Below are 288,358 nucleotides of genomic sequence, written 5' to 3' on the forward strand. Positions count from 1 at the left end.
GAGCCGAGGGCCGGCGATCGGCTGGTAGTGAGAAGCGCCGTCGGCCGCTTGGCTGGCTTGAGGCACGGCGGGCGCCGGTGCTGGTTGGCGGAGAGCTTGTACAGCCCGCATAATTTCATCCACGGCGGACGTCAGGCGGCCGAGTTGGTGGTGCTGGGCTGATAGCTGACTTGCTTGGGCGGTGAGTTCTTCAGCCAGCATGATATCACCGCTGGATCGATGTTTGGCGAAGTCTTCTGTAACACAGACTCAGGTAAGTTGGGATCCATCAGCAGTTTCTTTATTGAACTCACAGAGATAAACAGGCAATGGTCAAGGCAGTGGGTAAGCAGGGCAATCGTAGACAGGCTGAGCACGTAGTGAGGCAGGCAGAACGTCAGGGCAGGCAGCAAGTGGCAATACGAAGAGACAGGCAAGAGTTTCAGGTAGGTAGGCAGCAATCAATCGTAGTCAGAGGGGTAAGCAAGGTCGTTAGGCAGAGAATGAATCAGATTTTAGTAGTAGAATGCTCAGTAGTGTAGCCGGAACAAACAAGACTTCGCAGTGACAATGTCACTGCGTGTAGCTTAAATAGAGGAAGCTGGAATGGAATCAGCTGTGACTTAATCAAGCCCAGTATGTGGGTGCACGGGTGATTAGAATTCAGGTGAGTCAGATCTCCGGTGGCCAATTGCGGAGGTGCTCTCGCCGGCGTTTGTGACAATACCATCCAGGCACTAACCAGGCTAAACATCTGAGCTTCAGTGGTAAACCAGTCGAGAGTTTTAGGGTGATGTGTTGCTGACAACATGAAAAATTCAAATGGAATACAGTGCTTTTTCTTCCAGTTACTGCCCATATTTCCACTCCTGACCACCCCATGGTTCAAACTCACTGAGAACAGGAATCCACTTTTATATGCAGTCAATCAAATCAGTTTTAAATGGAGTCACTATCTTTAGGCAAAGAGAGTATGTCCATGTTTAACCCACATGTACCAATTCAGAATACCATTGAAATTATGCAGTTTGGATCAATGTTTTTACTTTTTTGTCTCCACTTAATTTGATCTAGGAGCTATTTCACACTTCATGTGTTTGTTTCGCTACTTGCACGTGTCTTCCAGAAAATAGTTGGGCCCATTTGAACAGGATTTGTCGGGCTGGATGGAGTGTGCACCTCTAACTGGAGGTCCAGTAAAAACGGAACTGCTGGTAATAGCTAATGTAACAGACACAAAACCTTTGGAATGTCAGTCACTGGACACAGAATCCAAAGCTGGCATGTAATTGTACTGCAATACTCATCCAAGCACTTGGAAATTGTGGTTAGGGGAAACATTTATTAACTATCCCACAGACTAAGACCCACAAATCATTTTCATGATTTAACAGTTTTTGGTTTTTTTGGCCATTGAGGGAGACAATCAGTGCGATACCTCACAGAAAGAGTTCAGAAATACTCACCAGGGTCTCCATTGCGTCCTCTTCTTCCCCTTTTTCCTGGTGGACCTTGATAAGGTGAGAAAACATTACTTAAATACTGTTATTTCCATCAACATTGATTGAAACATAACATTTAAATCACCACTATATGCACATAGTAAAGGCTTTGTCCAAATATTGCCAAATAAACAGTCCTATTCAAAGGTCAAGAAACAAAATGGAATGATGGAAGTAAATGAGGGTATGTGTACCATCTACTTTCTTTACAATTTGTATAGTTCTTTAAGCATTTAATCAGTTCTTTTAAGTTTTCAGTTTTTCACCATGCCTTTCTCATAATAAGTTTATCCAACAGTGATTATGCTAAATTGTTAGAATGGAGCAATTGAATGCACATTTAAAATTAACATGTTATGGCAGAAAATCCTCTGTAGGCGCTAATTACTTTCAAATGGAACTTCTGAGAACTTAATTGAAGCACCCCAGAGGAGTAAATTAAAGAAATAATGAGCTGTCAAGATGACCATCAATTAGAATCATGCATTGCAAATGTTAGTAGGCTGATATTGTTAATATTTTTGTCTGAAATGCATTTTTTAATTTCGGTATTGTATTATTGCAGCACATGAATTTTCTCTACAGACTTGATGGTGGGCTTTATTTTTTCACTCTGGGTAGTACATAATGTACACAAACTATATAAATGGTTCAGGCCATACATTATGTTGTGAGAAACATATCAAAATTGAATTGTTTTTAACATGCCATCAAATTTTCAGCTTCTAAAGATTGTTTGAAAAAATTAACACTAACATGGGTACTTCCCTTATAAATCATCCAGTTGAGGATTTCATAAAGCATCAGCAACTCAGCTTTCACTGACTCACCCCAACATCAATTATTTGTGTTTAGCTTTTATCCATAACATGTAAATCACAACCTAGATATAGAAATTTATATGCATGGTATTTGAAAATCAAGATGTGAAAAGTCAATAGATGAAAGTAGTCATCCAGCTGCCTTCATCATTTCTGTTTTTAGGACCAATCAAAATTATACAACTTCATTTCCAATGCCTAAAACTCTTGAACATTGAACATTGAACAAAAATCAAGAACAGAATCTAAAGTCAATCACATTTAAAAACAAATCCATGATGTATGAGATCACACTGGTACTGGTATTTTAGGTAGAAATTATTTCTGTGGCTTTCCTATTCCATGTGCTTGAGCTACTCGAGTACATCCACAAAAAACATTTTCCACTGAAGCATTGTACAAAAAATTAAAGCGTACATGTGGTCTTAAAATGTTATGATTTTGCTAAAGAATGCATCTGGCATTCTATTTTGTAAAATTTTTGCTTTTAAGTCAGATTTGGTTAATGTAAGTGATCACTATAATTTATGTATTCCAAATGGCTTTCTGTGTTTTTCTTCTTTTTTCTTTTACAGATTTAAAAATTTCAAATAAATGCATAATGACACATGAACTTTGCTGAAGACTCAAAGCCAACTCAATAATCTCATCGCCAAAAAAAATAACTACTTGAACTGTTTCATGTTGTATGCTTGTAAAGAAAAACATTTAATAAAAATCCATATAACATGTTCAATCTCTAAAATATTGATAATAATCTGACCTACACTTGCTGAGAACTTCATTAGGAAGACCTGTACACTTACATATTGGTGTGATTATCTAATCAGTTGTGTGACAGCAGTGCAATGCATAAAATCAAACAGATACAGGTTGGGAGCTTCAGTTAATATTCACGTCAACCATCAGTATGGGGAAAATATTTGATCTCTCTGATTTCATCCCTGGCATGATTTTTGGTGACAGATGGGCTGATTTGATTATTTCTGTAACTGCTGATCTCCATTGATTATAATGCATAACAGTCTCTAGAATTTACTCAGAATGGTGCCAAAAAAAAAAACATCCAGTGAGCAGCAGTTCTGCAAACGGAACACCTTGTTGATGAGAGAGGTCAGCGGAGAATGGCCAGACTGGTTCGAGCTGACAGAAAGACTAAGGTAACTCAGATAACCAGTCTGTACTGAACAACTGTAGTGAGCAGAATAGCATCTCAGAATGCACAAGTCGAACCTTGGGGCGGATGGGCTACAACAGCAGAAGACCACGTCGGGCACTTTATTAGGACCATAGTATTCCTAATAAACTCTCAGTGAGTGTATAGCAGGGCTTCAATGGGTGCATTCGGTACCCATAGCCAAGTAAGCAGACAAGGCTTTAGTGATATTATTTGGGTAAAAGGGCTATTGCTAAATACTGTAGGGTGAATACAGGCAAAGTGGGGCACATGATAAACCCCAATGGCTTAGCCCATAATACAATACCATTTTAATTAGCTAAATGCCTCCACTACAGTATACAGATGTAAATTGAAGAAATATTTCATACAAAAACTTGAGTTTTCTTCCTTTGCCAGTTGTCCCACATTACCTGTTTCAACCCTAAATAAATATATCATGAAATATTCCGGTCCATTTTCCATTGTTTTCCTCTTTAATATAGGTATTGTAATGCACAAATCCTCTGGCTCCATCCTTTCAGGATGTGGACATGGTCCTATTTTTTATACTCTGTGTGTTTTATGTTGTTCTAAGTGACATCTTCATTGGCATCGAGTGAAGTGAGCTATGCAGTCTCAAAATGGAAGTTATTACAAAGTCATCACTGACTGATCTGTCCAAGAGATGGTGCTTTCCTCTGGGTATGAAACTACATGGGATGACAAAGATTATATCATCTGAACCATATCGGCTGCAATTTTCCTCCCATTAAGTGTCACTCACAAGGTCTTAATTTCAGAATAACCTTGAAATTATTCTTCTGTCAACTGTTATCACCAAAGCACAAAGCAAAATCTGAAGTTTGAAAACTCGGCATAGAAAATGACAGCATTTATATGCATACAGATCAACTTTGAACAAGGTCTCTGTGAAAATTAAACCATGACTAAAATGGAAAAGGTATTATTAGCATATCAGTTAACCTGACTGGGTTTTCATTAGGCAGTTTGTGGAATGATGATTTAGTTCTGGGATAGTTCACCCAAAACTTAAATACTCTCATCATTTACTCACCCTCATGCCATCCATGGTGTGTAGATATATAGAGCAACATTTCGCTCAATAGATATGACCAAAATCTGATATCAGATTATTATTTTTTTAAATCAGTAAAATGGTTTAATCTATTAAATAATCATATAGTTAATGCCAATTAATTAAATAATTTATAAATGAAAACCTCATGGTTACTGTTGTAACCTCCGTTCCCCGAGGGAAGGAACGAGACGTTGTGTCGAATGAAGTGACACAAGGGGTCTTCCTGGGACGCCAAATGTACCTCTGAACCTGAGAAAAAGCCAATGTCAAGTTGGCAGACAGAATATGCATGCCCCGACCCGGATATACAGGTATAAAGGGAAGTGGGGCAGCGAGTGCCAGTCAGGAAATTTGCACTGAGGAGCTGAAAATAAGGTACGGCCATTTACAGTGGTAGGTCTAGTGCTGTGGCAGGAGGGACACATATAAAAAAGCCACACACTGACCGTGTTACGTGAACTGTCGAGACAGGTGCAAGCAGGCTACTGCATGCAAGAGGCAACTGTGTCGGCTGTACGTAGCCCTCCCAACGCCCCCAAAGAGATGTCACATATAGACCTTAGGTTCCCCGCACCCCTGAGGGGGGAACAGGTGCTACATGACTAGCATGGAAGCAAGCCTGGCAGCCGTGGCCTTCTCTCTCTCAATATGTCTCTCACATAGGACGTGAAGAGGCTGGGGCTATCTTAACACTATGAAATGCGTCGGGGAAGGCGGTCTTTCCCGGTCCTATTCTTTAAGGGGGAAAAGACCCTGCAGAGGCCACATCCTGCCAAGTCTAGGGGGAGGTAACATGTGGCAAATACACCACAAGGGTTGTAAAGCCGTACGTGGGAAAAGGGTCTGGACACGAATTGCTCCACTGAATTCGCAGGCCAGAAGGCTACGGAGAAGAACATCCAGGGAGCGACACTTAGTGGCTAACCTGGGATAGAAGGCGCACTGAGTTCTACTGACTTGGACCTGACAAAACACGGGACGAGACCCCTGTTTTGAGAACCCTTAGATTGTAAAATCTGGCAAAGGTATTGGGTGTTGCCCAGCCCTCTGCTCTGCAGATGTCTGCTAAGGAGGTGCCATGGGCCAGTGCCTATGAGGACGCCACACTTCTCGTAGACTGTGCTCTCTTGATGGAGACTAACGCGATCAGGAGGGCCGTCTTCAGGGAGAGGGCCTTGAGCTCAACTGAATCAAGTGGCTCGAAGGGGGGTCTCTGAAGGCCCGAGAGGCCCACTGAGAAATTCCAGGGACTGAGCAGTCGCGGGGCCAGAGGCCAGGGAACTGTTGCGGAGCGAACATCTGACTGCATGGGTCGCCCGACTCAGGAGCGCTTTGGAGCTTTCCTGGTCCTGGAAGGGGTCCTGGAGACGGGGGGCGTATGCTGCCTGCGAGGTGCTCGACGCTGGGGCTAAGAGCTGGGCCCAGGTTGAGGCGGAGCTGGCTGTTGATTGGTCGCAGGCGGGGCGCACTGGTTGGGTGGCGCCGTGGCATGATGTGAGAAATCGCCTCCGTATGCTTCTTCACCGCCGAGAACTGCTGGGCAAAGTCGTCGACGGTGTTGCCAAAGAAGCCGAGCTGGGAGACGGGGGTGTTAAGAGGGGGTGTTAAGAAATCGTGACTTGTCAACGTCGCGCATTTCGACCATGTTCAGCCAGAGGTGGCGCTCCTGGACCACAAGGGTGGCCATCGCCCGCCCGAGTGCCTGCGCTGTGACCTTCGTGGCTCTGAGAGCGAGGTCAGTGGCAGAGCGCAGTTCCTGCAGCACGTCAGGGTCAGGACTACCCAGGTGCAGATATTTAAAGAGCAACATGCAGGTTGAATTTATAACTTTTTAATACTTTAAAACTAACTGAATTAATACTTTATATTGTCTGCAGAGGTCTTTTAAAAACACATATGTAGAAATTACTAATGAAATCTCATTTGATGTAGAGATTTTGATGAAAATGTGCTAGGCTCTGGAATATGCCTTTCCCGCTATCAACGCGTCATATGACGTAGGGCGAGGCAAACAAAAGAGCTCGCGGTCAGCTCTCATTGTGGGTGTTGATGTAGTTAGAGCAGTAGTGAGAGACAGAAAGTTTTAGAGAAGCCATAATGGTAAATTATTGTGTTTGTGCTGGTTGCACGAATTCCAGCCTGTCAGGACATCATGTCCATCATTTTCCTTCTAGAAAAAACAAGGCTTTTCGGTCTTGAGTGCGTTTTGTGCAGGTGAAGAGAGCAGACTTCACTGCCGCGTCTGTTACCACACACTCGGTCGTTTGTGGCGCACATTTCACTCCGGAGAATTATCAACCTGGAGATTTGTTGGAGTCTCGGATGGGATTTCGGAGTAAGGACCACGTGAGGCTGATTACTGATGCTGTTCCCTCGGTGCGCTCGATGGAATCAAGTCCACCGTCAAAGTGTACACCGGATTTTGGCGCGGGCTGGACTGGAGGACAAAGTGCTAACGTTAGCAGACATTCTGTGCAACGAAAACGAGGACTTAGCAGAGTAAGTCTTACTTTTAATAATTTTAACTCTTAATTTGCTCATAATTATAGGCCTGTGGGCCATCATAGGCATGTTCGTCCACACGGGAGAACTCGGTTTCTTCATTCGCATCCATTGTAACCTGAGCTTGAACTTGACCAGACTCCCTCGCCCATCGTCACTTCCGGTTAGTGCTTTATAGACGCGGAAGTTATTTTATCACAATTTATCTCAAAATATCGTTAATGGCTAAATATATATTACTCCAGTTCAGAAAATCTAGTTGTTTTATCATCAACATACACTATGCTATATAGGGGTGTCCAACCTGCATGTTGCTCTTTAAGTGCCTTGGCTCTTTTAGAGAAATCAAAACTCTTTTAGGAGGAGAACACTATTTTAACAGTGAAAAGCACTGTCGAAGCGCCCAGGGGTGTAGACTGCACAGCGTGCAGAGAGAGAGAACACCAGCTGGAAATACGCCGTATATCCAACAGCAATGCTTCTCGCTGACAGATGTGTGTGAAACAGTGGTGAACTTCAGCTTGCTGTTGCACAACCGTTCGGCTACGAAGAAAAATTCTGATTGGCACTCGCTGCCCCGCTTCCCTTTATACCCATATGTCCGGGGCTGGGCATGCAAATTCAACTTGACATTGGCCTTTTCTCAGGTTCAGAGGTACGTTTGGTTTCCCAGGAAGACCCCTTGTGTCACTTCATTCAACACAACGTCGAGTGAGTGACAGAAGGGGAACTACTACTTCTATAATTGGACAAATACAGTCAAAGAAAATAAAAAAATATTAAAAAATGACAATAATAATAAAACACTCAACCTTACCAAAAACCTTAAAAACCAACCTTACCAAAAACCTAAATATCACATTATGCCACATTTCTATCTGATATATTTTTAACCAATATTATAATTATTATAAACTTTCCCCAAGAAACTCAAGATTTTCTCAAAGAAATGTAACAAAGCAAATAATACATCATTTAAAAAATATAAAACGAAAATGTCCTCCTTTTCCTGTCTGTGGAGTATAAATATTGGGAAGCCTGTTGGACTCGAGTGCACTAACATGCTCCACAAATAGCATGTGCCACTTATAGCGTGTGCCACATTCACTTGAAATACATATATGCTCGTCAGATGAGAAGCATATTTAGCGCTTTTGAATGTCATTGAATTTGCTTGGGCAGCTGCACAAACTGTTTTCATAATTAATTCCGGAAAAACTTTCTTCAGTTCTCTCATTTTCACATGAATCCCTGCCCTAAAGATACATAAGCCCAAGTCATGAACATGAAAATTAACATATCACAATATACACGATATAGCAAAATCTCTATTGATTGAAAATGTATATCATTGCCACGATATATCATAATATCACCCAGCCCTACTCACAATGCCAGTACATTTACATATTTACATTTATGCATTTGGCAGACGCTTTTATCCAAAGCGACTTATAGTGCACTTATTACAGGGATAATCCCCCTGGAGCAACCTGGAGTTAAGTGCCTTGCTCAAGGACACAATGGTGGTGGCTGTGGGGATCGAACCACCAACCTTTAGTAAATGGGTACTAAAATGTTGAAGCTCCAAAAAACATAAAGGCATCATAAAAGTAATCCTTAAGGCTCCAGTGATTAATTCTATATTTTTAGAAGCAATATAAAAGTTGTGGGTGAAAAAGATATCAATATTTAAGTCCTTTTTTACTATCAATCTCCACTTTCACATTCGTATTCTTTTATTTTTGGTGATTCAATTCTTCCTGCATATCGCCAACTAATGGCCAGTGAGGAGAATTTATAGTAAAAAAATACTTAAATATTGATCTGTTTCTCACCCACACCTGTCTTCTGAAGATATAGATTTAACCACTGGAGTCGTATGGATTAAAACACTTGCATTGTATGAACCTACAGAGCTGAAATATTCCTCTAAAAACCTTTGATTGTGTTCAGCAGAAGAAAGAAAGTCATAAACATCTGGGATGGCATGAGGGTGTCACGTTCCTGTGTGTCTGCCCTATGTTCTCTGTTTCACCCATCACGTTTATGTCACATTCCTTGTGGTCCGTGTTTTCTGTTTCACTCAGCACGTCACATTCCATGTCACGTTTTCCTTGTTGTCCGCCCCGTGTTTCACTGTCTCTGTATAAACTACAATTCCCACAATTCCTGGCCTCTCTCGCTGCCTGCACTCTTCATTGTTCTCACCTGTGTCTCGTTTAGTCTTCATTGTGTTTGTGTATTTAAACCCTGGTTCTTTGTTCAGTGACTCGATTGTTGAATGTTTATGTCGTTTCATGGTCGCTGTTCCCGTTCCCTGATGTTCACTCTTGGTCTTCTTATTCCCTGGATGTTTATTCATGTTCGTTCTGCCCTTCGTGGATGTATCCCCAACCCGTGTAGCGTCTTGATGTTCGTCCGTGCTTTAGTTGTATTTTCCCATCGTGGACTGTTCTTTTGTGTTTGTTTATTTTATTCAGTTTGTTATTAAACCCGCTTTTGGATCCACACCCCTGTCTACCTTCTAACTTCCCATCATTACAGGTGTGTTAACTATCCCTTTAACGCCATATTGAAGAGTCTTGCATGACAAATACATAAGATAATTTTTTGGATTTGGCAAATGTCATGCTGAAAGCTAACTTCTGGAGTAGGATACTACATTTTTTTATGCTTATTGTAAATGTATAGCACAATATGCATACATGTGTGCTTAAAGCAATTTGATTGGAGATTTAAAACATGAAAAACTTTGATAAAGTATTGATAAAGGTGTGTTAAAGGTACACTTTGTGATATTTATTTTTTTATACCACACATAAATTGTCCCTAACTTGACAGATATCACAGAAATAGGTGTCATGAGATGACATGAGTCAACACAGAACGTTCTCTACTTTTTCAGACATGTGAAGGGTGAGGTTTTGGGGAAAAAAAGGTTGAAGGGACAGGAGTGGTCTAATCCAGCAATCGCTTACTACAGCACCTTTAAAGTCTAATGAGAAAATATGTCACTCAGAACACTGCTCCGAAAGTATTTTCTTGAGGAAAAAGTACCTAAATCAATTATTTGACTGCCTGGAATAATGATCTGATCTGTTTAGAAGGCGTCTTTTTTATTATTTTCTTCACTACACTGGAACTAGGGAGGATAGCTGATCTCAGAAACCCTTGATGCTCTATGAAAACATAATGCTCCAATAAAAATATATCTTTGTATCCTGATTGTGTGACCCTTTTTTTTTTTACACTAGAGCTAATCTCTCAACCCCAGGTGACCACAGCCTTCAACAAAATGAAATCATTAAGCTCATATCTTAAATATAGTTTCTGTTGTTTATGTATGCGGTGCTCCAAGAGTTAGCTAGATACTGAAATTACAGTTCTTTAAAGTGCCTCTACTTTTCAGATTTAATGGCGTTTGGAAAATATTGAACCACAACAGTATATAAGACTCAATGGTACCTAAGAATTTTAAGTCACCATTATATCATTTTAGGCTTAACTAAGTCAGAGAGCATAACCCCACACCAGAGTGTAAGCTGTTTATTAGATACATTTCATAAAATTACTAAACTTTGTTTATTTTAAAGTGAAATTAATAAAAATGAAAGAGTCAGGGATATTTTGACATTTCATATGCTTCATAATTGGTAATTATGGAGCTTTCGAGAGAGAGAGCGAGAGAGAGAATCACTTTGTGGGGACCAAATGTCCCCATAAGGATAGTAAAACCCGAAATGTTTGACCTTGTGGGGACATTTTGTCGGTCTCCATGAGGAAAACAGCTTATAAATCATACTAAATTATGTTTTTTGAAAAGGTAAAAATGCAGAAAGTTTTCTGTGAGGTTTAGGGGTAGAGTTGGGTTTAGGGGATAGAATATAAAGTTTGTACAGTATAAAAACCATTATGTCTATGGAAAGTCCCCATAAAACATGGAAACACAATGTGTGTGTGTGTGTAAAAAAATGTATACATAACAATCTAATAATTTATGGGTGGGGGATTGAATGGAGGGTCTGGCCTAGGGTGCCAAATAGGGTATGATCTGCACTGAAAATGAGGGTGAGTAAATTAATGAGACAGAATTTTCATTTTTGGCTAAAGTATGCCTAAAAATGGCCAACACTAGTCTATAAGAGGTGAAAAAGAAGCTGATGAGACATTAATAGAAGATTTTTCCCTGAGATAATGTTTCCACACTTAATCTGTGTTTTCCACTTTTTGTTATTCATACTTCATTTAAGATGCTTAATGTACAATTGGAGGCATAACCCAGCAAAGCATGAGAGCTGCGCAGTGGGGATTCTCTTTTTGGGTTTAGCACTCCATTCATTTCCCTGACAGCTCTCCAGTAGCATGTTCATCATTTCAGCATAATTAACACCACTTAAATTGTATTAGGAATTAAAAATGCATTCCTCCCTTTAAACTGATGAAAGAAGCTCAAAGAGCTCATTTCTACCATTGAGCTCGCCACAGATATGGCACATTACCTTCTCCCTCAGGTTTCTAGCTTTTGCCTTAATGCATCAATGAAATTATACTTTGCTCAACAAATCAAATCCTCATAATGTACTCAAGGAAAAGGATATCAGTGCATGTACAGTGGCCACAATAATGATTTAAATATGTACTTAAAAATGTATGAATGAAAAATATTATTAGTTCAGTTTCAAATGATAAGACAATAGGTAAAGTATATTGTTCAAAAATAGGAAAAAAGTATTGGTGCATTTTTTGGTTGTCAAACATAGTGGAATGAACTACACCTGTGGGTACTCTTCTAGGACACCTATGTGAACTAAAACATCCACTACAAATCATCTGACTCCAGTTAAGTCATTGCAAAATTGTTAGGTCTAGCATCATTTGTTTGTAGAGGTAACTCAGGTTGATATTTTGTATTTAATGCAATTGATTCATACATTTTAATGTGTGACTTTGTAACAAATAAGGCTGGTATCCCTTCAGCCATCCCCCAGAGGGAGCCCTCTCTCGAATACTGACACTGAACCGTTTTCTTCTATGGTTAACTCCTGTTTGACCCATATATAAAGCCATGCTTCATCATTGTTACTTTGTAAGTATTACCAGTTTCACAGCCTTACCAAGTGTTTATCCATTGTCTGTTATCATTGCCTTTTTGGATTACCAATTTCTGGATAACAGTTTGCACTGTTTGCCTGGTTGGACTGCTTGTGTTTCGTCTACTTTGCCTGCTTAATCAACTAAGTCTCTGTCTAGTGTTTTGGATTTATCTGCTGTGTTTAATAAACATTCTGCATATGGATTCTACCTCAGCCTCCATGTCGAGTTCCTCACAGAATACTTCGCTACTAATGAATCCAGCAACTGCACAACCTAAGAGCTGCAAATAAGAGCCTCACCCAATACATCCACGCTCTTCCACTCAAGCATAAGATTTGCGCTTCCTGATAAGTTTGATGGCTCACCTGAGAAGTTTAAAGGCTTTCTATGTAAATGTAAAATATATTTCTCCAATCAACCGGAGTCTTTCAGCCTTGATTCAAATAAATGCACATTTTGAATGACGTTACTTACCAGTAAAGCTTTAGACTGGGCCTCTGCTGTTTAGGAAAGTGATGGACAACTACAAACTTCATTTGATTACTTTGCCTCCCAAATCCAGGAAGATTTTGAATACCCTGAGGGAGTTAAATATGTCTCTGTTCAACTGCTGCATTTATGACCGGGTTCACGTTCTGCTGCTGACTTCGCCATACACTTCAAGACATTAGTGACTCAAAGTGGATTGAATGAGTTCGCTCTCCAAGACTATTTTCAGAGAGGGACTGAACTATATTCTACAGGTCGAACTCGCATGCAAGGGTGAAAACTAATTAATTTAACTAACCTGAATTAATTTAATTGCTTGTAAAGATTGATAATCTCCTACGCAACTCACAGCGTTCAAAGTCAAGCTTCAAGTCACAAAATTCAGTCCATCCATGCATGTCCCGAAGCTCTTGAACCAATGCAAATCTCCTTTGCTAGACTTTCTCATGAAGAACGCAATCATCGCCACAATGAGGGACTATTACTAATGTGGTGGAAGTAGTCATCAAAACTCTGAATTCCCTAACAAGGTCAAGAAATCTCACTACACAAGAGCAAACGGGAGTACCAAGAATCTTTCATCTCCCATATATCACAGTTTTTCTCATCCCCTTGAACTCTCTTTTGAAGACAAAATCAAACATATTTCTGCATTAGTGGATTCAGGGGCTGCAGTGAATCTGATTAATCAAGATCTTATTCATGAACTCCATATCCCTGCAATACCTTGCAAATACCTTTTGTGGCTCACTGAAGATTGTATCTATACAATCAAGTGAGAAACCTACATGGAAGTAATCGTGCTTTATTTACAGTACATGTGTTATGGCTCCTCACACAAGCAAGCAATGCCAAGAGAGGTCCTTTTCATGGCTTTAGGAGATCAATGCGTTTCTTCTTTGGCAGAACAAAGGGCAAAGATAATTGAAACTATTCCAAACATGCAGTGCAGCATAATTATCTTCCCTACAGTGCATGCTGTGGTCCAACTGGAAACAGAGTGCTGTCTCCACTGGTGAAGGTCGGTAATGAGCTAATCAATAGCCAAACTGTTGCATCACAGTTCAAGCTGAAATGGCTCAGCAGAGAGACTTGCTGTCTCTATTGGAACAATCTTTAAGCTTTGAATAGACTTCTTGGCTTGGAAATGTGGTTGTAAAATCCAAATATCTGATAGTTTTGAACATATCACAAAGAGTCCAAAAATTTTTCCAACCTAGTCTCATTGAATGAATGTTATTATAACAAATTTTTTTGCAAACGCAAAAAAGGGTTTTACATGCCTCGATTACATTGTTTTGCTGCAGTTTCCTGTTGAAATTGACACTATAAGTGTTACAACAATGTTGTTTTATTTACATGCAAAGCATGAGTACAATGGCTGTTTATGGATTTATAAACGCTTATCCTTCGTTCTTTCACTAATACAGTGCTATGTTATAATATCGAAACACTTTCTCCAACCTATTTGAAAATGTATAAATTTTTACTTGTATTACAGACCCACCTATATTTCCACACTTATGTTTCCACTCCAATGTGTTTAGCTTGCTTTTTGGACTTTGGACCAAGGCTTGAGCCCAGTCAAGGATGCCTTCTCACAAGTGAGATGAAAGTGCCATAGAAAATGTGCTTTTCATCTAAAACGGCTCCTAAAACACTATCGGACATTTCACTCACTTTGGTGCCCCCAGTTGGAAAATTCAGTTTGAAACTGCAGCCAAACGTGTAATACCGCATGTAATTTTGGTTTGCAAAAATATGGCCATGGTCATGAAAGTTTCATGAGATCAGGCAGATTTTTTCCGCTCCATTTTGATTTGTCTTTTTATTTTTAAAGGCAAAATAAAACACTATACGCAACCTATTGTACTTCCATAATCTGATGTGTTTCCAAATGAAACAGGATACTGAATGAGAAAAAAAAGTATGGAGGGACTTTATTTTATCCATCAAGAATTGATTGGATCACAGCCAAAACCCATGTGGCAACATTATTGCAAAATGATACTACACTTATAGTCGAGTTGAAAATCAACAAAACCAACCTCCCTACCCTAAACATTAATCAAAAACCTAACTGATAGTGTCATAAAAATCAAATGTGACATGAAAAACATCTCGGGTTACATGTGTAACCCTTGTTCCCTGAAAAAAGTGGAACGAGATGCTGCGCTTTGCTAAGCGCTTTTGGGAACAATCCTGCATTGTGACCAACACGTCAATGAACACTGACCGGAATTTATAGCCTCGGCTGGTGAGATCATTAGATGCACCTGTGGCCAGGCTATAAATAGACGCGTCACCAGGGTGTCGTCAGATATCTTTTTCTGAACAGCAGTCCTGGGACATTCCAGTGTGGCAAAGAAGCGCAGCATCATGAGCTTGAGATGTCGACTCAAGGACGTAAGAGTCCGGAGTAGCAAAAACATCTAACCCACAAAGTTCGATGAGCGTGTGCGGAGAGGACCAGCCTGCCACATCACAAACTTGTTCAGGCATGAGCCTGCCATAAAAACTTATGAATGTGTGTGGAGAGGACCAGCCTGCCGCATCACAAACATGCTGCAGAGGGACTCCTCTAGCCAAGGCTTTAGAGGAGGTGATCCCTCTGGTGGAGTGAGCCCTGACACCTACTGGCGAAGCCTCTTAGGCCAGGGCAATAGCATCCCTCACCCAACGTGACATAGTCTGCTTGGTAGCGGCCTCCCCCTGTTGCGGCCCCCATAGCAGACAAATAATTGCCCTGACTTACGCCACTGGCTAGTGCGGTGGACATAAGTCTGAAGGGCACGGACTGGGCAGAGTCCGTGAAGTCTTTCCTGCTCCGGCATTAAAAACGGCGGAGTAGAGGATGCCTCCCCAAAGGCACCCCGTCCATCAAGGCATGGCAAGCCGAAATGGCGGCCACATAAACCCTGAGAGTAGCGGGGCATATGCCTGCTGACAGTTTTTCCTGCAGAAAGTCCAGAACTGAAACAATTTGGCAGTTAACTGGATCTGCACCATGTGAACTGCACCACTTTTCAAAGACACCCCCATTTATTGGTGTATATTCTTCTGGTAGAGGGTGCCCTAGCACTAAGAATGGTCTCGATAACCTCAGGTGACAGCCCTGTGTCCCTCAGTTTGTACCCTTCAGGGGCCAAACATGAAGTTTCCACAATTCGGGGCGGGGATGAAATATCGTCCCCTGCGCCTTAGACAGAAGGTCCCTCCTGTCCGGAATCGCCCAAGGCGAGCCGTCGAGGAGAGATTAGCTTCGAGAACCATACCCTGTTCGGCCAGCACGGCGCTATCAGTAAGAGGCAAGACCCTTGCTGGCGAACTCTGGCCAAGACTCCCGGGAGCAGAGAAACCGGGGGAAACGCATACAGACGCATTCAGGGCCATGTATGCGCCATCATGCCCAGACCCAGGGGGGCTGGGTGACTCAGGGAGAAGTAGAGGAGACATTACGCTGTTCATAGAGGTGAAGAGGTCCTCTTCTACCCTGTAAAATCTCACCCAGATTTGTTCCACTACCTAGGGGTGGAGTTTCCACTCACCCGTCGGTATTTTCTGTCTGGACAGTAAATCTGCTCCCACATATGGGCAACCAGGGATATAAACTGCCCTGAGTGACAGGGGCTTTCCCTGGGCCCCAAAGAGAATCCGACGTGCCAGAAATTTAGCTGACGTGAATGTGGACCTCCTTGATGGTTTATGTAAGAGACTACCGCTGTATTGCCCACCCGCACCAAGACATGGTAGCCTCTGGAGGAAGTATTTCAGTGCCAGAAATACCGCCTTCAACTCAAGACAGTTACTGTGACAACCGAGCTGATGACCCTCCCATCCCCTTGAGCTGGACGACCACTTAAGACCACTATCCAGCCCTTCAGGGAGGCGTCTGTCGTTAGCAGCCTGCGACGACGAGACTCACCTAGAGTGGGACCCAAGGTAAGAAACCGGGGTCTGAACCACATAGCAAGGGAACGAAACACGCGGAACATAACCCTTATTAGCCCTAGGGGACTGGCCCTTGGATGAAATCCCCTGGCTTTTAGCCACAGCTGAAACGGTCTCATATGGAGCAGGACCAAAGGGATCACCATGGACACCATGATACCTAGTATTAGTTGATACTGGTGAACAGTGCAACCTTGACCTAGCCTGAGTTTGCTCAGGGTGTTCTGAATGGACGTGATACGAGCGGGAAACAACTGTGCCCACATCATGATCGAATTCCATATAACCCCCAGATAGGTTATTCCCCGGGAGAGAACGCTCTTTGACGTTGAGTCTCAGACCCGGAGAAACCAGATGAGCTAAGACAATATCCCTGTGCTGAACTGCCAGTTCTTGGAGCTGCGCTAAGATCAGCCAGTCGTCTATGTAATTCAGAATGCGGATGCCCTGGAGTTGCGAAAGAGCCAGTGCTGCATCCATGCATTTTGTGAATGTGTGGGGTGATAGGGTTAGGCCGAATGGAAGAACCCGATACTGGAAGGCTTCATCCCCAAAAGCGAACCGTAGGAACTTCCTGTGCTGTGGCAGAATTTGAATATGGAAATATGCGTCCATGAGTTCGATCGTGATCAGCCAATCGTAATGTTGGATCTGACAGATGACCGTCTTGACAGTTAGTATCTTGAACTTGAACACCCTGACCTATTGGCTCAAGCCTCGGACGCAAACCCCCCCCCACCCCCTTCTTTGGGACCAGGAAGTATCTGCTGTAATAGCCTGACTCTTTCTCTGGAAGGGGAACACGTTCATGGCCCCTTTGACCAAGAGATTTTGCAGGCCTTTCCACAGTAGACATGTCTGCTCCGGTTTCACGGTAGTGGGAACAACGCCGTTGAAACGCGGAGGACGGCGAGCGAATTGAATTCTGTAGCCTCTTTCTACTGTGTCCAGAACCCACATAGAAATGCCTGGCAGAAGTTTCCACGCTGCCAGGTTCTCTGATAGGGGTATCAATTTCGACACTTCCTGTTGTGAGGGTATGTCGAGTGTTCTGCGTCCTGGATAAAGGCAGGAAGCAACGGTACACCCAACTCTTTGTTGGAAGCCTCTGTCACCAGAAACACCAAAGGCGGCGGGAGTGAAGAGGTTTCACGAGTGTATCGGGAGGGCCGAAGTGGATGGTACACGCGCCACGTCCCGGGAGGAACTACCCCCAGGCTGGGTACAAGACTGTCAGGGTTTCTTTCTTTTAGAAATCATGACACTGAGGTCCTGCTTTGGGGGCTGCTGAGGGCGATGAGCCTGTCCCCAGTTTTTACGAGGGGGAGCACGACTCGCCACGCTCTGCCTAGGAGAGTCGGGGCGGGACTGGGTGGCCCGCCTCGTGGCTTCCTCATGGCTTTTTGCCTCCTGGAATCTGGAGATTACCATATTCATGGCGTCTCCGAAGAGACCGGAAGGCGAAATCGGGACATCGAGTGGGAAAACTCTGTCCTTATCCTTGATGCTCGAAAGGTTAAGCTATAAATGCCTCTCCATGCTGACTAAAGCGGACATAGACTGACCAATGGCACGGGCTGTCTGCTTGGTCGCACGGAGAGATAAATCTGTGGCCCGACGAAGTTCAGAAAAGGCTTCTTCGTTGAGCGTTGCACCCGCACTCAGGTCTATCAGTAGGTCAGCCTGGTACGCCTGTAACACGGCCATGGTGTGCAGCGCAGCACCAGCCTGACCTGCCACTTGATAAGCCCTCCCCACTAGCATGGAGGTAGTCATGCATGGCTTAGTGGGGAGAGTGGGTTTCTTGAGTGATGATGTGTGATATAGCCCGCAAGCGTCTCTTCAACCGGCAGCATCATTGAATACCCCCATGTCTCAGCACCCACGATAGTAGAGTATAAAGACGTCGAGGTTACGTGAACACTGGAAGTATATGGGTTCCTTCATGAGTGAGAAAGCTCGTCATGGAGGTCATCAAAGAAAGGAAGGGACTAATATAGCGTTCCCTTTTTTTTATTTTTTTTTCAATTACTATTATATATATATTTATTTTTGGCCACCAGACAGAAATCTGTCTTATAGTTTGGGGGGGGGGGGGTCTCTTGTTCGCGTTGCCAGTCTAGCTGTAGTCTGGCCACAGCCCGAGTAACCACCTTGAGTAATTTCTCAGCCGCTTTATTATTATGCGTGAAATGTATAGAGGTTCAGCACCCCCCCCTCGTGAAACGAAGAGGTGCCGAGGCGCGCTTCAGCTTACGAGAAGGATCAGCTGGATCTGGGGAGAGAGCAAGCGATAGGGACGGACCCGTCTCTCGCTCCTCAGCCAGATATATGCGAGAGCCCCACGATGAAAGAGTGGGCACTGACCCCCCGGAAGTAAGCTATATATATATATATATATATATATATTAGAAAGAGGGAAAGGAGAAAAGGTTCACTGCACATTGCCTAACAAATTCTAAATCCTAGCAGAGGAAAGAAAGTTTCTGACAGGCTTGTGAGACACACAGCACAGTATGCTCTGATGAAAATCTATTTATAGCCTGGCCACAGGTGCATCTAATGATCTCACCAGCCAAGGCTATAAATTCCGGTTAATGTTCATTGACGTGTTACACACATATTCACAGCTGGTCACAATGCAGGATTGTTCCCAAGAGCGCTTAGCAAAGCGCAGCATCATAGTGAAGCTTTTTGTAAAGGGAACGCAATAGCTGAAGTAACCACATCATTCTGTGGTGCTTCTATGACACTTTCCGTCTATGGATCGACACTGTAGGACTCATACCCCATTGCACAGGAAGAAGCTTGTAAGTGTAGTTCACTATGTGATGCAAACATTAAAATGTATTGCCTACGAATTTGTGCACTATATTTAAAATGTTTCAATGTCATAAGATAGTATTGTGTGAGAAACGGTCCAAAAATACATGTTTATGAACTGATAATCTCAGTTCATAAAGTTATTATACAAAAGTAATTATTGTTGTAGCTTCTCTAATGTTCACATTATTTAGAATGAGGCACATATTTCAAAAATGTAGGTATATTAACGTGATTCTGTGAGACCAGGTTGCGCATGAAACCAGGTGGTTGGAGGGGAGGTGTTTAAAAATTACGAGAAATTTGTGACCTCAGATGAAAGGTAATGATTCAGAGGAGTAGTCCAGAAAGAATACCAGAAATAAATGCATAGCACAACCAAAAATGTGCATCAAGGATGCAAGTAGGGTCAATTTTGATTGCACTCCAAAGTGAAAGCGTGACTGGATTTGAGCTAATAAAGTCTTCATTGTCAGACACTTCTCAAGACTAATTCCTTACCATGTTTGCAAGCCTCAAATCTAAAATGGAATGATAGACAATTGGTGAGACAGGTGGCCAAACAGACATAGTAGCACAGGTTTACTGAAGACCGCCAAAGTAGCTGCCTACTTGTCTTTACCAAGGCAACAGCTGCCTGTGGATAGTGAAGGTTGCGTGTAAATTTGTATGTAGACTATATGTTTGGGTATATCATATTGTGTAGTCTGCTCCAACAGACAGTTCAAGGCCTGGGAAAATGTTTCTAAGCATTCCTAAATGTTGTCATTAAAGATGGTAAATAGAACATGCTGTACAACAGAAGGATTAAGTGCTGCCTGTTTGATTTTTCAAATGCATTTGAAGAAATCCAGTCCAACATTGTAAGGTGCCCATGTGGAAAGAGAGATAGCGTTTGTAAGCTATGACTCTTGGCTGACTTTATGCACTCTCATTAACACTACAGAGACACATGTGGATTTGTGACGTCTGATGTCAGTACAACATTGATTCAGGCCACCGTAAACATCACACACCCGTATTTACATACACATTAAAATGACATCAGTGGAAAGAATTCCAGTTCATTAAGGAAATGCCACAAAGCAGTTAACAAACACATGCATATGAGATGATGTAGTAAGAAAAAACAAAGATGTGAAGGACTTAAACTGACGTCGACTCAACAAGTGCTTCCTATGAGACACTTTAAGAATTCCAAGATTAGCTGTCAGCCACCTGCTTACAAAATGTCCCTGGACGCCTTCCAGTTCAGCAAGGCATGAAGAGTGCTGTCTTTAGAGGTGCAATTATCACATATCCTTGTGCTTGATTATGGCCATCACTTCAGTGTGACCTTGTAAATAATATGAGATGGTTAGCCCTCATGGTGCGGATTTAGGGGTGTAATCATTTCACATTTTATATCATGGCAAGCTTAGTCTGGTGGCCAGGTAGTATGGATAGCAGAAGCTCAATGACAAGCCCTTAGCCTCAGTGCCCTGGTTTGTACATTCTAGTATAACTCAAACACAATGTTACATAATTGATTTCTTGTTGACATACAGTAAGACTACTAAACCATAATATCAGCTGCAGAGGAATTAATGGATGTGATTTGATCCTAGTAAAGGAATGCTGATGCATTGCGACACATGCATTGTGGCACAAATTACATGTTAACTTGAGTTTATAATAAGGGGTATTGTACAGTATAGCACTGAACAGTGACTAAAATAAAACACAATCAAATGTTTCAATCCACCCATTGGCAGACCTAGCATTTTTTTGGTATTTTAGGAGGGTCCAGATGAGAAAGTCTGGCAGGTGTAATGCCAAAAAAATGGAAAATGCTTATATCAAACAGCTACAAAGAGAAATATTATGGAAAATGGCACATCTGACATAGAACCCTGCATTTTAGTCCGAGTCCGATGGCGCCCTGACTTATTCATTCACCTAGGGCCGTTCTTTGGGCCAATTTTCACATCATAGTTCACACTCGGGCTGGGCATCGGGCCTGTGTTAGGCTGCTCCTCCTTTTTATATTTTAGATGGTCATTAATTAAAAGAAACTAGGAGAAATTGATGCTGGTAAAAAACATAGAAAGACGTTGTATAACCTATCACACTGACACACATGACACAGTCTGTAGGACACACGCACATAGTATTCCCACGGCCCATCATTCACCTCACTTGCAATGGAGAACATGAAGAGAAAAATTGCCAGTGGCCTCTAATGTATTCATCATAGCCTCCTTGGCCTAATTAATAATTACGATTCATGCAGCGGTGGGCACGGATGTGCCTGCACCTGTTGCTGCGGGCCACGCAGCAAAGAAGAGAGCGCTGGCCGAGTTTGAGGAAGAGTGGGAAAACATTGTGAAGCAGGAGGAGGATAACGATGAAGTACAGCATTACCTGCGCCTCAATCACAACATGGAAGGTGATGGAATAGATGTGCTGCCCTGGTGGAAACAACATGAGACCATGTTACCATGACTGTCAAGACTGGTTCGCACTATGTTTAGTGCCCCCACTAGCAGCAATGGCAGCGAGCTTGCCAATAGCGCAGCTGGAAGGGTTTTAGAAGAAAGCAGGACTGGATTGAAATCTTCCACTGTGGATGCTGTGCTTTTATCTCCACGATGCTCTGTAAGAGACTGTTCTTCTGGCTGTAGCCATGTTAAGACCAGGAGGCTGTCTTTATTTTCATTCATGTAAGTGTTGGAAACCATTATAAATATAGTCTTGACCCGCTGCCATTCCAGCGCAGGCGAGGGCGTCCCCCTGAAGCTCTGAAACGCCAGGCTGCTCCGCCTCAACCTGGGCCCAGCTCTCAGCCCCAGCGTCGAGCGCCCCACAGGAAGTGCATGCCCCCCATCTCTCTGACATCTTCAAGGACCAGGAAGGCTCCCAAGCACTCCTGAGATGGACGACGCTGGTTTACTCCGGAGCTGGTAAACAGAACACTCCATCCCTTGGTGGGTCAGGGAGGAGAATCCTTATTTCCTTTGCCGTACCTCCTTGCCTCGACACCGACACTTCCTATGGTTTGCGTTTGAAAGCATCAGTACCAGTATCAGTACAAGGTCCTCCCCTTCAGCCTGTCCCTGTCCCCTTGCATCTTCACGAAGGTCGCAGAGTAAGCCCTTGCCCCGCAAGGGAAGTGGGCATCCACATACTCAGTTACCTTGATGACTGGCTCATCCTAGCCCTCTCGAGAGTCACTGTGTGACTACAGGGACCAGGCGCTCAGGCACCTCAGCCGTCTAGGGCTTCAGGTCAACTGGAAAAAGAGCATGCTCGGCCCGGTTAATAGCTTCTCTTTTCTCGGCATGGAGTTAGTCTCAATGACAGCGCGCCTCACTAAGGGCACGCCGCTGCCGGCTCCTGGACGGGGCCCTGGCTGGGTTGGCACATCAACTGCCTAGAGTTGCTGGCTCTAATCCTTGCCCTGCGGAGGTTTCTCCCACTACTTTGGGGCAAGCACATCTTGATTCGCTCTGACAGCACCACCACGATAGCAAGCATAAATCGCCAAGGCAGCGTGCGCTCTCGTCACATGTCGCAACTTGCCTGCCATATCCTCCTTTGGAACCAGCAGCAACTCAGTCATTGCGCGCCACTCATATGGCCACTCAATGGCAACACAGCAGCGGACGCGCTGTCACGACAGGGCATGCTCAGCGGAGAGTGGACGGCCCTCCTGATCGTGCTCTCCTCCATCCAAGAGGGTTGGGGACCTGCAAGAGTTCTCTGTCAGCGACACTTTCCTGGAGTTCAGTCCGGCAGACACCCATGTCATCCTAAGACCTCGACCGGTCTAAGTGCCCAAGGTTCCTACTACTCCCTTCAAGGACCAGGTAGTGAACCTGCAAGCGCTGCCCCAGGAGGAGGTAGACCCAGCCTTTTCGTTGCTGTGTCCAGTGCATGCTTTGCATACCTAGATGGACCGCATGCAGAGCTTTAGATGTTCTGAGCAGCTCTTTGTCTGCTTTGGTGGACAGCGGGTCATTGACACCATCGGTTTGGCCTATCACACCCAGGCCGTGCACGCCCCCTTGCCTGTTTGAGCACAGTCGACGAGAAGTGTGGCATCTTCGTGGGCTCTGGCCAACGGCACCTACCTAGCAGACATCTGCAGAGCAGTGGGCAGGGCATCACCGATTTTTCAATCTCCGGTTTGAGTTGGTCTCGTCCCATGTTCTCTCAGCACTCATCGGAGGATTTCCCTGACCAGACCCACTACTGATACTAATTACTCTGTACTGGAATAGGTGCTCCACAGGATGGGCCTTCGTGAATTAATCCCCTTGTGTGTATTTTCCACAGTACAGTCCCCTTACTGGCGGACCCATGTCTTCCATGGGCAGTCCCCACTGCCCCTCGGTCGCCATGTTTATAGCAACTCCTTCCTCGAAGCAGGTAGGTTCTACCACCACACCATTTACACATGTGGCCTAAAAACCCATGTGACTTATTTTGCCACACTTTACCTCCCCCCAGCCTGGGCAGGTGTTGGTTTCCACAGGGTCTTTTCCCCCTTAAAGAATAGTAGTTGGAAAAGAACACCTTCCTTGATGCGTATTATAGCGTTAAAATGGCCCCAGCTGCTTTAACTCAATGCGAGAAACATAAAGAGAGAAAAGGCGTGGCTGGCGTGGCCTGCTCCTATGCTTGGCACGTTGTTTTGTTCCCCCCCCCTCAGGGATGTCGGGAACCTAAAGTTTATGGGGCATTCGGGAAGGGTAGGTCCAGTTTGACGCAGCCTGTTGCTTTGGCATGCAACTGCCTGCCTGCACCTTTGTCAGCAGCTCATGTACATGGTTCAGCACATGGCGTGTTTGAATAGCAACCCCTAGTGTCGCTTCATTCGACACAACGTTGAGTGAGCGACAGATGGGGAACGTCTAGGTTACTGTTGTAACCTCCATTCCCTGATGGAGGGAACGAGATGCTGTGTTCCCCCATCCACAACGCTGAACTGTGCCAACCTTATTCTTGGCTCCTCAGTGCAAAACCTGAATGAACTTATGCACGATTCCCTCCTTTTATACCTGTATGTCTGTGGGAGGGACATGCAAATTCTATCTGCCAAATTCTCATTGGTCTTTTCTCAAGTTCAGAGGTAACCGAGGCCTTCAAGAAAGTCCCCAAGTATCACTTCATTTGACAATGCCTCGTTCCCTCCATCATCCCTCCTAGACGTTTTTGAGGTAAGGTAAGATAACTTGCACGTTTTTTTAATTTTGTTTTATTTGTTTAGATTGTATAACCCATTCGTTCGTTTTTCCACACGCCGTTGTGAGCAGCAGAACAGCTTGTCCGTTTTTACCATGGTAGTGATAATAAACATTTAAACGAACATTGTGTGATATGCTTGAACTGTTTTTATATCTATGTCTATGTATCTTTTATTGCAAGTCAAGTGTTGATTTGAGAGGCTAAATAGATCAAACATGATCCACTCACTGTTGCCGCTGGCCACTTGGTCGTCACTTTAAAAATTTAAACTTTAAGTTGACAAACAAAAAATGCTCCCAAGCATTTTTCTAAAATAACTTAATAAAGAAACAAAAAGAAATATAACTTATTTGCCATTAAAAACAAAACTAAACTAATGGCTGAAAAAGTAGAAAAAAATAAAATAAAAATCACGGGCTCCAGTCGGACTCGGGCAAAGAATTCTGATAAGCTGTCGGACCAGGGCCGGGCTAGGGCCTAGATTTGAGGCCCGTACAGGGCTTTAATCTGATATATTTATTTATTTACCAAAAGCATTTTTTTTTTTTTTTTTATTATTATAAAATTAATAACATCACTATTGGCGATACACTGATGTATTGGCCAATAAAAACAATTATCTGAAATGGTGAACACTGAAACTGTTGATAATCAGAGCCAATTATGTCCTGTAAAAAAGGGGTGGGGAAACGCGTTAGATAATTACTTTGTGTCAAATTAAATGCCTCTTGTGTGAAATAACTTTGAATTTTGTGACAATGACGGAGTTGCAAATTGGATGTTTTGCACTGCTAGAATTTCACAAGGTGGTACTACCGGTAAAATTTTAACACTACTAATTTGACTATTCACCTTAAAGCTCAACACAGCAAGGAATGTGGTGAGTTTGTTAAAGCTAAAGTGAAGGCTGCTTCAGCTAAAGGGAGAGAAGCTTCATCCTTCAGAATTCTGTTAATGTGAGATAAAATATTCCAAAAATGAAGAATTTAATAAAGAATTAATAATGTAATATTTCTTTCAAAGGTTAAAAAAAAGACATGCAGATCCACCAAACTATCGGATATTGTTCTACATAACTGGACACTGGTATCGGCACACACATTTTATATCTGTGAATATCATATCACTATATACTCCAAAGCCAAGTGAAGCGCCACTATAACATGCACCCTAAGCATTTGTTATGTTGTCCAACTAAAATCTAAGTGTTTAAAACTTCAAATAGTGTCCCTCATTTACAATGAACATCAGGTTGAACAAAGCTTTCACATTCTGAATAATTAATATTGCCAAATTTCCAGCAATTACACTCTTTACCACAGGAGCAAATTAAATGATCCAAAACAACCCATTCTAGTGTCTAGTTTACATTAAGAATTCAACACCCTCTTTCAGCCACTCTGGTCAGCACGCATAGACTGGCAGACTTGGAGAATGGGGCCCACTCATAATAATTACCACAAACAACACATGGGGAATAAAAGCTGAGCCGACTCATCATATTCTCAAACTATTGTTTACTATAAAGTGTAAACAATGCTTTTCAACAACAAACTTAACCCTAATGAGTACCTAATCAACCCTGAGATGATTTCATGTGCTATACATGCCCACAGTTTACATTGTAAATGTGGCTGTATACATTTACAATGTATATCACTAATAGTTATGTATTCAGCATTTCAGATGACATTCCATAAACTGCTGCAATAGCTTTTAAAAGTCTTTTTACGAGCCTCACCCATGCGTAAAGCCGACAGAGTCTTGGACCATTAGCTGTCCTGCCCACTGTTTCCCTTCTAAAGCTTGCAGATGAGTTTCTAGTGAAAGCTAAAAGGCAGTAGTGTCTAAGGCACTCCACGATTTGTGAGTGGAAACAAAAATAAAATGTCATCGCTGCATCTCATCCTGGATGTTCTGACAGACAGCCAGGTCTGCGTTTATTTTCTTTCCAAAGAGAAACCCCATTACAGGATTCTCTGCGGCGGATGTTTGAACCCCACTACACCCCCTATGACCTCTAGTGTTATATACAGATAGCTTGTGTTTAATTTAAATTTGTGATAAATGTAGCAGCCTGTGCACAGAAGGCAAGCAGAGGACTGCCGTAAAAAAAAAAAAAAAAAAGTTAATTATTTTTTTTGCACTCTGAATGGAAATAAGGAAAAAAAAAGCAAGAAAAGCAAATTAGTATTAATTCAATGCGGTTATTTAATGTGCAGCCTGCTGCACCTTTACAAATTTTGCAATATCTGTAATACTTAGGAATTGAACAAGACACTAATTTTTTAAAGAGATATTTCACACAAAAATGTAAATTCAGTTATCATTTACTCACCCTTATGTTGTTCCAAACCTATATGACTTTCTTCTGTGGAACACAAAAGGAGATGTTTTTAGACAGAATGTTAGTCGCAGTCACTTTTCACTTTCATTGCATCTTTTTTCAATACAATGAAATTGTATTGGTGACTGGGGCTAACATTCTGACTCCCATTTTTCTTCTGTGTTTATTCAGAGCAAGAAAGGCACACTTTCCTCATGAAACAAAATGAGGTTGAATTTCCATTTTTACTATCCCTTTATATCCCATACAATTTGTCTAAAACCATCTACAGACCTTTATTTTTTTACAATTTTTTATTTAAAGTTTTTTTTGTTTTGTGTTTCTCTCTGTTGAATACCTGGTGAACCTTTCAGTTAAATTCAACATACTGCAATTCCTTTATAGCTGAATGTTGTATCTATGATTGTCCCATCAAAAACCCAGAGTGTAATCTATGTTCAATGTATTGCGTGCATGGGTTACACTAGGCTAACCTAAATTCATTTAAAGCATAATTCAGTTCAACCAGTGAGCTGTTGTATAACAGGGTTACAGGGTTATATTAACAGTCTAAGAAACACAGATATAAAATACCTTACAAATTGATGCTGGGCTGTCAGAAAGTGTGGTGGTATTTTATGCATTGATTGAGAACTTGGCAGCAGCTAAATGAATAATATGCAGTCCATTCTAAAAGAATAGACATGTTAAATTTTCCCTACTTCAATATTATGAGAAGATAAAATAAATCTTGGCCTTAAAAACTTGAAAACATTTGTGTTACCTCTGGTAAAAGGGAAAGTTAATCTAAAAATTACATATGTAAATTATAGAATTATTTACTCATCCCTATGTTGTTCCAAACTGGTATCATTTTCTTAATTCATAATCATAAGATGTTGGGCAGAATATTAGCCTCAGTCACCATTCACTTTTATTGTACGTATCTAGGCAGTAAGCAGTAAGGTTTTGGAACAGAGCATGCTTATGTGTCATTTTATTGACATATCTGCTACTCATTGTAAGTACAGAATGTTGCAGTGATATCATGGTCTTGTGTTTTCATGACATATCTCACTTAAAAAAATATATATATTTAACGAGACCACAGCATCCGGTCTGGGTTCGAAATCGCAGCAGTCATGACTTTTGCCTACATAATGGCTGTCAACACTTTCCAGTGGTACATGTCTCAAAATGAACAGGGAAGTCAAAACAGTGAGGGGCCTGTCTGAACCATCTGAAATCCCATGTGAACTAGTGTTGAACACTTGCTGACACACCTGTCTCTTGATCCTTTGAAATAAGTTAACCAACTCCAGTCTGTCTTAGGAATCTGTTAAAAGCTTGAGTGAGAGATTGAGCCTTGGGGACGGTGATCAAAGCTGATTTACTCATCCTGTTTTAGATGGCTAAGGTAATGTTATAAACGGAAGCAAAAAGTGAATAGACTGAGTTGTATAGCATATGTCATATGTCTGAAATGTAATTGACATTGTCTGGTATTGTTGCTGCAAAAAGGGTCATCATTATTCCATTCCATCACATCACATTGGTTTTGAACCAATTTTTTGTTCATTGTTAAATGTGCTTGTTTATCTATAAAATTAATCTGACTGCTAATATGTAATATATGTGAATTTGTCATTTTTTTCTTTTTTGCCTGTTTAGAAAGAGAAAACTACAGTGGTACAGACAAATGTCCAAATTAATGTAAACAATTGTTAAAATGATCATCTTTATCAAGGATGATATTTTGGTTGCAGAAAAATATTCAAATGAAGTCACTGCACAGTCACACTGGCAGAATTTATTACAGTCAACCCAAAAAGATGCTTCTGAAAGATCTTTTTATTTTATTTTTGGTTGAGTATAATTGTCTCTAATAAGATATGTTGAGTTTCCTCTCTTAAACTCCAAGCAATGATAAGTTTAAGATTGTATAAAGGAAAACACTCTCTCTTTCCTAGCATTTGTCCCACGTAGGGGCAGGGTCTGCTTCGTGATAGTCCACATTCACACACACACATACAGTCAGGTCTCGACACAATTCTAATCTTTTTGGCTCTATACACCACCACAATGGATTTGAAATGAAATGAACAAGATGTGCTTTAACTGCAGACTTTCAGCTTTAATTTGAGGGTATTTACATCCAAATCAGGTGAACGGTGTAGGAATTACAACAGTTTGTATATGTGCCTCCCACTTTTTAAGGGACCAAAAGTAATGGGACAGATTAACAATCATAAATCAAATTTTCACTTTTTAATACTTGGTTGCAAATCCTTTGCAGTCAATTACAGCCTGAAGTCTGGAACGCATAGACATCACCAGACGCTGGGTTTCATCCCTGGTGATGCTCTGCCAGGCCTCTACTGCAACTGTCTTCAGTTCCTGCTTGTTCTTGGGGCATTTTCCCTTCAGTTTTGTCTTCAGCAAGTGAAATGCATGCTCAATCGGATTCAGGTCAGGTGATTGACTTTGCCATTGCATAACATTCCACTTCTTTCCCTTAAAAAACTCTTTGGTTGCTTTCGCAGTATGCTTCGGGTCATTGTCCATCTGTACTGTGAAGCGCCGTCCAATGAGTTCTGAAGCATTTGGCTGAATATGAGCAGATAATATTGCCTGAAACACTTCAGAATTCATCCTGCTGCTTTTGTCAGCAGTCACATCATCAATAAATACAAGAGAACCAGTTTAATTTGCGGCCATACATGCCCACACCATGACACTACCACCACCATGCTTCACTGATGAGGTGGTATGCTTTGGATCATGAGCAGTTCCTTTCCTTCTCCATACTCTTCTCTTCCCATCACTCTGGTACAAGTTGATCTTTGTCTCATCTGTCCATAGGATGTTGTTCCAGAACTGTGAAGGCTTTTTTAGATGTTGTCTGGCAAACTCTAATCTGGCCTTCCTGTTTATGAGGCTCACCAATGGTTTACATCTTGTTGTGAACCCTCTGTATTCACTCTGGTGAATTCTTCTCTTGATTGTTGACTTTGACACACATACACCTACCTCCTGGAGAGTGTTCTTGGTCTGGCCAACTGTTGTGAAGGGTGTTTTCTTCACCAGGGAAAGAATTCTTCGGTCATCCACCACAGTTATTTTCCGTGGTCTTCCGGGTCTTTTGGTGTTGCTGAGCTCACTGGTGCGTTCTTTCTTTTTAAGAATGTTCCAAACAGTTGATTTGGCCACACCTAATGTTCTCTGATGGGTTGTTTTGATTTTTCAGCCTAATGATGGCTTGCTTCACTGATAGTGACAGCTCTTTGGATCTCATATTGAGAGTTGACAGCAACAGATTCCAAATGCAAATAGCACACTTGAAATGAACCTTTTATCTGCTCCTTGTAAATGGGATAATAAGGGGATAACACACACCTGGCCATGGAACAGCTGAGCAGCCAATTGTCCCATTACTTTTGGTCCCTTAAAAAGTGGGAGGCACATATACAAACTGTTGTAATTCCTACACCGTTCACCTGATTTGGATGTAAATACCCTCAAATTAAAGCTGAAAGTCTGCAGTTAAAGCACATATTGTTCGTTTCATTTCAAATCCATTGTGGTGGTGTATAGAGCCAAAAAGATTAGAATTGTGTCGATGTCCAAATATTTATGGACCTGACTGTATGTGTGTGTGTGTGTGTGTGTGTGTGTGTGTGTGTGTGTGTGATATATATATATATATATATATATATATATACTCACCTAAAGATTATTTGGAACACCTGTTCAATTTCTCAATGCAATTATCTAATCAACCAATCACATGGCAGTTGCTTCAATGCATTTAGGGGTGTGGTCCTGGTTAAGACAATCTCCTGAACTCCAAACTGAATGTCAGAATGGGAAAGAAAGGTGGTTTAAGCAATTTTGAGCGTGGCATGGTTGTTGGTGCCAGACGGGCCGGTCTGAGTATTTCACAATCTGCTCAGTTTGCAAAAGCTCACCAAAATTGGACAGTTGAAGACTGGAAAAATGTTGCCTGGTCTGATGAGTCTCGATTTCTGTTGAGACATTCAGATGGTAGAGTCAGAATTTGGCGTAAACAGAATGAGAACATGGATCCATCATGCCTTGTTACCACTGTGCAGGCTGGTGGTGGTGGTGTAATGGTGTGGGGGATGTTTTCTTGGCACACTTTAGGCCCCTTAGTGCCAATTGGGCATCGTTTAAATGCCACGGCCTACCTGAACATTGTTTCTGACCATGTCCATTCCTTTATGGCCACCATGTACCCATCCTCTGATGGCTACTTCCAGCAGGATAATTCACCATGTCACAAAGCTCGAATCATTTCAAATTGGTTTCTTGAACATGACAATGAGTTCACTGTACTAAAATGGCCTCCACAGTCACCAGATCTCAACCCAATAGAGCATCTTTGGGATGTGGTGGAACGGGAGCTTTGTGCCCTGGATGTGCATCCCACAAATCTCCATCAACTGCAAGATGCTATCCTATCAATATGGGCCAACATTTCTAAGGAATGCTTTCAGCACCTTGTTGAATCAATGCCACGTAGAATTAAGGCAGTTCTGAAGGCGAAAGGGGGTCAAACACAGTATTAGTATGGTGTTCCTAATAATCCTTTAGGTGATTGTGTGTGTGTGTGTGTGTGTGTGTGTGTGTGTGTGTGTATATATATATATATATATAATGCTTTTACATCAATGAATGTTGGTGTACAGCTGTAACAACGTTAAAGAGGATGTGCTGTCCTAATTTGAAAGCGTTCTTTATTAACTGTAAGCCGTTCTACTCGCCGTAGGAGTTTTCCTCGTTTATTCTGGTGAGTGTGTATATTGCGCCAAACGCGTGTGTGAATAGCACTGACACAGCTGACTGATTAAATCACAGACAGGGAACAACAATACCCGGACTCAGTTATTATTATTCTTGGGGATTTTAACAAAGCAAATCTCACACGTGAACTGTCCAAATACAAACAGCACTTTACATGCCCCACCAGAGACAGGATCACACTGGATCATTGCTACACAACAATAAAGGATGCATATCTCTTTGTCCCTAGAGCAGCTTTGGGACTCTCTGATCACTGTCTGGTTCAACTTCTTCCAACCTACAGGCAGAAATTAACATCAACCATGCCAGTAATAAGGACTGTAAAGAGATGGACAAATGAAGCAGAGTGGGAACTACAAGCCTGCTTTGATTGCATGGATTGGAGGGTTTTTGAGGCTGCAGCCACAGACCTGGACGAGCTCACAGATACTGTTACATCATACAGTATATCAGTTTCTGTGAGGATATGTGCATTCCTACTAGGACTTGTTTAAAATTCAACAACGACAAAACATGGTATACAGCAGAGCTCAGGCAGTTTGTCAGGCCAAAGAGGATGCTTACAGGGGTGGGGATAAAATCTTGTACAATCAGGCCAGGAACACACTGAATAAGGAAATCGGAGTGGCAAAAAGAAGTTACTCTGAGAAGCTGAAACACAAGTTTTCAGCTAACGACCCTGCATCAGTGTAGAGTGGCATGAAACAAATCACAAATTACAGGACTCCTACCCCCAACCCTGTGGTTGATCAACAAATGGCTGACAAACGGAATGTGTTCTACTGCAGATTTGAAAGGCCCAATCTCACTCCCCACACCCACTCTGACCTTCACTTCACACAAACACCAACACCTGCTGCAACCCCCCTCCTACCCCCTCCAGCTACTCAACCTGTACTTAAGATCTGTGAAGATGATGTGAGCCAGGTCTTTCGGAAACAAACAATGAGGAAAGCTTCAGTCCCAGATGGTGTCTCACCAGCATGTCTTCAATCATGTGCTAACCAGCTGGCTCCCATCTTCACACAGATCTTCAATAGCTCACTGGAGCAGTGTGAAGTCCCATGGTGTTTGAGAGAGAGAGAGACGCACGCGGCCGTGCTTTCTGTGTGTTTTATGTTACGTTTAAGTTCCATTGTGTCAATAAAAAGTTTATATTGACAGCTCAGCAGTTCCCACCTCCTCTTTGCTCATCCTATGAATACATTACAGCATGCATTTGCACTGCCATGCTGAAATTTTATACTTGTGTTTATCACATTACTAACCATAATGTCAGCTTTAAAATATTACCAAATGTAAAATTCCAGCCCGGCCTGCCCTCCTGTGCGCTACAACAAGTTACAGAAAATTGTGTTTGGTAGGAAAATTTAAATCCTGTTCTCATCAGGCACTGGCTTATTTCATGTGCACTACTACGCATGCAAGTGCACCTGTGCCCTCAGGTTCGGTTCTTCCTGCACCTTTATACAAATGTGTTAAGAGATTATCACAGTCTTGAATTTGATAATCTCACCTGGCAGTCTCACATGTGAACTAAAGATTTAAGGCACTCTGGATAAGATTGTCTGCTTAAATGTAATTAACACAGTAAAGAGTCCCTTGAGCCAGGCAATAGTATGCCATGATCATGATGAAGAGCATGGAAAGGAACTTCATAGAAATGTCTACCAAATATTCCCTCTACAATGCTGATAAAAATTGTTGCCCCTGACCCTCGCTCAACTCTGCAACGCTTTTTTTTTTTAAACTTTTCTCTATGTTCTTCTAATGCACTAATAGGCCTTGTAGAGCCACAATTTCCACGACAATCTAGAAGATTGAATCCTTGTTTGTCACCTACATCAAGAAAGGTGTAGAGGCCCGCAATGTTTACTTCTGAAATGTAATCTAGTACTGATTGCAAATTGCACAGCTGTAATTGTAATCAGTAATAAAATATAATCTAAAATATTACTAGGTAAACTGATTACTTAAGTATATTACATGTTTTGATTAATCTAATTAATGTAACCCACATATAATCCATAAAAGTAACTGTAATCTGATTACACATATTTAAAAATGCAATTTAATTGCAAGTCTATTCCAGAAATAGACTAGAACTACAGTTAATATCAAGTTGAGGAATATTATAATCATTCCTGTTAAAAGTCTTCATTATGACCACATTCTATCTGAGGGATTGCCATTATGTGCAAATCCCCCATTAGAGATGAATCTGCATAATTATTTTCCTCCACTCTCTTCATACACTATTTTTCCTGTTCATTACCATCCTGGCACCATCTAGCTCCACCACAAGCTCACGTAGTTTCTTCTGAATAAATCAACTCAATAAGACAATGGTTACTCAAGGAAGATTTGATTTACTGCTAGATTGTTGTATTTCATATATTGTGGATTTTCTAGTGCAAGTTTACAAATAACATGCCACACGGCGTGTGCTGAATGACCTGTTAGTGTTGAAGTGAAATAGGATAGTTAATGGGGTAAAATGTAGGTTTATATATTGGGAATTGATTGGAATTTGAAAAGTGGGCTTTACATAACAGAATAAAGCCAGATGTTTGAAAAAGTAATGGGGATCTGTGGCGCCAATCGAAAATGAATGTTGTTGCATAGGTGGAGCAAGTTATTACATTTTAATAAAAGATTACGAGAAACGTATGTATATTTTATTTTATTTTATTTTATTTTTATTTGGAATAATGTGCACCAATTAATTATGCACAATATGACCAGGAATGGGAATTAAGAAAGAAAATTGTGTAAATTTTGGGTTATGTTGATTTCAATGTCAAGGGTAGGTGAGGTTTGATTAAAGCAGCTCCTTCAAAATGTCAGCCTGTTGCAAATATGAAAGAAATATAAATGGGTGTATTTTGCTCGGTCTGCACCCAAGCTTTATGAATGTGATTTACAAAGAGATACAGATGTTAGAATCATCAGAGGTCCTGAGAAACATAACCCAAATTAAGATTGATAACCACAAGCTGACGCCTGGTCATTTTCTGCTCATTACACCGAGAGAGATGCGTTACAATCTGTCCTGTCTTATTCAGACAAGTCTCTCAGAACTTTGCAAAACAAAGAGCTCTTTTTTTTTCTCTTTACCAATTCCAATTCTCCATTCCAATATATGGTTTGCCATTTAGGTTTGTATTGTATATTTTTAAAAAAAGCAGTGCTGAGGTAAATTTTGGCTTGGCTCTATGGGGGCCACTTCAGGACCTAGACTTTCATAAAGTTCACCATTTAATCAAAAGTTATGTGTAAACCACTATTGCAGGATTATTGTGACACGATTATAAAAGAGTCTAGTGTGGCCAGCTTCAAAGGGGCTCCTCCAGCAGTTTTATTTATTTATTTATTTTTTGACACAGGCTCTAATCAGGGGGCTGCTAGCAAGCATCTATTGGGGAGACATTGAAGACTGATTTTTCCCAGCCTGTTCCATCCATGCTTACAGGGCCTTCTCATGTAAAAACAAATCACTTTGCCTTTAAATTCAGTGTTTACTGCCAAATTTTGTATTTTTTTTTTTAATCAGTGTTTTTTTTTTTTCAATCTTATCCAGGAAAGAAATATCAAAATATCCTTAAAACAAGAAACATTTTGAAGAAAAATTGCATTAGATATTCAAGGGATAGTTCACCCCAAAATGAAAATTCTCTCATTGTTTCCTCACCCTCATGCCGTCCCAGATGTGTATGACATACTTTCTTCTGCTGAACACAAACAAATATTTTTAGAAGAATATCTCAACTGTGTAGGTACATACATTGCAAGTGAACTGTGGCCAGAACTTTGAAAGTCCAAAAAGCATCTAAAGGCAGCATAAAATAATCCATATGACTCCAGTGGTTTAATCAATGTCTTCTGAAGTGCTATGATATGAAATGTATCAATATTTTAGTTATTTTTTACTATACATATCAACTTTCACATTCTTCTTCTTTTGTTTTTGTGATTCACATTCTTTGTGCATATCACCACCTACTGGGTGGAGAGGAGAATTATAGTAAATAGTTTTAAATATTAATCTATTTCTCACCTACACCTATCATATTGTGGATTTAACCACTGTCATATGGATTACTTTTATGCTGCCTGTAAGTGATTTTTGGACCTTCAAAGATCTCGCCACCATTCACTTGCATTGTATGGACCTTCAGAGCTATGCTATTCTTCTAAAAATATTTGTTTGTGTTCTACAGAAGAACACATCTGGGATGGCAGGATGGTGAGTAAATGATGAGAGAATATTTGGGTGAACTATTCCTTATATTTATCTTAAGTGTATTTCCCTTACCCGACTTTTAAAATCTATCACATATCTATCTGCCTGTCTGTCCGTCCATCCGTCCTTGGTGTGTCCACAGTGATTGTTAAATGGCAGACATACCTGAGCTTGGATACCATACTTGAATGCTTACTTGGTTACTGTAATCAGTGTGTAAAATACACTTTAGCTTCAGTTAACCCATACAGCAAGTGTTTGAATGCCAGATCAAATAAAATGTCAACAGGCCACACAAGGTAAAACCACCAAAAAGTTTCTCATGAACATGAACAAATGGTAAATGTATATGTAATCAGTTTACATGTGCACTTGCATTAAGGATATCATTCATTTAACATTTATCTGTGAATTGTAATGACAGCAGCACTTTCCCAACATACTCTGGAATATACCACATAAGATGATTATGTCAAATCAAGATGTTTGAGTAGAATGTAGTTGATTATGATTTATTTCTGACCACATAATGCGGAAACATGTACTCTAATACAATTAGAACACTTAAAAAATGGCAGTGTCCTACTATCTTTTAAAATTTATGCTTTACACCACTGACATTATTTGTTTTTCATGAAAAACAAAAACAAACACATGCACCTCCCAAAAAGCTGGTGTAGGTCTATTAAGAGAGATGCGTGAGAAGTGGTTGGTACAGGTGATTGAGCAGATTCAATCTACAAGACATCTTGAAGAACTGCATCACGTATTGATAAGGTTAGAGTTTGTTGATGTTAGAAGTGGTTCTTAGATAGCTTAGCTGCTCTTACAATGTATGCTTCTTAGCTGCAGACTTTAATTTGCAGATATTAACAAGTTCTTGCTGTATGCAGTCATTACTTGTTATAATCAAAGGCAATAAAACAATATGAAGTCATACAGTATTTGCAGTTAGTCATTACAGTAGCAGCACAACCAACAGCATTCACATAGACGTATACATTTATTAGCATCGTATTTTCCCCATAAAGAACCTGACACCATTAAGTAAGTACAGACAATCTCACTTAAATTTTAATTTAAATGTTACAACAGCAGTACAAGTGGTGCTTTGTGGTCTTCATTGATTTAGCAGAATCTTGAAAGCTTGTTTCTACAGTTAAAGATCTGCACTTTTGGCTTAAGCAAGATATACTATACATTGAAAACCGATTAGGTTTCAAAGTTAAGTATATACACATGTCAGTTCAGTAAGGGATATTTGCTCCCTGTGTCTTTTAAAGTAATTTTCTACCCATGACATACAATCAGGGTTTAGTAACCCTAAACTGGATGCTCAGTTTGTCAAGCATACACAAGGAAAAGCATGAATACATAGATCATACTTTTATGCCAGAAACACAATTCACTGGAATTAAAAAAAAATGTCTCCTCTTTTGCAGTGGTGGTATAAATAGTAGCCATATTCAACCAAAATGATTTTATTTGTCTGTTGTTTGCATTTGGCCTCTTCTTTGTTTATATGGACTCAGCAGACTGTATCAGCATTCACAGTAATTAGGTTTAGCAGTTCACCCTGTCCAAATCCAATCTTAATGCCTCTTTAACAATCAAGTAAAAAATCTTGTTTGTTAGAGGATTTCCTCGGTAGAGCAGGCTATGCAGTTGAATACATAAAAAAAGTTAAGCTGGTTTGCTGGTCTTATCTGGTCTCCCAGACTGATCCAGTTTGCTGTTTTATATTGGTTCTGGGCAACTGTTAGCTGCAAGGGTGATCAGATGGGAGACAAGTTGGTGACCAGCTTGGCCAGGCTGGGATACCATCTAGACCTAGCTAGGACCAGAAAGCTACCTTCAGCGGGAGAGAATTAGCAAGTTGGTAATTAAACTACATACAAATGTAACAGTTTAGTTATTAAGCAAACTGAACAGGGAACTTTTTTCATGTTTATATATCCATTAGAACTCAAGGGGCTTCCACTGTTACCGTACATATTTGACTTGAACTGGAACTTTTAGCGCCAAGAGCAACATATCTGTGCCGTATGTACAGAATATGTAATAGGAAATTAGACTAAGTCCTCTGTCTCAATCAGTCTTTGCTACAATCTTTGGTGAATTTATGTAGGTATATTCTGCCAGATATACACAGACTTCATTGATGGGGACTTGACAGTGTGTGTGTATGAGTGCCCGTCTGTTTGATCCCTAAGGACAAGAACTGGAACATGAGCAGCATGGCTATGTTGAGCTCCTCAGCCCCTATCCATCATAAAGCTGCCAACAACACCAGAAACTGTGTACCATGGATCACTTGGGATTAAAATCCTTTCCTTTTTTGAACTTTAACCTGGTCAATATGACCAGCATTCCTTTAAACATACTCTTAAAAATGCCTTTGCACAAGCTCCATTAACAAAGAACTTGTTTCCATGTCATCGTTTTTTCATTGTTCTAAACCCGTATGACTTTCTTTCCTCTAGGGAACACAGTAGGAGATGTTAGGCAGAAAGCCTCAGTCACCATTCACTTTCATCACATCTATTTTACATACTGTATGTAGCTGCTTTCTAAGGGGCCATTCACACCTACACTTTTTTCATCCATCAGAGCTGTTTTAATTTTTTATTTTTTTTTTAACATCTCGTGCAGAAGAGCCTTTTTTTGTCAAGTTTAAAATAACTTAAACTTTTAAAACCCTGCATTCTGCTCCATTCTTGCGCTGTGTCTAGCTTTTTTAATGCAAGAATATAGTCAGTCTGAACGGACCCCAAGTCTTCATCCTAAAGATTATTTCTCCTCATTAGTGAGTAATTTGGAACACTCTATATAGGCAACTTGCTTAAGTACAGTAATATTCTAACAACCTGATCCTCTAAAAAGCATAAAATATATAGCACACACAAATATTGGCTAAAATAATAACATAATATTTATCGATATTTGTCAGTATAATATTTGTTTATTATAATCCAGTGGTATGATTGTTTTTGACCAATTCATTTTCAAGACTTTTTCATGACACATTTATTTATTTTTTTTGCTAATGAATGATTTAGATTGATTGGGAGCATTCCTATGATGCCTTAAAATCTCATAAGGTTTTTAAGTATCTGAATACACTTAAAAAGACATTCTGTTCATAGTGACCTGTTCCTGTCTAGTTTGCTTGTATGACTTGCCCTGCTCCGATAAATAAAGCACTGCTCTATTAATTTGCCTCCACAAACAAACATGTTTTAACTTGGCTTTAATATTCCACCTAAGTCCTTTAGCAACAGCTTGATGTCAATACCTTCACCTGACCTTCAGTGCGGCCATGTTCCAATGAAATGCTAATCACAATGCAAGGACTCTTCAAGCACAACAAAGCTATTATGCAATTGCATGCCAGTCAAGAGCTTGGCAACTGTTTCCCTTTAAAATTAATTAAACATGCTTTTCTTTGTGTCCTTATTACCAATTGTTAATCCAAGCATGGTAATGACTCTCACAAAAGAATACAAAGTGCAATTATAAGGATTACCAAAGCACAGAAGCAATGCACATTCAAGTAGGAGTATACTTCTTACCTTATTGGTAAAAAGACGGTAACTGTAGGCAAGCTGTATGTGTCTTAGTGGCTCATTGTGTCAATGCTGTGTACATGCAGTAGTCTTCATTACAAATGAATAAAGCTTGCTTAAAGTTTTTAAAAGCCATACATATTGAAAAAGTAGCAGTATTGGTTTGACATTCTGTCTCACAAATCCTTCATATTATGTAGTGCATTGCATATCTCAATACCTGATCCAAAACGACCCCTAATGATCCTACATATCTTATTTAACCTTGTGCGACCCCGCGGACACATGCGTGGACATTGTATTTTGGCTTTGCTATACACAAAACATAATTTAAATATATTTTTAACCAACTGATCTCAGTTCAGGAGACTCAGCAAAAGGTTAAACTTTAGATGCACGGAGTCATGTGACAAAACATGGTGCCGACCACAGCAGAGTTTGTCTTTGGGGGAAACACCAACAAAACTACATCTGGTAAGAAACCAAATTAAGTTTTTACATTGAAAACTTTTTATGTCAAAAGATTAGAGTCTCTATTTTCATCGATATTATATTTATAAACTTGTAGCAATTAATCACGAAATTCCACGCTGCTAAACACAATGCATTCTAATGTGTACTTCAGCAAATTTCTTCCTTAGAAATCCAAATTTTACTGTGAATAATCACATTGAGAATAAATGGGTTCACCCAAACGCAGCAAAATGTTGCTATGAAGAGGCTTTATATGGAGTTAGGATGAAAATAATGTGCATTATGTTCTGAGACCAGTGCAGACAGACTGGAGGTTAAGTCATTCACTAAATAGGGAGCAAGGAGACATCCTATAGCTCATCCTATAATTAAAACTTCCTATCAAAATAGTAATCAGTTCATAGATTCAGAATTTATATTTTATAATTTAATTTTAATATGGTTGGCAGTAATTAGATGATGCTGTCCATTGCTTTGAATCAGAATTAGTTATGCTTATTTCTTATGTAATGACTGTAATATTTATAAACATGAATTACCAACACTCCTTGAAACATAAAAACCAATAATAATAATAAAAATATAATTATAAAAAATGTAAATCTATAACTTTGATATTATTTAAAATTTCACAACTTAGTCCATCTGTCCACATGTGTTGCCATCAATTGTATTATTATTATTTATTTTTTTGCATGTTGTTTAGGTGCTACTAGATACAAATCAAAAAGGGAAATGGAAAATGCACACAGCAGTCACACTCAGGTCTCAAAAGGATAAGGTATTTGTCTTAATGCCTTTGTTAAAAGCTATTCAACTGCTTTACATCAGCGCCTAATATTGTCTTTGGTCTGTAGTTGCCTTAGTTCTTTACCTTTTTCCAATAGAGCAAACTATAATAGCGGAAGATGACCTGGCAGTATGTTAGTTGAAAAAACAGCTGCCAGTAATTGCTTGTTTGTTTCCTGTAAAAGAGAGAAAATCTGAGGAACCAATGTACTATCCACAACAAAGCACAGAAACTTGGGGCAAACTCCAATGGGTAAAATAATTACTGCATCACCACGATCTCTAGGAGATGGTGCTTAATAAACAACCTGTGCTTAAAGGATAAGATTAAGATTCAACTTTATTGTCATTGTGCAGGTTACAGGAACAGATCCAATGAAATGCGGAATGTTTTCGCATATCCCAACTAAGTTGGGGTCAGAGTGCAGGGTCAGCCATGAAACAGCGCCCCTGGAGCAGATAGGGTCAAGAGCCTTGCTCAAGGGCCCAACAGTGGTATCTTGGCAGTGCTAGGGCTTGAACCCCCAACCTTTCGGTCAGTAACCCAGAGCCTTAACCGCTGAGCCACCATTAGTTTTGGATGGCAAACTGAATTCTTCATAATGCTTAGAAAGGGACGAGATCATGAGAGAGAGAAAGACAAGGAACTAGAAAAAGAATAGACAGACAGAGTGAGAAAGGTAAACTGTGGTAATTTAAGACCGAAACCAGGAGACAGAAAAAAGATTGCGCAAAAACAGGGGCAAATGGTTAAAACAGGAAAGATGGATGTAGCAGAAGATGACAGCATTATTACAGAGAGTTATCAAGGGAGTATGACAGGCACTGATAAATAGAGCAAGCCTCTGTACTGCTTCTCATTATTGTCATTTCCATCACAGCCAGCCAAGTCAAACATGAAGGTCAACTTTCCCAGTTGCATTTTCCTGTTTCGTTTTGCTCCAGAGGAGTATTCCCATGTGTTCTTTTCCAGATGCTCTATGCCAAACATTCATTCAATTCCATATGTCAGAGGATCATTTCTTTACAGTTCAAGGACATTCAATGGTACTCCAGTCTCTTGTGAACCTGTGTACATGTATACATATATAAAATGCAACTGTACATTAATCTACAGTTACATGTTTTTATATTGTTGAAATGTGGTTATGTTTAGAGGCTGGGTAGGGTTAAGGGTACGTTTTAGATGCTTTCAAACATCCATATTATACGTTTTAGTGTCTTTTCAAACATAAAAACATGTATGTTTAATGTTACAAATATTAACGTACAAATAGCTACATCTATTAATGAGATCAGGCTTATTTGGAAGACATTTTAATCCAAAGCAATTTACAGGGCATTTAAAAATGGCAATGTAACACTGAAGATACTCCATCAGTTACTGTATTTAAATATCCCAGCCTATGCTATGCTACCGAAAAACATTAATCTATTGCATGATAATAACTATTGCCTTGATTTTTAGCAATGCGTTATAAACATGTTATAGCCATTGCATCTTATTTTAAGTTGTCAGTACACTGTTCTTGAGAAAATCTTCCAATTTGTGCATGATGTTTGAAGTGAGAAAGTTGAAAGAGCAAGTGTCCTTGTACCTCACTGCTGAGGTGTTGGTTGAACACCTCAGCAAAAAAAAAAGTTACCACATCTCAAATTGTACCATTTAAGATTTTATTTTGTGGGCGCTTTGATGCTATATTAAGTATTTATCTGCTCTTTTTGTCTTCTAATTCTTTCTATGACCACTTTGCCCACCCCCTCCCATTCCATTATTTTCACTTTGTGTCACAGCTGCTTGGATATTTTCGAAACATAGTTAGCATAGCATGCATTCTCTCAGTCAAATGGAACATAATAAATTGGTTCATTGTATTTAAATGTTTCATTGATGTCAGTTGTGTTGCACTTCATGGATGTCTTTTGCATTGACAGGTTAAAAAGATAACTAACCCTAAAGGTGCATGTAGTGACCTCTCTGACCCCTAGACAGGCCATATAGACCTGTGTAACACAAACTGTCTGGTTTTGTCCAAGCAAAGACAAAGGTAATTTGGCTATGGATGTCTTTGGTTTAGAGTTGTGTTGAGACATTCATTAGAGTTTTATTTACTCTGTTTGATAATCCCTTATTTGGTTCTGCTGTAGGGATTTTAGCGATTAATAGAGTACTTCTTCAGCTTTAAATATTCTACTAGTAAAAATACTACTCGAATATTGCAATTTGATTTTCCTTTGTGCCTTTAACTACTGTAGGCAACAATGAAATGGCTTCTCACCTAAATCTTGATTTAAAAAAGACCAATTAAGTATCATAAACAAGTTCTGTTTAGCTCCTGCTTTATATTTCAAGTATTCTGAAGCCATACAATAGCTCTGGAAGAGTGAGGAACAGACTTGCGTCACTTTTCATTGCAAATTTTGACATCCACACAGCTCTCATTGGTTAAATTAATTGTTTGGTTCAGTTCACAAAACTAGTCTGAATGACTTGTTCACAAATTCAAATAATCCATTCTCAAGTTCAACTCACTGACTGAATATTCCAATTGCAGCAATTAACAGGCCACTATGGAGGATCAATAAATAACTTTAACTGTGAAATTAAATTTTTGTTGTTCCTCACACAAAGCTGCTGTATGAATTGAAGACTTGAAATATAGTACATGAGTTTTACCACTTTTATGGTACTTTTATGTGTCCCCTTTGTGTCCTTTTTGAAGCTAGAAAGTCTCAGTCCCCAAAATTTCTATTTTGTGTTCAGTGGAAGAAAGAGAGTCATTTGGGGTTAGAACGATGGGATGAAAGAATTAGCATTTTTTGTGTGAAATAATCCTTTAACTTTTCTTTTACTTTCCTTTATTTTCAGCAGAGATTGAATCACCAGTGAGTTACCATCTCTATAGGCCACATTTATTCAGATAGAATTATGCAGGTTGCTGCTCGGAAAAAGTCTTTAGGCCACTTCTGAATGAAGTGCTTAAAGTGGGTAAGAAAACTATTGAGCTGTATAAAATACAGAAGCTAAACCGGTGAGTAATACCCAAGGAAATGTGTTTGACATTATTTGAAAAAGTAGCTGTTCCTCCAAAACTTCAATATACAATACCTTTGGTGCATAAAATACAATTGCATTGAAGACAGGCAAGACCCACCTCTGTGATCAAAAACCTGGATCTCGTCTAAGAGAAAATTTTGTGTTTTCCATGATATTTTCTTGTGTTTTTTGAGGCAATACACTGCTGAAAAAACCTCATACAGCCTGAACCTGTTTTCTGGCTGGTTTAAGCTGGTCTTCATTAGTTTAAGCTTGTCTTAAGCTTTGGGCAAGCTGAAAAGCCCCCAAACCCTCTAAAACCAGACAATGAACCAGGCTGACAAACCAACCAGCTTGGGCTGGTTTAAGCATGTTTTTCAGCAGGTTACTGTCCACAAGCAAAACTATCCTTTGTCAAACTCTGAATAGTTTGATCTGTGATGCCCATTTACAAGATTATCATCTTGATAAGATGACACCGAGCTTTTTTTTTTTTTTTCACATCCTGGAGCTTTTTTTTTTTTTCACATCAATCTTTAAAATTTAACCTGGCATCGAGCACAGTGAAAAGCATGCCAATGAGTTCAACATAAGAATAAACAGCACACAGGAATTGAATTCCTTGTGGACAATCTCCGAACAATGGCAACTCTTATTACTCTTGTGTGCCCAAAAGATTCCCTTACACAGCCTAAGCAAAAGACTGTTTGGGCTGAAATATTATTAATTTGGGTGGGCTCAATTCCAGTGCTTGCTGAGTTTTATGTACATAAAACTTACAGTGTGAGTTAACTTCTCTTGTTGGCAGTCAGACAGAGCTAAGCAAAGCATATTTCAGAAGGATTAAAACTTAACCCTAAAACTGGGCACACTACAAACACTATCCATCATGCCTGCTCTCTAGGCTGCCAAATTCCCTACTCGCATGATACAGGGCATACCTTCCCCTCTGTTTAGCCCTAAAATTTGGACACAATTAACATCTGTAGTCTCCAATACGTTTACATTCTGTCTTATATGATTTGTGACAGAACAATCAAGACTGAAAGATGATTTGAATTTTCATAATTGAATGCATTTTAACACTGCTCAATGATTGTTTGTCAAAAGCATGCTGTTGTAAGTCATATTTACTGCTGCAAATAAAGACATGACACATATATTTTGTGTTTTATTAAGCAGACTTTTTTTGTCTATTTTTGTGACAAATTTTATGATCAATTTATGCAGAAATCCAGGTAAATCCAAAGTTTTCACATTAGGACTGCATAAGTAATCAAATAAATAACTAAGATTACAATTATGGCTGCAACAATTAAAGGGGTTGTTCACCCAAAAACGAAAATTCTCTCATCATTTACTCTCATGCCGTACCAGATGTGTATGACTTTTTTCTTCTGCAGAACACAAACTAAAAATTTAGCAGAATATTTCAACTCTGTAGGTCCACACAATGCAAGTGAATGGTGACCAAACCTTTGAAGCTCAAAAAGCATATAAAGGCAACATAAAAGTAATCCATAAGACTCCAGTGCGTTAATCAAAGTCTTCTGAAGCGATCCAATCAATCTTAGGTGAGAAAATATGAAAATAGAACTCAATTTTCACTATAAATCTTGACATCAGATCATCTTGACATCACTCTCCTTGACGATCATGATTCCAAGCTTGATTATACCTCCTAGTACCATATAGTGCAGTACTCTGCAAGTGTCAAGCACTAGTAAGTGCAATGATGCTTGAAATCATGGTTGTGTCTAGAGACTGCAATGAAAAGATGTCTATTTTCACCAAAAATCTATTGGATTGCTTTAGAAGACGGATTAAAACACTGCCAACCTGGGAACGGGCCGAGCCTGGCTGGGCCTATTTTCTCGCATAGAGCAATAATTGTGGAGTGATGGTGGTGTTGTGGGCTAAAGCACATAACTGTTAATCAGAAGGTCGATGGTTCGATCCTCACAGCCACCACCATTGTGTCCTTGAGCAAGGCACTTAACTCCAGGTTGCTCGGGGGGATTGTCACTGTAATAAGTGCACTGTAAGTCGCTTTGGATAAAAGCATCTGCCAAATGCATAAATGTAAATGCAATAAACGGCCGGGACCCTTACATGTATCAAGGGAAGGGGGTCTTACCCAGTTTCCTATTCTTTCAGGGGGAAAGACTCTGCGGAGACCACACCTGCCCGGAAGGGGAGGTAAGAGTGGTGAATACGTCACATGGGTTTTTAGGCGACATGTGGAAAGTGGCGTGGTGGTAGATCCAGCCTCAAGAAGGGGGGAGTTGCTACAACACGGCGACCGGAGGGCAGCCGGGGACTGCCTAAGGAAAACACAGGTCCACTTTTGTAAGGGGACCGTACCGCGGAAAATACACACAGGGGGAGTCCGCGTAGGAGTCCTTAACCTGTGGATCACCTATTCCAGTACAGGGTAGATTAAGTACCCGCAGTTCCTCCTGAACTGCGGACCCACAAGGGGTCATCCAGGGATCCGAGGAGTGGGATCTCCTGGGAGAAAAAACGCACAAATTTACCTCAACCGAGGGAAAGGGTGCTATATGCAAGCGATTCACGCGGTCCCACCCGAGTACTACTGGCTCGGACCTGAGAAAACACGGGATGATACTGACTCAACCCTGAGATTGTAAAATCTCGCAAAGGCATTGGGTGTTGCCCAACCCGCTGCTCTACATATGTTTGCCAGGGAGGTCCCACGAGGATGCAACACTCCCTGTTGAGTGAGCTCGGACCCGCAAGGGTGGGGGGGCACACCCTGGCTGTGATAGGCCAATGAAATGGCATCCACTACCCAGTGGGAAAGCCTCTGTTTGGAGACAGACTTCCCTTTCCGCTGTCCACCAAAGCAGACAAAGAGCTGCTCAGAACATCTTAAGCTCTGCATGCGGTCCAGGTAGGTACGTAAAGCACGTACCGGACACAGCAATGAAGGGGCTGGGTCTGCCTCCTCCCGGGCAGCGCTTGCAGGTTCACTACCTGGTCTCTAAAGGGCATGGTAGGAACCTTGGGCACGTAGCCCGGTCGCGGTCTTAGGATCATGTATGTGTCTGCCGGACCGAACTCCAGGCAAGTGTCGCTGACAGAGAACGCTTGCAGGTCCCCGACCCTCTTGATGGAGGCGAGCGCGATCAGCTGGGCAGACTTAATAGAGAGGGCGCTGAGTCCAACTGATTCTAGCGGCTCAAAGGGAGGTCTATGGAGGCCCGCGAGGACTACCGAGAGGTCCCAGGAGGGGAACATGCTTGACTGGGAGGGATAGCAGCGACATACACCTTTAGGGTGGAAGGGGACAGCCTCCCCTCCAGCCTCTCTTGCAGGAATAAGAGCACTGACCTAACTGCGCACCTCTGCGGGTCTTCTGCCCGGGAAGAACACCAATTTGCGAACAAGCGCCACTTCAGGGCGTTGAGATGCCTGGTAGAAGGGGCTCTGGCTTGGTTGATCGTGTCTGCACCGGTAGGTGGTAGACCAGCTAGATCTTCCGCGTCCTATCCAGGGGCCAGACGTGGAGGTTCCAAAGGTCTGGGTGCGGATTCCAGAGCGTGCCCTGCCCCTGAGAAAGAAGGGGAATTTCCTCAGGGGAATTTGCCAGGGAGGAGCTGTTGCGAGGAGTATGAGGTCCGAGAACCAGACCCAGGTGGGCCAATAGGGAGCCACTAATGTGACTTGTTCCTCATCCTCCCTGACCTTGCACAGCACCTGTGCAAGAAGGCTCACTGGGGGACATGCGAACTTGCGCAGCACCGCGGGCCAGCTGTGTGCCAGTGCATCAGCCCCAAGGGGACCCTCTGTTCGGGAATACCAGAGCGGGCAGTGGGAGGTCTCTCGGGAGGCAAACAGATCTACCTGGGCCTTGCCGAATCGTTCCCAAATCAGCTGGACCGACTGGGGGTGAAGCCTCCACTCTCCGCTGGGCAAGCGTTGTCGTGACAGTGCGTCCGCTATCACATTGAGTTCACCGGGGATGCGAGTTGGCGACCTGAGTCGCTGCTGGCTCTAAAGGAGGAGACGACGTGTGGCAGGAGCGTACGCCGCCGTGGCGATTTATGTGTGCTACCACGGTGGTGCTGTCTGACCTGACTAGGACATTTTGTCATGAACTAACGGGAGGAACTTCCGCAGGGCAAAGAAACCAGTCAGCAGCTCTAGGCAATTTATATGTCAGCGCAGTGGGGCCCCTCTCCAACGGCCCGCAGCTGCGTGCCCATTGCACACGGCTCCCCAACCCAGTCTGGAGGTGTCGGTCGTGACCAGGACAACAGCTCTATCCACCGGGGAATCGCTGTGTACCCGTGGGCCGCTCCACCGTTGAGGGTAGCGAGAGTGGAGCGAGTGGCTTTGTGAGTGTAGATGGGTGCTCTCCACGATGATGTCAGCTCATCATGCACCTCCTGGAAAAACGGGACCGGGGGGGCGTGGCTGTGAGCGGCGCCCAGACCCCAGGAACCAGTCATCCAACCGCGATGGCTGTGGGGAGGACGGAGGGTTCAGGCGGCCCATGAAAGCATGTCGGTCATCTGAGCATCAGCCTCAGCCTGGGCATGTTGGCCCGAAGGCGGCAGACCAGAGGAGTCATCCGCGTCAGGTACCGCGCTCTCCGATGCAGCGCCGTGCTCATACACCTCGAGCTCCAGAGGATAGACAGGCTGGCTGTGAGGCGAGCCACTGTTGCCTCGAGCACAGATGGGAGTCAATGACCGTGCCGGGGGGCGGGTGGTCCGAGGGGGTGTACCCGACGGAGCTGCACCCGCTGCCATCCCCAGACCGCCTCCAGCACCAACCACATCGTTCTCAATCCCGTGGTAAGGAGCAATGCTGTGGGCGGCTGGAGTGGCTAGCTTTCTATTGAAAGCGAGCCGCAACCGCAACGTTGCCATGGTCATGCCCTCGCACTAAGAGCATGAACCATCCACAAACGCAGCCTCGGTGTCATTGCTGCCCAGACACACGAGACAACGCCTGTGGCCATCTGAAGCAGAGAGCACTCTACTGCATCCAGGAACTACACAGGGGCGGAAAGGCATCTTTAGAAAGACGCGTCCTGAAAAGGACGTTCAACGCCGCTGTGTATTGCTCTTTTAGTGAAAATATACTCTTTTAGAGAAAATTACTCTTTTAGATAACTCTTTGAGTTTTGGTTTCTGCACTGTCGAAGTGCCCAGGGGCAACTGCACTGCCGTGCAAGGAAGGAGAAAGCCACTGTAATGCGGCGTCAATCCAACAGCATGCAGAGCGTCAGAGAAATACAGGAACAGGTGTGACTCGTAGCAAACAGCACAACCATCGGCTCCGAAGAAAATTTCTGAATTAACTCATAGTATTTCCTCACCTCTATACCCGTATGTCCGGGGACGGGGTATGCAAATACTATCTGCCAACTTCTCATTGGCCTTTTTTCATAGATCAGAGGCATATTCGGTGCTCAAGAGAGACCCCTAGTGTCGCTTCTCCGATACAACATCAAGAGAGTGACAGACGGGGAACGATCTTCCTCAATGGAACCTTCAATGTGCATCACAAAAATATGCAATGAAAAAAGACCTTTGTTAACATTTTCTCTTTGCATGCTAAATGTTCCCAGTGTAGTGGTACTTGGCACATTGGTTGACTGGATAGGAAGAGAAGCCCAGAGTCTTAGTGATTGATTCAACACAACATATAGTACATTTTGTGACAAAAAAGGCTTTGAATTCTTTCCATCTGCTGAGACCCAATCAAGCAACTGTTTGCTAGTCATGTGCAAGAAATGTTGTGGTGCTTGCTAAGGCAAGCATCACTAGTACTATTGCTCACACTTTTAGGGATTTGAACAAACAAACTCAATGAAATGCATAGCTATGGACAATCATGCAGCTTGAGGAGAGGTATGCTATTAATTTTCTAAACAATAAGACTTAAACACTGCACCTGACAGATGATTTTAGCAAATCAATTAAAGCAGTTGAAAAATGCCCATCCTGGTTTGACCCCATTTTTTATTATGCAGATACATGCGTTTTCTTCAGTTTCACTTAATACATCTTTTAAACACACAGAAACAAATGTAATATATCTCTTTTACAAAGTATATGTGTTAGGTTAAAATTTCCAAACCACCTCTAATACTATCTGTATGTTAAACAAAGTTTTGTGGCTAAGACACCCTCATGGTTGTCATAGCCAATATACTTTTGGACACTACTTTTCACATGTGTGTTCTGTCCATCTAAGTATCAACTTCCCAAGTGGCTTCTGATGCTTTTCTTTAGACTACATTTAAACTAGGCTCAGCAAGAGTGTCATATTTTTTATTTTTATTTTTTCCTGTCACAAATTTTAATGACGTTAATATTAATAAGTGTAATTGCTGAATGCCGCAGGTTATACTTTTGGTTTTGGCATGTAGAAAGGGAAATAACTGACATGCCTGATGCTGACTGTACTTTATAGTGGCCTATAGCCAGGGCCAAATGGAGTGCCAGTGGCTGCCTCTGGCATGGGCAATCTCCACATCTGGGCCCCATTCATCAGTGTATTTGCAGTATTGTGTAATAACGTGCAAATAAGTTTAATGAACAAAAACGCATAACTGCTTGACCATAATTGGAAAAAAAATTAAACAAACAAGATAAGATGAAAAACAGTGATTTTTAGGAGATTGGATCAACTGGTTCTTAGAGCATTTGAATGCAAGGGTCTTATGTTAAAAATATCAAGGATTAGTTTAAAACCACACCTTTTGAATGGAACTCAACACACTTAAATTACAGTATCAGCCTTTGGGAAAATAAGAACTTATTTTGCAGTTGAAGGTTGTAGGGGATGCTGACGTGTTAAATTATACACTTATGTTCATTGTATATTCATAGTTTACAGCAGTAATGAATGATTATATTTTCTGCACTTAAATTGAAAAATAAAAATTTGATTTCTGCAGTGGTACACACTGACTGATTTGTAAGCATCATGTGAATCATTGATATAAAGTGGCCTCAAAAATGTCTGTACACTGGTAACACTTTAGTTGTAACGATTAGTTCCCTATTTTGTCACTTACTTGACGTTGTGTTGATGAGTTAATATATATAGATAGATAGATAGATAGATAGATAGATAGATAGATAGAAATCACTAAATTAGTTTATATTTCTCTGAAAGAGTGGCACAAACGAAAGTGTCTTTTTCAAGATGCCCTAACCTACCCTGGAGTCAGCAGCACCTCAAGTCACTGCAGGCTACTCACGTCCTGGGCCACCTCAACAGCACAGTGGACGTGCTGTTGTGACAGGTTACGCTCAGGGGAGAGTGGAGACTCCACCCTCAGGCACAAATTCGAGTGAGTGACAGATAGGGAATGTCTCGGTTACTGACGTAACCTCCATTCCCTGATGAAGGGAACGAGACGTTGTGTCCCTCTTGCCACAATACTGAATCAAATGCTGAAATGGCCAGGTCTTTGGCTCGGCTCCAAGGATGACCCCTAGTGTCAACTCATCGACACAACGTCTCGTTCCCTCCATCAGGAAACGGCGGTTACATCAGTAACCGAGACGTTAATGCAATATGTATTATGAACTAACAATGAACAATATATTTTTACAGCATGTATTCATCTTTGTTAATTTTAGCTAATAAAAATACAAATGTTTATTGTTAGTTCATGTAAGTTCATGTAAGCGCGTTAACTAATGTTATTAAAAAAAAAACTTTTTTTTTTTCTTAAAAATGTATAACTATATGTTGAAATTAATATTAACCAAGATTAATAAATGATTTAATGATATTCATAATGTAAGTTCATGTTAACTAATGTGGTTCTAATGTTAACAAATGGAACCTTATTGTAAAGTGTTACCACACATATTAATATATACATTTTTCTTTAATTTGATAACAAAATATCAAACTAAATAGCATTTATTTTAAATTAAGTTAGCACAAGCACACAATATATATATATATATATATATATACACTCTCTAAATTTAGAACAACATGCCCAACACGTCCATAGGTAATGTGATAAACAACACCTGTGGTTACTATGCTAGGACACCTGTTTGAACTTGAGGGTAACTGACTACTTACATCCACTTAAAAGGTTCATGAAATGGAGAAACAAACTGTAGTATAAAAACATACTGTACATTTTAGAACAAAAAACTTCCTCCCCAGTATAAAAAGAGCATTTATCGTGCCCACCATACTGAAAGGTCTCCTTTTGAAATCTGTCTATTAGTGACGTCACGACACATTTCTCATTTGTATTTACACATCTCACAAAATGAGTCACCCATGGACCCACCCACTGACACGCAGTTCAAGTCAAGAGAGCATGCTTTCCATGGCTAACTATTCCTAACATAACACCTAAGGGGACCCATCTGGACTATCTTTTTGTATTTTGTATACAAACACAGTACAGAGAAAATCTCCCCTTTTTCTCCCCAATTTGGAATGCCCAATTCCCAATGCACTCCAAGTCCTCGTGGTGGCATAATGACTCGCCTCAATCCGGGTGGCAGAGGATGAATCTCAGTTGCCTCCACGCCTGAGACCACCTATCTGTGCATCTTATCACGTGGTTTGTTAAATGCATTACCGTGGAGACATAGCGCATGTGGAGGCTTCACACTATTCTCTGCGGCATCCACGCACAACTCACCACGCGCCCCACCGAGGGCGAACCACATTATAGCAACTACGAGGGAGTTACCCCATGTGACTCTACTCTCCCTAGCAACTGGGCCAATTTGGTTGTGTAGGAGACCTGGCTGGAGTGACTCAGCACACCCTGGATTCAAACTTGTGACTCCAAGGGTGATAGTCAGCATATTTTCTTGCTGAGCTACCCAGGCCCCATTCAATATTCTTTAGACTATGATATGTTTGGGTTTTTACATCTCATTTCAGCATGGATTGCTTGTGAAACAGTCATAATATGATTCAAGCTTTGCAAAGGAACTGTTACTGAAGGAGGGGGCAATTAAAAATACTTCAAAAACTTGAGTACATTTCATTCAAGAATATTTCAAATGTTTTGACTGTTTGATAGTTTAGTGTTAACAGTTGTGCTTGAGATGAACAGTTTAATATATTCAGATGCAATATGTTGGATGTGCTTTATGTGTACGTTATAATTTAAGGGGCTACATGATGTTAGCCAATCATAGTATCTGTTTGTTCGATCAACAGCAGAAGGGTGGCGTGTTCAGAAAGCTGTTTTGAAAGTAATGTTAATTTTTGCAATTCCGGTGCTAGTGCCACAGAAATTACTTAATTCAGCTTTAACTTTCCAAAACTTTTTAGGGCCACTGTACAGCACAAAGTCACTGATTTTTTTAGGTATACATACGGTTTATCTAACCCTTGCCAATACAATATCTACGCTATCCATAACCTGCTACTGCCCTTGGCAGAGCACAAATGTAAAAACAAATCCAAAGGATCATAACTGTCTTTATCAGTTATTATTGCAACCACAGTACCAGGAATAATGAATTTACCGAAAGAGCAATTACAGGGCCTGCACATCTGTATGAAATCATAACATGCTTTGGCTTCTCAGTCCTGTTGTTCTTAAAAGTTCAAATGGTGCAATCTTCAATATCTTTGTAATCATTTCAAGTTAAATTAATTTCTCTCCTGTCAAAGTCTTTTAACTAATTGTGAAATGCCTCATATGCAATTATTGAGTTGGTGGCACATGTGGCATATCCAGCAAAGCATAAGAAAGCAAGGACTTTGACTGGTCATTCTGTCTCAAAGAACAGCCAACTGCTGTTGCTGACATATTGTTGTTAATAGGCTTGCAGCTGATGTATGTACACATGTGTTGTAACTTTCTGACTGTATTTGTCCTGAAAGTTAAAGATTACTCACAGAGGGGCTACAGAGCCATCTTTATTTTGACAGCTTGACTTTAACAATGTTGGAATGCAGCCCATGGCTTCCAGACCACAGCAAGTGATTAAATGATCCATTTATACACAAAGTGTACAGCAGAAGGATTTAGTTACACAAAGCTGGAGTTTCCATACAGTAGCAGCTTTACTATATTAGAGGCCTTTCAGCCTAGGTATATAAAAAATACAAACTATAGTTTTTGACCACAGCTGTGGTAGAAGTGCGGCAAACTCTATCTGAATTAAATCACAATCCATCTTTTGCTCATTGTACGCAATAAAATGTCAGTGTTGTGTCAAGTTAAACAGCTCCAGCACCTAACTCTACTTGATCAATGATGGTAAATTAGGACAGAAAGAGGAATGTTTATTTGTATTTTTTTCATAGAAATGTTCAACTGCTTTAAGTCAACCCTGCTGAAAAGGGGAGGGGCAGGGGGCAGCTTAAACTAACCTAAGATGCATTGCTGGTCTAAGTTGGTCTTCCCCGATGAGGTTGGCTGGCTTTAGAGGGGTTTGCGGCACTTTTCAGATGGCCAGGCTGGGAGATCAGTTAGACCAACGAAAGAGCAGCTTGCCCAGGCTAGGAGACCAGCAAAAACTTCACAAGACCATCTTAAACCAGCTAAGACTAGTTTATATATTTTTTTCAGAGGATTCAATTAGGAACTGTACTCATTTCATAATGTCATAAGCTGGATGTGAGGTCATGTTATCTGCATTACTATAACATCTTGATGTGTCTGAACATAATTACTGGCCACAAGTCTCCAAAAAGTAATTATTGAAGTGAAAAACAGAAGCAAGCAGCACAATGGCTGTCCAAAATCAGAATGCTCTTTACCACAGAAACTTTCTCTTCATTATATCTCAATTAAGATCCACAGGTGAGCTCTGTATGCTTCATCAAATGGCAAAGGGATTACCAAAATCAAAGTCTAATTTCTCCTACTACTTCCATTAAAAAAGAAAAACACTCCAGCAGAGGTAAGCATAACAATTACGTATGGCAATTTAAATAAACACTACTTTATTAATACGCTCAAGTAAACAAATGTCATCTACTTCCCCGGGAGAACTAGTTTCTCTCCTAGGGCTCTTTCTGATTTAGCCTTTTTATAATTCAGTAGTTGAATGTGAAAATTGTGCATAAACGCTGCCTGAACCATGCTCCTGTAAAAGCAATAAAATGGATGCAAATGACCCTTACAATAAACACTCACAACAAGGTTTTTACAACACAAGGTAATTAATATCATCACAGGACTTCTCTCTATACTCAAAGGGACTTTCATTAATGTCTCTGCCCAAAGAGCACAGGCTTTCTAATGTAGTGTCACTCTATAATTAATCTGAACAAGCTGAGTTGGTAAAGTTACTTGCAACAAGGTAAGACCATCAACTCTTTACAGAAGTGCTGACTCAAACACTTTGCAAAGTGCAAAGCCAACTCTTGTGGCATACACAGTGACTTTGCCATTAACACATCTTGATGAAAAATGTATGTGCTTTGTTCTCAAAATTCCTGCTTTGCTGACATTGTGAAACGAAATCTCTAGCATCATATTTACAGCTATTGGGACTGTTCCTGTCTTAAATGGTGGATTTAATGGCGGTTTAGACCAGTGTTTCCCAAAAAAAAATTCTGCCATTGCACACTTTTTGACTAAACATTCTACAGCATACCACTATCTCACATAGGCTAACCATCGTCAATATTTTTCCTTTTCAAAACTTGTCCATGTTTTCTGTCTGTCTTTGTAGTGTGTTTACTTGTAATATTTTAAATTCGGTTATGCAAAAAAATAAAAATAAATAACTAGTCACATAGGTAGCCTAAGCTGTGTGAGGTCACAGGTGGCAAGAGCACAAAAAGGTTAATGAAAAAACAACAAATTTGCTTCTTTTCTAATTTGTAGATTTATTCTTGCAATGCCAGAACAAATTACAGTGCTGCAAACTCATGTGGGGTGAAAAAGGTAAGACAATCACTGGTCCACAATAATTTTTTCTGGAGATATTTTTTTTAAAGAATAAGCTAAAAGCACCAATTCTAGCTATTTTAGTGATTAAAGTTTATTCAAGTTTACAATTGTGCAGCATAAGCTGCAAAATAAAGAGTATTTTGGTGAGGCTTGCTTCTGTTTCACAAATTTGTTACATTTTATTAACCGATTAGTTCAGTGACCCCATCTGGAAATGTCTCTAGGTGGCGACAAATTAGTGTCTTATGTGCTATAAGTGAGTCAGTGAATAATATTGAGTCATTCATGACTGAAATCTACCAAGAGTCTTTATAGTGTTTAAGCATTAAAAGAACAAAGCAGATCTATAGTCTTCCTTCACTCTGAGCATTATTTTTCATCCAAAAAGTAAACAATAATAGTCTAATAATAGTGAGTTTCAATAAAGTCATTATCTTCTCCTTTATTAAAACTTGCATGGCTACAAATCTACTGACTTCAGTTTAAGAATCATAAACACAAAGCAGATCTACTGTATCATTTTCCTACAGTAAACTATTTAAACTACTGAGCATGGCTTTTATCAGAAAAGACAACAATAATAGACAAATAATAATAATTTTGAGTTTCAATAATGTTCTTTTGTCATTGTAAAGCACATTTCACATGAATTCAGTCAAGGTGTCAATGCTCCATTCAACACCAGCGTCAAGCGCCGCATTGTCCTTTACATGAGAAGCTTTGCGGGAAGCATCACAGAGGGGCGATTTTACGAGTTTGCCATGTAAAAAAGTGGGAGGTGTGCACAATAAACATTGAAAACATGTATTTGGAAGAGAGAAAAGTTTGCAGTTGCTTTGATAGCAGAAAGCAATCAAAGGACTCGTTTATGTTTAGGCCTAAGTCTTTTCTTGGTGAATTTAAATTAGTTCAATAACATTCAATGTCTCTTCAAAAATTTGGACAGTTTTTAAATATTTCTTGTTGCTTAGCACTCTTATTGTTGCTTAAGACATAATTGCTGAAGCAAAAATGTGTGTATGAAAAACACTTTGGTGTAAAGTGGCGTCACTTCATAGACTTCAATGTATTCTGCAACGCTGACACGAGTCATGAGAAAGACCCTTAATGTGTATAAATATCAGTCACATTTGCACATTAATCATTGCTCTTTACAATCACATAAGTGACTGATTATGGTTTCAAAACGGCAGTTTGGATCCCTGAAATGATTTTTTTTTCATCATTTATTTATTTTGTGGAATATTATAATTTTAATAACCTTGGCACATTGCCTGGTTGGCGTCTCAGGATCACGTGATAGTCTTCCGGACTGAACTCTAGGCACTCTTTGCTGACAGAGAATGCTTGCAGGTCCCCGACCCTATTGATGGAAGTGAGCACGGTTAGGAGGGCAGTCTTCAGAGAGACTGCCTTTAACTTAACTGACTCGAGGAGCTCGAAGGGGGCTGTCCGTAAGCCTGAGAGGGCCATGAAGAGGTCCAATGAGGGTTCAGCCTCCTGGAACCTCTAAGGAACCTGATGATCAGGTCGGGCTTACTGAGGGACTTACTTTGAACCACATCGTGGTGTGCTGCTATAGTAGCTACATACACCTTGAGAGTGGAAGGGGACAGCTGCCCATCCAACTTCTCTTGCAGGAAGGCAAGCACTGACTGCACAGCTCTGGGGGTCTTCACTCCGGGAAAAACACCACTAAGTGAATGTACACCACTTCAGGGAGTAGAGCTGCCTTGTAGAAGGGGCTCTGGCCTGAGTGATCATGTTAACCACAGCGGGCGGTAGACCAGTTAGGTCTACCGCCTAATACCATCCAGGGGCCAGACATGGAGATTCCAGAGGTCTGGGCATGGGTGCCAGAGGGTGTCCTGTCCCTGAGAAAGAAGGTCTGTCCTCAGGGGAATTCGCCAGGGAGTGGTCACGAGGTCCGGGAAACAGCAGTGGGAGTTAGAGCCCCCACGCGATGTGTGCCACAGCGCCATGCGTGCCTCGGGTCTGGAGCCAGTGCTGTAGCGGTCTCATATGCATCAACCCAAGCAGCGTGACTACCATTGAGGATGCCATATGCACCAGGAGCCTCTGAATTTGCCGCCTGGATAAGTTCAGGCAGTTCAGCTCCAACTGCGTTCTCCATGTGTAAAATAGCAGCAGTCTCATTCTTCACCAACGTGAAGAGAACACTGTGGAACCGGGGCGGGCGCCTGGCGAATTGAATCGCATAGCCGAGTCTGAATCTGAATGATCTCTGCATTCCAGCTCCCTTTTATACCCGTATGTCTGGTCTCATTTATCATTGGCCTATCCTCAAATATATTAGGTGTTTTGGGGCTCTCAAGAGTGACCCCTATTGTCACTACATCGACACAACGTCGAGTGAGTGACAGAAAGGGAACACAAGTTTCAGAGCCAGTTTATTACAGCTTTTCATTCATTATACCATGCTGCAGTTTAAATTTGACCTCTGCATCGTTTAACTGCACTTTTAAAGTGCTGCCTCCTGATATTTGATTTCAAATGCAATTAAATTAAAATGTATTTGTAGTGTGTAGTGCTGTTGTTCACATTACAATTCTGTGGCAGCGGGGGCGTGGTCAAGCGCCCGTCCGGGAGGGAAAGCGCTAAGGGCGCTTGCACCTGAGCTCAATTATGTCTAACACCTGCTCAGTAGGGCTTTGTCCAACTCTCTATCTCCACTGGAGGTTTTGTGGCTGCTTTTTATGCCGCTCTCCCCGTGCTCACTGAAATTAGAGACAGGTGTTAGACATAATTTAGCTCAGGTGCAAGCGCCCTTACCGCTTTCCCTCCCGGACGGCCGCTTGACCACGCCCCCGCTGCCACAAATTCATTCCACATTAACCATATTTTTATTTATGCCATTTTGCAAATACATAAATAAATACATTGACCTATTCTGAAAATAAATGCCAAAAAAACAATTCTGACTACTGCATTCTGTAAACATTTTTGCTACCTTTACCCTAGTGGTGATTTTTAAAATGTCATATTCATTTAAGTCAACATGAAATGGCATTCACAACCCATTTTACATGTGTAATGTGAGATTTCTGAGTGAAACAGGATATTCAATGAGAAAAATAAAATGATGGGCAGATCTCAAAGATGGTAATTGACCCTATTCACAGATTGTGATGACACTTTCCCACCTTATTTAGCATCTAACTTTTTTATATATAATATTGTTCTTTTATATTTTTTGAATTGATAACATTATAATTTGTGTTATATTATAGAATGTGAGCTAACTTAAATAAACTCTGGTGAAGCAATCACATCTAGCTCTGTCTGCCTGTCTCTCATAAAGTTGATTTGTCATGATTTCGACAATTTGTCACAGTACAGGTAACTGATATGTGACATGTGCAGCTTGTTATCCTAGATATTAGAGACCTGATATCTCAAAAAGCAAATGGACAATGTTAATTAATATGATTATCATCACTCTAATGCTTGGTTTTGGGCCAGTTTGTATTTATTTAATGGCATAAGGTGAATTTGTTTCTCTGTATGGCATAGATCATGTATGTGATTTGGAAAGCAGCTTTCATTCAATGTATATATGAAAATTATAGGCCACAATAGGTTATGCATTATACTGATCTTACCATGGATAAGAGGTGTCTATATGCAACAGTAATAAGCAATTTAATTTTAACTCTCTTATGGTTGTTGGTTCCAAACAGGCTGGTTTGAGTATTTCTGTAACAGCTGATCTCCTTGGATTTTCACACACAATAGTCTGTAGAATTTACTCAGACTCGTAACAAGCCACATTCCTACAGTTCCACCTGAAATATTCAGAGGATATAAGAATTAATGTGAATAAACTGAAAATAGAATCCTTTGGCGCAAGCCCCATCCTACGATTTAGTGCTGAGATTCTCATTTGAATTGTCAGATCCTGCCGGATGACAAGTATGGCAGGGGAAAGGAGCTTACCCCAAAAGGAAATTAGAACCTTATATAAAATATATGCCCCAAAAGAGACATAAAACCAATTAATGCAACTCGGAACAGCAAATCAGGGGCCTCATATATAAACGTTGCGTAAGCACAAAACTTTGCGTACGCCACCTCTCAGGCTCATGATGGGAATGGGAGTATAAAATGTAAACTTGACATGAAAATTTGTGCACCATCAGGAAAACTCCATGTCTGTCATTGTAGCAGATGTTCCATCATCTGTCTTATGAAACGTAATAATCATCTGCCAATTGTGTGAACTTTAGTAGTTACAATAAACAACTGAATAAATTCATAACTGAATTATGTCCGTGAAATCAAAGTGTTAGCAGTTTAATGATTTGGTATATATAAATGCAACTCTAAATGACAATAGCAGCATTAGTGCTTCTAGAAGACTTGGTGCAAGGAGGGATCGGAAGGAAGTACTGTATGTGTTTTTGGACCACACTCTTTTTTTTGGCCCATAATGATAACTGGCTTAGGTTAAGTTTACGCTTAATACACTTACAAATACATTTCAAATGGTGTGAGAATAAGACAAATAATAATAATAAGATATATTCTCTGTTAACAAATCTTAATACAATTACGTTTCTCAGGTAAATTGATCTTGTTTAAAAGGATGTTTAGACATATTTATACTAAAACAATATAAAGATTAAGAGCAAATTTTTAGCAGCAGCATCTATTCACATGCAACTTGTAGGCTTCTATCTTAATATCTTCTCGGTATTATCTTCTGTTTTCCTGGTTTGTTGTACTACATGTGTATGGATGGCAATATCTATATGGTAATTATAGGTGCATAAGGTAATGCATAGTAAAAATAGGCACTGTATGCTACATTCATGTTTATTTCAGAATCAGAATCAAAATCAGCTTTATTGCCAAGTATGCTTACACATACAAGGAATTTGTTTTGGTGACAGGAGCTTCCAGTATACAACAATACAAACAATACCAAAAACAGCAGCAAGACATAGGTAATTAAAAAACAAAAAAAGAATAAAAAATGTATAATTATACATATACGTACATACACACACCATCATACATACCCACATACACACACGTAGTGCAAATCTATTACAATCTGTTATATAAAGAACAAAAATACAGTATATTATGTACAGAGCAATGTAGTAATGGCAGAAGTGGATATGTTGGATAATATAAATAGACTTAAACTGTGTATTGCACATAATTATTGCTCAATGGGGCAATTTAATCGTTCATCAGATGGATAGCCTGAGGGAAAAACTGTTCCTGTGCCTGACGGTTCTGGTGCTCAGAGCTCTGAAGCGTCGGCCAGAAGGCAACAGTTCAAAAAGGTAGTGGGCAGGGTGAGTGGGGTCCAAAGTGATTTTCCCGGCCTTTTTCTTCACTCTGGAAGTGTATAGTTCTTGAAGGGAGGGAGGGGAGGGGAGGGGAGGGGGGGGGCAACCAATAATCCTCTCAGCAGACCGAACTGTCCTTTTGTTATGTATACCTTGTCTTGTCTTTCTGTTGCCCTTCGTTTGTCATTTTTGTCACTTTTGTAGTTCCTTAGTTTTCACTTTTGTCACCCTTATAGCTCCATAGTCGTCTTGTTAGCCCTCGTATTCGCTGTTCATTGTTTTCACCTGCCCTCGTTAGTTTCCCATTGGTTTCTGTTTATCACCTTGTCATCTTGTTTGAGTTCTGTTTGTTCATTGGCTCCCGTTTTCCCATGTCCATGTATTTTAACCCGGTTGTTTTCACTCCCCTCTGTCAATCGTTGAATGTTGTCATGCCTGGTATGTGTTCCCTGCCCGAGTTCTCAGTTTTATTTCATTGTGTTTAGTTTCCTGTTTTCCCATTGTGGTTGTTTCTTTCGATTGTTTATTTAATAAAGTAAGTTGCATTTAGATCCACTCGCCTCGTCTACCTTCGCTGCCTCCATTCATTACAGAACGATTGACCGCCAAATGGATCTAGCAGCGGTTTTCCTCAAACTGTCCCGGGCAAATCTTCCTGTCCGCGAATACTCACGGCTCTTCTCCACGGTCGCCATCCACACCGGGCTCAACGACGACGCCCTGAAGTCCATCTACTGGGTTGGGTTACCGTCATCCCGGTGGAGAGTGGCGCCGATACCCGGAGAGCTCCCGTGGAGGGAGTACGTGAACCTCGTTCTGAGGAACCTCGCGCCCGAGGAACCACCCCTCGTGATTCCGGCTGTCGAGCCTTAGCCCCTGCCTACCCGGATCGATGAGCCAGCACTGCCAACCTCGTCCGCTTCAGAGCCGGTGTGCCCCGCATCCGCGATCCTCGAGCCTGCACGGCCCACTTCGTCTGCTCAGAGGAGGAAGAGAAGACGGGCTTCCGCCCCCCGGTCCACGCCTGCCCCGGTCTGCGAGCCAGAGCCCACGCCTGCCCCGGTCTGCGAGCCAGAGCCCACACCTGCCCCGGCCTGCGAGCCAAAGCCCACGCCTGCCCCGGCCTGCGAGCCAAAGCCCACGCCTGCCCCGGCCTGCGAGCCAGAGCCCACGCCTGCCCTGGTCTACGAGCCAGAGTCCACGTCAGCCACGGTCAACGAGCCTGAGCCCTCGTCAGCCCCGGTCAGCGAGCCAGAGCCCGCATCACCCACGGTCAACCAGCCAGAGCCATTAGCCCCCGATGTCAGTGAGCCAGCGCCTGTAGCCTCGACCGTCCCTGAGCCAGCGCCTGTAGCCTCGACTGTCCCTGAGCCAGCACCAGTGGTCTCGACTGTCCCAGTGCCAGTAGCCATGACCGTCCAAGAGCCAGTGCCAGTAGCCATGATCGTCCAAGAGCCAGTGCCAGTGGTCGTGCCCGCCCAAGAGCCAGTGCCAGTGGTCGTGCCTGTCCAAGAGTCAGCGCCTCTCGAGCCTCCCAGGGCTCCGTCTCCCAAGTCTCTCGAGCCTCCCAGGGCTCCTCCTCCCAAGCCTTCCAGGGCTCCGCCTCTCCAGTCTCTCGAGTCTTCCAGGGCTCCTGCTCCCGAGCCTCCCAGGGCTCCGCCTCTCAAGTCTCTCGAGCCTTCCAGGGCTCCGCCTCTCGAGCTTCCCGAGCCTCCCGGGGGTCCGCCCCTCAAGTCTCTCGAGCCTTCCAGGGCTCCGCCCCTCAAGCCTCTCGAGCCTTCCAGGGCTCTGCCCCTCAAGCCTCTTGAGCCTTCTAGGGCTCCGCCCCTCAAACCTCTCGAGCCTTCCAGGGCTCCGCCTCTCGAGCCTCCCAGGGCTTCGCCTCTCAAGCCTCTCGAGCCTTCCGGGGCTCCCCCTCTCAAGCCTCTCGAGCCTTCCGGGGCTCCGCCTCTCAAGCCTTCCAGGGCTCTGCCCCTCAAGTCTCTCGAGCCTTCCAGGGCTCCGCCTCTCAAGCCTCTCGAGCCTTCCAGGGCTCCGCCTCTCAGGTCTCTCAAGCCTCCCAGGGCTCCGCCTCTCAAGCCTCTCGAGCCTTCCAGGGCTCCGCCCCTCAAGCCTCTCGAGCCTTCCAGGGCTCCGCCTCTCAAGTCTCTCGAGCCTCCCAGGGCCCCGCCCCTCAGGTCTCTCAAGCCTTCCAGGGCTCCGCCTCTCAAGCCTCTCGAGCCTCTCGAGCCTTCCAGGGCTCCGCCTCTCGAGCCTCTCGAGCCTTCCAGGACTCCGCCACTCAAGCCTCTCGAGCCTTCTAGGGCTCCGCTCCTCAAGTCTCTCGAGCCTCCCAGGGCTCCGCCCCTCAAGTCTCTCGGGCCTTCCTGGGCTCCGCCTCCCGAGCCTCCTACGGCTCTTCTCCCCGAACCTCTTACGGCTCTGCTCCCAGAGACTCTAAAGCCTCATATGGCGCCACCTTCCTTGGCTCCACCTCCAGAGCCTTCTAGGCCTCCGCCTCTAGAGCCTCCTACGGCGCCACCTCCATCGGCTCCGCCTCCAGAGCCTTCCAGGCCTCCGCCTTTAAAGCCTCCTACGGCACCACCTCCCTCGGCTCCGCCTCCAGAGCCTTCCAGGGCTTCGCCTCTAGAGCCTCCTACGGCGCCACCTTCATCGGCTCCACCTCCCGAGCCTCCCACGGCTCTACCTCCTGAGCCTCCCATGGCTCTGCCTCCTGAGCATCCCATGGCTCCGCCTCCTGAGCCCCCTGAACCTTCCTCGGCTCTGCCTCCTGAGCCTTCCTCGGCTCCACCTCCTGAGCCTTCCTCAGCTTCGCCTCCTGAGCCTCCTACGGCTCTGCCCCTAGAGACCACAGAGCATCCCACGGCTCCGCCCCTGATCCTCCAGAGCTTTCCATGGTTCCGCCTCCCTCGGCTCCACCTCCTGAGCCTCCAGAGCCTCCATCAGCTTCGCCTCCAGAGCCCCTCTCCGCTCCGCCTCCAGGACCTGTCCCTGTCGTGAGGCTGCCTCCCAGGCCTCCAGGACCGGCCCCTGTCCTTCGACTGCCTCCGAGGCCCCCCAAACCTGTCCTTGCCCTGTGGCCAGCTCCCAGGCCTCCTGAACCTATCCTTGCCCTATGGCCTCTTCACTGGCCTCCTGACTCTCCTGTCCTTGTCCTGTGGCCACCGCCCTGGCCTCCTGTCCCAGTCCTGCAGCCACCTCCCAGGCCGCCTGACCCTATGCCTGTTCTGCGGCCGCCTCCTGAACTAGTCCCTGTCCAGTGGTCACCTTCAAGGCCCCTGACCCAGTCCTTGTCCTACAGCCACCTTCCAGGCCCCCTGACCCAGTCTCTGCCCTATGGCTGCTTCCCAGACCCCCCGACCCGGTCTGCCCTTTGTGCCCCCTTGGACTTCCTGCCTGCCCTCTGTGCCCCCTTGGACTTCCTGCCTGCCCTCTGTACCCCTTGGACTGCCTTCTTGCTCTCGTGCCCCCCCTGGTCTGCCCGTCTGCTCCTGGTGCCTTCTTTTATTTGTTTCTTTTTTAGGATCGTCTGGAATCCGATCCTTTGAGGGGGGGCTCTGTTATGTATACCTTGTCTTGTCTTTCTTTTGCCCTTCGTTTGTCATTTTTGTCACTTTTGTAGTTCCTTAGTTTTCAGTTTTGTCACCCTTATAGCTCCATAGTCATCTTGTTAGCCCTCGTGTTCGCTGTTCATTGTTTTCACCTGCCCTCGTTAGTTTCCCATTGGTTTCTGTTTATCACCTTGTCATCTTGTTTGAGTTCTGTTTGTTCATTGGCTCCCGTTTTACCATGTCCATGTATTTTAACCCGGTTGTTTTCACTCCCCTCTGTCAATCGTTGAATGTTGTCATGCCTGGTATGTGTTCCCTGCCCGAGTTCTCAGTTTTATTTCATTGTGTTTAGTTTCCTGTTTTCCCATTGTGGTTGTTTCTTTTGTGTTTTTTTTTTCGTTTGTTTATTTAATAAAGTAAGTTGCATTTAGATCCACTCTCCTCGTCTGCCTTCACTGCCTCCATTCATTACACCTTTGTAGTCTTCTGATGTCTGATTTCGTAGCTGCACCAAACCAGACAGTTATTGAAGTGCAGAGGACAGACTCAATGACTGCTGAGTAGAACTATTTCAGCAGCATCTGTGGCAGGTTGAACTTCCTCAGCTGGCGAAGGATGTACAACCTCTGCTGGGCCTTTTTAACAATGGAGTCGATGTGTATCTCCCACTTCAGGTCCTGTGAGATCGTAGTGCCCAGGAACCTGCTGCCACAGTGCTGTTTAGAATGGTGAGGGGGGACAATGTTGGGGTGTTCCTCCTAAAGTCCACAATCATCTCCACCGTTTTGAGTGTGTTCAGCTCCAGGTTCTTATGACTGCACCAGACAGCCAACCGTTCAACCTCCTTAATATATGCAGACTCATCATCATCTCGGATGAGGCCGATGACAGTGGTGTCGTCTGAAAACTTCAGGAGCTTGACAGAGGGGTCTTTGGTGGTGCAGTCATTTGTGTAGAGCGAGAAGAGTAGTGGGGAGAGCACACATCCTTGGGGGGCACCAGTGCTGATGGTATAGGTGGTGGAAGTGAATTTTCCCTGCCTCACAAGCTGCTGCCTGTCCGTCACAAAGCTGGTAATCCACTGACAGGTAGAGGTGGGAACAGGGAGTAGGTTTAACTTAGTCCGGAGAATAGCTGGGATGATTGTGTTGAAAGCCGAGCTGAAGTCCACGAAAAGGATCCTTGCGTATGTCCCAGGTCTGTCCAGATGTTGCAGGACGCGATGCAATCCCATGTTGACTGCATCATCCACAGACCTGTTTGCTCGATAAGCAAACTGAAGGGGATCCAGAAAGGGTCCAGTGATGTCCTTCAGGTGGGCCAACACCAGTCACTCAAATGACTTCATGACCACAGATGTCAGGGCGACAGGTCTGTAGTCATTAAGTCCTGTGATTTTAGGTTTCTTAGGGACAGGGATAATAACTGAGCATTTGAAGCAGCATGGGACTTCACACTGCTCCAGTGATCTATTGAATATCTGAGTGAAGATGGGGGCCAGTTTGTTAGCACAGGAACGAAGGCACGCTGGTGAGATTCCATCTGGGCCTGGAGTCTTCCTTGACCTTTGCTTCCGAAAGACGCGGCACACATCATCTTCATAGATCTTGAATGCAGGTTGTGTAGCAGGAGGGGGGAGGAGGGGGGTTGCAGGAGGTGTTAATGTTTGTGTGAAATGAAGGTCTGAGTGCATGTGGGGTGTGAAATTGAGCCTATCGAATCTGCAATAGAACACATTCAGGTCGTCAGCCAGTCGTTGGTCCACCACAGGGTTGGGGGTAGGAGTCCTGTAATTAGTAAGTTGTTTCAGGCCACTCCACTCTGATGCAGGGTCGTTAGCTGAAAACTTGTTTTTCAGCTTCTCAGAGTAGCTTCTTTTAGCCACTCTGATTTCCTTATTCAGTGTGTTCCTGGCCTGATTATACAACACTCTATCCCCACCCCTGTAAGCATCCTCTTTGGCATGACAAAGCTGTCTGAGTTTTCCTGTGAACCATGGTTTATCTTTGTTGAATGATAAAAATGTCCTAGTAGGGATGTACATACCTTCACAGAAACTGCTGTATGATGTAACAGTATCTGTGAGCTCGTCCAGGTCTGTAGCTGCAGCTTCAAAAACACTCCAATCAGTGCAGTCAAAGCAGGCTTGTAGTTCCAGCTCTGCTTCATTGGTCCATCTTCTTACAGTCCTTACAACTGGCTTTGTTGATTTTAATTTCTGCCTGTAGGTCGGAAGAAGATAAACCAGACAGTGATCAGAGAGTCCCAAAGCTGCACGTGGGACGGAGCGATATGCATTCTATATTGTTGTACAGCAGTGATCCAATATATTCCTGTCTCTGGTGGGGCATGTAATGTGCTGTCTGTATTTGGGCAGTTTGCGTGTGAGATTTGCTTTGTTAAAGTCCCCAAGAATAATAATAACTGAGTCTGGGTATTGTTGTTCTGTTTCTGAGATTTGATCAGCCAGCTGTTGCAGTGCTATGTTCCCAGATGCGTTTGTAGGCATGTAAACACTCACCAGAATAAACGAAGAAAACTCCCTTGGCAAGTAGAATGGCTTACAGTTAATAAAGAGTGCTTCCAAATTAGGACAGCACATCCTCTTTAACGTGGTTACATCTGTACACCAACTTTCGTTGAAGTAAAAGCATGTTCCACCGCCTCTCGTTTTCCCCGTTAACTCCGCGATGCGATCCGCTCTGAACAGCTGAAAGCCCGGCAGATGTAATGCGCTGTCCGGAATGGCTTCACTCAGCCAGGTTTCAGTGAAGCACAGTGCAGCAGAGTTTGAAAAGTCCTTATTAGTATGTGTGAGGAGATGTAGTTCGTCAGTTTTGTTGGGAAGAGAGCAGAGATTCGCAAGATGAATGCTCGGCAGTGCTGTTGGAGGCACAGCCGCGCCTCCAACTAAAATGTCCAGCAAAACGTCCGAATATTCAAAAACCGGGAAAAGATTATCTGGTATGTACTGAAGGCGAAGGAAAAATCTAAAAGGAGAAGAATATGAATGATACAAATAAAACCTTATATATGACTTAGCATACATACTACCCTTAAATAATATGCATGTAATTGAGCCATGTCATGCAGAAGGGTAGACTAGCTTTTTTTAAATTCCCCATATCAATGATTTCCAGAGATTGATTTAGCTTAAAACATAAAATAACTTTTAAAAAGGAAGCAAACAATGACACTGTGTCAAGTGATGAACTTTAAAAAAACAAAATGGGCAATTCCTAATGATATGACGGTACAAACCAGCAATGACTGGATGATGTGTTGGTGCAACGACTGCCTTTAAATGAAGTATGAGCTACATTCTGTGTGAGTGGTGGTGGCATGGTGGCTAAAGCACAGGGCTGTTAATCAGAAGGTCACAGGTTAATCAGAAGGTCACAGGTTCTAACCCCACAGCCACCACCATTGTGTCCTTGAGCAAGGCACTTAACTCCAGGTTGTTCCGGGGGGATTGTCCCTGTAATAATTGCACTGTAAGTCGCTTTGGATAAAAGCGTCTGCCAAATGCATAAATGTAAATGTGTGCACAGATTATTCTTGACAAGAGCAATGCAAGAAAATGTAAACAATATTTCTGTGCAAACATATTACCAATGTGAAGCTGTGCTATTTCTTTGTGATGTGTCTGTGCAAACAGACTGCCTATCTCAAATAAGGTCATTGCTTTAAGATGTGTGTGTGAACAGGCGTGTAAGATGATTTTGTATTTCTCTCACATGTGAGTGAGTGAAAACAACGCAGCATAACGAAACGATGAAAGAACAGCTCTGCAGAGCTAACTAAGCAAATTATGAATTTTAAATGGATGAGATACAATGCTTACTACAAATCTTCTTCATAGAACTATCAGCTTCCATTTTCTCAGAGATGAGCTAGGTTTAGAAACAGTACCAACAGGGTACATATATTTCCTTATTTAATTTACTAAAATGACATTGTACTTATGTTTACCATCATCTTATTGATTTAATTTACTAAAATGACATTGTACTTATGTTTACCATCATCTTATTGATTGAATGTCAATTATCTAAATCAGATTTCTGTGGGTATCTCAGACACTCACTGAGGCTATGGTGCCAGTTCAGCCAACACCTTTGGTGTGTCTGTGAATACTGAGACAAGCAACCCCAGCATCCCTCTCATGCATTCTAACTATGGCCTGTTTGTATGAATGTTTGTCTGTATGTATTTCTTGGCAATTACTAGGCAGATGGCAGCGGCAAACACACACATAGTTGGCTAGAGTAGCCAAAAACTGTACTCAAGTAAAAGTACAATTATTTAAAAAAAATAATTACTCAAGTAGAAGTAAAAGTACTAACATGAATAATTACTAGAGTAAGAAAGTATTCAATTAAAAGCGTTAATTCGTTACTTTCACAAATTACATAATGGATTATCTACCCATATTCCATTACATAATACACATTTCTTATACACAGACTGTCCCAATGGATACCCAAGTAAAAATGGGGCCTGCCGACAATCCCAAAGACTACCTCAACCTCTTCAAGAAGCCGGCCGAGTTGTGGTGATTGCTGCCTGGCCAGTGGGCGGCCCGGTTGCTGCCACTACTCTCCGGTGAAGCACAATTTGCCCAAAAAATTCCCACAGCCAACCTCATTATCTATATCGACCTGAAGAGAGCCATCCTGCAGTGGGTCGGACAGAGCCCCGAACAGAGCCGTCAACACTTCTGCTGGGAAGGCACGACTGCACTTTTGCATTTGTGCAGCAGCTCCGTGACGCCTGCCAGAAATGGTTGTTGAATGAGGGGACCCTTGGTGCTCGAGACATTGTAGATCAGGTGGTACTGGAACAAGCAACCCTGTGGTATGGCCGAGTGGGTCCAGTGCCACCATCCGGTGTCTCTGGAGGAAGCTGTCCATCTGGCCGAGGATTTCATAACGGCATTCCAGGGAAGCAATGAACCGGAGTCTCTCTCTCTCTCTCCTAACCCCAAACCCCACCCCCGCCCGTCCTCTTTCCATCCTTGCCCCCAGGAAACAGGGCAGTCCCATGCCCAAATGTCGTGCCCAGTTGGGGGTCTTCCCCCTCACCTGTGTCCCCTGCTTACCCGGTCTCTCTCACTATCCCTCCCAGGTTGGCGAGCCCAGTCACACGGGTGTGGTAGCAAAGCCTGGGCTGGTCTTTTGGAGCTGTGGGGAGCCAGGACTGGTCCAGTAATGGAGGTAGACACTCTGGTCCAGATCCCCCATGATCCACAGGGCACCCCCGATCAAGCTGGGGCGTATCAGATACTGGTGAGTACCGAGGGGGATACATATAAATCTTTGGTGGATTCTGGCTGTTTCCAAACCTCTATCCACCAACGCTTGGTACAAGACAGGGCATTGGGCACAAATGATGAAAGTGGTGTCTGCACGATGCTGTGGTGGGAGAGGCAGTGTCAGGGCCGTCTTTGTCTGCTCTGCATCAAAATGACACAATGGAGGGAGTCCCCGCCCTCTAGAGCATCACGTGATGAGTCTCTCAAACACGTGTTTGATCAAGTGACAGTAATCAATGGTCAACAGCTCCACCCTAATGTCATGCTTAAATACCAATATTTTTCAAGTATTAAAGATCGGTTGTATCGAGTGTCACAGGGCACTCAAACAAAAGAAAGTACAACCCAGTTATTGGTACCGAAGAGCTGTCGGGAAATAATTTTCCAGGCGGCTCACCAGAATCAGATTGCTGGCCATTTAGGATAGGAAAAAACACTCAACCGATTAATGGCCCATTTTTTTGGCCGGGCATTCACAGAGACGTTTGCAGGTGGTGTGTGGCGTGCCGTGAATGTCAGTTGGTGAATCCACCGGCTACCCCAAAGCACCATTGTGTTTAAAATTTACTCTTTATTTATCTTTATACAGAATTTTGCCATTAAGCTGAAGAATTCTGTATTTACTCAATAATTCACAGAGGTGATATTTTTTTTTAACTCAGGAGACTTCACACAGTAAAAATTATAATTCTGTGGATGACTTAAATATTTGGTTATAACATGCATGTTATGATAATTAGGTCGGATGAAATGCATCCCAGCTTGTATTGGAGTTTAGAGATACTAAAGTAAAACAAATAAATACAATAATGTACATTTGATAAAATGTACTCTTTGTAATAACATATATATTAAAAATTACAAATGAAGATTTGTTGTATTCATATTTTATTTAATAAGAATAAAAAGTAAGGCCCAGGTATTTTAAAACTTAATATGTGACGTTGTTTCTGCGACAGCCCCAGATCTCTGACACTCGGTGTATATACATCAGCACCCAAATTCACTGTTCACTTGCTGCTGAGATATAGTGCACTCACTGCCATTCACTATAGGTCTATAGGAAATAGTGAATGAGTGAATGTATGAGTGAACGATTTTGGACAGAGCCACTCTCTTCTATGCTTTCTGTTCGTGCTCCAGTTGTGAATCACGTGAACAGCAGAGCAAAAAGCATTTATTTACACTTAACTTGTTGTGTGATGGATTTATTCAGTTCATCCGCCCAAAGTTGCTGCGATAGTTTTCAGTACCTCCGCGAGGGTGCTGGATAAATGTGTTAATGCTGCTTATGACATGCGGGATGCAGGACAAAGTACACTGATATATTGCTGCACTTATTTAAAAATGTACACTTACAAACTGATGTCTCAAGAGCCCATATTTACTGAATCACCCTGAAAATGACCATCACCATGTCACAGAAAAGCCCTCGTTATCATTAGAGCCACAACTTACCTCAGCGTGCTGCCTTAATTTGGAGCTTCAATTTTAATCTTGAAATATCCACTTGTCTTGGTGTTAAATGAAGGCATTGCATGACAACTCTATTCTTTTTTTCACTGTGCGGAGTGAAGAAAATATTTCATTTTGTTTGAAGAGCAGGATGCTGCAGCAGTGTGAGTGACAGTCTGTGACAGTGCGCGCAACTGTGTGAACTTCCTCTGTCGTAAAAGTACCATTCAATAATCTCTCAATAAATTATGCATTAATTAAAATTAAACCCAGTAATGTAATGACAGGATCGTTGCCAATTTTAAGTAAATGCTAATTTTTTTCATTAGAAATGTATTTGAGTGAGAGTAAAAAGTACCTACTTTTAAACCTACTATTTTTCCAAAAGGTTACACAAGTAAATGTAACGGAGTAAATGTAGTGTGTTACTACCCACCTCTGTGCGCGCGCACACACACACACACACACACACACACACACACACACACACACACACACACACACACACACACACACACACACACACACAAGTAGCCATTTGAACACACACATATCCTGCAGTAAAAATAATCTGCCAACGGAAGTACCTAACACGACAACGGTGTCTGAGCCAAAGCCTGAAAATGTGGCTTGAGAACTCTGATATGCTAAAGCCAACAGCCTGCCTCTCATTTCAAAGCATTATAAACAGAGATGCTGTCTCCCCCATAGGTATCTGAGAGGAGTGACCTTTACCCTCTGCCATCGCTCTCAAATCTTGTCCATATCCAGCACATCTGCCATCATCTCACAACCTTTGACATACACTCATCTTTCAACAACCATTCACTCTTTGAGCTCCTCAAGATTACTCCTGGTATTATGATAAAATAATGATAATAATAATAATAATAACGTTTCAAGATCTCTAGCTTTCAGTGTTTTAAAACATTATTTTCTAAAGGAAAAGCTGCAAGCTTCAAATATGTAATCTATTCACCAAGTATGGTCTTGTATAGGGCCTATACAAATCACTATTTGATATCTACCTTCACTACCAGTAAAAAGTTGACTGAATTTATTATGTCATGATCATAAAATCTGATTCAGTACAAGTTAAGCTCAATCAACAGCATTTGTGGCATAACGTTGATCACCACAAAACATTTTGACACTAATTTTCTTTAAAATAAAAGCATAAATTGAGGTTAAAGTGAGTACTTACAATGGATGTGAATGGTGCCAATTTTTGGAGGGTTTAAATTTACACAGAAAAGGTCAGTAATTGTATCACAATAAAATCATGTTAACACACATATTGTTTACGTCTTGTGGCTATACTTTTGAAACAGTGTGTATTTTAACATTTATGGATTGACCTCATTAATTTCCATTGGTGCCTCACTTTTTGCTTTTTTATTTTAAAAGGATAGGGAAAGTCAAAATACATTTTGTGGTAATCAATATTATGTCACAAATGCTGTTGTTAAAGCTGAATGTCATGGAATCCAGTTCCACAATCCACCCCACTTCTTCCAGTTCCCACACTTGCTATCAATCTCCTGAATATTAAAGGGGTCATGACATGGTTTTTTTTATTGTATTATTATGTTCCCTTAGGTGCAATTATAGTATTAATATATTTTTTTTTAAGAAAAACTTTTAAAATCTAGTGATTTATGACCTTTTCCCACCCTGTTTCTCATCCTCTGATTCAAACAGTCTGTTTTGGGGGCATTTTCCATTTAAGACTTCAGTGTTAACGCCCACTGTTATGATTGGCTAACGTCAGTGCCTATGTATCAATTATTGACGCTCCCAGCCAGAACAATATGCAAGTAAACTAAGTAAAAACACTGTGATTATTCATAATGAATGAAATTGCGCTTTAAAAAGTAGTTTAAAGTTTAAAATAGATTACTTACAGTTTGCGTCGTCGTTGTTCCCAGAATAGTCGGCACGGACTTATCTTTCAGCAACAGTTTTCTGGCAAAGCCAGCATCATATTGAGATTTGTTCTCAAAACAGTCATCCTTAAAATGTACAGAACAAACGCTTAAGTTAACACTGCCGTGACTGGGACGTCCGAAAAAAATAAACTGCATCCATTTTTCCCTGACGTCTGGATCTTTCGGCAGCTTATTCAGAGGTTTTGTTTGACCACAGCCAGGAACAGCACATCTGTGTGGCATCGTAATTTTCCTGTGCACAAGTAGTCTCTGTCAGAGCTCGCTGTCCATCGACTGAACACTTGTGAGGCGCACGGCGATACGAAATGAGCGTAGTTGTCTTGCGCTGGAGGCGGTCATATGCAAACGCTGTTACGTCACTTCTAACCGACACGTCACTTCTAACCATGAATCCAGAACGAGCTGTATTTTGAGCTTGATTAAATAAATGATTCGTTTAGAATGGGGAGGACGTCTTAAAATATTAAACTTGCAGGACGTTTTAATGATACAAAGACCTCTTATATACCAAAAGATCAAGGCAAATCTGGTTTCTCATGTCATGACCCCTTTAATTTCACCTGCGCTGTTTTGGACTATTTATACCCTGCCTGTTCACTTAAATTTTTTTGGTTATTGCATGTAGTTATCCTGCTTTGCTATCTTCTTAGAAATCTAGTTGTTAATTCTAACTTTCACTCTCGTGTTTGTTTTTTCCCCTGCCCAGCTCCGTCTATTTGTTTAATGGACTGATCTCTTTGCTCTGACTTTGGACTCTGTTTAACCTCAAAGCTTATCTGGATTTGCCCTATGTGTTTTGAATGCTGTAATGAAACCTTTTTCTGCATATGAATCCATCTCGTCCAATTCATGTCACAGAATAACAAACGTTCATAATCATGGATTCAGCGGAAACGCTTCAAGGCTCATTAGAACGGATATGTGCAGCGCTTGCTTCTCAAGGATCTACTGTTGGGAGGCATGAACAGGCATTGACCACCCAAGGACAACAGATCCAGGAGATCTGTTCTTACGCTCGTAGCAGCTTGCCTACACCTGCATAGGAAGTTCATGTGACCATTCAACCTTTGTGGCATTTTATATAGGGATCCCTAGTGTCACTATTCGACACAACATCGGAGTGAGTGACAGAAGGGGAATGTCTCGGTTACTGTTGTAACCTCCATTACCTGAAGGGAACGAGAAGTTGTGTCCCTCTTGCCACTGGCTGAAATGCACCACTGTAATGTCTAGGACCTTGTCTCGGCTCCTCCTGAATTAACCCTATATACCCGTTTCTCGGGGGGAGTTGCATGCAAATTCAACTAGTCAATTTCTCATTGGCCTTTTCTCAAAGATCTGAAGGTGAGTCGGGCTCCCAAGACCTACTATTCGACACACGTCTCGTTCCCTCCATCAGGGATCATAGTTTTGAGTTGTAATGTAGTTGTGACTTTATCTTTCACCCTGTTTATCGTTTGCAATTTTCTTGCACTTTTATATGACCTATAAGCCAGAACATCATGGAGCATGTAACTGTGTGCCAAAAAAATTATATTAATAACAATAATTAAAAAAAAAGCAACAGAAAAAAAAAACATGCATAAATCCAGAACTGTCGTTATAAATATTTTTGCATGCACATAATCTCATACATTTAACCTTCATGGGCCCTTTTGTCCCATCACTATGACTGCCAGTTCAACTCCCTCCACCTGAACAACTGACACGACTACCAACTGTGTAAAATATGTCCTGTCCATGCCAGGTCTGCAGGCTGCTGTTTTATGATGGCAGTGCCAGCCGAACCTGCCTCACCATGTCCCTGTTGACAGCATTACAGCATGAAGTGTAATAAGTACCCTAACCCAGCAGGTGACATCCATTATCACTGACAGCAGGCCTGAGTCTTTGCCAGCTGGGCCCACAGGCACAAGGGTGGGAGCAGTTTGTTGGCACTGTGCTAACACTAGGTCAGTGATAGAGCTTATAGTGAACATTTGGGGCCAATTAACAAGCTAAAGTATTAATTTTTTACCACAGCAGCAAGGGAAATTAACCTTCATGCAGAAGTGCATACTGCAAGTAATTATGGCCAGTGGTAAATGTAGATAATGCCAGGCTTTTTGGATATTAAGGGAAAATGGTTGATTGATCATATAGGAAAAACTAAAATGTTCTACATATAAACAGTATTTTATTATAGAGTGAACAGTATATTATTTGCGTTAAAGGGATGGTTCACCCTAAAATAAACATTCTGTCATCATTTACTCTCCCTCGTGCTGTTCCAAATCTGTATGATGTTTCAAACTAGTGTCATAGAATAAACGTTAATATAGCGAAATATAACAAGTTTTATGTGCCGCTTTCTGTTTTACTGCAGTTTCCTGGTGCAATTAACGCTAGATGAGCTACAACAACTGTGTGCTTTACACAAATCTATTATTCACTTTCATACTATGGCTGTTTATGACTGTATAAACACTTATTATTCACTCTATTACTCACCCTGCTATATTATGATATCGAAAAACTTTCACTCTAATGCATCAATTAACATCTGCTCAAGCTCATCTGATTGCGAGTTGGACTTTGGACTCAGAGACCGAGCCTTGAGCCCAGCCAAAGATACTCAGAGTGAAAGTGAAGCAAAAGTGTCATAGAAGTGACACGAAATAATGTGATTTCTTCAGTAAATGTGCATTTCATGTTGAATTTACCTTTAAAAACTATCAGTAAGGATGTCTGTTTTGTTCACCTTACATTTATCTAAAACTTTATTTAATATTTATTTAGGTTTTGGTTAGGTTTTAGGTTAGGGAGTTATGTTTTACTAATTAAAACATCAATCTAATATTCATCTTAAAAAACCTTGTCTAATTACAACATAATTTTCCTCACTTTTGGTGCCCCCCTCTGGTAAACTGCATCAAACGTGTAATGAAGCACATCATTTTGGTTTGCAAAAATTGTACTATTGTCACATTAATATAATGATATCAGGCTGATTTTTTTTTCTCCGTCTATATGAAGCACTAATGATCTGAAGCTTGATTGTCACAAATGTGATAGCTGACCTCTGTGACTTTGCTCAGATTAAAGTTTCCCCAAAGTGAACTTCAGCACTAATGTGACCACATTTAATACAGCCACAGGTCAAATTTGTTCTTCTTTACATTTATAGCTAGTGATTATTTGAAGCGGTCTGTTAAGAGACTCAAATTAGATTGTCAGTTTACTTCTGCAAGATCGAATACTTAGAAATCTGTGGCTCACACCAGCTTGTTTCCTTTGCCACTCTGCTGTTGAATAAATCATCCTTATTATTTTAGAAAACGTCTGTGAGCTGGGGAGGTTTATTGTCAGGGCACACCACGTTTATACTTCATTTGTGGGGTATAAGTAAAAATAGCAGGTTGTACACTAACCAAGTTGCTAAAGACCCAGAGGTTTCCAAACTGCTCCAGCGACATTTCTGTGGGAAGCAAAGTTTTCTCTCCATTTTTTTCTTCTTTCTCACATTTTCTCACCATTTGTAGCTCCCTCTCACTCACCCCTTTTGTCTTTGAGAATTGTTAGCATAGATATTAGCACTCCCTCTAACATTACGTGGAAAAGTATACTAGCAAAACTTCTGATTTAAGGAAATTGTCTGTCCTTGTGCACCATGGATTTACTGGCCTTTTATGTGATTTGGACAGTTTATTTTGAGTTTCACGCTCTTATTACTGAAAGGGATAGTTCACCCAAAAATGAAAGCTTTGTCATCATTTCCTCAACCCTATGTCATTCCAACCCCATGCGATTTTCTTTCTTCAATGAAGCAAAAAAAAGATCTTAGGCAGAATGTCCAAGATTTTGTTTTCCATACAAAGACAGTGGATGGTGATTTATCCTGCCAAGCTCCAAAAAGGACAATTATAAAAGTCCCATGCACTAATATCATTTTAATAAAGTTGTTAATTAAAGTTAAAATCTTCCCATCTGCCGTAGCTCTCAAATCTCAATGTATTCTCTTTTTAAATGCTTGCTGCATCGTGATTGGTCTTGTGACATGCAAGAACCAATGGTTCCCCTTCTGTCGCTCTCTCCACGTTGTGTCGGAGAAGCGACACTAGGGGTCTCTCTTGAGCGCCGATATTCACCTCTGACCTATTGAAAAGGGCCAATGAGAGTTGGCAGTCAGTATTTGCATACCCCGCCCCGCATACGGGTATTTAAGCGGGGCAAATACGGAAGTTTAGTCAGAAAATTTCTTCGGAGCCAATGGTCTGTCTGCAGTTTGCTGCGAGTTACACACCACTAACGTTCCTGTTTCCTCTGACGATCTGCATGCTGTTGGATCTTGACGGCGCACAACAGCAGCTTTTCTCCTACTTTGCACGGCGTGCATTGTTGCCCCTGAGCGCTTCGACAGCGCAGACACACACACACACACACTGTGTATTAAAAGAGTAAATTTCCCTAAAAGAGCAAATTTCTCTAAAAGAGCAAATTTCTCTAAAAGAGCAAACACAGTGGCCCCTGTGTCGTTCCTGGATGCGGTAGAAGCCTCTCCGCTTCAGACAGCCACAGGCGCTGTCTTGTGTGTTGCGGTCGCGGCTTGCTTTCAACAGAAAGCAAGCCACCCCAGCTGCACCCCGCATTGCTCCTTCTTTCCACGGGATTGAGGACGATGCGGTTGGCGCTGGGGGCGATTTGGGGTCGGCAGCGGGTGCAGTTTCGCCGGGTAGCCGCCCGCGAACCTCCCGTTCCCCGACACGCTCGCTGGTCCCCGTCCACGCTCGCGGCGATAGCGGCTCGCCTCATGGCCTGGCTGTCTATCCTCCCGAGCCCGAAGCAGATGAGCTCGCCGCTGCATCGGAGAGTGTGATGTCTGATGCCGAGGACTCCCCTGGACTGCCGCCTTCGGGCCAGCAGGCCCAGGCTGAGGCCGACGCTCAGATGTCTGACATGCTTTCCCGGGCCGCCGTGAGCGTGGGGTTGGATTGGAACCCTCCATCCTCCCCACAGCCTTCACGGTTGGATGACTGGTTCCTGGGGGCAGCGCGCCGTTCGCGGCCTCGCATCCCCCCGGTCCCGTTTTTCCCGGAGGTGCATGACGAGCTGACGTCTACGTGGAGAGCCCCGCCAGAGAGCCACCACCCTCGACGGCGGACAGCGCCACGGATACGGGCCGATTCCCCAGGTCGATAGGGCAGTTGCGTACCATCTATGCCCCGGTAGCCCTACCTCCTGGCGTGGCCGCCCCGTACTCCCATCCAAGCCCTGTAGGACAACATCCTCGCTCAACGCGAAGGCCTACAGTGCGGCTGGACGCGCTGCCTCTGCCCTGCATGCGATGGCCCTCCTGTAAGTCCACCAGGCCAAAGCACTCAGAAGCATGCACGGGGGTGGACCTGATCCTGATGTGCTGCAGGAACTGTGCTTAGCGACCGACCTCGCCCTGAGAGTGACGAAGGCCACAGCACAGGCACTCGGACAGGCGATGGCCACCCTAGTGGTCCAGGAACGGCATCTCTGACTCAATCTGGTCGAGATGCATGAGGCTGACAAGAACCGCTTCCTGGACGCACCTGTCTCCCAGATTGGCCTTTTCGGCGACACCGCCGAGGACTTCGCCCAACAGTTCTCCGCAGTGAAGAAGCAGACGGAGGCCATCTCTCACATCATGCCCCGCCGCACACCTGCCGCTACGGGCCCTGCCCCGTCTGCTCGCCGAGGGCGTCCCCCTGCGGCGAAGAAACCAGCTCCTGCTCCGCCCCAACCCGGGCCCAGCTCTCAGCCCCAGCGTCGAAGCACCCCGCGAGGCGGCGACGCCCCTGTCTCACGAACCCCCTCTAGGACCCGGAAGGCTCCCAAGCGTTCCTGAGACAGTCGACCCAGAGCCGAAGACATTAGCTCCGGAGGTGGTAAGACCGCTCCGTCCCCCGGTGGAGGGCCGGGTGGAGAATCCTTTGTTTTTTCATTTGTCACACCCCCTGACGGGGGCTGTGGTACCCACATTCTCAATAAAAGAGCTATTTCCTTTGCCTCTGGGTCACCTGGCCCGCAAATGCCGTTCTCACGGCAATCTGCTTTCAGATTACGACAGTCCCGGTAAACCGGACGCGGCGATCCCGCCTTCCGCCTGCCCACGACTGTCCCCTGGCCGGCCGGTTCAGACGAATCCAGAGGACGCCAACATCAGACCTCCTCCTCAGTCACGAATCGCCCCCTGCCGGACGCGCGGAGCAAGGTAAGTGCTTTGAGTCTATTCTCAGCACCTCAGCCTCAGGCCGCAACGAAGCCGCCCAACGCTGCATTACCTGTTCCGCCCCGCTGCGAGGCCCCGCCGGGTACGTCCAAAATACTCATCCCTTTGGTGCCCCTAGCGCAGAGCTGGGAAGCGTGGCTTTCGCTCACCAACACATCATGCTGGCTGCACCGGACCATTCGACTCGGTTACGCAATTCAGTTTGCCTGGCTCCCGCCCCCCTTCAGGGGCGTCCGCTTTTCCGCAGTACACTGTGCCTGGCTTCCTTCAAGCCAGGCACAGTGGTCCCTCTAAAACTTTTCCAGAGGCTCCTGGGGCATATGGCGTCCTCCGCGGCGGTCGCGCCGCTGGGGTTGATGCATATGAGACCACTCCAGCACTGGCTCCAGACTCGAGTCCCGAGACAAGCATGGCACCACGGCACGCATCGGGTAAGGATCACCCCCGCCTGCCTCAAAACACTCCGACCCTGGACAGACCTCTGCTTTTTACGGGCAGGAGTGCCCCTGCAGCAGGTGTCCCGACGCGTTCTGGCCACAACCGACGCCTCCCGGTCCGGGTGGGGTGCCGTGTGCAGCGGGCAAGCAGCAGCGGGCCGTTGGAAAAGGGCCCCGCTGCGTTGGCACATCAATTGCCTGGAGTTGCTGATCGTCCTTCTTGCTCTCAGGAAGTTCCTCACGTTAGTTCGGGACAAGCATGTCCTCGTGAGATCGGACAGCACCACGGTGGTGGCGTATATAAATCGCCAAGGCGGCGTACGCTCCCGCCACATGTCACAACTCGCCCGCCGTCTCCTCCTATGGAGCCAGCAGCGACTCAAGTCAGTCCAGCTGATTTGGGAACGGTATGGCAAGGCCCAGGTAGACCTGTTTGCCTCCCAGGAAACCTTCCACTGCCCGCTCTGGTACGCCCTAACACAGCTGGCCCTCGGGGCTGCGCAAGTACGCATTTCCCCCAGTGAGCCTTCTTGCACCGGTGCTGTGCAAGGTCAGGGAGGACGAGGAGCAAGTCACGTTAGTGGCCCCCTACTGGCCCACTCAGACTTGGTTCTCGGAACTCAGACTTCTCGTGACAGCTCCTCCCTGGCGAATTCCCCTGAGAAAGGACCTCCTCTCTCAGGGACGGGGCATGCTCTGGCACCCGCGCCCAGACCTCTGGAACCTCCACGTCTGGTCCCTGGACGGGATGCGGAAGAGTTAGCCGGCTTACCGGCGACCATTGTGAATACAATCAACCAAGCCAGAGCCCCCTCTACCAGGCACCTTTACGCCCTAAAGTGGCGCTTGTTCGCAGATTGGTGTTCTTCCCGAACTGAAGACCTGCAGAGATGCGCGATCAAGTCAGTGCTCCTGTTCCTACAGAAGAGGCTAGACAGGAGGCTGTCCCCGTCCACCCTCAAGGTGTATGTTGCTGCCATTGCCGCCCACCACGATCCTGTAGACGGCAAGTCTTTGGGTAAGCACGACCTGATCCTCAGGTTCCTGAGAGGCGCCCGGAGGTTGAATCCCTCCCGACCAGGCCTAGTTCCCTCCTGGGATCTCTCGGTAGTCTTGGCAGGACTCCAGAGACCTCCCTTCGAGCCGCTTGAATCAATTGGACTCCGGGCCCTCTCTCTTAAGACGGCCCTGCTGATCGCGCTCGCCTCTATCAAGAGGGTCGGGGACCTTCAAGCATTCTCTGTCAGCGACACTTGAGTTCAGTCCGGCAGATACTTCTGTGATCCTAAGACCGCGACCGGGCTATGTGCCCAAGGTTCCTACCACACCCTTCCGAGATCAGGTAGTGAACCTGCAAGCCCTGCCCCGGGAGGAGGCAGACACAGCCCTTTCGTTGCTATGTCCAGTGCACGCCCTGCGCATTTACCTGGACCGCACACAGAGCACCAGACGCTCTGAGCAGCTCTTTGTCTGCTTTGAGGGACGGCAGAAAGGGAATGCCGTCTCCAAACAGAGGCTCGCCCACTGGGTTGTCGACGCCGTCACACTGGCTTATCACACCCAGGCCGTGCCCCTACCCTACCCGCAAGGGTCGGTTGCGTCTCTTGTTTTGTCAGGTCCGAGCCCGTAGAACTCGGTAACACGTAGACCGACCGGCCGGGTGGATCGCTTGGGCCTGGCACCCTTTTCCCTACGTCAAGGTAAAGTAGTGCACCTTCTTCCCAGGGCGCCCCACTCCGAGTCGGGACCCTGGTCGATTCCTCCCCAGCCCTCCGGGTCCGCGGTTCAGCGGAGGAACTCGCCGACCCAAGCCACTGCAGGTACCCTGATGGCTACCCTGTACTGGTATAGGTGCTCCACAGGTAGGGCCTCCTGCTCGGACTCCCCCTGTGTGTAATTCCACGGTGCTGTCCCCTTACGAGCGGACCCCCGTGTCTCCTTTTGGCAGTTACAGCTGCCCTGGTCGCCGTGCTGTAGCAACTCCCCCCTTTCGAGGCTGGATCTACCACCGCACCATACTTTCCACACGAGCCCTAAGACGGCCGTGTGACGTGTCTACCACTTTTCCTCCCCAAGAAAAAGGGCAGGTGTGGTCTCCGCAGGGTCTGGGTAAGACCCCCTTCCCTATATGCATGTAAGGGCCCCGGCCGTGATTGCTCTATGCGAGAAACATAGAGAGAAAAGAGGCACAGCCAGGCTGGCCCGTTCCCATGTTGGCAAACATCGCCTTGTTCCCCTCCCAGGGTAACTAGAAGGATTCTGATGTTCTTATGGGGCATTGGGGAAGGGTACGTGCAGCCAGGTACAGACGATGCGCGGCACTGGATGAAATCCCTGCCCGCCTCTGTATCAGCGGTTCACGTACACAGTTCAGGGCATGGCAAGACTGGAATGGGTCCCCTAGTGTCGGAGAGAGCGACAGAAGGGGAACGTTTGGTTACGTATGTAACCTCCGTTCCCGAGGGAGGGAACGACATGTTGTGTCTTTCCTCCGCCATGCCACTGAACCGAGCTACTGTTGTGGCCGGACCATTCCAGCTCCTCAGAAAAATCCTGACTAAACTTCCGCATTTGCCCCGCTTAAATACCCGTATGCGGGGCGGGGTATGCAAATACTGACTGCCAACTCTCATTGGCCCTTTTCAATAGGTCAGAGGTTAATAGCGGCGCTCAAGAGAGACCCCTAGTGTCGCTTCTCCGACACAACGTGTCGTTCCCTCCCTCGGGGAACGGAGGTTACATACGTAACCAAACGATTTGCCGATAAAACCTGGTACAATGTGTTGAAAAATGCAACTGTTAAATTCAACTTAAATAAGCATGAATGAGATTTGCATTTATATTTGGTCTGTTCCTAACAAAAATCTATCGTATGGCTTAAAAACAATTGGAATATAGTGCACAAGTTGTATGGACTACTTTTATGATGCTTTTAAGTTATTTTTGTAATTTTTATATCTTGCCAGTATAAAGCACCTTCTACTTTTATTTTATGGAAAATGTCTCGGTTACTGCTGTAACCTCCGTTCCCTGATGGAGGGAACGAGACGTTGTGTCAATGTAGTGACACTAGGGGTCGCTCTTGGGAGCCCCAAACACCTCCAATCTTTGAGAAAAGGCCAAAGAGAATTGGCAAGTGGAATTTGCATGCCACTCCCCTGGGACACTCATTCAGGTTTTGTGCTGATGAGCCGAGACAAGGTCCCAGCCATTTCAGCGGATAGTACTGTGTTGTGGCAAGAGGGTCATAACCATGACGCACCTTGGAAGCTTGCTGTAAGGGCCGTCAAATGCAAACCATTGGAAGGGTCTATGACAAGGTAAAACAGAGACATGAAAGTACGTATCCTTCAGTTATACTGCCACAAACCAATCTTGATAACAGACGCACACCAAAATGCATTTCCGCATCAGCATCTTGAATGGGTGTCTGTACAGGGCACATTTCAGAACTTGCATGTCCAAGATTGGCCGCAACCCATTGCTTTTCTTTGCCACGATGGATTAAGGGCTGTAGAACCCTTTCCTAATCTTGGCTGGAGGGACAGGCTTATTCGCACCCTTGCGCAGAAGAGTCGTGATCTACACAGATTATTGCATCAATCTCAAAGCACCACTTATCAAGAACAACCACCACCAACAACAAACAATTTTGTGAGGGATTCACCTCAATCTCAAACCCTCACAGCTCAGGAACAACTAACAACAAACAATTTGCAGTAAGTCATGAAATCCGCTCATGTTATTTCTTTCTGCATTGCATGTCAAATGTTTACAATAGCCTTATCGGCACTAATGATGTCCAGCTTTGCCAGTCGGAGATCACTAAAGATAATGTTAAAGAGGTGTGCGAATTAGCAAAAACTATGTCAGACACTGTAATATGCTGTTGTCCCTTCCCTGCCCATCGTGGTGATGAGGTTTATAGTAGATTAGTGTCACTGAATGGCTGGATGTCTGAGTGGTGTCTGAAGAATAAAATAGGATTTATAGACAATTAGAAGAGTTTTTGGGGTAGACCTAACCTGCTAAAGAGAGGTGGACTCCATCCCTCCAGGGAAGGTGCCGCTCTCCTCTCTAGTAATTTGGCTCATAGTCTTAATAATGATAGTATTTGACTAGCTGGGGCCCAGGTCAGGAACAGACAAAGTGGTTAATCCGAACATCTGCTAGCTGCCTTGAGACATCACACAGGTCACATAAACTACAACACATAGAGACTCTTTCTACCAAAGCACTAATTGTTAATTAAATGATTACAGATCATAGATTGGATGCGCTCTGTTTGACTGAAACCTGGCTTAAACCGGATGAATATATTAGTTTAAATGAATCTACTCCCCCAGGTTATTGTTATAAACATGAGCCACATCTGAAGGGTCGAGGAGGAGGTGTTGCAGATTTTGGTGTTACTCAGAGGACAGGATATAAATGTAAGTCTTTTGAACTAATAATGCTTAATGTGACACCGTCTGATATAAATAAATAATCTCTGTCATCTTTTGTCCTTGCTACAATGTATATAGATCACCCGGGCCTTATTCTGATTTCCTTGGTGAATTTGCACATTTTTTATCAGATCTTGTAGTTACTGTACATATAGCTTTAATTGTTGGTGACTTCAACATTCACATAGATAATGAAAATAATACATTGTGATTAGAATTTATCGATATTCTCAACTCTCTTGGAGTCACAATGTAACAGGACCAACTCATCGCCATAATCATATGCTAGATTTCATTCTGTCATATGGAGTTGATGTAATATAGAAATTCTGCAGCAGAGCGATGACATCTCGGATCATTACCTTGTCTCTTGTATGCTGCAATCAGCTAATAAATATACACCACGCTATCATTCAGGTAGAACTATTCTTTCGACCACTAAAGATAGCTTCACTAATAATCTTCCAGATCTATCTCATACACTCAATAAACCCCAAAGCCCAGAAGAACTTGATGAAATAGCAAAAAATATAAATGCAGTCTTCTCTAGCACTCTAGATATTGTCGCCCTACTTCGATTAAAGAAAATTAAAGAAATACGCCTTGCACCATGGTACAACGATCACACTCATGCTCTCAAATGGAGCGCATGTGGAAAAATACAAAATTAGAAGTATTTCGTGGTGCATGGAAGGATAGTGTCTGTAGATGCATATTTTAGTAAACTCAAAATAACCACAACAATCCTAGATGTTTATTCAGAGTGCTAACAAGAACCAAGAAATATGATCATATTAGCCCCATTTTGTCATCATTACATTGGCTACCTGTTAAATTTCGTATTAATTTTTAAATTCTGTTAACTACATATAAAGATTTGAATGGTCTAGCTCCGGAGTACTTAAGTGACCTTCTACCACGCTATATTCCATCACATTCATTACGATCACAAAAGTCTGGCCTGTTAATAGTTCCTAGAATATCAAAATCCACAAAAGGAGGAAGATCCTTTCATATTTGGCTCCTAAACTATGGAATAGTCTCCCTAACACAGTTCGGGACTCATACACACTCCCTCAGTTTAAGTCTAGACTAAAGACTCATCTATTTAGCCAGGCATACACCCAATTTATCCTCCAACCCAAAATTAGGCTGCTTTAGTTTAGTATGCCAGAACCAGAAACCAGAAACATTGATCATGATTTATATCTCTGCAATAAATTGAATGGCATCTATGCTTATATTATTAAATTTTTTTCCCTGTCTCAACATAGGGACTCCTATCCTGAGGTCACCAGAACCGGCTGGATCCAGCAGCATTCATGCTTCCTGTTGGACTCCACTGCTACGTGTCGCTGAATGATGATGACTAAATGCAGCCGGTGTCAGCCAAACATCACTTCAGTCTATTATGATGGGCTTCAGAGGATTAACTGATGCCAACTCCAACCATAAGACATGGGATACTTCATATGCCATTGTCTGAACCTTGGATTTAGGATGGACCACACCGAACCTCACAGAAATTACCGGCCAGGTTGAACTGCGCTTCACATCCCTGATCTCTGCCTGCATCACCTCGGTCTATTGATTGACTACGATCTTGACACGAACAATTGCCAACAAAAGCCTTCATCAGCCCATTAATAAGGAGAATTGCATCTATGTGAACTTCTGCAGTTAATCCAGGATGGACTTCAAAGACATTGGTCATTAATCTTACAGTTCAAACAAAATCAATGTTTAAACACCGAATCTTAACACTTACTTAGTTTAATAATTTTAAACCATGACTTTAACTATACATAAGTAATATTTACATTATATTCATGATGTTAGCTCTAGTGGAACTGACCCCCACAGTGAGTCTGGTTTCTCCCAAGGTTATTTTTTCTCCATTAATCAACATCTTATGGAGTTTTGTGTTCCTTGCCACAGTCGCCTACAGCTTGCTCACTGGGGTTATTAATACAATAATTTTGTATTTACTTATTTTTAAACACGATAAACAATCGTATTTTATCTAATTACACAATGATGATTCATCAACATTATAGACATTAGTTTTATTGTCTGTTAATGCCTGATCTTCTGTAAAGGTGCTTTGAAACGATGTGTGACTTGACTTGACTTGACTATGTGAGATTTGAGTGGCTCACATTTGTTTGCACATCACACAAAATAATTGCAACACCCTGCAAGGTCTCAATTTCATCAGTCTTGAGTGGTTTAATTACCTCGCATCAGATTAGTCAGATCACTGTCTGGTCATTAGTCAGATCACTTTGTAACCAGCTAATGCTGGTTATTGGCTACCTGATTGTCAAGTAAAGTAACAATCATTCTAGATGTGATGTCTGTGGTGAAAACGTTAGTACACAATACTAATAATTTAGAAAACACAACTGTGAAGCACATACCTGAACCATAGGGAAGTGAGAACAGCCATTCGTTTCCCAGAAACAGATGCCAAAAATAAAGAAAACAGACAAAATATGGTCAGTATTTTCATAGTTCTCTCCAAATTTTCTGTCAAAATACAATGTGATTGGGAGTCAAGTAACTCTGACCATACAGCAGGGCATGTTTAATCTGTCATCAATCACTGTCAACACTAACTTCCTGTAGACAAACATTAAAGTGTTCTTCCATTTCATGCTGAGGATTCTGTGTCTGATGACTTGTTACCAATATAGTAAACCAAAACATAGGCAGAAAATCACAAGTCTAATGGTTATATTAAATAATTTCATTGCATCTGTCTCGAATTGTTTAGATGTGTACTCAGCAACAGTGGAGCAAATCTGACGACACAAGCTATTTTCCAAATGCAATATGGTTTTTAAATGTTCCTTGAATTATTACAGCAGCCTCAATTATCAGTCAATTACCCATCAAAAGCAGCAAATCTTACACTGAGTATAGTGAGTATTGATTTATGACCAGAAACTATTGATGCTGTTTATTTCTAATTTCAAAGCTTGTATGGTGTTGTTACAAGAGTCGTGTGCCAGTTGATGACAGCTATTTGTGTGGGCTGCAATAATTGACCTTCAACACAAATATCTGTGGCTTTTTTGTTCCACACTTAAAAGTCTGCTACTTGTAAGTTTGGCACACAACACTTGCACTCTTGATTGGTCTGTGTTCCCTTATAAGGATGTCAAATAGTTCAAGAAAGTCAATAGTTCAAGCACATACTCTTTGAATTGAAATATTTTAAAACTTTAATTTAACATAACACAGATGAACAATTCTTCCCCATTTGAACATTAAAAGCCTTTCTTCTCTTTTGTCTCTTAAACTGTACATACAATGTGTAATACAATATGCAGCTGGGATTTTAAAATATTCTGATGCCACAGACCCCCAAATATGATGATACCTTTTCAACTGACCTTCTTTCCTAAAAAATAGGCAACATGTTAGTTAATTTAAATAATAAAATTTTATTTTGTCACTATCTTTAAGCCAAAATAATTAATATTTTTCTATAAAATATAATATTTACTTTGTTTACAATTTACAGTGTTTATTTTTATCATAATATTTTCACTATTAATGTTAGATGTATAAACCTGAAGAGAAACATATTCAATAAAATTCAAATGTATTTATATAGTGTTTCACAAAAATATTTTCACAAAGCAGCTTTACAGAAAAAATTGCCTTACAAAATCAACAAAAACGTTAAATTAAGTTTGACAGCATTTGTGACAATGTTGATTACCACACAAATGTATTTCAACTCGTCCATCCTTTTCTTAAAAAAAAGTAAATAACAAGAAATTGAGGTTACAGTGAGGCACTTACAATGGAATATAATGGCGCCAATTTTTGCCAGAAACGTGAAGCTAAAAGCACTAAAATTTCTTTTTTTTTAAAACTCTTGTATCATTTGAGCTAAAAAGTTGCTTAAGTTGTAATTTTTACAGTTCTTTTAGTGTTTTTAGGTTTGTAGGCATTACATCGTCATGGCAATGAAGTTTTAAAATTGGCTATAAATTTACGCAGAAAAGTAAAAGTTTTTAGAAAGCGATTTTGTTATACTAAAATCATGTTAGCATGCATATTGTTTATGTCTTGTAGCTATAGTTTTGAAATAGTGAGTTGTTTTAATGTTAATAGATTGGCCCCATTCACTTCCATTTTAAGTGCCTCAGATTAAAAAAACAAAACATAAAAACACCTTTTTTTTAAAGAAAAGGAGCGAAAAGTTAAAATAATTTGTTGTGGTGATCAACATTATGCCACAAATGCTGTCGATTGACCATCAATTGTATTTAACCTGGAATATTCCTTTAATTCTCCAGCACATCAAGCCATGGTGACCTTACACACGTCGAGAGTCAGGTTCATGTAATTTCCAACTCCCATTCCCTCTTTTTTTATGCCATCATTTCCTGTCATCTTTCACTCTCAATGGCCAAAAATGGTATTATATACCAATATAGTCCACCAGCATGCTCATCATGCTAGTTTTCCATGGTAAAAGGAGCCCCATCTGACTCTTGTTCAATCCCATGTTAGTACCATGAATGGCTAAACGTCCTCTGTAAGAGATCTGTAGTTGAGGTTGGTTGTATTTTATTTCCTGCAAAGCATCCAAATGTTACGTCTCCCTGTTTCCCCTTTCATCTGACAATGATCAAGGCTGTTGAACACCTCCGGGAACATCATCAAAAATGTTCCACTGGCCTGAATAGAGACAGGGTGACTCTTATAAAGCATTATGGTCAATTTGAACTCCCTAAAAGAAGGATGTTCTTAGAAGGATTCAATATATCAGCGTTGTCAGAGAATTTGAATGCACAACAAAAGACAATGCCATGAAAATAAATGGTTTTACTGATCTTAATTTACTGTCACTACATTATGGATTCAGATGAAAACTAATTTGTGGCCCATGCATGGTGAATTAACTGGAAAAGCTTTGATCTGGACATTCATTGCTATGCACCCTCATGTTCTGGCTGTCCTAGAGATGCTAACTAGCTCCAGAAGTGGAGCAGACCCATGCAACACATTCCATTTTTCCATTAAAGCTTTCTTTAAAAACTCTGCTATGATTTCTGTCTTTTTTCTCATATTTCACAAACTCTTGGTATGATTAAAGTCTTACTATTGTGAGGGTCTTAGCAGCCAATAATTTGCTGAATATAATTTCACCCTAGGTTCAGGGAGGGGAAATTTAAAATTGAAGCCAAATACAACACAAAAGGAAAGCTTTGATCAGTGATCAACACTCCTCACAGATATGTCTTTAAAACTTCCATAGATTTGAATTTCATTTAACAAGACAGGAGACCCCTTATTGAGTCTCAACTTTAATACTGAATCTTGACAATGTAAGGAAGTTTTGTTCAGCCTAAATGTTTTTTCCAGGAACTCATGTTCAATTCCAATGAGAATTCCAAGAAAAAAGATAAATGATATGAGGATATTTATGACATTGTTTGGACCTGAAACTGGATTGGATAATTCAGACTCAACAAAGCAGTTGCGAATGAAGACAAGTCCCTTTTTGTTAGAGGCCTGTGAGCAGATATATGTTCTTTTTTTTTATTCCAACTATTATAATTTATTACTTAACCCTTTAAGCTCTGAAGGTGTTTTTAAAGATTTCTTGTTTCAGTGGCATAACCAAAAGTAAAGGCTTTTTGATATCATTGTAAAGAAAACCTTTCAGATATTTTAATTATATGGATTATGATAGATTCTGAGACTGTCAGCCAAAGAAACTGCTGAAAAATTCCATTATTTATCTCAGGGTGTAAATAAGGTAGATCTGAAAAACTGTTATTGTTTTGTTCCCAATCATGTCACCTGTACGTGTGGATCAATTTTGTGTTGATATGACAAAGCTCTGAATCCTAATACAATTGGTTTAGCATTCCATGATGCTGGACAATGTACATAATTTCCAATAAAGTTATCTGATCTAGGCAAGCTAACATGTTTTTGCAAGATAGAAGATTATGTTCTGTGTGCACATTATGCTTCGTATGGATTATGGAATGATCTAAGCATGAAGCATGAGGGTGTGTGAAAATTGTAATTTTTTCTCACGGGCCAGAAAAAGAAAATTGTATTTTTATTTACAGAGGATGCTTTAAATGAATCAAGAATAACAGTAAAATACATTTATTTAACAGCCAGTTTATTCTAGATCTTCAGGAAAAGTTGAATCCCATGCTTTCTGCAGCACTACCAAAAGATGTAATTGCCTTGTAGGGCAATTCTCACGGATTTCTCATCCAAGCTTTTCTAACAACAGCTCAACACTTCAAACTCATCCATCCATAGTACTCATTTCTAACAATTCACTACTCAATCTTTTAGATACTTTTGCACATTCTACCATTTTCTACTTATTTTTCTAGATGTGACTTATTCATTTAAGGTCTGCCTAAAATGCCAACATCCCAGAGCCTTATCTTCACTGTTACAGTTGAAACTGGTGTTTGTACAGGTCATTGAAGCTGCCAGTTAAGGACTTGTGAGGGGCCTGTTTCTCAAACTAGAGGCTCTGATGTACGTGTCGTCTTGTTGTTGTGAATCTGAGCCGTCAACTTCCCTCTATATCCCAGTAAGATCCAGTTTGATTTCTTCTTTCAAGACAGTAATGCACGGAGTAGCCTTCATCTCTCAAAAGAACAGTAGACTGATGAATTTCTAGAGAGATTTGTTTGGTTTTCGCCATTTATAGAACCAAAATTTGTCTTGTCATTTTCAACTGTTCTAACAAAAATAATGTTTCTTGAGTACCAAATTAGCACATTAGAATATTTTTTTAAGGATTGTGACACATTATTTTCTTAGTATGCTGCTGAAAATGGGCTGTGACTTGATGAGTAACAATATAACAATAAAACAGTTATTTCAAACACTTTTAATAATTTTGTTTAAGGTGATCCCAGGTGAAGATGAGCATCAATTTCTTTCAAGAACTTAAAGTGTCTTAGTGTTTCCTTTTGAAGGGTAATGTAGGTAATTTAAAGTTGAAGTGTGCAATTTTTGTGCCAAAAACCTTACTAGACGGAAATGGAAAATAATAAAATATAGCACAATCCCATCATCCTCCATTGGTCAGACAGTTTAGTTGCCAACATCTCAAGCCATTTGTTGATCAAATATCACTATTTCAGACTGGACAAGATGCTCAAACTAACAGAGCAATGTTTTGATAGCACCAAAGAGCCACAGAGCATCCGTTTACAAAGTGTTTACACTTTTCAGGTTAACCAACCTGTAAATGGCTTACTTAATATGCCGAGACAAATACAACTACAGTTTAAGTTGGAAAAGACGTATTTTAACCTTATACAAAATTCACTTATCACCTCTAATAAGAGAAATTCTAGCAATTCAGTTGTTCAAATATTTTGATGTAGAAAGTATGAATGCTTATCAGATTTAATCCCTCACTTAGGGATGTTCAATGTCTGCATTCTATGCATGAGGAGAAAAGGTTCTTGGAGAGAGCAAACTTGAAAATGTTATTTATTTGTATAAAGACCATCATGTGGTCCAAATTATAGTTGTCAAATTTGTGGGAAGTGACAAAAGAAACCAAATTATTTCTGTTTCAAAGCCCGTTAAACTAGATTGCGGGTGGTTAGTAAATGGACTGAAAAAATACCATGCACAAAAATGTTAAAACTCAAATTACCATCTGTATTGAAAAGAAAATTGTCAGATTGAAAGCACTCTAGAAACTTGTCAGAGTTGCCAGAGGAAGTCTGACCAGCTTACAGAGGTACAGCGATTACCCTTTATATGGCCATGTGGGGATTATGTGAAATATTCTACAATTAAAGTGCAAGAACATACTGTACATAACCTTAGGGCAAAGGCCTAAAGGCTCCACAAGTCAGTAAAATACTTTCGGTTTCATTATCCCTGCCATTAATGCATATCTACACCAGGACTGGAAGTGGATATTATAATTGAAGACTTATGGAGACCATCAAGGGGGAGAAATTTGTGTGCATACAATTTACTACAACAACAAGAGTCTTTATTTTTTCACTCACGGTTCAGAGGCGGTTAGAAAGTTTTCAGCGCTGAGCTTTTTTTGAATGAGATATTAAGCTGTGCAGAAGTGTAAACACTTTTACTTTCCAATCAAAATGTAATTCAACCGCACTCAGCTTTATGATAAATAGCAAGCGACCTGTGGATACAGGCAACATTATGCGTTCTCAGTGTGTATGAAGCGAGACGATTGGAGGTGAGTACATATTTATGTTAGAATTGGAGGCAACGCTCTGTTTTGATTTCCTTGTGTCAGAGAGAAGCAGGCACAGCAGTTATCAGAATGTGCCTCAGAGGAGGGCCACGTGCAATGTGTAGGAATGATTGTTAATTGCATATGAAGATTTAGCTAAGCATGGTGTACGCAAACGGACCAGAATGGAATACAGTCGTGACTAAACCAACACAAGCTGGAAAATTTAGGCTTTGCACAGTACAAACTATTATAACAAAAATGTTGTATGCATATATTTATTTTCAAAAGTTTTTCATGGCATGACTTATGAGGAGAAAGGTGCATGCTTGATAGTAGGGGCATAATACAAAACTAGGCCCTTTTGAACACCCCAATGGGGAGTTTCTTGTTCCAATTTGCAAACCATTTTCACACATTTCCATTTTTGGTACAACTAATAAAAGCTCTAGCAATTTAAATTCTTTCCACTTAATACGTGTAAATGAGTTATGTACAATTATAGCAAGCAATTTCACAGATGTCATTTCACTCTAAACACTATAAAAGGCCTGTCTTCCCTATTTATGGACCTAAACCCCCAGCCATAATTACAGTGGAAGGTGGAAGAACCACACCACAATTGTCTGGGATGTTGGTGCCCATTTTACCAGTTATTTCTACTGGAAATTTAACAGTTATGAGATAAACAGAAACTGTCTTCAAATCAGGAAGCTTCATGCACAATGAGAAAAGAGAGCTCATTGTTACTTTTAACTTCGAGCACACTGCTACCATGACATCGCAATTTTAATTCCATTGGTGACAGCGTGTTTAAATTTTATATGGGTATTTAACAAATTTGGAGTTGTATGCTGTCTTTCATGAAGCCTGAGTTTACAGCATCAATAGGTGGGCTACTAGACTTTGGAAAGTAGACTTGAGCTGTAGCCATTGTGAGCATCTATAGCCTAGTTCAGTTTGTGAATTCCAGTGGGCCCTAAGACATCTCACCCTGCACACGCACACAGTGTGCTGTCACCACTTCTCACTGCATAATCCAAAAGAACAACACATATGTGTTGTGCATGTTAGAGGTTCAGAGGAACATCAAAGAGTGAAACCTCATAGAAATGAGACCAGATGTAATATATTTAATTCTTTAGTTTTTATTTTGGTCCATCAAACACATCTTTCCAGTTTTCACTCCATACTCTCTTAGCACGATACATTAAAAATCAGTGTTTGGGATTGACAGCAAACAGTTGTGACTCTAAAAAAATGGGGTCTTGCAAAAGCTTAAAGGACTGGCTTGAATACTGTCTGTATGAACGAACAAGTCAAGCACATTTTCTATTCTCACTCTAGCCGAGAACAACACATAGTGAAAGTGACTAGTGACTAAAGTGAAAGTGACTAAAGATAATATCAAAGATGAAAACTTCCATAACACATGAAAGACTTATCGCAATTGACACAATATTACTTAATAAAAAATCCAATCAAGGCACAAGTTTGTCCATCAAATTAATTAACCAGCAGTGCAGCATTTGTGTTGTGCCCAGAACATACAACAATATTCTGCTGCTGTGTGAATGTAGCCTTAAGGCTAGGGATGGGAATTTTTGAGTAAATTTTAAGTTAAGTTCTCTAAACCACAAAAAAAGAGTACTAGATTACATGTAATTTACAATACACATTAATAATTATGTATAATGTATGTATAACACGTATGGTATATTAAGTTTTATTCACAAACGTTACCAAGAATGGTTTCAAAATAAGATATAACTTCAATAAACTATGCTTTTCTTTTGGGATTTTTTTTTAATGAACAATATGCATTAATACAAATTTTAAAAACTAAAAAAAAAAAAATATTATAAACTAACTGTCAGAAAGATTTTCACTCACCCAGAGCTTACATAGAATCCAATACTGATGGCATGAGCGTAATACACAAATATAAACTCTGAGTCTCCATAAAGGCTATCACATTTTTATCATTTGACATGTTATTATAAAAAAGAAAGTTGTGGAGCTGGATGTGGTTATGTGTCTGACACTGGGGGAGAGAGGAAGCGGTAAGGGCCATCACCTGATGACTAATGGCATGTAACACCTGTGTCTCGTTACAGTGACGACGGAGATGGGCTTGAAAAGGCCACCGAGAACGCCAATAAAGGAGAGAGAGTCTCACAGATCTGACATTCTGTGAAGCTAAATGCTGCTGAACCTAAATATTTATGAGTTTATGTTGTCTCTTATAGCTAAAGCTAAAGTAGATACCTTGTTGTGAAGCTGAAGAGTAAATGCCCTGCTGTGATGCTGAAAAGCCAAAGACCATTTGTTAGACTGGGAAAACCATTAAAGCTTGATTTACCTAGACTGCCACCCCACTTCCTGCTTCCTTATTGTTGAATCCTCTACACAAGTGTTGAAAGTTTGCTTTTTAAGTGAGCTTACACACTAGCACAATTACTGAAATATTTTATGATATTGCACAATATTTGGGTGCAGATTTCATGATGTCCTAATGTCATAAGACTAACAAGAAGCTAAATGGACACACTTTTGGATAATGTGCACCATTTTACACCAATGGTGTCATCAGCATTTAATTCAGGAACATCCCGAGAGACAGGTTACGATGGAGTAACTTTGGATCAGTGTTATCTTGAAAACTAGGTGCTGATTAACTGCATGCATATGAATTAACCTCTTGCAACGGTTTAGTTCTAAGATAAAATATTCTTTAATGTAAGTATTTTGTAGTATTATATGTACCAACAATTGTAGATCAAACAAGAAATATATCTTACTGTTATTGTGAGGTCAAAATGAGAATCCACTCTGCCAGTGCCACTGTCACCATCTGGAAGTTCCTTCAGAAAATAGCATGTGGCACACTCTGGGGTGTTTAGAATTTTCAGATGTAAAAAAATATAATTTATATTATTTATGAAAACAGGGACAGATAATGGTCAATGTTGCATGGTCACTGCAACCAAAAAATCTGGTTATGTTTCTAATATTCTAGTTGTGATTTGAGGATTTAACTTGTATCATTATAAATGTCATTTAAAGATTTAAAGAATTTTCTACACACTTTTTCATATACATTTACTAAAGGGCCTAAACGGGGACTTTAATTGTTTTATATATCTATTAGAGCTGTCAGAATTAACGCATTAACGCATGTGATTAATTAAAAATGTTTAATGAATTAATTTTTCTTAATTGCAATTAATGCATTTTCAACACACTAGTTGAACTTTACACTTTCCTTTACGAAGTATAAACCCAGCTTTACGATTGCTGTAACAAAGTGGATAGCCACAGTCTACCAGCAAAATAATAATGTGAATGATGACAGTTTAAGTGATTTAATGCCCATTGCAATGAATATGCAACTTTTACGGGGACTAGTTTTTCGAACTCCCACTTAAACTTTTAATGTTACTTGAATTTGTGATATTTTAGTGTATGTCTTTATATTGTTGAACGCTTTGTTTGGAAAATGTTAATAAAACGTTATATTGCAACATATTTTTTTGTTTTGTTTCCCAAGATGGAAATAAATACATTTTGACAAGAAAATAACATCAATAACAAGTGAGTCAAACAGCACAAATATACCCGGCCCACATGACTCCACATGCTGAAGTGACTCCACATGCTGAAGTGTCCTTGGTAACACTGAACCCCAAGTTGCTCCCAATGGCAGGCTTGCGCCTTGCATGGCTGCTCTGCCGTCATTGGTATTTTAGAGTGTGTGTGAATGGGTGAATGAGTTCAAAGTGTAAAGTGCTTTGAAAACTGCTAAGGTTAAAAAAGCGCTATATAAGTGCAGACCATTTACACACACACACACACACACACACACACACACTAATGTAGAAGCTATACTAAGGACCATTGCATGCTGTGTTCTTTTGTGTGGATGCAGCACTACAGATATGTGACCATTCATGAAGGCAGACAAATCTGGTGAATTCATGTGATCGTAACAACTAGGGATAGGCACTTTAGTAATTATTTCTACTAGAGTATTCGACGTGATTACTTTAATACTCATCAAATACACATGTAATATTTGTACATATCTATGGACATATATGTCAGACAGATGTCCTTGGCTACTGCATTGCATCTCGTGTGTATCCAGTGTTTCACATATTCATTATTATAGGCTCAAATAGCATGGTCTGTTACAAATTGTAAAACAAATGGCATAAACTAAATATAATGCCTCATATTCTGTCATAATGTAAATGCTCAAAAAGCTTTTCCTTCAGGTTACCGTAATTAACCTAATATGCACAGACCGCTGTTTGTGTGAAAGGAAGAACGTGTCTGGTGTGTGTGCGCTTCTCCAGAGTGTTGAGTGCTGTCTCTGCACCGGAAAGAATATCACGGTACACTATGTTGGAGCTTGTTGCGGCGACGATTGAAATGAAAAATAAGGCCTCTGTTTGAGTCTTTTGTGCATAGTTAATACATTTCGAATTTAGTGAAAAGTTATGTCACGCATGATCATTATCCATCATCGTTTACATGATCTATCATTGCTGTCACTTCCGTGTACTTGAGTACTCGAGTATGTATGCCCATCCCTAGTATTAACAGTTGCGTGTTAACGTTCCTTTATGACTGTATGTCTCTGTCTGACAAAACACAGGGAGATGAGCTGTGTGGATGAGGGATATTTTCAGTGCTGTGACACTGACTGTAAATTGCCATGATTTCTGAGGCGTGGCTGTTAACAATGATACCTGCTGTTGGACAAACACCAAATTACATTCTGGGACAAGACCCCAGGCCCTGCACCAGGTCTCAAGGCAAAGAAGGGATTCCAAAAACAATTAACAGTGGTTGGGGGAAGAATGTTTGGACAGAACATCCCAGACATCCCAGTTCATACAACAAAACAGAGAGGGAAAAAAAACAACACACAGAATACAGATGGAAAGACTGATATCCTGATATCCAATTTTTGCAAATCTCTTGCTCTCATTCTTCAACTGCAAGATTAAAGTCACAGAGTTGTGATTTCTTTTATGGCACCTTTTAAAATGTCTATCAATACCTGTGTTACCCTACTGCCCTTTTGTGCAGACCTGAGAACAAGATTTGCATTTCCTGAAGGAAATACCAGTGGCAAGGCAACAAAAGAATAATGTTAATGTTTTAAGTAGTTTGAAGAAACATCTCATTTGAATCACCATTGCTAAGACCAGTGATGGGCAGTAATAGCGACGCTATTAGCTTAAATACTTTTCTGAGTAGCAATGTGGTAGCTTAACTAGTATTTGAATAAAGTAGCTTTTCACTAGCAAAGCTATATTTTTGACTAGGTAGCAGTGTAGGGTTAACAAATGCCACACCACTACATCATGCCGTGTACCTGGTGTTTACTATTACCAGTTTTGAATTAATATGTCTGATTCACAAATGAATTGTCATTTGAGTCAGTTCTTTACAATGAATTGGTCACACGTGATCGCAAAGGGGCCTGAATCGATTCGCTATTCAATCTTAATGACTCAGAAAGCTCACATTTGCTCTGCTGAATCATTTGGTGCATGCTCTCACTTGCCAACAAGCTCACGGAATATTTAACATGAAAAATAAAGATAACTTTTGTTGGGGTGGATCTACAATCAGTGGAAACCAAACCTGGAAATGTGTCCTATCGTTTGCTAGTGATAAAGAATGTTTTCACGTGTACAGCTTGTGAACGACTGCAGGTACAGACATTTTCCAACCAAGAGTATCAAAACACGAAAACGTACATCTGACTACTTATAATATAAAAAAGTACCACGGCATTACCATGTTTTTTGGACATGTACCATTACCTGGGAGCACCGTGTTAATAGAATAGTATATGAATATGGTAATCATATCAAATTATCATGGTAATACAATGGTATTCTTTGAATAACATTGAAGCCCCATGTAAGTACAATATTACATGAAAATCGTAATTGTATATCAAATGACCATGGTAGTACCATGGTATCCTTTGAAGTACAATTACAGAATGGTAAATAAATATGTCAATTGTTTATCAAAGTCCCATGGTATTACCATAGTAAATTATGTTCAAATGGGTGTGGGTTTGTAGAGGTAGTAGAATACATTTTAAAAATGTAAATGTAAAAAGGTGCTTTTTCATATTAAACACATGGGTATTGTATACATATAATGCCATAAATATGAATTTACATGGTTTTTACATGCACATTTTATACTTTAATATACTTTACCATGGCTTTGATAAACATCATCTGAATAAGTCTTTTAGATACTTTGTCTATGACAGTATGCTCCGTACATCTGGTTGAGGAAAAAAGGCAGCAAGCAACTTTTGGCATATAGCTTGTAGTGTAACTGGCTACTTTCTCGGAAATGTAGCTTTTAGCTTAGCTTTTCTGTTGAGTAGTTGGTAGTTTAGCTAGCTACATTTTTTGAGTAGCTTGCCCAACTCTGGCTAAGACACTCACGCATGTTGTTTTCTGTCTGGTGTGAAGGAGAATTTACCAGAGTAACCTGTCACACAGTGAGTTCAGCTAAACTAGGTTGAAAAAGCTGCTGCTGAAATTGGCCTGTGCTTACAGAAATTCAAACCACTGCCCCCCGTGGTAGAAACTGGAAGTGTTGTTAAACATATGAGCATGTGCAAGCTTAAGTTTCCTTGTAAAATTTTGTAAAAAAAAGAGTGGTGCAAAAAGTGAGCTTGTAAAATGAGTTTTATTTTTAGTTGTGAATGCTTTATACAGTCAACAGGAATGCAAATTTGATCAACCCTAAACTTAACATCAGTGGATTACAAATAAATTTTTTGTGAGAAAATGCAACTACTGAATTGCACGCATTATTGTTTATGTGAACGTTGTTACTTCCTGGTTCCTACGGAAACAGAACTGTCTCAAAGGTTGCATATGCAACATGCTATCATTACCACCACAGGAAAACTTCAAACACATTTTAGCTGATGCAGAAATGTCTGATGGGAGATGGCACTTGTCAGTAATTCGGCAGAATGGGGTCGACTTCAGGATACCGGAGCATTTGCTAGCAACATGTAAATTTCCTGTGTGATCATGTTGCATCAGCACAACGTGACATCTTTGGAGAGTAAAGGTAGATATGATTAAATAGATGTATGTATGCACAGTATGCACATTTTACAATGACATCGTCATTGACAGTTAGACTTCGGAAGTCTAATATTATATAAGTCTTTAATTGAATATTTTACACAATTTAACATAAATCTGTATGTTAAGTGGTTTGAGCTGACTGATTGCAGCATTTTGTGACAAAACATTTGATGAATATCAATACAGTGCTGCCTGGCAAGAACTATAAAATGGTCAAGAGAGTTTTTGAAGTGCAAGATAGGCCTAGATTATTATAAAACAAGATCCAAAGCTCCAGAGGCTTATATGCTGTTTACCCTTAAATGGAAAACAAGCAGGAAATTTTTAGGGCCAGCATCTGATTAAGACTGCATTGATTGGCTTAATCAACTGTGATGTCTTTACAGCCATAACCACCTTTCTTCCCTCTCCAGCTAACTTCACACTTGACATGAGATGCCATAAGCATCATGAATCAAGCTGCAAGTGTGAGTGATGCTGGCAGAGACTTTCAGTTGCCTGCTTGCGGTGACTGTTTAGCTTTATGGTATCCAGTCTGTGTGAGTCCCACAAGACATTACACCTATGAACTCATATAATCATATAAGGTGTGTGTGAAAATAAAACTAGGCTACACTAGGAACATCATCTGACATATTAAGGGATGAAAAGCATAATTACCAATGTTCTGACATTATGTATTTTATTGTTATATTTGGATGACAATGATGTACAAAGGTCCACCCTCTTGAATACATAATAATGTATTCCAAAACCACTAAAAAGCACAAATACACTTTTGATGTTAAATAATAAGGATGCACCGACATGAACAATTTTGTCTGATAATGCTTTTAACAAAAACTATAGGCTGATAACAACATTTTGCCACTTATCTTATTTTGTCATCAGATCACTTATGATTTTTCAAATCTACATCTTCAGAAATATATATCTTCAGAAGCGATATGATAGGTGTAGGTGAGAAACAGATACATTTTTAAGTCAATTTTTACAATGCATACTCATCCCTGCCCAGTAGGTGGTGATATGCATGAACAATGTGAAAGTAACCGTGGAGAGTGATAGTAAAAATGGGAATTAAATATTGATCTCTCTCACACATATACATGTCATATCTTCTCAAGATATGGATTTAACCAATGGAATCATATTTATTATTTTTATGCTGCCTATATGTCCTTTTGGAGCTTCTACAGAGCTGAATTTGTTTCTTTGTTTGTGTTCTACAGAAGAAAGCAAGACATACACATCTGGGATGACATGAGGGTAAATGATAAGAGAATTTTCATTTTCGAACTATCCCATTAACTACAGTTCACATATACAACCTTATTATATTGTATAAATGTTGACCCAATTTTTGGGTCAGCTTTTTTCAGATATGAAAAAAGTTGTCTGATACATATTTTTTTGGTACTGTCCCATGGAATTCAGCTGGCATCAGGCTGACATCTCTTCCTTGGCTTTCACAAAATCACCCTCATATTGAGAGATAACAAATACAGGCTGTCACAATGATGACAAAGAGCCACATCCATCCATAAAGATATCGCCACATTCTGCCCTTTGATTGGATATGAGGCCAACTTAAAAAGCTGCCCACCAATAGAGTTGCTATGATACCAAACACATTAAACCCAGAAATTCAGGAAAGTGAGCCATCAGGAGGCCTTTGTAAAACATTCAGCAATCTAACAAATTTTCGCTTGATTGACTCATGATTAAAAGCTGAAAAGATTGAAGAGGACACTGGCAAGAAATAAAAAGATACAGAGGATGGCAGATACTGTATTCTATTGATGGCTACATGTTGCTTCACTTCTTTCCATTGCCTCAATAACAAGGGAATTTTTTTCTAAATAAAAATGATCTCTAATTAAATCAATGGTAGATGGCAGGTTGTGAGGTTCAAAACGTTATAGCCAATCAAACCAACATATATCTCATTCTTTTGTTCATAGTCTTCATTTAAACAAAAATTTCATTGATTTGTTCATTTAAACAAATCAATGAAAAGTTTTAAACTGTTAAAAAGATTAACTTTTCAAAAACCAAACAACAATAGGTCTACATTAAGTTCCATTTCATTGTCTCAATCCTTCTTTAAGTCCCCCTTGAGATTAATTCCATTATTTTACTGGCTGCTACATTAAGACGTTCTATGGCCTTGACACACCATCTGCAACAAGTTTCTCCTGCGAGAGCACACAAGGCTGTAGACTCACTTTGCTGCATCTGGATGTTTTATTTGTCATGGATGGAGTACATGCCATGGGGCTTGAGCTCACCTTTGGACACTGGCCCTTGCCAAACAAATCTGGGTGGGCAGCAGGGGTAATTCAATCCCCTCTCCTATGCTACAGCCAAATTCTGCTCTGCCCTGGAGCTGAATATGTGACCTCATGAGCCACTGCTTGGCCCACAACCTCTAAGTTAGGTTGAATTGTTAAATGAGCTCAGCGCAAGTGATTAGCTACAATGTTTTGCCTGTTAAATCCCAGTATTTTCAAGCCTAGAGCATCTGAGTATCAGGCATTCAATAAAGCTAATTTTGTACTGAATATTTTCTTTGATTCCTTTTTCTGAGTTTTGTTATTCAAAGCTTTCCATTTAATTCAAAGCTAAATGTGTCAATGGTGTCACTTTCAAGTTTCTATTTCTTCTTGCAGCATATTTACACAAAGCTGTGGCATCAGAAGTGACTGATATCCCTATTTATGCTCAGTCTCTGTGCACTGCAGTGTTGTAAGACTTTGACATTTCAAAAAGCTGGAAAACAGGGCTATGAAAACATATTATAAATAATATAAAGGTAGGCAATTTTCAACCATGCACTGCCAAAAGCTCCTTAAACATTCTCACATTTTTCCCTTAAAGTGCCAGATAATTACAGCCTAAAATGTAAAGTTTGCATTAAATTGAAATGTTAAATACACAAAAAAACATAGAAAGTTCAAAATGCACTAAAAACCATTCAGAATATCTTAGCAACCACATATCAATGCCCTAGAAACTACAACACCCTAGCATCAGGGATGGCTCCAGAACGTCTTAGGTGGGGTGGCTACATGGAATAATTATGCCTAACTTACTTCATTTAAGCTACTTCATATATTTTATATAATATATTTCAAAAGCTGCACATGCAGGTGTTGAACTGCAGACCTTTTCAACTGCAGGTCTTCAAAGACTTTGGTCATTAATCTTACAGTTCAAACACAATCTATGTTTAATCAATGACCCTTATCACTTAGTTTAATAATTTTAAACCATGATTTTACCTATACATAATTAATATTTACATTACATTCATAATGTTAGCCAGAGGGGAACTGGCCCCCACAGTGAGTCTGGTTTCTCCCAAGGTTATTGTTCTCCATTAATCTACATCTTATGGAGTTTTGTGTTCCTTGCAACAGTCGCCTACAGCTTGCTCACTGGGGTTATTAATACAATTATCATTTAATTATTTATAAACACTATTAAAATTCGTATTTTATCTAAATTACACAATGATGATTAATCGACTTTATAGACATTACAGTTCTTATCGTCTGTTAATGCTAATATTCTGTAAAGCTGCTTTGAAACGATGTGTGTTGTGAAAGGCGCTATACAAATAAAATTGGCTTGACTTGACTTGACTTTTTCATTGCTGGCAAGGATACATTTGCAGGTTTGGTTTCAATGGATTGTAGGTAATTATTCCTCTTCATCCAGCAAGCTGTTTGTTTTCTGTCTTCTAAAGTATCTAAATATCTATTGGTTTACCAAATAAAAAATATCTCCAAATGATTCAGCACGAGCGCAAGCTGTCCAATTGTTTCAAAATATATTGTGAACCGATTGAGATCAATTTGCTCAGCCAACTAAAATGAGTGATGTGTCACTGTGTAAAAGAAGACAAGATTATGTTTAGAAAATAGAGAACAAAAGGAGCACTATATGAAATGGAATATTTACTGAAAATATATCTGCATCTTATTGCTTTCCAGTGAGAGAAGGTCTTTAAATCCAACACCTGTATGTGAATGACTCTGCTACAGGCAAGGATGGATTAATAACACCATGGAGGCCCCCCATTTCCTATGTGACCCAACAACCTTGTCACCTGACATCAGCAACACCCCTGCCCATTTGGAGCATTTACATTTACATTTATGCATTTGGCAGACGCTTTTATCCACTTATTATATGCACTTATTACAGGGACAATCCCCCCGGAGCAACCTGGAGTTAAGTGCCTTGCTCAAGGGCCCAACAGTGGCGTCTTGGTGGTGGTGCGGCTTGAACCCCCGACCTTCTGGTCAGTAACCCTGAGCCTCAACCACTGAGCCACCACTGCCCCATGGAAGGGAGCAGCCTCCCTTCCTATGCTCCAGATTGGAGTAGACAGGAGATAGGGGAGGGCTGCAGTAATTATTCTCCGATTGGCAGCATGTGATGAGGTGGACCAGAAGTTAAAGGAGCCTCATCACCACATCCTTTAAAAACTGAGTGCGACTGGTATCTTCCCACTGGCATCCACGCTGGTCCAGGAATGGACCAGGAAGTTTACACTGCAAATTAGATGTGTCTAATCCCCACACTCGAATTAGATGTGCCGCTGGGGGATTGGAGCATGTGTCTCATGCATTAGGCTAGGATATTGGGGACCCATTTCTCTCACACACTGTGTACCAGGGAAGCCAGGCCACTCAGAAGAAGCTGCCACCCCTCGTGCCCCGGAAAAAGGAAGGAGCGTATTGCAGTTGCCGGACCCTGCCCATTAGCCCCATTCACTGCGAGGATACCGGATTCCCTTTTATTTTGGACATTACCAACTAGGACACTTTATTTGCCTTTTTCTTTTGTTATTATTTTTTAATTTTTTATAAATGAAATATGATACAACAATCTCATTTTGGCAGCGTGTGATGAGGCGCAACTGAAGATAATGGAGCCTCTTCACCACTGCTTTTAGAAACCAAGTGTGCCTCTTCTCAGGAGACTGGTCTCTTCACGCTGATATCCTCGCAGGTCAAGGAATGAAGCACAGAAGGGTCCGTCGTGAATCAAAAGCACGCTTCGCAGGCATCGGGCTAGAATGTGGGGCTGCCATTCCCCTCACACACTGCTGACCATGGAAGCCGGGCCACTCTGAACAAGCCGCAGCTCATCTCGCTCTGGACCAAGGAGGGGAGCAAGTCGCATCTGCCAGACCATGCCCATTATCCTGAACCATTATACCCATTCACTATGAGGACACCAGATTCCAGATATTTTGGACTTTATTTAAAATAAAGCCTCTCCAAGGCTTGATGCTACACCCACTGTGTATGTCTCTTGCTCACCCCGCCACACCTATGAAAATAATTATATTATTACTACTAATACTACTGCAGGACACTAGTTACATAACTGTAATGGGGTTGCCGTGGGCAGGGATCGAACATGGGTCTGTGGTGCTCAAGTGTTTGGTGTTCTATCACTGAGCTAACTCCCTGATTGTTGAACCCAAGAGCAGAAGAGCAAAGAGTCTTGAAACTAGCGTTTCTTCCAAAAAATATAATCTTTTAATAGTAGAGATGATCAAAGTACAAATAAACAGGGTAAGCCGAGCTTCCACAAAAACTGAGAAACAAAAGAGACATGAGGGTCAAAAAGTACAAATAAACTGGGTAAGCCAAGCTTCCACAAAAACTGAGAAATAAAAGAGACACAAGGGTCAATAAATACAACGGGGGGGAAGGCTTATCTGAGAACTGGTCACGGGAGGAACACAGAACAAAGGCTCAAGACTGAACACAAAGGGGAGAAACAAACAGACTTATATAGGGTGAAACACAGGTGAAGGGAATGAGGGTTGATGAGTGGATGGTTGAAGCGGGTTAGGGGCGTTGATGCCATCTGCAGGAGTGGAGAGGAGCATTGCATGGGAGGGCCAGGGGGAACGCCCTCTGCTGGTCTGGAGGAGAACAGCACCCCGAAGAGGAGATCCCTTAAAGTAACTACATTCTGCTTTATGTGATCTGTTACAGAATGCTTTCCATCTTAGTAATTATTATACTGAAAAACTCAGGAAAAGACAGGGGTGACACACAGGGTGGTCCTGCCTCAAATTATGGTGGACTGTTTAACTATATAACAAATGTAATTGTTACCCACTAACTTCACACCTTTCCTCATGAGAGAATGTGAATAGTATGGCAAGAAAACACAGTGCAAGTTTGTGGAAGCTAGGGCAGCTTTCAAGTCTAGACATTATATCACATCTGTCTTATCTGTGTCAGTAATGAATCAGACTTGTCAAGGGCTAGTCTGCTAATGTTTACTCAATGTATTTTTAATGTATTTCTGTGATTGGAGTGAAGGTGTCATGAAGATGTTGGACAGGGACCACTGTGTTCAATTCATCAAGGGGGGGGTTGACAGCAGACATTTTTAGGAACTAGTTTATATGAAGTCAATACCAAAATCTTCAAGAGTCTATGAATGTTCACCTCTTTCATTTACAAGTTGTAAAAAATCTGTATTATTTTTTAAGTGTTTATGTTTAGGTGTTATGACCAACATAATTTGCTGTATTAGTGTTGCATAAAGATGTGTATATTTTATTTTGGCTACATAGATATAGAGGTTTAGGAGATATCCCAAAGCCTGTAGCAGATCAATGACAGGGCACATTTAGCATGTACAGATCTAATATTGCAATACCATATCAGCACCAAAGTACTGATAGTCCCGAATACAAAATTATTTTGTTTTTGAATAGTGTAAATAACACTGTATATACACGTAAATGTTTAAATATATTTTAAAATAGGCACCGGGTCAATGTAGTATGTAGTACTAGAAGGTATAATAGGGATAAGTCTTTAAAAAGCCAGTAATCAACCATATAACTTTTTTTGAAAGCGTCACCAAATAGAATTGCAAAAATAATGTATGTTTTCAAATAGATTTCCCGGACACTCCCCCCATCTGCCATTGGTTAGACAAACAGTTCCACAGTCCCACCCCCAAACTCATGCCATTGTTTGAAACTAGTTTTGATCCTCAAACAAACAGAATTATTTTAAAAGCACCACCAAGCTACAGTGTTAACACACTTGGTGGGAATCAACCTTCAAATTACTTACTAATAGGTTTCTGTGCATACAAAGCAGCAATAGGATAAAGGATATTATATCTGTTTAATTATTGAGATGAGCCACAGTGAAGGGGAGCTGGTGAGTGTGAAGATATTTTCAATTATTAAAGCTGAAACACATGGTTTATTGATTAATCATAATAAAATAAATATTGCGATATGACGTAGTACGATTATCAAACAGCAAGGGCTGTGATTTAAATAAATAAATAAATAAATAAATAGTCTGCATGCGCTGCTCGCTGTGCTTACCATATGCGAACAGCACAGTTCTTTGTGGTCTATTACACATACTCAAAGCACGTGCATGGCTAACAAGCTTTGCACTTTATATTTACAGCGCTCTAGATTCACTAATTGCACAGTTACATAAATCCAAATATGCTTGGCCACTAAAAATGACTATCAAAATCTAAAGTACCCTCATAACAGCAGGTTTTTGCGGACAGAAGAGTGGACAAGAGCATTTCTCTGCATTACAATGCAACCACAAACGGAATGTCTTCCTTTAGTATTCCACCCAAAAAAAGCTCCGCTAAAATAAAGGTTTAGGGTTTACCTGGACCAGCAATGCCACGTGCAAGATAAGACATTTTTGCTAACATATGGTACTGTTTATGTAATAGTAATAGTAATAATAATAATAATAATACCACCAACAACAATAATAATACATTTTATCATTTTTTAAAGTTAAATAATCTAAATAAAATTGGAATTATACAATCGGTTGTCACAGTACCATAGAAAACAGTGTCTCATAAGTTTCCTCACAAGCAACTTCAAACCTTTGCTGTCACAGGTCATGAAGAGCTAACAAAACTTATCGAAACATCAAAAGCCACAAAATATATGTTAGATCCAACACGACTAAGTTCTTAAAAGAGATATTCACTGTAATCTCAGAACATCTTCTTAATATTATTACCTCCTCGCTATCCTTAGGACATTTCCCAAGAAACACTTGTTTCACTTATTAAGAAGCCACGGCTTGGTCCTGGAGAATTGCCTAATTCTAGACTGATTTCAATCTCCTGTTTATGTTGAAAATACTAGAAAAGGTAGTGTCCTCCCAACTATGTTAACTACCACATTGTCTGTATAAACAAGGAATTGTCAAATCAACAAAAGTTAAGTATGGAGTGCAACAGGGATCTGTTTTAGGGCCTCTGCTTTTCTCCTTATATATGCTTCCCCTGGGAGATATTATCAGGAATCGTTGAATAAGTATCCACTGTTATGCCAATGATACCCAACTTTATATTTCTTCGAACCCTGATGAAATTTCAAAACTCTTTAAATTAGCAGAGTGTATCAGTGAAATCAAAGATTAGATGGCAGAAATTTCCTTCTGCTCAATACAGACAAAACAAAAGTACTAATTTTTGGACCAAAAACCTCTAAAAATAAGCCTCTAAAATATAATTTGACTCTTGATGGATGTACTGATACATAGTCTATTACAGCCAATAACATGTAATGTGTTATATTTGATACCAATCTGTCCTTTGAAAATAAAAATTACCAATGTTTGTAGAACGGCATTCTTCCACTTCAGAAATATTGCTTAGTTACAACACATACTCTCTGTTGCTGATGCCGAAAAACGAATTCATGCATTCATGACCTCAAGACTAGATTATTGCAATGCATTACTGGGAGTATGTCCTGCAAGCACAATAAATACAATTCAATTGGTTCAAATGCAGCAGCCAGAGTGCTGACTAGAACTAAGAAATATGATCATATTAGCCCCATTGTTACATTGGCTACCTGTTAAATTTCATATAATTTTTAAATGTTGTTAACTCTCAGCAGTACTTAAGCGACCTTCTACCATGCTATATTCCATCATGTTCATTACCCATTTCCTATTTGGCTCCAAAACTATGAAATAGTCTCACTAACACTGTTTGGGATGCAGACACACTCACTCAGTTTAAGTCTAGACTAAAGACTCATCTATTTAGCCAGGCCTACACTTAATTTATCCATCAAATCACAATTAGGCTGCTTTAGTTAGGTCTGTCGGAAACAGAAACATTTATCATACTCTGTATCTCTGCAAAAACATTTAATAGCATCTAAGCTAATATTAATCTATTTGTTTTCCTGTCTCAACCTCAGGATTCATATCCCGAGGTTACCAGAGCCAGCAAGATCCATCTCTGTTCCTGCTTGATGTCGTACTCCACTGCTATGTGTCTCTGAGTGATAACGACTAAATGCAACCGGTGCCAGCCAATAATCACTTCAATAAGTCTATTACAATGGACTTCAGGGGATGAAGGGATACCAACTCCAACCATAAGACATGGGATACTTCATATGCTACTGCCTGAACCTTGCACTTAAATAAACCTCAACAAAATGATCTGCTGGTTGAACTGCGATGAAACTCACTGATCTCTGCCTGCATCACCTTGGTCTAATGATGGACTACACTCTTAAAATGGAATACATAATTGCCAACAAATGCCTTCATCAGCCAATTAACAAAGGACAATGCATCTATGTGAACTTCTGCATTTAATCCTGGCTGAACATCAAAGACATTAGTCAATCTTACAGTTCATACAAAATCTTTGTTTAAACACTGGCCCTTAACACTTACTTAGTTTACTAATTTTTCACAATGACTTGCACTGCACATAAATAACTAATATTGGCATTATGTTCATGCTGGTTAGCTAGAGGGTAACTGGCTCCCACAGTGAGTCTGGTTTCTTCCAAGGTTATTTTGGAAGGGCAGTGGTGGCTCAGTGGTTAAGGCTCAGGGTTACTGACCAGAAGGTCGGGGGTTCAAGCCCCAGCACCACCAAGATGCCACTGTTGGGCCCTTGAGTAAGGCACTTAACTCCAGGTTGCTCCAGGGGGATTGTCCCTGTAATAAGTGCACTGTAAGTCGCTTTGGATAAAAGTGTCTGCCAAATGCATAAATGTAAATGTATTTTTCTCCATTAATCAAAATCTTATGAAGTTTTCTGTTCCTTGCCACAGTTGACTTCGGCATGCTCACTGGGGTTCTAAATACACTTATTACTTGTTTATTTTTATACACAATTTACAATAATATTTAATCAAACTACATAATTATGACTAAGACTTTTTAGATATTACGGTTTGATTTTCTGTTAATGCATGGTTTTCTGTAAAGCTGCTTTGAAAAGATGTGTGTTGTAAAAAGTGCTATACAAATAAAAATGACTTGACTTAATAATCATTATTATTGTTGTTAAAATAATAATAATAAGTGGGCTAAGACTCTATCACAAAGTTGAAAAGTACATTGTGGATATGTGTGTGTGGTCAAGCGCTCATATGAGGGAGAGAGAAAGTGGTCAGAATGTCCACCTGGGTTGAATTATCGCCAATGACTGTTCTTTGTTTGCAGTGAGATGGGGGAGATAAAAGATGTCTCAGTCCAAAGACGAGAGAGAGAGAGTTGTCGAGTAAGCATGTTTGATGTGCAGGAAGCTGTTATTGCTGGGAAGCAAGAGTTTATGTTGTCGCCACTGAAAAGTGTTGTTTTTCTGTTTATAATAAAAGACACTGTCATGGACTGTCGAACCGGCTTCAACTTTCTCATTCCTCAGAGAGACTTAAAAAACCTTTGTTACACTAGTGCCGATACCTGGGAGAAAAAGAGGAAGGATATGCTGCTATGGAATCCTCACTGCTGGGGGAAATCATGAAGTCCCTCACAAATATCCAACAGACCCTACACCAGGCAGAAGCTGTGGAAGGAGCAGGACAGCTCTTTGAGACTCTCCTTTATGCCAAAGCAGAGGACCAGCAGGTGTTGTGGAGCTTGTTGCCCCAGGAGGGGGCGTCCACTGCGACCATGGCAGCAGCGGACACATTCGTGATGCTCGCCAAGATGGGACCTCAGGATGACATGGAAGCATTCCTGGAGCTGTGAGAACCCACGGCCAAAGCCCAGAAATTGCCATGTACACAGTGGGCAATCCATCTCCTGGCGCTGCTAATCGGGGAGGCACAACAGCTGTTGGTTGTCAACCTCCTGGACTATACTGCCTTAAGGAAAGCCATCTTGCAACGGGTCAGCTGAAGCCCAGAACAACACCGCCAGCGGTTTCAAAGTCTCTGCAATGCCTGACAACGGTGGATGTTGGCTGATGAGGAGGGCGATGCCAATGACGTCATCAACCTCGTGGTGATGGAACAGTTCATCTCACAGCTGACGAGGGGTATGGTGGAGTGGGTCCGGCATCACTGGATGAAGTGGTCCAGCAAGCAGAGATGTTGTGGTGTATCCTGAGGCTGGTGAGCCCTGCACTCTCTCTCTCTCTCTCTCTCTCTCTCTCTCTCTCTCTCTCTCTCCTCTTTCTCACCCCCTTGTTCCCTCACCAGCCCCTCCTTCCTTTCGACCTGTCCCATTCCCCTGGAACCAGGGGAACATTCCCCCACAGCCAACTCATCGGTCTAGGGGGGTCTCTTAACCCCAACTAACTCCAGTGTCTATTCCCCCTGTTTTTACCCTCTCTTCTTCCCAGGTGGGGGGAAGCCACTGCCACAAGTATGGACGTGAAGCTTGGACACAAGGGGTGCCACGACTTCCCCTGTCCCAACTCTTTTGGCCGGGCATTCACGGGTATGTTTGGAAGTGGTGTGCGGCTTGTCGTGAATGTCAGATGGTGAATCCCGCAGCCACCCCAAAAGTGCCATCGCGGCCCCTTCCGTTGATCGAGGTTCCCTTTGAACGAATTGGCATGGACCTCATTGGGCCATTAAAGAAGATATTCAACAATGGATTTAATTAATTATACTGGCAGATCCCCTTAACTTCCATGTCCTGTGAAAACACTGAATTTTCCAGTGTTCAGATTATACCAATTTGTGAAGCTTCCATTCGGTTTGTTTGGGATACGTTTCAGTGTCTCATGGACTGAATCCTCAGACTGCACTTCGCTTACGCCGCTGCCTATCTTGATGATATTATTATTTACAGTAACGATTGGTAGTGGTACCTGCAGTATCTGAGGACTGTCCTGAGGTCATTGAGACAAGCTGGATTTACGGCAAACCCAAAGCAGTGTGCAATTGGGCAAAGGAGTGCCTAGCCATCAAATGGGCAGTCCTCACTCTCCGCTACTATTTATTGGGACGACTGTTCACACTCTGTTCTAAAAATACCCTGCTTCAATGGCTCCACTACATTAAGGATGCCAGTGGCCGGATCACCCGTTGGTATCTGGCACTTCAGTCGTTTAAGTTCGAGGTGGTCCACAGGCCAGGAGCAGACTTCTCCAGGAAAGGGGGGGGGGGGGGTAGGCAGGCCGAACAGTTCCTGGCCTGAGTTGGGCGGTGGGAGTATGTGGAGATGGGAGTGTGGTCGAGCGCTCATCTGAGGGAGAGAGAACTTGGTAAGTATTTCCACCTGGGTTGAATGATCGCTAATGACTGTTCTTTGTTTGCAGTGAGATGGGGGTAGATAAAACGAGAGAGAGAGTTGGCAAGCGAAGCATGTTTGATGAGATGGAAGCTGACATAGCTGGGAAGCAAGAGTTTATGATGTGTCCGCTGAAAAGCATTGTTGTTGTTTATAATAAAAGACACTGCTGTGGACTGTCGAACTAGCTTCCGCTTCCTCATTCCTTCAGAAAGAGTTAAAGAACCTTTGTTACATACAGGTAAGCAGTGAACAAATACAATGTGAAGGTGATGTGTTCTGTTTTCATCTTTGTTTCACAGTATTTTTTATTTATTTACTCTAGTTCTTTTTAAGAGGATAAAATGTGAACACCCTTTCTTGAACAATATATCTATTTGCAGTAGAGCATGGTTCCCCGTGATTTAATTTTGGTGTAAAGAAAACACTTACTGTGTTTTTTTAATCTTTTAATCATTTCACAGTTCAAATCACAATTGCAATATTCTTTTCTAAATAATCACAATTAGATTTTTTGTCCAAATCATTTAGTCCTGCATTATAATATTACTGCACTGTTCATTCTGCTCAATCAGCAATAATCATGTCCAACATGCTGTTCCCTCTTATTTTGGGCTACACGGTGTGACAAATCTGTTGACAAGCTGACCTCGTTTACTATGTCACATGAAATCGAATTGGCTATGGGCCGCTGTTTATGTGCCAAGCATGCTCAGTGTTGTAAAGAGGTCTCTTGATTTAAATTCGAAGTGTGTTGGCAACATGAAGTGAAACTGAGTGGTTTCTCTGAAAAAAAATTGTCTTCTGGCACTTGAGGACGTATGTGAGAATGCTTACTCCTTCCTTTTCATGATTACGTTCCAAGACGTAGCCTTGACATTTCAAAGGTCCAGTGAGCCTTTCCTACATCTTTGAATGTACAATCCAATTTGTATAATTAATCAGTATTGTGAAAGTTTTGCTATTCCACTTTGCCCAGCAGCTCACCTTTTGTTCTGAAATACTGTCAATTCTACAAAATTTCAACAGAATGAATTCCAAAAAACTGCTGATGTGACACCAGGATACAGTTCCTGATACTCCATATGAATGCAAGATTAATATAGTGGCTTTCCCCAAAACCTAAAGTTAAGGCTAGTTGGCCTAAGCTTGAGCTGTGTCCCAAATTACAATTACAATTGTTTTGTCAGGCCAGTACCGTGGTCAAATAACTCTACCCCTTCAGTTACGAATGCCAAGCCGCGACTATTGAATGCAAGTGTCCAACATTCCACACTCCATTATGTTGGTTGAAGTACATCATCCAGGTACTCGTAGTGCTCTTCCTTTGTTACATTTTCAGTGTGCACTCACACTAATTACACAAAAAAATGACATAGAATAGTGCAGATGTATGACACACCTTTGAAGTCCAGTTGTCTGATATCATGCAGGATTCTATCCACCCATAGATTCCTATCTCTCTTGGAACTAAGAGGTAGTCATTTGTAAAGCATGTTCAAAAAGAAATGTTACATAATCAAAATAGCATTTCTGTAAGGCACGTGCTAAACTAGCAGGCTAATCGACAAGCAGTTTGCTAAGCTACTAGGCTAAATAAAAAAAAAGATCAAATTAGAAATGTTCCATTTGACCATGTATACTTCCGATAATGTAATGTGATGTGTGACATATATATTAAAATACATTTATTGTCATATTTAGATGACAAATGTCTTTTTTTATTATTGTTTCTAATCAGTCATTGAATATGGTCAGCCAATAAGATTGCATTGGTCCAAAGGAATCAGATTCGGTGGGGTGACAGTATCGTGCATGACACTGGCTCTCTTTGGCCTAGACATGAGGTTCAGTTGTCATACACTCTGGCCTGGACTTGGAGTTCAGTTTTCACACACTGTCAGTAGATCCAAGGCAAGAACAGGTGCAAAGCTCTTCGAGCAGACCACAACTCTGCTTAAGTGTGCTTACACTTAACACTTACTGGATCACTCCTGTCTACACTCCTGTTTATATACGTGAAGTGGTGATGCACACAGAGTTAAAAAGGTACAGAGATCAAAAGAGCACTGGAAAGAGAGAGGCTTGCTCTGGCATTCTGCTCTGCAAATACTAACAACAGGTGCATGGTCCTCAGTGAATCCTCAGTTTGTTCACAATACCTTGAATGACATGATCATAAAAATCACCTCTTGCTGTCACATCAGTGCCATACATTAATTTAGAGTTGACCTGACCTATTTAACTTGGTTTGAAAGAACAATGTGAATTCTTCAATGCCTAATAAATTACGCACTGAATTGTGTAAGTTACAGATGTCTTTGCTTCTAAAATCACATAAAACATTTTATCCAAATTTAATAAACTTTGAAATCCAATTACATCGAGTAAGATGAAGTGATAAGTAAGACCTTCAACTCGATCAAGTGTCTCCACTCCAGCTCTTTTGGTAATCTGAGATAAGTCAGTGTTAACATACTGTATTACTAAGCCAGCAGCAATAAGTAAAGAGCAATTATATGTTGCGCTACCATTATCCTTGCTCAAAAGTATCTGCACCAAACTACAGGACATAACATGGGTAATATACCAGTAAGTTGAGGCAAAGATACAGACAAAGGATTTATTGATTACGGTGTGCTGAATTTTTTCTCCCTGAAGATTGTCAATGCTATCTACATTTTAGATGCTCTCTCATTCTGAGGAGCTTTTCTCAGAACAATGGGCCACCATAGACATCCAGTGCAAATGTGTTTTGGCCTGAAACAACCCATTCTCTGAGACATCTCAAAAATGAGCAGAGGGTTTTTTGGAGGGTCGGGAAGTTAGGATAATTCAGAGGCACAGCACATTAACCTTGTTTCACCCGATTTATTTCATGTATCCACGGCCAGTCTCATACCACACACACAAAAGAAAATATGTACAAAGAGGGCGAATCCGCAAGTTTGGGTTTGGACAGAGGGCTAAATAGCACTTCATTTCCTTAAACAGTTGACGACACAAATGTCTCCTGAAGATAAATGTCTGGAACCAACTGTTTTTGAACGCTTTGGTCCTCTGGGCTCTTTGACGGCTTCCTGAAGAGACTTCTTGCAGCATTTTCTGCATTTCCATTAATGTTTGCATGGACTTGTAAAAAAGACCATGTCCTAATGTTTTTCTTTTTTACCTGGTGGCAGTTTTTTCAAAGGCTAGGTTTTTAAGAGACCTTACTTGCATTTGAGCTGATAGACAGAGAGCACCAACTGCAGGAACATTCTGCCTGAACGAACATGGGATTAAATGACTAATTTAAGGGCACAAAGTAGACAGGAGATCAGTGCCACCCCAATTGATATGTTAAAATGGTGAACATTTAACAATTGTTTAAAAAAAAATATATAATTTCAAATACAATTAATCTTGGAAAATAGAAGTTTCCACCTGGCCCCTTACATTGCTTTTAGAACTGCACAAAACACTTTATTGAAATACTTTAGATCTGTCTAGGCCTCTTTGGTTTGGCTACCAAAGCTAGAGTATGATGACTCTTCTCTATTTCTGCTTTTCAGCTGCTATCTTTGCTGAACCAATGCCAGGTCTCTGTGGTCAAGATCATATATGCTACTGGTGGAGACAGGCCATAAACAGTGGCTGCAACTTCCCAGCATGTACTGAGTGGGTGAGCAGTGTTGATGCTTGTTTGGCATCTGTGGTATCTCCCAGCAACCCCTCTGCCTTTCAAATGTGATGATTGATGAATGAATTTGTGAAGGTCTCCTCAACACATACTGCCGTCAGTGTAAACTAGCTTAGCTGTACCATTATACTGTTCTGACTTGACCTTAAACTCTGAGGCAGTTACGTTGACTGCATGAAATAATGTTTTCTTCACGTGACTAGAATAGAAATGTTAAAAGGGATAGAAACTCACCCTAATGTTGTTCCAAACCCATATGACTTTCAGTCTTCCATGGAACACAGAGGAAAGTAAGTCATACAGGTTTGGAACAAAATGAAGATGAGTAAATGATGACAAAGCTAACCCTTCAATGTCCATAATCATAAATATGTTGAAAGTGATTGTTTGTGATTATTTCAGATGCTTTTAAATGTTATTTAAATTTCCTGATTTATTCATTTGTGAAAGACTTGTTCACAAATGAGTATCAACATTGATATTAAGATGATAAGACAACATTTGCATGAAATATTTCTTTGAATACTTAAATTATACTATATCTGTGATGAGGAGGAGGGCATGACCAGGATGTGAGGATGGACACCTGGCACTGAGTTACCAATCAGCATGAGAGAGATAAAGAGGAGCCGGAGATGCCAGTTCGAGAGAGAGTTGCCCATAGCTCACTCATTGTGTGCATTCTGTGTTGTGCCGGGAAGGTCAACAGTGTGAGTGTTGCACGAAGCTATGAGCATGTCTACAGGCATGTGTGTGCTAGAGAGCATGTTCTATGTTATGTTTCATTGAACTGCATGTAATTAAAATCAAAGTAAATTGTCCACTCAATCTCTGCTTCCTCCGTGGTTAGGAAGGCAGTGATATCTGCCTCAATATCATATAGGCTTATCCTCCATCTGCTATCTTCATTGTAATCGCAATGGTTTCATGTACTCACTTATTATTTAAAATGGCCAAAAATGAGTGGAACCACATAACACCTCTGAGCTTTCTACCTTTAAGGAAATTGGCTTTTCAATGGTGCAAGACTCTGAGAGCTTTAGGAGCAAAACATCTGTGCAGTCCTAAAGAATAAACACCTATTAATGCCATGGAATTATGTAGGGTAACCATTTCAGACAGGGTAGAAAGTTAGATGCCATAGCTCAAATTTAAGCTGTATGGCTCTGTCAAAGCCACTCTCTCCTATCCTAAGGGGGTGTAGTGATTATGGGATGTGCTTTGCACTGAGCCCCATATTGATCTGACAGCCTGGAGTCTATTTGTACAAGGTTTCCTTCTATAAGAATGCATTATAGAATCGATTTTAAAATGTTACTTTTAGTATTTAAGGCTTTAAATGGACAGGCACCTTCTTACCTTTCTGGCCTTCTGAATGTAAATACACCTGTCAAATGTCCTTGGATCAGAAATTTCTGATGGTCCCTAGGTCCAGACTGAAGTCGAGGGGTGACCAGGCTTTTAGCCAGTCCAAAACTGTGGACCAGTCTTCTGGTATCAATTAGAAACATTTTGACATAAACTATATGGACCTCCTGATATATTCTTCTAAAAATCTTTGTTTGATTTCTGCAGAAGAAAGAATGTCATACACATCTGGGATGGCATGAGGGTGAGTAAATGATGAGATCATTTTCATTTTTGGGTGAACTTCCCCTTTAATAAATGTGTGTAACAATATTCGTGTGGTAGGAAATTATAAAAATGAACGAAAAAATAAGCAATAAGACAAAGCCAAAAAGTGACATCAAGAACCTAAAAAAGGGCAAGTGTAAAGGAATATTTTACCCAAGTATGAAAATGACCTCACCTCATGTCATAATGAATATTCCAGTCCATCCTATCAATACATTGACTGCTGTGCCTTCATGAGTACATGAGAGAAGCTTGTTCACAGTGTGACGCATTTTCACGTGAGAGTTTGTAGCATTAATCGACACTAAAAGTTCTCGTGTGGACATATGATCCACTGTGAATGAACAAGAAAGAAAACTCTAAATTCATCTTTTGGCTCAGTCCTTAGAACATGCTAATCTTTAGCCTCGGAAAACCATCGTGCATTATAAAAAAATAACATTATTCAACATATTCACTAATCCTTGGATGCTCCCGTATCCTTTAGACCCAATTTCATGCTAGGTGGAGTATCCCAGATTTACTCTGCTATTCTGAAACAAATAACAGTATAGGGATTCTTCATTCTTTTTCTGAGACTTAAAGGGTAACTAAACACCTGCTCAGAGTCTGACTCCACCCACTAGAAATATTTGAAAATGCTGGAAAAGTGGGCAGACCCCGGCGGGGATAGAGGGAACGAACCGAGTGCGGTGCTGAGCAGGGGGGGGGGGTTTACCTGAGACTCGTAGTGACGGATTAATTGACAGCTGCTGTCAGACTCTATGTTATTATTATTCCTCTCACGGTCGCAAGACGACATGTACATGAATCTGGCAGCGTGAGCTGGAACCTGCTTACGTCAGCTGTCACCACTTACGTCACGAAGTACCGCAAACAGCCAATAGGAAAATGCAACTGCAGTAGCCACCGTTCAACCTGAACAGGGCAGCACTCAGACGTTTTTACACCATATATTGTAGAATTAAAACACTTTATACACAAATGTCAAAAAAATTACTTGAATCAATGACCAGTACTAATAAAGCCCCATGCTTACAGATCATTAACTAAAAAAAGTTGGTTTAGAGTTTAGTTACCCTTTAATGGTATCCCTGCGAAAATGTATCTTCAAGAAGCATAGTGAAATTTGACTGGCTAAAACATTTAATGGTTTATCACACCTATTATCACACAACATTTTAAGAACAGAGGTGGAAAGTAATTAATTACAATTACTCTCATTTACAGTCCTTGAGTAAATTTTTTTTATTATAAATTAAAAATAGTAATTTTACTTGAGTTGATTAAAATGAAGTATTCAACTTTACTACAAATATTTTTCACCACAATTACAAATTGCAAAAAAAAATAAATAAAAAACAATTATATATATATATATATATATATATATATATATATATATATATATATATATATATATATACATAATATTTCAGATTTTTTGGGAAGAAGAAAGTTAGATGCACTAAATCTGTTTATAAACTAAAATGTGCTGTGCGTGGCATGACGGAAGCCCACAGGGCACAGCATCATGAGCACAGCAGCTTACATAAACTCAGTGTCTTCTCTTCTCTAGCTTCACCAAGACCTTCTGTCCTGTCACAATACAAGAACTGTAATACTGTTATTTTCTGCATATTTCATTTTATTCTATAAAGGAGCTTTTCATTCAGGTATGTGGGAACCGTCTGAACACGTTTAACCACTGTTCAAACATCATTTGTTTTTTAGGTAGGTAATGTTTTAACTGTCAAACATTAACACAATGTAGTTTCACATACATTTGGGGATATCTTGTTTACTTGCTTCAATATGTCTAAAACAAACTTTGTAAATACCTTAGAAATATACAATGCCAGTAAAGTCTGAAATTAATGGAGACTCGCTGGAAAAATGCCACTGAAATTGACAAAAATATCCCTAAAATTCTAAATATAGGGTAAAACAAAATGCCCACGCAACGAGTTCCCGTGTTTAAAAATAATATCTGATATAGTTACAAATACAAACATTGTGATCTTCTTTAGACTTTTCACTGAACATAATTTTTTTTCCAACCATCCTCACATCATCATGCACACAAACGGGCTTGGTATTGAATCCTGCGTTAAATTTAGGGGGTACATTTTTTAACCATTCACCCCTCTTTGAACCATTCCCCTATCTTGTTCAAAATAAACTGTCTTAGAGGGTAAAACTCTTGCTCACGGTGCTGTACTGTACTTCCCTGCCCTGTCTCACCCGCTAGAGGCTAAAAGTGCGCAAGTGATGGATGAAGGTATGAGAAATCACAAAACATGAGGTACAAAATGCTACAATTTACTTAATAATAATATCTCAATATATTAAATAACAATAATGTTCATTAAGACTTTATTATTACAATTGTAATACAATAATACATGTACAGAACAACCACTTTTAGTCTTTAAATCAATCACAGTCTTTATCACTATATTACTACACAATTACACTGTGTGAAATTTTTATTTTTTCCATATTTTATTCAGTTGGCTAGATTATTCAGAGGATACATTTCCTCTATGATATTGCATTATATTAGTTTTTTAAAGTATGATAACATAATACTTGGCCAGCCAAAATACTTGGACATACATGAATGAGAATGAACCTGAAATAGGAATGTGTTTCTGTCACAATGCACATTATGTAGTTTAATGACAATTTAAAGACATTTATAATGTTACAAATGGCTTTTTGAATTTAAATAAATGTTTTATTCTTAAAATGTTCTGTTTGTCCAATAATCCTCTTGCAGCAATGCAGGTCTTTTGCATTTAGAAGAAGTTAGTTTAGGAACTGTAAGGCATCTGTTTCTCAAACTAGAGACTAGGATTTACTTGTCTTTTTGTTGTGCATCAGGCCATCCACTTCCCTCTCTATTAGAGATGAAAAAAAAAAATAAAAACAGCAAAGCATGGAAAAGCCTTCATTTCTCTTAAATGATGACTTTAGGAAAAAATAAAATTTCAGGAGAAATGTGTTTCTTTTTGCCTATTTTTAAAACAACACTCAACAATAAAAAATAAAAACTCAACAAATGGTGAAAAACCCAACAGTATTGTGATTTCTGCATGGTAGTGCAACCATTCCCCGTCTGTCGCTCACTTCGACATTGTGTCGAAGAAGCGACACTAGGGATCTCTCTTGAGAGCCTTTTGCATCTTTGATCTATGAGAAAAGGCCAATGAGAAATTGGCAGACAGATTTTGCATGTCCAGCCCCCGGACATACGGGTATATAGGGAGGGAAATGCGTCTGTTTCATTCAGAAATTTTCTTCGGAGCTGACTGGTTGTGTTTGCAGCGAGCTGTGAGTCACACACTGTTCCTCCCATATCTGAGCGATTGCTGTTGGATCCACGGTGCATATCAGTGGCTTTCTTCTTCTCTGCACAGCAGTGTAGCTTTCCCCCTGGGTGCTTCTACAGCGCAGTAAAAGAGTATATTTCTCGAAAAGATTTATTTGATCTAAAAGAGCAAATACACCGCTGGCGTTGAACATCCTTTTCAGGATGCGTCTTTATAAAGATCTCCTTCCGCCCGACGTGCTGTAGGAACTGCACTCAGTGACCGACCTTGCCCTCAGGGCCACGAAGGTCACAGCGCGGTCACTTGGGCAGGTGATGGCAACTCTCGTGGTTCAGGAACGTCATCTGTGGCTGAATATGGTCGAGATGCATGAAGTGGACAAAACACGCTTAGCCCAGCAGTTCTCAGCGGTGAAAAAGCAGACGGAGGCCATATCTCACATCATGCCCCGCCACACCTACAGCGCAGGCCGTGCCCTGTCTTACCGCTGAGGGCATCCTTCTGCAGCACCTAAGAAACACACAGCTCCGCCTCAACCATGAACACCTTCGAGGACCTGGAAGGTTCCCAAGCGTTCCTGAGACGGACGACTCAGGGACCAAGATGTTTGCTCCGGAGCTAGTAAGCAGACCACTCCATCCCCCGGTGGAGGGCCGGGAGGAGAATTTTCAGAAATTACTTTTATTTAATTTGCCGCAGCCCGAAGTACCCACATTCTCAATAAAAAAGGAATTTCCTTTGTCTCTGGGTCACCTGGCCTGCAAATGCCGTTCTCACGGCACTCTGCCGCCACACCTCAACAGTCCCTGTACATTGGTTGCAGACCTCTCGCATTCAGCCTGTTCTGACGAGTCTAGAGGACACTTCTGCAGGACCTCCTCCTCAGTCAGTACAGGGCAAGGTAAGTGCCTCCCGACGCTGCATTACCTACTCCACCCGCTGCGAATCCCCGCCGGGTACATCAAAAATAATCATCCCCTTAGTGCCCCTAGCACGGAGCTTGGATGCATGGCTCTCGCTTCCCAATCCATCATGCTAGCTGGCTGGCCAGGACCATACGAATCAGTTATGCAATTCAGTTTGCCAGGCCCCCCGTCCGTCCGCTTTACTGCAGTATACTGCAAAGATGCCAAATCCCTGTGCGCAGGAATCGTGACTCTCTTACTCTTACTCTCGATCTTGGACTTTTCAACCGGGCTTTGCGCAAACTCCCATTCAAAATGCTCACGCAAAGACACATTCTAACTTGCGTCCGGCATCTAGATTGGTTTGCAGCGGAAGACCTGAAGGTTGCGTACTTCCACGTCTCAATATTGCCTAGACATCGTCCCTTTCTACTGTTCGCGTTTGATGGCCAGGCATCTCAGTACAAGGTCCTCCCCTTCGGCATGTCCTTGTCCCATCACGTCTTCACGAAGGTCGCAGAGTCAGTCCTTGCCCCCGCTTTGGGAAGCAGGCATCCACATTCTCAACTACCTTGATGACTGGCTGATTCTGGCCCACTCCCGAGAGTTACTATGCGCCCTCCCTGTGGGCGCATAGTAACTCTCGGGAGTGGGCCAGAATCAGCCAGGTGCTCAGGCACCTCAGCCGTTTAGGGCTTCAGGTCAACTGGAAAAGCAAGCTCACCCCGGTTCAGAGCATCTTTTTTCTTGGCATGGGGTTAGACTCAGTTTCAATGTTAGCGCACCTCACCAACGAGCACGCGCAGTCAATGCTGAAACGCCTCACCGCGTTCAGGCTGGGCACGGCGGTCCCCTTAATACATTTCCAGAGGCTCCTGGGGCATATGGTGTCCGGGGTTGATGCATATGAGACCCCTTCAGCACTGGCTCCAAACTTGAGTCCCGAGACGAGCACAGCACCGAGGCTGATGTGTGATGTGTTCATCAACCCCGCCTGCCGCAAACTTTCAAACCCTGGACAGACCTCTGCTTTCTATGGACAGGAGTCCCCTTGCAGCAGTGTTCTGACGCATCCTGGTCACCACAGTCACCTCCAATATGAGGTTTCTAATTCAGGGCAATCATATCTTGATCCGATCAGACAGCACCACGATGTCACAACTCGCCCATCGTCTCCTCTTTTGGAGCCAGCAGTGCTGTGCAAGGTCAGGGAGGATGGGGAACAAGTCATTCTAGTGGCTCCCTATTGGCCCACTCGGACTTAGTTCTCGGATCTCGTACTCCTCGTGACAGCCCCCCGAGGAAGGACCTTCTTTCTCAGGGATGGGGCACGCTCTGGCAGCCGCACCTAGACCTCTGGAACATCCACATCTGGCTCCTGGATGGGATGCGGAAGATCTAGCTGATCTAACACCTGCTGTCGAAAATACGATCAACCAAGCCAGAGCCGCTTCTACCAGGCAATTTTACGCCCTGAAGTGGTGCTTGTTCACAAATTGGTGTTCTTCCCGGGCTGAAGACCCACAGAGGTGCTTAATTAGGTCAGTGCTTTCATTCCTGCAGGAGAGGTTGGAGGGGAGACTGTCCCCCTCCACCTTGAAGGTGTATGTAGCTGCTATCGCGGCTCACCATGACACAGAAGATGGCAAGTCTTTGGGTAAGCACGACTTAATCAGGTTCCTAAGAGGCAACCGGAGGTTAAATCCCTCCAGGCCAAGCCTGTTACCCTCCTGGGATCTTTCAGTGGTCCCTTCGAGCTGCTAGAATCAGTCAGATTCAGGGCCCTCTCCTTGAAGATGGCCCTCCTGATCGCACTCGCCTCCATCAAAAGGGTCGGGACCTGCAAGCGTTCTCTGTCAGTGACACCTGCCTGGAGTTTGGTTCAGCAGACACTCACGTGATCCTAAGACCATGACCGGGCTATGTGCCCAAGGTTCCTACCACTCCCTTCAGGGACCAGGTAGTGAACCTGCAAGCGCTGCCCCGGGAGGAGGCAAGCCCAGCCCCTTCGTTGCTGTCTCCGGTACGTGCTTTGCATATCTACTTGGACCGTACGCAGAGCTTTAGACGTTCTGAGCAGCTCTTTGTCTGCTTTGGTGGACAGCGGAAAGGGAACGCTGTCTCCGAACAGAGGCTTTCCCACTGGGTAGTGAATGCCATTACATTGGCATATCGCACCCAAGCAGTGCCCCCAACCCCTTGCGGGTCCGAGTACACTCAACAAGAAGTGTTGCATCCTCATGGGCACTGGCCAGGGGCACCTCCCATATGCAGAGCAGCAGGTTGGGCAACACCCAATACCATTGCGAGATTTTACAATCTCAGGGTTGAGTCAGTTTTGTCCCGTGTTTTCTCAAGTCCGAGCCGGTAGAACTTGGTACACGCTGACAAACTGATTGGGTGGACCGCTTGCACATAGAGCCCTTTCCCTCCACTGAGGTAATACCGTGTGCCTATACCCCAGGAGATCCCATGAACTCGGCTCCCTGGATGACTCCTCCCTAGCTCTCTGGTCCGCGAATTCAGCGGAGGAATTCGCCGATCAAGACCAATGCGGATACTCAATTTACCCTGTACTGGAATAGGTGCTCCACAGGACGGGCTCCCACGTGGACTTTTCCCCCTGTGTGTATTTTCCACGTTACGGTCCCCTTGCGAGTGGACCCGCGTCTCTCTTGGGAAGTCCTCACAGACCCCCGGTTGCAGTGTTTGTAACAACTCCTCCCTCCCAATAAGGTAGGATCTACCACCGTGCCATTCCCCACATGTGACATAAGATGTACATTGATCCAAGATGGCGGCGCGGTAGCACGCAGCGGCCACTCCGGATCCACAATGGTGCTATTTTTGTTAAAAAAGCCCAACTTTTGCAACACATGGACATCGGAGCAACCGGTGTTCGTGTCTACCATCGCCAGACACTACTGAAATATAAGACTCATGCAAAAACCAAGCTGCATGATGACCTGCAGGAGGCGCTACGCGTACTCGGCTTGCTGCGGAGACCAGGCCTCCAGCCCTCGGCGTCGCCTGATGCCGGTGGCCGGGGGAGAGGACGTCGTAAGCGGTGTGCAAGAAAGCAGAAGCACGGAAAGAGGGCAGGGGTCCATGCTAGGCTAAAAACAAACCCTAGCCGGCCGGCTCTCCCGTCTATCCTGCTCTCAAATGTTTGCTCCCTGGACAATAAACTGGACTATATCCGACTCCAGCAGGCTACGCAGCGTGAGTTTAGAGACTGCTGCGTATTTGTTTTCACGGAGACGTGGCTCAGCGACAGAGTTCCGGATGCCGCCATTCAGCTAGACGGGCTCGCCTCGTTTCGTGCCGACAGAAATACAGCTCTCTGCGGTAAGACTCGCGGTGGTGGCTTGTGTGTTTACATCAACACGGAATGGTGAAAGAACTCTATGCTAGTCTCTAGTTACTGTTCATCGCTGTTGGAGCTTGTGACTGTTAGATGCAGACCTTTTTATCTACCACGGGAATTCACCACTGTTTGCATAACCGGAGTTTACATTCCCCCCAGCGCTAACGCTAAGGAAGCGCTCTGTGAACTGTATGGGGCTATGAGCGAACTGCAGAATGCTCACCCCAACGGACTGTTTATTGTCGCCGGAGATTTCAACCATGCACATCTCAAGACAGTGCTCCCTAAATTCCATCAGTATGTGGACTTTGCAACGAGAGGGGCGAACGCGCTTGATCTTGTTTACACAAACATCCCAGGCGCGTACCGGGCGGAGCCCCGCCCCCACCTCGGCTACTCAGTCCAGCATACAGACCGCTCGTCAGACGCACAAAACCGCTTCAGAAGCAGGTGAAAACCTGGCCAGCAGGAGCCATCTCTGCTCTTCAGGACTGTTTTGAGTGTACTGACTGGCACATGTTCAGGGAGGCTGCAACATATGGCGATTCTACCAACTTGGAGGAATACACAGCATCAGTGACCAGCTACATCAGCAAGTGCATTGATGATGTCACTTTCTCCAAGACCATCACCACACGTTCCAACCAGAAGCCGTGGAAGACTGCGGAGGTGCGCACGCTGCTGAGGTCCCGAGACTCCGCCTTCAGAGCAGGCGATAAGGCAGCCCTAAGAACAGCTAGGGCCAAACTGTCACGGGCAATCAGAGAGGCAAAGCGCGCACACGCCCAGAGAATCCACAGTCACTTCCAGGACAGCGGTGACACGCGGCGCATGTGGCAGGGCATCCAGGCCATCACCAACTACAGGACAACATCAGTTGCCTGTGACAAAGATGCCTCCCTTCCAGATGCGCTGAACGACTTCTACGCTCGGTTTGAAGTGCAGAACGACGTGATGGCGAGGAAGTCCACCCCTCCTCCCAACGACCAGGTGCTCTGTCTTACCACGGCAGATGTGAGGAAAACTCTACGTAGAGTCAACCCACGGAAGGCTGCTGGACCAGACAACATTCCTGGCAGAGTGCTCAGAGGATGTGCAGACCAGCTAGCAGATGTTCTTACCGACATCTTCAACATCTCTCTGAGCAGCGCCGTCGTTCCAATGTGCTTCAAGGCCACCACCATCATCCCCATGCCAAAGAAGTCTTCAGTGTCCTGCCTCAATGACTACCGTCCTGTTGCACTTACACCCATCATCATGAAGTGCTTCGAGAGGCTCGTCATGAGGCAGATTAAGACCCAGCTGCCCCCTCACTAGACCCACTGCAGTTTGCGTATCGTTCAAACCGTTCAACGGACGATGCCATCACCACAACCCTCCATCTGGCCCTCACCCACCTAGACAATAAGGACTCATACGTTCGAATGCTGTTCATAGATTTCAGCTCAGCATTCAACACAATCATTCCCCAGCACCTGATTGGAAAGCTGAACATGCTGGGCCTGGACACCTCCCTCTGCAACTGGATCCTGGACTTCCTGACTGGGAGACCTCAGTCAGTCCGGATCGGGAACAGCATCTCCACCACCGCCACACTGAGCACTGGGGCCCCCCAGGGCTGTGTGCTCAGTCCACTGCTGTTCACTCTGCTGACTCACGACTGTGCAGCAATGCACAGCTCGAATCACATCATCAAGTTCGCCGATGACACAACCGTGGTGGGTCTCATCAGCAAGAACGACGAGTCAGCATACAGAGAGGAGGTGCAGCGGCTGACGAACTGGTGTAGAGCCAACAACCTGTCCCTGAATGTCGACAAAACAAAAGAGATGGTTGTTGACTTTAGGAGAGCACAAGGTGAACACACTCCGCTGAACATCGACGGCTCCTCTGTGGAGATCGTCAAAAGCACAAAATTCCTTGGTGTTCACTTGGCGGAGAACCTCACCTGGTCCCTCAACACCAGCTCTATCACCAAGAAAGCCCAGCAGCGTCTCTACTTTCTTCGAAGGCTGAGGAAAGCACATCTCCCAACCCCCATCCTCACTACATTCTATAGAGGGACTATTGAGAGCATCCTGAGCAGCTGCATCACTGCCTGGTTTGGGACTTGCACCGTTTTGGACCGCAAAGCCCTGCAGAGGATAGTGAGGACAGCTGAGAAGATCATTGGGGTCTCTCTTCCCTCCATCAAAGACATTTACAAAAAACACTGTATCCGCAAAGCAACCAGCATTGTGGACGACCCCACACACCCCTCACACAAACTCTTTACCCTCCTCCCGTCTGGCAAGAGGTACCGAAGCATTCGGGCCCTCACGGCCAGACTGTGTAACAGCTTCTTCCCCAAGCCATCAGACTCCTCAATACTCAGAGACTGGTTTGACACACACGTGTCCTGAGTTGCACTTTAATTACTGTCACTTTATAACTGTCTGCTACCTCAATAACTGCTATGTGCATAGAACATTATCTCATAGTATGTTATGTTTACATTTTTAGAAACTGTCATCTTTTTGCACTACTGAGTACTGGTCGGCGCTGCACTGTCTATTGTCCTGTTCATTGTCAGAAATGTGTTGTACTGTCCTGTACTTTTTGCACATGTTTGCACGTGCACTTTATATAGGTATATGTAGGTTTTTTTATATAGGTATTTTATTTCGTTGTGTTGTCTCATGTGGTCCTGTGTTGGTCCTTTGTTGTTTTTATGTAGCACCATGGTCCTGGAGGAACGTTGTCTCGTTTTGCTGTGTACTGTACTAACTGTATATGGTTGAAACGACAATAAAAACCACTTGACTTGACTTGACATAAAAGCCCATGTGATGTATTTCACCACCCTTTACCTTCCCCAGTCTGGGCAGATGTGGTCTCCGCAGGGTCTTTCCCCACTGAAAGAATAGGAAAACTGGGAAAGATCGCCTTCCCCGATGCATATGATAGCGTTAAGATGGCCCCAGCTGCTTTAACTCTATGCGAGAAACATAGAGAGAGAAAAGGCATGGCTGGCGCGGCCTGCTCCCATGCTTGGCACGTCGCCCTGTTGAGGATAAAGCACCAGAAGGCTTTGATGATTTTATGGGGCATGGGGAAGGGTACGTGCGGCCTGGCACAGCTGGTTGCTTTGGCACGTAAAATACCTGCCCGCTCCTGTGTCAGCAGTACAAGTACATAGCTCAGCGCATGGCGTGATTTAAATTGGACCCCTAGTGTCTCTTCTTCGACACAACTTCGAAGTGAGCGACAGATGGGGAACGTCTAGGTTACGGATGTAACCTCCATTCCCTGTTGGAGGGAATGAGACGTTCCGTTCTCCCGGCCATCAGGGAACGGAGGTTACATCCATAACCTAGACATTTAAAATTTTTCTAATAATAAAAAAATCTTCTTGAGCACTTTAGAATGCTTTTGTAAGGTGAATGCTTTTTGAATGCTTTTTGAATAGGTGACACGGTATATGTTTGCCCTCACAGATAAAGAAACAAATAAATAAATATCACGTAAAGCAATTATTTAAAACCGTAATAATATCGGCAATGAATGATTTTGATAGTATTTTTTATCAATATAATGTATCCTTGGTGAAAGGAAGCAAAAGTTTCTTTCAAGAACAAAAATGTCTTTGTGTTCTAAAAAAGGAAGCGTATATACTATATATAATATAATTTTCATAAAGTAACTGGGTAATATAAAAGTAATATAATTACTTTAGGAGTTTGTTAGCAAACTACTTATTTATTCTTAAGTCAATATATTTCTTTTTACTTCTACTTTCACTCAAGTGAATTATTTCTTCATTAGTAGTACTTTTACTTAAGCAAAAAAAAATAAGTACTCTTTCCACCACTGTTTAAGACTCATTTAAACTGTGGTCTGTCAGTTGCATTTTGTTTTGTTATGTTTTTTTTTTTGTTTTTGTTTTTTTGGGAAATTGGAGAACTGATGCCTTGGTCAAAAATTAAAAAGTTTTTTTCTCCCATGATATTGGTGTCACTTCAGGAAGAAAGGCCTCGTAGGCTATAAAAGGACACTTAAACAGGGCAACACCAAAAAGAAGGCAAATCTGTACATAACCTCTATAGAATGTAATAATCAGGGGTTTCCTTGTGAAACAACATGAGCAAAAGGCTGCCTTGGATCCACAAATAGCCTAAGAATTAGGTAATGTAAATCCAGCTAATAACTTTTACAGTAGCCTGTTGGCTTTATGCCAGTAGCAGCAGTGCGTTACTAAATACTGTAACTTTTATGTGTCTGTTCAGTTACTATAATCTCTAAGTTCTTTTCATCCATTCAGAGTTCAAGGAATTCTACCCAGACGTGTCCCTTAGGTGTCTGAATTTCATGAGCCACTCTGACCTCAGGCAGTAATTATGATGCTTAGAGACAATACTGTGTATTTGACACACACCAGAAGCCCCTGTCTTCATCTGTCTCGTGAGAGGTCAGTACCGGTGTGAGTACTCTGGTTTCCCACATGAGAGTGGCCTCATCTGGCAGCCTTTGGAGCCACGCTTACAAAATCATTTGAAAGCTGAAAGGCTTAAGTGTTTTTCCACCTCACTTAAAAGACATGCTGGAATTCACTGGTTGCACGTGCCACTGCTGGTGCTGCAGTACACAGGCATGTCTGGATTTTGCGGCAAAAAGCTACTGCCATAAACCCATACTTTGCAAAATACAGTACAAAAAGTGTCAGCTTTGATATGGCATGTAAATATTGACATTCTCCAGAGAGGCCATCAGGGGCTGAGAAGGTAAAGGCCTTTCCTGGTTCCTGACACCTGCTGTGGTCAGAGGATTTGTTTATTAATGCAGAGGTAATCAGCACCTCCTGGACACATTCAGGAAATTCTGGACGAATGTATCTTTTCTTCCAACTTAGGATGCATGAGTTGGGAACTTGTAACTGTACTGCTAGTTACTGTACTGAGCTGTGTTCAGTAAATGGTCTACTACAAAAATCTGTGATGGATGTTAAGTTAATTTATGGAAGGTAATATTGCGAGCTACTTGACCTGCATTTCTTCTTGGAAAGGGGTCTTCAGTTTCAGCTTTTACTCTGTATGTAGTGCCACCCTGGAGAAGACAGGCTGAAGGTGCCAGCACGTATGCGATCGCTGCATATACACACCTCATCCAAAGCCAAACTTGCATACCTAGAACTTGATACACTAGCCACTGGAATGGCCCTCTTTGAGGTGCTGTTGTGAGTATGTCACCCTTTCAAAGAAGTACTGTGGCAGATGGTATCATATGGTAATAATATCATGGTACTTTGATACATATCATGGTACTGTGATTTGATACTATCATAGCATTTGAATATGGTAATTATTTGTGTACATTTACATTGATTCATTTAGCAAATGCTTTTAACCAAAGAGACATACAAATGTGGAATGCTACAACAAAAACTATTCATCCTAGAGGCAGTGTCTCATGGTACTTTTGTCAGTGACAACTAGCAGGTGATATCAAGCAGTTTGCAAGGATGACTTGTGATAGTCTTGGAAACATCAGGAAAAATGGGTTGAAAATCACAAATGAACCACTAATATTTTGCATCGTATATCATCATTTTCCAGCAAAGGTGTGTTTATGAATTTATAGCTGCCATAGAGTTACAATATAGCTGTACAATTTCCAGTGAAAATTTAAAAAAGCTACTCTTTAAACAAATAAGTATACAAAAAGTTATTTACAAACCCTTCAGCAGAGACAGCAAGGCTCTGAGCACTCACTTTTTCATCCTTATTTTCTACATTTTCAAAGAAAAATAACAAAACAAAATCATTGGAAATTTGTCAGTGGCTATAACTTTCAAAGACAACTAATGTCACAGACACAGAGCCAAGCTGTTCCATGATTCCTATGTGGAAACATGTTAGTTTGTTTCGTGTTTGCACTTTGCCATTTGCTTTAATGTGTTTTCTCAAGCTTATTCTGTGCACATGCACTGTACAATTTAAAACCATCATGTAGCCAGTAAAAAGGGAGGGGAAATCTCTGCTTCTGATGACAACGAGTGGAGGGGATAGTTCGCAGCAGTAACCCAGGCAGCAACACAATAAATGAAAATTATGAAGTCACACTAGACTGGTTTGTACATGTTTCGCACATGTGGCATTGTCTAGAGCATGGCAATTAAACTTTGAGATCAAAGAGGGGGCAATAGTGCATTGGCAATGGCAAATACAACTGGGCAATGACTTGGGGCTTCAGAATTTATAGGTTATGCACCCTATCCCAGACATGATATGTAAGCGTTAGCAGAGCAACCGCTAAATAATAATAATGACTGTAGGAGTGTCATTACATGAATGATTAAGGACTATGCATGTCGGGGGGGAAATTATTCAAAAATCTTTCCAGCTCTGGCATACAAATTGCAGTACGGTTGTATTTCTATCCATAAAAGCAGCATCTGTACCAAGAAAATTGACTGTGGTCAAATAAAAAATTATACTGTTATACTTTGGGGGTATCATAAGTTCTCAGATTGCAATATGTAAGTAGTGTTACAAATCTGCCTCTTTGCAGAAGCTCTGGTGGGACATTAGTGATATACACAAGAATTAATATTTTCTCAACTTCCTGTTTGTATTTATTTAATCAGGGACAATCAACATTAAGAAACCTAATATCAATGTAAAATGTGCCAGATTTAGCCAAGATGGCTAATTTTCATCTGCATTCCCTGGGCAAGATGATGTTAAAAAAGAAGAAATAAGGAAAATAAAGATGAGAGAGAGAGAGAGAGAGAGATTTGATTTTTCAATTTTATAAAAAAAGTGCAAAGTGAAGCTCATTTTCAATAACAGAACACAAGGCTCCTTTATGACACCATATTCCTTCAAATGTGTTAGAGAGTTCATAGCTTTGTAACAATTAACATCAATTTAAATTCTTGATTTAATCAAAGCTGCAAAAATCTTTTCAACATTGTGTTCTCTGTTTTGCTCAATTTTATCTTTTCTACTAATGTAAATGGCCATTTTGGCTTTACCCAAAATAAAATTTAACAATTGACACTTGTATTTCCGTTTTTGAACATATTTAAAACCCAAAATAAAAGTGTCTACAGAAAACTCCTCATGAGGGTATTTTGGGCCCTATAGTAGTTATGACATGCCTTGACATTTGTGCTTTTTTCAGTTGCTTAAAAACATATTAATGGCTAAAGTCTGATAAAATTGTATTCAGCACAAACTGGGCTACAATAATATGTGAGCAACATGTAAGTACAGGTTTGTATTTTATAGAAAATAACATTTATGCGTGGTTTTTGAAAAAACAAAAAATGTAAGTCACTGAAATAAGGTCATATAACACATACTAAACATTTGTCCACAAGACTTTTGAGAATTGTAGCCTAGAGTTTTTGCTACAAAATGATGTGAAACCCATCCTGATCACTCATTCATACAAAACAATATAGTAATTTAACTTTTGTAAAACAATTTTAGTGTTGAAATTTCAGAAAAATGAATGAAATGTGTTTACATCAAACCTCACTGTTGGCGCTGTGCACCATTTGCATTGATCGTCTCAGCACATTAGCGTATGAATGGCGCGCTCTGCTGGTGGGTGGGATCACATTACAGATAATTAGATATCTAAGTAAAAACTGTGCATCGCTTTGTTTCAAACAGATTGCATTGCAGGAGAATATTTGTTTTAAAATTTAATTGTTTTATTTAAAAGTAGAAATCTTAAGCTTTCTTTAGACATATGTTTGTGTGATAAGTATTCGCAGAGTTTCAGTTCATTTTTGTGACGTGTTTCTAAAATATGCTCGTGAACACAGAGACTGCTGAAAGCTCACCCTTTTTATTTTCTTTATTTTACAAAAGCACAAGATTTTGTTGTTATTGTGAGTTTACACAAATAAAAGTAGACCCTTTATAGTCTCTAATGATGTCTTACACTTATCTGTATACCCACAAATTATGGAGTATTTTAAGTTGTTTCTGCTGTAATGCCGAAAATATCCAGCAGGACGTGCCAGCGCGTCTGTAGACCCCAGAGGGTTAAAACGGTTAAAAAGATTTAGCAAAACATTAAATAAAGGCTTCAGCCTTAAACAATGCATAAAAGTGTGAAAAACAGTCTCTCGTTGAGAACAAAAAGGACATGCTTGATCAACACTTGGATTTCAAACAGAAATATAAGCATTAACGCAATAATACTATGTAGAATACGCCATTGTAAATCTCCAGCTCTTTTATTTAACAGTGGCTTGTAAAGGCCTCTCCATTCTGGTCTAACATTGTCACTCATCTTAAAAACATCACGCCATGGTGTATCAACTCTTCCATTTAAACCTTTTTTGTTAAAATATTTTACACAAGCTTTATAAAAAATGTTACCACTACTTTCATGCAAATCCATATCTGTCAACTTTTCACATTCCCCAAAAAATCCTATGTATTCACCTAAATTTAGTGAAAGAAGCAGATTTGGAAAACTGTCTTTTTCATTTGGGATGAAGCAATTTGTTTTCTTCTGCTGTAAAACCAGACTGTAGTTTCTGTAGTACATGTGCAACAACTCTAATGGATTCTAATCTAATCAGCTACATCACTGACTTTTCCAAAACTTGGTCCAGCCAATTTTATTAAACATCCAAGTGTTGTGGTCTTGGATTTGATGAATGCTGTAGTCATTGTCCCATATGCACCTAAAATGTCCAAATGTCAACAGTAGATCAAAGGTTCTTTCAGTAACCAGAATAAAGAAAGTGTAGAATCGGTCCTTTTCACTTGAAAGAGGGCCCATACTTTAAAAATGGGGGGCGCTGCTCTGTGGCGACCTGCAGTGTGTTTTAACGTGCGAGTTATTGGCAAGTTGTCGAGTTGTTTGTTTGTTTGTTGAGCGGGTTCTATATTTTCTTTCTAAAAACCGACTGCTGATGTGGGTATAATAATTCGTAAACAATGGAGTTTCATGGATGGATCTTAGGACTGGTCATCTGGATTTTAAGCATTAATTTAATCAATGCATTAAATGCCGAAAATGCCGTAGACTGTGTTGTTCGGCACAGCTGGGAATTCTTACTCCAGTGCAGTAAGGACGCGAAGACCACATCTTACCATCGCATACCAAGTTATTTGCAAACCTCACAAGACAAGATTACTCAAACTAAAAGGAAACGTAGACGAGGGAAGAGAGGTGGGATTCGCCAGAGACTAAAAAGATTGGGAAAAAAACTACCCTTGCCCACGATTTTATTAATGAATGCCCAGTCCCTGAGGGGTAAAACGGACGAATTAACAGCAAATCTACGCTACCTGCATGAATACAGAAATGCATGTGTGCTGGCAATCACAGAAACATGGCTGAAAGAGAGCACTCCATCAAGTGAGGTTGAACCAGCTGGCTTCAAGGTGTATCGAACGGATCGAGACTCGGACATCACGGCAAAGTCACGCGGTGGTGGAGTTTGTTTTCTTATTAGGGACAACTGGTGCAGGCAAATGGTGCTAAGAGAATCTCTCTGTACTCCTGATATCTAACTATTGAGTGTATCTCTTAGACCATTCTATCTCCCTCGTGAGTTCCCACAGTTGTTTTTTACTGTGGTTTATATACATCCGCTAGCAAATTCAGCTAAAGTCTCTGATGTGTTATATCAACTTTCACAAAGACTTGATACGCTGTCTCCTGATGCTCCAAAATTTATCTTAGGAGATTTTAACAACTGTTCATTGAAAAACTGTTTGAGGACTTACTATCAGTATGTGAACTGTTGCACCAGGAAAAATAAGATACTGGACAAGTGTTATGGCAACGTTAAAGATGCCTTTTCTGCCTCGACGCTACCGCCGTTGGGTAGATCTGATCATAGCGTTGTGAATCTTCAACCCAAATATCAAAGACTCCTTGAAAGAGAAAAACCTCAGGTAAAGACAGTAAAGATTTGGAATGAAGAGAGTATTATGTGTCTCCAAGGATGTTTTGAGTGTACTCTGTGGGAAACATTTGAATCCCCTGATCTAGATACTCACACAAATGTGGTCTCTGATTATATACATTTTTGTGTGGAGTCAGTTATACCCACGAAAACGTATAAAGTGTTTCCAAATAATAAGCCATGGGTATCAAAGAAACTTAAACAACTATTAAATAAGAAGAAGGTAGCATATTATAATAATGATGTTTTAGAGAAAAGGGACATTCAAAGAGAAATTAAAAGACAAATTAAGGTTGATAAGGCCCTATATAAACAAAAAATTGAAGCTAAAATGTCACAGGGAAATTCTAAACAGGCATGGGAAGGTATCAGGACGATGATTAGTGCACCACATAAAAGTCAAGGAAAGTATAATATAAACATGACAATTACTGAGGGGAAAAGCAGGGATCTGGAACTAGCGAATGGGTTAAATAAATGTTTTTCACGTTTCGAGGGGGATAGTAAGGTTACTAACAGTGATGAAGAAACTTTCTTGGCATCAACTAATGACTTTGCCATCAAAGAGGCTGATGTAAAGAAAATGTTTCAGAGTTGAAATACACATAAGAGCCCGGGGCCTGACAGCATCTGTGGACGAGTGTTAAAAAACTGTGCTGAGCAACTATCCACAGTTTTTACTTTGTTATTCTGAAGATCTTTAGACCAACGCTTAGTACCAACTATATGGAAAACTTCAACTATTATAGCATTTCCTAAAAACAATAAACCAGTAGAGCTTAGTGACTATCGGCCAATTGCACTGACCTCTTTTGTGTTTAAAAGCTTTGAAAGGCTTGTTAAAAGGTATGTGGTGTTAAAAACGCAACATTTATTGGAACTGTTGCAATTTGCATATCGGTCAAACAAGGGAGTGGACGATGAAATATTAACATTGTTGCATATTGTTTACTCGCATCTTGAAGTTCCCAAAAATCACGTGAAAATCCTATTTGCTGACTTTTCGTTGGCGTTTAATACCATTCTGCCTACTGTGTTGGTTGAAATATTAGCCATAGAGTTTAACCTGGATGGAGGACTCATTCTGTGGTTGCGGGATTTTCTAAGGAACAGAGTTCAGCAAGTGAGAATGGGTGGATCACTATCGGAGAAACAAATTACTAATGTTGGATCCCCACAAGGCTGTGTCCTCTCACCACTACTGTTTATATTGTACACAAATACCTGCATAAGTACCCATCCAAGGAGATATTTAATCAAATTTGCAGATGATACTGCATTAGTTAGTCTCCTCCAGGGGGATGAGGACAGTCACGGACCTGTTTTAAATGAATTTATTACTTGGTGCGACATGTCAAACCTTAAGTTAAATATTTCAAAAACAAAGGAGATGAGTATTGATTTTAGGAAGGAGTCGTCAGTGAGTGTGACCACTATTAAAGGGGTACCAATACAGAGTGTTAATGAGTATAAATATCTTGGGGTAGTCTTTGATCACAAACTAAGGTGGGATAAATGGACTGAAGCTGTGCACAAAAAAGGACAGCAAAGGCTATACTTCCTTAGGAAGATGCTGACATTTAATGTAAATGTTTCAATCCTAAGAGTATTTTATGATTCTTTTATTGAAAGTGTTTTTACATTTTGCATCACCTGCTGGTTTGGAAATGTCACAGTGAAGCAAAAAAGTTCAGCTTAGAAAGGTCTTGATTACTGCGAGTAAATTAATTGGTATCCCTTTAAGAGGTCTTGAACAAATTTATAAAACTAGATGCCTTAGTAAAGTAAGACAAATTATATCAGACAATAGACATCCTCTGTTTGATAAATTTGAGATATTACCCTCAGGTAGAAGATTCAGGATGCCAGCAATTTTTAAAAACAGGGGGAAAAATTCCTTCTTGCCACAGGCAGTAAAATTATTAAATGATAGATAGTGTGGGTGTTCACTGAGTGGGTCTCAGTGAAGATTAGAATTTGTTTTTATTTATTTTATATATAAATCTGCATATTTGTTACATGTATATTGTTGGTCTTATATGTACGCATTTTGAAACACAAGCAACAAAAATTTCCCTAAGGGGATAATAATAAAGCAATCAATCAAATATTCCTGTAAAAACCTGACATCCTGGACGTGTTTATTTTTTTGGGATCTAAAAAGAACAATGTTTTATCCAGACACAGTCCTTCAGCAGTCTTTAAAATCATACTGGCCACTGGTCTCCAGCTTAAGTTCTCTGGCCCAGTAAGATAACCCTGTATGAAATGCAGTCAAAAAGCTGCAGTCCTACTTTGCAAATGTACCAGTCCTTGCCCTCCTTCTTCTTTTGGTAAATACAATACATTATGAGGTATCCAATGCATTTTTTCCCAAAAAAAATATATTAAAAGAGACAGAATTTTTGCAAGCAACCATGCAGGTGGATCAATACAAGCCAGTCGGTGCCATAAAGAAGAGGCCACCAAATTATTAACAATCAGAGTGCATCCTCTATATGATACATTCTTAACATTCCATGTCAATTTCATGAGACAACCTTTAAGTTTTTCAATTATGCCATCCCAGTTTTTTTGAACAATCGTGTTATCTCCTAAAAACCCTCCTAAATACCTTAAATCATCTTCTTTCCAACTTCAACCCATTGGGAGAATTGGTATCGCTTTTTCCCACTTTCCTACTAACACTGCTTTGCTTTTATCCCAGTTAATTCTTGCTGAAGAAATAGATCAAAGTTCTCTCAATGTTTTTAATAATAAATCCACATCATTTTGTTTGTTAAGTATTATGATAACATCATCAGCGTATGCTGATAAACAAAAAGTGCTTGAACAGGCTTGTAAAGATACACCTTCTAAAATTCTTCTCAGTTTATTTAAAAGTGGTTCTATTATCAACATGTAAAGTATCCCCGACAGAGAACACCCGTCTTACCCCACGATATACTTTAAAAGGAGCACATAAGCCACTGTTAATTTTCAGTAAACTCTCAATGTCATTGTATGAATTTTTTATATAACCTATAAAATCAGAACTAAAACCAAATGCTTGTAAAGTTTTCCACAGATAGTCATGTTCTACACGATCAAATGCTTATTCCTGATCTAAGGAAATCAAACCCATATCTACACCCATCATTTTAGAGACATCAAATAAATCTCATATCAAATGGATATTATCAAAAATGTATCTTCCAGGTACACAATAGGACTGACTAGAGTGAATTACTTCCTCCAAAACCCTTCCTAGTCTGGTAGCTAACACTTTTGAGAGCAATTTATAATCACAGCACAATAAAGATACAGGTTGCCAGTTCTTTATGTCTCTCACATCACCTTTTTTTGGCAACAGGGTAAGGATCGCTCTTCTACAACACAGCGGCAGAAGTCCTCAGACTGGCCTGCACTGAGAATTTCCAGCAGATCCTCCACAATCACAGGCCAAAATGCTTTATAGAACTCAACTGGGATTCCATCTATTCCAGGAGCCTTACCATTCTCCATACTTTGGAGAGCGTCATGCAGTTCTCCCAGGCCAATGGGTTTCTTGAGTTCTGTATTAGCGTCTTCAGAGACCTTTGGCAGCTCTTCAAAAAAAAAAAAAAAGTTCAACAACCTGATCTTCCTAAAAACTGATTGCTCTTTTCCGAATTTCAATAGGATCTGATACAAGTGAACCGGTCTCAGAAAATAAAGAATGTATAAAGCGTTTTTTGACCATTCTTTTTTACAGACTAAAGAAGAATTGTGACGGAACATCCATCTGGTCTATATCTTAAAACCATGATCGAACTAGCGCCCCCATGCTTTCACTCTTTGTATGTCAGACAAAACAGATTTTCTTTTTTTAAGAGGGATTCAATATGTGTTTGATTTCCACTTGACTGTGCCACGTCTTATAAATCTTTTATAGATTTAATCATTTAATCTTTTGTGACATTGTGAGTGTACTGTTGACATAATTACTTAATTTGTATTTTACCAAACTCCCACCATTTTTTAAATTGAGCTTTTTCATTCCTAAAATCTTCCCCCCAAAAATTAAAAGTATCTTTAAAATGTGCATCACTGAGAAAATTTGTATTAAAATGCCAATAAGCAATTTTGGCTTCACAGAGTTTAATGTTACTGTACATATGATAAGACTGTGATCTGAGAATATTTCTTAAAAAAACTAAGATGATTTTTAAAACTATAAAAATCTATCTAGTCTTGCCAATGACAATATGTTGTCATGGGCATGTCCCCATGTGTACTGTTTTAAGTTCCCATTTAAACTCCTCCATCCATCACATAAATAATTTGTTTCAATCATCTGAATGAGTCGTTTTCAAGAAAGCAAATGTGGTTCTACATGATTTCTGTCTATATTATTTTCGACACAATTAAAGTGTCCACCCAGAAATAAATGCTCTTCACCATTACATTTATCCAAAGTTACACACAGAGTATCTAAAAACAACATTCTTTCTACTGATAGAGTTGGGGCATACACACAAATAAAAACAAAGATATGGTTCTCAAACTGGGCTCGAATCTTAAGCAGTCTAGCTTTCACAACCTCTTCTATCTCACAAGAGATAGGAATAAAACTATTTGCAAATAAAATGGTAACACCTCCACTGAGTGAGGCTTTATGACTTAAAAAAGAGAGACCTTTAAATTCTTTAGCCCATTCAATATAATTTGTTGTATCACTGTGTGTTTCCTGCACAAATAAAACATCAAGTTGCTTTTGATTCATGATTTCATATATTGCTGCACATATTATACAGTCTCTGGCTCCATTTACATTCATGGATGCAATACGAACGTCACCCATGTGAAAGTAAAAAATTAAACCGTAAAGAAAAAAGCAGCCAATAAGGGCCAAAAAATGAAGCCAGTTTACTGCCATCAATTAATCAGTTATTGTTGGAGTTCTTGGTCACAAATTTTTTCAAACGATATACCTCCCTGTTTGTGAAACATCCCTCACTCATGAAAGTTCTAGTATTTTCCACAAAGCGTTTGATATCAGGAAAATAATCAACAACCTGTAATCCCCTTAGATTTTGTGTCAGTTTTAAAAACGTCTTGATTTCCTCAGTATCATAATCTTGACATGCCCATTCATTCTGGGAACAACTGGAAGCACCAGAATCAGATAAATCACTCTCATTGCCGATATCATCAACATCAGACTCCATATCATTTCCCGTTTTTCGAGTTTGTTTAGATTCTGAAACCTTGTAATTCTTTTGCCTCTTCAAGGGTGCTTTGAAAATGGCCTGATCTTTATCCATAATTAAATTATCACTCAAGTTGACACTCTCTGAAGGAGACTTTGTGTCAGACATTACATTGACATGTGAAAAATCCATACTCTCATCAATTTTGTTAAAATTGGACTCATCTCTGACAATTAAAGGACTAAGTAAAACATTCTCCCCATCATTTTACAACTATGGCCTGAATATCCTCTTCAGTCTGTGAATGAGGCTTTACATAATTTGAGCCACTAGTGGATGGTCTGGGTTCAGTTTGGGTTGGTTCAAGAACATTATCTGTTCCTCCATCTCTGACTTGCACACCGTTTTCACCTGAGATAACCTGTTTCATGCTTGTACCATTATTATCTGGACAAGTACAAACTAAATGTCCAGTTTTGCCACAGCCAAAGCACTTCATCACGTCAGTACTTACAAAGATAGTATAATCAAAGTCATCAACATTGAATTTGAAATTCAGATTCAGTTCAGTTCTGTTATCTTTCAGGATCATGTAAGTAAATCTCCTGAAAGATACTACATGCTTAATCAAGTCCGATTTACTACCGAAAGTGATTTTTTTCATAGGACTGACTACCTTTCCAAAGCGTGACAGTTCTTTTGTTAACATTTCGTCTTTAATAAACCACGGAACGTTAGACAACGTGACTGTTTTAGCGGGGGGAGAAAGGGGAAGCAATGGGGTAAAAATAACACAAATTACTACTCCTTTCTCCATTACATCATTTGCTTTTTCAACTGAACTTAAAAACAAAACAATAACGTTGTTCATTTTCGATGCCGCTAAAATACTCTTCCACATTCACCGCAGACGGCACTTTCACTCTGTGATGCCGTGTGAGAGAAACCAAACTAGTGTTTGTGTTTTGGGATGCCATGTTTCCCAGTGATACACTGGTTGTTAATGCCCGAAAACCCCTCAAGGGAACCCTGTCACCACTCAATACACCACAGATATATATATATATATATATATATATATATAAATAAAAAAGAGAGAGAGAGAGAATAATCACAGATAAATTCGTATAAACTAAAATATTACACTAAATACCTGTAAATGTTGACTGTTTTGATTTGACATCAACCACGTTTTAGTTGTTTAGAGAAACCACCATGATTTGTTTGATCTTTTAATTCTATTGGAAGTCTATTCCAGTCATGGATTCCTCTAAAAGCAAAGGATAATTGACTAAAGAGAGTCTTAAAAAACAACACTAAATCAGCAAATTTGATCAGATGTTTCCAGCTCAAAAAAAATAATACTTAATTAAAATACCACAGTGATGGAAACTATTTTACTATTTGACTAATACCATAAGAGCTTGCTTATAGACAGTTTAAACAGGCTTAAGAATGGACTCACATGTTTGTGTCCAAGTAGTCATGCAATATGTAATCATAGCACTCATGAACACTGCTGCCACTGTTGGCTAGATTGACTTTCACTTTATCCACAACTTTCTTCACATGTTTTTTAAAAGAAAGCTTAGAATAAATTATTATTCCTAAATATTAAAAATATTGTACTATATCAAGCTTCTGTCCCTGGACATATACTTCTGGTTCAATGTCAGAATTTGCTCTTTTTGTAAAAAACATACATACTGTTTTCTTGATATTGAGATGTAAACATGATTCTTTGTTTACTTTGGCTAGCAAGTGCTAATCAAAGAACAGGCCAGGGGGGAGCAATTTACCTGCCGAATAATGTGTCTTAACTCTTAAGAGAAAGAATCAGCCTCTATTTTACTAGTAGTTTCTCTTTTTCTGAATCTCCCAGGTGCAAGGTCCAAAAGCTCTGGGGCTATTTCCCTGTTTTAGCATGAGCCTCTTGAATTTACACAGAAGCAGAATGAGGAGAGGTTTGTTAACCCAAGAGTATTCAAAGCCTACATCCCTTCAGCAATCACCTCTCAGAGGAAGCTTCATATCCAGACTGGCCTTATCATTCTTACCACCTACAGCTTATAACATAACAATCCTACGACTACCAGCCATACAGAGAGCAATTACAGACACCTTGAGGCAATAGCAACAAAGAGTTTTAGCAACATTCAGCATATCTCAGAGGTGGACAGCTGATAGAGGATTTATGTTCCCTGTTAACATGCTGATGAATCGAGTCATTTCCAAGAACTTGTGGTCTATAAAATGTGAAACCACCAAAAGATATAGCATTCTTTATGTTATATATATATATATATATATATATATATATATATATATATATATATATATATATATATATTTATAAGGGCTGTCAATGAATTAAAATGTTTAATTGAATTAATTACATGATGTCCCGATTAATTAATCGAGATTAATCGCATTTAATCGCATATACAAATATTTGCTGAGAAAGCCCCTCATATATCAATAATTCAATATATAATGATGAAATAATTATACATAGTTATCTTTAAATATTAAAAAATTATATATCATATGGATATATAATTTTTATATATATATGAAATAAAAAATATTCAGATAATTAAAATGCATTACATTCTTGTGGCAGAAGAGTTAATCATTTATAAGACAATACAAAAAACTGCTTTAGAATACAATGTATTGTTTATTACCATATTATTGAACATAATCCAATCATTGGCATACAGTTCACAACAATCCATTTCACACGTGAATTTATCAATCAGTTCGAGGGCTTGTTTAAGGACACGTCAAAATGAGTCTAATGAATATATATATATATATATATATATATATATATATATATATATATATATATATATATATATATTCATTAGACTCATTATCCAAGAAGCACAAGTATAAAGTAATATTTAAAATAAAACAAAATTAGGAACTTATGTCGGTGAACTGAAGCCATTATTACTAAAGTATTAACCTTATGAATGAAAATGTATACAGTGTGAGTTCAAATCGGATGGGTGCAGTCTCGACTAGGTTTGCAGTCTCAGTGTATTGTATGCGTCTCAGAAATTTGAGCTTGTCAATAATAACTAACATTAACATATATATGAAATAATATATCATATACATTTTCCACTTCTTGAAAGTTCAATGTTAATGTTTTGTGTCATGGAATGCAACAGGAATGAGGACCCAATTGCAGGAATGAGTAAAGATAAAGATTTTATTAAAATAATAATTCAAACAGGGAAAACAAACTCACAAGGGAAGAAAAACTTATAAAACGGAAAAGCAAAAATAAATAAATAAATAAACTCAAACTGAAAGACAAGATGACAAACTAGACTGGGAGGCTGAGCAAGCAAACAAAAAACAACTGATCAACATTAGAAACAAAACAACCCAATAAACACAAGAGGAAAGTGAGCACAATATGTATAGGTAGGGCACATGAGGAACAGGTGAAAAAAATAAACATAAGACTGACAGAAGAGTGCATGGCAAGAGAACATAACCTGAAGCTTTGCGCTCACAAAAGATGAGACATGGAGCATGAGTGTCCGGATCCTGACTCAAAACAGAAACCGAACTAGGCTGAAGAGTGAGAACCCAGACACCATGCTCCGAACATGAAACACAAACACATAACATGGGTGTTAGGATCCGGTCACCACAATAAACATGACTGATAAAGTGACAGGATCCTGACAGTTTTGCATGATTCACAAGTAAGGAGTCCCATGTATTCATAAACCAGTACAGTAAGCACGTTACTGAATTCCTGACCTGATGTGATTATTTCACAGTGGAGCTCATCTGTTTGTGTCTTAAAGATGACCATATTTACATCCACATCACCGATTAAAGTAATTTCTAGAAATTATAAATGTAATAGCATTACATTTAAAATGGCCATTTTATTTAGTTTTGACACACCTCCGGATTAAGCCCCGCCCACATCTATATGTATACATACACAAATAGTTTTCCATAAAAACAGATACATATAATGACTTTGCTCCACATCCCTACTGCTTGGGCTATTTGTAACACTGGGGAGTTGTCACAGGGGCTATATCTCAGTAACTACGAGGTCCAATTACAGAGGGTTTGTATGTTGCTTTCAAACAACTAGTTCACAACATGCTAAAGCCAGCATCATTTTTAATGGGCAAGTTGTCACATTTTTAGGGGGTAAATTGTCACTTGCGTAACTTGCGTTTTAAAATTGGCCAAAACAATGGTTTCGTATTTTGGTATGTTACTTAATTGTTTTGTTTCATAATCGTTTTTCGGTTTATGCAACGCCAATAATAGGCTGTGAAATGTCAGGTTGGATTGTGAAAAATTACCCAATATAGAAAGACAGCATGCACTACTATTGAGACATGTTATCACAAAAGATCCACATGTGTTAAATGAACTGTATCTTTTTTCCTGAGCAATAAAGCAAGTATAGAGGATGGATGGATGGATGCCTCTACAGAAATTGATTAAGAAATAAACCTACCCTGAGAAATATTAAATGGAGTCCAAAGTGTGACAACTATCTCTTTTTTATTTCAATAGTCACGAAAGACAGACAAGTTGCACTTGATGGCCTTGAACCCAACACAGAATAACTCCATACCACTGGGAACTCCACAAACTCTTAGGTTTCAGTGAGTTATGTGGTGTTACTCCCAAGCCTCGTCTAGAATAGAGCTGCATATATGAAAGCTTAAATCTTAGACCTTGCAAGATACCCAGTCAATTTGGTAAAGATTTTGCTTATAATATTTTTGATTTATAGCATTTAATAGCAAGGGTGACATCTTTCAATATTCCCGCATCTTATGAATGAGTCCTAGTGTTTGTAGAGGAAACTTTCCTAAAAAAGACTATGAAACTAATCCATCCTTGTTCTGAAGGATTAGGAGTGTGTCAGACCAATTAATAAACCTTCTCAAACTCAGTTGGTTAGTAAATGCATTTAGAAAGAGTTTATGTTTGTATGTTAGTGTTTTTGTGTTGGATGCTTCCTTAGAGGAAAGGTAGAATTAAGGGAGAAAAATTTTACATGAGTAAGGCATGTTTGCGTGTTTACCCAAAGGATGCTTAGGATTAATTGTATGACTCAAAATCCACATTGCATTTGTCAGTGCTTTAAGGCTTAAGTGTCCTTGTGCTAGTTAGAAAAGCTTTGGCTTCATTTCATCCAAGCATTGCCACCCTGTGTTTCTCAAGCTGGAAGTGAAGGGTGATGCATGGCTAGCAGACTTTGAGAACGTTTCATCTTTAATGGTGTGTAGCCAGCAGAACAGGAAAGAGCTATGATTTGATTCCACTTCTCTCTGACTCAGGCACTTTTGGGTCATTTGGACTGAACAGTTTTAGATTGATCTGAGGGCAATTTTATTTATTGAAATGGTTGAAAGTTTTGGGTTGAGGAGCCCTACCTAATAAAGAGAAGTTCTTCCTAAAATTAAAATGATCTCATCACTTACTCAAACTCTTGCCATCCCAGATGTTAATGACTTTCTTTTTAGAAGAAAAAGGAAAGTCTCAGCTCTGTAGGTCCACACAATGCAAGTGAATGGTAGCTGGTACTTTTAAGGTCGGCAAAGCAAATATAGGCAGCATAAAAGTAATCCACAAGACTTCAGTGGTTAAATCCATATCTTCAGAAGCCATATCCTTAGGGTGAGCAAAAACAGATAAATATTTAAGTCCTTTTTTTACTATAAATTCTCCTCCCTGCCCAGTAGGTGATGATATGTACAAAGAATGCACATCTCAGAAAACAAAAGTATTATTTATAGTAAAAAAGGACTTATCTATGGATGTGTTTCATACCAACACCAATCATATTGCTTCTGAAGACATGGATTTAATCATGGAGTTGTTATGACTACTTTTATGGTGACTTTTTTGGACCTTCAAAGTTCTGGTAATTATTCACTTGCATTATATGGACCTACAGAGCTTAGATATTTTTCTTAAAATCTTAATTTGTTTTCAGCAGAAGATAGAAAGTCCTACACATCTGGGATGGCATGAGGGTGAGTAAATGATGAGAGCATTTTTGGGTGAATTATCCCTTTAATTCAGCATAAAAGAATAAATATTACTGGACCATTGATAACCAAAGTTACATTCCTATTGAATTTTAAAATGTTGGGTGTTTAAAGAGAAATTACATATATTTTCATGTAGACAATTCAGTTTTACATTAAAAGTGGAAAAATGCATTCAGATGCTCCAGAATCAATTTCGGCAAGATATTTTATGATGTTTTACGATGACCTGGACAACTGAGGCCACCTCCACACTGTTCCGTTTTCAGTTCCCTTTCCAAAGTATGCAGTAATAAAAAGTATTTTTAAAGACCTCCATTTTTGTTGGAGGATAAGAGCTGTAAACACATAAAAGCAATGCAATTTCATATGAAAATAATTATTATGGACACGGCTTGAGACTTCCCAAAAATATTGAAAAGTATTTTATTAATTAAAATTAAGTAATTAAAATTAAATCTGTAGTTTAAAAGAGGCTCACATCCTTTAATCTGCAACTTAAAAGTGTAATTGATCAAGATATGGAACCGAAATAGCTTTGAGGCAAAGAAAGCTAAAAGTGGAAGAAATTAATATTAGATAAAATGCTGTCAAAATGATAAAATGAGTGAAAACATTTGGTTTGGTCAAAGCAATAAAAACAATTTAACTAACAGACTTGTATTTGAAATATCCTCCCCAAAAAGAAAAGACTCATTAGTTAGTATTCAATTAAGGCAATTAACTGAACCTAAATTATTGCAAATTTAAAATGTTAAATTCATTAAAAGCATAATTGGTATGTCAATACTGTTTGTATATATGATATAACATCTTATAGGATTGTGAAGTAAGGTCAGGCAGTTTTGTGTTTTGGCTTAAATTCTTAAATTTAATTATTCCTGCACCTTGTTTCTGAGATGCTACATGCCATGGTTCACATGTCACCACCCACACCTACATTGAAGGTTATGGGACACTGAACATCAAGTCAGCCCTGACGTAACCTTCCAGGATGCATTTTTGTGAGCTAGGGTCAGGTATAAAAACAAGTCTCTTGCTGTGATGGCATCCATCAAGTGAGACAGTGGTGTTGGTTTTGGTCGATTCATTTGTGTTTGAAGCAGTTGTGGCCAGAGATTGTGTTCACTTGAGACTTTTGGACGATACACCTTAAATGGGATATACAGGCCCTGCTCAAGGCTCTAATGCATTTAAATTATAATCCTGAAATAATTTCTTCCTGGCATGTTAATGCTCTGCAGTTCCTCGGAGTATTTTTCTTAACATTTTCTAAAGGTCTGATCAAGGGTTTCCCCATAATCCAAGCTGCCAATTACTCTAGGAATGAGTGGATGGATGCAATGCCGAACATATTCTCATAGAATGAAAGCTACTATAAATACATTTTTGCAAACCGAGTAATACGTGCCACTTTCTATGTTTTTCTGCAGTTTCCTGTTGAAATTAACACTAGAGGTGCAACAACAACTGTGCGTTCTATTCACTTTTACACAAATCATGGGTACTATGGCGGTTTATGAATTTATAAACACTTATTTTTAGTTATATTACTCACAATTCCTAAGTAACCAATTAGCCCAGTTGCTAACGTGGGTTGAGTCACATTAAGTTAACCTCCTCGTGGTCGCTATAATATGGTTTTCGCTCTCGGTGGGGCGCGTGGTGAGTTGTGCATGGATGCCGCGGAGAATAGCATGAAGCCTCCACACGCACTAGGTCTCCGTGGTAATGCGCTCAACAAGCAACATGATAAGATGAGCGGATTGACTGTTCCAGACTTGGAGGGAACTGAGATTCGTCGTCCACCACCTAGATTGAGGGGGGTCACTATGCCATTACGAGGACCTAGAGCACATTGGGAATTGTCTTATTAAAACATAATTTCACTAAATTCTGGCGCTCCCTTTTAGATATTTCACTGGGAAACTGCAGACAAACAAATAATGAAGCACGTCATTTTGGTTTGCAAAAATGTTGCCCTTGTCATGTAAATTAGAATTTGTAGATATTTGTATTAGGGCTGTCAATCCATGAAAATTTTTAATAAAATTAATTACATGGTGTCCCGATTAATTAATCGAGATTAATCGCATATACAAATATTTGCTGAGAAAGCCCTTCATATAACAATAATTCAATATATAATGATGAAATAATTATACATAGTTATCTTAACATATTAAAAATTATATATATATATATATATATATATATATATATATATATATTTTTTAATATGTAAAGATAACTATGTAATTATGTATAATTATTTCATATATAAAAATATTCAGATAATTAAAATGCAGTACATTCTTGTGGTAGAAGAGTTAATCATTTATAAGACAATACAAAAAGCAGCTTTAGATTACAATGTATTATTTACTACCATATTATTGAACATTAGCCAATCATTGGCATACAGTTCACAGCAATCCATTTCGCAAGTGAGTTTGTCAATCAGTTCGAGATTTATTACGAGGGCTTGTTTAAGGACCGTCAATGTACACCTGCATCAGACATGCTTGTGTAGCGTCTCGTGTGCATTGCTTCATAAACATAACATTTTTAGGTCACTGTGTCAAGTTCAATATAGTTTTATACTTAGAACACATCTTGAGATCTCTTGGACACTCCATCAAGTGTTTTGAACCCAAGAACGTAACGCATGTTTGTGTTGTGTTGTCTGCCGGATGGTTGTTTTCTTCACTGTATATACTGTGTGTTACCACACAGCTGAAGTTTCACTTACTATTCTCTGGAGTAAACAGGTGGTACTACAAGCTTGCATTTCTCAGGAATCTTCCTTATTATGGTCCGGGGGCATTGCGATTAATTGCGTAATTTCTTTTTACACATAATTTTTTTTTTTTATTAAATCGCACTGAATTAACACGTTAAATCGACAGCCCTAATTTGTATGTAACATTTACATTTTTGCATACATTTTTGTATATTAGAATGGATACTGAAAGCAAACGTAAACAATTGTATGTATGTAATTCTCTAAAGACAAATCTTTACGCATCCTCTGAAAAGAAATTCCTGGAACCTTAACGATGATACCGCTGTAGGTGAACAATTTCAATACTCCCACACATTCCCACAATGGGGCTTTTGTTTATCAGTAAATGATGAAGAACCTTTGTCTGAGAAATATATTTTTAAATCTCTCTCTAAACTCCTTATGCACTGGAGCTGAGGAGCCCAGTGTGAAAGCTGGAGGACACGGATTTTCTCAGGTCCGACTCAACCCTGAGATATCACAAACGTATTGGGTGTTGCCCAACCCGCTGCTCTGCATATGTCTGCTAGGGAAGTGCCCCTGGCCAGTGCCCATGAGGATGCAACACTTTTTGTTGAGTGTGCTCGGATCCGCCAGGGGCGGGGTCTGGGGGCTCACGGCTTGGGTGCAATAGGCCAACGTAATGGCATCCACTACCCAGGGGGAATACCTCTGTTTGGAGACAGCGTTCCCTTTCCGCTGTCCTCCAAAGCAGAAAAAGAGCTGCTCAAAATGTCTAAAGCTCTGCGTGCGGTCCAAGTAGATACGCAAAGCACGTACCAGAGCAACAGCAACAAAGGGGCTGGGCTTGCCTCCTCCCGGGGCAGTGCTTGCAGGTTCACTACCTGGTCCCTGAAGGGAATGGTAGGAACCTTGGTCACGTAGCCCGGTCGCGGTCTTAGGATCACGTGAGTGTCTGCCGGACCAAACTCCAGGCAGGTGTTGCTGACAGAGAACGCTTGCAGGTCCCGACCCTTTTGATGGAGGCGAGTGAGATCAGGAGGGCCGTCTTCAAGGAGAGGGCCCCGAGTCGGACTGATTCAAGTCCGACTGATTCTACAGGTCACTACACTCCCTGTAGTGACCTATTACGGGAGCCTCCCCTCCAACCTGTCCTGCAGGAATGAAACCACTGACCTAACTACGCACCTCTGTGGGTCTTCAGCCCGGGAAGAACACCAATTTGCGAAAAAGCGGCACTTAAGGGCGTAAAGTAGAAGCTTCTCTACTCAGTAGCCTGGTAGAAGGGGCTCTGGCTTGGTTGATCGTGTCTACGACAGCAGGTGGCAGATCAATTAGATCTTCTGCATCCCATCCAGGGGCCAGACGTGGAGGTTCCAGAGGTCTGGGTGCGGATGCCAGAGCGTGCCCCGTCCCTGAGAAAGAAGGTCCTTCCTTAGGGGGATTTGCCAGGGAGGAGCTGTCACGAGGAGTACAAGATCCGAGAACCAAGTCCGAGTGGGCCAATAGGGAGCCACTAGAATGACTTGTTCCCCGTCCTCCCTGACCTTGCACAGCACCTGTGCAAGCAGGCTCACTGGGGGAAATGCATTCTTGCGCCATTCCCAAATCAGCTGAACCGACTGGGGGTGAAGCTTCCAATGGGCAAACGTTTTCATGATAGCGCGTCCGCTACCACATTGAGGTTGCCCGGGATGTGAGTGGCACGCAGAGACTTTGAGTTGCTGCTGGCTCCAAAGGAGGACACGACGAGCGAGTAGTGACCTGTGACGGGAGTGTACGCCGCCTTGCCGATTTATGTACGTTACCATGGTGGTACTGTCTGATCGGATCAAGACGTGCTTGCCCTGAATAAGCGGGAGAAACCTCTGCAGGGAAAAAAGTACAGCCAACAACTCTAGGCAGTTGACGTGCCAGTGCAGCGGGGCCCCTTTCCGGTAAAGTAAATACAATTTACTTGATTCTCCTCTTGACCCTCCACCGGGGGAGTTCCTGCAGCATGTCAGGATCAGGACTACCCAAGAGCAGATCTTAAGAGCCTTGACCTGGTGGACTTGCAGGTGGGCCATGGCATGCAGGGCAGAAGCGGCCTGTCCGGTGGCGCTGTAGGATTTGGAGGTCAGTGAGGAGAAAGCCGCTGATATGCGCCGTAGATCCAACAGCAAATCACTCAGAGATGGGAGGAACGGTGTGTGACTCGCAGCTCGCTGCATATGTCCAGGGGTGGGACATGCAAATTCTGTCTGCCAATTTCTCATTGGCCTTTTCTAATAGATCAGAGATGCAAAAGGCTCTCAAGAGAGACCCCTAGTGTCACTTCTTCGACAAAACGTTGAAGTGAGCGACAGACGGGGAAGCCTGAAATTGCACCATTCGCAGGGGTTTCACCAATATTACTTCCAGCAGGTCTTTGTGAGAGGACATTTAAAATTCCTTCCACATGATTGTACACTGGTTTTCCACTCTCTTTCTCTATCTAGGTGTCTTTCCAAGATTTCACCATTACCTCCCAAGGAGCCAAAGATGGCAAACATTTTAGTTGTTAGAAAGCACAACTGCGGTGTTCCTATCATTGGCTCAAAACATCCCTAAGCAGCACATATGTGTGTCTCTCGGGCCATACGACAAACACCCACGACACTGCAAAGCAATGCAAATATGCTGTACAGGAGCAGCAACTGCGGCATCTTTGGGCCATGCAGCAAAATCCCCTGACACCTCAAAACAAGCATCACATCACAAACCACAATTCAGCAATTTTCTTTCCTCAGTGCAACCCGCCATTCGAATGCAGTGTGGGCTCTCCCGTTCAAACGCTATGCAGGCTTTCCCATTCAAATTGCAGTGTGGGCTCTCCCATTCGATTTAAGTGTGAGATTTCATGTCATTCACTCCGTGGGCTCTCCCGTCCGAAATGCAGTATGAGCTCTCCCGTTCGAATTCAGTGGTTGAGCAGTAATATTAAGAGCCCAACACATAATGAATAGAGCTTGATATAACCTCCAAAATAACCTTCTGCTTTCCTTTCAGGCATGTATAAATGTAATAATGCCATGTGTGCCCCACTTGATACTGCCACAGCAGTGCCCCACTTGGTAATTGGCTCCATATGATAATGTGCCGCAGCACTGCCCACGCTCGATACTGCTGCAACTGCACCCGCCTATGCTTTATACTGCCGCAGTAGTGCCCCACCATGACAAATGAAATAAAGGTATTCTTATCTAACCTTTTGCTTTCCTTAAAACTGTGTATAAATGTAACTGACATGTTTCCATAACTAAACTTTTACTTACCTTACAGCATTTATAATTGTAATACATTTACATAGTCCTAACTAATCATTTGCTTCCCCTACAGGTGAGTACAAACTAACCTTTGCTTCCATACATATGTTTATAAATGTAAAAGTTATTTGTGCCCTAAGTGATACCGCCACAACAGTGCCCCACCTGATACTGCCACAGCAGTGCCTTGCACATGCCAAATGTAATATTGTTATGTATTCCTAACTAACCATTTGCTTTTCCTACAGGCATGTGCGAACGTAATTGTTGTGTTTTTATTTTTCTAACTAACCTTTTGCTTCCCTTGAAGGTGTGTATAAATATAATGGTTATGTTTTCCTAACTAAACTTTTGCTTCCCTTACAGGTGTTCACAGTGTTATTTATATTTCTTCCACAGTTGCTTCCACAGTTGCTTTATAATTTCAAAGTTCCATACTTTTATAGAAGTGCATCTACAGCAGCGCTACCACAGGACCTCCTTCACTATGCCCCCAAATACTCGCTGATGCAGCAGTATTTTAAACTCTGCTCCCGCAGGAGCACCCCGTTTTTATTATTCTATCTCTTCTACTCCACTGCCACAGCAGTGCCTTAACTCTGCTCCTGCAGGAGGCCCAATTCTCTCTACTGCTAAAGCAGTGTTTTACCATGCTTCTGCTGAAGCCCTTTGTCTTCACTTCTCAGCAGCTTTATCAAGCATTACAGCTGTGGTCACCATCTCCTCCTGTTCATTTCAAGCACATATTTTCATTGAGTGAGGCTACCTCCGCAAGCTAGCTAATCTGACAGTATACCTATAGTCAACTCCCTATGGTCATACACAGGTCCATTAATCTAAACCTTCCAACCTGATTGGCTCTTACATGAGGCTGCCTCAGTAAGATGGCTGATTAGATGCAATATATCGATGGTACAGCCCCCTACATCTGCATAAAGGTCCTTCATCTAAACCTTCCACAGGATGATGTGTGCGTGGGAGCGGGAGAAAGAAATGACTCACGGAACTCCCGCTAAATATAAATATCTAATCTAAATAACAAAATAGATGTTCTTCACCATCTTTAAGGAAAAGTGTTATTCATCTATTGAGCAACAAAATTAAACTATTACTGATTGGTTGTATACAATTTTTCCTTGTGCTTCATGTGGTGTAAAGTGATATGGATGTTAACGCATTATTAAAGAAATGTACAAAAAAAACTATGAAACCAACCAAAAGTTAATCAGCTATTTGGCAGCGTTAGAGTGATAACAAAAGGTGTATCTTTCCATTATAAAAAAAAAGCCTGATACCGGAGCAGGACATAATCTTAGGCGACCAGCACTGAATAAATTGCACAGACGATTACCTGCTGACTTGCGGGTGTGATCGGAAAATCCCAAAAGTTGCAGGCATGAGCAGGACAAAATATGACATTTATTTTTGCGGGAATGGGAATGAAACTCGCAAGAGCGGGTCTGAAAATCCATCCCGTGCAGACCTCTACTTTATAATTCAGGTCCAGTATTTAATGAACAGCTGCAGTGCGATTTTGGGTAGCTGATGTGGAGGGAGATATTGACAAGAGGGAGGCTGTGATACATTAACAACAGCCACATAGTTTCTGAACACTGAGACAGCACCAGGCTTCTTTATGGGCATTATAAATGTATACATTACACAAAATATATATCTTATTACCATTCTCGCTCACATCACGTCTCGGACTCTCTGGTTTGCCACAGCCACTTCTTGAGTGTGTCGTTGCTTTCAGCCAATGACAATCCGACAGTGACTTTTTCACGGTCAAATACACATCTAAGGATACAACAATCTATCCTCCCCCTACACCACCTGCGAGAGTACGGCCCCCAGCCCTCTGTCTGAAGCGTCCGTCTGCAATACAAAAGGGAGAGAGAAGTCAGGTGCATGAAGAAGCGGCCCCCCACAAAGTGCGGCTTTAATCTGCATAAACGCCTGTTGGCACTGCTCCGACCATTGGACCGGATCTGGAGCCCCCTTTTTAGTGAGGTCAGTCAGCGGGCTGGTGACGTCCGAATAATTAGGCACAAACCTCCTATAATAGCCAGCCAGCCCCAGGAACTGCCTGACCCCCTTTTTGGTCTTGGGTCTAGGGCAAGTCGCAATCGCCACGGTTTTGTCAATTTGGGAACGCACCTGGCCATGACCCAAGTGGAACCCCAGATACCGTACCTCCACACGCCCAATCGCGCACTTCTTAGGGTTTGCCGTGAGCCCCGCCCACCGCAGCGATCTCAGGATGGCCCTCAGATGTTGCATGTGCCGAATTTACGAATCATGTTCTGCCCGTGTCTGCGTGGGTTCTCTCCAGGTACTCCGGCTTCCTCCCACCATCCAAAAGTCATGCAGGCTAGGTTAATTGGTGTCTCCAAAAAAAAAAAAAAAATTGCCCTAGGTGTGGATGTGGAGGTGAGTGTGAGTGTATGTCTGTCTATGTGTGGCCCTGCGATGGACTGGCGACCTGTCCAGGGTGTCCCCCGCCTTTCGCCCAATGTTAGCTGGGATAGGCTCCAGCCCCCCGCGACCCTGTACACAGGATAAGCGGTTGACGATGGATGGATGGATGGTTCTTGAGTGTTTTATTAAATCGTTCCACTCTAAAATATCTTTAAAATTCGGCCAATCAGTACCCAAGATTAGCGGATGAGTGAGGCAGGAACTAACCGCTGCCTCCACACTATGGTTTCTTCCCCTGAATTTAATTGCCAAAGTCACCATGGGATACTTGTGAACATCCCCATGCACACACCTCACCCTCACCAGTTTAGCTAAACCCAAAGCCCCGGGTTGAACCAAGCGTTGGTGGATGGTGGTCTGATTGCAGCCGGTATCCAGCAAAGCTTGGTAAATACCCCCCCGATCCTTACCGGAATCGGTATGATCCAGCCCGATTGGGGGCAGCCTGCGGGACGTTGGAGACCCGCACCACTGTCCCCACCTCCATCAGCGGACACTGATCCCGGAAGTGGTCCGGGTCTCCGCACCTCCAACAGGCCGGCCCAGGCGTTACGGCCGCACTTGTGCTGGCGGGCGCCCCCACCTGAGGAGGAGAGCGGCTGAATGACGGGGAAGGGGAGGGTACATTCTCCCAAGGCCGGGAAGCTGGTCTCTGGTACACTCCATGCCTGCATGGGGCAGGAACGGGCCCTGGCGAGAGAACAGAGCGAAAGGACATAGGGGAGGGGGAGAAGGCAGGGGCAGACACAGGGGAAGGGAAGAGAGAGAGAGAGAAGGAGGGCTCGTCCGCCCTCGGGATCGCCGCCAGATGGTCCTCCGCAAGATGAACGACTTCCTCCAGCGACGCCGGGCGGTGGCACTGGACCCACTCCGCCGTTTTCCGGGGCAGCCGTTGGCCAAATTGGTCCAGTACCACCCGATCGATAACTCTCTCGACGTCGCAGTCCCCCGCGAGCAGCCACCTCCGGCAGGCGTCCCGGAGCCGTTGGGCAAATGCGAACGGGCGATCAGACTTTTCCAACTTCATGCCCCGGAAGAGCTGACGATTCTCTTCCGGGCTCCGACCGACCCGCTGCAAAATGGCTCTTTTTAGGTCTGTGTAGGCCAGGAGGTTAGTTGCCGGCAGTTGTTGAGCCGCGAGTTGAGCTTCCCCGGACAGGAGAGGAACTAGGCGGGCTACCCATTGTTCATGCGGCCAGCCCCAGATTTCTGCCGTTCGCTCAAACAAATCAAGGAAGGCCTCAGGATCATCTGCTGCCCCCATTGTCTGTAACGTGGGCGGGGGCAGCGTGGAGCGGGTGTCCGGGGTCGCGGCTGTGGCCGGCGCGGCCTCCTGGCTGAGGAGGCTCCGGATGGCGTGCCGGTCCTCTGCCTGAGCCTGCATGATCTCAAAAAACCGCCGATCCTGGTCCTGCCGGAGCTCAAGCAGGGATTGTTGGTGGCTCTGGTGTAGTGTCGCGAGGGACTGGAGGACCTCAGTCAGCTGGGAGAACTCTACGGGGCAACCCATCTCCATACTTGGATGAACAATTCCCGGGTTTCGGCACCAGTGTAAGGATCTCCTCCAAGGGATGACACTTGACGCAGTGGCTCAGAGGTGAGGTTCTTTATTATTATTATCATCTCTCTCTCATGGAGGCCCTCTGGCTGCCTTTTATGCCGCTCTCCCCGTGCTCACTGAAATTAGAGACAGGTGTTAGACATAATTTAGCTCAGGTGTAAGCGCCCTTACCGCTTTTCTCTCCCGGACGGGCGCTTGACCACACCCCCGCTGCCACAGTAACACTTTACAATAAAAATGTAACTAATTCTAATAACAATCATTTAAAAAAATTATTTGTAAATGTTGAAATTAAAATTAACTAAAATGAATAACTGCTGTAGGAGCATTGTTAATTGATAGTTCATATTAACTAATGTTAACAGATCGAACCTTGTGTAAAGTGTTACTGTAGAGAGAATGTTTTCCCTTTACAAAAAGCTTCACTAGGATGCTGCGCTGAGAAAAGCGCTTTATGAACAATCCTACATTGTGACCAGCTGTGAATATGTGTGTAACACGTCAATGAATATTCATTCATTGACGAATATGGATGCACCTGTGGCCAGGCTATAAAAAGACGCGTCACCAGCGTGTTGTCAGATCCATTTTTTTCAGAGCCCATTCTGTGTGTGTGTGTCTCACAAGCCTGTCACAAACTTCTAACCCTGCTAAGAGTTAGAATTTGGTTAGGCAGTGCACAATGAACCTTCCTCCTTTCTCTGCTTTCTATAAATATATATAAAAATGGAGAGAGAATGACTGAGAATCAGAGCAAATGATGCGTGTTCCCTTGTTTATGCTCTATTGCCGAGTGGGACACGCATCAGTTTTACATGCTAATCTCGCGTTGGAGTGGGGCAGGTATGAGCATTGTGATCTACTTTCGGGCGAAATGGTTTGCACTCGCCTCGCTTACTTCCGGGAGTCTATTTCATCGTGGGGCTCTCGCATATATCTGGCTGAGGATCGAGAGACGGGTCCATCCCTATCGCTCGCTCTCTCCCCAGATCCAGCTGATCCTTCTCGTAAGCCTGAAGCGCGCCTCGGCACCTCTTTATTTCTTGAGGGGGGCGCTGAACCCCTGTACAGTCCACGCATAATAATAAAGCGGCTGCGAAATTACTTGAGGTTGTTACTCGGGCTGTGGCCAGACTACAGCTAGACTGGCCACGCAAACAAGAGACCCCCCCCAAACGCTCCAAACGATAAGACAGATTTCTGTCTGGTGGCAAAAAAAAAAAAGTAAGGGAACGCTATATTAGTCCCTTCCTTTCTTTGATGACCTTCAATGATGCCGCCGATCAAAGAGACGTTTGCGGGCTCTCTCTCGCTGGGCTCGGCATTGTCATTTAAAAAGCCCTCTCTCCCCACAAAGCCTTGCAGGATGACCTCCACTTTAGTGGGGAGGGCTTATCAAGCTGCAGGTCAGGCTGGTGCTGCTCTGCACACAATGGCTGTATTACAGGCTTACCAGGCTGACCTGCTGGACGACCGGAGTGTGGGTGCTACGCTCGACGAGCAAGTTTTTTCTCAGCGCGACCAAGCAAACAGCCCGTGCTATTGGCCGGTCTATGTCTGCCTTGGTCAGCATGGAGAGGCACCTTTGGCTCAACCTTTCGGGCATCAGGGACAAGGATAAAGTTTTCCTCCTTGATGCCCTGGTTTCACCTATTGGCCTATTCAGAGACGCCATGAGCACGGTTATCTCCATCGGCCACCTAGACCCGCCTCGGTCCTGTTAGAAGAGAGGCTCAAAATCAAAGCGTGGCGAGACGTGCTCCCCCTTGCGGTGACTGGGGACAGTCTCGTCGCCCTCAACAGCCGCCCAAGCAGGACCTCAGGGTCGTGATTTCTAAAAGAAAGAAGCCCTGACGGTCTTGTACCCAGCCTTGTGGGGTAGTTCCCCTCGGGACGGGCGCGTGTACTATCCACTTCGGACCTCCTGATACCCTCACGAAACCTCTTCAATCCCGCCATCTTTGGTGCTTCGGTGATAGAGTTGGGTGTACCGTTGCTTCCTGCCTTAATCCAGGACGGGGAACACTCAACACCCCCTCAACAGGAAGTCTTAAATGAATACCCATCTCAGAGTACCTGGCAGTGTGGAAACTTCTGCCAGATATTTTTATGTGGGTCCTAAGAACAGTAGAGAAGGGCTACAGAATTCAATTCGCTCGCCTCATCTGCGTCCGCGGTGATCCCTTCGGGCCATCTGCACATGAGTTCCAGCTGTGGCTAAAAGCCATGGGGTTTCATCCAAGGGCCGGTCCCCTAAGGCAAATAAGGGTTACGCGCCACGGGCTTCGTTCACCTTTCTATGTGGTTCAGACCCCGGTTTCTTACCTTGGATCCCACTCTAGGTGCTTCTCATCGTCGCAGGTTGCTAACGACAGATGCCTCCCTGGTGGGCTGGGTAGCGGTCTTAAGTGGTCGTCCAGCTCAAGGGGAATGGGAGGGTCATCAGCTTGGTTGTCACAGTAACTGTCTCGAGTTGATGGCTGTATTTCTGGCTGCCATGTCTTGGTGCGGGTGGGCAATACAGCGGTAGTCTCTTACATAAACCATCAAGGAGGTCCACATTCACGTCAGCTAAATTTCTGGCACGTCGGATTCTCCTTTGGGCCCAGGGCAAGCCCCTGTCACTCAGGGCAGTTTATATCCCTGGATGCCTGTATGTGGGAGCAGATTTACTGTCCAGACAGAAAATACAGACGGGGGAGTGGAAACTCCACCCCTAGGTAGTGGAACAATCTGGGTGAGATTTTACAGGGCAGAAGAGGACCTCTTCGCCTCTATGAACAGCACAATGTCTCCTCTACTTCACCCTGAGTCACCCAGCCCCCCTGGGTCTGGACGCGATGGCACATACATGGCCCTGAATGCGTCTGTATGCGTTTTTCCCCGGTGCCTCTGCATCTGGGAGTCTTGGCCAGAGTTCGCCAGCAAGGGTCTTGTCTCTTACTGATAGCGCCGCACTGTCCGAACAGGGTATGGTTCTTGGGGTTAATATCTCTCCTCGACGGCTCGCCTTGGGCGATTCCAAACAGGAAGGACCTTCTTTCTCAGGCACAGGGGACAATAATTCATCCCCGGCCCGAATTGTGGAATCTTTCAAGCTTGGCCCCTGAAGGGTACCAACTGAAGTACACAGTTGGTACCTCCATAACCACAGCTTTCTCCTGAGGTTATCGAGACCATTTTACGTGCTATGGCTCCCTTCACCCTGAACAAATCTGGTTGAAATTTTACAGGGCAGAAGAGGACCTCTTCGCCTCTATGAATAGCACAATGTCTCCTCTACTTCTCCCTGAGTCACCCAGCCCCCCTGAAGCTGGACACGGTGGCGCATACATGGCCCAGAATGCGCCTGTATGCGTTTCCCTCTAATAAAAGTTAATATGCAGATCCAGTTAACTGCCAGATTGCTTCAGTTCTGGACTTTCTGCAGGAAGAACTGTCAGCAGGTACATGCCCCGCCACTCTCAGGGTCTATGTGGCCGCCATTTCGGCCTGCCACACCTTGATGGATGGGGTACCCTTTGAGAGGCATCCCCCGCTAGGACCATGACCTCTTCATAGGACTTAGCAATAGTCCTTGAGAGTCTGGTTGAGACCCCCTTTGAACCTCTAGAGTCAGCGTCTGACAGACTTCTGACTCTCAAGATGGTTTTTCTCATGGCGATTACCTCTCTAAAGAGAATTGGGGACCTAGAGGCTCTGTCTTTGCCAGCCTGTTTAGAGTTTGCCCCAGGAATGACCAAAGCAATTTTGCACCCTCATCCTGACTACCTGCCTAAGGTGCCTTTCGCGACCCTACATCAGGTCACTCTCTAAGCCTTCTGCTCCCCGCCATTTGCAACACCGGAGCAGCAAGGACTTCACAGACTGTGTCCAGTCTGTGCTCTTTGGACTTATACCACTGGCTAGTGCGGTGGACATAAGTCAGGGCAACTATTAATTTGCCATGGGAGCCGCAACCGGGGGTCGGCCACCTCCAAGCAGACTATGTCGCATTGGTTGAGGGATGTTATTGCCCTGGCCTACGAGGCGCATGGTCAAGCTTCGCCAGTAGGTATCAGGGCTCACTCCACCAGTGGGGTCGCCTCCTCTAAAGCCTTGGCTAGAGGGATTCCTCTGCAGGAAGTTTGTGATGTGGCAGGCCTCTCCGCACACATTCATCAAATTTTATAGTTTGGATGTTCATGCTACTCCGGGCTCTTATGTCCTTGAGTCTACATCTCAAGCTCATGTCTGAGACCTCTCGCGTTCTTGTGAGCACACTTCACAACCGTAGGGGTCCGGACAGCCTCAGTGTGGCAGCGTGGGTATTCTCGTTCCCAAAGTGCTTTTCTCAGCGCAGCATCCTAGTGAAGCTTTTTGTAAAGGGAACGTCTCGGGTTACGTAGTGTAACCCTTGTTCCATGAAAAAAGCGGAACGAGATGCTGCGCTTCTTTGCCACACTGGGATGTTCCAGTACTGCTCTTCAGATAAAAATATATCTGACAACACGCTGGTGACGCGTCTATTTATAGCCTGGCCACAGGTGCATCCAATGATCTCACCAGCCGAGGCTATAAATTCCAGTCAATGTTCATTGACGTGTTACACACATATTCACAGCTGGTCACAATGTAGGATTGTTCCCAAAGAGCTTTTCTCAGTGCATCATCTCGTTCTGCTTTTTTCAGGGAACAAGGGTTACACAACGTAACCAGAGACGTTTTCTGGCCTGTGATTACTGTAGGGACTTGATTAAATAAAGCAAATGCAATCTATTAATTGGATGTGTGTTTTGTGTGTTTATAATGCAGATATGTCATGGAACTTCTTGGGGGTGAAAAAATATGTTTCCTGTTCTGTTGTGTTACCTGCATTTTGCCACTTGTCCCAGAAGATGGCTGTCTCTGAAGATGACACTGCTTAAGCTGTGTGCTTTAAAGATGCATTCAAAGGGGATTTGACAAAGCTCATGGAAAACACAAACATTGCTTGGCTCAAAATATCAATAGCTCTTGATCCCAGATTCAAAAACTTGAAATGCATTCCTAAAGCAGAAATTTCTGAAGTTTGGGAAACATTAGACAAGATGATAAAATAGGCTCCAAATCACTCAGATGCTGAATCAGAGCCACAAAAAAGAAAATTGGTCTCCTCTTGTTGGGCTCTGATACAGAGTCAGATGATGAAACTGGAAATCAAGCCCTCTTGCTAGATACAGAGCAGTACCCAGCATAAGCATTCATCAATGCCCTCTACAATGGTGGTCTGCACAAAGCAGAGGTCATGACAAGCTGGCGACTCTTGCACAGAAATATCTAGCAACTCCTGCTTCAACTGTGAGAGACCGTGTGAGAGACTTTTTTCACTTGCAGGACACATAGTGCACAAGAAGAGGGCTGCTCTGGCATCTGAAAATGTTAACAAACTTGTATGCCTTAGCAGCTGGTTAAATGTTGACTCGAAAAATAAACTGACCTTACATGTCAGAATAAGTTGTGTTGTGTTTTAGGTTTGGCAATCAAAGGACATTTTTGAAATTGTTCAATTTGTTTACTTTGCTGGATATAAAAGGATGACAAAATAAACGTGTTAAACAAGATAAATGGTGTATGCTTAATTTCACGATCAGTGTGCTATTAATCGCAGCCCTAGATTTTTAATTTGAAGCTGAAAGAGCATTAAAAGCTTTAAAAACCTCATCTGTTTGGGAGAACATTTCACTCACTTTTAGTGACAAATAGTGAAAATTTCACATCGGAACTGCTGCGATACATGTGAGGAACCACATAATATAATTTGCAAAAATGCCACAGTCACATAATTTTCAACTTTTTTGAATGGATGACATGAAAGGAACCGCTTGTCCAATTTAAACCCCTAACGCAAACACTAAACCTAACCATAACAGCACTAAGACCAAAACAGCTTTCTTTCACTTCTACTTCAAATGTAGTATCTGTGATGTGATGTCAAAAGGCACAGTGTGGGTGATTTTTGGGAAAGGAACATTTCCCCATGGTGGTGCATGACCGGAATTTGGCACTGTGGCAGGGCGGAGGACAGGGCCGGGTCGTGATCATACACACACGACAGACATGTCCGTAAACTATTGCTCTCTCCCGCACAATACTCCGCAGTCGGCCTTTATCCCTCTCGGAGGCTTGATTAGCCTGATAAGGGACCAGGTGTGTATGATCATGACCCGGCCCCGCCCTCCGCCCTGCCACAGGCACATTGGGTCCGAACACTGGTAGCAAAACATTCTGAACTATCATGCTGATATTCCTGTGTGATTATGTTGGTATTTGCAGAAGTCACACTGTTTTTGAACAACTGAATTTTATCTGCAGGACCACACTACTTAAAAGCATATTCCAGGTTCAATACAACTTAAGCTCAATCAACAACCTTTGTGGCATAATGTTGATCCCCACAAAAAAAAAATATTTTCTTCCTTTTCTTTAAAACAAGCAAACATCGAGATTACAGTTAGGCACTTACAATGGGGCCTATATTTGGAGGGTTTAAAGGCAGATATTTTAAGGTTATACAGTAGATTTATGAAAGCACTAACATCAATTCTTCTGTTAAAACAGTGTATTATTTTTGCTCTTTTGGGCATATTATTAATGTCTTGTGATTATACTTTTGAAACAGTGAGCATTTTAACATTTATGAATTGGCCCGATTCACTTCCATTGTTAGTGCCTCACTGTAAAAAGACATTTGTGACCCGTCACGGAAACCAGTGACACAAGTCGGCAGCACAACTTGTGAGCAAAATGAGAAACAAGTGTTTTTTTCCAAAATTGGTGATTTCCGCTTTTTTGCAGAATCTGTTAGTTGAGATCATGAAGAAGCCTCTCCATGTTTGAGATAACAGTATTGGTATATTTAAAAGCGTACATTTTGAGGTTGAAATCGGCTTGTTTTTCGGAGATTCTAGCATGCAGTAGGGCGTATCATTGTCTGTGTGTATTTCCGTACTGAATAGCCGCGGCGCTTTTGCCCCGCCCCAACAGCGTGGCTACTTATTATGCAGCGCTCTAGCCGGCTCTATCTGATATCAAAATTCAATGAAGATGGACGCCACAAAGAATGTCGCAGAGCGAGCTGAACCGTGGCCGTTACAACGAAAATGTTTTGAAGTACTTCTTCGACAAGCCGGATGCTTATGAACAAGCGTTCACTGATTCTGAAAGACGATCTGAGCGACGATGAAAGTGGAATGTCACTTTATCAACCAACCACCTGAATTTAGTTTTACATTCTTGTATGAAAAGCACTCAGTGTACATAAGAGTTGCCTATACAGTTTTATCGGTAGATGCTAAGAGACATTTATTTATTACCTGTTTGCAAACTTTTTTTTTCTTTGATGGCACATTTTCCTGACCTTTTTGCTCCCCCCTGTGCTGGGGGGGAGCTTTACAGGGGGTATGGCTTATCTAAATGAGATGTAAATGAGCCCTATTGTCACTCCCAGCAGCAGAGAGAGGTGAGAACTGCACAATCTTTTGAGGCCGTTTTCTACCCTTTTAGCTTTTTTGAGTGCCCACCTTCAAATGGCCACAACTTCTCCAAATATTGTCAGATTTCCATGTGTTACAAATCGTTGGAAAGCTTGGAGACTACACTTTCAGAATATGTGAATAACTCAAAATGCCCCAAAACCGACTTGTGTCCCTACTTTCCGTGATCGGTCACATTTTTATTTTACTTGGAAAAAAAAAAAAAGGGAGGGAGCAGTTGAATCTAATATTTGTTGTAAGCAATATTACTGTATGACACAAATGTGGTTAACTTGTATTAAACCAGGAAAATACCTTTAAGAATACACAGTACACAATTGCAAGGGTATGGTCTCTAACCCCATCACTCACAAACACGTTTTCCCTTGACTGTAGCAGGCAGCTGTCTTTAAAGTCTAACTGGACATCTGCGTCGCTTTACCTAACGCCCAGTAATTACACAGCCAAGCTCTCAGGGCTAAAAACCACATAGAAGCTCAAACCCACCGACATTTTATTAATTGCCCCTCTAATCAATCTGAACTTTTTGAGAACACACAACTTGGTAGACTGACATGTTCCACATGATTAAGTTTGAAGAGGAGACATTTGGGATGGAAGTCTGTAAACCAATTCCTACTGAGGGAATTGAGAGTGAATGATAATTTGCTGTTACTTGACAGAGTTTAGACTTTTGATAGCTTTTGGTACCCTCCCTTTGGTACCCTCCCTGCTGCAGAGAATAGAAGCATGAGGACATTTAATTGGCAAGCTATGTAAAGTTAATGTACAGTAGAGTTTGCATGGACTGAATAGAAAATCATTAAAAAATGAAAATAGAAGTCCCATTGAGGATATCTCACAAGGCCTGGCTACTATTTCTGCAAATAAATAAATAAAAACACAAGTCGTGGGAAAAGTGTACTTCATTTGAATTCTGCATTTTGTTTTTTTTCCCCAACATATCAGGCCTACAATTGGCTGCCAAGGTTTTTGAAGCATTACTGAAAGGAGGAAGAGAGAGAGAAAGAAGTTGAGGGAGCTGCTGTCTTACAGCATGTTTCTATTAAAGGTCCTATTAAACAACAGGCACCCGTGCGGAATGCAGATTTCATGGGGAGAGAACATGGAAAAAAGAAAGAACAGAGAGGCAAAAAGTGCCGCCAACACTGAAACAATTAAGGCAGTTTGGAGAAACACCCTTCATCGAAGCATGACTGAGTTGGCAAGGAGCACGCACTGTGAAAGCTGGGAGTGATGATACAAGGCAAATTATTTCTCTCAAACTGAGTGATGCACACTTTAGCACTGTGTGTAAAGATGCATTTGCAATTATTTGTCTTTGTCTCTCCTGTATTTCATTCTTCTTCATCTCTTGCTTTTTGTGGGCTGATTTTATGAAAGCCTATATGAAAGTGAATAGATTATAAAGAAAAAGGCACCGTTTTATTTAGATGTGTACCAATCTGATCAGCGATCAGAGATCAGTTTGCACTTAAAGGGATAGTTTACCCAAGAATAAACATGTCATAGATTACTCACCTACATGGTGCTCCATACCTATATAACTTTCTTTCTTTTTTGGAAGACAAAATAATATCTTAGGGTTCTACAATAGTGGCCACAGTCACCATTCACTTTTGTTGCATTTTTTTTCCATACAATAAAAGTATAATTCTGCCTAACATCTCCTTTTTGTTTTACAAGAAAGACAAAAAATGTCTATCATTTTGGAACAACATGACGGTGAGTAAATTATGAGATAATCTTAATTTTTGGTGGAACAATCCCTTTAAGTTGCAAAAGCAATTTACTCAAGATGCTACTTGGACGCTACAGTACTGATGTGTTGTGAGCAACACAAGTCTCATGTCTACAAGAAGAAATTCACTCACTCAGAACATTATTAGGAATACTGTGGTCTGTTGTTGTTGTAACCTCAAGGTTCTACCTCAAGATTGTCTCACTACAATAGTAAAGAGTGGATATCTGAGTTAACTCAGACTTTCTGTCAGCTCGAACCAGTCTGGCCATTCTCTGTTGACCTCTCTCATCACTGAATGTTTCTGTCTGCAGAACTGCCACTCACTGGATGTTTTTTTGTTTTGTTTTTGGCACTATTCTGAATAAACTCTAGAGACAGTTGTGTGTGAAAATCACAGCAGATCAGCAGTTATAGAAATACTCAAACCAGCCCGTTTGACACCAAAAATCATGCTTCGGTCAAAATCACTGAGATCACATTTTTCTCAATTCTGATGGTTGATGTAAAAATTTACTGAAACTCTTGACCTGTATCTGAATGATTTTATGCACTGCTGCCACATGATTGGCTGATTAGATAATCACATGAATAAGTAGGTGTACAGGTGCTCCTTCAGTGTTCAGTGAGTGTAAATTCTTGAAATATCACAAAACTTAAATTAAAAGGAGTCTCTCTTGCACTCTTTCATTCATTTTTTCTGTCAGAATAAGTGGTAATTTGCCCCTGCATTCTGCTCCAACTGAATGACGGTAGCTGGTTTAATGTCCTTATATTTGCAACTTGACTTGGACTTGTGACAAAAGAATTGAGACTTGACTTGGATTCTACATCACAGAAGTGCCTCGTAGTAGTGCTTATGGGACACCCATAATGGGAGAGAACCTTGCTTGATTGTCGGGGGAAGGTCCTGAGGGATGGGTTTTGTGCTGATACACATCGTTTTGTGTGAAATGTTTTCCTTGTTTTATTTTTGCATAAACCAGGCACCCACCAGGCAAAAATGAAAGAAGCACATTTGATGGCAGCTGAGAAAAAAGCTGCGACTCATTTTGGTACACAGTAATGCCTTTAAGCAAAATTTGACATCCCTCCAATTTTCCTCTCAAAAGGTTTAACAAATGTACAATGGACTATTGATCATGCCACATTGTTGACGTTGCCACATTTTCAGCATTAATAATTCACTTTAATTGATTTTTATAGAAGGGAAGATTAGATTAACACCATAAACTGGCTGTTTCCCACTCAACTGTAAAATCTTAAATGGCAAGTTTCTTTTTTTTTTTTGCCAAGTTTGGATATTGTGTTGATAGAGTCAAACTAGTCATAAAAAGTGTGTCCTTTGTGGAAATTTTGCAAGCATGTCTTAACTCTGTTACAGTGACTCTCGACATTCTTAATGTTGCAGCCTTACTTTGTATTTATTCCTGAACCTCAACAAGTATTTGTGTTTCCATCTGCTGGTTAAATTAAGTATTTTCAGTGTTTCATCACTAAGACTTAAAGCACTTCACTCAAAGACGGCTTTGAATCTGCCCTATCATTCATTATGAAAACTGTTTTTGGGAAAAGAAAAAAAGTGACCACTCTGTCAATCTGAAATTACAGAGGTAAAAAATTATTTAGTCATCACTGACTAAAAATTGGGTTTCTCAGTTGCAACACCAACGGAACTCTGTAGATCCTCCTGGCATCCTTACATTGAGAAACATATGCTACTTTTAGTTTGTGCAAGAACTCTTAATCATCATTGGTTCTCTCAGTAATCCTTCCTCAGTAAAATTAAAAGCTTTAAGGCACTTGAAATATATTTTGAAGTTCCTTGAGGACATAAAAAATATTTTTTGTTTTTTTTAAAGAGTGTCTGGAGGATCTCCAGATGGCAGGCATGAGCACACATAGAAATCAAAGGGGGCTTGATCACCTGTCCTTTTTCTTCCTCGAGAGAAAGTGCCCTTTTTTCTGGGGTGCTTTTGTATATATATATATATATATATATATATATATATATATATATATACACGTGTGTGTATATGTTTGTGCACAGTTTCCATATCAAACAAATATATTTATTGAATAAAAATCAACATATCAGGTCGGGATATGAGACTTTGTCCGTTCCAGTTCCGATGCACATCAGACACACAGACAGGCAGGCAGAAGCCCCTCCCAGCTCCTATCCCAATTGTGTTTTTCTTGGCTTGTGTGGAGGTGAGTGGTGATGAACAAAAGACTAAGCTACCAGTGCCTGGATTTTACAGCTAATTAGTCAAAAGCCAAATATAGTTAACTTGTGTCTTGCTAACATGCATGACTCATGAGCTACTAGCTAATGTAATAAGTTACATTAGCTAGTAAATAAAGTTTAGCTAAGGTGATATATCATGGCCATACAGGCTAATGTACTGTACTTAATGGAGACACTACAAATGAATAGGCTAGAGTAAAATTTGTGTTTAATAGCATCATCACAATTGCCACATTGATATGCAAATTAGGTGTTAATTAACCCAGTTAATGTCTTTTGACCTGAAATGCTATGTTTAAATATGCAGATTAGCTTGTTTTGGTTAATTTAGAAGAAATCTACAGATGCAAACAGATGGAAGATAGTAGGCTTAAAACAAACACCGTCTATATGTGTATGTTAGAAGTTTTCTTTACATTAGAGTAAAAGAAGACATGGAAGCAAAATAGACCAAAATCGTAATATTTTATAGAAATCTGTCAGTTGCGTGAGTGTGAGGGAATTAAAGTAAATTGGCAAGAAAGTCAGAGTTGTGTTAATATATTTAACGTTGTTAAAAAAAATATAATAAATAATTATGAGAAGTGCCCTTTTTTTCACCCCCTCTGCCAGAGGGTTCCGTCAGTGTGGCAGCCATTTTTACAATGAGAGCATAATTTAAATAATTTTAGTTTGAGGTCTATTCAGGTAGTTACATCAATTTAATTTGCAAATGTCAATCAGGCAACAAGACTTCACTTATTTGACATATGCGGTCAAATAGCGGGCACATGGGCACTCGCCTAGTCCTCACTAAAGCTTCCATGTAAAACACTCAAATACCACTCAGCTGTGTGTCCTTAGTACACCTCAACATTTCCTACATACACTCACCTAAAGGATTATTAGGAACACCTGTTCAATTTCTCATTAAATCAACCAATCACATGGCAGTTGCTTCAATGCATTTAGGGGTGTGGTCCTGGTCAAGACAATCTCCTGAACTCCAAACTGAATGTCAGAATGGGAAAGAAAGGTGATTTAAGCAATTTTGAGCGTGGCATGGTTGTTGTTGCCAGACGGGCCAGTCTGAGTATTTCACAATCTGCTCAGTTACTGGGATTTTCACGCACAACCATTTCTAGGGTTTACAAAGAATGGTGTGAAAAGGGAAAAACATCCAGTATGCGGCAGTCCTGTGGGCTGAAAATGCCTTGTTGATGCTAGAGGTCAGAGGAGAATGGGCCGACTGATTCAAGCTGATAGAAGAGCAACTTTGCCTGAAATAACCACTCGTTACAACCGAGGTATGCAGCAAAGCATTTGTGAAGCCACAACACGCACAACCTTGAGGCGGATGGGCTACAACAACAGAAGACCCCACCGGGTACCACTCATCTCCACTACAAATAGGAAAAAGAGCCTACAATTTGCAAGAGCTCACCAAAATTGGACAGTTGAAGACTGGAAAAATGTTGCCTGGTCTGATGAGTCTCGATTTCTGTTGAGACATTCAGATGGTAGAGTCAGAATTTGGCGTAAACAGAATGAGAACATGGCTCCATCATGCCTTGTTACCACTGTGCAGGCTGGTGATGGTGGTGTAATGGTGTGGGGGATGTTTTCTTGGCACACTTTAGGCCCCTTAGTGCCAATTGGGCATCGTTTAAATGCCACGGCCTACCTGAGCATTGTTTCTGACCATGTCCATCCCTTTATAGCCACCATGTACCCATCCTCTGATGGCTACTTCCAGCAGGATAATGCACCGTGTCACAAAGCTCGAATCATTTCAAATTGGTTTTTTGAACATGACAATGAGTTCACTGTACTAAAATGGCCCCCACAGTCACCAGATCTCAACCCCATAGAGCATCTTTGGGATGTGGTGGAACGGGACCTTCGTGCCCTGGATGTGCATCCCACAAATCTCCATCAACTGCAAGATGCCATCCTATCAATATGGGCCAACATTTCTAAAGAATGCTTTCAGCACCTTGTTGAATCAATGCCACGTAGAATTAAGGCAGTTCTGAAGGCGAAAGGGGGTCAAACACAGTATTAGTATGGTGTTCCTAATAATCCTTTAGGTGAGTGTATATGAACGTCTTTTTTTTTACAATCAATAAATGTAATTATATATATATGTACTGTTAATGAAGACATCTCATCTCGTATATCAATAAAACGCAGATGTGATTTAAATTCTGTGTCCTGCATTATTGGTCAGGAATCAGGACACTGTAACTGCATAACCCCTTCCCAAACAACAACGTAAAATCTCAGCGCTACTACGATTATTTCAGCGCTCAGCTGTTATGACTTGCAATAAAACGGATTCACTCATAACATTCAGGTAAAACAAACAAACCAACAATGACATAATTACAGCTGAAGCGTTACCTGGTGGACAGTTGCAGTCAGATGAGGCTTGACGGGCAGTCCTTATTCTAGCCAAGTGTTCATAAGAACGCTATTAACATAAACATAAACAAACAAGTGAACATTCCGTCCGACATGCATGCAGCATTGACCACATGCAGGTGTACTGGCTGAAGAAGTTGTACATATGACATAGTCTGGAGAGACTTAATATTTTGAGAGTAGCTAAAGGTAGCAATTCGGATCACTTCAGTGCCCCAAATTGAAGTAGTGTGGATGCATATCTGAAGAGTTACGATCACTCACCTGTGACAGCAGCTTATCCACTCTCTCCTGTACCATTGAATTAAACTGATCCATGGAGAGCCCAAACGGGCTGAAGGTGCGCGCGCCACTTCCAATCTCCAAATCCACGACTCTATCCTTAATTTCACTGGTCTGAATACTCAATAAAAAGCAAAACGCGAAGGAGACAAGAGAAAACACAAATGGTATCACATCCACGATCGCTCTAAAGCAGTGTCGCTGTTTGCCATAGCCGGTGTCCCTCTCAATTTTAGCCGGGCTCCGAGGCTCCTTATTTACTTCAGAAACCCTCATGACTCTCTCTCGACCGTATACTGGACGGGAGGATCGGTCGAGTGACTATTTCGACTTGTCTCAAGAATATTCTAAGGCGACGTCAGTAATTTCGGTGCGTGCGTCTTCGCCACGGTCCGGTGCGCGCTCATTCAATGAGGGTGAGCTGTGACTGATTTCACGGCTCGTACTGTAATAGTCCTCTGCAAACTTGTTGCGCTACTGGAAATAAACCCATGCAGTCTTACGACGCACCCCTGAAAGATTTCGTGGCGAGAGATGTGAAACCGCAGACGAGCAGCGAATGCTTTGCGCATTCCACGCAATCCATACAACAGAACACGCCCCCAAATCAACACAGTCCTTAGGAGCCTATATGGCTTTATTGGCTCTGTATGTATCCTTTCTCTATTACAAGCTGTATCATTTTGATATTGCTCATGTAAATGAGTAAATCAGTGTAAAAATGTTTAAATGGGATTCTTCCATGGCGTGTTCCAAGGTGAGAATTACGCATTACCAGATGGGATTATAAACTATCAATACATAGAACAAAATACCCTGAAATGCGGATTAATAGAGTTTAAATATATCATGCAAAAACTAAAAATATGTTATATTTGTAATGTCTGGGGTATTGTACATAGCAACAATGCTGAAAAAACAAACAAACCATGAAAAGATGCATAAGCAGGTTGGCTTGTCTTGACTGCTTTGTGTTGGTTTATGATTGTCACCCAGCCTGACTAGAAAAAAGTGTCCAAAGTCTGTCTAACACCAGCCATCTGACAAGCCAGACCAGGCTGGGCAGCCAGCTAAGGCTACTTTTAGCTGGTTGTTTGTTTGTTTGTTTTTTCAGCAGGTAAATGAAAGGCACAATTAAATGCAAAGGCATTGCTTATTTAAAGATAAACTTTGATATATGCATACTTCCTTTCAATCCTTTCTCTGTGCATATACGTTATAATTATGTGATATTCGACTTGTAGTGTGTATCTTTTGTTTTCACTCCAAAGGATAATAATAATACATTTTATTTATAGGTGCCTTTCACAACACTCAAGGTTACCTTATAAACAGAACACAAAAAACTCATCCTTAAAAACAACATTAAGCAAACAAAACTATGATATACTTAAGCAATATCACACAAGCAAAAGTGCTATGTGGCCCTACATCAGCACTGCTGTGATTCGGCCGCAGGTAATTACAGCAGTGCTGATGTAGGGCCATATAGCATGATTGCAAGTGTGATATTGCTTATATACAACAGTTCAATGAACAAGTACATTTAAAAAAAGTGTTCATAAAATGTTCATAAAAACGCATTTGTGCATGGAACTACTTTATTACGTGACCGATCAGTATCTGCTGTTGCTGGTTCAAAACAAATGATGCATCCAAGCCTCCGTTAGTAATTAAAAATGTTCACTTCAGAAATAGTATCACGGCTTGTGCTGTTTCTAACAAGTCATTGGATAGACAAGGATAGATGGATGGATGTGTGTGTTTGTCTGTGTGTGTGTGTGAGTGAGAGAGAGAGAGAGAGAGAGAGAGAGAGAGAGAGAGAGAGAGAGAGATGGAGCGTGTGCGATCACCTGTTGCCACATCCAATCAGAGATGCTTACAGCTTTCTGAAGGTCAGCTTTCTCAGTGGAATATAGACGTCCAAGCGGGGTATTCCTCTCTATTTCGGGGTAGCCAGTGTGCAAATGTCATTCATTATAGAAACAGCGATGTCCTCCGGCATTTTAAACAGTATGTATCTAATGTGGAAACTCACGGAGCGCTGTTCTATGTAAACAATGACCAAAGGATTCACTTTATGTCACCAACTGGCTCATATTACACACAAACATTTTTTTTGCCACCACCTGCTGGCTAACATATGTAATTTAAAAAATAAAGACAGTAACTCCTAACACATATGCACCACCCTTACATGTTAGTTTAGAACGGCACAAACACAAGCGGAGTGATACATACACAGTGAAGCGTCCGAGTGCTGATGCTGTCACACCATCAGTGCTCATGGAACGTCTCTCGTCCAATCAGATTTGAGGACCGGAACTAACTGTGGTATATAACAAAACATTGGAAGATACAAAGTATGAACTCAATGCATGCACAGTCATAAAAAGTCCTGTTTAAAAAGGTGAGTTTTAAGACAAGATTTAAAAGTATGAAGACTTTCACTGTTACGAATATCCAGAAGAAGGGAATTCCATAAGTGAGGGGCAGTATAACTAAAGGCTCTAGACCCCATAGTGTTCAGACAAATACATGGTATGAAAAGAAGAGTTGACGACGAAGATCTGAGGGTATGAGTAGGTGTATAGGTATGAAAAAGATCAAAGAGGTATGAGGGAGTAAGATTATTTAAGGCCTTGTATTTAAGAAGCAAGATTTTGAAATCAATTCAGTACTTAACCGGAAGCCAATGGAAATGTTGAAGAACAGGTGAAATGTGTTAAATTCAAGGGGTTCTTGAAATGATTCATGCAGCTGAGTTCTGGACTAGCTGAAGTTTATGAAGAAGTTTGGAAGGAAGACCAGAGCATGAATAAGAATGGTAATGCTGTTCAATGTGAGAGAGGGACGAAGACGATTCATATTACGTAAATGAAAGTTAAGGATAACCATATAAAGCAATCTCTTTGTTGGCAAAGATATATTGATTGGCATTCATAGTTTGACCTCCCATTGAGATGGAGGAGATGTATTGCTTTCCACTCAAACAAAATTTCAATTTCAGCTCAGCCATAGAAGTGGGACTTGGGACTGATCAAAATGATCAGGTTCTGTAATATTTAAAATTGTGTATGATTAATAATTAAATGCATGGAAATGATGGAATTTCACCAAACACATCCGGGTCTTTAGAGACCTGGCACATATATCCATCCAAAATAGATCTACAAAATGCCCAGATAGTGTATTTATACATTTTATAAATATAATCAAGACAATAAGAACATAATAAAATAAAATATATTTTGATGTTTTATTTTTCATATATCAAAGAGATAATGCAACAAATCAGGACAAATCTAGAACAGGATTCATTACTTTCACACTGAAATTTCATGAGAAACAACTGGCTGTCAAACTTGACATTTTGACCTACACATAACACATAATCTACACAGAAGATACACAAAGCTACAAACAAACTAAACACAAGCTCCATATAAGTATTTTCTCAAGCACTTATTGATAGTAATGCACAACCTGTATAGTTTCAGTGGTACATCTAAACGACAATAGCCAAATCATACTGTTCATGTGTTGTATTTGCTATAGTTTACTTCCATGTTGTTTCTTCATCAAATGGCAATGTCAAATGTAAATCAGGTTAATCACTGAGTCAACAGTGCCACCTTGAGTAAGAAGTTGCATGTATTTTGTAGGGACCCATCCACACACATACACACACACACTCTCTCTTAATTACACTGTGCAGACATCACTCACAATATCACCTTCCTATTTTGTTGGCAGGAGGGGTGCCTTAGAGAGGATTAGGTAAGAGGGGGGAGAGCAAAAAGTGTTCCGGCACTTCTTCTAACCCAGGTGTTTTGATGCTTGAGTTCAGAATAAACATTCAAAAAAAGTTAATCTGACTGCATGCAAACACTAGTAAATTGTAGTAAATGCTTAAGTATTATATATATGTACACATATGTTATACAGATAATTCACCATTGTTGCACAGAAACCCAACGTGATATAGTATTTCTTTGTATGAATATAATGTAGTACTAATGTATTTTGTAATAAACAAAGAAATAGATATCCTGGAGAGTAAACTTATATATATATATATATATATATATATATATATATATATATATATATATATATATATATATATATATATATTAAATAATATATTTAAAATATAAAAAATATAATTTATGTAAGTGCAAAAAACCAAAACAAATATGCTATTACATATACCTAGGGTCCTAAAGACCCTATACACTTTTTGGTACTTAAACCATTATAATTTATTTATTTACTATTATATTATATTATATTATATTATATATTATAATTATAATTTTTGTACATTTATTTGCATTTAAATTTTTTTGTTACAATATTTATAAAATATATAATAATAATAATAAAAATAATCATAATAATAAAGGAAAGAAATGGATGAGTTACAGGCGGTGAAATTAGGTCCCGTGTCTTTAAAGGCCCGAAGTATGTGTTTAAGGGTTAAATTACACAACTGAAGGTATTTATGTTGCATTACATTTCATTAATTAAATCTTTTTTAGAGGGAGCAGTAAGCCATCACGATACTTCTCTGTAGTTTTAGCCATATTTGGATTGGCATTTTTTTATATTGTGTGATTAAAATGTTATAGAGACTAGCAAAATTGTAAGTCTTCTCATCACTGAGGTTTATAAAAGAGTCTGTAAGGGGAACAGTGATATATTCAATACTGTCATGCTTGGATATTCCATGAAAAGACCAACAGCACAATCTAGTGTTCAAAATGTGTCTTTCCAAATATACTAGACAGAGAGAAGTTATTTTGGGCAATGACCATACAATGAAACCATTTGATTTACATTTGCTGATTTATTTCCCTATGTGGGCACATGACAATGTCATGGCATTGAAGCAACACTTTATTAAAAGCTATATGGCTAGTCAGGGTGAATTTACATATCAAAATTAACTAAATTTACCTGAATTCACCCTATATTTGACTTACAATATAACATATCATACCGTATATTATATTTACTGTGATACAATGTCATTTACAATGAACATTTACTTACATTTTGTAAAAGTAATTAACAACATATTTTTAACTTATTCAATTTTATCTTCATCACAATTAAAACGTGCTTAATAATTTGAAGATGGCAAAGCATACTAGGTGGGATGGTTAGAGATCTTCTGTATTCTATTTATCAAATGTCTATTTTTGTATACCACTGTATTTTAACTGCAGGTGCTGAAGCTGTCCACTAGCTGGAACCATTGACATTAAAAATTTCTCAGGGTCATTGAGTTGTTTCCTATTCGGTCTCATATTGGTAAAACTGTTAAGGATTAATCAGTGCTGTCAAGTGTTTCTGGAGTGGAAATGTTTTATTTAATATATGCCTTATTTCTATTTCGTTGTGTAGGTATGTAGTTAACATGTTTCTTATTGCATGAGAGAATCAATTACCCTACAATAAGTCCTGTCTACAAGTTTTGTTTATCTAAAACAATGCTTCTCAACCTTTTTGACTTCTTAACAAACAAAGGCTCATATTATATAGGCCACTTTTCATTGTACTTCCTTGTACTATACTGTACAAATGCCAGAGGCTTTCTTGCATGATTGTGAGCTACCTTTGAAGAAATTCTTATTCTTATTATTCATTTTAAGCTTTGGACCAACTATTAATTAAAAAGTTGTTTTAATGACAGTGGTTAAAATTTCATGACACCAAGGGTGCTGCTTTAAGAGCGCTAAGCAGTGCTTTGAGATACATCATGCGCACAAAGTCAGTGGGCATGGACATGACGTTTTGGTATTTTTGTGCAAGTATGCACTAAGTCTAGGCGCACGTGGGTTTGGTGAAATCGTGCATGTAAAGCACTAATGGGCTGGGTCAAATGCAATTTAATTCTGAAGTTCTTCTCCAGTTATTGCACCATCTTTGTTTTATTATGTAGTTAATTCCCTGTCAAGCACCAGCAAAATAAACACTCATAAGAAGTTGGTAAATGGGCTATATGCAATGAATTAGAAGAATAGAAATATGGATTTACGTTTTTGTGCATTAACTGTGTCCTTGTTGAATGTCAGCCAGACATATCTGTATGACATGCTCCTTTTATACACATGGAACATGTGGTTCTTGTGAGGATTTGGATGTAGGCTCCATTAAATTATAGAGAATGTTAGTATTATTAATCATATTGATCAACTGAAACAGAAATCATGGCTATTATTACCAGTGATTGTATCGGCCTTTAGGTTAGACTGTGAATCGAGGGATTTTCACTTCTACCGGTCATATTTGCTTTAAAAATTTAATTAATTTAACGAAACATGACAAAATTCATACACAAATATGTCTAAATTCACATTACATTTCAAACAAAACAAAAATATAATCAAAATATAATCAATAAAATAAAACAATCGTATATAACCACCTTTCCGAATCCAAAATCACTTCCATCAGCCCACTTTTCAGTGAATTAAAAATCACTCTAAGACAACAGGTGGAAAAATACCAATACAAATTAGATAATAAATACAAATGTAAATATAAATATATTAATAATAATTGAAAAATAAACCAATACCACTAGAAAGTTTCACACAAATCTCGTAAATGTTTTGTTTCATAAAATGGCTACAACAGTGGGTTTTTTTAATGACTTAATTTGATTTTCTTATATTTTCAGAGTATGGACATTCACTTTATTACCACCTGCTGGTGGTATTTCCAAATTGCAAATGTCAGAAATTTGCTTCGATTTTGCGCTGAAAACATGTGGTCTGAAACATCTTTGAAACATGTGGTCTGAAACAACAGCGCAATTAGAAGAAATCAGCTATTTGCAGCACTTCATTAACATATCATACACCCACAGTTTGCACAAACATCTTAGAATAAGCGCCCTCGTTAAAATTACATAAGATGTTGCACACAGTTGTTGCGCATTGTACTGATTAGTAATGAAGTCTGCAGCAATATAATTCCATATTGACAGATTGATATTGTTGCACCATGGCCCATGTTTAATTGGTTGGGTCCATGCACAGAGATAGGAAGGCTTGCAGCATGGACTGGTCTGATCATTCCAGAGCTGCACACACCAGTTGGTGTAATCTTCTAATACTAGATTGAATCATCAGAGAGCAGAGTTGAGGTCATCCTGGGACAATGATAAATTATTAAAATTAATAAAAAATCTTGGGGGTCTGACATGATTATATCAGGTTTATTTTAATTCAGACTGCCTAATCTACTTGAAAAGATTAATCAATCATGTAACTATTTTTAAGCAGATAAGCACGGAGACATACTATATCCAATGTCAGTATTACTGTGCCTGTGAATGTAAGAGGCTTCAGCAGGATTAGATTAAGATTTCCGTTCATTCTCTAAAACTGGCATCTCTCGAGACGGTATGTAGAGGTAATAACTCCAGCAATTTTCTCAACCTCTGTGAGTTTCAAAAGCAAAGACTTGGCCTGCTGAGGTTAAGCAAACCATTTTCTAAGCCACACTGAGATTAGCATGGCAAGTGTTTGTGCTGGCAAGCACAAGTTATTCATAGTTATATTTTAAGACTCTGTTACTGACAACTGGACAGGGGTCTGCTAATAATGATATAATGAAGACTGAATGAAATTGCATTATAAAGACCCTAAGAATTCCCTTAACAAGTGAAACTTTTTTTCCGGTGTTGACGTTTTTTTTATTATTGAAACAAGGAGTTTTGATGAGACATATCGAAGGACTCGTCCATTTTATTGTTAAAATAACCAATAGTTATGTCACAGTCATGAACCATATGGCTATGCTCTGAATAGCAAATTGCCATACTACTCTGCCATACTACTCTAACTATTTCTGCAGTATATAGATTTATGATTGCTATGTCAGATAGATAGATAGATAGATAGATAGATAGATAGATAGATAGATAGATAGATAGATAGATAGATAGATAGATAGATAGATAGATAGATAGATAGATAGATAGATAGATATAATTATGACAGTCCAGTGTGAGATATAAGATTAATAAAGTTCAGTGCTTATGTATATTGATCGTGAGAGATCAAGTGTTCATAAGTCTGATTGCTTGGGGGAAGAAGCTGTCATGAAGTCGGCTGGTGCGGGTGGCGGGAGAGCAGCCCATGACTCGGGTGGCTGGAGTCTCTGATGATCCTCAGAGATTTTTTCACACACTACCTGTTATATATGTCCTGGAGGGAGGGAAGCTCACCTCCAATGATGTGTCTGGCAGATCGCACCACCTTTTGCAGGGCTTTGCAGTTGTGGGCGGTGCTATTGCCGTACCAGGCGGTGATGCAGCCAGTCAGGATGCTCTCTACAGTGCTGGTGTAGAACCGTGTGAGGATGTGGTGGTTCATTCCAAACTTCCTCAGGCGTCTCAGGAAGAAGAGGTGCTGATGAGCTTTCTTCACAATGGCCTCAGTGTGGACAGACCATGTGAGTTCTTCAGTGATGTGGACACCGAGGAACTAAAGCTGCTGACTCTCTCCACGGGTGCTCCATTAATGGTGATGGGGCTGTGTTCTCTGTATTTCCTCTTGAAGTCCACTACAAGCTCCTTTGTCTTACTGACGTTGAGGGAGAGGTTGTGCTCCTGACACCAGCATGTCAGAGTGTGCACCTCCTCTCTGTAGGCTGTTTCATCATTGTCAGTGATCAGACCTACCACCGTCATATGTTGCCACACAGTCATGTGTGTATAGGGAATACAGGAGTGGGCTGAGAACACAGTCCTGTGGGGCTCCAGTGTTGAGGGTCAGTGATGAGGAGATGTTGCTGCCCATTCTAACGCCTGACTTCTGCCTGACAGGAAGTCTAGGATCCAGCTGCACAGCGAGCTGTTTAAGCCCAGAGCCCAGAGTTTCACATCAAGCTTGGAGGGCACTATGGTGTTGAATGCTGAGCTGTAGTCTACAAACAGCATTCTCACATATGTGTTCCTTTTTTCCAGGTGGGAGAGGGCAGTGTGTATTGTAGATGCAATGGCATCATCAGTGGAGCGGTTGTTGCGGTAGGCAAACTGCAATGGGTCCAGAGAGGTGGGCAGCACAGAGCAGATGTGATCTTTGATTAGCCACTCAAAGCATTTGCTAATGATGGGGGTCAGAGCAACAGGACGTCAGTCATTTAAACAAGTGATCTGATTGCTTTTGTACAGGCACAATGGTGGACGTTTTGAAGCATGTGGGGACTACAGACAGGGAGAGGGACAATTTGAAAATGTCCATTAAGAGGACTTCCGGTGACCCCATGAGCGAAGAAGCAGCCTGATTTTCTACTCTGGGGAAAGGCCCTGAAAACTAGCCGAAATCCTACTATATAACCCAAATTTCATTATAAAGTATTGTCAAACAAAATCGATTATGTCTACACTCAAAAAAGAAGCTGACAAGAAGAGTAAATCTACAAAAAAAGAAGAACGTCAACATGATGTAGTGGACATGGACATGAACGAAGATAAAATGGCGAAGGTGCTCGCGGAGTTACAACACTTGAGACAGGAACACACCGACGCTTCTAACAACACTAAAGCTACGCTGTCTAGGGTGGAAACATCCCTGAAAGATGTACTTGAGAGAACGGCTAATCTTGAGCAGCAAATTGGCGACACCAACCAGAGAATGAGCGACGCGGAAGACCAACTAATCCGTCATGATCGTGTGATGCGCTATTTGCTAGGAAGAGAAGCCAAACTTTCAGCTAAGTGTGAGGATCTTGAGTCAAGAGCGAGGCGTAACAACCTGCGCATTTATGGGATACAAGAGGGAGAGGAGAAAAACTACATGATTTCCTTTATAACTGACATGATACGGACCTCACTCAAATTACCGGAGGACATGGATCTCGGTGTGGAGAGGGCACACCGCTCACTGACCCTGAAGCCTAAAGACTCGGCATCACCGCAGTCAATAATTGTCAGATTCTCTAGCTACCAAGTCAAAGAACAAATAATACGAACGGCATGGAAAAGCCGTGACGTCACCTATCGGGGCCAGAGGGTGCATTTTGATCAGGATTACACGGCGGACACTCAGAAGAAACGAAAACAGGTTCGTGAAGTTATTAAGCAACTCAAACAGAAAAATGTGAGAGCTGTGTCGCCCTTTCCTGCACAGCTGAAGGTTTATTTGGACACAGGAGTGAAGACGTTCCCTACGCTTTCGAGAGCGACAGCGACTCTGGCCGAGTTGGGAATACACGTCAAGGTGGACGAGCGTGAGAACTGTCGAGAAGAGCTTTTGCGCAAAACCTGGACCACAGCATCCGAAGAAGCGACAGAGGGAACACTGAGCGTCGCAGACATGCGGGCATTCATGTAAAGAGACAAAGTGTAGCGGAGAAGTAGGCATTCATTACCGGACTTTGCAAACATAAGTGACAAGCAATGTGAGAGTAGGCTAATAGGTATGTAAGTTACAATCTTAGTATGGAAAAGGTCTTTCCCCTGCTGTGGGAGAGGGTAAGTCGATTATTTTTCTTTTTTCTTTTCTTTTTGTTCTGCTTTAATTGTTTTACTATGCTTTTTGCGAAGGCAACCCTGGGAGCAGCCTTTTGCTGAGAGACTGTTGCTACTACACTACACGGAGTGTGTTAAGCGGAGGGCTTTTGTCACGCCCCTCCGTCTCCATAGTGACCGTCTTTAAGGTCGTCGGTTTGTTCTATTTACGGTTTGGAAGTCTGTTCAATGTTCTGTTCGCTTTTTTTTTACTATTGATAAACATTATTACTCTGAATATCGCAAATGTGCAATCATCTTCTGAAAGATACACGCCCTGCAATAGCCTTCATAAATGTCGATGACTATTTGGAGAAGTGTGCTCCCTAATTTGCCCATAATATGCATATGGAGAAACTAACAATCGTTTCATATAACGTCCATGGTCTAAACCACCCTATAAAAAGAAAGAAGATTTTTAGCCAGCTAAGGAAAATGCACTGCTCATTTGCATTGTTACAAGAAACACATTTGAACAAATTAGAACACAAAAAACTTAGGAGGGAGTGGGTAAACCAAACGTATAGTGCATCGTTTGGGAATAAAAGAGGAGTAGCCATTCTAATCAATAAGTTACTGGCATTTTCCACAGAAAAGGTTGTGCAGGATAAGAATGGGAGATATGTACTGATAGTTGGTCGATTATGGGAAGAGTACATAACCATTATGAACCTGTACGCTCCTAATGAATGTGATGAAAACTTTTTTAAAGAAATAGCAAAGGTAATTGCAGAGAATGCAAAAGGGATCTTACTGGTCGGAGGAGACTTTAACGCTGTACAGGAAGGGAAACAAGACAAGACCCCGGCAGAAACAGACCCACAAAGTAGAAAAACAAAAATACTCAACAACATGTTAATAGAACTAGGCTTGGGGGACCCATGGAGACTTAAAAACCCAAATAGGAAAGACTATACCTTTTATTCGAATGTCCATAATAGTTATTCAAGGATTGATTTTTTCTGTCTCTCTCAACAGCATATGTACAAAGTGATTGGCTGTCATATAGATACAATTACACTGAGTGATCACGCCCCTGTTATTTTACAATTAGATTTGTGTAAGGACCCTTTCTTTAGATATTGGAGGTTAAATGTATCACTACTTACAAATAGAGCAATAGTTCAGGAACTAAGACAAAGTTTGACAGAGTACTTGGAACTAAATGACAATGGGACGGTGTCGCCACCTGTTATGTGGAGTGGAGCCAAAGCAGTATTAAGGGGGAAAATGATCCAAATTTCATCTAGACTAAAGAAACAGCGCTCCGAGGAACAAACTAAACTTGAAAACAAAATCAAACTATTAGAAATTGAACATAAAAATACAGGGACAAGTAACACATTGACAGAGCTAAAAGAAGCTAGGAAAGAGTTAGATAGGATTCTTACCTACAAAGCAGAAGGGGCCTTGAGGTTTTCTAAACAGAAATATTATGAAATGGGGAATAGAGCTAGTCGCCTGTTAGCTTTCTAACTCCGAAAAGCACAGTCTGCCAGAACAATATACAAAATAATTGATCCCACCCGTAAGACGCTATATTGTCCCAAAGAAATAGCTAATGCCTTTGCTTCCTTCTACAGAAACTTATATAAGGAACCAAATCCATCAAATGATGGACAAAAACATAAAATAGATACATTTCTTACTAATTTAAATTTAACCACTCTGTCTGGAGAAGAAGCAGCGAGTATGGTATCAAACATAACCGAGATTGAAATAAGAGAGGTGATCAACAAGCTGAAAAATAATAAATCTCCAGGGACAGACGGGCTCCCTGGAGAATTTTATAAATGTTTTACAGACATTCTACTACCAGTATTGACGAAGGTTTTTAATTACACGCTTAAAAGCGGTGAACTACCTTCTTCGTGGTCTGAGGCCATTATTTCAGTCATCTATAAAGAAGGAAAAGATGCAACCCAGTCGCGAAGGATATAGACCAATTAGCCTATTATGTACAGATTTAAAACTTCTGACTAGTATTTTAGCTAAAAGGATACAGAAACACATTAAAAAACGTATTCACCCGGATCAGACGGGGTTCATTCCTAACCGCCTGAGTGCTAATAACATAAGGAGAACTCTGAACATTATAACACAGGCCAGAGGATATAAACAAGATTCCCTGCTGATCAGCTTTGATGCGCAAAAAGCATTTGATACAGTTAATTGGCAGTTTTTGTATAGCACACTGATATCTATGGGTTTTCACCCACAGTTTGTGGAATGGATAAAAGTAATATACACAAATCCCAAATCGCGAGTCAGGGTAAATGGTTGCTGTTCCGAGTTCTTCTACCTTGAGAGAGGAGTGCGTCAGGGGGATTGCCTAAGCCCCTTACTCTTTGCTATAAACATCGAACCCCTAGCAGCATCGATTAGACTGAATAACGAAATTAAGGGTATTGTAGATAAAAATAAGAGGGAGCACAAGATCTCACTTTTTGCAGATGACATTCTTGCATATATCAGTGATCCAGCCATATCTCTACCCTCACTTGTTGAAACGTTAGAGAAATATGGCAGACTCTCGGGCTACCAAATTAACCAATCTAAATCAGAAGCAATGTTATTAAATGGCCACCTACCCACTAATGTAAAGAGTAGATTTAAATTTCGAATGTCTAATCAGGGATTTAGATATTTGGGAATCTTTATAACCCCTCAATCATCACAGTTGTTTAAAGCAAATTATGGGAAATTATTGGATGAAATCAAGAAAGACTTAGCAAGATGGGAAATATTACCTCTTTCACTTATAGGACGAATAGAAACCATTAGAATGAACGTTCTACCTAGATTACTCTTTCTTTTTCAATCATTACCTATACATGTCCCCATGCCCACATTCACTACATTAAACAAATGGCTCTCAAAATTTATTTGGCAAAACAAACGTCCGAGAATTAAATTGAAATCTCTTCTGTGCCCTAAAGAGCTTGGTGGGCTTAATATACCAAATTTAAAAAATTACTACTGGGCTGCACGACTTAGATCAATGGTCACTTGGGTTTGTCGGGATGAAGAGGCAATCTGGTACAAGATGGAACAAGGGGACTGTCAAAATATATTTCTTGATACTCTTCCATTTGTCAACCAAGACACATGGTCTAAAAATAAAATTAACAATGAATGGGTTCAGGCTACACTTACCACCTGGTCTAAAATTAAAAAGACACTGACTCTTCCCGGTTCACTATGTAGAGCTATTCGAATAAACCATAATACTGAGTTTCTCCCAGCACCGGATTAAATAACTGGACGGAAAAAGGGTTGATTCTGTTGGGTCAAATGTTTGAGAACGAAGGTCTATTGTCTTTCCAGCAGCTACAACATATGTATGACCTCCCAAACCAGGACTTGTTCAAATATTTACAATTGAGACACTATTTACATAAACATAAGGACTGGCAAACTTTACAAAAGCCACCTTCTGACATTGAGAAATTTTTCATATCAGTAACAAAAGGGACAATAACTACTAAATATATCTCTCACTTTTACAAAATATTACAAAGAGAAGCTACTGAGGATACAAAAGTTATAAAGGAGAAATGGGAACTAGAAATGAATATAATAATTACGGATGAGGAATGGGAACAAATGTTTCAAGAGGGGCATAAAATATCAAGTAGTCCAATGCTGAGAGAATTTGAGTGGAAAATCAAAGTAAGGTTCTTTAGGACCCCTTTTATCATATCTAAGTTCAGTGGGACTTCAGACAAATGTTGGAGGGGCTGTGGTCTTGTGGGAGATCACACTCATATATTTTGGGATTGTCCAAAATTATTGAACTATTGGAAAGACATACAAGATGAAATTGATAAATGTTTGAGTATTAAGATTCCACTGGACCCATCCTTTATTATTCTGGGAATTTTTGAGAACAAAATTAGGACGAATTATCATTTTCATCTCTTGAAAATCCTGCTTGTACTTGCAAAAAAAATTATTACAGTCTCCTGGCTGAGACCGCAGCCCCCCACAATTTCTCAATGGAAAAACAAGGTGAAGGAAGTGTACTATATGGAACAAATTACAGCAAGATTGCAGATGAAAACGATCTATTTATGGACCAGTGGTCCCCCATCCAAATGTATATTCCATGATACCTATGTACTGTGAAGCTTATGCTGGCTATATATATCTATTTCCTTTTCTCTATGGACGATATAAAGGCTTTAGGGGAGTGATGGACATGTATATTGTATGGGATGTATCCATGTATATTGTACCATCCAGGGTATCGCATTTGTGTGTTGTGAATTGCACTTTTTTGATTTCAATAAAAAACAAGTTCAAAAAAAGAAAATGTCCATTAAAAACACCAGCCAGTTGGTTCCCGCACGCTCTGATGATGCGGCCTGGAATGCCGTCTGGACCCGCGGCTTTACGGATGTTCACTCGTCGGAAAGATCGAGTTCCATCTGCAACAAAGATGAACCATCCTCTGTAGCATCAGCCACGAGTGCACTCTCTCCACGAGGGTGGGGTTATTTTCCTCGAAACGAGCATAAAATGTATTAAACTCATCTGGGAGAGAGGCAGCGGTGTTCACGGCGGAGTTTTTATTCCATTTGTAGTACGTGATGATGTTAATTCCCTGCCACATACTTCTAGATTCGTGGTGTTGACCTGTCCTTAAATTTTGTGCCTGTACTGGCATTTGGCTGCTCTGATAGTGTTACGGAGGGCATAACTGGCTTGATTATGCTCCTCCGTGTTCCCGGAATTAAAAGCGGAGGTCCGCGCATTAAGTGCCAAGCAAACATCGGCGTTAACCCATGGTTTCTGGTTGGGGTAAATCTGTATTGTTTTGGTTGGAAAAATATCCTCTGCGCACTTCCTGATTAAACACGTTACGCTATCAGCGTAAACTTCGATGTCGTCATCAGAGACGGACCGGAACATCTCCCAGTCCACTTGATCAAAACAGTCTTGTAGCATCTGATTGTTCTGACCTGCACTGGATCGTTCTGAGGGTGGGTGCTTCCTGTTTCAGTTTCTGCCTGTAAGCGGGCAGAAGCAGAACAGAAGAGTGGTCTGATTTGCCAAATGGTGGGTGGGGGAGGGATTTGTAGCCATCCTGGAAAGGAGAATAGGTCCAAATGGTCAATGGTCCAAAACCCAGTCCCCTCGTGTGTTGATGCTGATGTGATGGTGGTATTTTGGTGCGATTGTTTTAAAATTGGCTTTGTTAAAGTCCCTGGTAACAATGAACTAAGGGTGCGTGGTTTCCTGTTCACTTATACTCCCACACAGTTCCTTGAGTGCCTGGTCTGTGTTGGCTTGTAGGGGGATGTACACAGCTGTGATAATGACTGCTGTGAATTCCCTCAGTAGCCAGAATGGTCGACACAGAAGCATGAGAAATTCCAGATCAGGAGAGCAGAAAGACTTGATAAAATGTACGTTCCTCTGATCACACCATGATTTGTTGATCATAAAACATACACCACCACCTCTGCTTTTATCTGAGAGGTCTTTCGCTCTGTCCGCTCGGTACATGGAGAACCCTGTGGGTTCGATGGCCGAGTCTGGAATCTCCAATCTCTCATTGGAAAGAGATCCACGCTCTCAGCTCACAGAGATTTTTGTCCAGAGACTGAACATTTGCCAGTAGTATACTGGGTAGTGGGGGTCGATTTGCGTGATGTCTTACTCTGATGAGAACGGCGGCTCTTTTTCCTCTTTTCCTTCTGCATTTCCTCGGCTGGGCAGCCCAGACAAAGGGCTCCGCTGGCGTGTTTGTAAACAGCGGGTTTTCGGTGTGTAATTGCAGAACCAATGTCCAAAAGCGTTTGTCTGTCGTATAAAATAAGGCAGACAACATCCAAGACAAAAAAACTAAAAACTGTAAACAAAAAAAAAACAATAAACTGCAGTGTTGTGTCGGAGCTTGCAACACAGCAGCCATACTTGGCACCATCTTGAGTCCAATCCAAGATAGATAGATAGATAGACAGAAAAAGATATAGGTAAAAGCTTATAAAAGCTATTTAATTCTACATGTTAAATTGTCTCTATGGCTCAACAAGCATGGTAATATCGTGTTCATAAACATACATGAGTATTCATAAACATACACGTTGTTGTATGGCTGACTGCGTGAAACTGATTGACAGTGTCTGAGTCTGAGTATGTGTATGTACTGTACACAAACGCTTGTATGTGTATCAGAGCAATTTCATAAGCAGCAGAGTTATTTGGGCACCAAGACAGACAATCTCTTTGTTTTAAATGTTTAGCTTTGAAATGGGTGTTTGCCAAAAACAACTAGGAAAGTGAGCCCAAGCTCTAACTTATTTCTTTGGGATTTACCTTTGTGGTGTCTCTGATTACACTGGACCCAACTGGCTACTGCAAGACCTTTCTTTGCCCATTGGCTGACCATGGAAGAGAGAAAGAGCTTGTGTATATTTCCTGTATATTTTACATTAATCTTTTCATTATGAACCTAATGAAAACATATTTAACTGAATTCATACATGTATAAGACAAATGCCTTTGAGTGTCATGCATGTGATAAAATGTCTTATGCTAAATGTTATGTTTGTAATAATACACAGAGAGCAGGATAAGAACAGCAGTTGTTTTTTTTTTTATCTTTAACAACAATAAAGAACATGGCAGCTGCCATCACGCCCCTCTTTATTATAAAGAAGAGCACAAAATACAGCAGGGTTTCACACAAGTGAAAAGATTAAACATTGAGATAATGTGCATGAAAACCAACTAGAACAGTTGTAATACTAAACACAAATTCTAACAACTTTTGTAGGCACAACTGTTTATAGCAGTGGTGTACATCAGTGATACTAGACCAGGAATAGTGTTTCATTATATGGAAAAGCATACAATGAAAGTGAAATGTGGCCGAGGCATTTGTCATTTTGCATTGATGTTTTTGTTTGTTTGTTTATAGGATGTACAATGAAATATATTCTAAAGCATATATATAGAGCACAAATTCGAAATAAGGGATCTCAAGATGTGTTCTAAGTATTAAAATATATTTAACTTGACTAAGTGACCTAAGAATTTTATGTTCGAGACTCTACACAAGCATGTCTGATGTAGGTGTACACTGACAGGTCCTTAAACAAGCCCTCATAATAAATCTCTGAGAAATGGATTGCTGTGAACTGTATGCCAATGATTGGCTTATGTTCAATAATAAGGTAGTTAACAATACATTGTATTCTAAAGCCGCTTTTTGTATTGTCTTATCAATGATTAACTCTTCTGCCACAAGAATGTAATGAATTTTAATTATCTGAATATTTTTATTTTATATATATATATATATATATATATATATATATATATATATATATATATATATATATATATATATAGAAGCACTAATATATATATAGAAATGCACCATATATACCAATATCATTGAAATTTCATAGTTATTGATATTTTAAATTCAATACCTCTATAAAAATGGATAATATGCTATGATGCTCTGGGGCCAGTTGTTCAAAACATTTAATCTGGATCAAAATGATCCGGATTTGGAAATCCCATTTTTTCCTATCCAGGATCAGGTAATCCATCTTACTTTTGTGCCGGTTTTTCAAAGCAACATTGGACTGGATCATCCTGATCCAGATACACAGTTTTCAAGATTACCAAATCCGGATTACCAGTGCTCTAAATGGGACAACATATCACAATGTGGGCTACCAGCTATGTAAAGAACAGGTAGAAGAGCCAACATGACTTCACTGTAAGTGTTTCTTATTTTGAGACAAAACACAAAAATAACATAAACATCCACTTCTAATCATAATTTATTTTATGACCCACATCTGAACCACAACAAAATAAACAACAAACATACATTAACAAATACATTGTGGACATTTTGAAAACGTGTTAAAAAAAATGAAATGGCTAAATATCCAATAGTTAATGAAATAAAGAATGTTCAGGGTTCTTCTTCATCTGAGGAGGAGAGACCAGCATTTCCAAGCCCCGCTTTTAGGAGGTGGATCTGAAGTTTCGCTTTGGTTTGCTGTAGTTTGGTCAGCTTGATTTGTTCCTCTGCCAGGAGTATCTGTGCTTCTGCTCTTTCAGTTTCTCGTTTAAGAAGTGATTCATAGAAATCATCATTTTTATTCGGCAAAGGACGCTTCAAGCCTCTTTTCTGAGCTCCTGTGACTGCTGGCTCTACCAGTGAGGATCCAGGTTGTTCTTCAATAATAGGGCTGAGATCCAGAATGAATGTTTCCTCTGCATTAGGAGGAACTGGCTCACTTTCCTCTACAATTGTAGGCTCACCATCCCCTACAACACCTTGAATCCCATGCAGAGCTTTAGAGTTCTCATCTCCAATAATGTCCAGAATCACATCTGTGTATTCACCTTTCTTAAAGGATTTGTTGCCTGTTTGGGTGTTTTTTGCTTCAGCAAGGTCCTTCGTTGCTCTGGCCCTCAGATTCTTCCATCTAAATTTCACTTGCTCCTAGGTCCTCTACTGGCCAGACCCCATTGCATTTACATTCTGGGTGATTTCAACCCAAATGTCTTTCTTCCTTTTGTTAGTCACCATTCCACCTGCAACAGAGCTTCCTACTATTGAGGCATTATAGGAGACCGTGCGCGTCTGCGCTGATTATGGATTGCTCGTCAACTGAGCCTTCCTCGGTCAGAAGGAATAGGCAAATCCAATGGTGCAGTTTGAGTATTTATTGAGGAATAGTCAGGTACATTGAGGTGATGATGGTTCACAGGTATTAATATAACCAAATAGGTGTGTTTGTGGGGGTATGTATATGTATGTGTGGTTATCTGAAACAGAAATACAATAAATGTATATTAATAAACATGTAGGCTATGGTTACATACAGTTGCATAAAGAAATGACCCGCGGTACAACCAAAATCCACTAGGGGGCTCTAACACTATAAATGAACTTGCATGAATGCCATAAATCTCCAAATAGTGAAAAATGCTAAAACAGGCGAACTATACATTAAATATAATATTTGCGGTTATATGCAAGGCAATAACTAAAGTATATACGTTAGATGGCTACTTTACAAGCGCATATGGAGCGCCGTAGCGCATATGGAGCGCCGTAGCGGCAACAGCAGTATAACAGCCAGTAGTGAATTAACACGAGTATAACAACTTCGCCATATGGGCAACAAACGCGGCATTCATACAAAGCCGTACTTACATCTTAAGGACGCACACAGCACTCATACACAAAAGATTCGCGCAGGATAAACAAAGGATGGCAATTCTCTGCACCGTGAATAATGCTCTCATGGCACTGTACCACACCCAAAGTGAAAGCGCCTACCACGAGCAATCAGAACTACCAACGAACATATGCATTATGGGTAACTTAGTCCATGTCAGGGCACAGACTTTTAACAGCCGCCCCTGTATTTGCTTAGCAAATACACTCATTCAAAAGTCAACTAGTTTGGATAAGTGCTGCTTGAATCCTCAGGCATTTCAGGGAGTTCCACCAATTTGGTTACCGGGCGAATGTAGATACTGTCTTTAACCTTCACCTCCGCAGCTCGAACAACACCATCTGTCCCTGGGAAAACCTTGGTGATAGTCCCAACAAGCCAAAGTCCTCTGGGAAGGTTGGAGTCAACGATCATGACAATTTGCCCCACAGTAGCATTATCAGTGGATTTCCTCCATTTATGTCTCAGCTGAAGCCCTGGGAGGTAGTTCTGGACAAAGCGTTTCCAGAAATGATCACTGATCACCTGACTGTGTTTCCATCTTCTGTTGGAAAGGGCATCATGAGGGCCGTATACCGCCTGTGGTAATGCAGCGTCGCACCGCCCAATAAGCATCAGGTCTATAAGCATATCCAAGTGGTTTAGAATTAAGTAGTCCTTCAACTTCTATGAGAGCTGTTAGGAGCACTTCCTCTGCAACAACTTGGTCTTTCAGGACGCCTTGCAAGGCTGACTTAACGGATCGGACTTCCCTCTCCCAGGCTCCCCCGAAATGAGGACAGTATGGTGGGTTGAAGTGGAAGTTGATAGTCTGATTAGCCAGTTGCTGCTGCAACTTTGGTGCCATGCTCTAAAAGGCGCTCTGTAGTTCTTTATGGCCGCCCCTGAAATTGGTGCCCCGGTCGGACCACAGCTCGTACGGCTTCCCCCTGCGTGCAATAAACCTGCGTAATGTAGCGAATCAGCTCTATGAAATATTAATAATCAATCATAACTTGTTATAATCGATCATGAATATTTGGATCAGTTAATCGGGTTAACTTGATGTAGCTACATTAACATTACAACCAAATACTTGGTTCATCCCGTGAACACTCAATATTGGTTATTAATTAATTAATTAATTAATTAATAGAAATGTACATTTCCGGGGCAGGGAAATGTCTTTCTTACTACGTATTAAGAGCAAGTAGTCAAAATCTATGATTAGTGACTTTAGATATGAGCTTGAGACACAGACAACATTACATGTGACATGAACAAGACTTTATTAACTAGACTAAACATTTAAACTACTCTAACATACAGATACATACATGCATACAGTTTACCAAGGGAAAGAGGGCTGAAGCAGAATACAGGAAGGCAAGAAGTTATAGCATTGTTTGAAGTTCAGCAGATCCACAGCCTGAGCAAACCATCATATTAGTTCTGACACACCCTTTTTAGAAAGGGGTAAGGATACTTAATGTATCAAATAATGAGACTAAGTTTGATACTTGCATGTCCCATTTGAATTAAACTGTCCTGATGCAATTTGTTGAGGCTCCAGTTGATCTTTGATGATGTTGTCTTGATGAGAGAGAACCAGTGAGAGTCAGAGGATCTTGGTGAATGGAAAGACAAGGCCGTAGCCTGGCACATGCTTGGGAGTCCTTGGGGCCTTCTAGTTCAGCATCATTCAGCAAGAGAGTGAGAGAGCACAAGGCTCAGAGGGCAAGAGAGGCAGGAAGCAAGAGGAGCATAAAAGAGCGAAGAGACGAGAGAGGGCTAAGAGAGAGCTAAGAGATAAGAGCTAAGAGCATTTATAACCTTAGAAAACATGTCCCACCTCTCATTGGCTCGACCAATGAGAAGGGTTTGGGTTCCAGGCGGGAATTTGGTTTATTGCTCTTTGTTCTCACATTTCTCATTGCATGTGCAAGAAAGAAAACTAGGAAATATACTTGTAATACTAATATGTTGTTGTTATCGACATATCATGTACACAGTCATTTCAATCTTCGAAATACCAAGTTATAGAGATGGCACATTAGATACATGTCAATATTTATCACATGGATATATAGAATATATATATAGGATTAACAGGGTTCATTTCTCTTTCTCAGTAAGAGAATGAAGTGAGTGTCAACACTTCTCTGAACATTCCTTTGGAGGTCGTAAAAGTCTCCCTTACTCTGGGCATGAGAGAGTTCCTTTGTCAAAGCTCATTTGCATGTTTATGACAGTAAGAGATTTTGGGCTGAATGACTCAAAAGATAGTAAAACATCGCGTAATATCATTCTACAGAGATCTTATATTCGAATTCAGCTCGGACAAATCGTAAGGTTTAATTTGATACCAAGAAACGTGTGTTTAGTACACTTAAAAAGGGAATATACACTCTTCGGCTATTAAATATCAGGCCTCAGAGTTTAAAACACACAACAAAACAGTTCTAACGAGTTTGATATACCTCAGAAATACACAACATACAGGGATTACACGTATTTCATTAGCAATATGCAGTTCTGTGTGTAACTGAAAAACACACACACACACATTGTTGCGTTCAAAGTTTCTCCCTTCCTGTCCACACGATAAGCACGTGGTGAGCATGCGGATGTCACATGCGGTTCTCTGTCAATAGTTCATTGTCTCTTTGTCAATACATTCATTGTGCTTGTGGAGACTAGTTGGCTTATTTCAGTAATTAGGGGAGTTTCAACAGTAAGTTCTTGTTTGTTCGGAACCTGCCGAGTTAATGATTCCTTCATTGATTCCCCCAGTCGCTACAGTCCCCCTTTTCACCAGGTGATGTCCCTGTTGGTGACATCATCGGGCGACAATCATCACAATGGCGGATGGCAGGTGAATCATGAGGGTTTTGTAGCAGGTGGTTGTTCCACGGTGGGTGATGTAGACAGTAGCCACATCCATGTCTCTGCAGCAGGTGCAGAGGCAGCAGGTGCCTTGACAGTGTGTCACCTGTCATTATGAAGTCAGTTCATTTGAGGCAGGTGCTTGTTTGTGGCTGCAGGGAGTGGTTATGGGCATTGTGTAGTGTGGAGAGAGTTCCAGACTGACCTAGTACTGGTAGCAAAAGGGCAGCAGGTGGCCGATCGCCCTTGGTTCAGCACCCAGTCACCAGGTGTCTGAAGTCTGCAGTGTTACTCTGCTCTGGCAGCAGTGCTGACTTGAGCTTGCCTGAGTGGTGTTGGGCAAGAGTCAGAGGTTTGTTCTTCCCAGTACTCCTCAGGGGAGTTCTGTTCCAGGAGCTCTTTGCTAGTGCTAGCAGCTCTTGTAACTCAGAAACAGGCGTGTCTAGCTGTCTTTGTGCAGCCTCTGTTTGGCACCTGTTTGAAAGGTGTACAGGAGGATGTTGTTGTAGACTGCTGTGGGACGCCCTGTGGTGTTTGCTGGGTGAGGATGTTCTTTTCCATGGCTTCTCCCAGCGGTTGGTCTTGTGTCTAGATCTATGGCCATGGTGACGGTTCTGCCCTCTGCTGGCTAGTAGCGCTTCATTGAAGGCTCTTGCATTGTGGCAATGCTGGGTGCCTTCTGGTACCAGCTTTGGATTCTGGATTTTGCAGTTCAGAATCACTGGGGTCTTACAAACTCTTTTGAGGAGGCCTTGTGTTTGTTAAAGGCCTTCTGTGTCAGGTCACGCAGTTGTTGGATAGGCATTGTGTGGGGCAGGCCATAATGCCTAAATGGTGACTTACCATAGGATGGAGGTTTCGGAGGAAAAGGCTCTTGAAGCTGGCGTCCTCCTCCATCCCAGGTATGTTAGCAGCTCCAAGTAAGCTTGTCTGAGTCTGTGGTAGTAAACATAGGGAGTTTCATGCCGACCCTGTTTGGTGTCTAGGGCAGCGATCAGTCCATTGTTAGACTCTGAGAATTCCCTTATGATGGCTTGTTTCAGCTGCTGGTAGTTAGACTGGATGTTTTCTGGCTGTCGAGCCAGAAAGCGTCGCAACTCTGGGCTGGACGTGATCCAGATCAGATGGAGTCTATCTTCATGGTTCAAAATCATCAAAGACTGCAGGTGAAAGTCAATGTCTCGCAGGTAAGCGTGGACGTCGTGGTCTCCTGCAAGCTCTGGTGTAAATGCAGGGATATGTCTGGCCATTCGGTTGAGGTCTTTGAGTGTTGCTACACGTGTCGTTTCAAGATTCGTCTGAATCAATCCTTTTCCTTCCGCGGCTGCAGAAGCTTTAAGGAAACTGTCCGATGACGTGTTAAGCAGAGGGGTTTGTCTCCCCTTTGTAAATCTGTGCTTGGCTGGGGAGGTTTCTCTGCTGATTGCAAGTGGGGGAGTGAGATGTCTCTCCTGCTGTGGTTCCTTTGCAGCAGGTAAGAGTGTCTCAGTTCTCGCTGGACCATGTCAAGTTCATCTTTGGTGTTGTCCAGCTGCTGGGTCAGCACTTTAACTCCAGCTCTGGAAACATTCAGTTGACCTTCACAGGCCATGATTCTGGCATCTTTGTCCAAGAGTTCAGAATTTGCTGTTTTTTAACAGTGAATCTTTGTGAAAGAGTACCTTTTCCAGGTGCTCTCTGGCTGTCTTTTCCAACTGCTCTTGTTGTTTAGCAGCTGTCAGAGCCGTTTGAAGTCTGTGGATTACCTCCTGTGACTCCCTTCTGCCAGGGTCCTTGTGTCTGTCCTGAGCCTCCATCTCTAGCTGGTCTATGCGGTTTTTAGCATGTGTCAGCTCCGCTTGGGACTCAGTGATCTGGCGTTGGAGGTTGTTTACCTCCTGTTTCAAACCTGTGAGGTTGTGGGCCAGGACGATAACCTCAGTCAGATATTTGTGCTCATACCTCTGGTTTGAGTCGCCTGTCATTAGTTCTTTTCCCTCGTTTTCCAGTTGCTTTTTGTTCTGTTGCTGAAGGTCGCCAGCAGCCATGGATAAAAGGGTGTTCCTCAAAACACCTAGTCAGTCCTTTTGGCCTGCCATCTGGGCAGTTAGGCTAAGCATCTGCAACATTTTGGCACACTTCTGGTGAGAGTAAGGGCAAGAGACTAATGCAAGATCAAACAGAATTTGGAGCTAAAGGCAAAGTGAGACAGCAAGGTGTATAATGTACAGCTAGGTTTTGCTAGGTGTGGTTAACAATTGAAATGTGTTCCTGATTATTACTATCTTAGCTGCAAATAGCAGGGTGCTCAGATTTGTGTGGATCTGAGTGGCTTTGCTAAAAGAGCGTAAGCCTAGATTTAATAAATGACTTAAGATGTTTCTTTGGGTCAAATTATTTATCAGCACTTACTGATAGCATACAACAGGCTTGATCTTTGAACACATGAAGAGGAGAAAGAAAGAGGAAGAAAAGAGCTTTCCTATTAGATTGTGTCTATTAGTGGTGCTCAAAATTATGCCATAGAAATCGCCTAGATTACTAGTGTAGCTGGCTCATAAAATTTAAGCAACTTGTTGCAAATAAACACAAAATCGAGAAGAAAAGTATGTCTAGTTACTTTTGCAGTTTTATGGGGAAATAAACTACACTAGACCAAGAGGGTTAAATGGGAAAATGAATAGCTGACTTCTATTATTAGTAAAAATAATAAAAAGACTTGAAGAAGTGATTAAAATAGCAGAATAACCTTGTATTGGGAATAATCAATAGCACTTATGATCAACAATTAGATTTGCTTTGGGCATCATTCTATAGTTGGTCACAGCTGTTATGTGTTCAAGACCACACAATGTGTTTGTCCCTCTATAAAGTTTAGTCAACGTGCCATTGAAAGTTCCCAATAACTATAAAAATTATTCTCTATTTAAACAGTTTACATGTAATTAAGTTTTTAGATTTAATTAACAAAGTAACTGCAAATTTAGCTGAACAGCTGCTCAGTAAGGGATGCACCTGAAAGGTGCAGGTGAAGTTAGATGAGAAGAATTAAAGTTAAGGAAAGAGAAAGTGAGAATTCAGAAACCAGAAATGGGGTTAAAGGAAAATGGTTTAGATCACTTCACTCTGCATGCACACAAGCTATAGATAAAGGCTTCATGTAAATTATGCTAGCAGCTAACTGTTGAAGCTATTAGTTAGCTTAGCCTAAGCTGAGGGGCTGCTAAGTTGGGTTAGCTTAGCCACCTAGGCTGGTTTGTTTACAGAATGGCGTCGGAAGGAAACACATGTGCTATCTGGAGTGAGCACTTCCTGTGACAAGTCGTTGTCATGGGAACCAATGCACTTCAGAGTTTCAGTGAGTGAAACACAGTTTTGATCACCAGGAAGCTAAGCCTCTTAGATGCACACATAAGGTTTAGATGAAGGACATCAATCTAACTATAATTTGTAAGGCCTTTATACTGTGAAAAGGGGAGCATCGCCCAAATCTACATTTATATAACACTGTACTGAGATTTCTTCATCAGAAACAGGTTAAGCAATCAATTCTGGTACAGTTTACATGCCGCTGAGCTGAGATTCCTTCATCAAAACAGACTTACACTTTAATACTGAAATTAGGGTTTCTTCGCTAAAATCATATTACTTGTACACTGATACCTTTTGAAAATATGCTTAAATGTGTTAAGACTCTTTCAATTACAGTAGAGATGTCAATTCAAGCCATCACCTTATCCGCGATCCAAACAAGCCAGCAACTAGTGAAGCAAATGCCGTTTCGCATGTCATGTCCTATTCTGACCGGAATTATTCAATGCACACTTTTAGGTTGACGGTGGTTCAAGCTCGTAACCTTTGTTTAATCATGCCCGCACATTCTCCACCATTATGTTTAATCATGCCCGCATTCTCCACCATTATGTAGCGAATCAGCTCTATGAAATATTAATAATCAATCATAACTTGTTATAATCGATCATGAATATTTGGATCAGTTAATCGGGTTAACTTGATGTAGCTACATTAACATTACAACCAAATACTCGGTTCATCCCGTGAACACTCAATATTGGTTATTAATTAATTAATTAATTAATTAATTAATTAATTAATAGAAATGTACATTTCCGGGGCAGGGAAATGTCTTTCTTACTACGTATTAAGAGCAAGTAGTCAAAATCTATGATTAGTGACTTTAGATATGAGCTTGAGACACAGACAACTTTACATGTGACATGAACAAGACTTTATTAACTAGACTAAACATTTAATATACTCTAACATACAGATACATACATGCATACAGTTTACCAAGGGAAAGAGGGCTGAAGCAGAATACAGGAAGGCAAGAAGTTATAGCATTGTTTGAAGTTCAGCAGATCCACAGCCTGAGCAAACCATCATATTAGTTCTGACACACCCTTTTTAGAAAGGGGTAAGGATACTTAATGTATCAAATAATGAGACTAAGTTTGATACTTGCATGTCCCATTTGAATTAAACTGTCCTGATGCAATTTGTTGAGGCTCCAGTTGATCTTTGATGATGTTGTCTTGATGAGAGAGAACCAGTGAGAGTCAGAGGATCTTGGTGAATGGAAAGACAAGGCCGTAGCCTGGCGCATGCTTGGGAGTCCTTGGGGCCTCTAGTTCAGCATCATTCAGCAAGAGAGTGAGAGAGCACAAGGCTCAGAGGGCAAGAGAGGCAGGAAGCAAGAGGAGCATAAAAGAGCGAAGAGACGAGAGAGGGCTAAGAGAGAGCTAAGAGATAAGAGCTAAGAGCATTTATAACCTTAGAAAACATGTCCCACCTCTCATTGGCTCGACCAATGAGAAGGGTTTGGGTTCCAGGCGGGAATTTGGTTTATTGCTCTTTGTTCTCACATTTCTCATTGCATGTGCAAGAAAGAAAACTAGGAAATATACTTGTAATACTAATATGTTGTTGTTATCGACATATCATGTACACAGTCATTTCAATCTTCGAAATACCAAGTTATAGAGACCAAATATGCCACACATATGATTTCGGGTAACCATGGTATGCAAAGTCTGAAACATTAACCCATTAGTTTGCAAGAAAACATAGATCAAGCACATTTAAGGGAAAATGTGAGATGGCACATTAGATACATGTCAATATTTATCACATGGATATATAGAATATATATATAGGATTAACAGGGTTCATTTCTCTTTCTCAGTAAGAGAATGAAGTGAGTGTCAGCACTTCTCTGAACATTCCTTTGGAGGTCGTAAAAGTCTCCCTTACTCTGGGCATGAGAGAGTTCCTTTGTCAAGGCTCATTTGCATGTTTATGACAGTAAGAGATTTTGGGCTGAATGACTCAAAAGATAGTAAAACATCGCGTAATATCATTCTACAGAGATCTTATATTCGAATTCAGCTCGGACAAATCGTAAGGTTTAATTTGATACCAAGAAACGTGTGTTTAGTACACTTAAAAAGGGAATATACACTCTTCGGCTATTAAATATCAGGCCTCAGAGTTTAAAACACACAACGAAACAGTTCTAACAAGTTTGATATACCTCAGAAATACACAACATACAGGGATTACACGTATTTCATTAGCAATATGCAGTTCTGTGTTTAACTGAAAAACACACACACACACATTGTTGCGTTCAAAGTTTCCCCCTTCCTGTCCACACGATAAGCACGTGGTGAGCATGCGGATGTCACATGCGGTTCTCTGTCAATAGTTCATTGTCTCTTTGTCAATACATTTATTGTGCTTGTGGAGACTAGTTGGCGTTATTTCAGTAATTAGGGGAGTTTCAACAGTAAGTTCTTGTTTGTTCGGAACCTGCCGAGTTAATGATTCCTTCATTGACTCCCCCAGTCGCTACAGTAATGACATTAAGAAAGAGTCAGTATCAAGGCTAGGGATGAGATCTAAGTAAATGCATCTAGTGGTGAGGCATTTATAGATGATTCCCCAGCATTTCTCTCTCCTACGCCCAATCTTAATCAGGTATGGACCGAAACAGTCTACGCCTGTAGACCAGAAGGGCGGTTTGTAGAGTCTCAACAGAGATAAGGGAAGGTCAGCCATCTTTGGTGTGGAGGGTGAGGCACACCATCTCCTGCAGTCCACACACCGGTACTGATGTTTCTTAATGTCCTGGCGACCTCTAAGGATCCAGTAGATGCGGCGTAACTCTGCACAGAGTCTCTCTGTACCAGGGTGAAACAGCTGAACATCATAGTGCTTTATGATGAGCTGAGTCAGAGGGTGATCAGGTGATAACACAACTGGGTGGATGCTGTCAGGATCTACATCTGTAGCTTGACGCAGGCGGCCTCCCACTCTGACTAGTCCACTGAGGCTGTCATACTCAGGGGAAAGGGCGCTGAGACGACTGCTCGGGCGAACAGGGTTACCTGCTTGTAGGGCTTGGACCTCCTCTGAGAAACTATCCTTTTGCGCAGATTGAAGCAGCTGAGTCTCTGCCTCCAGGCGCTCACTTGCAGTGTAGGAGGTGGTAGCCACACCTTGCAGGGATTGGTGAGTGGCCAGAATCAAATCATCTAAAGATGTGTACTGTGCTGAATCTGGCAGACTTGATGATACATTTGTAAGGCCACAGAGTTCTTCACTGCCACATTCTGGGAGCTCTGTCGGGGACTTAGGCCAGGTGTCAGGAGTCTGTGTGAGAAAGTGTGGGCCCTGTGACCATCGGCTGGAGACTGTGAGCTCTGACAGTGGTTTCCCTCTTGTAATGTCATCGGCTGGATTATCATCAGAATTCACATACCCCCACTTTTCCGGAGAGGTAAGCTCCTGTATCTCACAGATCCGAGTCCCCACAAAAACTTTGTACCTGCAGGAACTGGACTGGATCCATTGAAGCACTGTCGTGGAATCTGTCCACAGGTAGACTGTGTGAAGGGGTAGTGAGAGCTCAGTTTGGAGTACCTTGGCCAGTTGGGCTCCAGTGAGCGCAGCACTCAGCTCCAGTCGGGGTATCGACACCTGCTTGCGGGGCGCTACTCTGGAGCGTGCCATGATGAAAGAGGTGGAGATGTGAGCCTGCTGCTCTATGACTCTAAGGTAGGCTACAGCTCCATACGCCTTCTCTGAGGCATCACAGAAGATGTGAGCCTCATATGTTGCACTGTTGCTGTTGTGAAGAGGAGCGTAACATCGAGGGATAGTGATATACTGGAGATGAGACAATTCCTTTTCCCATTCGAGCCAGGACTGAAGCAGGTTTCCTTCTATGGGCTCATCCCATCCTCTCTCTGTGCTCCACAGGGCCTGCACAATGAGCTTTGCTATTGTAGAGTAGGGGCAGATATAACCCAATTGGTCATATTGACTGGCCAGTACTTTGTAAACATTGCGTAGAGTCACAGTTTTGTAGGTTACAGGGCGGTGCTTATATCCCAGGACGTCAGTAGTGCAGTGCCAGCTGAGACCCAGTGTTGACTCCTGAGGATCAAGACTTTTAAGATTTAGACACAGTTCACAACTATCTGACCTGGCCGTACCTGGCAGATGAGTGACCACCTCAGGGATGTTGCTAGCCCACTGGCGTATCTCAAATCCACCTTGGATAAGCAGCTCTCTCATTCTGACAATGAGCAACTTGGCCTCTTGTGGGTCAGAAAGGGACTGCAAGCAGTTATCCACGTAGAAAGCTGTGTGGACAGAGTCGTAGACTTCTTACGTGGCTCTGAAGGGCAAAGATAGCACAGCAGGGGCTACACGTTATCCCAAAGGGCAGGACTCTCCACTCATATACATCTGGGGGCCTCTCTGTTTCACCGTCTCTCCATAAGAACCGCAGCAGGGGGCAGTTTTTAGGGAGCAGGCGGATTTGGTGAAACATGGCTTTTATATCTCCGCTCACTGCTACAGGATACTGGTGGAAACGCAGGAGTACACCCAGCAGTGTAGGCCCCATTGGAGGTCCTGGCAGGAGGTAGTGGTTAAGAACGGTCCCCTGGAACTCAAAGGAGCAGTTAAATACCACCCGAGCTTTATTGTTGTGATGTACAATGTGGTGTGGTACATACCAAGATTCAGCAGAGCTATGAATCTCTTCGTGAGTCAGCTTTACAACATAGCCAGAATCTACCAACCTCTTGATCTCTTGGTTATATGTGAGTGCCAGGTCAGGATTCCTTGCTAGCTTACGCTCAGTGGACCTCAGAAGGCCTTTAACTACTTCAGAGGAAACATGTATCTGTGGGAAGTCCTTCTTCTTGAGCAGGGGGGTGGCATATCGCTCTACACCATCCACAGGTACTCTGATGGTCTTTGCATGTCTTTCTCTAACATGGCTATAGCCTTTCTGTCCTCTTTTGAGCGTGTGACCTCCTTCCCAGGCCTATGAAGGGGAGCGTCTAGTTACCACAGACGCTGTACATCCTGTTGAAGGGCAATGGCAGGAGAAAGGCATGATATGTTCAGGCAGTGCGCCTCCCCCTGCTGTGTAGGCATACTGCAGCTCCGACCCTGTATGGCCCAGCCAAGCTTGGTGAAGACGGCGACAGGTCCTTGGGCTGAGCCTCTCAGGATAGAACTGACAGGAGTTATGAGGTGGGCATTGTCAGAGCCTATTAACACAAGTGACTGTATCTGATTGAATCCTTCAAGCTGCACTCGTTGTAGGTGATGATACTTCTCCTTTGAGAGCTCCACTGGGCATGACTGTTCAGCTAGGCTGAGCTGTTGGGCGGTGAAGGCACGCGTGATCTTGTAACGTATTTCTGGCTTGGCTTCTGGGGACACATGGAAAGAAACATAGCCTCCTTTAATATGGATCACATCTTGATGAATAGTACGCAGAGACAGAGTTTCCTCCTCCTGGATTAAGCCTAACAACTTGACAGCAGCAGGGAGTATAATGGTTTTCTCTGAGCCATCATCAAGAAGAGCATATGTGTCCAGAGATTTCCTTTGATAGTGTAACTGGATAGGCACAACCTTAAGCATTACACGGCCAGAGTGACTGATAGGAGCCAAAAACACTCGGCTGGTGCTCACTGTTAGGATATTCGGGTCCCTCCTCTTCGCTTCAGACAGGTCATGAAGCACTAATAAGTGCTGTTCTCCACAGGTACTGCACATCTTCTTAAGAGTGCACTGCTCAGGGGTATGTTTACGGCCACAGCGCCAACATTTGGATTTTTCCTTTATCCACGAAGCTACCGCTTTGAGGTCTAGCTTCTTAAAATCTACACAGCCACTGAGGTAGTGCTCTGTCCCTTCACAGTATGGGCAGTATGGCTTAAACTGCTTCTTCTTAGAGGAGGGATAAGGATTAGTAATGTGTGTCTTAGTGTCTATCTTTGGTGGTGTTTGAGCAGGATCTGACCCATAATATATGGATGTAGACTTACTCTGTGCCCTGGACCCTGCAGAGGCTCTGGGGTTGCCCCTCTCTGGGCGTAGTCTGTCTAAGGGCTGTGGCTGAATGGCTTGCCGTGATAACTGTAGAACTTGGGATTTGCGCTCGAGCCACTCGGAGAAATCGTACATATTGTAGGTACGGCTGCTGCCAGTGCGTATGATGCCACGTGTAATGCAGTACTCGATGAAACTGTCTCTGTAGCTAGGCGGAAGCTTAGTGAGTAACCTATCTACGTGTGAACCACACTGGAGCTCACTGGCTGCTACATCGTCCATAGTACTGAGGAGGCCCACTAGGGTGGACACCGCCAGGGAGAAATCTTCAAAGGCTTAAGGTTCACCCGCCTTAATAGGAGAGCAATTAAGTATAGCACTCAGTTCACTCTGGACTAATTGCCTGGGTTGCCCATATCTCTGCTCCAAAGCTTTCATTGCACTAGTGTAGGGAGTGCGGTCGTGAATATAGCGTCTGGCCACTTGTAACGCACATGGATGCTCTAACTGATCTATCAGAATGTGATATTTATACTCCTCTGTGAGATGAGCATGTGGCGCAAGTAGGCTGTCCAGTCCTTTCTTCAGTAACACAAAGTCACTATCTCTGCCTGATTTGAATATCATCAGTCTAGGCTTCGGGATGCCATATGAAGATGCTAGGAGCATCTCCATCAGGTTTGGCTGGGCAACTTCAGCTGCAGGAGGTACTGCGTCTTGTGCAGTAAATGCAGCAGGCAGTGAAGGGTAGGCAGAGACTGGTGGATAGGCAGCGTAGTAGCTGGCAGAATCAGGAGGTGGAGCTGCATAAAGCTGGCTATAAGTCTGCTGCGCTGACATCCCCGGTGGTGGCTGAAACAGTGACGCTGAGACTACAGGGAAGTCGTGGGATTGTGCAGAGAGTACCTGGGTGGAGCTGCCTGGAAGCTGCGAGTGTTGGTACCTCTGATTGTATAAGGGTTCAGTCTGACGTGGTTCAAGCCTCCTAAACTGTACTGATTGGGCTATTTGATTGACAGGTTGTAGAGCAGGCTGAATCACATGATTCATTCTGGGGGCGGAGCATATAGCGGTGCCGGCTGAATACCTGGATGGGCCACAGGGATTCTCAACTGGGGAGCAGGCTGTGGCACGGACCAAGGTGTAGACTGACCTGCAGGCTGAAATGCAGTATTCACCCTGGGCTGCAGTACAGGTGGTGTCACTGTCGGTTGCTGAAGCACAGGTTGAGGTACTAGCACTGCGCCTGGTTGCTGTGCAGGTTGAGCTACAGGATTCGGTGACAGCGGCCTTAGCTGAATATTTGAAATAGGTTGAATAATGGGGCTTAAGGTTAGTGGAGCTGGCTTTGGTGCTGAATGAAAAATGGGGTTTGAATTTTGCAGTGGTGAAGATGCAATATGTTCTACTGGCCTTAACAGGTTCACAGGCGTTCTAATGGCCTGCCTCACTGCTGGTGCCAATACGTGTAGCTGATCAGTAGTATGGATGTTGCTCATGCTCACACTGCTATGCTGTGGTGTTTGGAGTAGAGCAGGAAGCGAAGCGGCCCGATCTCGCTGTTGAGCATCACTCTGAGTTGGTAGAGGATTGCATGATACGCATGATCGCTCCAGTTGTTCCACACGCTTTGTTAATGCACCACTGGTCTCCTTCATAGTGATTTGCATCTCATTCATCGTTTTCAGTACACTGCCCCAAGCTGCCTCCATCATTTTCCATTTTTTCATCTCCTTCTTCTCCTTATAAGATTCCTCTGAACTGCTGCTGCTTAAAGACTCTGTCTCCTCTGGATCAGGTAGGTCATGCTCATACTCCGCCAAATGTCCAGGAAGCTTTCTGCTCCTTCTTGGACGGGAACTATACTTTGGACTCTTCTCCTGAGGAAATTCATCTTGTGGAGTTGCCATCTTGTTGACTCAGCCAATAAACATCCGGCTCGAAGGACCACTTATAGGAGACCGTGCGCGTCTGCCTGATTATGGATTGCTCGTCAACTGAGCCTTCCTCGGTCAGAAGGAATAGGCAAATCCAATGGTGCAGTTTGAGTATTTATTGAGGAAGAGTCAGGTACATTGAGGTGATGATGGTTCACAGGTATTAATATAACCAAATAGGTGTGTTTGTAGGGGTATGTATATGTATGTGTGGTTATCTGAAACAGAAATACAATAAATGTATATTAATAAACATGTAGGCTATGGTTACATACAGTTGCATAAAGAAATGACCCGCAGTACAACCAAAATCCACTGGGGGGCTCTAACAGTATAAATGAACTTGCATGAATGCCATAAATCTCCAAATAGTGAAAAATGCTAAAACAGGCGAACTATACATTAAATATAATATTTGCGGTTATATGCAAGGCAATAACTAAAGTATATACGTTAGATGGCTACTTTACAAGCGCATATGGAGCGCCGTAGTGCATATGGAGCGCCGTAGCGGCAACAGCAGTATAACAGCCAGTAGTGAATTAACACGAGTATAACAACTTCGCCATATGGGCAACAAACGCGCCATTCATACAAAGCCGTACTTACATCTTAAGGACGCACACAGCACTCATACACACAAGATTCGCACAGGATAAACAAAGGATGGCAATTCTCTGCACCGTGAATAATGCTCTCATGGCACTGTACCACACCCAAAGTGAAAGCGCCTACCACGAGCGATCAGAACTACCAATGAACATATGCATTATGGGTAACGTAGTCCATGTCAGGGCACAGACTTTTAACAAGCATAATGGAACTTAACACCCTCCAGCAGTGCATGGGTTTCTGCAACAGTGAAATTAGGTCCTTTTGAGTCCATGGTTTCACCGCTTCTGTTGTAGTGAACATAGTATTTATAGGCCTTGGGCATGATTCATTTAATTGAACACCAGCCACAGCATGTCAGCCAATTGGTGTGTGGGTATTTGACAGCCATCTTATATTCAGCCTTTCTCAGAGGACTTAGAGAGAGGCACTGACATGGCAGGTATTGTCCATCGCTACCACCGTGTTGGTGGAAGAGGATACCGTCAAAGGGTGTATGTTGAGCATGCACAACCACTGGAGCAATACACCACTGAAGAACTGTATGGTCGCCGCTTTGGGAATGCTGATATTAAGTACATTGCAGACCTTGTCAGGCCAAAACTTCAACGGAGAACCCGAAGGAGTCACAGTCTGTCTGTGGAAGAACAGGTCCTCATTGGTCTGCGCTTCTATGCATCTGGGACTTTCTACCAAGTTGTTGGTGATAATATGGGAGTGGACAAATCAACTGTGAGTGATGTAGTGAAAGATGTGTCAATTGCATTGGCCAGCCTGGTCAATCAGTTTGTTTCACTTCCAAAGGATGTCGAGATTGCCCAGACCAAGCACAAGTTTTTTCTTTTGGGGAACATGCCCAATACTATTGGAGTTATTGACTGCACTCATGTGCATATCCAAGCACCTCATGAGAGGGATTGGGAGTACATCAACCGAAAGGGGAGGCGCAGCATCAACATCCAACTTGTGGGCGATGCTGACCTCATCATCACAAACTGTGTCGTGAAGTGGCCTGGGTCTGTTCATCCTGAGAGCGAGTGCTTTATACAGAGAGCTCCAAACCAACCGACCGGATGGCATAATATTAGGAGACAGTGCCTATCCACTCCTACCATGGCTGATGACTCCTTTTCTTGCAGCAACCACACCTGCGCAGGCACGCTTCAACACTGCTCATTGCAAAATAAGATGTGCAATTGAGCATTTAAATGGAGTTCTGAAGAGACGCTTTGCATGCCTTAACTACTTGCGAGTGGAACCACAGGGAGCATGCAACATAATACTTGCGTGTATCGTCCTGCACAACATCGCTACCAGGCGCAATGTCCCTCTCTGTGATGATGTTTATGATGCACCTGAGCCTGTTGAAGAACCAGACCAACCTCTGGTGGTCTGTCAGAATCAGGGACTGACTGGACGTATAGTAAGGGATGCAATTGTTAGACATTATTTTGGACAGGCTCATCTCTGATGATTGTTTCTTTGAAATTAATATACGGTGATGAATGACCGAAAAATGAATATATTATTTTTGTTTGTTATTGAAATCTGTTTGGGGATTATTTCATGGGGACAAGATAATTTTTATTTTATTTTTACTTTACTATACTGAATAGCTTAATTGTTAGCCTATGTCTACTTTATCACTGTTACAACGGTTACACAAGTCAAGTGCAAAATATAAATAAAAGTATATACACTAAATGATACAAATGTATTATTTGACCAATTTTAAAGTTTTACTACATTTTCTTCCTGAAATCCACCTTGAAATCCTACCTCCTGTTGGGATGAGGATAATCCTGTTTTTTTGGATCAAAGTTATCCAAATCCCACTGATAAGTTTTGAACAACACAAACTGAAGGTTTGATCCAGATTAAAACTAGGATTGAATTCCCTGATCTAATCTGATTTCAGATTCCTTCTTTCCCTTTTGAACAACCCATTTTCAAGATTTTATCCAATCCGATAACCAAAATCCGATCAGCTTACCTTTGAACAACTGGCCCGTAATGATTACCCTGTCTTGTTTCACCGTTGCCCTTTGTGTTCATGTTTTGTCACTTTTTCAATTCCATAGCCTCCTTGTCAGCGTTCGTGTTCTCTGTCATTGTTTTCACCTGTCCTCATTAGTTTGCCATTTGCCTCTGTTTATTCCCTCGTTATCTTGTTGGTGTTCTGTCTGTTCATTGGTCCCTTGTTCCTGTGTTCATGTATTTATATCCTGGTTTTTGGTTCAGTCCTGGTCTTTCGTTGAATGTAGTTGAACGTAGTTCAACGTTGTTGATGTTCTCTCCCATGCCTGTGTTTTGTTTTCATTTTGCCCATTGTGGTAGTTTTGTTTGTTCATGCCTGTTTGTTTCCTTTCATGTCAACAATAAACCCGCATTTGGATCCTCATCCCTTGTCTGACTCCGTCCTCATTCATAACAGATGCTATTGAGCACACTCCTTAATTAAAAAAGTTAAATATTAATGTAAAAATAAACATATTAAATAAAATCAATTATATCTTGCCTTTGTGTTTCTCAATTAAGTATACACTGCTTTATGTTTTTATTTGTATTATTCAGGTAAATATATAAAAAATAACAAAGAAGTAGCCTAAGTATTAAGTAAACTAAGAACATAGTAGGCTAATAATAATAAAAAAGTCAGTGGCTTTCTTTTCAATATTGTTGTTCGATTAATATTAGCAACATAATAAAGAGTTGCAGATCAATAAGGCTGCATTAATGTGTTTACACTGCAAAGTCTTCTGCACAGATCCAGTATTTTGACACGTACATGATTTGTTACACCTGTTTGCATTCACGTAGGACATGAGTGACTTGTGTTAATTACTCGTGGGATGGGCACAGAACATGAAGCCCATTTTACCGGTCAGACACACACTGTAAATGTGGTTCCCTTTTAAGTCGGTCATTTCAATGCTGTGTCATAGCTCCTGGATATTTCTGCAGGCATAACCTATTTCATAAACACTTTAATATCAAACTAGTTTAATTGGCAGATAGTGCTTTGTGATCTGCCCCTTCACGCATGTCATCGACAGTATTAACGCCAGTGTGCAGCACTCTCTGGTCAGAATTTTCTCCTTCAGGGTAGCGATTTCTCCTCTTATTCTGCACGTCAGCTAAGGGCTTCTATTGGATTGGCTGCAAGATCTGCACATCCTCGTAGCAGGTAGATTGAGTTTTTGTCTATTCCCTGTGGTGCTCTGGCATCACTGCATATTTACGCCATTCGCCATTGTGAACACGACAGTGCATAGATTTATCTCCTGTGAGTCAGCAGATGGACAAGCCATTTTTCACCGTGTCACTGCTTCACCAGCGAGCTGATTAGTTCTACAGCAGATTCTTTGAGTTATTGTAGTGTGTACATAAACGCTACTGCTTTGATTGTGTTTGTGCGTATTTGTATACTGTTCACAAGCATAAAGGCCATTTTCTTAACGACTTCTTTTTCAAAATGGTAGTTTGCAAACGTTTCCCTCTGTGTGAGGCATTTTTCACCTGGTCTGACAGGCACATTCGCTGTTTTATCTGTCTAGTTGAAGTCCATGCAGAGGTGGCGATCAATGAGTCAGTCACTGCGAAGGCATGAGACTCAAGTAGCTTCGCTCATGGCTGTGGGCATTTTGATTTATTTTTTTGTTTGTGGGGGGGGGGGGGTGACTTAAGTTACAGTATGTGCAGACTTCCCAGTACTGGTATTGTTACGATGAGCAGGAAGGCAGACGAGGGGCGAGGATCTAATTGCAGGTTCTTTTATTAAATAAACAAGAAAACACAGAATAAAACAAAAACACGGAGAACATACACAGGGAATCCGGCAAAACACGCATCCATATACATCGACGATCGACAAGGGAATGGAGAACAAACAGGGTTTATATACACTGGAGACATGATGATGACAAACTACAATCAGGTGAACGCAATGACACAGGGCTGGCAGTGATGAGGGCTGGGGATCATGGGAAGTGTAGTTTTAGACAAAGACAAGTGAAACCAGGGCAGACAACAAGGGAATCGTGACAGGTATATTTTTATATTTAATAATTTATTAATTATTCATTAATTAATTCCCATTTATTACAGCCAGAATGACTGATTGGTCTCATGGTAAAGTTTTCGCCTCTAGTACAAGGAGTTCTGGGTTCTAATCAGCCCTAATAAAACTGGAGCGCAAGCTGTGCCATGAGTAGAGAACACAACTGGATGCACGAGAGAACATTGCCGCCCTCTGTTACTCAATGCCACTTATAACAGCCACAACAAGCACTCATCATAACATTAAAAATTACTCCAGTGCTGGACCGCCACTTATTATAACAAACACAAATTAAATGTAAACCTCTGCTACAGAACTGGAGATGTTTCCTCTGCATTAGACACTTACCTGACTTAAGATTTCCAAAACTTTTTACCTGACTTATGATTTCACCCATTCCACCCGTAAATTACTCACATACTCATGGGTCACCCTCTTTCTGAGGGACGATGCAGGTCCCTTCTCCTCCCACCATGTCTCTTCTTTGGCACCCCATGGACCACAGGAGGAAGACATGCAAGGGCAGGATGTTGAGCTTGGAGAGTTTGAGGAGGACATTTCACCACCGCAAGCATCGTGTACCTCCTCACCTTCCCATCGAGTGTCCTGCTATTGGGGTGAAGGGGTCCATCGCATTTGGTGGTTACTCAAAAGACAGGGACAATATGGTGTCTGAAGGTGAGGCCTGGACACAGTCAGTGAATAAACTTACCGGTGTTTCTCTCAGAGGAGAGGGTGAATGCATTGCTGTCTCTAATGCTGAGCTGACTCAGTTACTCATTTGGGTGGTCGAGAACCTTGAACTGGAATGACCTACTCACCATATGCACAAGTGTTCTAGCTAGAAGATCAGTTCTATATGAGTCAGCACAACTCTGTATCCTGTCGGCTGGTACCTTTCTTGCCTGAGCTGCATGAACAGCTCACCAAGATGTGGTGCTCACCATACTCCGCTAACGTCCCACCTGTGCACCTCTTTGACCCTATTGTGGAAAACCAGGCCTGCTTATCCATCCAAACCCTGCAGAACGACATCAGCGCTCTTATGCAAGGACTTTATCTCACCTTAATATGCAGTGTCAATTACAATTAATCAATTTGTTGATTTCACTGTGGCTTTGTGGTGCTATAGAAACATTCCTCTGTTTATTTAGCTGTGTCCAAAATCTTAGGCAGCTGTCTTTATGCATCCCTTCTGTCACGATTCACTATTGTCTGCCCTGTGTTTTACCTCTGTCATCTATTCCTCCAGGACTACATTTCCCATAATTCCCTGCCCTCACCACTGCCAGCTGTTCTCACCTGTGTCTCATTCACCTCATTAGTCTTTGTGTATTTAAAGCCCTGTTATTTGCTCACTCCTTGTCAGTTGTTGTATGTGTTTGACCTCCCGTGAATAACCTCAGCCAATCGTAGAGTGTTCCTGTGTTCCTGTGTTCCTGTGTTCCTGTGTTCCTGTGTTCCTGTATTCCTGTATTCCTGTATTCCTGTGTTCCTGTGTTCCTGTATTCATGCGTTCCTGCGTTCTTGCGTTTTGCCCATTATTTATGTTTCCATTGTTCCTGAGTTTTTCCCATTGTGGATGTTTTCTTTGTTCCTGTGTTAACCCTGTTATTCTGTACTTTGTTTATTTTATTAAGTACTTTTAGTTGCATTTAGATCCTGCTCCTGTCACCTCCCTCATTGTAACAGAACAACTGACTTCCCGAAATGGATCTAGCAGCGGCTGACCCAAGCAAACTTACCTGTCCCGGAATATTCCCATCTGTTTTGTTTCCTCGCCAAATGCACAGACTTTTCCGACTCAACCCTGAACTGAAGAGGATCCTCCTCTCCCTACCCTGAACCTGGATTCCAAGCCTCCCACACCTGAGTCTACTCCACATCATGTCACAACCATGCCTGAGTCTGCGCCATGCCACGTCACAGCCACGCCTCAACCTGCTCCATGCCACGTCACAGCCACGCGTCAATCTACTCCATGCCATGTCACAACCACACCTCAGTCTGCTCCATGCTATGTCACAGCCACACCTCAACATGCTCCATGCCATGTCACAGCCATGCCTCAGTCTGCTCCTTGCTTTGTCACAGCCACGCCCCAGACTGCTCCATGCCATGTCACAGCAATGCCTCAGCCTACTCCATGCCATATCACAACAGTGCTTCAGTCTGCTCCATGCTGTTTCACAGCCACGTCTCAGCTTGCTCGATGCCATGTCACAGCTAAGTTTGAATCTGCTCCACGCTATGTTCCAGTGAAGTCTGAGTCTGCTCCGTACCATGTCCCAATCAAGTCTGAGTTGGTTCCATGCCATGTCATAACCTTGCCTTCCATGACTCCCTGCTTGAAGCCCTTCTCAGCCCTTGTCTCCAAGTTGAATTACCCACCACTGATGTTGGTGCATAGGGTCACGCAGACCCTACCTCAAAGCTTCTCAGCACTCCTGTCTGCCACAGCCAACTAGAAAATGCCCACGCCTGCCATGGCCAACGAGCCAACGCCTATGTCTGCCACGGCCAACGAGCCAATGGCCACGCCTGCCATGGCCAAAGAGCCAATCCCCATGCCTGCCATGACCAACAAGCCAAAGCCCATGTCTGCCATGGCCAACGAGCCAATGCCCACACCTGCCACAGCCAATGAGCTGGAAGCGTTGTCCATCCCAGAGCCTACACTGCCAGCCACACCCCTCCCAGAGCCTGCGTTGCCAGCCTCGCCCATCCCAGAACCTGCACTGCCAACTTGGGCCTCCCGGAGGAGGAGGTGGAGAAAGGCTTCTGTTTCCAAGTCTTCATGACCACAGAGGTCATCTCCAAGTCTCTGCCCATGTACATGACTGCGGAGTTCGTTTACAAGTCTCTGCCAGTGTTCACAAACACAGAAATAATTTCCAAGTCTCTACCAGTGTTCACGACCTAAGAGGTTGTTTCCAAGTGTCTGCCTGTGTTCACGACCACAGAGGTCGTTTCCAAGTCTCTGCCAGTGTTCATGACTACAGAGGTTGTTTCCAAGTCTCTGCCAGTGTTCACAACCACAGAGGTCGTTTCCAAGTCTCTGCCAGTGTTCACGACCACTGAGGTAATTTCCAAGTTATCTGGACTCTTAACCTTGAGCCTCCCATGGCTTTGCCTTCTATGGCATTGCCCATCGAGTCTGCCATGGCTCCGTCTTCTATGGCTTTGCCCCTCGAGCCTCCCATGGCTCCACCTTCCTTGGCTCCACCCCTCAAGCCTGCAACGGCTCTACTTTCCATGGCTCCACTTTCTACAACTCCAGTCTTTAGTCTGTGGCCATTGACCAGACCTCCTGGTCTCCCTGGTCTCATGACCATCCGCCTGATCTCTCAGGTCTTCTGGGTCTCCTGGCTATCTACCTAATCTGCTCAGGTCTTCTGGGTCTCCTGATCATCCGCCTGATCTGCTCTGGTATCCCTGGTCTCATGGCTATCAGCCTGATCTGCTGTGGTCTTTTGGGTCTTCTGATCATCCACCTGATCTGCTCGGGTATCCCTGGTCTCTTGGCTGTCCGCCTGATCTGCTCTGGTCTTCTGGGTCTCCTGGCCTTCTGTCTGTTCTGCTCTGGTCTCCCTGGTCTCCCGGCCATCCGCCTGATATGCTCAGGTCTTCTGGGTCTCCTGGCCATCTGCCTGATCTGCTCTGGACCCCTTGGTCTCTTGGCTGTCCACACAATTTGCTCTGGTCTCCCTGGTCTCATTGCTTTCCACCTGATTCACTCTGGTCTCCTTGGTCTCCAGCGCCATCTTGGCCCTGCCTCCCTGTCTTTGCCCTGTTCCTCTCATCCCCTTGCCTCTTGTGCTCCCTTGAACTGCCTGCTTCCCCTTTTTCCTCCCACACCCCATGGACACATTTTTTTCCCTTTTTTTTGGAGTGTCTAGTGTCCGCTCTAGAGGTGGGGCTATGTCACAATTCACTGTTGTCTGCCCTGTGTTTTGCCTCTGTCCTCTATTCCTCCCGGACTACATTTCCAATAATTCCCTGCCCTCATAACTGCCAGCTGTCCTTGATTGTTTCTCACCTGTGTCTCATTCACCTCATTAGTCTTTGTGTATTTAAAGCCCTGTTGTTTGCTCACTCCCTGTCAGTTGTTGTACGTGTTTGACCTCCCGTGTATTACCTGAGCCCATCATAGATGTTTCCTGTGTTCCTGTAATCCTGTGTTTTGCCCATTGTTTATGTTTCCTTTGTTCCTGAGTTTTTCCCATCATGGATGTTTTATTTGTTTCTGTGTTTACCCCAGTATTCTGTACTTAGTTTATTTTATTAAATACTTTGCCTTGCTGTATTTAGATACTGCTCCTGTCACCTCCCTCATTGTAACACCTTCCTAGTCAGTCAAAAACTGTGTCGTGGTGGGCCACGATAGCAGCTTCATACACCTTCAAGGGGGAGGGGGACAGCCTCCCCTCCAACCTCTCCTGCAGGAATGAGAGCACTGACCTAACTGCGCACCTCTGTGGGTCTTCAGCCCGGGAAGAATGCCAATTCGCGAACAAGCGCCACTTCAGGGTGTAAAGTTGCCTGGTAGAAGGGGCTCTGGCTTGATTGATCGTGTCTACGACGGCAGGTGATCAGCTAGATATTACGCATCCCATCCAGGGGCCAGACGTGGAGGTTCCAGAGGTCTGGGTGCGGATGCCAGAGCATGTCCCATCCCTGAGAAAGAAGGTCCTTCCTCAGGGGAATTTGCCAGGGAGGGGCTGTCGCGAGGAGTACGAGATCCGAGAACCAAGTCAGAGTGGGCCAATAGGGGGCCAATAGGGTGACTTGTTCCTCGTCATGCCTGACCTTGCACAGCACCTGTGCAAGAAGGCTTACTGGGGGAAATGCGTACTTGTGCAGCCCCATGGGCCAGCTGTGTGCCAGCGCGTCTGCCCCCAGGGGAGCCTCCATTCAGGCATACCAGAGCATGCAGTGGGAGGTCTCTCGGGAGGCGAAAAGGTCTACCTGAGCCTTGCCGAACCATTCCGAAATCAGCTGGACCGACTGGGGGTGAAGCCTCCACTCTCCGCTGGGAAAGCATTGGCACCACGTTGAGGTTGTCCGGGATGTGAGTGGCACGCAGCAACTTGAGTCGCTGCTGGCTGCAAAGGAGGAGATGACGGGTGAGTTTTGACATGTGGCGGGAGTGTACGCTGCCTTGGCGGTTTATGTACGCTACCGTGGTGGTTCTGTCTGATTGGATCAAGATGTGTTTGCCCTGAATTAGCTGGAGAAACCTCCACAGGGAGTACAGCCAACAACTCTAGGCAGTTGATGTGCCAGCGCAGCACAGAGGGGCCCCTTTCCAACGTCGAATGAGTGACAGACGGGGAACCTAAATATCTTATGCAGTGTTGTTTCTTAAACAAGATAAATCAAATTGATCTTTTTTAAGGATTTTTCTATATTTTACAGGGAAACAAAACAAAAATTATTATCAAGAATAAGATTTTTGCCCTAATATCAAAGGTTTTACTAGAAAAAATTATTTATGATCCAACAGGAATTATCTTGAAAAATAAGATCGTGCCTAGTAACATGTGCATGTAAAATGGCAAGACATGGCATTTTAGCTTAGGGTAAAGCTGACAATTTACACAAGGTTTATTTCTATTTCTTCTGCCCCAAACATACTTCTCTGTCTGCTCGTATGAATGTAACACATCATAGTGATTTACCGCTGTTCAAGTATATTTTGAATGTAACTGTATTCTAATTACCAATGATTTAAACTGTAACTGTAGTGGAATACAGTTACTTGTATTTTGAATTTTAAATACGTAATCCCATTGCATGTATTCCATTACTCCACAACCCTTGTGGTTTGTGACGCATACTGTACAATTGCAACTCAGCCAAGTGTAAATTAATTTGATTGTTCAGGCCACATACATAAAACACCTTAACTCCTACCAAATGGAACTATATGTCAGCATATGGAAGTTTGGGAGTACCTCAATCCAGATGTGAGTGAGCAATCATGGATGAGACACATGGATGGAGCAACTGCAAAACTCAAACACTAGTTGCCATATGCATAAGCTATTATGCATTGTTTTTTGTTATAGTGCGGGAATAGTAGGTCTGAATTATATTTGTTTTGCAGAGACAATTTTATGTGGCCAATTGTAAATGGAATGTGCATACGCATTCATCTGTCATGATGTATGAAGGGTAAATAGGCTCTACACGCTTACTGTCCACCCCAAGCCATCTCATGGGGAATAATGTGAACCCTGGCAACCTCAGAGCTCTTTTGACCAGGCTGTGACTGTTATTTGTGATCCAAGGGGGCCGTGACACTAAGACTTGGTCTGACTGGACAGACAGCAGAGATTGACAGAATGCATGGCAACATTGAAATGGACACCCACTGACAGACAGACAGGTTACCTTCCCAACACAAGCCAGGCATTCTTCGGACACCGGTGCCAGGAGCCTTCCTTTCATATGAGTTGTAGACCCTCTAAAGATCCCTCTCCCCCATATAGAGTTGTCACATACCCCAGGGGTCTAAAGCAGAGCAGAAACAGATGAGAGGAGCCAGCGGGGAGGCTGTTAATCATGCCATGACAAGAACTGCCATTAAGGAAAATAGTTATAATATTCAGGACTATGTCTGTAGATATGAGCATCTCCAGTACATCACTGTATTAATCTTTAACTAAATTTATTAAGTAGGTATAAATGTTAAAAATATAATAAATTATCACAGTGTAAGTTCAATTTATATAAAAAAATACTGGTTGGAATAGAATAATAGAATAGTTCATTGTGAGTGATAACCAGATGCTTTGGGTATATGCCAAGTATTTCCTGCGGACAATATGGAAGCTGCCCTATCCGTTATGAACTTTCAGCTCATTTACAACCTGAAACTGTGCCCTACGGCCAGCTGTTGCTTATTGCCTTCCATCAGAACATCAATGAAAATGCACATTGCTTTCATATCAACACAGCAATACCCTAGCATTTTATTCAAAGCAATGATTTGGTGACATCTAGTTAAACCGCACAGTAGTATGTGGTTAGGACCAGAGGTCTACAAAAGGGGATCTGCAAATTATTGATTGATCTCAACTAAATGTTGTGAATTAGGCCCTGCCACTGCTAACACTCCCGGCCACAGAGGCATCTACCCAGTCTGACCCTCCCTTGAAACCTCTGCCGCTGGCAGCATCCTCAGCCACAGAGGCAACTCCTCTGCTGCTGCCAGTGCTCCTGGCCACGGAGGCCGTTCCCCTACTGCTGCTAGCGCTCCCAGCCAAGGAGGCCTCCGCCTAGTCTGACCCTCCTCCTTGAAGCCTCTTCTCTGGCCACCAGACCCCGGAAATTCCTGGGGTCTCCTTCTCAGCCGCTGGACTTGCAGCCTTCCTCCTTGGTCACCTGACCCTTTCCTAAGACCTATTCCTTGGCCTGTCCTGCCTGCTCCGCCCTGAATAGTCTCTCCGGCCCTGTCCTTGTTTCTCCAGGACTCTATTGTGTCTGGATTCAGCCACTTCGGTTGGTTCGGTTTATCACTCTGTGGTCCAGGCACTTATGTTTTGTCTCGTACTGTGTGAATGCACTTGGGTTCGCGTTTTCTCATTCCCTTGTGCATTCGTGTCTGTCTTCAGTGATAACCCCGCACTCTTGTTTGAATTTTTTTATCTGTCTGATTATCAGTTTCTTTGTTTCACCTGCCCTCGTTGTTATCTCCTTGTTTTGTCCTCTATTTGAGCTCCTCTCATATTCTGTCCTGTGCCAGTTTGTGAGTTTGTCAGTGTGTGAGTTTCTAGTATTCAAGTCTTGTCAGCCCTGAACTTCGGTTGGTCTTGTCAGTTCGGTTTTGGCTTGTATTTTGTTCTTTCTAGTAAACGTCCTTGTACTTCCTTCCTGCATTTTCCTATCCAACTAGGGATCCTTGGACTAAAAAAAGGTAGAGGACCCCTGATTTAGACGATATGAATAACACACAAATACACAAGTGCACCAGTAAAATGAAGTGAGCGAAAGTTGCTGCTCTTATCAATCATTTACAATTCCCTTAAGTGAATCTTCCAATGATTACACTTTACTAAATTCTGAAAAGTAAATAGCAGGGTAAATCTGTCTTAGCAGGGCTCTTCACACACATCCTAATTCCCTTCATCTACCTGCAAAGTCTTGTTGAAGGCCCCTCTGACTAAGTCTGTCAATGTCAAACATCATTTATAATGTGCATGCTTGGTTATGCATCGTTGCTCACCATGAATGTGAGGCATTCACAGATTTGGGCATATCTGCTTTTTTTCCAGATTACTCTGAATGTGACTCTTGTCATGGACACTGGTGTTTATAATTCATAAAAAAAACTTTCCTTAATTTGCTTTTATTGGTAATAGAGATTAAGCATTAAGGCCTGCATGTCAGCCAGCAATTCAGGTGCTTCATACCTGGTATACCTATGCCATTGTGCTTCAGTCAATGTGCATCATGCAGGCCCAGTTTCCATTCGAAGAGAGGCAGAAGACATTTCTGCCAATCATTTTACACTAATCTTTACATTCTGTACAAGCCTTGTTGTCAAAGTTGTAAATAAGTAAAAAATAAATATAAATAAATAAATATATATATATATATATATATATATATATATATATATATATATATATATATATATTTGAACCCTGATTCTCATTGTTCATGCTGAGTGTTCTGAAATGTAGAAAGAATGATGGAATTGATGGGTTCATTGGCTAAACATTTACAGCAAGTGATGGAACCCAGATGATGGTGTTGTGCTAACAAATATAATTTGGTAAACCTTGGCAACTCTTTTCCCTTTTACTTACCCTGGTAGGAATGTGTCATGCACTTGAAGCCACTGCCTTCAACAACTGCAAAGATAATTGAAAGAACCTGGTTGTTGATTCTAAGAGTCTCAGTAAAGAATGCTTACCTCTCCCATCAATACCTTGAGAAGTGAGGAGAGATGTAGGAGTGCTTGCAGGTTAAAAGTGTTACTGTAGGCTACACCTGGCAATTATGTAACTCATATTTTTTTAAATGTTTTCATTTTTTTTTTCTAATACATGATTCGATGACAAATAAGGTTGTCTGAGATGATACAAATTAGAAATCTAGTTTAAAACACATGTATCTAGTTTGTACAATTGCAAAACTTGTGTCCATATTGGTTTCATACATTTTTAAAAACACATTTATAGCATTTATGATTTTTTCATAATTTATAATTGGCCAAAAAAATTATTTATTGACTGTTGTTTTAAATGTCAAGTGGTGTAACTATCAGGTAATATTTATTTAATAATTCTTTCATTTGAATGTGCACAACATATCAAAAGTGTTCAAACATCATGCAAGGCCTTTTCATAAAAATTGTCATATCTGTTTTATTTATTTATGTATTTATTTTTTTGTATTATGACAACAGAATATTATTCTGTTATATAAATATTAATAATATTTGAAAACTAATTTGTTTTAAAAATGTTGCTTATTTGTTCAAGAAATAATAATAATTATACGAATATTCCAAATTACTTATGCCAACAAACTTCGTATGCCTTTTTTGTTTACTGTCTCTGGATGGTTACACCACTATATATTATGAGCGAAGTCATTGAACCATATATGTATTTACTTTAAGAATGGAAAGTCTTTAAGCATATTACGATTCTGATATGACGCACTGTGATAGATACCACAAAGGTGCCGTGAATGAAGCTCTGCACAGGCTGTTTCTTTAAGAGTCTTTAAGGTGGGAGACCCTCAATGACGCGCCTGCTATGCAAACATAAATTTAGCAACAACGTATTCCTCGGGCTCAAACAGTTGGAGGCAAATATGATTTGTCATGTCTTCATCAGAAACTTTTTCGCCAAAGCCAGTACGACTAGACGAGAGGTAGGAGGCTAGACGCATCCGGTGGCCATTTGGTTCCCGTTCACTCCAAACCGCGAGGAATTTAATTGAGTCCGGCGAAACTGTCAGACGGAAGAAACATGAACAGAACAGCGCTGTTTATTCTTATGTGCAGCTTATTTTGGTTTAAGGTAGGACAACATGACATACGACTGTCCTTAAACATTTGCTTCAGCGTATTTTCGCATGACACTGAGGAAAACATAAGGGTTTTAACTTTTTGCTGTGTGTTTATAAGTTGAGGTAACTTCAGAATGGCATCATGTGACGGTGTGTATTCATCGAATATCCCAACTGATACGCACCTGTCATATGGTCATTCTATGTAAAACATATACAGGTAGAATATTTGACTTTTAAAGTTTGTGACTTTGAATGTAAAATTAGGAGTGGTCTAAATATGTATTTCAAAAGGTAATTTTTGTCATCATCACTTGGCATGGTGACATCGTCGCCTTGATGTTGGACTGGTTTGAAATGTACTTCTGTACTTTGAAAAAGTACTTATGGGGTTTCAGCAGAAAAAAGGTGACTTTATTTAGTCACATTTATTTAGTCTGATATGTCAGAGTTTCTTTTACTGAACATGTTTTAATGGGTTTTATAGTCTGGGAGAGGGCAGTGGAATTTAATCAAGGTCTGATCATCAGTTTTGCAGAACTTCTGTCATTCACTTTGTTCGTCCATTTTCATGTACTTTTTACTGGCAATACAGTAACATGAGCACACGTTATAATTTTTTGTTAAATTAAGTACTCCATTTACAATTACATGCTGCAGAGTTTTTATTGTAATTATAATTATTATTTTATTGATAATTTGACAAATTTACCCAAGGAAACATGAACATTTAAGTGCTATCATGGTTTTGCTCTGGATTAAGTCATAGAACTTTCGATGATGAACTCTCGCCACTAATAAGCACTTGCTAAATACTGCGGTTTGGGAAGATTTAGATTGCGGTCTGTTAGAAGGCCAACGAGTGACTGTCAGTCTCATTAAAAGATGATATGTTTTCTCAGACAACTGGGAAGACACCAGGTCTGCTGCTTCCTATCTGGGACTGTTGTCGTGGTGACTCCACACATGCCCCTGTATGAGAGGAAAATAACCTTTGAGAGAATTGAAATCATCACTGGTACTTTTACTGGGCTGTGGTTAACTGATCCTGCACCAGTTGTAAAAGGCTATGATGGATTACAACAGAAGTTATGGATGGACCATATTCACAGCTGCATGTCTTTTGGCTCATGCTCTGGAGGACTGCTGTTGTACCTCCTGTGTGAATGAGGTGGCACTACTGATAACTGATGCTGACCAAAAAAGTTAAAACTCAGCTGTAAATTTATATGACCAAAGCAGAAAAACTAATGGGAGATGTTTTATTAGATTCATTTTAACATCCCTGTAATATACACAATTCCTTGCCTTCCTTCTTTCCTAATTTCCTTCCTTCATCCATTCATTCCTTATTTTCTTTCTTTGTCCCTTCCTTCCTCGTTTCCTTCCTTCCATTCTTCCTCTTTCACTTCCTCATTTTCTTTCTTTGTCCCTTCTTTTCTCACTTCCTTCCTTCCCTCATTTCCTTGCTTCGTCTTTCACTTCCTAATTTCCTTTCTTCGTTCCTTCTTTCCTTATTTCCTTCCTTCGTCTCTTCCTTGTTTTTTCCATCTTTCCTCCCTTCCTTATTTTCTTCCTTCCTTCCTCCCTCCCTTCCTTATTTTCTTCCTTTCTTCTTTCCTTCCTTCCTCCCTCCCTCATTTTCTATCTTCCTTCATTCATCCCTTTCTTTCTTTTGTCATCCTTCTATCCTCACAAAGAGTCAGTGGAGAGGAGCTGCGTTGCTTCGCTATCAGTATATTGAGTGCTGTGTGTATATGTGTTTGTGGGATATGGTTCGCATACCATAGCGTAACTGTCTGTTTTTGTGGAGGATGTCACACTAACTGTAGGTCCCTGTGGAATGAATAGACCCATCTTTGTTGTTGACATAAAAAGTTCTCTTAGTGATTCCCTGCTGGCCTTGTTGACCTCATGATTGTAAGTTATTGCTCTCCCCACATCAGACCAAAGCCCTCAATTAAAAGCTGGATCTGAGAGTGGGTAATAGGTGCATAACAGCCAGCATCTTCAAAGGCATTATGGCATCCCTCTCTTTTCCAAGGTCAACAAGCTCACAGTGAAAATACTTCTGACACATAATTGGCTCATAGAAGGCACTTGGGAAAAAATAATACAAGATCAATGTTTGTTGTTTTTTCTTTTTGTAATCCTTCCATAAGCATGCTGTAATACTGTAGTATGACTTGCCCAAGAATTTACCTTTTTCAAAAAAATTATTGACAGGAATAAATGTTACATTACATTCATTATCTGTCGTAAATACTCCTTGTTGCAAAATCACAGCCCTGAAGAACTTTTCCCACAGCTGATATGACTACGGAAATTAATTGAACAAACCTTCACATCAATGAAAGATTTGTTCTGCTCTTAAATGCTCCAAAACAAATGCATTTCCAAATATTTGCATTCCTATCCAATTTTTGTAAGGTTTTTATAAGACTACCACAGTTCTGTCAACAACCTAGTTTTTCCCAGATAGATTGGTATATTACTGGATGTTCTTGGCTTATAAAATTAAGGTCTGTTTTCAACTCTGTCTGGTCAAGATTGGGCCCTCACCTTTAAATGTAAATGGATAGTTCATACATAACATGTTGATTTCTTTTTTATTGATTTTTTTTTTTATCAATATCAAGATTTTGGGTAAAATTGTATTTGAACATGTAAGGTAAAGTGTGTTTTTTTTAGGTGTTGTGTGTTTCTTTTAAGTTTAGCCCACATTTTTGTATTCTACAATTCTTAATTGTAATTTTTAAGAATTTTTAAATTCTTAATTATTGAGGTCATAAAACGTCAAGCATAATAATTCTAAAACAGTTTAGCAAAATGCTATTTAAATAGTTTTAAATGGTGTACACCATGTCACACTGCAGGACATAAATGCATTTCATGTTGGCCTAATTGTCAAATATGAAAGATTATGTTTTGTTGTCATTTTAAATTTTAGAGTCCAACTTCTAAATAGCGCTTTAGTTGTGTTGTGTTATTAACTCTTAAAGTCATCTGCCTGATGAATTACTGAATGATCTGATTCTGCACTTTGTCTCCCCATTTATGGCAAATGGAAGGACTCACCCGAGGAAGTGTCTTTAAATATAAACATCATTCATATTTCAGTTCCTATATTTTAGATACCCAAGACTAACTGCTTAAACCCAGGTATATGATCCATGCACAACAGATTTTGGAAGGTTATACAAAATTGGCACAATTGCGTTCACAAGCTTTTAGAGATGTTGAAGACAGTTTCTCAAACACAGTCTATTTTTAGTATTGCTGTCTGGCCTTAAAAGTGAAAAGTGTTTTACAGCATATTAAGCAATAACAAAGACATAGTGAATTAATGTACAAGCTTTCAGAAAAACATGGTTCTCTCTCATTTTCGATGTTTAAAGGCCACCACCTGTCATTTCCCAGTAATGCCCAGCAGAGGGCGTTAAACAATAGATGGCTTGCAAAAAAGATTGCAAAGATGAAAATGATGAAGTTTTTGTTTGGAGTGGATTGCTAGCTTTACTTACTGTATACTGCATAGTACACACTGTATGCACTGTATTTGATTCATTTTATCCCACGATAAACGTTTCAAACAGTAGTATGCCACATTGTTGTCACATGACCTCAACATGTTGCATGAAGAATTTTGTAGAATTATGTAGTAGGTCATCTGGGTATTCTATGCTTGCATAAAATGTGCACACTGTGCAGCATATGTCCTGTATTGCTCATCTTTTGTAAGAGTAGTATGTTAGTATGATATTCTGAAAATAACCATAGATTCAGATGGTTAAAAGAGAGAATCCAAGGTCAGAAGAGAAGACAGATGGCGATATTCTCCACTTTCTGTTCTTTATCAACTTCTGATCATCAGCAAATTGCCTTTGTCTTTCTGTCCTTTTCGAGCAGCACCACAATTATGGTTATTATTTGTTGCTGCCATGTGTAGTTACACATGAATGTCCTGGCAGCTGGGATCTCATGCATGGATGTAATGTCTTGGACTTATCTTCAGAGAGCAATTGTACTTTCCGTATTTTTATTGTACTTTGCTGTTTCTTCTACCCCTCCATACTTATTGTGTGTTTCTGGATGGAAGTTCAAAACTGTAAAAGTTGTGAACTCAAATATTGAGGGAACATTTGAAATGAAGTGCATCATGTGGTCCACAGATTGAGCTACAGTGAATCCCATTATTGTTCACTTCCTGAGCTAAACTTCAGTCCTTTCGAAAAATAAAATAAGTGTGTGTGTGTGTGTGTGTGTGTGTGTGTGTGTGTGTGTGTGTGTGTGTGTGTGTGTGCATTTGTGCAGTTGTGCACCTGTGTGTGCTTTCCCTTGGGGCCTAATGCCAGGATCTGTAGCTTCTAATTAGGGTGATGCACAAGCTTTTTGGAAATGTTATCAGTGCAGTTTGATGTGCAATGAGGAGACCAATTAACTCCACATACTAGTAGACGAAGGGAAAAATCAAAGACCTGGCACACTGCATTGATCAGGTCAGATAAAAAGATAGTGTAGGTGGATGAAAAAGTTGAAAAGAAAGATTCAGACAGGCAGTGAAAATAAAAACAGTGTGAATTTGGCTCATATTATTAGTATTTTTATTTCTGAAAAAATAAACAAACAGTTTTTTAGAATGCATCTTAGTCTGGAAAGTCAGATTGGATTTATTCTGTTTTTTTCTTGATTTGGGACACGACATGTATGTAACTTCACAAGTGCACAATATTGTCATGAGCAAATACCAATTTCTGCACTGTTCTGCACCTAACACTTCTTAACCCTTAACTACGTGACATTCACAGCAAATAGTTAATGAGTGATCAAGTCAGTGGTTTTGGACACAGTGTATGCATACATGCATAAAATTCCTGTCATGTATGTTCTCTAGTGGTGAAGAATTGTATTTATTTCAATGACTCGATTTGTTTGATTCCGTTCACCAAAAAGATTTGTTCAAATTGGTTCAAAATGGTGCCAAATGACCGTCTTATAAGTAATTGCATTGAACCAAAAGTCATGACCAGAAGGACAAGTCTAATTATCTTTCATTTAAATATGCATGTTTACAAATCCACTTAGAGACTTCAGCACTGCAGAGTATTTAAGCATCATAAGCATTTCTCCATAAATGACAACAAAGCATATCTATCATACTGTGAACTGCTGAGCACAATGTTTATATAAAGCTACACAAAATAGTATAAAAAGTGTTTCAAAAATGTTCATATGTCATTGTAAAATTGAAACATTGTGTGGTCATCACTTACTTTTATTCATAATTCATCCGGCCCCTTTTTTTGTTGAACAAGTTTGACGAACTGAACGAACGACATGCAGCTCCTCCTCTCGTTCAGTCGAATACCAGATCTTCATTCATGACGACTAATTCATTCATCTTGTTAGTGAATGAGTGCACTAGTACATTCAGTTCATTCATGAAAGAGATGTCTCATCTCATTCCAACTAAAATGACCAACTTGAAGGGGTGTATTAGTTCAGTGGGTGAAACCAATGAACCCTTTTCACACTTCTGCGTTCCTGAAGTGGAAGTTGTCATAGTTGAGTAAACACATCTAACCCTGTCAAACACACACTTGTGTCTGTTGTGATATGTAATAATTCAGATTTCAAAACATTTAAAATTCCTCCTTTGAGACACTGCTGTAAGTCCTCATCTTGAAAATACTGTCCAGAGACAAAAATGATTCCTCATTTAATAATGAAGTTTAGCATCTTTTGGAAATTAATGGAAACATAAATCTGGACGTTTTCTTTTAGAATTTACAGGAACAGGAACACTGTATTGGCACTGGTTATTACTGTTCTTCCCGATCGCTGCCATAGTTTACCCAACTATGATGACCCCTGCTTCGCAAAGCAGAAGTGTGAAAAGGGTCCATCATATGCTCTTTCACAGTCCACACTCGAATGCTAGAAGCTCATGCTATAGTCAGTCTTTACAGATTTGAAAAGCAGTAGAGCACATTGACTTCAAAAGGGAGAAACGTCAGTGAACGATAAATATAGGTCAGTGTATGGAGGTGAACAAGACTGAATCGTTCACGTACGACACATCACTAATGTTCTCTTATGCACCTCACGAGTACATGTCACGATAGACATAAGCAGAGGCCAAATTTCAGGTTTCTTGTCCTACTTTCCATACTAATTGCTATGGAAGCACATAACTGTTAATCAGAAGGTTGCTGGTTCGATCCCCACGGCTAACACATTTGTGTCCTTGAGCAAGGCACTTAAATCCAGGTTGCTCCGGGGGGATTGTCCCTGTAATAAGTGCACTGTAAGTCGCTTTGAATAAAAGTGTCTGCCAAATGCATAAATGTAAATGTATAAGAAAATATGTTGACAAAGTGCTGGCGCTTACATAATTAATTTAACAACTCATAAAGAGATTCGCTGCATCCGATTATGCTTCCCTACTTCCCTACTACAGTATATACAGTAGTACGGCAAAAACAGTATGCTAGAAATATCCACATTACCTATTTGTGGTGAGATTCTGAAATTTGCATCCACTGGATATTGTACTATCCCATAATGCCTCCAGAGCTGAGTGGACGTCACATTTAAATTGACAATCTTGTTGTACAACCAATGGAACTTTTCTGAAATCCATTTGGAAATAGTGATTATTTTTGAAGTTCCGCTTGGTGACGCTAGTGGTGCAGAAACTACACAATTCAGCTTTAACATCAGTCAGAGGTATACAGCTATGCTGAAAAAATGAATGAAGGTTGACTAAGGTTTACAATAAAGGAGGGATGAATTCTGACACGTGGATGAATGAAGGAAAGTGCAGGCTGGTGAAAGGGGAGGTCGTGGTGGTAAAAGGGCAGTTATGCTCCGACAGGGTCACCACGCCTCACTGAAGTGAATGCTTGCACGGCTAATAGTGCTTCCTGTGGTTTGCACATCTGCTGCTTCCCTCCGCATGTGGTTTGTGAAAACACTGCTGCATAACTGTGCCAGAGAGAAAGAGAGTTCGGGATCTCCATGGCTTGTGCATGCTTACACATGTTTTCACACCCTTGACCTTCATACTTTATGTATGCATGCATATTTATCTGCTTATTACTGAGGTTTATTTAAAAAAAAAAAAAAAAAAACTAGGACATTTAAGCATATGAGAAGCATTTGTTTAAAAAACATCCACTCCATGTGAGCTAGGACTTTAAATGGCTATTGACTTAATATAATTATTTTTTTTTTTTTCACATTTTAGTCTATCCAAATAAGCAACAGTAAAAACTGTGCCAATTACACTGCAAAACATAATTTTTCAGTATTTTTGTCTTCTTTTCTAGTAAACATAATAAAAACTTTAAAGCAAGATAAATGTTTTTAGATGCAAATTTGATATTTTTTTCTATATTTTTAAGAATTGTTTTAAGAGAATACCATGGTTTATTTTTCTTAACCAATTGACAATTTTTGCTTGTTATAAGCAAATTAAGCATAACCCTCATTTCATTTTATTGTATTTATGCTTTATTAGACGCTTAAAGGAATGTTCCAGGTTCAATAGAAGTTAAGCTCAATCGGCAGCATTTCTGGAAAAATTTTGATGACGACAAAAATAACTTGACCCTCTTTTAAAAAAAGTAGAAAAAACTAACTTTGCAGTTACAGAATGGCACTTTTATTGAAGTAAATTGGACCTGTCCATAAACATAAAAGTGCACACTGTTTCAAAAGTATAGCCACAACACGTTAAGTGAGATAAAAAAAACGCCTACTAAACTTATCTGTGTAAATGTCTCGATCCCCTGTTGTCTGCCCCGTGTTTCACTTGTCTGTCTAAAAACTACACTTCCCACAATTCCCTGATCTCTTCACTTAAGTGAGGATGAGAGCAGGCTTCACTCGGTGTATTTTCCATTTTTCCATTCTGATCTCTTCACTGCCATCATTGCATCATTGTTCTCACCTGTGTCTCGTTTTGTCATCATCATGTCTCCTGTGTATTTAAACCCTGCTGTTTCTTCATTCCCGTCGATTGTCGATGTATTTGGATGCTTGTTCCCGTGTTCGTTGATGTTTACCCTGCCAGTTTACCTTTGTATGTTTTCCGTGTTTTTGTTGTGTTTCCCCATTGAGGGTATTTCCTTTGTTTTGGTTTTGTCTGTTTTAGTTGTTCAATAAATCTAACCCTGCATTTAGATCCTCGCCCCTCGTCTGTTGTCCTGCTCATCGTAACAGAACAATCGACCAACAATGGATCTAGCAGGGTTCCTCACGGAGCTGACACAGGCTTGTCTGTCCGGGAGTTCTCCCACTTCTTCACCAGCGTGGCCAGTTACACCGGCTGGGATGACCACACTTTGAAGGTGGCGTACCGGTTCGGTGTACCCAAACACTGATGGTGGGAACTCCCGGAGACTACACTTGGCAAGAGTATGTGGGTCTCATTGTAGAGGAATTCGCTGCCGGGGAGCCACCTCTCCTGATCCCGGCTCCCGCCTCTGGGCTTTCCTCTCCAGCCACGGTGAGTGAGCCAACCAACACACCTGCCGTGGTCAACGAACCCACGCTGCCGACTTCATCCGCCCGGAGGAGGAGGATAAGAGGAAAGGCCTCTGCTCTCCAGCCTCCGCCAATCACGGTCAACCAGCCAGTGCGTGTAGCCTCGAACGTCAGTGAGCCAGTGCCTGTAGCCTCGAACGTCAGTGAGCCAGTGCCTGTAGCCTTGAATGTCAGTGAGCCAGCGCCTGTAGCCTCGAACATCAGTGAGCCAGTGCCTGTAGCCTCGACCGTCCCAGAGCCAGCACCTGTAGCCATGACCGTCCAAGAGCCAGCGCCTCTCGAGCCTCCCAGGGCTCTGCCTCCTGAGTCTCTCGAGCCTCCCAGGGCTCCGCCTCTCGAGTCTCTCGAGCCTCCCAGGGCTCCGCCTCCCGAGTCTTCCAGGGCTCCACCTCCCGAGTCTCTCGAGCCTCCCAGGGCTTCGTCTCTCAAGCCTCTCAGGGCTCCGCCTCTCGAGCCTCCTATGGCTCCGCCTCCCGAGTCTTCCAGGGCTCTGCCTCTCAAGTCTCTCGAGCCTCCCAGGGCTCCGCCTCTCAAGTCTCTCAGGGCTCCGCCTCTCAAGTATCTCCCTCGGCTCCGTCTCCAGAGCCTTCCATGTCTTCGCTTCTAGAGCCTCCTACGGTGCCACCTCCCTCGGCTCTGCCTCCAGAGCCTTCCAAGTCTTCACCTCTAAAGCTTCCTATGGCGCTACCTCCCTCGGCTTTGCCTCCAGAGCCTTCCAGGTCTCCGCCTACCGAGCCTCACTCTGCTCTGCCTCCTGAGCCTTCCAGGGCTCCGCCTCTAAAGCCTCCTATGGCGCCGCCTTCCTCGGCTCCGCCTCCTGAGCCTCCCACGGCTCCGCCTCTTGAGCCCCCAGGGCTTTCCATGGTTCCGCCTCCCTTGGCTCCGCCTCCTGAGCCTCCAGAATCTCCCTCAGCTCCACCTCCTGAGCTTCCAGAGCCTCCCTCAGCTCCACCTCCTGAGCCTCCAGAGCCTCCCTCACCTCCGCCTCTGGAGCCTTTTACGATGTGGTCTCCTGAGCAATCCACGGCTCCGCCTACCTCGGCTCCGCCCTCGGAGTTCCCCATGGCTGTGGTCCTGAGGCTGCCTCCCAGGCCTTCTGAACCTGTCTTTGCTCTGTGGCCAGCTCCCAGACCACCTGATCCAGTCCTCTTGTGGCCACCTTGGACTGCCTGTCTGCTCCCTGTGCCTCCTTGGACTGCCTGTCTGCCCCCTGTGCCCCCTTTGACCACCTTCTTGCCCCCTGTGCCTCCTTGGACTGCCTGTCTGCCCCCCGTGCCTCCTTGGACTGCCTGTCTGCTCCCTGTGCCTCCTTGGACTGCCTGTCTGCCCCCTGTGCCCCCTTGGACCGCCTTCTTGCCTCCTGTGCCTCCTTGGACTGCCTGTCTGACCCCCGTGCCTCCTTGGATTGCCTGTCTGCCCCCCGTGCCTCCTTGGACTGCCTGTCTGCCCCCTGTGCCTTCTTGGACTGCCTGTCTGCTCTCTGTGCCCCCTTTGGACTGTCTGTCTTTGTGCCCCTTTGGACTGGCTGTCTTGTGCCCCTTTGGACTGTCTGTTTGCCCCTTGTGATCCCTTGGTCTGTCTGTTTGCCCCTTGTGCTCCCTTGGTCTGTCTGTTTGCCCCTTGTACTCCCTTGGTCTGTCTGTTTGCCCCTTGTGCTCCCTTGGTCTGTCTGTTTGCCCCTTGTGCTCCCTTGGTCTGTCTGTTTGCTCCCCCCCCCCCTCCCCCCCCTCACTCCTTGGACGATTTTTGTTTTCTTTGAGTATTCCCTTTGTGTTTTTTCTGAGGAGCATCTGGAAGCCGCTCCTTTGAGGGGGGTTATGTCACGATTCCCTTGTTGTCTGCCCCGTGTTTTCTGTTTCACTCGTCACTGATCATATTCCATGTCACGTTTTCCTTGTTGTCTGCCCCATGTTTCACTTGTCTGTCTAAAAACTACACTTCCCACAATTCACTGATCTCTTCACTGCCATCATTGCATCATTGTTCTCACCTGTGTCTCGTTTTGTCATCATCATGTCTCATGTGTATTTAAACCCTGCTGTTTCTTCATTCCCCTGTCGATTGTCGATGTATTTGGATGCTTGTTCCCTTGTTCGTTGATGTTTACCCTGCCAGTTTACCTTTGTATGTTTTCCGTGTTTTTGTTGTGTTTCCCCATTGAGGGTATTTCCTTTGTTTTGGTTTTGTCTATTTTAGTTGTTCAATAAAGCTAACCCTGCATTTAGATCCTCGCCCCTTGTCTGCTGTCCTGCTCATCGTCACAGCGGTTAATTGAGCTTAAATTATTTTGAGCCTGTAACCTTCCTTTAAAACAAACAAAAAAAAGTGCTAATGAATTTTGAAAAAACAAGGCAAACATATTGATGGTATAATCCAGTTCAAAAGTATTTATGTATGTAATTTGTGAGGCCAACAACAATACATAAGTATGCTTATAACTAATATAACAGAGTCAAATTTACTGTTGGTGACCCACTTTACAAGGAGACCAATATCATGGCAGCTTAGAAAGCATGAAACAGGCTAAATGAAGATAAATTCTCTGCTATGCTCTTATGGCATAGTTATCCCACCACATTTGGAGTAGTCATCACTGTTCTCCATCATGCCTGACATTTGACCCACAATTTGAAATATCCCAGAGATCTTCTGCCCTACTAATACCATGGCAGCTGTGTTAACTCTGTAAAACACTTCAGTTCTGTGTTTATGACTTCACCTAATATAAAATCTGTTTGCAGATTGTTTTAGAGAGTCAGTGTGCGCTTACGTATAGGGATACATTTGAGTATGGCTATTGTGGATCACAAATGCCCCATTGTGGAAGCTTGATGTGTTTTGAACTTTGCCAGGATTTAAGCAGCTTGCTTTTGTTGAATTTTCACATGGGCACATTAGCTTCATGTATTTTGGCGAGCCACCACTTTACGCTCTGACTCTTTAGCACAAGTGTATGACTTGTTAAGTCTCATGACTGTTATGTGGTCATCCTTCCAACCACCACAGTTCCCAGACAGATCATTAGGATTATAAGATGTGCCCCCCAATTATACATGTGCTACCACAGACCTACAGTCTCCAGCCATTGCCCTGAACCTTGGTTAACCCTCTGGGGTCTGAGGGTGTTTTGGGCCCTAGAGAAGTTTTGATATGCCTTGACATTTGTGCTTTTTCAGTTGCTTAAAAACATATTAATGGCTAAAGTCTGATAACACTGTATTCAGCACAAACTGGGCTACAATAATATGTGAGCAACATGTACTGTATGTACATGTTTGTATTTTTGATAAAATAATGTTTATGCATGGTTTTTGAAAAAAAAAAAAAGAAAAGAAATGTTTAAGTCATTGAAATAAGGCCATATAACACATACTAAACATTTGTCCTCAAGACATTTGAGAACTGGAACTTGTAGCCTAGAGTTTTTGCTTCAAAATGATGTGAAAACCATCCTGATCACTCATTCATACAAAACAATATAGTAATTTAACTTTTGTAAGACAATTTTTGTGTTAGAAAGGTCATATGCGAGGAGGCGTGAATGACCATGAATATTGAGGTAATTAACACCTGAGGAGACAAAAGACCCCTCCCCTGGGCCTATAAATGAGGAATGTGACAGAGAATGAATGTGAGGAGACTTAATGATCAAAATCAAGTTTTAAGTTAAAATAAGTAATCTGACTATACATAAAGACTTACTTTTATACCTACACTACCATATAAAAGTTTAAGAAGAAGTCTCTTCTGCTCACCAAGACAGATTTATTTAATCCAAAATACAGTAAAAACATTGTGTGAACTCTTTTACAATTAAAAAAGAACAGTTTTCTATTTGAAAATATTGTCAAATGCAATTTGTGATCATAGCAGAATTTTCAGCATCATTACTGCAGTCTTCAGTGTCACATGATCCTTCAGAAATCATTATAATATGCTGATTTTCTAATATGGGCATATTTAAAGTGCATTTTACTCATTTACACCTGAACACATATTTGCAAGCACAAGCTTTGTTGATGATAATGAGGCAGCATAAACACTAGATAAAATATATTCTAAACATTCATATAATTTTATATCATACAGCATACAATTTAAATACCTGCTTTAGACGAAACAGCATTTAAATGTAACTAAAACTGGGACATATTTCAAATGTCAATACTCTGAATCCTGGCTGGCAAGTCTGGAAACAGTCCCACTAGTAAAATATATACATGGTTATATAAAATAGCATGTCAACTAATGAAAACTGTATCCTCGGCTGGATCAAGTCTTTCTTCAAAATACAAACTTTCATCGGAGTCCCGCTCTTCTTCTGAGGAAAATGTTAACTCTTCATCACTCTCCAGGAGTTTCCTTACATGTGTATCATTACAAACGCGCAGTAAAGTGAATGAATTGTTTACATCAAACCTCACTGTCGGGGCCTTTACCATTTGATTTGATCGTCTCAGTACATTAGTTTATGAATGGCATGCTCTGCTGGTGGGTGTGATCGCATTAGAGATAATTAGATGAACCGGTAAAAACTGTACATCGCTTTGTTTCATTTAGATTACATTGCAGGAGAATATTTGTTTTAAAATTAGACATTTTAAGCTTTCTTTAGACATATGTTTAATGTTTGTGTGATAAGTATTCGCGGAGATTCAGTTCATTTTTGTGACGTGTTTCAGAAATATGCTCGTGAACACAGAGACTGCTTGCAGCTCACCCTTTTTATTTTCTTTATTTTACAAAAGCACAATGTTTTGCTGTTATTGTGATGTGTACACAAATAAAAGTAGACCATTTATAGTCTCTAATGATGTCTTACACTTATCTGTATGCCCCAAAATGTTGAAGTATTTTAAGTTGTTTCCGCTGTAATGACGAAAAATATCCAGCAGGACGCGCCAGTGCGTCCGTAGACCCCAGAGGGTTAAATAGCGATATATAGTAATATGTAATGAGTAAATTGCATGGTTTGATTAATGACAGATAAACGTTAAATTAATCCAAATAACCATACTTCCCCACTACACTGTGTGCCAAAAACAGTATGCCAAAGCATTAATGAAATAGTTAACAAGAAATACCTGGATGATCTACTATTTCCGGCAAGATACTGAAGTGCAGCTCGACTGGACACATTACTATCCCATAATCCAATGGGAGCTGTGGAGATGTCCTGTTCAAAATGCTGGATTTAAAACAATGGTGGTGAACCATGATTCAGATGGCTCTTTTCAACTGCAAGTAATATACCCGAAGAAAGTTGTTCCTTGTGCTTACATGATGCTTGTTATCAAGAGTAGATTAATTTCACGGTTGTTATTAGGTCATATATTCAGGTTATGGTTCATTACCCACATCCCTGGATGAAGTATGTCCAGAATCTATTCATACTACTCGCATGCGTACCTAAGGAATATACTGTTTAACTGGCTGAGAAGTGCGTCCATCATCAAATACAATACATGCTCTGACAGGACGTGATTTTGGATGTCTGTGTGGCCTTCAAAAGAAGAAGGGGTGATGTGCTGTTCTGTGCATGCACAGGACTCATGGCCTCATGTTTTATGTACTTTTAGAGCAGTTTACATGCATTGTGAAAGAAAAATGATTATATAAATCTACAAATGCAGCACAGTATAACAGAAAAGCAGGAGATGACATCATTTCATCTGATGCGGAACATTGTAAACTGACAAATGCTGCACTTTCAGTGTCAAAATAAATGTTCCAGGGTAAGGTGAAGTAAATAGTAAGGAAATATATGACTGTTATATATATATAAAAAAAATGGAATCCTCAAAATGATAATAATTCAGTATTCTAATAGAATGCTAAACTATACAGGGTCCCACAGTAATAATTTTTTATAAATTATTATAAAACAGTTAGTTCTAGTCCTCAAATCTGATTGGACGAGATGCTTTCCAAGAATGCTGATAGCTCATACTGTAACGAATCCCGCCTCTTCGGCTCAACCCATTCCCTCGTGTTCCCACACTAGTTCAGTTTCCCCGAGCGTTCATGCTCGCTCGCATTCTCCCCCCTCGGGCACTCATGCCCGCTCCCTATCGCCAGAGTATTAGACGCTTCACGACTCGCCTCTCAGCCCCTCATTGCACACACCTGCCACAGTCCCAATCACCTGTCATTCGTTTCACCTGCACCGCTGCTTTGGTTCACTATATCTACCACTACACATTCATTTCGCATTTGTTGGTTATCGTATAGTTTACCCCTGCACTTTGCCAGCTACTAGTGATCCCCTAGTTTATCCTTGTCCTTTCTACTTGCTAGATTACCCTGCTATATATTTGATTACCCGGCTTGACCCCTCGCTTCCCTTGACCACTCTATTTGTAGATTTGCCCTTCTGTTTCATCCTGATTACCCGGCTCTCGACCCTACGCTTTCCTCGACCATTCTCTCTGGATTTTCCTTATTGTACCTTCGCCTGCTCTTATAAAAATAAAAGCAGTTTTGATATACATTGTGACTGTCTCATCTTGTGTGTGCGAGTGTGGGTTACAGAATAACCAACCCCACCGCAGGCAGTCACAATGGAAACCGCTGAAGATTTCCGCAGCTCATTGGAGCGGATTTGCACGGCGCTTTCCGCCCAGGGATCTACGGTCGGCCAACACGACCGAACTCTCGCGGCTCAGGGACAGCAGATTCAGGAGATCCTGCAGACGGTACGTGCTATTTCTACTCAGTTTTTATCTGTTCCGCCTGCACCTGTCCCTGTGTCCGTTGATGTTCCCACTGGTGATGTTCCCAATGCATTCCCCAGCGCCGCGAGCTTTCAAACCCCGAGCGGTTTGACGGTTCGTCGGACGCTTGCCAGGGGTTTTTGATGCAATGCTCTGTGTACATGATGTATCACCCCTTTTGCAAACCGACTGTGAGAAGGTGCACTTTGTTATTTCACTGCTCTCGGGCAAAGCACGGCAATGGGCCACCGCGATTGTGGACGGCGCAGAGTCCCCTGTTGTTATCATACAGTCAGTTCTGTCACCAAATTGCCGTGGTCTTTAATCACCCGTCAGCTGGCCGAGATCTCGGCAGCCGCCTCATGTTTTTAAAGCAGGCGTCGCGCACGGCCGCCGCCTACGCACTCGATTTTCGCACCATTGCCGCGGGTAGCGGGTTCAACGACCCGGCATTATTAACTGTTTACCGCCTGGGGTTGAATGATCGACTCCAGATGGAGTTAGCGTGCCGCGGGAGTCGCTGTCACTGGAGGACTATATACAGCTCTCTATCACCGTGGATAATCTGCTTCGGGATCGTGCTTTTCGGAGCCCTTCTGTAGTCCAAGAGCCTCCAACAGCTCGCAACCCATCGAGACCCGTAGCTTCCGAGCTCTTCGCTATTGAGCCCATGCAGCTTGGCCGCGCCCCACTAACTCTGGCGGAGCGAACCAGACGGCTGAAGCTGAACCTCTGCATGTACTGTGGCAACCCGGGCACAGCGTTAATTCCTGCCCGCTCTGCCCTCGGGCGCTCTCTCTGGAAGCCAGGTGAGAACGTCTGTTTTTCTCAACATTACCCAAAAACAAGTCTGCCTCCCAGTAACGTTGATTTTTAACAATGTCTCTTTCCCTACCCCAGCCCTAGTGGATTCCGGGCGGCAGGGAATTTTTAGACGATGGCTTGGTCCAGGAGCTGTCCATCCCCCTCTGTCCGGTCGTACCACCCCTCAGAATCAATTCTCTGGATGGGGCACCCCTCGGAACAGGTCTCATCACCCTCCGGACCATGCCATTGTCCCTCCAAGTGGGCCTTTTCCACACGGAGGTAATCCAGTTTTTTATTATACACTCCCCTAGGGACCCTGTGGTTTTAGGCCACCCCTGGTTAGCGCTCCATGACCCCCATATTTCCTGGCGCACGGGGAGCTGTTGCGCTGGACAAACCACTGCCTATCCCACTGTATTTCCCTTCCTGTGTCCTCCACCTCCGTAGAGAGCCCCGAAGTGGAGTCGTCTGTTACCATCCCACCTGACTATTCTGCGTTTGCAGACGTGTTCGCGAAGACCCAGGTACGCCTTCCCCCACCGTAGTAGTGACTGTGCCATTGAACTCCTCCCGGGACTCCACTCCCCAAGAGCCGAGCCTACCCTCTAACATTGCCCGAAACCAAGGCCATGGAGGATTATATCGATGAAGCACTCAAGCTGGGCATCATCCGGCCGTCCACATCCCCGGTGGCGTCCGGTTTCTTCTTCGTGGGAAAAAAGATGGCGGACTCCGCCCCTGCATCGACTACCGGGCCCTAAACAAAGCCACTGTGAAATTCGCCTACCCCCTACCTCTCATCCAACCGTCCCTCGAGCAGGTCAGTAAGGCGAAAGTCTTCACAAAACTCGACCTCAGGAGTGCGTACAACCTCGTGCGCATCCGCAAAGGGGACGAGTGGAAGACGGCGTTCATCACCACTAGGGGGCACTATGAATATTTGGTGATGCCGTATGGCCTCGCCAACGCCCCTCAGTGTTCCAGTCGTTCATGAACGACGTCTTCCGAGACATGCTAGACCGCTTTCTTCTCGTCTACATCGACGACCTGCTGATCTACTCCGCCACGCTCTCCGAGCACACCGTCCACGCCTCGAGGGTGTTGCAGAGACTACGTGAGCATGATCTCTTTGTTAAGGCCGAAAAATGTGCCTTCCACCGCCCCTCCGTCTCATTCTTGGGCTATGTCCTATCAGCAGGAACCATGGAGATGGAGACCGACAAGGTGGCTGCGGTTCTGTCTTGGCCCGTACCGAGCACGCTCAAGGAACTACAGCGGTTCTTGGGTTTCGCCAACTACTACCGGCGTTTTATCAGGGACTTCGGCAAAATCGCCAGCACCCCTCACGTCCCTCACACGGGGCAACCCGAAGTTCCTCACCTGGAACACACCTGCCCAGCAAGCCTTCCAGGCCCTTAAAGGGGCCTTCACGACCTCGCCGGTCCTTCAGCAGCCCGACCCCACTCTCCCGTTCGTGGTAGAGGTAGACGCCTCTGAGGTAGGGGTGGGGGCTGTACTCTCCCAACCCCACGGAACTCCTGCCAAGTTAAAACCGTGTGCGTTTTATTCCCACAAGCTGTCTCCCCCCGAGGAAAACTACGACGTCGGGAATCGAGAACTGCTGGCCATCAAGCTGGCCCTGGAGGAGTGGCGCCATTGGCTGGAGGGCTCAAGGTTCCCCTTTGTCGTCTTCACTGATCATAAGAACCTTGAGTACCTCCGCGCAGCCAAGAGGTTAAACCCTCGGCAGGCCAGGTGGGCAATGTTCTTCACCCGGTTCAACTTCACCGTAACCTTTCGTCCGGGCTCCCAGAACCTCAAGGCGGACGCCCTGTCTCGCCTGTTCGACCGTGGTTCCGAGACTCCCGGGTCAGAGAACATCCTCCCCATGTCGTCCGTCGTAGCACCCGTCCAGTGGGAGCTGACGGAGGCCATCCTACAGGCCCAGGGTGACGAACCCGCGCCTCCTCAGACCCCCCAACAGAGTATATGTCCCCACTGCTATCCGCCCCCAGCTCATGCAGTGGGTACACACCTCACTTTGTTCTGGCCACCCGGGATTACCCGATCCACCCAACTGCTCGCTAAGAGATATTGGTGGCCCTCACTCGTTGATCGACATTTCTGACTTTGTTCTCTCTTGTCCAGTTTGTGCCCAGTCTAAAACGCCCGCCACCTTCCTGCAGGTCTCCTCCAGCCATTGCCCGTACCTGACCGTCCGTGGTCTCACATAGCCATGGACTTCATCACAGATTTGCCCCCTCCGACGGCCGGACCGAGATCCTGGTGGTCATTGACCGTTTTCGAAGATGTGCCGTCTTATCCCTCTGCCCGGGTTGCCCAATGCTACACAGCTGGCCGACCTGGTGATAACCCACGTCTTCCGGAACTTTGGCATTCCCGAGGAGATCACCTCTGATCGGGGCACCCAGTTCACATCCCGCTTCTGGCGAGCTTTCAGCGACAGGCTGGGCATCCAGCTCAACTTCTCCTCGGGATACCACCCTCAAACCAATGGCCAAACCGAGCGCTCAACCAAGAGGTAGGCAGGTACCTAAGGTCCTATTGCGCCCAAAACCAAGGCAGCTGGCACACCTACCTCCCTTGGGCCGAGTATGCCCAGAACAGTCTGGTCAGCTCCTCTACACACCTCACCCCCTTCCAGTGCGTCCTCGGCTACCAACCACCTCTATTTCCGTGGGAGGCTAACCCCAGTGACGTTCCAGCGGTGGATGCCTGGGCCCAGAGAAGCGCCCAGGTCTGGAGGGCCACCCATGACCGCGATACAACGCTCGGTCCAAACCCAGAAAGCTAAGGCAGACCGCCGACGCCGTCCTGCCCCCCTGTTCCATCCGGGCCAAAGGGTTTGGCTCTCCACCCGTGACATCCGACTCCGGCTGCCGTCCAAGAAGCTAAGTCCGAAATACATTGGGCCCTTTAAAATTATGTCACGTATTAACCCCGTCACCTATAAGTTACTTTTACCACCCCGCTACAAAATTTGTCCTGTGTTTCATGTGTCCCTTCTCAAACCAGTGCACTACAGCCCTATGTTTCCACCCACGGCAGCCCAGACACCCCCTCCACCACTCGATGTCGGTGGCCAGCCCGCCTATACAGTCCGGGCTCTACTTGACTCCCGACGTCGAGGAGGCGAGTTGCAGTACCTGGTCGATTGGGAGGGCTACGGACCTGAGGAACAGTCATGGGTGCGATCTAGGGATGTCTTGGATCCAGCTCTCAAACTGGACTACCACCGCCAGCATCCCGATCGCCCAGCACCACTTCCTAGAGGTCGCCACCTCGTAACCGAAGCGGCCGTCAGGAGCCGCCCGTAGCAGAGGGGAGTACTGTAACGAATCCCGCCTCTTCGGCTCAACCCATTCCCTCGTGTTCCCACACTAGTTCAGTTTCCCGAGCGTTCATGCTCGCTCGCATTCTCCCCTCGGGCACTCATGCCCGCTCCCTATCGCCAGAGTATTAGACGCTTCCGCACTCGCCTCTCAGCCCCTCATTGCACACACCTGCCACAGTCCCAATCACCTGTCATTCGTTTCACCTGCACCGCTGCTTTGGTTCACTATATCTACCACTACACATTCATTTCGCATTTGTTGGTTATCGTATAGTTTACCCCTGCACTTTGCCAGCTACTAGTGATCCCCTAGTTTATCCTTGTCCTTTCTACTTGCTAGATTACCCTGCTATATATTTGATTACCCGGCTTGACCCCTCGCTTCCCTTGACCACTCTATTTGTAGATTTGCCCTTCTGTTTCATCCTGATTACCCGGCTCTCGACCCTACGCTTTCCTCGACCATTCTCTCTGGATTTTCCTTATTGTACCTTCGCCTGCTCTTATAAAAATAAAAGCAGTTTTGATATACATTGTGACTGTCTCATCTTGTGTGTGCGAGTGTGGGTTACACATACCATCAGCACTGGAGCACTTTTCTGTTTTTTTTTAATCTGCTTGTGTTTGTAGCTTTCCAAACTAACGTGTAATAACAGTGCAGATGTGTAAGAGCAGCTAGATGTGTGAATTTACTTTCATCCCTTTGACGTTAAAGATTTGAGCCAGCAAGTGTTGACAAAAGACCATCTTGTGTGTGTGTTATGAGCGAGTTGAGCTGACATTGACAAACTTTGAAATTGTCTTTTACTCACAGATTACTACAATATTATAGCTGAGCAATAGATTTGAATTTACAGCTTCAGCATTACTGCCAATCACAGCTGAGAATCGCGACAGACTAAGTAATCAAATACGTTCAGTGCGCCTACCCAATTTCAAATAGCACGTTTGACAGCATCATTCCATGATCAGACCGGATTAGTATCACACTACATCTGAGGAATATAGTTAAACTAACGGATGCAGTTAATCACAGGTAATCACATGCTCAGCCCCCCTTCTCATACACACACAGAGAGACAAACACACACACACACACGTCCTTATCTCTATAATAACTTAGTTTTAAATAGTTAATAGTTTTAAATTGTGGTTTTTGAATTAGTAAAGAAGTCTTGTTTGCATCTTTCCAGACAGATACTGAATCTGTGGCATAAGAATGTTCCACACACAAGAGCATTTTTATGGGACATTTTTTTATTTTTCCCTACTATATTGGTTTGTTGAACTTTTGTATAAAATAAAAATCACATAAGTAAGAGTGATATTGCTTTGATTATGCAATATTTAGCTGGTTCCAAAAAATGTGTCAAGTAGTTTTTACATACCTTGTTCATTCACAAACAAACATTTTAGGAAAAATATATGAAGGTAAGTAATGCTTTTTATTAAGCTACTATGTATCATTGTATATAAATATAAAATTGCATATCAGTGAAAATGAATAAATCTCATTCTCCCCTGTGAGAAATATGCCTTCATTATATTTACTTTTCAATGTTTGGATGAAATGATGGTTCCTCTAACAAAACAAAACAAAAAACAATTACTATTTATCGAATACCGTCAATAGGCAGAAAAATATTGAGATATAATTTTGTAGCCACCTCACCCAGCCCTACCAGGTAGCAAGGCCGTGGGAACCATAGCAGATTTTTATGAAGGCTAGACTTTGCATCTCAAGAGTGGGTCCTTACAGTGTAGAGGTTTAATACATCTCACAGCTTGATAAATGGGCTGTGTTTAAATGAGACTGGTATTTTGAGCTTGCAGTGTCATTTAGTTGTGTGCAGGGTATGGTGTGTGCTTTAAAGTGTATTTAAATTGCTTATAGTGATGATGTAGCCTATTTTGTTTAGGTCTGCCAGGTATGTATAATAAAAATTATTTGTTTTAATTACCACTCCTCCTGATTTATGTGTCTTGTAAGGGGGTCCTGAAGGGCTACACTGATAGTTTTCAGAGATACTGCTGGCATGCCAGTACAATGTTAAAGAAATTTTTTGAGTTGTCAAAATATTTTAGCCTGTAAAGATTGTAGAATGAATAACTGGGATAGTAATATACTCACCCTCATGTTGTTCCATATCCATATGACTTTCCTTAGTCAACATTCACATTCATTGCATCTTTTTTCCCATACAAGGAAAGTTTAGCTTAGTATCGCTTGTGTTCCACATAAGAAAGAAAGTCATAGGGGTTGGAAACAACAAGATTGTGAGTACTGGTAAATTATTTCAGAATTTTTTTTTAATTATTATTTGGGTTAAGATGTCCCTTCGATTCAATGGAATGCCTGTATCTGAATCAGTAGCAAGATACAACTCTTGTATGACAACTTTGGTGTCATGAATATATTTTAAATATATTTAGTAGGGGTATAATTGTATATCGTGGCACAATACATTGCGGTTTACAAATGTGATGATGCGATTTTTGGAGATGGGACGGGTTTTACATTGAAAAAAATATTTATTATTTTAGCATCTGTTCTATCCAATACGCGCACCGTCCTATAACGCTTGCATGCAAATGGAAATCTCTTCATTGCACACTAGCAGCCCCAGGTGTTGTACGATGAGTTCGGCTGAAACTGCGAAAACTGAAACAAGCAGCAGAATAAATACGCGCCTTTTCAGCGTGAGGGATCAAATGTCCTTTTGAAGCACGAGAGGGATCTGCTCTGTTCAATAATATTTAGATGTAATCAGAGACAATACTATTTTAGAAAAATAAAAATGGAATTAAAAATATTTTTAATGTTTGTAATCTGTTAAAATATGTAAGCAGCATGTGTATCTAACATAATTCCGTATTTTCAGGAAGTCGAATTATTAGCTAATGTTTATATTTGGTGTCACCATTGCCCTGTTCTGGGCTGTTTTTAGTCCTAGTACATCTCTAATGGATCATTTAGCACTTTAAGAACAGTACTTTTATCTACATTTTTAAGGAAACAAACTGTTATGCATATGTTTATAAAGTAATAATAATAATAAACTTAAATCTGAACTTTTCTTGATTCAGGCTTAATTAAAAGAATTATGAAATTAACCAAACCGTGAGTTCATTATTGTAAACCGAACCGAATCATGAAATGAGTGAACCTAATAAGCCCCTAATATTATCATTTTCAAAAGTAAACTTGACAGAAGGTTTGCTTTCATCTTTTTTATTGTCACACTTTAATTGCCTGTGCATGCCATACATACCTCAGAGGCTGATGCCATCTATCCTACTGTATTCTCTGTATTCGACTGTAAAGTCTCTCAGGTGTACATATTGAAAGTACATGATCACAGATATGCTGGCTGACAAATGTATAGTCATGCCTACACATACACTTAAAAAACTAAAAAGCTTACTTTGGGGTGAGGAAAAGCAATTATTTCTCCATTAACCTGTAACTGTCCAGCTTACTGACTGTTTGAACCTGTCATTTTCACACTACTCTCTTCTGGCCTTACTGCTGACAGTCATAATACAGGAGCTCTTTTTCATGTTTTTACAAGTTCATGCCCCATGTCATGTGCGTTTAGAGGTTCAAAGTGATTCTATTCTTTTAGTATTTTCAGAAATTGTTCTATAGGAAAAAAACAGTGCATTGTAAGAGTAAAGACACACCACCACAAGATTTTTCTAGTTAGCATGTAGTCCCTGCTGGTAAATGGTAAACCTCTCAGAAAATCCCAAAATATGTTTCTCTATTAATAGAATTCAAAAGTAACCATGTATTCTGACTAATATATATATATACCACTGCCCAATTAGTGTTTAAGGGGCTATCAGATTACAAATGCGATTACCTTTTCCTCTGTTGCAACTGATAGCCAGTTGCGCAAGCAACCTCCAAGACATGGGTTCTGGTCCCTTTGAAACGGAAGTAATTTCATTCACATAAATTATAGCTTGTGCAATTCTGAGGATGCATTCTCACTCTGAATTACATATTTACTCCAATGCCTGTTAGGTTTGGGGTTTGGCAGTGGGGAATTCTCAGGGCCAGCAAGTTGTGTCAAAAGTGAATACATTTCAGAACTGTAGTTTCAGTCAGATACGAATGGTCTAGTGGTTGATACACCTAGTCTGCAAACTGTTGTGTAGAGTGCCCTTGGTTTTAGTATATACATGTCTAGCCATTTGTTTCTAGCACTTCTCTGGTGCGCACATAAGCACCACTGACCTACATTGGTCTATGTTGAACTCCGAATCGATTCAGAATTTTTGAGAATCCATTGAGACTCGTTAGAGAAAGAATTGTGATGCATAGGTAAATATACATTTTTATCTCCCACCCCTACTGTACATGTCTTAGACATTGTACACTGGGCTCCCTGACTCATTAATTTAAACAGAAAGGATGTCCAATCACTTAAACCAAGTTATTGAATCAGTCACGAGTTTCAAAATGCTTTTTTATTGTCATAAAAATGGCTGTGGTACATTACAGCTTAAAGAAACTCCTGCAATATACACTCCTGCAGACCTGTATATGATTTTTTGTGTAGCTCACTTAGAGTAGTTCTTGCCATGATCTAATAATATCATCCGCTGAGAGATTTGGTTGATGTACTGCAGTTTCATGCCGGATGCAATATATAATAAAAGATGGCGCTTCTCGACATATCTGACCACTGAATTATAATGTTTGGTGATTTTCAATATAAAAAGATTTAGGGAAAAATATTGTTAAATGAAAGCCATTTTTGGAAGTTTGCAGTCCACTGGACTGTCATGAACCCCACATTTAAATGTCAAAGAATTCTCATAGACTAAACAAATACATTTTCTTTAGAATGTATGTGAAAAGATCTGTTTAAGTGCATGTACTCCAATGTGCTTTGGTCTGACCATTTTAATGACAAAATATTATATACTTCTATGTCATAGCTCTAAAATCCATATGGTTTATGGAACAAAATGTTAGTATGGTGCCATATTTATGTTTGTTTATCATAGGATCTGTGTTATCTACAGCAGGGGTTTTCAAATTGGGTGAAAGTGAGCCTCCCCCTAGATAACTTGAAAACATACTCTATTTTGTGTTTGCAATTCTTTCACCTTTCTGTCAAAAAATTCTAGTGGCTTGACCACCAGACTAGTGCTGGCCACAATGTTACGCCAGAGCTTACAGTGTCTCATACTATAATTTGCTAGTACCTCTTTGCAAATAACACACTGTGGCAGCGGCACATCATCGGGACCGGTCCACGTAAATCCCAACTTTAAATATTCGTGATCATACTTCCTCCGTTTTTTTTGCTTGGCCCAGAATCTGCCTCGTCTCCTGTATACTTTTGTATTGTAGACATTACAAAGCGATCCATTTTGCAGCATGCATATGCATAACATGCACTTTAACATGCAAGCTAGCAGGACAGATGTGTACAGATGTGAACCGTTATTATTTATTTTCCCCACGCTGCGCCTCCCCTGGGCCTCTCTGGCGCCCCCCAGGGGAGGCGCACCTCACCAATTGAAAACCTTAGATCTACAGGATAAAAACATATTAAGCATGTATCTTGGTCCATTTTCTTAAAGCCTATGAAAAGTATAATACATCATAAAATAATATTTCTGGCATTTATGTGAACTTCTTTATTATTTATTTATTAAATTTAGTCTTGCTTTTAAAGGTTGAATAGACAGTACAAGTATAAGCATATGGCTGATTAACACGTTCACATGTATTCATGCTATTCTTTACATTTAACTGTACATCTGACATTTCAATACATTTCACTAGATTCGAGGAGGTAAAAACACGTACACACACACACACACACACAAACTTCTTTAAGCCATTTGCCTAATTCAATTTGACATTTCTCTTGCTAATGCAGGTGAAAAATGCAAAGAAGAGAGGGGTGGAGAGAAATCAGGTTAATTGTACACAAGCCCACTCCTGTCTTTGTCTGTTGCACTTGACTTGGAATGACGGGTGCAGCAGGCAGGATCTATACATTCAAAGTAAGGTGGACATCTTTGAATCTTAGACAAGTATTAAGCTCAAAAAAGTGAATATTCATTGGATATCATTTCCCACTCAGACATTCAAAGAGGCCAAAATCACTTTGAGAAACCATATTGAGAGAGAAGGAAATAAACAAAAATTCATCATTATGACACCTCTATGCTTGCCAGCCAAAGTGTAAACACAACACGCTGGAAGTAGTCTGTGTATTTTAAGTCAACTTTATTTCTGCAGGCCTTCATCTGTTGAAGCTGCCTTGACGTGAGGAAGGGAGTTCACAGATGTGTGCCAAAATGCTGTTATTAGCAGCCAAGGTCTTTCTGCCTGTGAAGCCATGTGAGTTTGCATTGCTACTTGCTACATGTATGTGTGCATAAATAAAATCACACTCAGATGTGAAAACTTGTGGAAAGTGCAACATTTTCTCTGTTTAGGAAACTTTACCATTGGCCATGAAGCACAACGATAAATGAGATACGGGTTTACTCCTCTGCCTCCAGCAACATCAGCTTGGCATGTTTACTTGGTATAAATGTGCAAAACACACACTTCCCTTTGCAATGCCCATTTCCTGTCCTTGCGCTTCTTCAGATTTTCTTAGCTTTTTTATTGACATTTCACCCTCACAGGCTTCCATGACATGCAAATTGCCCTCCAAAAGGGTTTTCTGCCAGAGAAACATCCTCTGTGTGGAAGTAATTGTGAAATGAGGGGAATCTTTTCCCACATACATATGTTGTCACATTGCTAAGAATGCATTTGCCTAACCATAAACGTTAATATAAGGCATTCAAGATTTTCCATTTGTATTTGCACTTGGTATGTTTTAATTTTTATTTTGTTTGTAGGTATTTGTAGTTTGCCTGTAATATCCAATAAGGTATAGTGGGCCCAAAAATGAAAATTCAAAAAAGCATATTTCATAGTTCACACCAATAAATTAAAGGCACTCACCATGAAACACTATGTTATGGGAAAGATTTTCTCTGTGACTTACTAAATTTACTAGAAGCTATCCCTGGACCAGATGTGCTGGAGGTGGTCTGAACTTCTTGACCAGGTACAAAACAGAGCCCCCTGCGAGAGGGGATGACAGTGATCCTTTTCCTTATATCAAGGGACTCCTCACAATACTGAGCCCCAAGCACCTGCCTGGTGTGAGGCTCTTTCTTTCCCAGTAACTCATAATTCCATTTCCTGCCCACCTCTCTCTTTAAGATTAAAAGAGCTCTCAGTACCTGTACACCTGCTAGAGGCATTCATTTTACAGATGGGAAAAGATTGATGACTCCTTTTATAATCCTTTGGAAAAGAGATTGGGCTGGTTTAGGGGAAAAGTACTCTGGAGAATTTTGTGTCCTTCAAATTTCTTTTTCAACAAATGCGTTGGTGTCTTCCGGAGTGGTGGTGGTGTAGTGGTCTAAAGCACATAACTGGTAATCAGAAGGATGCTGGTTCAAGCCCCACAGCCACCACCATTGTGTCCTTGAGCAAGGCACTTAACTCCAGGTTGCTCCAGGGGGATTGTCCCTGTAATAAGGGCTCTGTAAGTCGCTTTGGATAAAAGCATCTGCCAAATGTAAATGTAAATGTCTTCCGATTAACAATAAAGCTGCTTATTTGTCTGCTTAAGTTGACTAAAGTTGTCCTAAAACCTTGGTCTGCATTTTTCGGGATCAAATAATGATGAATACATTTTTCATTGATCTTTTGAAATAAATTAGTTTACTGTACTATATTTATAATTTATACTATATATATACTGTATTTCTCCCAAAACCATTTATTTAACCTGAGCTGCAAAGTGTTGTAACTCGAAGAGGGCATTTAAATTTAAGTCATCAAGGTATAGCAGCAAAAACTGGCTCGTGTATTTCAAATGGTGAGAAAAGGGGTAGAAAATTATCTCAAACTTATTTATGACTGTTTTTGGCACACACACAAAAAAAAAACCTTGCCGAATATTACACATGTACCTCAGGGGGAAAATATTATTTTTTTAAAATTACCCTTTTACGCCTCTTAGAGTAATTGCTTTTTATTTTACATTTAGTAAAAAGTATCTTAAAACTTTGAATACTGTATGTTCCAAAGAATTTGGAGCTACATTTTAAGTTATCATAGGTGTGCACCCGATATGAAATTTGTTCTAAAAGGTAAGGTAACACAGTTAAGCTAGGGCAGCATTGAATGTATCCTTCACTGAGAAAGTAATCTTATAATGCACCATGATGAGCTCTGTGAAATCATAAATCCGAGATGATAGATGAAGCCAGAGAAGTTTTTATTATAAGTACATTTTTGATCAGTGGCATCTGGTGATTTTAAAAAGTGGGGAAGTGCAGAATATTGATTGTGTTGTCTACATTGTTGCTCCCAAGAGGTGCTCAAACTGCTATTCAAACTGTGAAATGTCTTAATGACAACAATTAACTAAGCTCAAAACTCTTTTTGCAACAATTAAAAAGGCAAAATATCCGATTATTAAAGATCAATAAGATTGTTAGATTGCAAAAAATAAGATTGTTAGATTGCCTGTATCTCTGAGCCACCTGCTTTTACATTTCATGCACTGTAAATCATATACGTCAACATTTAAGTTTTTGGCTATTTGCTATCCTGCCCATTTCAGAGCTTGACTAATCGTTTAGAGAAGCCGGGCTACCATGTGGGACAAAAATATGTTTAAAAGCCTAATGTCAAAAAAAATTGCTCTCATGAATCACCTTTGGCATGCAAATTCTGAATTTGTGACCCAGAGGGCTAGGAGGAAGGACATCCAGGGTTCACAGATCATGAACACACATGGGAGAGAAGAAAAGACACTGGGAAAGGCACTGAACACAAGCGGTACACCTGGCCAGCTGCCCCACGTAATGAATCTTACCTGTTCGTACTTGAAAGAACACGGGACAAAACCGGCTCAACCCGGAGATTGTAAAACCTTGTGAGGGGCCATTGCCCACGAGCATGCAACACTCCTTGTGGAGTGTGCTCGAACCTGCAAGGGGCGGACACGGACTGTGTCTGGTAGGCCAAAGCAATGGCGTCCACGATCCAGTGGGCAAGCCTCTGTTTGGAGACAGCGTTCCCTTTCCGCTGTCTGCCGAAGCAGACATAGAGCTGCTCAGAGCATCTAAAGCTCTGTGTGTGTGATCCAAGTAGATGTGCAAAGCACGTACCGGATACAGCAATGAGAAGGCTGGGTCTGCCTCCTCCTGGGGCAGCGCTTGCAGGCTCACCACCTGATCCCTAAAAAGGGTTGTGGGAACCTTGGGCACGTAGCCCAGTCGGGCTCTTGATGAAAGTGAGCGTGGTCGGGAGGGCAGTCTTCAATGAGATGGCCTTTAACTTGCCTGACTCTAGGGGCTTGAACGGGGCTCTCCGTAGGCCTAAAAGCACCACGGAGAGGTCCCATGAGGGAAAGAGGCACGGCCTAGGAAGGTTCAACCTCCTGGCACCTCTCAGTAACATGATGATCAGGTCGTGCTTACCGAGAGACTTTCCTTCAACAGCACTGTGGTGTGCTGCTATAGCAGACACCTAGACCTTGAGAGGGGAGGGGGACAGCCACCCGTCCAACTTCTCTTGCAGGAAGGAAAGCACAGACCCGACTGCACACAACACCACTTAGCAAAAGATATGCCACTTCAGGGAATACAGCTGCCTTGTAGAAGGAGCTCTGGCCTGAGTCATCATGTTAACTACTGTGGGCGGTAGACCAGTTAGGTCTTCCGCATCCTGTCCAGGGACCAGACATGGGAATTTCAGAGGTCTGGGCATGGGTGTGGGTGCCAGAGGGTGGCCCCATCCCTGAGAAAGAAGGTCCTTCTTGGGAATTTGCCAGGGAGGTGCTGTTGCGAGGAGCGTGAGGTCCGAGAACCAGGTCTGGGTGGGCCAATACGGAGCTACGAGAATGACCTGCTCCTCATCCTCTCTGACCTTGCACAGAACCTGTGCAAGTAGGCTTGCATGCATGCCAGCACATCTGTACTGAGGGGAGCTCATGGCATACCAGAGCGGGCAGTGGGAGGATTCCCAGGAGGCAAACAGGGGAACCTGTGCCTTGCTGAATCGACTCCAAATCAGCTGGACCACCTGGGAGTGGAGTCTCCACTCTCACCTGAGAATCTGCTGTGGCGTTGAGGTTGCCAGGGATATAAGTGGCCCGCAGTGACCTGAGTCACCACTGACTCCAGAGGAGGTGGTGACAGGCGAGTTACGTCATGCGACGCGAGCATAAACCGCCTTGGCAGTTTATACAAGCCACTGTCGTTGTGTTGTCCATCCGGACCAACATGTGCTTTCCCTAGATCAATGGCAATAGCCTCCGCAGAGCGAGCAGTACACTCGCCAGCAACTCAAGGATGTTTATATACCATCGCAGGCGAGGTCCTTTCCAGGAGCCAGCGGCTGCATGCCCATTGCACACTGCGCCACAGCCGGTCTTGGAGCCTTCCGTCATAACCACGAAGTGCCTATACACCTGCAGGAACACAAGGTCTATCCAAGGGCTGAAAAGGCGGCAGCAGATGGGTGTGAGTGCCACACGATGTGCACCATGCATACCTCAGGACTCTGGTCTGGAGCCAGTGCTGTGGCAGTCTCATATGCATCAGCCCGAGTGGTGTGACCACTGGTCGATGCCACATGCTCCAAGAGCCTCTGAAATTACTTCAGTGGGAACAACATTTCCCACCTGGATATGTTCAGGCAGTTCAGCACCGACTGTGCGCGCTCGCATGTGAGGCATGCTATCATTGACACCGAGTCTAACTCCATGTCAGAAAAGAGATGCTCTGAATCACTGTGGAGGGGCCTCGCGGCAGGGGGAGCAGGGAGTGCCACATTGGGGAGCGGTGCTCTGAGGTGGCCGCGCTAAGGGGACCCTAGAAGCACTTACCCTGCTCCACGCGCCCGACGTAAGGTGGGCCATCGACTGAGGAGGAGGGCCTCTCGGTTCGTCCTCGAGACTCGTCACCACTGGCAGGCAGGGAGTGTTGTTTGTGTGATGCAGCGGGGCACGCAAAGGCGGGGGGCTGCATTCGCGAGGCCCAGGCTGCAGGTGCTAGGTGTCTGGTAGCCGTGGGTGCGGCAACCAACTGGGGGCGTGACTCAAGGAGAGGGGAAACTACTCTTTTTTTTGACAGCAAACAGAAAACAAAAAGGGAACAAAAGATTTTCTTCCCGGCCCTCCACTGGGAGATGGAGATGTCTGGCTACCAGCTCCGGAGTTCCTGCAGGTGTCTCGATCCTCTGGTGTCCCGTCTCAGGGGCACTTGGGAGCTCTCCTGTGGGTCTTCGCGGCCAGCCGAGAAGCACGGGTGGCGGTCCTCTCCTGCGGGGGGCTCTATGGCAGGGCCAAGGTCTGGGCTCGGCTGGGGTAGAGCCGGTTGAGTTTGTGTTGCCGCAGGGGGACTCCCTCGGTGAACAGACGGGGTGCACACTCTTGAGCCATGCCAGGGTAAGATGTGCTGAATGGCCTCCGTCTTTTGCTTCACCACAATTTTGAGAACTGCTGGGTGAAGTCCTTGACGGTGTTGCCGAAGAGGCTGACCTGGGAGATGGGTGCGTTAAGGAATCGTGCCTTGTCTGTGTCCCTCATCTTGACCAGGTTCAGCCACAGGTGGCTATCCTGGACCACAAGAGTGGACATCGTCTGCCCGAGTGCATGCGCTGTGACCTTAGTCGCACAGAGTCACCAAGCACAGCTCTTGTAACACACCGGTATCAGAACTACCATCGTGCAGCTCTTTCAGAGCCTTGACCTGATGGACCTGTTAGAGGGCCATGGCGTGCAGGGCAGAGGGGGCCTGACTGGCAGCGCTGTAGGCTTTAGTCGCAAAAGACAACGTCGTCCTACAGGCTCGGGACAGGAGTGCCGGGCGACTCCGCAAGGTGGTGGCACTCATCAGGCACAGTTGTGCCTGTCCACCTGTGGTAACGCGCCATAACCCTTGGCCGCCCCACCGTCGAGGGTAGTGACAGCGGACGAGCTGAAGGATCGGTTTCGGGCACTGAAAGGTGCCCTCCACGATCGCGCCAGCTTGTCATGCACTTCCGAGAAGAAGGGGACTGGAGGGGGCGTGCAATTGGCTTGCAAATTCTACTCGCCAATTCTCATTGTCCTTTTCTGAAGGTGTCTCTGGCTCTCAAGATCAACCCCTAGTGTCACTACATCGACACAATGTCAAGTGAGTGACTGAAGGGGAACAGCCCCTGACTGGATGTTTTTGTTTTTTGCACTATTCAGAGTAAATTCTAGAGGCTGTTGTGTGTGAAAATCACACAAGATCAGTGTGGCAGGGCGGAGGTCGAGCGGGGAGGGGCTCGCTGCCGACCGCCTGGAGCAGGAGAACCGCTGCCAGGGGCGGGGGAGACCCCTTTTGTTCCCCAAGAACGCGGCGGGTCGTTCCGTCTGCCAGGGGCTGGAGGTCTGCCTCCGATCCGCCCGGAGAGGCGCGGCTGTCCTCCGTTAGAGGGTGGAGGAGTGGCCGAGGAACAAGCTACGGTGTATCGGAGAACTGGTGAGTAAGTGTTTTTTTTTATCTCTCTCTCCTCTCTCTCTCTCACTGCCGCTCCGCATTGGCCTTTTCCCTTTCATTTAAATTTTACAGTGTTTTTTTGGGAAACAGAAATAATTAAATAGGGGGGTACAGCATAGTACCCCCCTATTTAATTATTTCTGTTTCCCTCCCCTTGTCCCCTCCCTCCTTCCTGCGGAGGATTGTGTGGGAGAGAGAGGTAGTTTACGGACATGTCCGTCATATGTATGTTTGTTGTCTTTTAAGTTTCTCATTAAAATATTATTTATATCGTCAAGCCGGTTCTCGCCTCCTCCTTCCCATTGAACTGCTTTACAATCAGCAGTTACAGAAATACTCAAACAAGCCCGTCTGGAACGAGCAATCATGCCACGCTCCAAATCACTTAGATCAAATTTTTTTCCTCAATCTGATGGTTTATGTTAATATGAAATGCAGCTCCTGGCCCATATCTGCGTGATTGACCTACACAATATTACGCAGGTGGTTTTAATGTTGTGGCTGATCAGTGTATATTCACTAGTCATTGCAGCATTTCTTATTACATTTTAGGGGAAGCCTGTGTAGTCTTAAAACAATCTTTTGATCATTCAATACTGAAAATTATCAATAAAAAGTTTACAATATAAAGACTATTTTACCCAAAATGTGTGTGTGCTCAGTGTAGGGTAAATTACTTAAAAAATAGTAATCCACTGCAGATTACTTATTATTTCTCTAAAATGTAATCATATTATTTTACTAATTACTTAATTGAAAAATGATTCACATTACTAATTACTTCACTTGTTAAGTTACTTACTAAAACACTTATACTGGTCAACAAATTGAAAATAATGTCTATATTTCTTCCAGTTCATTGTTACACAAATGTCATACACTCATCACTTCACAGTTCTTCTTCACAATGACTCGTCATGTAAATTCATGTACATATAAAATATATTAAAAATAAGCATAACCCAATAATGCACTAATAAGAAACTAAATTAATTGAATGTCAGTAACTGTAATCCGAGAACAAGAATTTAAAATGTAATTCATTGCACAATATTTTTGACTAAAAGTAATTAGATTTGAGGAACTGATTAATTAGTAATTAGATTACACCCAACACTGTGTGTCCTATGTACTGTATATTTATGCAGTACTCATTTGAGTATTGTCATTCCTTTCACATCACTTGTATTGAAATCAATTGTGAGTCTCTTGTGCTCTTCGTGTGAGGAGTGTGTGGTGTTGCTGCCTATGTTGAGCGTTCCAAATCAGTCACATTTTCCTTGTTGATAAGGATGGAATAGACCCGTAATGTCACTTAAAACCTATGGCATACATTTTTATGATGGTCTTCTCTTCAACATAGTAAGTAACTTTATTCTGTAGTGGGATTTTTCCTCTGTAACCTCTGTAACATACAAATACACACACAGTGATAGTGAAAGCCTGACATTCTTTGATGAGAGGGACCCATTGCTCTACGCTAACAATTATGTTTAGGAGCACTCATGACATGATAAGTACGTTTTTTTTTTTTTTGTGTGTAACTTCAAAATGACTACAGATTTCAGAAACAAAAGATGCTTGATACATTACCAAGGACCTTTTCTGATAAATATTTTCAAATTATATATATTTTTTTTACATTAACCTTACAGACACCACCTGACAACATCAGTCCTGACTTATCACCTTAATGAGCATTTAATAAACTAAAAATATACTTATGACACGTTATACTTCAATTTGCCAGAAACAAACATTATATTGGTAATTTTTAACACATAAGTAGTTCAACACTCAAATATATTAAATCAGTCTTTCAGGATATTCATAACTATTTGAATGAATCTATAGACTATCTCTATTATGCATTGTATTATGCAATAATACTTAATGTTAATGTTTTTCATGAAGGTTCTAAATTGTCAATATATTATATACTCAATATGAAATTCCTCATCCATATATGCTGTTTTTAAATTGTCTTTCTATGAAATCCTGCATTAGATGAAGATCTTTGACCATTACGCTGCATTTTCCTGTTTCAATCTTGTCATAGTTTAAAAGCTAGTCTGTACTGTTTACATGAAGAAAAAAAAAACAAGCTAGTATTTCTGCTTAAACTATCTCTACAAGGTGTATCTGCCTATGTGGATTCACTCTCTATAAGTCTCCTTGTGTGCGTGAGAGATTGAGAGAGGAGAGCACACGTAGCCATGTGAATGAAAATGTCACTCTTAATGGAAAAATAACCAACGTGCCACTTTTAAAAGACTTTTCATAGATGTGTTAGGACATTTTTATTCTGATGATAGGCTACAGATGATAGGCTAAGTTCAGCTGTCACTCTTACCAGTGTGGCAAAATAATTTACCACATCTGCATGCAGTAATTTCTTCTCGCAAATGCCTTGGGACATAATCTCCAAATGATCCGTTTGAAATATAAGATGGTTTAGCCTATAGTTTCTAACAGGGATACCTTACTCAGAGTGTGCCTTATACATAGCCACATTCTTTTGTCTGTCTTCTGATTACTTTTGGTGTCATTCACAAGTAACTTAACCCTCTCATGGCCTGATGAACACTGAAATTATGACAGAGCCCTCTGATGTGTCAGTCAAGAGAAATCATGCTATCTCTGTGATTTTATCAAGTTTCAGTTGAAAGTGTAATAGGATAGCTGATCATGTCTGTGAAATGTCAAATGTCTTTTAGATCTCTGCATCTGCCATTTGTCCTCTTGTTCCTCTATCACAGGTCTTGCAGCCTTCATATGATGATACCATTGTGGAATTTGAAGTAAATTCAAATTGTCAGGGACAATAATGAGGTATTTCTTTTTAAGTCTTACTGAATTTCAGTCCAAAACTCTTATCACCATGCTTAAATAAGTTTTATAGCAGAGTAGAATTCCACATTTCTGTAATGCATAACCTTACATTTAGACTCTACTCAGGCATTGTATGTACTATCTCATCTATACACTCTCATAGCAGAGCTGTCCAAAGTTGTGCCCCTTTCATTTCAAAAGTGGATCAGATTTTGGACCTAATTCAAATTTGCCGGGATCCTGATATCGCATTCCTTGAAACAAGATGGCAGTAGCCAACAGTGTATAATTTCCTTGATTTTAGGAGATTGACAGCAAGTCAGCAAAACAGTTTTCATGCCTGTTGATGCATCACTATCGCCGTTGTAGTTAATTCTAGTCTTCATGTGTGCTGGTGCCTGCAAAGACCTTGATCTTGTGTAAATTTCACATCGATGAAAGATGACTTCCATCTGCTTGGCACTGCCTATCGAGACTGTATGCTCTCAGGTTTCATGCCACCAGGATTTCTGTATACTCTGATGAGAGAAAAGCTCCTCTTACCACTGTGTTCTACAGGCAGGAAATCGGGCAACAGAGAAAGAGAGAAACCAACGATTCAATCAGAGTATTTTAAGAGAGGAATGAATGTTTGTGTATCTGCTGCGTGAAACTTTTTTATATGTATTGGAGGAAAGAGTTTAGGCCAAGTTGCATTATTTTTCCAAATGTAAATATTAAAACAAATTTACACCAATAAAAACAGGAAGTTCTATACATAAGGATGTGATTTTTGTGTTTTTCAGCATTTCCATGCCACTGTTACATTTTTAAAGTTACATTTGACATTCACTACATTTAATCAAGGAACAGCAAGATTGCGATGCAAGATATACAAACAATATTTTTGACATCTTGATCTCATGAAAATTACATGACTGTAATTTTTAACATAATATTTTTGAAAAATATTACGTGGTTCATTACAAATTTTGTGGCAGTTTCGAGGTGAAATGTCTTGTTAAATGTGCTCCCAAGCAGATGAGATTTTTGAGGTTAATGCTCTATTGATTTTTTCATCAACAAAACATACTTTCCTATCCTAAACCTTAAACATAATATTAACCAATAGTGCCATAATTTTCTTGTTATTTAATAATTTATTTTATTTTATTTGATCTTCCTGTCTTGTCATGTGTCATGTTCCATTTGGACATTGGTTTATCAACCTTGCCTTGTCATTGGTTCTGGTTTCATTAGGTGTGTTCGACTTAATGCAGCACTGCGCAGACCAATCGGCGCTATACTTTAAGTAGTGCATGTCGGTTAGAAATTTTGTCTGACTTCAAACAGTGGCCTTGTCACCGTGACATATGCCATCAAATTACAATGAGAGTGATTTGAGAGCAGCCCCCTGGCTCAGCCGGCACAGATTCCCCAGAGTGGCTGCACGAGCTCTGAATGACGGCACAGCCTATTCACAATTGGCCAGACACAATATGACAGCGGATACACATGTTTCATGGGATGCGTTCGCAATGGCACATACTACTCTTACTACTTTGGATATGTCAGTCTATAGCAGAAAAAAAAAAAGTAATTTGTAGTATGCCATAACCAAGGTGTTTATTCTTTATATACCCCCAGTGTGGCGAAATCTGTCACAAATCCTTGTTTTTATAACATTGCATCATGTTTATGTCATGTTATATTATGTTTATTATAGTGATATAATGTTTATTCATAAAAAAAACATAATATACGTAGGCTATTATTGGACTTTCTTTTTCTACACACAGCAGACACTGTATTAAGCAGCACATAAATCTTTCAAATGAACCGTGTTTCTGATTATTTTGTGCCAAATTCAAGTCTTCTGAATTCCACTCTTTTTGCAAACATTGTGTGATCCTCTGTGACTGGTATAGGTTTAGCAGATGACATGAAGCGCAAAGTGTCTGGCTTGACTGCTCTCTTTTCAGCTCCTCCCCTGACTGCAACCGGCAAATCTCGCCAGGAGGTAAATCGAGATGCAGTTCAAGTCGAACATACCTATTGTCTTCATTATTCTTGTTATTTTGTTAAATAGTTCAGTTCAGTCATTGGTTGTCATCAGGGCTGGAATGGTAATCTGTATACCTGGCATTTTCCCGGTGGGCCGACGCACTTTTGGGCCAATCAGGGGCAGGAGGTCCATCGTGAGAACCGGGCGTGCCGGTGAGCGAGTGAGAGATATATGTATATTCTGTGTGTGTGTGTGTGTATATATATATATATATATATATATATATATATATATATATATATATATATATATATATATATATATATATATACACACACACACACACACAGTACTGTGTAAAAGTTTTAGGCACTTGTGAAAAATGTTGCATGCTGTAGTGAGGATGTCTTCAAAAAATAATGCCATAAAAAGCTTTCATATATCAATTAACGTCATACAAAGTACAGTAAACATAAAAAACCTATATCAATGTTTGTTGTGACCACATTTGCCTTCAAAACAGCACCAATACTCCTAGGTCACCTGGACACGGTGTTTTTTGGTTGTTGGCAGATAGGATGTTCCAAGCTTCAAAGAGAATTCGCAACAGTTCTTCTATCTATTTACGCTGTCTCAACTGCTTCAGTCTCTTCATGTACTCCTAGACTGACTCTGTTCAGTGGGGGCTCTGTGGAGGCCATGCTATCTGTTGCAGAGCTCCCTGTTCTTCTATTCTACAGTATTCTATTCTATTTGCAAAAGTACTGTTTGGAAGTTTAAAATGTATATTATGTTTTGACACACTATAGCTAAAAACATCTTAAGTTTACATATTAATGCTTTTGTAAAATGTCTTATGTGCCTTAGACTTTTGCACAGTACTGTATGTATATTGTATATACACACACTGGCAGCCAATATTTGGGAATAATGTACAGATTTTGCTCTTATGGATAGAAATTGGTACTTTTATTCACCAAAGTGGCATTCAACTGATCACAATGTATAGTCAGGACATTAATAACGTGAAACATTTCTATTATAATTTTTTTTTAAAATCAGAACTTCTTAAACTTCAGAGTTCTCATCAAAACTCCTCTGCGTGCAGCAATGACAGCTTTGCAGATCCTTGGCATACTATCTGTCAGTTTGTCCAGATACCACGCTTCCTGTAGCACTTGCCATGTGGCTGTCTTGTCGGGCACTTCTTACGCACCTTACAGTCTAGCTGATACCACAAAAGCTCAATGTGGTTAAGATCCATAATACTCTTTTCCAGTTATCTGTTGTCCACTGTCTGTGTTTCTTTGCCCACTCTAACCTTTTCTTTTTGATTTCTGTTTCAAAAGTGTCTTTTTCTTTGCAATTCTTCCAATAAGGCCTGCATCCCTGAGTCTTCTCTTTACTGTTGTACATGAAACTGGTGTTGAGCAGGTAGAATTCAATGAAGCTGTCAGCTGAGGACATGTGAGGTGTCTATTTCTAAAACTAGGTGGACTGGTAATCTATCATTTGACTCATAATTTGTGTGAAAGAGTAATACCTCTTGTGTTTATGTCACCAAGAAAAATGCCTCAAAACACAACAAGCTATGTTAACATAATTTTGCCTGACTCTGAGACCAGGTTGGTTTTTAAAAAAAATACTCAACACAAATGGACTAATTATTATTATTTAGTGGTGCTTTCTTAGGCATCACTTATGCTGTGTCCGAAATCGCCCCCATCCACTATATAGTGCACTATTTCAGGTGTCTGTCATTTTGTAAAATCAGGCGTATGAATTCCAAGTGAACTTCTTGTTCCCAACATTCGTTCACTCATTCTTGCCCACAATGCACTCTGATGTACACTCATCGATGGTTTATTGCCCATAATCCACCAAGGGGAGGACTGACGAGCTGGGAGAGAGTGCAGTTGCAGAAGAGAGAGAGAGAGAGAGAGAGAGAGAGAGAGAGAGCGAGAGAGCATGAGCGAGTGAGACATGCCAGTTTACAGCTTCCTTTATTCCTGCAATGTTTTATTTCATGGTGAATATATTGTTTGAATTTTTGAAAAATATTAGTTGATTAAAATAACATTATAATATATAGTGTGCCAAAATCATACAGATACATTTTAAAATGTATAATTTATTTATATAGATGATGTTATGATGTGGAGAATGATTTACATACACTTTGTTAGTATTTGGTAGCATTGCCTTTAAATTGTTTAACTTGGGTCAAACATTTTGCGTAGCCTTCCACAAGCTTCTCACAATAAGTTGCTGGAATGTTGGCCCATTCCTCCAGACAGAACTGGTGTAACTGAGTTCTCTTACGAGAGGTTCTCTCGTATTGCGTAAGCTAGCTTACGCTACGGGAAAGATTCATCTTTTCTGAGATATTGAAGCCAAAAAATGATCCTTAATTTTGTATCCATTGTCAACGCAGTGCTGCAACTGCATACCTTGAGCGGGCTAGCTAGCGAGCTCATTGGTTGCTCCGAAGCCACCGCGCCGCCTTTTGTTTCGCTGCGCAGAAAGAAGCACCGCTCCCAAAGGCTGCCGGAACCGGTGTTAGAAGCGACTACCTCTCCGGAGCCTCTCCCTCGAGCCTCGCTTTCACCCTCCCCGCCCCCCCGGGACGCGCAGTTGCCGCCGAGCGGCCGCACTGTTGCCATCTCGGATGACGAGGTGGAGGATAAGGGCTGCTGTTCCATCATGGCTTCGGACAGCGAGGAGTGGTCAGGCTCCCAAGCCTCCTCCTCGGCCCAGGAATCCAGCAGGACCCGCGCCGGAGTCCAGGAAGAACTAACGCGCCTCCTCACACAGGCCGTCGACCGCCTCGGGCTCGAGTGGTCACCGCCCTCTGAGCAGGCTCCCAACAGACTCTATGGCTGCTTTCTTCAGAGCTGTCGCCGTGCGGCGCCCGCGGCCCGGGCCGCTCCCTTCCTGCCGGAACTCCACGCCGAGCTCTCTAAATCGTGGAACGTGCCTCTCTCGGCCAGGAACCGATCCCATGTCTCCATCGCTTCGGTGGACGGCGCCACCGAGAGGGGCTACTCTTCCATCCCCCCGGTCGAGGATTCGGTAGCAGCACATCTTTGCCCGCCCTCCGCGAGGTGGCGGTCTAAGCCAGTGCTCCCGTCTAAGGCCTGCAGAACTACTTCCGCCTGTGTTGGCCGCGCCTATGCCGCCGCCAGCCAAGCCGCATCTGCTCTGCATTCCATGGCCGTTTTACAGATTCTCCAAGCGGACCTTCTTCGAGAGTGGGATGAGAAAGGCAGGCACCCAGAGGCTGTTTCAGATCTAAGGAGCGCAACGGATTTCGCCCTTCGCGCCACCAAAGCTGCAGCTCAAGCCCTAGGGAAGTGCATGGCCGCGCTGACTGTGACCGAGAGACACCTATGGCTAACGCTAGCCGACATGGGAGAAGCTGAACGCTCCACCTTCCTCAACGCGCCGCTCTCTCCGTCCGGTCTCTTCGGTTCCACGGTGAGTGGCATTGTTGACCGTTTCTCGGAAGTCCAGAAAGCCACCCAAGCCATGAATCTCTTCCTGCCTTGTCGCGCTAGCTCCTCTGCAGGCCGCCCACGTGACCAGCCTCCTGCACGAGCCTCTTCACAGCGCCCAGCTCAGCAAAGCCAGACTTCTCAGCGTCGACAGGGCGGCCGCCCTAGAACGCGCTCAGACAGCCGCCACAGACCGCCGCCCCCCCGCGGGCCTCGGCCTAAGATTGCGCTGAAACCTGAGCAACCGAAGTCCTCCTAGCTTTGTTAAGGAAACGACGGCTCAGTCCCGCCGCGGCCGGACCACCGTAAAAGCTTCGCCCCCTGTCAGTCCCCTTCTCTCAGGCTACTGCAGTGGTGGATTCAGCAGCCAACAAGCCGGTGATACTGCCCTCTTGCCTGCACTCAAATGCCGTTTTCACGGCGACCCAAAGAAAGCTTGTGAAAAGCAAACATACCTTATGTGTAGAAAATGTGCCCACAATCCAGTGTTCACCCCTACACACAAGCATTACACTTCCCGTGTCCCTATCAGAGCCCACTCACATAAAGCAGGCACAGCCAGCTCGAGTGTTAGAGTCAATAAACGCACCCACGTATCCGTGCGCGCGCTCCTTCTCTGCCCGCTCTGTCACACGGCCAGCAAACACCTCTCTGTATGTAAGTCCCATTCCCGTGACTATGCTCGCGCATCACTTCACAGATGTGATTATTTCCCCATTCACCTCAATCGGGAAGTCACTCACAGAACAGCCTGTCCCTGCTGTCTGCGAGCAGTCATGCACAAGCACAGTAAACGCGCTCACACATTCTGTTCAGCTCGCTGTGTGCGGCAATCAGGGTGACTTGGCTATTCACCCTCTAGCGTTACGCTTCAAAGCGTGGAAAGCTATCCCAGGGATATCCAAATGGGTGTTAAGCACAATAAAACAGGGCTATTTGCTACAGTTCGATCGCCGCCCTCCCCGCTTCAGAGCACGGCTCGAAACTACTGTGAACACGGAAGCAGCCTGCATGCTTCGTTCAGAAATAGCAAACCTTCTGTGCAAAAGGGCCATAGAGAGAGTGCCACCTTCTCTGAGTGAGTCGGGGTTTTACAGCCGTTATTTTCTTGTCCCCAAGAAAGACGGCGGCCTCAGACCAATATTAGATCTCAGGGTTTTGAACAAGGTGCTCGCAAAAAGACCGTTCAAAATGCTTACAATCAGGAAACTCCTCGCGCATGTGCGCCAGGGGGACTGGTTTATTTCTCTCGATCTGAAAGATGCCTACTTTCAGATTCAGATAAATCCCCGTCACAGGCCATTCTTGAGATTCGCCTTCGACGGCCAGGTTTATCAATACACCATCCTTCCGTTCGGCCTGTCTTTAGCACAAAGTGCATGGATGCGGCGCTCGCACCCCTGCGGAGTCAGGGCTTGCAAATTCTGAACTATTTGGACGATTGGCTGATTTTGGCACAGTCACATACGGAGCTTCTGTCTCACAGGACAGTTCTCCTCAGTCATCTGAACAGTTTGGATCTTGCAGTCAATTGGACCAAGAGCTCACTTCAGCCCAGTCAGGCAATTTCCTTCCTTGGAATAGAGCTAGACTCCATGGCGATGACGGCTCGCTTATCTACACAGCGCGCGTGCCGTGTTCAGCGACTAGCCGCGTCTTTTCAGATGAACAGCCTCACGCCTCTGAAAAAATTTCAGAGAATGCTAGGTTACATGGCCTCAGCCGCAGCAGTACTCCAGCTGGGTTTACTGCGCATGCGCCCGCTTCAGCATTGGCTAAACACCCGCGCGTCTCGCCGGGCTTGGGCCACGGGGCGCCAGCCGATCAGAGTGACTCAGACCTGTATCTCAGCTCTGCTTCCCTGGGCAGTGGCCGAATGGTATCAGCGGGGAGTGACGATGGGAGCTGTATCTCGCCGAAAAGTCATCTCGACAGATGCGTCCAACACGGGTTGGGGCGCGGTCTGCGAGGGCTCTCCGGTTTTTGGCCTATGGTCAGTTCAGGAAAAGCTCCTTCACATAAATTGTCTGGAAATGATAGCGGTCGAGTACGCGCTCGTGCGCTTCCTCCCAGTCATTCAGGGTCACCACGTCCTGGTCCGTTCGGACAACAGATCTGTGGTATCCTATCTAAACCGTCAGGGCGGTGTCAGATCCAGGAACCTCTTCCATCTGACAAAACGCATACTGAGTTGGTCCCAGTGCCACCTGCGCTTGCTGAGGGCGACGCACGTGCCAGGCCACCTGAACGACGGCCCAGACAGACTGTCCAGAGACAATATTTCCCCAGGGGAATGGTCCCTGCACGCTCAAACAGTCCAGAAGTTATGGAGCATATTCGGCAGAGCAGAGATAGACCTCTTTGCGTCAGAAGAGAACTCTCACTGCCCAGTATTTTTTTCGAAAAGTGAGGACGTGCTGGCCCAGGACTGGCCCAACTGCCCGCTTTACGCCTTCCCTCCCGTCTCGCTATTGCCACAGGTAATGCAGAGGATCAGGGAAACGCGTCACTCGGTGCTCCTCATAGCCCCGCGCTGGGAGAATCAGACATGGTTCCCGGAGCTTACGCAGCTGTCACTGACAGCCCCGTGGCCCATTCCAGTGAGAGCAGATCTCCTCTCTCAAGCTCGCGGCACGATCTGGCATCCCCACCCAGAGCGCTGGGCGCTGCACGCGTGGGTGATCAACGACTACCCGTCGCTTTGCCAGAAGGAGTAATAAACACTATCATACACGCTAGAGCCCCCTCCACGAGAAGACTCTATGCGTCCAAATGGTCTGTGTTTTCAAAATGGTGCGCCGACAGAGACCTGGACCCACGGACATGTGGGGTGTCGTCGCTGCTCGTGTTTTTACAAGAGCTGCTGGATAAGGGCAGATCCCCATCCACGCTCAAAGTGTACGTGGCGGCCGTCGCGGCGTTCGCTGAACCCCTGCACGGCCAGTCACTGGGAAAACGAGCTGGTCATCCGCTTCCTCAGGGGAGCTAGAAGGATGAACCCCCCGCGCCCCCCATCGGTTCCTATCTGGGATCTTTCCGTAGTTCTCGAAGCTATGAAAGCCCCCCCTTTCGAACCGCTTCAATCCGTGGATTTGAAATACCTTTCACTCAAAACCGTTTTTCTGACTGCCCTGTCATCAGTTAAACGTGTGGGAGACCTTCACTCGCTGTCTGTCAGCGCTGCGTGTCTTGAGTTTGGACCAAGTGACTCCAAGGTCATTTTAAAGCCTAGACACGGCTATGTCCCCAAGGTGATCGGTACTCTTTTCAGAGCACAAATCATTTCCCTATCGGCGCTGCTAGCATCCGATAGCGAACGCGACGGCAATCTCCTTTGCCCAGTCAGAGCACTGAGATTGTATACTGCGCGCTCCGCCTCTTTCAGACGCTCAGAGCAGCTTTTCGTTTTGTTCGGAGGTCGCACCAAAGGTTTCGTCGCCTCGAAACAGACACTGTCTAGATGGATAGTGGACGCTATTGCTGCCGCTTACGCGTCAAAAGACCTACCATGCCCGTTAGGCATTAGGGCTCACTCCACTAGAGGCATGGCCTCCTCGTGGGCATGGTCCAGCGGGATTTCCATTCACGACATATGTGTGGCAGCGGGCTGGGCTTCCCCCTCCACCTTTGTCAGATTTTACAATCTGGAAGTGCCCGCCCTGCAGGCAAAACTACTAGCGGTTTAATACGCTACAGCTCCCCTGGTGAGCTGCACTGATGGGACACATTCCACACAGACCGGCACCGCCGCTCTGTCTTTCCCTTCCCACTATGTGCTTATGTATTACACACACACAGGCCCGCACTCTTGCCGGCCAAATATTATTTCCCCACTCACAAGGGCTCCCCCGGGTCCCCCCACCCCCGGGGCTCATGCAGTGGATGCTTGGCGCGCACGGCGTTGACAATGGGTTCCCGTAGCGTAATCTAGCTTACGCAATACGAGAGAACCTCTCGTAAGAGAACGAATCGGTTACCTTACGTCTCTCTAGAAGAGGGAGTATAGCGTACCCAGCCGTGCTCGCGCCACGAGTGATTTTTGCTTCATTCAATGAAAAACCAGGGTTCCAGCCTACGAACTTACGCTTATATGCACTCTAGCCACGCCCATTCTGGCGGGCTTTGATACAGTGACGGCGCGAGCGCCTGTCATTGGACGCAACTTCACTCAAGTTCGTCTATAGGCTGCAGCAGTTGACGCAGAGCAACCAATGAGATTGCTAGCTAGCCTGCTCAAGGTATGCAGTTGCTGCACTGCGTTGACAATGGATACAAAATTAAGGATAATTTTTTGGCTTCAATATCTCAGAAAAGATGAATCTTTCCCGTAGCGTAAGCTAGCTTACGCAATACTCGTTCCCTCTTCTAGAGAGAACCGAGGTTACGTAAGGTAACCGATTCGTTTGTAGGCCTCCTATCACATGCTTTTTCAGTTCTGCCCACAAATTTTCTACTGGTTTGAGGTCAGGGCTTTGTAATGCCCACTCCAATAACTTGACTTTGTTGTCTTTAAGTCTATTCGGAAGACCCATTTGTGACCAAGTTTTAACTTCCTGGCTGATGTCTTGAGATGTTGTTTCAATATATACACATAATTTCCCTTCCTCATGATGCCATCTATTTTGTGAAGTTTACGATTGGGATGGTGTTCTTCAGCTTGCAAGCCTCACCATTTTTCCTTTTTCAACATAATGATGATTATGGCCAAACAGTTACATTTTTGTTTCATCAGACCAGAGGACATTTTCCCAAACGTAATATCTTTGTCCCCATGTGTACTTGCAAACTGTTTTCTGGCTTTTTTATGGTGGTTTTTGAGGAGTGGCTTCTTCCTTGCTGAGTAGCCTTTCAGGTTCTGTCAATATAGGACCCGTTTTACCATTGGTATAGATACTTGTCTACCGGTTTCATTCAGCATCTTCACAAGGTCCTTTGTGTTGGTCTGGGATTGATTTGCACTTTTCACACCAAACTACATTCATCTCTTGGAGACAGAATGCGTCTCCTTCCTGGTTTGATGGCTGTATGGTCCAATGGTGTCTATACTTGCGTACTATTGTTTTTACAGATGAACGTGGTACCTTCAGGCATTTGGAATGTGCTCCCAAAGATGAACCAGACTTGTGGAGGTCCACAATTTTTCTGAGGTATTGATTTTACCATGATGTCAAGCAAAGAGGCACTGAGTTTGAAGGTAGGCCTTAAAATACATCCACAGGTACACCTCCAATTGACTCCAATTAGCCAAATAGCCTATCAGAAGCTAATTGGCTTATTGCCTGAAGGCTTGACATCATTTTCTGGAATTTTCCATGCTGCTTAAAGGCACAGTAACTCCCCCTGGAATTGTGATATAGTCAATTAAAAGTCAAACAATCTGTCTAAACAATTGATGGAAAAATTACTCATGTTATTTACAAAGTAGATGTCTTAAATGACTTGCCAAAACTATAGTTTGCTAATACAAAATCTGTGGAGTGGTTAAAAAAAAATAGTTTTAATAACTTCAACCTAAGTGTATGTAAACTTCTGACTTCACATACAGTTACTGCAACAGCTCCATCACTCTCTCCGATGCTCGGTGGATACGTCATTGTCTGAATTTACTCAATCATTTCATTCACTCTTTGCTGATATGGAGCACTCACTGCCATTCACTATATAGGAAATAGCGAATGAGTGACCAATTTCGGACACATCCTTAGCTCTTTCCCCGCCAGTGTTTTTAAAAATAAGTTGCCAGCCACCGCCAGGGTTTTTGATGATTTTTTCTAAAATTTAATGGCCCGCAGAATATTTTCTTCCATGAATATATGAAGATGCTATATATCACAATAAAGCCTGAGCCTCTGCTTTTAAGCAAAAAAAACGATTTTATTTTATCTTCATTTGTTCTTTTTTTATTGCGACTTGAACAGAGGTCGGTTTTGTCAAAAAACAACATTTCAGACAAAAAGCTGATAAAAACGCATGTTTATGTCTGATATTTTGAGCTTCTCAATACTCCACTTCTTCATGTTTGAGACGATCGCAGTCTGTTTTTTTTATCAAAGAGTTGCGTACTCTTTCAAAACATGCAGAGGGGTCTTCCTTACCGTATAACACCTAAAACACGGAAACCCGGAAAATTCTGTGTTTGGCGGGGAAAGAGTTAGTATTGCTCATGCTTATGTTTAGGGATTTTAAATTTCTATTTATTAAACTTCAGCCCATAACTAATCCTGCATACCTCATTTCATGCAGCTTGTTGAGGAGATGTGTGCTATTACTTTTCTAAGCATTCAGAGTTGCAGTCTTCACCTGGCAGATGACAAAACAGGTGAAAAATCCCAATTACATTGAAGGAAAGACCTGAGCCATATCTAGGAACTGGATTATCATAGAGACTTGGGGCTGACCTCTTTTGAAATGGGCCAGTGAGCAACTGTGATGGCCAGAAATTAAGCCACACAATTCTTATATATTCATATTTGCAGTTTATTAATAAATAAAAACTATATTGGTTTGGTTCAGATCTTTTATTTTTCATTATACCAAGTCCGTGCATGGGGTTAGTTATATGGCTTAAGGTTAGAACATTAAACCAGTTAAAATTCCTCTTTGGCTAAAATATGATTTGTAAAAACATGGTTCAAATTGTTAATTCATTTTATAATTAAGATGACTTGAAATATTTGGTACATGGTGTGTTGTGGGAATGGACCAGTCTAGTGACAAAGAGATTCAAACAGGAAGTTGATCTGTTTTATCAGATTTTTTTCTAAAGGAAATGAGACTGTACCAACTTTGATGCATTAGAGGGGACATAGGAAAATGTAATGTCTTGATTAATGTGATTTTTCGTTTAATATAGTTATTTTGCATTAACTAAAATGTAGTCATGGCTCTAAATTTAGTTAAATGTATTGTGTTTATTGCAAGGTTTGTGTTGGTATTGTTGTGAACAGTTGTATGGGTTTGTTCCCCCTTTGTTTGTTTTCATGGTGCTGGCCACTTCTTATAAATTCAGTGTATGGTTTATCTAGAAGGGAGTGACTTATTGTATCCTGGGAAAGGTGGTGTTGAATTTTGTCCTCTGTCAGTTTGAAAGGCTAAGCCCAATTATGTCTTCTGTCAACCCTGGATATTACCTGTGATGTAATCTGGAGGAATACAATTTCTTTGACTTTTTTTCTTTCCTCTTTAATGAGGTTCGATCACTTCTTATCTTGCGTAAGCAAGATTTAATAAACTGTCACAATTGAAGACCGCTTCGCTCCTTGTTTTTGGCAATAGACTCATTTTGTTTGTGGTGATTTGCTAATACTCATGGCAGATCCGTCACTGGTGTCAGAAGTGGGATGCCATTAGGAGCCATAGTGAGGTTTTTTTTTGGCCTGTGACTACACACCTGGATATTTTTTTTTTTTTTTTTTTGTTCCCTGCCCTTATTAAAGGATGGGGCCGAAGAGAGTTCTGGCGGGGCAAGCTAAGGAAGTTACTGAGGGAGCAACAGGAGGATGGGACAGTGCTGAGAAGGAGTTGGGTAACCTTTCTCAAGATGTTTCTCTCCAAGAGCTAAAAGATATGTTCCAGACACACATTAACATGCAACAGGCACGAGACAGCCGAATGGAGCAAGAAGCAGCAGGTCAGGAAGGGCGATGGAAGACCCTTCACCACCAGTTTAGCCTGCTTCAACAAGAAATGCATGTCCGTACTACTCCTGTACCTAATCCAGGACTCGGTTTTAGTAGTCATGATGGCCCTGTTTCTCCTCCTTCCATCCGTCAAGCTTCTCAAAACTTCCTGCAGAGTTCTAGTAGCGGACAGCCAGCAGCATCACCAATTCTTCATCACAATGTCTACTCCGGGTTAGGACATTCAGCTGTACAAAAGGAGCCACACCTGCAACAGCTGTCAGAGGTAGATGACATAGAGCACTATCTCACTACATTTGAAAGGATAGCTGTGGCGTGTCGGTGGCCGACAACCGACTGGGCAGTTAGACTAGTGCCCCTACTGACAGGTAAAGCTAGGAGTGCCTATGTACATATGGACATTATTGAATCTCTCGACTACCAGAAAGTCAAAACAGCCATACTTAGTAAATATGACATAACTCTGAAAGCTATCGTCTGCAGTTCAGGTCTTCCGAGGTGAGGAAGGATGAAAACCCAAAAGAGCTATATGTGAGATTGAAAGAACTGTATCACAAATGGGTTCAACCCCAGAATCGAACCAAGGACGACATTGGTGAAGTAATTGTGCTGGAACAATTTCTGCGTATGCTAGCCCCCAATCTGCAAATATGGATTAAAGAACATGATCCAAAAACTGCTTCTGAGGCTGCAGCTTTGGCGGATGTCTTCCTGTCAGCTCGACGGAAGAATCAAGAGTGGACTTACAACCAGTGGCGGGGATTCAAAGAACCAAAAAATCAAGCGAAAATGTCCCAGGGCAGGAATAAGACCGCAAGTGAAGGTAAGTCTGTGGGTGATTGGGGTGGTCCTGTCATTCAAAGCCCTAGTCAGAGGTTTACTAGCAGGAAGAGTGTTGTGTGTCATCAATGTGGACAGGAGGGTCACATTAAACCTAGGTGTCCAAACAATCTACCAATGTTTATTTGTGTTGTGTGCCACGACCTGTCCACGCTGAGCAGAGAGATGTCCCCTTGCATTATGCGGCTGTAGTCCTTAATGGTCAGGAAGTATGGGCCTTAGTGGACACAGGTAGCATGCAGTCATTGGTTCGCACAGATTTAGTTTCAGAGAGTCTCAGAAATTCTGTTTCAAAGGTTGAAACAGATACGTTGTATTCATGGAGATGAGAAATGTTATTCTACAGCAGATGTTCATGTAGAAGTGCAAGGACAGGTTTATTTGCTGAATGTTGGTCTGGTAGATGATCTTCCATACTCAATGCTTTTAGGCCAAGATTTACCAGTGTTGTTTGAGTTGTTCCCTGGTAGGCATGAATGTAATATGGCTGAAACACGGTCTATGGTTAGGAAGAGAGAGGAAGATGTCCAGTATGTAAGTGCATTGCCTTTTTTTATTCTGATTTAGATGATCAACCAGAAAAATCCCGTAAACCGAAGAGGAAAAAGAGACAGGAAAAATGTAACTTTGTTGCAAATAGTATTGAAGAACCCCTCTCTGAACAGCTTGAATCACATTTTGTGGTCCTGCAAGATATAGGCCTATTGCAACAGGATGATTTAGAGATTGGGCCATTGTACAGAGAGGTACAAAGGTTCCATAGTCAGGGAAGTCCAGAAGGCCATGAGAGTAAATGGCTTTTACAAGATGGAGTGATGTATAGATGGCAGGGTGCAGAGGCCAAGATGGTTGTGCCCCAGAAGGCAAGAGATTTGGTGCTTCAGCTAGGCCATTCGGTCCCATGTTCAGGTCATTTAGGGAGATAAAAGACCATAGCTCGTATTGGCCGTCATTTCTTTTGGCCCAATTTGAGAAAGGATGTGGGTGACTTTTGTAGGAGTTGCCCCGAGTGCCAATATACCACTAGTAGACGTCCCCCTAAAGCTCCTTTAGAACCACTACCTGTTATAGGCATACCATTTGAACAGCTGGGAATGGATGTGGTAGGGCCCCTTGAGCGTAGTAAAACCGGGAACCAGTACATGTTGGTTATTAATGATTATGCCACTAGGTATACGGAGGTTTTTCCCCTTAAGAAAGTAACAGCCAGGAATGTAGCGCTTTGCCTTGTTCAGCTGTTTGATAGAGTGGGTTTCCCTAAGGCCATAGTGACTGATCAGGGGTCTAACTTCATGTCTAAACTATTAAAACAAGTGTATCAGTTGTTAGGGATAAAGGGCATAAGGACTACACCCTACCATCCACAGACAGATTCAGTCAGACCCTTAAGCAAATGCTACGCAAATTTGTTAATGATTCTGGGGTCAATTGGGACCAGTGGCTCCCTTATCTGTTATTTGCATACAGGGAAGTACCGCAGGCTTCCTTGGGGTTTTCCCCTTTTGAACTGCTGTATGGCCGGGATGTCCGAGGACCCCTGGCCCTTCTGGAGGAAACCTGGAAAGGCGACCACAGGATCACTGGCTCCCAGAATGTTGTTTCCTATGTCCTCCAAATGAGGGAAAGGCTTGAGAGTATGACACAACTTGCTCACAGGAACTTGATCGAATCTCAAAGTCGACAGCGAACCTGGTATGACAAAAAGGCCAGAGCCAGAAGTTTTCAGCCAGGAGCCAAGGTATTGGTGATGCTGCCTAGTGACAACAGTAAGCTACTGGCTAAATGGCAAGGACCTTTTGAGGTGATTCGGAAGTTGGGGTCTACCACCTATGAGATTGCCTTACCAGGGCAGAGCCGATCCAAACGGGTACTCCATATTAACTTATTAAAAGCGTGGCATGAGTGGTCAGATACCGGAGTGGAGGTCCTAATGCTTCGCCGGGTGGAAGATGAAGAGGAGGTTTGTGAACCGTATCTGCCCATTCCTTCTAATGTTACTTTGGACTTTTGGCATCTGTCATTACATCAACAGACTGGCGTTCAAGGTCTCTGTAGCCCAGAGGTGTTTAAAGAGACTCCTGGAAGAACTAGTTTGGTTCAGCACGACATAGTACTTTGTGATGGCATAGTACCTCGACGAAGGAGTTATCGTGTGCCTGAACGGCTCTTGACTTCTCTAAAAGAGGAATTGGATCAAATGTTGACTATGAACATCATTGAACCCTCTTGAAGTGATTGGTGTAGTCCTGTGGTGTTGGTTCCCAAGAAGAATGGCAGTCTCCGTTTTTGTGTGGACTTCCGTTATCTTAATTCCGTCTCTAGATTCGACTCCTATCCAACACCCAGGATTGATGAACTGATTGATCGCCTAGGACAAGCTAAATGGATAACCACTATTGACCTATGTAAAGGTTATTGGCAAGTCCCCTTGACTGTCTCGTCAAAAGAACTGACTGCATTCCACACTCCCTGGGGGCTCTACCATTTTTCTGTTATGACTTTTGGGTTACATGGGGCTCCCGCTACATTTCAGAGGCTTATGGATCTTGTGTTGTCTGGCCTTTCTGATTATGCAGCTGCATACTTGGATGACATTATTGTGTATAGTTCATCCTGGGAGCAACATCTCCAACATCTAAAGGAGGTGTTCCATCGCATTCAGGAGGCGGGTCTCACCATTAACTCTTCCAAGTGTGCTCTGGCTAAAAAGGAAACGGAGTACCTGGGGTATGTAGTCGGTAATGGGGTCATTAGACCCCAGCTTCAAAAGATTGAGGCTATACAAAATTGCCCTTTGCCAGAGACAAAAACTCAGATCTGATCATTCTTAGGGATGGCGGGTTGGTACAGAAGATTTGTACCGAACTTCTCTGCTCGTGTGGCACCCCTGACTGATTTGACTCGAAAGAATTGCTCTAACCAGATTTGCTGGACAGAAGCAGCAATGGAAGCCTTCCAGGACATAAAGGCTGCCGTATGTGAAGAGCCAGTGCTTCATTGCCCTCATTTTTGAAAGCCATTTGTGTTGCAGACTGATGCCTCTGATATTGGCATTGGTGCAGTGCTCCTTCAGGGTGAGTCAGACAGTAGACATCCAGTGGCATATGTCAGTAGGAAGCTGTATCCAAGGGAGGTATGGTATTCCACCGTTGAGAAGGAGTGCCTGGTGGTAAAGTGGGCCTTGGATACCTTCAGGTACTACCTTCTTGGTAGAGAGTTTACCATCGAAACTGATCGTCGACCATTGAAGTGGATGGACAGAATGCGGGATACCAATGCTAGAATTACCCGCTGGTATCTTTCTATGCAGCCTTATAAATTTAACATCCAGCATGTGCCTGGGAAAAGTAATACAACTGCTGACTTCCTCTCCCGATATCTTAGGTGGGGGGATGCTGCCAGTTGTGACGGATCTGCCATGAGTATTAGCAAATCACCACAAAACAAAATGAGTCCATTGCCAAAAACAAGGAGCGAAGCGGTCTTCAATTGTGACAGTTTATTAAATCTTGCTTACGCAAGATAAGAAGTGATCGAACCTCATTAAAGAGGAAAGAAAAAAAGTCAAAGAAATTGTATTCCTCCTGATTACATCACAGGTAATATCCAGGGTTGACAGAGGACATAATTGGGCTTAGCCTCTCAAACTGACAGAGGACAAAATTCAACACCACCTTTCCCAGGATACAATAAGTCACTCCCTTCTAGATAAACCATACACTGAATTTTTAAGAAGTGGCCAGCACCATGAAAACAAACAAAGGGGGAACAAACCCATACAACTGTTCACAACAATACCAACACAAACCTTGCAATAAACAGTATACATTTAACTAAATTTAGAGCCATGACTACATTTTAGTTAATGCAAAATAACTATATTAAACCAAAAATCACATTAATCAAGACATTACATTTTCCTATGTCCCCTCTAATGCATCAAAGTTGGTACAGTCTCATTTCCTTTAGAATTCCCATAAAACAGATCAACTTCCTGTTTGAATCTCTTTGTCACTAGACTGGTCCATTCCCACAACACACCAGGTACCAAATATTTCAAGTCATCTTAATTATAAAATGAATTAACAATTTGAACCATGTTTTTACAAATCATATTTTAGCCAAAGAGGAATTTTAACTGGTTCAATGTTCTAACCTTAAGCCAAATAACTAAGCCCATGCACAGACTTGGTATAATGAAAAATAAAAGATCTTAACCAAACCAATATAGTAATGTCCTTTTTATTTATTAATAAACTGCAAATATGAATATATAAGAATTGTGTGGCTTAATTCCTGGCCATCACAGCAACCACCCAGAACACCCTAGCAATGCCCTGACATCGTGGCAGCAAGTTTTGCACATACAAGCTCCTCTCACACATTCTTCAGAAAACATCAAGATCTTGTTTTGTTATTTTCTGTTTCATTTTGTTTTGGTTGATCTACACCCAGGAATCATAGCTATATCAGAGCTGTTTGCAGAGGGTAATTTGCTCATCTGCCAGTGCCCACTGGATTCAGGTGTATGGCCCCTTTGACTGTGGAATACAGCTTGAGGTTTAGATGTTAGGGCAGGTGGCACCAGTCTGGCAAGGCAGACTTTCCAAGTCAAACAAAGCCTCCAAAACAAGGCCAAGTACCTGCATGTGTGCCAAGTGCCCTTTGCCGGCACCATAGGAAGTACCCTTGGGCACTGAAGTGAGGCAGCAAATTAAATGGTAATAAGACCACCTGTTAGAAGTTCTCTTGTACGCCGATGTCTCCAGGCCGCCTGGCACACTTTTCTACATCTAGTTTCATTCCCCAGTTTGACTTTTATCTAAATACAGCCTAACTTTACTGATAAAAATATTTTATGAAAATTACATCCTGGGAATGCACTGCAGGAAGGAGCTGCTGTCTTGCCGTTTGAGTTCTTTCCTGTCTGCTATATTCTGCCATGAAATAGAGGCAATTACTTTTGACTCAGAGCACCAAATATGGTGTGATTACATTTCAAAGGAGTCATTGTTTTCTTTCATAAAACGTGACAGTGTATTTTTTCAAAGATCAAATCATAACGGTTTCATTAGCTTGATTCACCATTACCCAGCATGCTTTTATTTTTTTATTTTTTTTATTATTTTATGTAACTTTAAGATGTTTTGTGAATACAGGCCCAGATTTACAAGTAGCTCCTAATGTGGAAATTTATGAGCAAAAATTAGGGGTGTGTCATTCCTAATTTTAGGAAACATAACATTTTGACCTAAGAGTAATTCAAGAAGCAATTTAATGCTAAAAGTTGATCCTAAAAACCCAACAGCTTAGAAGACCTCCTTAAGAGTTCACTCACAAATGATCCAAACATGGCTGATGTCGACAATCCACATTTAAAAACCACATATTAGAATATTATTAGACATTGACTGTTTAAAAATGTATTGCCTGAATCACAATTTAGTCTATGTATTTTAATAATATAATATTATAATGTTGACATTGACCTTTAAAAAGTGTATCGCCTGAATCGCAAGGTGTTTTCATTATTGTAAACTTAGTTAGATATGCAGTTACCTCTCCCAAAAACTGAAGCAACCCAGCAGAATAATTTATCATTATGTTTTGATGCTGTTGACAGGATGCAAGCTCATTTCACTACATCAACACAGGATGAAGAAATCTTGTAATGTGTTTCCCCTGTTCATGTGTCTTGTTTTCATTGGTTGATTATTTTGTTATTAGTCTTGTCTTTTCATTGGTTTAAGTTCATTTAGTCTTGTTATCTTGTTTATAGTTTAGTCTTGTGATTGGTTGTCTTGTTTACTTGTTAACCATGTCCTTGTATTTAAGCCCTCATGTTTGCCGTTGTTTTTTGTCAGGTATTGTTAATGTAACTATGTTGTTTTGGTCAAGGTCAAGGTCAAGGTCATGGCCATGGTCATGGTCATGGTCATGGTCAGTGTCGTGGTCGTGTCGTGTCGTGTCGAGTACATGTTTGGAAAATAAACTGCACTTGGGTTCATCATGTCATCTTCGTCTTCCTGTCACTACCTGTTTCCTGCATCATTACAATATCTATCTAGTGTGTGTGTGTGTGTAGTTGTCTAAGCTGAGGGCGATTTAAAAGGGCACATTAATAAAGTGTGATGTCATCCATAGCAACGAGGTCAACCCTGCCTTATTTTACAATTTCCTTTGTAAAACTTTCTCTTAGCAGTTTTGTGAATGGTATTAAGCTAAAACTCCTAGATAGGGACTATTTGGAGAACTCCTAGTGGTAAGATAAACATTTTTGTGAATACAGGCCCTGGTCTTTGCAACCAGGTCTTTTTGTGTTGTCTAGGGATGGGTGATACCACTTATTTTCTTTTCAATCCGATACCAATATTTTGAAGACCAATAACATCGATTTCGATACCAATACAGATTTTTTTCTTTGTGATTTCTTGGGATAAAATGGGCAATTTAAAATATTATTTTTTGTCATTATTTTTATTGTTTTATTTTATTTATTTTTTTTGCATTTGTGAGCCTAAACAGAAAATTATTAGACTTGTTTATCCCTACATAAATTAACCATGGTTTCACCACAGTTACTATAGTTTAAACATAATATTTAGTTCAACCATAGTTATCACATAATATTACTGTAGTAAAATAATTTAAAAAAAAAAAAAAAAAACATGGTTACTACAATATTACTTTAGTAAAACCATGGTTAACAACTTTTTTTAATTATTAACAATTTAATTATTTGAATTACCCAAAAACGCATTAAAAGGAATGTCACCTTTAGATATGTTGTTATTTTAGCGTGAATTTACTCCAGAAGCTGTTTATCTGATTTTCTATCATTACGTCTACAAAGCACTGATCCTTTTGTTTGAACGTGCACTTGTCTGCTTGAGTCTTTCAGCGTTTATGTATGTTAAAATGAGCGGAAAATGAAATAGTTCCCATTATGCAAATTAGGTTATATTTACAAAAGTATTTGCAAATATAACCTAATCCTTTTTATTTAACTTTGAAGCCTATGATTATTGTTTATGTTCATGGTAACCAAATAATATCCCTAGTTTTTTTTATTTTTTAGAATCTATATTTTTGTGTGAGGATCGATATTTTTGATACAACATCAGTATCGGAAGAATCGATACTGTTGTCATTATTTTTGTATATTTCAGATTAACTATCAGGGTCCAGGTCTGACAGGATGTCAAGAAGCTGCTGTTTGCCCTTCATGATGCTTTACATCTGCACCAAATAATCTACAAACAGTAGAGGTGTTCTATACATACATATACATTTTATTAGAAAGCCAATTTGGCATTGTTCAGGACACTTCTAATTCAAAGAAGATGAAGTCATCTGCTCTTCGGGATGCTGAAGAGCATTTTGCCTACATTGTTGTTAAAACATATTTCACAAAAAAATTATCGATGATATTGAATGGTTGGACATAAGATGTTCAAATCACATTATCATCAACACCACCACAGGGATTTATGGGTTTGTAATTTGTCTAAGAAAACAATCCAAAGAGTTCTGTGAGTCATTGATGTTTGATATACTTTTTAGCCACTTTAAATCAACACCAATTCAAACATTTACTATCATAATTTATTTAGCATAGCTCTGTAGATGAAAAAAATAAAAAATGTATTGGGTTATGCATGATAAATAAAGATAGGATAAATAAGTATAATTTGAATTAATGTACAGAAATGTGTTCTCAAAATGAGGCATGCTTGTTCTTGAGTGGATAAAGAAATTCATTCAGCAGGAGCACTTGAATAAGTACTTGTAAGAGACAGTACTAAGACTTAATACCAGAGGATGAAGGGTCACTTTTGACCACAATTTCTTTCTTTCTTTCTTTCTTTTTTTTTTTTTTTTTTTGCGCTGAAAATAAAGTCTGCCCTCTGGGATCTTTGTAAGAATGAAAACAAACAGGGTCAGTCTCTCAGCACCCCAATGTTTGGACAGACTAACAACTCTGAAAATCTACTGAACAAACACAGCTACTGAGGGGTTTTACTGCTCACAAGAGGCTGCACAGAGAGCGAGCGAATAAAAGAAAACAGTGGGCTGCAGCACAATATGGAGACTGCTGCTCTGCCATCACACATATGGCATCCAATCAATCTCCTGTGTTGTGTTAACATTTTTAAATGATGCCGGGAGCTGTCTCTTTAGGATGAGGGGAATGCGACTAGTCAGCCGTGCCAAACATTTTATCACCATTATTCATATAGCATCATGCTTGTGTGTCAGCACTTCTGAAGCTCTGATAGGGCAGCCAGTGTGAAATTACATTCCACCAATTCCCATTTAGTTTAGATTGTGTAAAACCAGACTGAAGACAGTGATTCTCAAACAGGCGGTTCCAGGGAGACTTTGTTATACCAAAAACAGAAATGAAGGCTTAGCTGTTAAATTGATTAAAACAACAAATGTAAGTTGTTATAAAATAAAAACAGATTCCTTATTTCTCAATCTGAATATTTTACCAACATTTTATGGACTGAGTCTTCCATATCTGACAAAGAATATATGAATATCATTGTAATAATTTGTAATAAGTTTTAATCATGTTAATGATCCAGTACAGTATGAGCTAAAAATACCACATTTGTGGTTTGGTGTCTATGAAGGGATACTTGGGGATTATTAATGGGGCTGTAAGGGTACATAAGATTAGTGGTCTGCATGGGCCTAAAAATTAAACCCTGCCCCATACAATCCAAATTTTATAGTCAGATTTTAAGACTGAACTCTACCACAACCCAAAATAGCTCAATCTCTTTATAATTTCTTCTCCTAGACGCAGCGCAAGGAATGATACAGAACGCAGGTGTCTCCACATCTGTTTTTGAAACTTGAAATTCTTTTTAACTTTAAACAGGGTCTAAAAAATTCAGCTGTCCTACATGAGATGCTGGACAAACAGCGAGACGTGGTACAACAGTCAAAGATGTCTGTCTAGCATGTGCTTACATAGGAAAACAATGGAATAACTGTTAGTGAGTGAACACAAACCCGGTGGTTTCTCGGATCCCGTCTGGCCTGGGTCGGGATGCAGAGCTCTACATAAAAAAAAATTGGGGGAAACACAAGTTAACTGGATTTGTCTTTTTGCTGCATATGTTGCTGTCATTATGCATTTCCTATTTTTATATTTTTCAAAGATATTTATTTGAAGTTCACCTTTCTTTATTTCTGTTTTTTTGTGTTGTATAAATGAACAAGCCTGTCAGCATTCTGAAGGTCAGCTTTCTCAGTGGAAAAATAGCATCCAAGCGAGGGTATGAACTCCCTTTTTCGTGGTAGGAATGCAAGAGTCATTCACTATAGAAACAGCGATGTCCTCCGCCATTTTTAAACAGTGTGTATCCAATGTGGTAAGCACCTCAAGTTCTGTAATCAAACTGTCCTTTGTGTCTCTCAGCTGCAATCCTGAAATTGTTCATTTAAAGCCGCTTAAAACAATATCCTAGCTTAAGTAATGTAGTGGTACGAGCGATCACAGAGTGCAGTTCTACATAAACAATGACTAACGGATTCACTTTACATCACCAACTGGCTCATATTACACACAAAAATGATCTTTTGCCACCACCTGTTGGCTAACATATGTAATTTAAAAAATAAAGACTAACTCCTAACAGATATGCACTGCTCTTACGCCATAGTTTAGAATGGCACGAACACAAGCGGAGTGATTCACACTCGTATGAGTGCTGATCCTGTCAGACCATCAGTGCTCATGGAACGTCTCTCGTCCACTCAGATTTGAGGACCAGAACTAACTGTTGTGTGTGTGTGTGTATATATATATATATATATAGATATATATACACACACTTATATATTGTAAATTAGTGCTGTCAGTCTATTTGCGGTTAAATGCATAATTTTATTGTAATTAATTGCGATTATACACAGATTTTAAAAGTACTGACATTTGAAACTATATTCTTTTCTTGTCAAAATTGATTTATTTCCATTTGAGGACAGGAAACAAAACAATATGTAACAATATAATTCTTTACTAACATTTTCCAAACAAAACCTTCCACAATATAAAGATAGAAATGCACTAATTCAAGTGACATTAAATATTTCACAAAGTCTAAGTGGGAGGTTGACTAATTGAAAGAACTAGACTAATTGAAAGAACTAGATTCTCCATTGGTATTGAATATTCATTGCAATGGGCATTAAATCTCTTTAACTCTCATCCTCCACAATATTAATCTGCCAGTAGACTGTTGCTGTCCACTTTACTTCAGCAATCGTGAAGCTGCGTTCATGGTTCGCGTCAGAGCATTATTACACCGCATTGAACTCACCAGAAAAACCACTTGCAGACAAAAATCTGTCCTGCATTTTGGTGAGAGTTAAGATTTGGTGTGTTTCTGCAGTAATTCTAATGCACCTTACATAAGCTGAACAATACAACAGTACATCTGGGCTTGTTTTGTACGTCAAATAGCGCTAAGAGCTCATTTCTCCATCATTTTATTACTGACAGTGAAGTGCTGTCAGAGATTCTTTTATTTTCCAAGATAATGACCTCCACGGCTCTATCATAGGAGAGAGCTTAATAGTCATCTAGCATGTTACAACAGTATTGCCCATAGAATGTCTATGGGACCACCGTGATATGCTATTGTACTATGATTGTAGGGCCATCTTGGTAGAAGGGCTCTGGCGCTGTTGTGTGTCTGTTTGTGATGTGTGCATCAGTGTAATAACTCTGGGCAGACACATTACAAAAGTTCCGCCCTTCACACCAGTGTTTATTCTGTATTAACAGTAAATTACACCGATTAAAGTCCAGTACCAAACAATACAACGTAAATCTTTCCAGAAGGTTACAGTGGCATTGGGGGCGGGAACTTATGGTCCACTGAGACTGAACTGAACAGTTTTCAGAAACTGTAACTATGGTCAAGCAGGAGCCTAGATGTAGCTAATTATAGCTTCGAAAAAGTACAGTGAATTATGGAAACACTTCATCAAAATTTAACAAAACACAGTGCAAGTTATGCAGCGCAAAGCTGTCATACAACTCTACCCCTAGTACAGTGTGGCATCAACTCACATTAAAAGACAAAATGTCAAGTGAAAACGAAGACACTAGCCAGAAACGAATTACATCTTTCACTACATTCAGACGTACATGCAATGCTAGCAGAGAACAACACAGCTAATAATAATACATTTTGTTGAGGGGAAAGGATTTAGAGAATTAATGAATTAAATTGAGCCCCAATATGAAATCCCCTCTTGCAAGACAATCACCTCAAGAATAGACACTCTATACGAAAGGAGTGCTTCTTTACTTAAAGACACCCTATCGAAACTAGAAAGGGTTGCTGTCACTACTGACATATGGACCTCGCTAACTACTGTATAACACTAACATGACACTACATCAGTGAATGGAAAATTCATAGCGTAGTGTTAGAAATGCACAGTTTCGATGAAAGACACACAGCTGTGAACATAGCTAACTATATAAAAGGTGCAACAAAAAAGTGGCTGTCGAAGTCTGAGAAAGTGTTAGCATGTGTTCATGATAACTCAAGTAATATGGTTCTGGTGAATCAAGGTCTATGGGAATCAGTGCCTTGCTTTGCCTTCACACTTCATCTTGCAATTAATGAGGGCCTCAAAGTTGCTAGTTTGAGCCATGTGATAGCTGCAAGCAGCTGATTGGTTGCACATTTTCACCACAGCACAGTAACCACAACATCATTCAAGCAAAAACAAAAATAACAAAACCTACCCTAACACAAACTAATTCAGTGTTGTCGTACACACTGGAATTCGGTCTGTGACATGTTTGAACGGCTCCTTGAGCTGACTGATAAGCACTGGTAAACTATTGAAGATTTGACTCCAGTGCTCCAGTCTTTGAAGTGTGCCACAACTGCAATGTGTACTGAGACACATGTGGGCATTTCAGTGGTGTATCCGATCACAAATAGCCTCATCACCAGGCACCTAAATGTACAGAGTGAAGAGTCTCAGAGAGTGTCTGATTTCAAAACATCCATGGCTGAGTCTCTGAAATGACCCGCAAGATGCAGAGAAAGTGGCCCTATCTCTGGTCACCTCAGCATTAGACCCAAGGCACAAACATCTCAAGTTTCTTGAGCCAGAGCTTTGACAGAGAGTATAGGACCAACTGCAACAGCTTTGTGACACCGTTCCAGACAGCGTAGGTGCTGCCGAACACATCGACGTTGGAGACTTTCAATCTGGGGCAGCAACAGCTCTCCACACTGTGTTTGGGGAGGATTACAGCACCAGTGATGTTTGTTCACAGCACAATGAAATCGAGAGCTACCTCAGTGAGACATGGATCACCCTAGGCCAGGATCCGTTACTGTGGTGGCAGGTAAATGAGAAAAGGCACAGAAAGCTGAGTGTCCTTGCTCAGTGGTATTTGTCCATTCCTGCGACCTCTGTGCCAGAGGAACACATTTTTTCCACCGCAGGTCTAGTTGAGAATAGACTGCGCACTCGGCTTTCACCTGAGCATGTAGACCAGCTCATCTTTTAAATAAAAATGTGAGCTAACTGCATAGCCTTAATGAGTCAGAATGTGAAATTAATACCGGGGATGTGTTAACAGTTGAAGTTCATTTTACAAAATTGAATCAATGTGTTAACAGTTGAAGTTAAGTTTGCGTAAAATTAATACCAGAGATGTGTTAAAAGTGGAAGTTAAGTTTGCGTGAAATTAATATCAGAGATGTGATTACAGTGGACATTTATGTGAAATTAATACCAGGGATGTGTTAACAGTTGGCTACAAGTTAAGTTTACGTGAAATTAATCGATGTGTTAACAGTGGAAGTTAAGTTTGCGTGAAATTAATACCAGAGATGTGTTAAAAGTGGAAGTTAACTTTGTGTGAAATTAATATCAGAGATGTGTTTACAGTGGACATTTATGTGACAGTAATACCAGAGATGTGTTAACAGTGGATGTTGAACTTTAAGTTGTTATTAATTTTGCAATATGTGAGGTTCAGTAGCCTAATGTTCATGTTCAAGAACTGTGAGTTTTAAATAAAATTTCTAATTATCAAAATATACACTTGTTGCAAGATCAATAATATTGGCAGTGGTCTGAGGAGGGACGAACCACAAACCGGCAACAGGGTTTTGGGCGCCCAAGGCTCATCAATGCATGAGGGCAACAAAGGCTATCCTGTTTGGTCTGAAAGAAAAGATAGGTCTACTATGGCACAAGTCACAGAAGATTTTAATGAAGGTTATGGGAAGAATGTGTCACAACGCACACTGCATCGCACCCTGCTGCGTATGGGGCTGTGTAGCAGCAGACCAGTCAGAGTGCCCATGATGACCCCTGTCCACCGTCAAAAGTGTCTACAATGGTCATGCGAGCGTCGGAACTGGACCTTGGAGCAGCGGAAGAAGGCTGTTTTCTTTTACATCATGTGGACGACTGTGTACGTGTGTGCCGTTTACGTCATGGTGTAGTGATGGTGTCAGGATGCACTGTGGGAAGACGACAGATTTTTGGCCAATTAGATACCCTCTGACCCATTTTACACAATCCATATTAGGGTGTCCACTACATCTGCTGTCAGTTTTGTTAGAGCTGCAGTTTGGAATGGGCTAAAGATTGGGTACCCCAGAGTGACCAAATGCATACAAACTCAAACAGCTGTGTAACACATTCATCATTTGTCATATCTGTCAGTCACTCTTAATTGGTCATGGCTGTAGTCAGGGATACAAGTGTTTTTTGTGGAATGTGGGAGTGATTGTGGATTTAATCTAGGCGGATAATCAGAACCAGAGCAGTTATGTCAGCACAGTGTGTCATCTCAATCCCCTAGAGTGGCAAACATACAATACTAGACAGAAGATGCTGGAAACTGAGATGACATTATGATGCAGATTGGCAGATTCAAATTTTCGAAAGTAATATGACCTTATGTGTTCCAAATGCATTCCAGTGTGTTTAAACATGAAATGTTTGGTTTATTTCCAGTGGGCAAAGACTGTGCATCCGATCAATCTATTGTATTTTGGCATCAATTAATCTGCCAACATGGACAGGTTGATTGGCATGCCCTCATCCTTGAAAACCAAGAACCAAACTATGCAATGTAAAAGAAAATACAACCCAGACTACGTGAAATATGGATTTGTGGGGGTAAATCACTATTCTGCTTTACATGTTTACGCTTTTTATGGAATTGTCTCATTCAGCTTATGTCAAGAAAATAATTGTAAATATTATTGGGCCTTTGCTGTACATGGTAATATTAGTATATTTAAAGCTGTGATTTTAAGGAGATTTTTGTTTACTTTGTATGATAGAGAAAACAACTTTGGTAGTGGTTCTTTGTTGGGTCACGGCTTAATGTCCTATATAAATTCTGGGTCTATGCAAATCCAGATGAGTACCACTGCTGTATAGAACACTTTATTTATGTCAGGTTTCTGATGACTTTGCATCCCTGTATAACAGGTTTATCCAACCCTGCTTTAGTGTAATCTTTCATCACATGCAGCTTGAAAACACTGCTCCATGGTTCCTTTTTGCCTCTTGATGGATCTGGGAAGCACACATCACTCATTTTAAAGTCAGTCTGTCTGAAGATATTTGTGTGCGTAATTTTACTAAAGGTTCCAGGGTTCGGCAGCACTGCCAGACTGAATCCTTTCAGATGCTCTGGAGCTTTGCATCCTCCCAGCACATTCACTTTAATATGGTTATAGCGCACAATCTGTAAACTGGGGTTTAAGCTTTGACTGAGAATGTTTTGCAGTTACCATCTCATTCACACTTTTTTGTGTCCCATGTGAGCAGTTAAGAGGGAACCCTGGAGCCTTGGGTTTCACATCTTTGCACTATGGAGATAGACAACTTAGTTCAAACAGTTTTTGTCCTGTACTGGCAAGGTAACAAGTTCCGACACAGGTCAGTTACCAGTCAGTGGGTTTTAGAGAAATATTAGGAGCACTGTGTAACTGACCATTTCATCTAAATGCCGCCATTACCTAAATATGGATGCAGATTGTATGATGTGTTTGACATTTATTATCAAAAAGAGTTTTATGGTGAACTACGGGGACATATCCTTGCTCTAAAAAACTAGATGCAGTGCTACAAACGCAGATGCTTTGGTACACAATGTTAACAGTTACATTTTATAAAAAAATAAAAAATAATTCCTGCATGAGACTTATGAGACATGAGACTGTGAAAAAAGCAAAGCAGCAAGTTGTTGCGCAGTGGTCAAAGATAACTGTCTAGTGCATGTTTTCATAGGAAAACAATTAAAAAACTGCCTGAACAGAGGCAAAAAAGTGAACTGCCCATAAGTTAGTGATTCCAAACCAGTGATTCCAGTTAGTGATTCCAAAATCTTGGAAAGATTTTGATTCCCCTTCTGTTACTCACTCGATTGTGTGTCGATTGTAGTGACACAAGGGGCTTCTTTCGAGAGCCTCGGATACCTCTGAATATGAGAAAACTCGCCTCATGGCCAATCTGATGTCTCCGTCGACACCATGGAGCCCGATGATGACGTCGCTGCTGCATCGGAGTGTCTAACACGGAAGACTCAACTGGGCTGCCAACTTCGGGACTGCCCGCCCAGTTCGAGGCTGATGCACAGATGTCCGATATGCTTGACCGGGCCACCATGAACGTCGGGCTGGACTGGATGCCTACAAGGCCTCTGGACAGGCTTTCTCCGCCCTGCATGCCATGGTCCTCCTGCAAGTCCACCAAGCCAAGGCACTAAAAGATCTGCACGTGGGTATTCCTGATCCCAATGTGCTGCAGGAACTGCGCTCAGCTACTGACCAAGCCCTCCGGGCTACGAAGGTCACAGCGCGGGCAATCGGACAGGCGATGGCCACCATTGTGGTCCAGGAACAACATCTGTGGCTGAACTTGATCGAGATGCGGGAGACTGACAAAGATCGCTTTCTCAACGCCCCCATCTCCCAGCTCATTCTATTCGGCAACACCGTTGAAGACTTTGTCCAGCAGTTTTCAGCGGTGAAAAAGCAGATGGAGGCCATTCAACACATCATGCCTCGGCACCGTACTACCAGCCGAGCCCCGTCTGCTCGCTGAGGGCATCCCCTGCGGTAACAAGAAACCAACAGATAGCTCCGCCTCAACCAGGGCCCAGCTCTCAGCCCCAGCATAGAGCTACCCGCTGCAAACGGATGCCCCCATCTCACGAACCTCTTCAAGGACCCGGAAAGCTCCCAAGCGTTCCTGAGACAGACCACCTAAGGGACGAGACGTCGCACAGGAGCTGGTAGCCAGACTACACCTTCCCCCGGTGGAGGGCCGGGAGAAAATCCTTGTTTTCCTTATTTTCATTTGCTGCACCCCCTTTGGGCTGCGGTACCCACATTGTCAATAAGAGACCGATTTCCTCATTCCTCATTCTCACGGCGCACTGACATCAAATTCTTACAGGCAAAGTGGCACTATGGACGTAGAAACGTCACTTAAACCCACAACTGTACAACATACACAACCCCGGCCGGCCGGTTCTGACTAGTCCAGAGGACGCCTCACTTGGACCTCCTCCTCAGTCACTAACCCGCCCCCTGCCGGGTACACGGAGCAAGGTAAGTGCTTTGAGTCTTTTCTCAGCACATGTGCCTCAGGATGCAACTTTGTCTCCCAACACAACACTACCTGCTCCCCACCGATGCAAACCCCACCAGGTACGTAAAAAGCGATCGTCCCCTTAGTGCCCCTTGCACAGAGCTTGGACGCATGGATTACGCTTTCCAACCCATCGTGCTGGCTGGCCAGGACCATGCGACTCGGCTACATGATTCAGTTTGCCAGGCGCCCGCCCCGTTTCAATGGCATTCTCCCCAATTCGTTGCACGCCGAAAAAGCCAGCACCCTGCATTTGGATATTGCTACCCTTTTACAATGGATGCAATAGAGCCTGTCCCTACAGCGGAGATGTAGATGTGTTTCTACAGCCCTTACTTCATCATACCCAAAAAAGGAGGTGGGTTGAGGCCAATCTTGGACCTGCGAGTTCTCAACCGGGGTCACTCTCGAGAGACACTATGCACTCACCGGTACCAGGTGCTCAGGCACATTTTAGGGCTTCAGGTTAACTGGGAACCACAGCACATATCATGTGGTCTTCACCCCCCTCTGCCATCAATTATTCAACACTTGGACAGACCTCTGTTTTCTGCGGACAGGAGTCCCCCTACAGCAGGTGTCCAGATGCATAGTGGTCACCACAGATGCCTCCAAACAAGGTTAGGGCACCATGTGCAATGGGCACACATCCACCGGCTCCTGGGCAAGCCTGCGGTTACTTTGGCACATCAACTGCCTGTATGAGTTGCTGGCTGTATTTCTTGCTCTGCGGGAGTTTCTCCCGCTGATCCGAGGCAAGCACGTCTTGATCTGTTCAGACGGCACCACGACAGTAGCGTACATAAATCGCCAAGGCGGTGTGCGCTCTTGTCACATGTCACAACTCACCCGCCATCTCCTCCTTTGGAGTCAGCACCGACTGAGGTCGCTGCATGCCACTCATATCCCGGGCAGCCTCAACATGGCAGAGGACGCTATGTCACGACAGGCTTTGCTCCGAGAGTGGAGGCTCCACCCCCAGGTGGTTCAGCTGATCTGGGACCGTTATGAGCCTACTTGCACATGTGCTGTGCGAGGTCAGGCAGGACGAGAAACAAGTCACTCTAGTGGCCCTCTACTGGCCCACTCTAACTTGGCTCTCGGACCTCATGCTCCTCGCGACAGCACCTACCTGGCAAATTCCCCTGAGGAAATACCTTCTTTCTCAGGGACGGGGCACCTTCTGGCATCTGTGCCCAGACCTCCAGAACCTCCACGTCTGGCCCCTGGATGGGATGTGAAAGATCTAAGTGGTCTACCACCAGCTGTCGTAGACACGATCAACCAAGCCAGAGCTCCCTCTACCAGGCAGCTTTATGCCCTAAAGTGGTGTCTATTCGCAAACTGGTGTTCTTCAGCCCTCTGGCTCGTGAATTCAATGGAGGAATTCCCGACCTGACCCACTAAGGGTACTAATTACTCTGTACTGGAATAGGTGCTCCATAAGTGCTGGTTATCATGGTAACCCCATGTGATGTATTTTCCGTGGTAAGGTACCCCTATTAGGTGGACCCGCGTCTCCCTTGGGCAGGACCGACCACCGTGCCACTTCCATGTGTGGAGTAACAGGCCCATGTGATATATTTGCCACATATTCACCTCCTTGGCCTGGGCAGGATGTGGTCTCCACTGGGTCTTTTCCCCCTGAAAGAATTGGACTGGAACACCTCCCCCGATGCGTGTTATAGCTAGATGGCCCCAGCCGCATCTAACACTCTATGAGGAGAAACATAGAGAGAGGAAAGGTCGCGACTGGCGTGGCCTGCTCCCATGCTTGTCACGCCGCTTGTTCATACCCCTCATGGGAAAACCTTTGTCGGATCCTTTGACACGCAACAGCTTGCTTGCATCAGCAGATTACGTTATGGTTCAGTGTAAGTGGTGTTATTTAATGGGATCCCTTGTGTCACTACAATCGACACAACGTCGAGTAAGTGACAGAAGGGGAAAGTCTAGGTTACTAGTTTATCCCCCAGGAACGAGACGTTGTGTCCCCCTTGCCACAACACGGCCATTACAGTGGCTTGGTACAGTGTTGTGGCAAGAGGGACACAACATCTTGTTCCCTCCATCAGGGAATTGGGGTTACACTAGTAACCTAGACATTTTTCTTTGTTATACCTATAAAAACAGAAAGCAATAATAGATTTAAATAATTGTATTTTAATCCAAAAAAAAAATTAATCATTTTTTTTAATGTTTTTCTTTTTTAATGAAAGTAAACGTAATTTATTTAAATAATTTATGTAAATTAAAAATATTTTTTGTTGTTGTTGTTGTTGTTGTTTTCCAGTTAGTGTGCATGACACATCTACATGTGCTACTTGTTGCTCATTGAGCTCCCCCAGTCTTCAGCATTTTTACAGTCAGCTTCCTTTTCTGCTCACAGAAGTACAAATGTTTTGAAATTAGGTTGTACTTGTTTAGTCAGTTGTAATTCACTGTAGTTTGCAGATTAAATCTAATGATCTAACTGTGAGAGCAGCTGTTTATGGTACATTGAAGAGTGTATTTTGTGTGGAATAACAATCTTTCTGCACACTAGTGCTTTTGGAGGACAATGAATAATACATTTCTCTCTGCAATTGCTTAGTGGAACTCACTTTGGACCAAAAATATTGTCTTACCCACAGCATTGCAGTCAAGTTTAAAATTGCATATATTATATTATAGATATCAATAATTTCAGCTACCTTTGTGCTGTTTTGTACTTTGTAATACTAGTACTTCTATGGCTACTACTACTTAGAATAACAGGATGTTATAGCACCAATTGCATGTCAAAAAATTGTCTAAAAAATTTATAAAAAAAACAAACATGAAAAGCGATATCATTTAGTAAATGTATTGGCTGTAAAATAACAATGATTTAGGTAATTTTTTTCTTCAAAGTAAAAATATACAGGTTTTAATAGGACAAAAGTAAAACCAGTAGTCATCTATTAAAGGAATAGTTTAACCAAAAATTGTAATTCTCTCATCATTTACTCACCATCATGCCATGTGTATGACCTTCTTTCTTCTGTAAAACACAATGAAGATTTTTAGAAGAATATCTCAGCTCTGTAGGTCCATACAATGCAAGTGAATAGTGAACAAAATGTTGAAGCTCCAAAAAGCACATAAAGGCTGCATTAAAGTAATCTATGACCACGTTTACACAGCAGCAGAATAGAGCTGTCAGTACTGTTTTGAGTGCTTAATATGCTTACGTTCACACACAAGTCAGTTATTTATGAGAGTGAAAACCGCATCCCATAACCAAACTGACACCCACAAATTTTTAGGACTCAAAACTCACAGGTTTTCGTCAAAACTGTGCTGTGTGAACAGAACCGTTCTGGACAACTAGTCTTGTCTGTCATATGTGAAAGCCATACTGCACTGTGTATCATGTTAATCAGGAGAGGTTTTGTTAACTCACAGAGACTGAGATATGAACTGCATGTCTTCCAAATATCCAACCACTGTCTTTCACCAAAGCTTCTCACCATTGCGAG

General features: G+C 42.0%; 1 protein-coding gene and 1 long non-coding RNA gene across 2 annotated transcripts; one reads left to right on the top strand and one right to left on the bottom strand.

Moving 5' to 3' along the window:
- Positions 1–1,084: 1,084 nt before the first annotated feature.
- Positions 1,085–171,253, bottom strand: LOC127655500 (collagen alpha-1(XXV) chain-like). Its single transcript, XM_052143361.1, has 4 exons — positions 170,758–171,253; positions 170,473–170,542; positions 1,446–1,490; positions 1,085–1,200 (listed from the first exon to the last, which is right to left on the bottom strand). Exons 1-4 carry the CDS (start codon positions 171,049–171,051, stop codon positions 1,085–1,087), a joined length of 525 nt encoding a protein of 174 aa, XP_051999321.1. The 5' UTR covers positions 171,052–171,253.
- On the top strand, positions 82,822–87,279 carry LOC127659954 (uncharacterized). The gene is made up of 3 exons (XR_007972581.1): positions 82,822–83,784; positions 84,412–84,498; positions 85,788–87,279. It is a non-coding gene; the product is annotated as an uncharacterized LOC127659954 (long non-coding RNA).
- Positions 171,254–288,358: the final 117,105 nt, after the last annotated feature.

This window comes from Xyrauchen texanus, chromosome 2 (assembly GCF_025860055.1).
Source record: "Xyrauchen texanus isolate HMW12.3.18 chromosome 2, RBS_HiC_50CHRs, whole genome shotgun sequence".
NCBI classification, from domain to species: Eukaryota; Metazoa; Chordata; class Actinopteri; order Cypriniformes; family Catostomidae; genus Xyrauchen; species Xyrauchen texanus.

Excerpts from the sequence above, each read along its gene's own strand:
- LOC127655500 (XM_052143361.1), bottom strand. The coding sequence starts at position 171,051 with ATGAGGGTTTCTGAAGTAAATAAGGAGCCTCGGAGCCCGGCTAAAATT. Across the intron at positions 170,543-170,757 it reads TGGATAAGCTGCTGTCACAG|CGTTCTTATGAACACTTGGC; the intron begins GTGAGTGATCGT and ends TTATGTTAATAG. Across the intron at positions 1,491-170,472 it reads TGACTGCAACTGTCCACCAG|GTCCACCAGGAAAAAGGGGA; the intron begins GTAACGCTTCAG and ends CACCTTATCAAG.